The sequence below is a fragment of the Centroberyx affinis genome, unplaced genomic scaffold, assembly GCF_046629955.1.
Source record: "Centroberyx affinis isolate AG114_WGS23_722 - 3 ecotype Tasmania unplaced genomic scaffold, CSIRO-AGI_Caff_v1 ptg001599l_1, whole genome shotgun sequence".
In the NCBI taxonomy this organism is placed as follows: Eukaryota; Metazoa; Chordata; class Actinopteri; order Beryciformes; family Berycidae; genus Centroberyx; species Centroberyx affinis.
The window spans coordinates 1-280000 of record NW_027280045.1 but is presented as its reverse complement, the minus strand read 5'-3'; the positions used below and the strand labels follow the sequence as shown (position 1 = coordinate 280000).

Below are 280000 nucleotides of genomic sequence, written 5' to 3'. Positions count from 1 at the left end.
GTCGGGTGTGATTAAGTTGCATACTTTTTGAAACTTTACAGGCATGTCTTGTTACATTTTGAAACAGTTTCAAAATTACACTTGGGCATTATTAGCTAAATTGTTTTTGATAAACAGAGAGAGAGAGAGAGAGAGAGAGAGAGAGAGAGAGAGAGAGGGAGAAAGAGAGAGAGAGAGAGAGAGAGAGAGAATTCGTCCCGTAGTGTTTCTCTGTCTCTCTCTCCCTTAGCGCCTGCAGCAGTGTGTCTTGTCTGGTCAAACCTGGGGAAGTGTGGCTGGCTGAGCACGTTAGGTCGACTCATTCCTCGCGTGAGAATCAAGACAGCCACAGTAATGCTGATGAACACACACTGCACCGGCCTCCAGGATGGAGAAATACTTCTCTTGATCCCACTCACACTGTGTATCACACAAGCAGTCCCACAGTTTTAAACAGAGCAGAAATATGATATAACTTGGGCTAATAGAACATCATAAGTGAGAGGACAACGAGATTGTGAAATGCCTTATATGATCATGAGACTCCTGTTTTCCAACAATAAATGCTGCTGGATTTGATGAACAATATTCAGAGTGAGATTCATGAGATAATTGTCTATTTCACAAACAAGGATTAAGTCAAAGCCTACAGAACTCCCATTTGAAACTAGACTAACTTAAAAACAGCTTTTACAGAAATGGTTTCAAATATTCTTAATCCAGTTCGTAAAAGTCTTAATCCAGTTCGTAAAGAAGATTAGAACTACTCTGGGACTAAAAGGAGGATTCAATTATTCCCCTGAAGAGGCAGACTTAACTTTTGCGGGTAGTCGGGTAAAGTGATGGAAAACTTCTTCTTTGCACTAGCAGAGGCCAAACGGTGCACAACCAGTTCAGTCCATGAATTTGTTCTGTATCTAAAGAGAATTGAATTTCACAATGATTTTGCACAAGCATGTTGAATAATTCACTTTAAAAATATTGCTTATCATATATTTGAACAATTTTGATATATCATGCCTCTCCGATTACTTTACTTTCTAATCAACTTTCATCTGTAATTAGGTGGTTGTCATTGCTCACTCCAGTATCACAGAAACCCTAATCAATATTTAAAGGTTAAAGTCAATTCTAAAATTCCCCTCTCCAAAGTCTGATCAGTCATCAGCTCTTGATTCTGTTAGTCATGAACTTCATTAATCAGAAGTAACAACCAAATTTTAGCCATCTTCATTAAAGTCACTGAAATGTACTGTACTGTAGCATAACTACTTCAGATTATAGCTTACTCTTTGTTTCGGTGAAATTGACCCCAGGAGAATTAAAAATGATAGAAAAACTAATATAAAGCTGCGATTTTCATCACAACACCTGATCATAATTGAATATCCACACCACTATTGTTTCCCACACAGGCCCAGTGGCCCATACAAACTCTTTAGCATTTTGTGGAAAAAACACAGAGATCCAAGACACTCTAAAATCTGTTATAATGCCATTATTTTATTTGGCCAGTCATAATTTAAAGTTAAAAACTGCGCTCAGACTTTAACAGATTCCTGGAGTGCCATTTTCCACATGAGGATCCTTTTATTATCCAAAGACCATCCAAACACACAACCCACAAGTATTCCAGCCTCCTATCCGTTTTCTTTAGTATGACTGGACCACGTTTTTTATGGGAGTTCTTATTTAGAACAAAAGTAGTATCACAAAAAATATTTCTGATCCAAAAATCGCAGCAGTTCACTGTGCTGCACCAACTGCGACTATCACCTCGCCCTTTCGTCTGCCTTATATAAATTCCAGATTCATTAAGTGTGAAAATGGCACATTTGGTGCATCTGCTTGAACCCCTGGCCCGGTCTATTCTGGTCCCGGCTCATTAGACATGTCTCACTGTAATCCAGGCCCCTGTGATCTGCCTGCCTGCCTGCCTGTTTATTGACGAGGGAGAAGTGTTCTTCCTGAGCAGGCGGTCTCTGGCGCTCGCTCCGCTGGGGTTCTCAAACTTTGCCTTTTGCTGACAGCGGAGCCCTGCTGCAGATGGAGGGCTAAGCCGGCGTGATCTCCCAACGCCGAAGGCAGGAAATTAGCCGCGGTGTGGCTGATATTACCAGGTGGTGTCTGGGTGGGAATATTAAAACACTAGTTAAGAGAAGCATGCAAAAAGCAAGCAAGTAGGGAGTTTCGGTCGGTGCTAACGGAGTTGTGATGATACATGTCTAAACTTTGATATCTATAAATCCAGAGATTGAGGCTGAAAAGTGAAGCAACATTGGCCCTCTGTCCAAGTTAACTTGATTCTCATCAGACTGGGTTCTGTGATGTGTGTACCTCTATTAAATCAACCCGCCGCTCCAACTTTAATAAGAAATGGAACATCAATATGAACACCTCCTGTACCAGATATCATGAACTCCAGCAGCCAAGTGTCACAGAACTGCCTTTGTGCTTGACTTCTGCGTTTTTGACCCAGACTTTGGTTTCTGGTGTCTCAGATGTTTAAAGCAAACAGCTGTCAGAGAGAGAAAGATGAAGACAGAGACACCAAGTTTTCACAGCTAACCAAGAAACCGCAGATTTGATAAGATTGGGATCTTGACCCTTTTAGATTGTTTTATAAAAGGAAACCCTCAAGAGTTTGCTGACGTTTACACCGTATTCTGCAGACGCTTCTATTTATATCTTTTGATTAGGACTCTCTAAGGAAACCCCAAACCGCCTCTCTCCACTAATAGGTTTATGAAAAAACCCAACCAGAGAATATCATAATATTTAATGTCAATTAAGATGATCTTCTATTTACTCTGGGCCCCAATAAAAACAATATTTTTATGCCCTACATACCTTCATGAACCTTTGCAAAACCTCAACAAGCCAAAGAAAAACAATTCATACTCTTAAGGCCATCTGAATACGGGAAAAGACTGATGTGTGTGTGTGTGTGTGTGTCCTGTGACCTGTTTCAACAGATTGCTGGCCGAGACACATCCATGTTCATATATATTTTATATAATGTATATCAAACTAAAACTAATACAGCATCAAACTTAAAAAGGATCAAGAAAAAAAAAAAGAAAAGAAAAAAGAGAAAAAAAAACTGAACAACTGAGCAATTTGTTGGCTTGTGGAACAGCGGATGTTAAAACCAGGGGAAGCAGAGAAAGGGGGGCACAGCAGATCCTTGGGGGCGTGGAGGGGGTGGGGGGGTGGGTCCGGTCCGCAGACGGAGGGGTGCAGGGGTGGAAGTTGGGGCGGGGAAGGGTCAGGGGGCATCACTGTTGGGGTGAAAGGTGAAGTTTGGGAGGGGTCGGGGGCACCAGAGGGGCAAATACAGGTGGAGATGAGATAGTCCAGCCTTCTCCGGGTAACGTCTCTTCTTGCTGTTTATTTTTTTTTTTTTTAGCATTTCTTTACTTCAAACACAAAAAACCATGTTCTAAAAAAAGCAGCCTCGGTGTGTTGAACGTGGAGGGGTGGGGGGGTGGGGGACAAGTCCGTTTTTTTTTTTTTTCATCGTGACAATGTTTTGTCTACTCAGTCTCTTAATTCTTTTATCATACTGTGTTGTGTTTGTGTTGTGAGAGAAAACCATGACACAGCAGTCGGTTAGGTGAAGGTAGCGAGAGAGAGAGAGAGACAGAGGGAGGGAGGAGAGGGAGAGAGGGGAAGACAGTAAGGGAGGGAGAGGAAAAACGAGTGTTTGGCTGTGTGCTTGTGATACTGTCTTTGCTCCTCTGTGCGTTACGTGTACACTAGGCATTCATGTACCACGACCAGGCCGAGAGCAGAGAAGCTTACTTACACGTGTGTGTGTGTCTTCGTATGTGCATGCCGTTGTGTTTATGCATGTCTGAGAGGGTGGTGGTCTTTGTGTGTGTGTGTGTGTGTGTGTGTGTGTGTGTGTGTGTGTGTAGGCCCAGATTGCGGGCCCATGCTCGGTGACTAGTGTGTGTCCAGCCAGTTTGTCAGTCAGTCAGTCCCCTCGGCCTATCAGGGGAGCCAGTTCCTAATCTTTAGCCTCAAGGAAGAGCGTCTCCTGTGGAAACAACTTGGCCTCCAGCAGAGTGGACCCTGGATCCAACTGGGTGATCTGTGGAGAGAGAGAGAGAGGGAGAGAGAGAGAAAGAGAGATAGAGGGAGAGAGAGAGAGAAAGAGAACGTTAGACCATCACCAAACTTGGCCTAATACCTCACATTCAGTCATTCAGCACTGGGTGAAATCCCTTGGTGACTGTCCCACCGTAAATGCCCTGCCATCCAGTCTAGAGGAGGGTGGAGTGTGTTAGCGCCGACTGCCTTGAGAGTGTGTGTGTGTGTGAGAGAGAGTGTGTGTGTGTATTATTCTAACATAATGTTTAAAAGGCTAGACAGAGAGGCAGTAATCTGAGCGGCCGGAGCTTCGTTTCCCTAAGAGGTCCGTCAGGTTTGTTTTCTTAAGAAGGCTCCGATCCAGAACAAACCACTGAAGGTTACAGGACGGGCCCGTCTTAGTGTGAGAGAGAGAGTGTGTGTGTTCTAAAAGCTCGTTGGTGTGTGTGTATGTGTGTGTGAGAGAGAGATGGGGGAATTGGGAGAACAGTGTGTGTTTTTTGACGGTTAATAATGACTAATTTCCCTATTACAAAGGCCAAACAGTAACGCAGCCCACAGTGGGAGGCAAAGAAATACTCACGACAACCGTCATTCTCTAAAAGAAGCACAGGAATAATGCAATACCACCCACAACGGAGCTGATCAAGTTAGCCATGTTAACATGAAGGGGGTCTAACCTGTGCTGTTCAAAATGGGACACACTGACACACACACACACACACTCTGACACCCACCCAGCCTGCGGGCCTCTTAGCTTATGTGAGCTAATCGCTGGAGGGGTCGAGTTACATAGGGCCGGTCTAACACCTGGGCTGAATGGGCCGTGTGACAGCGAGGCGGTGTGACACTGAGATGTGTCCAGGGCTTATCTGATGCCTGCGGTGTCAGCCCCTCTGATTAGGACTCCTATTCTAACACCATGGAAAGATAATTAACCAGCTCGCTGTACCTGCTCTAGAAGGTCAAAGGGCAAGCTGAGCCGGGTAAAAGTCGACCTCACAACAGACAGAGGTGATAGTTCTCTGAGGCCTTCTATTGTAGGGAACGAAACGTGAACTGTGACCATGAACCGACCCAGAACTTCACCTATAGCTTCATCTTCACCTTTTGTAGACCGTGCTGATTGTCTCCGTCACTGTAGGAAACAATCAGGTTTTTGTTTTTTTTGACAAAAGTGTAAAGGTTACTAGAGTCAAACCCTCCTCTGTGCACCATTCCCAGTAAATGAACATATCGCTATTGTCAGGTGACAACCATGTAACTCCAATTTTGTTGATTTTCATTTTTTTTTACTTTGAAGTTGAAGGATTACATGCTCCTCTGTGGGTTCAGGGAATTCTACAACCCTTGGTGCTTACAAAACCCTTTAAAAGCCCACTGGATAAACTCAAAATTGCATGGTGGTTGAGCTAAAAACAAGGCTGAAAAGTTGACATTTTGGAGGCACAAGGTTTTCACCCAACAGCGACGATAGGTGGAAACGTTCAATATGACGAAAACAGCCACCTACAGAGATTAGCGGTGTCTAAACCCAAAAATCTCTGGAACTAGAATGGTATCGGAGGATTCAAAGAAAAGGGTAAGAGAGAAAAGAAGAAGGGCAAGTAAATTAGGAGAAGGTGAGGAGGATATCTCAGCATAAGCCAACCTATCCAACTCCCAAGGGTGGTTGGAAATGTCACACCAGCGGCAGCGTCTTTGACTCCGTGTCTTTCATCTCCTCGTCCTCATTTCAATGTGTCATTTAGACTCTTGACTTCTCAACGGGGTCCTGGGGAGCCTGGCGCTGGCAGGGAGGGGCTGTCACACCAACCTTATGCACCTCACCTAGTTAACCGCCTCATAGCACTGCGGGGGGGGGGGGGGGGGCGAGATGGCACCATGAGAAATAAAATGGCGTGAGTCTTTGTGTGTGTGAGTGTGCTGCAAACAGCTTCCATCCCAAAAGTGGGGAAAAAAAACGACCAACACGGCTGCTTAGTTCCTTTTCCCACCTCAGGAGCGGCGCTTCGCAAATGGCTGCCATGCTAATGAACCCGACAGGCTGTTATGACACCACAGCATCAGGTAGGAGTAAATGAGACTTTGGGGTGGAGCAGGTGTGTGTGGGTGTGTGTATGCGGAGTAAGCGAGAGTGTGTGTGTGGATGTGTGCGCTCTGAGTGAATTCGGGTGCGAGTTTGTGTTTGTAGCGCACGAATGTGCACTAGGGAGAGAAAACGGGGGGAGAGCAGCATCTGACTCTGAAAAAGAAAGTAGGGAAACAAGATGCCACACTGACACAGGAGACGGGCGCCATCGGTGATTGTTTACATTGTTATCCAATTAACAGACCATAAGCATGGAGGCATCTGTCAACAAACAAAGCTGTTGTTTTTCCTCTGCTCTGCCTAAGCCATATTCTCCTCTCCTGCGCCTACACACAGCCATGCATACATACATACATACATTCATAAGACAGACACAATCTAGCTCTCTGGTTTGCACTTTGTTCTCAACCTTGAGTCAATATAGTTTCAATCAACCAATTTGGATCAAATCAATCAGTTACTTGTTGAAATAGGGAATTGTCTGACTAATTAAAGTAAGTGAATTAATTTCAAAAGATTTTCAATTTACTAAATAGCCTATATTCAACAAGGTTTTCCTGTTTGTTAATTAAAAATACATCTTAAATTGACTGAATAAAAACTGAATTGAACTCTGTGTGCTTGAAATAATAAAATCACAAGGCATAATACGACACCAGCAAATCTAATTTTAAAACCTGGAACCAAACAAAAAGACAGATGGCATTTCTCGGCAATCTTTGATATTTTATCTTTTTTTCCCTATGAAAAATTGTATGAAAATGTTTGTATATTTGGATGTATCGTAAACAATCTGCCATCACATTTCACAATAAAATAATAACTAATGTCAACCCCATGTAATTGTCATTAGCAACCAGCAGATTTCATCATGGTTAATATCACGTAATTAGCACCTGAGGTGAAGTTTAAAATAAATACCGGAATTGTAAATCACTTCATCCAAATGAATAAAACACATTGATAACAGGGGAGGCAACGCTAAGCAACGCTGAGCAAAGAAAGAAAGAAAGGGAAAATAAACACAGGCCCTCAAGATGTCCGTTTCCAACATAATCAAACGCGCAGCTGAAATAACGCATTTTTAATGAAGCCATTACAGGCCCTACTATGTTAATTAAAACCAAATAACTTGTCTGTTTTAAACTAGTGTTGTCAAGTGTTTATTTGGCCAATTACAAAAGCAGTGGGAGATCATTATCTGGTGCCAGGAGCGATGACAACACGTAGCGCCGGGGCGTGAACAGAAAAGAACAGACCAGAATACGGCACTTCAAAGAGACGACTGCGCCGCACAGGCTGGATGAGGGGGGAGGATAGAGGGGGGGGGGGACAGGGAATGGGGAAGAAACAGAACAGAAAGGGAGAGAGTAAGTGGAGTGAGAGAAAAGAAGAATGAACAAGTCGAGGGGGGAAAAAATTTAGAAAGGGAAAAGAAAGGGAGTCGGGGAAAGAGGGAGAAGGCACATGGCGAAGGAGAGGGTACAAAGCGAAAGAAAAGCTTTCGAGGGATGGAGGGACTGCGTGAGCAGGAGAGAGGGAGGTAGAGGGGCAGGAGGAGACGGAAACGGGAGCGAAAAGGGAGACGAGAAGAGAGGGAAAAAAGGAGGGAAGAGGAGAGGGAGAGGGCTGAAGGCCGGGAGAGGGGCTGGGATCCCCGGGGAATGTGATGAAGAGAACAGCTTTCAACATTAAGGGATCTGGGGAGATATTGGCCTCTGTGCGTGGCCTAGGATGGAGCCAAGGCAATACACACACACATACACACACACACACACACACACACACACACACCTATTCACTTCATATCCATGTTCAGAGATGGGGCAGAGTGCCATACAGCTATATAAAGCTACTACATCCTAACTGCCACAGAGGTAAGTTTGTGATACGTGGACAGGATATTATAAGGACGGTCTTGAGGAAGCGACCGCGAATGAAACTACTTTAACAATAAACTGCAATAGTTCTTCCTGTGAACATGACTCTTTGAGATACCAGATACTGGGGGAAAAATCACCGGTATAACAGATGTAAAATCTATTTCAGTACGGCGCAGAGCTTCTTCTATGGCACTGTTTATTTTCTCTGCATCTTAAGTTTTGTCTAAGAATCATTCGGGCCAATCCACATGCTCCTAACATTAGGTTGAGACGGAGCTGGGAGATGGATTAGGAGAAGGGGAAACCAGGAAGAGAGTACAGTATCACAGTGAGAAGAATAATATGCTGGTTAGACAGTGTTTGGGTGTCTATGAGCGGATTGCTGAGTGGAACAAATGGATCGGTTATTACACCATGCAGTCTAAACATGCTCACCGCTAGCTGAGGGAAAAACAATCTCAGGCCTCTCTGAACAGCGGATTGCGATCACCCAGAGTCAAAGACAAGGGAGGAAATTCTTGAATGAAAAGCTGAAAACTGAAACACTAATAGTCTCCCCCCTTTCTCAAACTCACTGACAGTCATAGAAACTAAGAAAGGGTTAGTTCCCTGAGCACGGCTAAGCCTAGTACAAATGATGCCAGTGTAAGGCCGGCTGTAGTACTGAAGAGATAAGCCACAGATACCAAATGTTGAGGAAGAGACTGAATCCAAAAAATTGGAGACTAATAGACTCTTATTGGCTAAGCGACAGGAAGGTGGCACAAGCACGAGACAAAGATATCCCATTTGGCTCTATCTTTCTATCTCGAGAAAGTGTCAAAAAGTTGATTTACAAACAGGAATGCAACTGTTACCAGACATTTCTACACACATTTGTACACATGATTATGGATTCACAATACAGTCCTTTCTCCTTGTCAATCACACATTAGTTTCTGCCACAGATATCAGAACAACTACATTCAAAGTTCTAAAACTGAAACTAATAAAACAAATAATTTCTGTTGCTACAGTTGGATGAATGCAATGGAAATTAAGTAGGAGGACAGAGAGGGAAAGAAAGAGAGAAAGAGTGACACTGCACAAAGCGACAGAAAACTAGAAAAGGGAAAGAAGGTTTCAACAGTTGTGGTGTATTACAAATGCAATAGTGGTCTATCCTCTATCCTCTGATCCTGGCAGAGCAACAGTGAGAGCGTCTGGACGGGATGGAGGCTCTCTATGCTCCCTCTCATTTAATTACAACACAGAGCTGCAGGATTAGACAGGGGCCTGTGTTCACAGCCTCATACTGGCACTACCAATGATCTGCTTTCCTCCTCTCTTTCCCCAAATCTCTTGCCTTTTTGTTTTCTGGAATTATCTCCCATCTTCCTCTTTTTAATATCTTCTCCGCTTGTCTTTTTCTATCCTCTTCTCTCTCAGATTGTTTCTCTGATTAAATCTTTTCTTTGTTTAAGCTTTCCTCGTCTCTGTTCTCTTTCCACTAGTTCTGCACTGTCACCATCCACTTCTCTCCTCTCTACCCCCCTAATCCTCCCATCCTGTTTCTGCCGGAATTTCATCTGCGATGCAGACACATCTTTATCTCTGTCTCAAACACATGTTTACTCTTGATTATAAAGAGACAACTGTGAATCCTTTAAGTGACAAAGTTGTGAGCGGGGCATGTGTTTGCTTGAAAATATTTGTGTATGTGTTGAAGTGTGTGATTGTGACGAAATGAAGTGTGTGATCTACGCGTTAATGTGTGTGTTAGTTTGAGGTGTTTGTGCCCCAGTGGTCCCTACAGACTATGATGGCACACTGCCTGGGCAAGCCTTCACACACACACACTTACACATACACACACACCTCTACCAACTACCACAACCCACCCCTCCACATGCACTCCTCTCTTGATTAATGGAAATCTCATTTTTGTTTCCAGCAGCATGGCTAATTAAGCTGGTAGTTAAAACAGTGCTCATTAGCTAGCTTCCACAGAGCGACCCAGCCCTCTAATGACTGGTTGTAGCTGGCTGGCTGCTGCCGGGCTACAGCCGAAGAGCCATAGAGAATACTACTGTTAGTGCTGACAACTGTATCCTAACACAGACATAGTGTACTGTATTCACAACGGACTGATACTAATTAATATTCACTGAATAATACATGTGCGCAGGTGGATGGATTTACAGTTGGCTTAACTCGCTCAGTCACAGGTACGAGTAAACACACACTGACGCATGAAGGCACGCAGCGCACACGCTCAAACTTTGACAAAATAATAATGATAAACATCAAGAAAAACAAACACAAACACAGAAACAACAAAAGATCCTCTAACTACTGTCCCCATTTCCCTCCTCTCACAGCCATGGCCCGAGGTTACCCAGCAGACCTCAGGATGGGACGGAAGAGCCAATTACAGCTGTGGATCTCTCCAGCAGAGATGCTAGCTAAGGCCGAGAACACCGCACAGCCTGCTGCTGCTCGTCTGGGGTGACGGCAAATTTATCACTCATTTGTGCTTGAAGGACAGAGGACTGTTGTGAAGGACTACACTAAACCGAGAGGGGATGAGGGGATAATTCATCTCCCATCTTGGTGAAAATGGCTTTCCCTGCCCCGCTGTGTATTTAACAGCTCTAGTGTGTTAGTCCGAAAAGCCCTTTCAAAGGAAGTATATTTCTGTGAGAGAAAGTAGTGAACGGTTTGTGTGTGTGTGTGTGTGTGTGTGTGTGTGTGTGTGTGTGCATGTTTGTAAGAGAGTAAGTATACCACGTACATTTCTACGGGGGAAGGTGGTGAGCAGCTTGAACTCGTCGAAGGGGTATCCCTTGGAGGCCACAAAGTCAAAGAGGACCTGGAGCTTACAGCTGCCCAGGAAACGCCTTTCCAGGAACTCGCCACTCGGTGTGCGGATACGCAGCTTGCTGATTGGCTCTTCTCGGTCCTCGGCGGGCTCTGGCGGTAGGGCCTGCTCCAATGACAAGCGGATGGCCTGAAAGACGGGGTGGGACAAAGATAGTAAAGAGTTAGATTGGGGTCAGTACACAAATCAATGTGCTAACCGCATATTTCAAAACACATTTTGGAGACATCCCATAATGACTGGAGACATGTCACACTTTCTATTATGCCAATTGCCACACCGTTAAAAGGTGGATTTTCTTGTTTGTAAAAGACAGAGGTAAGAGAGACAATATAAATTCTGTTGTTGTGATCACATTGGACAAGTGATGGTTAAAAAAATGCAAACAGAAGGCTGAGGATTGCTCCAACTCGGACGAATATATCCAATTTTTTCCCACTTCATAAAATGATGGATGCTCTTTCAAAGCCTACAATGCCCAGTACAAGAATGTTCATCTTAGGAGAATACGAGAACAATTATTGAAAGACCAGTGTAGAATAAACAGTGTTTATAGACATGGCAGTCATCCACAGCGCTGACTGAGAGTAGACGAAAGACTAAGAATGGTTTAGATCCTAAGTACACACGGACCTTACAGGTACTTGTGGGATACAGCTGTCATTTGTGCTGCTGCCATTCTCCTTTTAAGCTTAAGTCATTAAATGTTTCTATTTTACAGTCTGTTGAGAGCAGAGATAGCCCAATATGAAAATGCCAACGTGGTTAATATGTGGATGATCAGATTTGGTTCAATAATGGTTCAAATATGTGGTTTGGGTGGGAATCTATGAGCAGAGGCCAAGTACATACCTGGCTTGCATGCTTTTCCAGCTTAGCCCTACCTCTCTGTGATTATCTACTTGAAATAAAACCAAGATCCATCAGTAACACTAGTGATTAAAAAGATGATGACACACTGCGCAACCATGGATGACAAACAAGCCAAAAAGTTGCCCCCACAGTGATTACAGCACTGTTGCTTCACATTGATCAGAGGATCTTGTTGTCCTGAGAAATATGATTAAATTAGTTGCCCTGTGTCTCACCCTGTTCCCTAATGCCTGCCATAGCTCAAAAGGTTGCCAAGTAGCATTTCACTAAGTAAAAAAAAAAACAGCCCAGCGTACTCCTAGTGCTTCACGCTTCCTTTGTGTTCCTTAATCATCCTGTTAGGCAGATTTGAGATTTAGCTTCTTGAATATATCAGTGTCTTTCACCTAAAGCTTAAAGTTTCATAAGAAGATTTCAAACCCCCCGATATCTTCTTTTGCAGACCAGGTTTATCCACCTTTCCCCATCAACTCTAGGTCAGAGAATACTGTCTACACCACAATACAGTGAAGGTGGCTTTGCTGGTACAAAAGACTACCATCAGCTGTCATCTTCAACGGCAAAGCTAATCAACTCTCCTGTGTCCTAAAGACCAGGCTCCAGCCTCTCCCTCGAGCCTTCCTCTCCTCTCTGCTCCTGCCCCTCCCCTCCTTCCCCCCGGCTTGTTGTTCCTGTTGGGCCAGCCGGGGAGCATATGCTGTGACAACACGCCCCGGCTTTATTTACACACCATAATGCAATTATATTTCATAAGAGTGTACAACAGTAGCTCATTAGCAGCTTCTGGTGTTGGGTGGGCAGGGCAGGGCGCGTGCCGCTCCGCTATCCCAGCTCCCTCAGGTGTAAGAGCTGATGCTGACTGAGTTAAAGGGGCCCCCGGGGGTGGACGAACACACACACACACACACACACACACACACACACACACACACACACACAGACAGGAGGACGTGTGCGGTGGTGGACACAACGACAGAGAGACACTCAGTTAGTAAACCACACACACAAGCACGGACAAACACACACACTCAAATGAGTGGTAGCGTCCCTAAAGAAACCACAGGACACACGCCCGGTCGAGCCTGGGGCCCAGGCTGTTCCACACAAATAAGTCAGAAGCATCCATCCATCCATTTATCCACCTCTCCAGCTCTGCTCGGCTAACCACAGAAAGCAAACAGATGACGGGTGGGAAGGAAAGGTGCACCTGACAGCCACACTTCTGTATGCTAAGACCCCATGAAGGTGGTAAATAGTAATGTCAACCCACACAGGCACATGGAACACACACACACACACACACACACACACACACACACACACACACACACAGCTCCCTCCCTCAATTCACCTACTCTTACTTTCATCTCCCTCTTCTTTGCACAAAGGCACAAAATCATAGAGAAAGCGTTCCCACTAGCATTGTCCTCTCTCTGGTGGCTGCTGGTGTTTTTGTTGTGTCTGAAATGTCTGTGCCATACTAGGTTACTGCCTCATAAGTCTAAGCTGAAAAATGCTTAGAAAAAAAAAAACACAAGCTATCATGAGTTCAAAAGTGAAAAAATTCTTCATCATGGGTTCTTAACTTTTTCAGCAAGGGAACCAAATGAGGAATTCATTATCCACAACGTTCAACAACAGCGGATTAAATTCACTGTTTTATAGCTTTTATTATAATGTTTTGACATTTTGTTTATTGTGTCGTTTGTTGGTTTTGTGATAACTGAATTTCTCTCCAGGACAAACACAATTAGACAGAGTCATAATACATCTAATAATAAACAAATAATAATAAATAATAAAGTAAGTCATTTTTCTGTCTATCTTTCTGTGTGCCTATCTATGGATCCAGGCTAATTAGAACTACAACTACATATGACAACATATCTTGTCATGTTGGGACAGAAGGAGTTGTTCTCATGACCCATATAAGGTCCTGACCAACAGTTTAAGAAACCAGGGTTAGCATTGTCAACCTCCAGCAGCTGTTGTTGGGTCTCCTGTTTATGAATATCTAGACTGTAGCACAACGCTAGTCCGTTGGCACAGGAGAAACCATGGAAACCATGGTGCTTGGTTAGACAGCAGTGATATAATTAGGAAGGACAGGGTCATGGTGGCCTTTGTTGTTTAAAACACACAAGTGCGCACACACGCACGCACAGTTTGGTTTGTGGACTACAGTGATATAATTAAGAAGGCCCAGCCCGGGGGTCTTTTGTTGTCGTCTGTTTAACTTAAGTGACAAATCACCTGAGCGAGCCGGGTCACCTGATACCTCTCAGCGCCCCGAGGCTCACTGCTGAGTAAACAACAATCAGCGAGGACTACACTGTATAACTATAGACTATATTACAACACTGGTGCCATCCTCGCAGACTATTATTGTTTTCCTGCATGCGTGAGTGCGTGTCTGCCTGTGTGTGTGTTTGCTCCCTCTTCACATACAATAATTGTTTTCGAGTGAATATGAGTGTTTGCTTAGGCTGTGTGTGTGTGTGCGTGCGTGTATATGTGTGTGTGTGTTTGTGCGTGTATATGTATATGAATTGCCCAAGTCTTTTGTTCACTTGGGTTTCAATATGAGGCTGTGTGCTATACCAATACAACGCAGTTAATGGAACAATAACTTGTGTGTATGTAAGGTGACATTTACAGGGATGGGCCTCACTGTAATTAGGACCTTTCAGTCTTTTAAAAATGGTTGTATGAATGTTCACCGGCACCACACATGCAAAACAAGTATGCTTCAGTGACTGGCAGGTATTATCAATACCACAATCTAATTGACTCATTATTCTGAGGTGACAGTATGACAGAAATAAAAACCACAGCACAACTGACTGCTGGGTTCTGCGTTTTGTATTTTGTTTTACCAGCTCCTAAAATGCATTCATGCTACTAAGAAAACTGAAAAAGAAGCACATGGGAAACTGGCCATCCTAACACAAGTTGGGATGGCCAGTTTCAATTATTTTCACAGATCATCCTTCTGCGTTTCTTTCCTGGGTTCCTAAATGTTTCTCTTTTGGAAGAGCATGTGCTCCCTCATATCACCGTACAGCGCTGCACTGATAGACCAAGATGAAATATGAGTAATATTGGAGTAATCTCTATCGTGCCAGAATGAGCTGGTAGGAAGTGGTTGTCCTCCTCACCTCCTTCTCTTCCTCCTGCTCCTTCCTCATCTGTTCCAGGCGAACCTGCTCAGCCTCTTCTCTCTCCTGGGCTTCTCTCTGAAATAGAATCAAACACATTTAATTCAAATTTCATCATGTGGGATCGGACAATAGAGTCAAAGTCAAAATACCTAATGGATTACAAAATTGTTACAGTGTTTCCCACAGGTTGTCAGTTTATTTTGCTGGGAGGGTGTGGTTACTGTGGTTGATTTACCAAACCCCCCAAAACTGCAACTCATATTTTTTCAAGCACTAAAGTCTCTAAATCTAGTATAAGCTGATGCCATTATTGGGGCTACATTTCAAACTGTCTCTCCATTCACTTTGTGTCGGCACAGACACAAAAGAGAAAGAGCACAGATGCACTGCTTCATGGGTGCAATGAATTATGGTCATTGTAGTTCACAAACATGCTTTTGGATGATGACAGGATGATGTGGCAGGACATAACGTATAAGAGGGATCATTCAAAAATGGAAAGCAATGGGATATCTGATAGGGAGAGAAAGGCAATGTTATTTGATGGGAGGGACGGGATTGTTAAAAAATCTGAAGTTTTTACTGGTAGGCCTCCTGGTAGATGATGAGGTCACCACTAAAGGATTTTCCAGGAAGTTAAAGTAATGAGATTTTTATATAAAAACACAAGAAAATATTGGGTTTTTTTTTTCCATTTTTGTGGCATAATTGTCAAATAACCGTATGGTGTGATAGTTTGAATGAGCTAAAAAGGTGAAAAGTAATTTTTCATTTCAGTGTGACTTTAAATCTTGACTGTTTGAGAGAGAACTGCCAGTTTCATGCATGACTGCACCCAAAATTAATCCAAACCAAAATTTACTTGGCTGGCTGTTTAATTTACCTGGGCAGGTTGCCCAAATATTAACATTGCATGGGAAACACTGTGTTATGAGCAACACACATTAGTTAAAACTCCTACAATAAGAAAACTGGGGTGATGTTGCCCATTTAAAAGAAAATGAACTCAAAGCAACAGTATAAGCGGTGCTCAGCTTATCCTTTATTATTTTTAAATGAGAAAATGCATTGTGTACTGTACCCACAACCACCTCAGACTACAGTCATACAAGCAGATTAGTGTCCTAAACTTTATTTTGAACGTACCTTCTTACGGTCAGCCTCTAGAGACAGACGGTAGGCCTCGTCCTGTTCTCTCTTCACCATCTCCCTCGCCTCGCGCTCGTCCTGGGTAGAGGGAGGGAGAAAAGAAAGGGGGCCCATTAGTAGACGCCACAATAAAAGGATACACAAGGACAAAACATCTAAGCTGAGGTGCCGGGCGTGGGAGCCAGAAAGAGCCTAACAAAAGAAAATGCAGAATGTCATGTGTGGTTGCGTACAAACACCAGGTATGAAAGAGTTGCAGCAGGGAGGAATTCATTCCGACCTGGCCTTCCTTTACCAGACCCTGGGCCTCTTATGTTCTCTCCCCTCATCTCCATTTCACTGTCCCCTTCTCTTTCATTCACTCTCCCTCTCTTCCTGTTTGTACAGAGGGAAGGGGACAGGCGGCCTTTCTCTCTCTACCTGCTGTGGTTACAAAGTGTTTTTATAAAGACAGGGACTAAATAAGTGCGTCCATTGTGTTAATAGCACACAGTCATTTGTTGCCTATATTCTGAAGCCCCATGCTGTGTGGCAGCCAGGATGTGGCAAGGTAAGGCTATTGTGACGATCAGAGGGCTAATGTGGAGCTAGGCCGGGGCTAAGCGAAAGGACAGTGTGTATTGTTGCATTGAATCTGAAAATGCAAAGGATACATTTGTGCTTTTGGTCCGCATAATAACTGACCTTTGAAAGGAAACTGTAAAAGAATGGCAGAGCGGGACAAAAGCATCAAAAGTGGCCCTGTTCAATGCAATGGTCCCGAGTCACGCAACAAAGTCACTTGTTCATGAAAGATATTAGTGTATGATACTTATGTTTTTGTTTTATTAAATATACAGTGCATCAAGGCTAGAGAGCGCGACCACTTTTTCCTACTCTTTGATTCTTACGTTGTACCACTGTAATATGTGAAAAGTTGTTAAAAAACAAACAACTGCACTGAAGAACGACTGAAGCCCAAAATGCCCTGGAGGCCTGAGACGTCACACTCGTTTTCAACTGCTTTCACTGACCTGACGTGGACGAGAGGCGTCAAGTGAAACGTCAAACTACCTTGATGTGTCTGCTCCGAACATAGTGTGATTTTGGAGCGTCAACAGAGCAATAGCTGTTGTTCAGAGTGAACACTGACCTTACCTTTGGGGGCAAAAAGAAACAGTTAATGAAATTTTCCCAATAGGAAGTATTTTCAACTTTGTATCTCGGCAAATAACATATGATGCATTTTTTAAATAAATTTCTAATTTGTAGAGGTCTATTTGAGGGTGTTTTTGGATTTCGTTCATTAGCTTTTCCACATCTATGTCTTAGCTGCTCATCAAGTCGGCTAGAAGTATGCTGCCTTCAAGTGCTGCTCATAAAGTCCTCATAAGCTCATTTTAGTGCTTTTAGTCAGAAAAAACAAAATAGAATGCGTAAGAAAAGTATTTTTTCTTTTCATTTCTATGTCTTTTGCTCCAAACCAATATTGTACATGCCTGGGGATATGTCAGGCTGCTCTTCACATGATGCGTGTAAAATGACCTGAATATGGCCCTTGCCGCTGACAGATGCAAAACACACTCATAACAACCTGCAGTGAGTAGTCAGTCGGTTACTAACTGCTAAGCTAAAACACAGACAACCATAGGAATGACTGGGGAATCAGTGAGGTTGGTTTTAGTCGGAATGTGGCTGTCCAGCTGCTCCGTTTCCAGACAGACACAAAAGTCAGTGTCAAAGTGGAATGTCTGAGTTGGGCAGACGTCTGTGGTCGTGTCTGAGTCTGTCCTGGGAGAGGCGAGGTGGGTAAAAGCAGAAAGAGAGGAGGGAGAAGAAAGGAAGGAAAGAAGAAAGAAGGAAAGGAAACAGGGAAAGAACTAAATTCACCAGTGCCTGAGAACTCTGCTACACTGAAGATGAGATTAGTGCAGTGTCAAGGTTGACTTCACCCAGATATGGGATAGGCCCCGTCAGCTACTGTACAGGATATACTGAAATTCCTGTGGTTATTAGTACTAATGATGAATAATCACACTGGTACATTGCGCTTTCATTCGTCTATTTGTGACATTATCACAACCCATTTCCCTCTGCCTCTGGCAGGCCGCGCCTGGGTAATTATCACACTTCACTCACCGTTGTGGAGACAGATTTCATATCCTTCCTCCGCAGCTATACTACAGCCTCATGGCACTGCAAATCTGATTTCTGATGCAGATCTGAAGCAAGCTTTTGCAGTGACAAAAAATAAGTGCTAAAAACGCAGTGATAAAATACAATGTTAAAAACAACAGAAGAAAAATGACAAATGTTCAGATGAGATAAAAAAAATTAAAAAAAAAAAACCAAGGGGCTAATAAAAACACCTCATCTAAAAACAAAGAAAAGAAGAAACAAAACAAACAAACAAAACAAGATGACAAGCAATCTGATGCTGTCTGGTGCTTTCTAAACACAAAACACCCCAAATCTTAGCTTGTTAGAAATTCTCTGGAAAATAAACATGAACAATCAATCATAAAAACAAAGACATTTTATGTAGAGGTGTGAAAGGCTGCTATGGAGGACTTAATACTTTCACATCCACTCAAAACAATTTGAAAGAAGACATGATGCTCATGAATTAACACACTATTATATAAAAAAATCTAATTATCAAAACATATAGTATCAATACTTAATATTATTAATAATATCAATATAACAAAAATACATTAAGGTAATGAACCAAATCGGCCTGCCAGTGTGAACCTACAGTTCATGATTCACACAACCTGAACTGACACATGCACATAGTCTGAATACTTATTGCTGCTTGTTACCGTTAATGGTTATTTGAGGTGTGAGGAGAATGACTAATCCAATATGAAGCTGGTGTACAGAAGTAATAATAACAGCAGAGAGAACAGTTGTCACTCAAGAGTCACCCACCCACCTGAAGGAGTCTAACCCTCAGGATGCGTGTGTGACAACATTCTTTAACCACTGTTCCCATGACTGGGATGCTATGGCCTTAACCTCCAAGAACCACATCTGCATTGTTAAGATTGTGAAGCTGACTGAATAACAGGCTTTCTGGCTGGCTGACTGACTGACTGACTGTTTAACTGTTCAATCCCTAATATGGTGTGACACAGGACTACTACAGCTACAGTAGTCAAACCAGAGGTAGAAAGATGTTAGAGGCTGAGAGAGAAGCGTGGGAACAGGAGAGAGTATGAGAAAGTGTTTAATTGACACACTGTACAGACCAAACTATTGGCATGCAGTATATGTGATATGTGGGAACTAAGACTGGAGTCCTAGTAATGACTACAAATCTAACTTGGCTGTACTCAGCTGACTGCAAGTAGTAGCAGAGTGCCAGCTAAAGTGCTCGCTAGAGTAGGAAAATATATTTGGTTCTAATTGTAGCTGGCCAAACAATACAATCATTCCAAGACATCTTGCCTGAAATTATTAAAATTTATAATATAGAAAAGACCCGCAGCATGCCACGATAATACTCAGCAGACTCCTACTGAAAACCTGCCTGGCGTATAGGACAAAAACGTATAGAGTGTCATTCTTTCTCTTGTTTGATGTCACTGAGTAAACATCTATTTGAAGGAAGAGCTAACTCTTTGACTGTGACAAAGACGAGAGTGGTTCAGGGGGTCAGGTGAAAGTCTTTGACAGAGAGAAGACCTCGCTGTCATACTGTCCCAGATTCCTGTCTCCGACATGAAAGACTAGCACCACTGCTCCCTCACTTTCTTCTATGGAGTGTAGCCCTCAATGGTGTTTGTCCACTTTCTATTGGATTAAAGGAGGCAGTCGACAGACACAGAGCAGCGCAGTGTTGCCTACACAGCAGAGTGAATGAGAGAGGAGTCTGTATCCTGTGCCTATTCAAAGACCAAAGACTGTAGCTGGCACAGTAAACTAGAACTAAATGGGGACGAGGTGAATTGTGCCGTACCCTTTCTCGATTCCCGACAATGGTATGTATTCTCTGCTTGCCATTCCAAGTAGGCCACAGTCTAACAATGCCTTCTGATCTGTCCCAGCATGTTGCTATTTATCTCATCAGCAGACCAGGGCAAAACCCGGAGTAGTAACCGATCAGCTCAACTGTCCCAACAACAGCCCTCTTCCCTACCTCATGTGAAGTAAGTTTTATGACTGGCTATAGATACAAATGACCAATCCAGGCACTTAAGGGTACAGCTCGAGATGGCTTGAGTTTCTACCACTCTCCAATTATGCCTAACAGGCGCGTGTATACGACTCCCAACCCAGTTCAGCTGAAACTTTCATCCGGCCTAGAAGTCATTTTCATTGGCAAACATGACGTGGCCACTGACTGTATGGTGTCCCCACAGAGAGAGAGAGCATTTGTGTTTATTATTAACACTTACGTCGCCTCCTTACTTTCTTTTAGAACGCGACATCAGTAAAGTTCAAAGTACATCCGTTGTCACTGTATTACCGTCACCAATAAAATTCACCATATACTGTAGGGTAAAAAGGCTTTTTTGTACAGTGGGCGTTGGGATAGACCACAGGCTAAGTTCTACGCAAAGAACTCGTGGCTCAGATGTATCGAGATTAAACCGATTAGACATGGTTTTCGATTGAAAATTTTCGCCGCAAATATGATCTTTTGCCTCATTGTCCCTTTGGTATCCTTTGGTATAAAGACATCACAGACCGGCCAGTTTGGTAAACATAAGCCGGCTATGCCCTGTTTACCGCATCACATTACAAGACTTATGGGAATTAAAGTTAAAAAAATTTTAACAGTTACCTCTTGCTGTCACTTGGAGCCACGAAAGGTTGCCTAGTGTTACTTTAACAGAATCTCTCATTTGAAACGAAACAACTTCCATCCGAATGTAATATTACTGGTGAACAAAATATTAGTGGTTGGGTGAAAAGATTCAAGCTGAATGTTTTTTTTTTAACTAATTCAAAGTATTTCCTATATCTCTAAGAGACAGAGCTTAACACTGATGTAGGACTGTAGTTACAGGGCTCCTGACTGCTCCAACACCCCACCTCATCCTTGATGTCCTCTTGTTGCTGTGCTGTGAAGATCTCCATCGCTCCCATTAGCCTCATCATCAGCTCGTCCACTGTCGTATTGCCTGATGAAGAATTAAAAAAAAAAAAAAAAAACACAAGCAATTTTAGCAATTTAAGAGCAAACAACTGAAAAACCCACTATTCCAGCTTGGACACAGTGGTGTAATAAGATATAAGAATACTATTAACTAATTCATAATTACCTTGAATAACATTTAAAACTTCATTGGATGTGCGTTTGCCCATGACTATGAGGAGCAGGGGGAACTGGTCTGTCTTGTATGTCCGTATAGTCTGTGCCACCACGCTGCCAAAGTGCCTCGTACACATGGTGAGTAGTCTGGAAGACAAAGGAATCAATCCAATTCAAATTTATTTTTCATTCTATTTAAATCACTTGATTGTTGTTCTTGGCACTGAACACATTTCAGAGCCTGGAGTTTAAAAAAAATATAGCAACAGAAAATACACAGGCCATCAGGCAACAAGACACACACACACACACGCACACATACACACACGCATGTGCACACACGCGCACAAACCCACTTTTACAAGATATGGAAAAGGAGGCGTATGCTCCATCATTTCACATGCACAGCAGAAAAGAGAAATACACACAACTCGTGGCATTAAGGACTTTAAAACCAATTCTGCTTTTTCTTATTCCATCAGAGTGACATGCTGTCTAAATTGGAACCGCAGATGAATTAGTATTCCTCACCAGACGCCCAGAATTGATAGGGCAAGAGAGGATTTCTTATTCCATTACAAAGACAGAACTTTTTAAATTAACATTTCAGGGAGGGAAAAGGGTAGCAGGCAGCCGGGGCCCTGCCGAGCTCCCTGTAAATGTCATAATATTAATGAATTGCTATAGACTGAATGCAAATATAGATTAGCTTTTTCTCCCGCCTTTTAATAAGATCTACTTTAATAACTGGCTGGTAAAATAGAGAAGTAATGGAATGGATGGAGGGATGGAGGGTCAGAGGGAAGAGGATGGATGGAGGGGATGCGGTCTAAGAGGGGGTGTAACTCATTAAAATGTGAATTCAAAGTTGAGGGAGCTACTTGCAGACTTTTCAAACTATGATATGAAGCACATCAGCTCATTGCGGTACTATTAAAATTATGATCAGACCAGTACATGGTGAAAATATGGACCGTATAGTGACAGATCAGTGAGGTATAACTGAAATAAGAATCTCCTGCCAATCTGATTTAAACGAAACATGTCCAAAATCTTGAACTTTGGGTGACCTATGTCTTGGAAGGAAGAGGTTGGGTACCCTAATTCCTGATGATCAGTTTGTCCCTGACACTTGTCCCTTTAAAGACCTAACCCCAGGCAGACCATGACAATAGCCCAGAGGGAAACTCTAACCTGTAATGAAAGACCAGGGAACAATGGACACTAACTTGAAGGGTAACCCAACCTTAATTCTCCCATCAAACACAAGCCAACCTCCTTTGGTTTCTATCTAAAGACTGAGGAGTCAATCCACCACAGTAAAAATTATCATCACAAGACAAAAACTGCTTGATCTGGAAACACAACCTAGACTTAACATTTATCCACTGTCGCAAAGAAATGAGAGAAATGCTGCAATCGGGACATGAAGCAGTCGATACAAATCCACCTATAGAACAAGTTCTGACACAATGTCGAGTGCAGGAGGAAGTCAAGCTGCCCCGGGAGCCGAGTTGAACAGTTCAGCACAGCCTCATCCAGCCATAACATAACATGGTCAAGAATGTAGCCTTGTCTATATCAAGCCTTGTGGCCCTTAAAAAACCTTCAGGGGTAACCCAATGCAGAGGAAACACCTGCATGGAGCTTGCAACTACCGTGAGCTTAGGCCTTTGGTTGGCTGCCTAATATGATTGACAGGTTCTAATTTGTCACCCATCCCATCTCTCACTGCACATCCAGGTAGCTAAAATAGTTAATGTTTCCCTGGACTGTCAAGCTGAATTTCTTCACATCACGGTGGTGTGTGAAGATGTGAGTAGACTGGTTGGACCTGCCATTCGCTTCAGTGGCCCGCTGATGAGTCAGGCTAGTACAGTAGCACTGCAGGGAATATTTTTGCCAGACACCTGTATGGGAACATGTATGGGAACCGGATGCTCTGCTTGCTCACTATGTAATACACTCTTTGTTTCAGAGCAAACATGGACATGTTTTGATTTGAAAATGACATTTTTTTCCTCTCAAACAGTAATTGTGTTTTCAGCTCTGAGGATGTCAAGGTGACTAGTCAAGTGTACAGAACAGGAACATAGGCTGCGTTCACACACACAGCGTTTTTTCCCCAACTGCCAGCGCCTCTTTTTCATTAAAAGTAATGGGAAGCAGCCACAAGGCACACAAATGGCGGCTGCTCTTGAACAGCGTTTTTTTGGAAGAGCGGAACGCTTTCAGAAGTTGAAAAATGTTCAACTTTTCAGAAAAGTGCCGGGTGACGTGAACCGCTTTTTCCGCACAAAAAACGCTGTGTGAACGCAGCCTTATCCCTGCTCTTGGTATTAAAGACACTAAGTTACACATCAAGGTCTTCTAAAATGAATTGTACGAAAATACTGTTGACTATACAAACCTCTACAATCCAACAGATGAAAGATTGGTCAAGAAAACAAACTCAGTTTAGTTTACTCATCAGAAGTACATGTGCATACATGTTAGCATGGAATCAAATGTATAAGACACCTGATGGAGCATGACTGCACTCTCATAAAACGATTTAAGAATTGCAGCGTGTTTATCTACTGATAGTTTCAATATTTGCCATGTGCCAAGACAGTACAGTTCCTGTATGATATATCACATTCATTTCCCATGGGTGACAATTACACTGGCATGCAATCAGCGGATCTGCTTTTATGCATAATTAATCATTTAACTGGAAGGACTGTGAGAATACAGAGAGGCAAAGCAACAGGCACATTCCAATAGCAGCAGGTTCATCACTCACTCACTCACACACACACGCACGCACACAGTCAGGATACCTTCTTAACAGCCTCTGTGATTGATGCCAATCAGCAGTCACTTTGGATCAACCAGAGAGCGTGAGAATGTGGAGAAATAGCGTATGTGTGAGTGAGTGTGCACATGTGCATGCATGCGTTAGCAGCAAAGCTGTGACTAGCTGTGTGCGATGAAAAGCTCCAGATGTTGCCTGCCTTTTAATGTGCAATAAAAAGGCTCAGCTGGGGCAAAAAGCAAAGGAGGCGAACAGGAGAGAAAGAGAAAGGAGATCGGAATGAAGGAAGGAGAGAATATCCTTAAAAGAAATAATGGAGGGTTGAGGTCAGGGTGCGAGTCTTTCTTAAACGGCTCCTACCAGGGGGCAGGCTTAACTCTGGAGGGGCTGGGGAGAGGGAGAGAGGGAGGTGGTGAGATAGAGAGAAGATGGAGAGAACAGGAAGGAGATGAGAGGAGATGGAAAGAGGCAGAGGTAACATGAGGGGAAGAGGGAGAGAGAGGAGAGCTGAGGTTTGCCCTGGGACACAAAGCTAATGAGTCGGCCCAATCAAACCTCACCACAGCCACACACTTGAACCTGGATAGGATAGGCTGAATTTATGTAGGAATTCTTTCCCCACATTGTTCAACAAAATTAGCCACCCAGTCCATCCTAGTAGTTGGACCTGTGCCATGAGTAGATGTTGCAGAGACCAGTTTACTACCAACACAGGTTGATGGAGCTGCGCCAGGGCCGTGAGCATAAGGAGAGAGATAGAGATGTTTGGACTCCAAGAGAGCCCTTCATCTCCCACTGCCCCTCCATTCAGACAGCTTAGTCAAGACTGCCCAATCAGGGGCCTCATCATGCAAACACAACGCCTTTTGTTAGCATGCCACCTCCCTGCTTCTAATGAGAGTCTGAAGTTGAAGAGAGGGGGAGAAGACAGAGAGAGAGAGGGTGCGAGCATTGGAGTGGGGGTTGAATGCCAGCAATTAAGATGTCATCTTCAATCTTTCAAGTCCTTCAGATTTAGTCACACCACAATATAGAAAGTCAAATCATTTACAATGTTTTTTGTTTTTTGTCAGATTCAACAGTTTGCCTGCTTGAAATTTAAGGCAGCTATACCACAGTATGTAGTGGAGAGAGCAAGGCACTAATGGAAGCTTGTCTACCTGAATTGCCATAGACATTAAACTCCTCTAAACAGAAGGCCTACTCACAGATAGAGCTGCAAAATGAACTGCACAAATATCAAAATTGTGATACTGTAACAAGAGGCTGAAATTTCTAAGAGAGCAAGATGTTTCAGACAACTTCCTTTCTGGCCCTTTGCAGAACTCCTTGCCCACAAAACAAGTTGCATGGCACAGAATATAATTTATTGTAAAACACTCAATATCCACTTTATTAGGTACACACTTTATACACAAGTATAAAGAATGCAGTCAGGGTTGAGAGAGGTTCTGTTATTGTTCAGCTAAACTTTACAAGGGCAAGACGGGTGATTTAAGTGACTTTGAACATTAGCAGTGCCAGACACACTGTTTCCCAGAATCTTAAAAAAGGCTGTTATCCTGAGATTTTTGTGCATTAAAGTGTCTAGTATTTATTGAGAATAGTGTTATAAATAAAAAACCTCAGTGACAATTTCCACAGGCAACAACGCCTTGTTGATGAGTTCAGTTCAGTTCAGTTCAGCTTATTTAAGAAGGGACAGTGCATATTAATCAACAATAAATGTAAATACGCCAGATTTAGCCAGAAGGCTAATTTTCATCTGTAGTCCCTGGCCAAGGAGTTATAAAAAGGCATCCTAAAAAGATACAAGATAAAGGTAAACCGTAAAACATACAGAGCAAAGATAGTTAAGAAAGGACACACAGTTATTTAAACTAGGTAAGTGGATAAAAACATACAACATATAACAAGACAGTACAAGCAAGCAGGATATACCGTGAAGACAAATGTTAATTGCAGTTAGACATAACTACGAAGCACAAACAGCAAGCCATACATACAACACAGAGAGATACAGACAATAGTCAGCATACGCAACAACAGATGTTAGAGGGTACACGGACATACTGACATGACACAGAAGCATAGGGCAGTGGACAATGGTCAGACTTGTTCAAACTAACAGGCGGGCCACAAGTACACAAATAACAGCCGACTACAACAGTGGGGTGCAGAAGGGCATCTTAAAATGCAGAACTCGCTGAGCCTTGAAGCGAATGGTCTACAGCAGCAGAGGATCGTGCCAGGATCCACTCCTGTCAGCTAAGAACAAGAAGATGAAGGTACAGTAGGCACGATAACAAAAACTGGAGGACTTAAGAGTGGAAAAATGTTGCAATGTGCCACTGGATGGGTCAGAATTGGCATACCTAGCATGAATCTATGGATCCATCCTGCCTGGAGACAACAGTACAGGCTGGTGGCAGTGATGTAAAGGTGTAGGGAATGTTTTCTTGGCACATATTAGGCCTCTTAGTCACAGTTACTTACACATTGTTGCTGACCAGATGCTTCCTTTCATTGCCACAGTCTATTAGGCTTGGGCCGATATTCAATATTATCGAATATGTAATTTGGAAGAAATAAAGTAAAACAAAATTTGGGTGGAACAATATTGCAATATTTAATTATTTGGATATCGCCCAAGCCTACAGTCTACCTTTTTTCAAATGGATATTTCCAGAACAAGAATACACCATAGCCTCAAGATGGTTCCAGGAACAAGACGGTGACTTTAGTTTACTCCAGTTTAGTCCCCAGATTTCAACCCAATGGGGCAGCTATGGGACAAGATGGAACGGTATGTTTGCAGCATGAATGTGCCGCTGAAAAATCCCTATTGGATGTTTCTAGCACTTTCTTGAATGTGTGCCTCGAAGAATAAAATGGGCACAGAGTTTGTTTATTTCATTCGTAATGAACAAATCCTAAGCATTATGATTTTATAATTTCCCCCCCAAAATGTTTTGAAAAAAAAAATTATAAATCATTTATAATTCATGCTGACTAAATGAGATTATATTGAAAAAACCTGTGTCCATATTCATAACACCTGTCAGCAAAGACAGGTAGACAGTGAGACACACACACAAATGGATAACAAGGGAAAAAACAACATGATATTATTGATAAATCCTGCAGCTTTACTCACAGCAGGCCACCTGAAAATAATGAAAGACCCTGCTGGCTGACTCTCGTACCTGGCTTTGTTAGCTTCTTTAGTGACGTCCCAGGCCCATGTTATGAAGTTCTGGCTCAGGTAGGAGACGATGGAGTCGGCACACATCATCTGGGAGCAGAAGACGTTGCTGAGGACACTCTCATCGTTGTGGAGGTAGATGGCCAGCAGCTTTCTCTGCAGAGGGGAGAAGAAAGGAAAGGAGGGAGGGAGAGAAAGAGAGATGGAGAATGAAAAGAGGTCAGCATACCAGTGTTTCCTTATGGATGATTTTCTTAACAGGGTGGAAAGGCCACTGAAACAACATTTTAGACCATGTGGCACAAAAACACTATTGACCCCAAATCAATTTAAGTTTCTTCACTCATAGTTTATTAGGTACGTAGTTTATTATGTACAACCTTTCTTAAATTTGTGTGTGGAGAAAGAAGCATTTGTGGATTAAACTCCAACCAATTAGGGATTAGGAATTTGATGACCAGCTAAAACACAAAGACCTCAAGAAATCATCAACCTCAGTCTTTTCATGCCATTACTATATCTTCCTATCCATGGGGATGTGATCAGCAACACAAGAAGGAAACATTAACAGAAAGGCAGGGGAAAAAAGGAGGAACACTGTGAAGTCCCACTAGAAATGAATGGATGTTGAGTTTTTTTTAAAAACACCATGAAATTCTCAACAAATCCAGCCCTCTCAGATGTCTTGTATGTCCTTGTAGTGCGAGATCTGTGAACCGTGTGCGGGTGTCTCCTCGCTGGAGAGACATTTCCACACTACATGACCATAAAATGACATGAGAGACCATTAGGAGCAGCGGCAGCAGTGCTTCCATAGACCAAAGCAAGGCCACAACTGGCAAAAAAAGCAAATACCACACAAAATCAAATGGAGAGCGGTGTAAATAAAACTTCTCTTGGAGGCGACGAAGATATGGAGAAAACAAAACAGACAAATCACTCTATTTATTTTACACCAAATGCCAGCGGCCTGCTCAGGTTAGTAGCGGCAGGGCCAGACAATATTGACGAAGCTCCAAATCCAAGGATATTGACACCATCATATAAGCCTGGCAGATTCTCCCCACTGACAAACTAATTAAAAAACAAACACACCCACAAACATAAAAGGTTCCAGGGGACGATGTAGGAAATAATGCTCTCTAAATTACATGTGACTTCTCTTGCTATAAAAAAACAAAAAAAAACTTCACTCTCAGTCTCTGCTTTTTTTTTTTTTTTTTTTTTTAAACCACGACTCTGTAGGGGGACTGGAGGGGTCCATTTCTCAGGAGCAGTAAACTAGGCTGCATATGCCAAAAAGCAAAAAATCCACACAGGGCATAAAAAGTGAGGGAAAGTGAAAGACGAAGTTGTGCTATATTGTGGCCTGTGTAGAATAGGAGTGGGAGAGCACTGCTGTGTTTGCTCAACGATTAGTGCTTTAGAATAATCTCCCGGGCTCCTAGAGAGAAGGAGCTGGGGGCTCATTCATTGGACCGATTCAACGGCCTGAAAAGATTAAACACTCATGCTGAGAAGACAAGCAAATTCAGTCTTGAGAGAGGAATGAGTGAGAGAGAGGGGAGGGAGAGTTTTAGAGCATAAAAAAGCCCCTCATACACACTCAAACGCTGACACACCAACACACATGCACACGGATGCACAGACATGACTGTGTGGTAGCCATAAGTGAAGGACTCGTACTCACATACATGCTCAATTAGAGCAAGTGTAAAGACTAATCAAAGTGGGCATTTTGGCCAACTGAAGGTTCAAATAACATCAACTCCTTCATCTTAGTTAAACTGTCCCTACCCCTCTGTTCCCTCTCCTCTTTCAAGTCTGATCTTTTGTATTGCTTTTCTTAGCAGGGAGGAGCAAATCCCCAGTTCAGCTAAATTACTAGGTCCAACCTGAGCTAGATAGTGACCCCATAGCCCTTCCTCACACCTGTTCACCTAAATCTAAGCTTGCTTTGTGTGTGTGTGTGTGCGTGTGTGTGTGTGACTAAAGATTTCACACAGCAGAATAGTGGCAGCATTGACTCAGTTAAAGCCTCCCTACTACTGTATAATCATTACTCCTCTTACTCCACAGTTCAATGGCCAGATGGAGTCAATGCTACATCTGGTATAAATCTTCCCATTCAAATGTACGATGCCAACGTTTTTCTAAAGTTTAAAAATTGACCTGCATGTTAATGAAGCAGAGCCTCATGGGTATGAACTGAAGAGTATTTATTGCGTTGTCTGCTTATAGAAGACCTCTGGATCGATGGGTATGTGTGGCAGCATGGCTAACACCAATATACCGGGTATGGTCACCATGCTATCCTTCTGCTTCTTCTATGGCTAAAACTCTACAGTAGAGCCAAGTGGAGCTGGCCAGGGCCAACTGTACATATGCCTCTAACATTAGTGCTGATGGTGCTGTTTTTGGCACTGACTGACTTATGTCAGTACTACTGAACAACGTTTGGTGCCAAAGTTCAGTACTGTAACGGTTAATCTTCCATTGTCTTTCATCCAAACACCATACCTGTTCTTTGATTTGAGTGACTGCAGATTGGCTCACTAGGTTTCCTCTTGCCGCGGGCAGGAAAAACAAACTTGTCCAGGCATAACTACACCATCATCTCTTTGTTTGCTCCCAATAAGTACAAAATGTGGTACAAACAGTCCAAGGTCTGGCTACATTTTACTCAAAGTGACAGCAACAGCATGCAGTGCCATAGTTGTGACAAGAAACTAACTGCCATGCCTGACAACACATTGAACCTCATGAAGTAATAAGTAATCTCTGGAAGCAAAGCCTCCCTTATCAGGCAGAACATACGAAATGTAATAGAGACCCAAAGAGCATTGTTAATCAAATATGATGTACCATCTGACATTTTAACTACATATTAGCAGTACAGATTCCTTTAAAGATTTATTTTTGGCATTTTATGCTTTATTTGAGAGATCTAGTGAGAGAGAGACAGGAAGGTATGGGAGAGAGAGCGGGGGGAGGACATGCAGCAAAGGACCACGGGTCGGATTCGAACCCGGGTCGCTGCGGGAAGGCCTGAGCCAAATGGTACGCGCCCTACTCGGTGAGCCACCAGGGCGCCCCCACAGATTCCTTTAAGATATTTGCCCTACATGTTGCATGTCTTATCTTGCATGCTTGTCTTGCATGATATGTTTTGGTCAGGCACTCTTCTTACTTTAGTGAGGCACAAAGTGTGTAGCTCCCATGGCAAAAAAAAAGTTCTATAATTGCAGACACTTGAATGAAATGAATCTCAATCAAATATGTCTTGATTTAGCAACTACAACAAACAGGTTTTGGCTGTTTAGCCTTCACCAGTATCTCACAACAACTAAACTGTACTTGCATCCTAGTTCCCATAGCCGACTGAAATAGAGACAACAGTTGTATATACGTAAACCCAAAAGGGACAGAGAGAGAGACTGTTCTCACATCCTATTGGGATTTTGTGCTTTTTGAACTGTGCTATTATCTCTAACATGAACGTCACTCTGTCCCTTTAACTAACACAGACACGCATTAATGGGAGGGCAAGAATTAGAGGAGAGAAAACAACTTCTAAACGATGCTGCAATCAGATGAGTCTGAGAAGTAAAAATTCAGAAGGATTTTCACACACACACACACACACACGCCTCATTTTCCCTCCGACATAGCTGGTTTGTTTTGCTAAGGCAACATGACACTTGTGAAACAAGCGTTTGTTTGGTTCAAACAAATGAGTCTCTGTACTGCGGGTCACTAGGACAGGCAGGTGTATTTTCCCATCATCCCTGTCTGCATGATATGGGCCCATAAAGAAACAATCCATTATCTGCACAAGAACATCGTACCAGACACTTCACTTCAGTGTGAGGCACAAAAGAAAAAGGTTCAAGCTCATTGCTATGCTCTCAGTGGAGCATAGTGGAGCTCTGTGGGTCAGTGGAGTGGAGTGAAGCACATCTGCATGTACTCTGATTGTAGTGGGTTCAAGTCGGCCTCACCACCTATGTTGCAATGTCTCTTTACCTCCTTTCCTGTCCGCTTCCACTACACTATCCATCAAAACAACACAGTCTCAGGATGCATCCTAGTAAATCAGATGGCTGTGGCACATAAAGCACTAGGGCTGGGCATCACAAACTATCATATTATCACATCATTGTATTATGAAGAAATATAAAAAATCTATCAAATGTATCAAAAGGTATTGAAACACGTCAAAATGTTGTATTCTTACAATGAAAACACAAATCTTCTGGTATTTTTACTGAGGAAATTGAGTATGATCTGATTCTATTTAGAAAAGAAGGTGTCACATGTAAATGTTGCATAGAAAGTAATACTCCACAACATTATGACATGCTTTCATAACCTGTATCAAATCTGAAGTATCATTACTGGTAAAGAAAGTTTCTTTTGATTCATAGCCCTACGTTGAGTTTTACTCTGATACACAATATTTGCTGAATATTTTACCCTCTCTCTCTTCCATCGTTGCCATCACTCTCTACCAATTAGTTTCAAATGAAGCAGAAATGTCATAAAATCATCTTTAAATTAAAAGAAAAGTCAAAGTCCTCCATTTTGTAAAAAGAAAAACATTAAGACTGTGTCACCTATGACAGACAGCCATTGGTTTAAATTAGGGCCCTTTTTCAGTGGATGTTATCTGTGCTATGTTGGGAGGAGGCTTTTAATCGTTAGTATGTTTAACAGGACCAGGGGAGACCAGTGAATGAAATACAGGCACGGACAGAAAGGTACAGAGCGAAGGAAGGAGAGAGAAGTCAAGAAAGTGATTGTTCCACGAATGGCAGGCTCAGTCTGGAAAAGCAAACACTTCAAAATGAAGAGCTCAAATGACTGATCTAGTGACCTCCCACACACAGTGGGAAAACACATTCAGATCGATGCTCAACCACACAGGAGGTTTTCAACACCCCGCTGAAAACACATTACCTCTTTATAACATAGAAACACAGAGATAATCAGAATGACCCCTCCGCTTTCAGACGGTTACGTAGGTGCGATTAAACTAATCAAATTCAGTGAGAGGATTGAATTACATGTTTAAAGCTGAATAGATATCTTTGGGTATGTAAGCTTCTGATCATCTACTGATGGTTTGTAGGTTCTCTGCACTTTGTCAGTACCACTACAGATTTGATTTTTAATTATTCATCTCATCTATTGGTGAGAATGGAATGACGATTTCAGATTCACTCCATAAATCATGAGCAAGTGTTTCTGGTGATTTATAGCTCTAGATCTAGATGATATAGATCTATATGGCTTATGGCATCCTGGTAGGTGTGATTTGGTTTTCCATATTGTTACCTGCAAGCTCAGATTTGAGTAATTTCTGCAAGCCTTAAGATATCACGTTAAGACATGAAGAAACTATTATTACTAAAAAAACAGCACCATCACAAAATTTGAGAAGCCTAGAAGTTTAAGGAAGTGGGCTTTGACCATAAGGTCACTGGTTGTACTGGGCAGCTTCCAGGTGTGAATGTGTCTAACTGTATAAATCTGAAGCATGGGGTTGCTGGAAAAGAGTAAGCATGCTCAGTTAAATTACAGTTAAAATTAGGTATAGGTTTAACTCTAGTCTTAAGTAGACATCTCAACAATGCTGCTTTTTACAGACAACTAAAAAGCTGCTTAATGAAACAGACTAATAATGTTAAGTTTGTCCCATGTTTGCGAGCTGAACATTGTACTGCATCAACATAGCAAAAGACAACAGTCCTGAGAGGCATGGTCAACATGAAGTGACCAACAGCTCTTCCAGCCGGTATCCATTTCACCATCTCTCTCTTCGGTGATGCTCTTTCCTCTTGACTCTGCGAGGCTAACGCTGGGGTTTAAAGCGGATACTTGGCAGTGATAAATCCCTGAACTCTCCTCTCCAGCAAGGCTATGAATTTTGATGTGTCTTTGTGTGTGGCAGACAGAGGAGAGGAGTGGAGGGCGGAGGAGAGTGGGGTTAGCACGATTAACCGCTGCGTTGATGGGGATTTAGTGAGGATCGTGGCTAGTGATGGGTGGCCTATCTCTCTGTACGCTCTGACTAACCACTGATCCCCAAGAGGGTTCAGCTGAGCTCAGCTCAGCTCTGCGGCCCAAAGCATTTTCATTAAGGATGGATTGAGTCTATCTCAACAGCCCCCCAACACACACCTTCAGAAACACTTCATCAAATGTAGTGTTTTGCTTAGTGATTAGCCTCTCCCAGGCTTTGAGAGAGTGAGACTGATTCCTCTGTATATAAACCCACCGAGTGCCCCTCCTCCTGTCAAATCCGCCCTATTCCAATATCCACTTAATGAAGTAGGCTCTTGGCTTTCTACGATGAGGACAGAGAGAACTAGATTTCTTTTCAAAAGGATGAGAAGAACGGAAGAGGGGATGGATGGATAGAGGGAAAAGGGGAAGGTATAACAGTGTTCCCATGTGCTACTGTGTAACGAAACAGTGAATGGCAGCATCTTTTGGTTTTCACTTTTCTTTTTAAACGTCTTTGCATGATCTCAAGCTTCCCTTAAACCCATTCCCACCACAGCACATTTGGCAGGCTAAATCAAGCTCCCCCAAAATAAAATTAAATACAATGAAAATGAGCACTATTTCGACCCTCTGTGCTGTGTAGAGTACAGTGGTACAGTACAGAGAGTGTGAACACCAGGGAGACATGGGCCATATTGTGCTGGCTTAGGAGAGGAGATCAGCTGGGAAGCAGGCAAGAAGCCAAGCTTCTCTTTAGCTTTCTTTTCCATCTCTGTTTATCACTCTCTCTCCATCCCTTGCTCTTCCCTCAATCTCTCATGCTCTTATTCCTCCCATTCTTCTTCCATTCCTCACCAAGTCTCTCACTTTGAGTTTTACTTTTTCACACCTTTCCTCTCTCCATTCTGACCACGTTCTCTCTATTCTGCTCTTCCTGTCTGTTCCTCCATCCCTCCCTCCCTCCCTCCCTGTGCCTGGTGATCTGAACCCCCCTAACATCTTGCTGTGTCCTCACAGTCTAATAAGACTGTAATCCACACAAGCTGTCAGTTGATACAAGCCTCCTTAAAAGGACAAAAGCCGAGAAACGAGGGGGAAAACTGGACGGCTAAAAATAAAGCCTCAGCTGTCAGGGTGAAAATTTGATGAGGGTTTCGATAAAATGATATCAAATAGTGGCCCTGAGGCCTTCTCCACACTGTAACACATAGATATAGGCGGTTTGTGTGTGAGTGTGCTCAGGGTGCTACTCACGTCTCTAGCTTTGCCGTAGAAGGCCTCTTGAGATGCTGCCTCCAAAGACCCAATGAAGAACATCGGGTGGATGTCTCCATACCTACAAGACACGCACACACAGGCAAGCATATATAAACACATTGTTACACTTCAGCCTTCCATGGAAGCAAGGCCCTTTAAATCAATAGCAGCAGCACCCGATGCTTTACCCACCTTTTGGAAAATTCGGCAGTAAAGTGCAGTAAGGCATCACCTTCGTTCTCACTATTCTCTGGCACTGCAAGGGGACAAACGGAATTAAATGGTTGAACTTAGGATGTGTTACTGCATAGTTAGAAAACATATAAAACACATAAATAGGCATTTAGTAATGAGGTGCTACCGAATAAATTAAAGTAACAAATCTAATGACAAAATCTGCATCACTGAAACTATTTCACGTACTCATAGGTGCTTTCCGACAGGTCGAGGAGCCGACTCCAAACATCTCTGAATCATCCACACCAAACTCGGATGCATCCTCAAAATCATCCCCCTCGCTGTCACTGATCATATGGACATCTGCGCACTGTAGACATAAATTATTCATTTCTTTCCAGACATATTTTAGGGTTAGCACATTTAACAGAAATATTTTGTTAGCATGTTTGATTAGTTAACATATATTTATGAGGCACAGGGGGAAAGTAATCCACGGCATGGAACTAAAGTGTGTGTGTGTGTGTGTGTGTGTGTGTGTGTGTGTGTGTGTGTGTGTGTGTGTACCTCTTCTGTGGGCTCCTGGGTATTGGCTGGTGAGGACCTTCGACAAACACTGAGGTGATGGCAGGGATAGCTGATCCCAGAGACAGCTAGCGTCATCTAACACACAGAAAATATACAGTTAATTTCAATTCATTTCATTTCAATTCAGTGCAGAATAATACAGGCAAAGTGATTGAAGACAAATTCATCATTCATGGGTTAAAGGCTCTCATTCCCACTTATGTGCTGATTAAAACTCATCTCAAAGTTTGAATAAAAGACTAAAACACTTAAGACATCAACGCTTCATCTAGTCTAGCAAGCTACACCAACCGATAATGCCAAAAACCCACTGAAAGCGCCACAGAATGTCACATGACGCCTCTGGGACAAACAGGAATCGACTGCTAATGTGCATCAACACCATTGTGAGTGTGATCCCTGGCTCTTCTCAACATGGGTAGAGGGCACAGTAGAGGCACAGGTACGTTGACGCTGAAGATATTGAACATTGGCATGAACTTGACGATCGGCGAGTCAAGTAGGCGCTCATGGACGCGCATCTAGACACTGCCGGTGTCTGTTGTGCACATTACCAATAACACAGGTGACCATTCTGACGTCCGTTGTTCGCTGCCAGTGAGTGGTTACCTTAAAGTGAGATCTTGGAATGAAAGACTTAATATGTGTTTTGGCCCAATCTTATTCGGCTCAAACTTTGAGCTTTACACCAAATAAGTTTGTGTCCAGTCTGCTCATCAGAGTAAATGACATCATTGATAACAACAAACATCACCCATCTTGTTTCAAAAAGACTGAACTCTAGTCAACTGAACTCTGAACAAATTGACCCAGATTATTCAGTTACAGTCCATTTAGGACTAGTGTACGCTACACCAGCTTACATAAGACCAGTCCATATTGGCAGATATGACTTTCAAACAAAGGCTTGCCCATCTCTCTAATCAGGGGAGAACATTGATGAGGTTTACCTACACCTGCAGTAGCAGTTAGCGTGGTGGTGGTTTGTAGTAAGAGAACACCTGACTAATGAGCTCCCAAACCAAAACCCAGGACTGGAAATGTCAGTGTTCAGCAGGGACTCATTACAGCCAGTCTCTCCAGGCCTAGACCCGAGAGACAGCGACTATACAGGCAAGGCTGCAGCAGGATGCAGAGTGAAAGCAAAGATACCTCCCTCATAAATAGCGGTACGTCAGATTTTGGATTGATTTCCACCATCTAATGTGTGACCTATTTTATAATATCTAACATAAACTGTATATCTTTACTATATTTTCAATTACATGTGTCTGTATTATTTCTCGACATGAGGCTACCTTTCATCTCAACAAAGACCAATAAAAGCAGGACTGGCAAGCATTTAACTATGACTGGTCAATCTACCTTAGCTTCAAGCCTGAATGTCCTGAGACTTGTTGCAACAATGCAACAGTATATTCACTCAACCACTAATTGTGAAGAGCAAAGCAGAACAACACTTTTCTGGGAGAGTGAACTTCTAAACAACGTGACGGAGGCAGGGCGGGCAGGCAGGCCGGGCAAGATAAGAGGCAGAGAAGCTGCTCGTCCCCTGCAGAGGTCCTGTGATCTGCTCCATTGTCAGGTGCTAACACACACAAAGAGCAGCTGGACATTGTTGAATCAGGAGACGATTACATGCAACGCCAATTGAGTCTGAAAAGGGCTACACAGACTGCTGGAGTTTCTGTCTCTCCCTCTTTAAAGAAAGTGATTCTTCATGCTGGCCTTGGCTTCTACAGCAGGAGAGAACAGTGTAACCACTAGACCTTGTCAGCAATGCTGGCCTTGGCTTCTACAGCAGGAGAGAACAGTGTAACCACTAGACCTTGTCAGCAACATAGACTTACTAGTGAGCACTTGCTATGTAGCTTCTACTGATAAGAATCAAAACATCTGACAAAGTACCGCACTGTAGATTGTATTCCATCTTTTCACACTACCTTATCTATTCTATCTAAGAAAGCAAAGCAGCAACAGCCAACACATCAAAATGTTCAATATTTGTACAATAGTGGCTGAGCTGAATGTATGAACAGGTCTACCTGAGATGAGGCCTGTCAAACACACTCTTCTGATTTTAAATTATATGAAGTGTTTACTTAGAGCCTTTCCTAAAGATAATGAACCCTATCTCATTGTTCCCCAGGAGAAAGACAATCATTTTATCATTTACTGGAGCCTGGATAAAAAAAATAGGCTCGGAGTACACCGAAATAGGTTATAATATTGACCATTGTGTTTTAAATTCCCACTAGCTCAATAACTGAGGAGAAGATATGAGAAATACAGTATCTCCCCTGACAGATCGAGAATGAATAATATCCTGCTGGGTCCCCACTCCTCCCTCTCCCTGTTGTCTTAAGTAAAGAAAGCTGCCCAAAAAAGCAGTGGCTAGATTGAGATGCAAGGTTGAAACTACACAAGGAAAGAATGACATCAGCGTTGAAGGAAGAGGCCAACACTGGAAACATCAGCCTTGCAAGAGTGCCTCATATCTTACTCACTACCAAAATTAAATGTGTCAGACATAAAACAACAAAGAAAAATACGTTTTTTCCCCATTGCTGTATCCGACTAAATTAAAACCCTTCCCATGAGGCCCCAAACAGTCAATCAGCCCAGACAGAGAGACAGGCATGCGCACACACAGTTTACAGAAGAAGAAACAGATTGTGTTTCTTGTCCAATAGTAATTAGTTGCAAATGTACTTGTGACAATGAGAAGTCTAAAAGTGTCACAGCGAGGACAGCCGAGTATCCCTGGAACACCTAGGAAGAACACTTAACTGAATTGCCTGGTCGTTGCTCATGTAACTTAAGTCTGACCAAGTTAATTTAGCGCTGGGGTACTGACCATTACATTGCTGCGCTCTTCATATCTCTCCAAAGAAAAACTTTAGAAATTAACGTAATTGGAACACAAACAACATTCCCCTAACAGTGAAAGTAACCTGAGTTTGCAATGCTTTTTGTTAACTGAAAGAAAGAACAACAGTGGCCTGTAGAAAAGCTATGTGCATTTGAGGAATGATGGGTGCCAGTTCTAAGGGTTGACTTAGCACTGAGAATAAGAGAGCCGTGGGTATTGAGCCACACAAAGACATACAGGGTCCGAGTCTTAGGGATGTGAAGGAATGGCCCCAGCTCTATTCTGCCTATTCCCCAATCGAGTGGCAATCAAACGTGAGAATCTTAACAGCGGCTGCTGAGAGGACCCCCACAAACCCTTTACCCCCAATAACCACAATGAGAGGCTTTCCTCTGAGGGCCTAATAAGTGTATAAATAAAGTTGATCACTTCCCCTGTCAATGGTAGCCTGGAGGGTTTGGGCTGACATGGATGCAAGGAGGGGAGGTGAAAAGGGAAAAAAAAAATAAGTTGAGCGCCTCTCAATCCTCTTCCTCGCTTTGACCCGATGGCTTCTCCTGATGTTGAGGTACACAAGTGCAGCTTGGCGGCTCAGTGGTGAAACGTGGAAACAAGGCTGAAGTGCCGCAGGGCACAGGGGGGGACGAGGTTAACCCCCCCAAATGACCCTCTCCCACATCTCCACACAAAGGAACTGGCTCCTCTTTTTTGGATTCTTTTAATTAACACTTGCATTGAGGCTCTAAGCATTCAGGGGCCGATACAGGGAAAGAATTTTCTCTCTCCCTTACCCCCTTCGCCTTCCCCTCTCCCCTCTAAGCCTTTCTTCCCTTCTCTCCCCTTCTTTTTCTCCCTTTCTCTCCCTTCATTCTCTCTGTGTTTCATTTTTTCTTTTCTAGTGTGGGCAGTGTTTGGATTAGGTGTCTGGCTGTGAGTGTGAGATAATTACTACTGACAGCTGCACTGACGGCAACCACAACCCCACTACCACCTTACTCCACTCTCTCTTTGATGGAGCGAGGGAGGAAGAGAGAGGGAGAGAAAGAGGGGAGGGGGGGCAGAAAGTGAGACAGAAAGGGGAAAGAAGATAGAGAGAGAAAGAAGAGGGAGGCGAGAGATGGTGCACAAGCTGAGAAAAACACAAGCCCTTGTGAAAGTTTGGAAAATAAAGACTTGAGGTGAAGAGGGGAGAGAAGAAAAGAAGAAAGACCGAGCGCGCCCCACCCTAAACACCTGTTGGTTTCCCCATTTCAGGCTCCTCTGTGCCTTGCTGAAGAGATGTCACTCCTGATTAGCATCTGGGGTCCTGCACAGAGTGTGTAAGGTTCAGCCAGGCAAGGTATGTACGCATGCATACAAATACACAGAGAGCTAGAGGCCAAGGTAGGCATAAATGTAGGATCAGTGGGATACCTAACAGCGGGTGTTGTGGTGCTATGTCTTCCATTCAGCTTGGTGTTGTGCCTCTACGTTCAAAGACAGCAGGGGGGTCTAAAGGTGACCAAGCTAATGAGGAGGAACATTCCTACTCACATAAAGACAACAACACCTCCTCACTACAGGAGCTTCACAGAAAACATACAAGAAAGAGAGATGGACTGAGATAGAAACAATGAAAGGTATCAAAGAGAACAGAGAGAGGGAAAGACAAAATAAGAGAATGAGACAGACAGACTAACTCCTGTGCTGAATGTCACCTGAAGGCAGCCAATCACACAGGGGGGGCTCTGTCTGAGCTTACTGCTCAGCCCTGTTGCTACGGCAACCACAAGACCCCCTCAATAAGCCCTCGGTTCCAAAGGCCCCCGTCAGGTAGAGGAGGATTGCATTAATGCAAGCTGGGAAACAGAGGGAGGCACTGGCCCACAAGGCAAGACACCTCAGAGGCTCCGCAGCATTAATACATTAGCAAACACCATGAAACACTGCATAAATGTCAGCAATTACTGGGTAGGAGGAAGCAATGAAAGGGGGGGAGGGATGAAGAGATGTGGGGATGTAATAAGGATGTCCCACTGCCTGCCAATCACTCCAACAGGTGTGCAGGAAAGACTGCCAATCAAAACAGCTCGAATGAGATGAAGCCTGTCTGGAAACGCTTCAGGCTGTATCCATGGATGTTTAGGTAAGGCGGAAGAAAAGGAGAAGGGGACGGAGGAGGCAGAGGAAGAGGCTCAATCAGCGGATTTCAAACAGCATGGGGAGTTAACGTCCTGTTGGCCTCTCAAATCAACTGTTGCCAAAACCTCTGTTATCGTTTTCCACACTGTTCAGAACAGCTTTGCCAAAGCCACAGGAATCATGAGGGATACAGTGCCAGAGCCAGGTCAGATGGTATGTGCAAATGATTCTGCAGCATTCGTTTTAATCTACTTGGAGTACCAGATAGATGAGACTTGCCACATTGGAAAATAAAATGAGTGCCATCAATTTTGAACTATTTGAAAGTCAGTTAGTATACTTTTTTCTGACTGAGGACCAACACTGCCTAAACTGTCCTGATGCGGTAAACCCTGATCTTATGCTCCATGTAAGTTAAAACAAATGGCAATAACTAAAAACAAAAACAAATGGCAGTGTGCTTTCTTGCATAACCATCTAGTTAGGTATTCTACCGAAAACTATAAACTGGCTTCCAGTGGATCCACGAAGAACACTGGATTGGCAGCACTCCAAAAAATGTATTCAAAAATATAGCAGTATCAGTTATAGCATATAGACCAATGCATGCTGGGATAGGCTCAAGCTCCCTATAACCCTGAACAGGAATACGTGTGTATGGATAGAAAGAAAAAAAAAGTAAAAACAACTACAACAATGTTCAATTTAATTTCAATACATTTAGGAAAGGAAGGCATTCACAGCAGCAGCCACATTTGAAGGAATGGGTGAAATTATTGGGTTGCATTGCACAGGTTTACAAAGTGTTGGCTGTGGCCATCAATAAAAATGTGGCATAACTCAAGTCTTTCCTTTTTTTTTGGAGTATGTTTTTTACAGTGCCGCGATTCCCATGTTCTACATAAATGCTAAGAAATATTTACCATTACTGCTTGACCCGGGTCCATACAATCTGCCTGCTAGAAATGAGCATCACCTCACCTTGCCACAGCTTAGACTACACTCTTTCTCCCTTCTTACTTTTCCATTCAACTTCCTTAGTCTTACACCTCATACAATAACCCTGTGCACTGAATAAACTGTGATCGGTTGTTCAGTGCTACCTGAGTATTATCCATCCTGATCCAATTTCAACTCTCTACGTGGCCTTGAATAGTTCGGAGCACAATAAACAATGAAACACATTGAGGGGACAGTATCAGGGAGGGAGACGTAAAACAAAAACACTAGTTTCTCTCAAAGGTGAGAATTTCTTTCCAACAAACTACTCTCCTACGCTGGGACAACACATAACATAATCCAACAAACAATACCCCCACTCAAGTGTGCTCTTTCTCGGAACACAGGAACAATTAACAGAAGGAATAGATAGCCTAATTAAGTCAATCAATTAGCTAAACTATAATCAGAAAGATGTGTGAAAAATGGATTTTCTGCCACCTATGGGAGTGTGTTGGTGCAATTGTTGTGCCATATAGCAGCCTGTGGAGCAGAGGCAGGCTGAGGTGGCATCCAACTGGGTCTGAGCAAGGAACCACCAACTCAACTGCTACAGCAACTACAGTGCCATCACACACAGAGACATACGAAAACACACAAACACAAATATGCACACCCACACAAACGCAAATGTGAGCAAGCAAACACACACACAAACACACACAATAAGGCAAAGCAGAGCTAAGTAGTAATCGATTCTGACTGCAAGTGGGCTGGTGTGCAGAGCTAAACGTAATCTGAGGCCTGTGGCTGCCATGTTTATTGGTCCAAACCCCAGGAGATGAGACTAGCTAATGAGCTAGGCACTAACATTGCCTCCCTGCCCGCCTGCCGGGCCCTGGGCTTTTCTCTGTTAATACCCTCAGACGTTTCAATAAGAGGGCTGGGGCGAGAGCAGAGGCCATTATTACACTTCTGTCTCTGTGCTTTTTAATATCTCCTCATCCAGGAAACACAGACGCTGCAGATCCCTGTTAGCCAGGTGCCGACCGGGCCTGCGAAGCCACAATGAGCTGCAATCTATTCATGATCCCTGGCAATCATATTTACAGCTACCTACTATGGGGACTAGCCAAGGCTCACTGACAATCAGTACAAAGAAAAAAAAAAAGTTTTCCACCGTTTTTTACATTATCTTTATTACTCACTTGAGCGTGATTGAGCTGGCTTGGTGACAGAATAAACGTGTCATGCTGGTTTATAGTCAAGTGGTTAGGTTACATCAAACTCACTTCACGTTTTCATTTTTGCAAATATCAAATACTGCTTTAACAATTGTACAAAAATCTGTGTATTTAATTTAAAAAGTGTATTTAAAATGTGTCTATCTTGTATTTTCAAAAGCAAAACTTTGAAATGCTGATTTCTGATTGTTCATGAACAACAACAAAATTCTTTTAATTCATATAAAATAATGTAAATAATTACATTATGAGACCAAATATGATACATAATAAAGATGAAGAAAGTTAAACAAAGTTGAATAAATTGTTGAATATCTTATTAGCCCATTTGTTGTTTAATTATTGCGATATATTGGGGTATTTTGCAAAGGCCTAGGCATGGCTACCCTGGTTGTATGGTGTAGATAACCCTTGTACAGATGTCTTATTTCATCATTTCTTTTCATTGCATCAAGGATTACTAGTATACGTCTTCCTGCACCTGACCAAGTGAGGCCTCATGATGCACTAATGTCATATATCTAAAAGATTTTTTAAATAAATCAGTGTCCTCATGAATGTGATCTCAAAGCCCTGAGCTATTCAAGTGAGGGAAACAGGTTTCATAAAGACCACTTTTCTTCTATATTTTAGAGCAGCAGAGTTCTTAAACTCTTGCCATGAAGTATTCCAGTATTTCTTACTTAATACAAAACCACTATATTTTTTCAGCCCTGTCAAAATCCCAAAATACACAAAACCAATTCATTAGATATTTCAAACAAATGTAGCCGAAATGCTTCCTCTCTCTCGTAAATATAAGGAAAAGAATCAGATAAGACTCGGATCTATTGCACCTTGGCGCACCCACATCCTGAACACATACCAAGATTTTTCTTTTTTTAAAAAGGGCTGTGGGTAGCGCTCTTCCTCTATTAATGTGAACAGGAAAGTCATACAGTGCCAGTGGTTGTGGCTGCAAGTTGGAAAAGTAAGTGATGTGGTGTCATAATACAACAGCAGTTTCATGCTAAACTGAGGCCAGTCGTTGCACCACATGCCCACAAAGTGCTTTCAGATTTGAACTAAGAGTTGTATTTTTGTTGCAATTCCAGGCTGTTATTGATCACTTACCCTAAGGTCTACAAAGATAATGCTAACATTAATAAATCCACATCAGCGCTGTATGGTTTGCAAGGCTTTAGAATTGTCTGTAACACAACAAAATAAAGCAAACAATCTGCTACTGAGAAAGGACGTATAACCTTTTGTCCTTTGCCCTTTCAGGCACATTAACGGGTACAATGTATTTGCTTTCATCACTAAATCTTAAAAGCTTTACTTAAAACCGTAAAAACAGGTGCAGTTATTGTTCGTTCACTTTGACAGAGTATTTGAATGATGGATAATGGGTGGCACATAGAATAGAGTGTATCCATCAAAACAGCGCATACACAGAACAGGTTATCCTTTAGTGACCACAAATAGGAATGTATGCAGTCACTTAAAGCCTAAAATAGAAACTTTGTAGTCAAATTGCTTCCGTGGCATAGAGCCAATTTAGGTATATGATAACACCAAAAAATGACACAGTCAAAACTAATACTCCAAACCAAAAAATCATCACAGAGATCTTAAACAAAAAAAAAACGTTAGCTGAGGGTTAACACAAGAATGTGTGCACAACAGCTCCACAATGTAGCATAATAAACCATCCCATACAATTAGCATGGGAACACATATGCTGTCAAAGAAGGGGTGAGACAAAAGGGGTCAGGGGTTCTTCAAGGTTCTGTATGAGGGCCGCTTCTGATCAGCTTGACTGTGTGCAGGGTGAATGGCTGGGAAGAGCGACCCTGGGGCGGGAGAGGTCAGGGAGACTCAATGATGTGAGCTTTAATGTCCACAGATAGAGGACATGGGACGGGAACCCTCTTTGACATCTTAATTAGCTTCAACATCTTACTCTCCTGCTTTTGACAGATGGTTTTAGCATGGATTACAGGAGTGTGGAACAGTTTCCACTGCAATTTACTGTTTTCAACATATTGTAAATCAATAAGCTGTATAACGATGAGCTTTGATCTGTGTTGGGCTTTTGACAACCTTTAAGATTGTTGTCCTTGATCCATGAACCGGTGACGGCTATGTAAAAAAAACATAATAGGGCAAACATGGAAGCATGTGCTATAGGCATATTTCCACGGCAATGTCAAGACAAATGTCCAGATTTTTTCCGTAGAGCTGTTATATATGTGGCTAACAACTGTTTAATTCATGAATATATTTTTGTGTGTGTGTGTGTGTGTGTGTGTGTGTGTGTGTGTGTGTGTGACTTACAGAGTCATCAGATGCTGAGGCAGGCCATCCCTCCCACTGTTGGTGCCGCACTGGGATGTTGGTCAAGTCTGAAATGTTCCTCTTCACCTGCAGACACAAATATAAGGTAAAATCACTACTGTATATTCAAAGATATAGACATTAGATCCACACAAAACTAGTGATTAGAAAGGATAAAACAAACTACAAACAGCACAACTATAAATCACTACTCAGCTCTCTGAATCTCTCCTTAACTTCTGGCCCGCTGTAAAAGTAATTCTGTCATAAAAAGGGCACTATTAAAATTAAATGAAAGTAAACATCATTATGATTAATCAAAGTGTGCATGTGGAATATATTTCCACAAGCAAGAAGTGCTGCAATTTAAGAATATTTTAATACAGTAAATACAATATAGCAAGAGCTACATGATGGTAGTCTCTGTTCAGCGACATGGGGAATAACAAGGATGGAGGAAGAGGATGAAGGAGAAGATGAGTCAAAAGAAGTGAGGGGTGGGGTGGGGGGGGCAGAAAAAAGAAAGCCAGTGTTATCGGCATTCTTCGGATGCCTCGGCTAATGCCCAGCAACAACAGCCCCACGCTCTGAAATGAACAGTATTTCTCTTCTCCCATTCATGCGCGGACGCTGTATCTGCATCACTTAATAACATTCCGTGCTTTTAAACAGTTAGCAGCCAGCCGCGCCTGTCCCGCCGAGCGCCGTGTTACACCGTCCAGTGGGTTGTTGGTTTAAAGCCCTAACGCCAGCCTGATGTGCGCCGGCCGAAGGTGATCAAAGCCCCGTCGGCGTCTGAGTGCTGGCGGCCGTGGATTCTAGTGCATTAATTCCGCAGAATGCTGCCCTGTAGGCCCGCGGGGCTGGACACTGATGCTGAGAAAACTGTCTATTGTGGAGGAAAGCTCCCTCCACACACAGGTCAAATCCTGTCTTTGGAAGCGGCACTGGGGAGAGATGTATCCTTGGGCATATGCAAGGCTGCTGGTCACGGAGGTGGAAACTTCAAGAACGCTACAAACACAAAGTCAAAGCCAATGTCAGGCAAAGCAGGAAAGGAGCTGCAAAACATTGAACTATGAAGGCTGTGGGGGCGGACTTGGCTTGGGCGCCAAGTCCTATTGTATTTTATATTACTGCACTTTGCGTGTGTATATGTGTGTGTTTGTCTGAGAACATAAACTCACAAACATAGCAACTGTAAGACCAAAAAGATTATGATGGCCAATGGCAAAGAATTATGTTTCAAAATCAGCCTTTATCCATCTGTCAAGGCATCAAAAAATGTGTTCTATCTGAAGATATCACTCACAAAATATATATATTATTTGGGCTGGCACAGAAAAAGCACTTCACAGTACAAATAAACTGAGAAAAAACATTAATAGAACAATGATAAATGAGTGACACAGTCCATCCTCTGTCTTCCTATCCTAAATCCCACACCACACCGCTTGGTGCCTATCCTTATGAAGAGAAACTATGGCCAGGATAGCAGGCTGGGGTCAGGCCGGGTGGCCAGTGTTATTACAGAGTGTAATATCTATGTTTGACCAGCCGGACTACAGGGATTTGACTGACCGGCCGGCCAGCCGATGAATAGAGGGGAGAAGAGAGGAGAGGCGAGGCATAAACACTAGTAATGAAGAGGCTGCAGTCAGAGGTTAAAGCAGCATCAGAGAAAAAACAAACTAACGCCCACCATGGAGAGAGTGAAGGTGAGAGGCGGAGGAGGAGGAGGAAAGAGGAAAGAGCGGAGGCAGACAGTGAAAGGCCCACCTGGCAGCGAATAACCTGACCTCACCACAGAAAGACAACACAGCTACACAGCAGGCCTAACCACCTGAAACTACACAGCCAGAAACTGCAGTTAATTACAGAGACCTTTTCTGACCAACTGACTGAAAAGGATGGCACTCAGAGCACAATCTGATGCAAAGTATCAACGACTTAAAAAAAAGAACAAAGAGGTTTAACATAAAGCATTCAAATTTAGTGATGCAAAAAAATATAGCAGATTGAGAGAAAGTGACGCAATGCCTTGGCCCTCATTTCTATAGGTAGCCTAAGTTTTCGTTGTAGTGCCTAGACCTCGGTCACAATGCCCCATAGTGTGAATATGTTGGCCACAGCAGCCATACTGTGGGGATCAGTACTGTCTAATGCTGCCCCCTGTCTGCCATAAAACCCATCTCACTGGTGAAAATAAGTTAAATTACAACAAATTGAATGATTCTATTTCTTATTTCACTGATTCTGAATGTCAAATTTGACATGGTAATTGGTAGCTTATAATTACTGACTTACATTTGTTTTACACATAAAATAATGGGCTATTGTTCAGATATCATTACAGGATACTGAGCTGTATAACTTAATGGGTAGAGCGTGACACCAACACTGAGTCCAGCGGTTCATAAAATGTGTCCACCAAAATGGTTACATGGTAAAAAAAAATTATTTTGTATGACCAGAACTACATACAGGACTATGAGCTTGCAGAAGCTAAAATGTAAAGGGAATGTCTGTATGAATATCAGAATTTAAATCAAAATCTTAATAACAAAATAAGATGCTGCTGTTTCACTGCTGTTGCTAAGGCTGTGATGAAGCAGGATGTATGAGCCGGTTATACACCGCATTTGCTAGACTGGCTGTGGTGCTGAACTGCTGGACAATACTCCTCACGGCAAAATTAATGATCCAATCACTGTAAATGCCAAGTGCCTGTAATCCCTGGCTGGAAGGAAATCAAAGAGAAGAAAAGGTTGCCGTTAAACAGTCACAAGCTCTCTCTCTCGCTCTCTTTCTCTGTGTCCCCTGGGCACCAGATGCCTTTCTTTCATTCCTATTTTTCTATCTATCCTTCCTTCTTTCTGCTCTGTTGTCCCGCCTGCGTTTGGTTCCTATATGTCCCCCAGCTGCGGGGTAGGGACGGGGCCCAGGCCCAGCCCCGCGGGGCAGTAGAGGAGAGAAATCCCTAGGACAACTGGTCTGGTCACGGACGGCCCGGGACCCAGCGGCCACCCCTATTCTACCCTCTACTTCCCTGGCAAACATTTGCTCTCCAGCTTAGCCCGCGAGCTAGCCAGCAACTTACCCCCACACTCTTGTCTGGGAATGCCAATCAGAGTCTACACAGCCCTGGGTTGTAGAGATGGAGAGGGAGAGGGTAGAGAAGGGACACTGGGAGAGGGATGGAGAATGAAGGAATAGAGAAGGGGGGCAGTTCCCTGGGAGCCACAAGGCAAAGCCAGAGCCTTTGGCAAAGACAAACAAGAAGACAGGACTCTATCCCCATTGATATGCACAAGCAGGGACCATCGGCTAGTCTTCAGCTAAGACAAAAGGGAGAACAGGGAGAGAAAGGTGCTCTGTAGTGGAGTCCATATGTGTCTGTGAGTGGACACAGTATGAGCAGAAAGGAGAGGCAGACTGGCTGAATATGGTGTTACTTCTTTGTTGCATTCTCAGGTCTTCTTATAATGAGAGAAATGCAACCCCCCTCTTGTTTGTGTCTTTGTCTTATGTCTTTATTTCACCGTTCCACACACCACTCCTAGTCCTTACTATGAGCGTCAACAATTACTCCAAAGCAACTTCAATGAGGTCACCCACAACTATAACACTATTTGATTGCCTTTACTCGCAAGCCAATTGCACCTGTAGCTCTCCACACTAGTTATTGAACCCTTTCTTCAGTCTCCAGATGGTGTGTACACATGCTGTAATGACGTATTACGTCCTAACACATTCCAGTATTAAAAAAGGAAAGGAGCCTGTTCCCTGACTAAAGAGTAAATATATAAAGAGTATGGTCAACATGGGGCAAACAGAGTCCAGATCTATGCAGGTTAAAGTTCTGGGCCTCATTTTCACCGCAGGGGGCCTCAGGATGCCTAAAGACAAGCATGCGTAAGGAAAAGACCACGACATGGAGGCCTGTTTGAGCCCGCATTGTCCCTTCTCCATCCCCTATGGCCCCTGACAGCCCCCCCACCAAGCCAGCAGTCCTTTCCCTCCTTTCTGTGTCCATGGTCCCCCCCTCCCACACCACAGGGACCCCTCCCCAGTGTTTGTAATCCCAGCAGAAACACTTAAGGTTCACAGTGGGCGCTCATCAAAACCATCTGCCTGAGAAGAGAGAGAGAGATGAGGAGGGAGGAGAAAGGGAGAGAGGGAGGGAGAGAAGGAAAGAGTAAGGGAGGAGGGAGAGAAAAGCAGGGAGGAAAGTTGCCTCCTCCAGTTCAGAACCTGGCTGTACTAATCTGTTCAATTAGCACCATTACAAGCCCTGCTAGTAGCCTGATTATTATTACAGTAATGGTCACCCGCGCTGAGGAGCCAGGCCCAGGCAGCAGCGGCTGTAGGGAACAGGGGACAAAGCCACGAGGCTTAGGAAGAACCAATTTCACCGAGTGGAATCAAATTGCTGATAAGTGAGAGAAGAAATAATTAGCCTAGATGTAACAGGCACGGACCATAAAGGAAACCCAATCTGAAAAATAGGAAGTCAAAATGATCCAAAACCACCACAGACAGGAATATAATTACAGAGTGATATTTAAATTCTGACAGATCCCATTGATCAATGTTTTCAGTACAAATGATGATCAGTTAATTTGCCTGTGAGATATGATCAAGAGAGGGACTTCTCTATCCTTCCCACTCGGTCCTTGGGGAGCTTGTTTCCCCTCACCTGTGACAGCAGGCTACCCACTGTGAATAATAAATGACGCCGGCTCAGGTCTCCCTCTCTGCAGGGGAGTTAGAACAGGACAGGACAAGGCAGGAGTGTGCGCAGGAGGAGGAGGGGGGTGAAGGAAGAGGGTGTGAAGGAACAGAGCGAGGCTAAAATCTACTTATGAAGATGAGATGTTTATTTTAATTAATTTAATTTAATTAATGTTTAATTTAATTTATGTAAAATGAAGGGGAGCACGGATATGAGCTCTAAAGAAGTCACACTCACATATAAACAAACACACACACACATGCTCTTCAACCCTGTAATCTGGATGCAGCTGTGACAGTAATAAATGATGGGCAGGAAGGCGGACTGCCTTCACACTGGGGTCCAGTATGAATAACTATGAATATTTCATATGCTACCAAATCCATTGTTTAGTTTCAGATGAAGAAAATGAATGGACTCTCAGTCCCCCTCCATTGCTCCCACATGCCTAGATCAAACAGTGTTCAGTCATTTAGACCGCCTCCTCTACTGTTGAGACTGTAGAGAGAGACAGAGAGAGAGAGAGACGCAGGGTGGGGGGAGTGGGGAGGAAAAGAGGGGGAGTGTACCAGACCGCAGCTGTGAGAGTAATTATGTGCTCGGAAATGTGATCATTTGTGATGAATAATGAATCGATGGCTGAGATAGACTAGCAATGTTTGGCAAATGGAATGAAAGCTGCATTATGGGAAAGTAGAATCAGGTAGAATAATATTAAGTATGTGTGAGAGTCCGTGAGAGAGGGAAAGTGAGACTGACAGAGACAGGGTGTTTAGACTGTAGGTGTGGACGCTCTAGTTTGTTATTTTTGACAAGGGACAGACTGTCCTGCGCTATATTGGCCTATAGCACCGATGTAGAAAGGCGCTACGGCACTGTGTGTGTGTGTGTGTGTGTGTGTGTGTGTGTGTGTGTGTGTGTGTGTGTGTGTGTGCGTGTGTATGTGTATATATGGGTTTGTTTCTGACCCTCCATATTGTGTGTGTGCATTTTTGATATCCTCTATGGTTTGTGTGCATGCTTGCATGTGTTTGTTTCTGACATCCAATACGGTTAGTGAGTTTCTGACCTCCTGTATGGTGTGTGTCTGTGTGTGTGTCTGTGTGTGTGTGTGTGTGTGTGTGTGTGTGTATGTGTGTGTGTGTGAGTCTGACCTCCTGTATGGTTCTGGAGCCGGGGAAGTTGAGGCTGTAGTCCCTCTGGGCCTCGCGGTGACTGATCACCAGCAGGAAGTTCTGGTTTAGCGACTCTTGGAGAGCACTGAACAGAGATAGAAAGAAAGAAAGAGGGATGAACACAGTCAAGGAAATAAGGAATGGAAAAAGGGGGGTGGAAAGAAAGAAAGAAGAAATGAGGAAGAGGGGGGCATAATAATGAAGTGACACAGAAAAGAAAGAAGGGGGCAAAAGAAAAACACAAACATTATCACTAACAGCGCTGGAGTCAAGTGAAGGGCAAGCTGAGACTAGTCAGCTCATGGTAGCCTGCTGAGCCGGAGGGAGGAGGCCGACTGCTGTCCCTCCTCCGGGGGCTAGTAGCCCACTCCACTGGCTGTGCCTTAACAAGCCTGGCTACAGCTCCGCTCAGCACAGCAGGCCGCCATAGCTATGACCACCTGCACAGTAACAGCATGGAGTCCACAACAATCTGCTATTAGTGCTATCAAACATGGTGGTTATAAAACAGGCACAGAGGAAAACCCAGCAGAGGCTTCAATATCTTCTTTAAAAAGGTGCATTAAGTAAGATTTTACTGTCCGATAGCACAAAGTCACTATATCTGAGGTTTGATAGGGATTTGATAGATTCCAATGACTCAACGATTACTTTGCCAGGTGCTGAAATTTCTGGCAGCTTCTCAAAGACGGAGGACGGTACTACGAGCAAGCGAGCGGCTTCGCAGCTCATTTCATTCATACCGTTTACTCATTCTATTATGAAAATGTGACTTCATTATTTTTGTCAATTACAGGCTACCATAAGCTGCGCCAGAGAGCTGTTGATCTTGTAATTTCGTGGTTGCCAATAGAAGTCGACAAAAGTCATAAGTTACTTAACACCCCTTTAAACTAAACTAACCTACACCAATCTCCATCGGCATCACAGTTTACAGGGTGAAATTGTCTTCCATTTCAATAAAAAAAATTGATTTTGTAGGTTTTAGTTGCTTTGCAAAGTGATAACACATAGAAGCTATGTGAAAAAACTGTGATAAAATACAAAGATAAAACAACAGAATGAAGATAAACCAATTACTAAACAATTTATGCAGGTGAGATATAAAAATCCAAGGGACTTCCTCAAAACAAAAAAAAGAAAAAAAAAATAACTAAACAAAAATAACTGTTCGATAATGACACATGAGCTAAAAATGACCACATATTTCCATTTCTCCCTTCACAGCATGGACAACAAACTTTGGTGTGCCAAAACAGCACTCACACACACAAGCTGTTTACTGGTGATTCAACAAACCACTACTCTGAGACGTCAACAACCTTGCAGTCGACGCCACGCATTGATTTCTTCCCAAATAGAGGCCTGGCACGAGAGAAAGAGAAAGACCTGTCCGAAAGGGCTTGAAGGGGCAGAGTTTCTGGACTGGTACCGTCTCTTGCTCAGTAGCTTAGAGCCGTGACGGAGAGGATGTGAACAATGCAAAAGCAGACACTTTGTGTGCTTCACGTAGAGGCGGAGGGGGGGAGGAATCAACTTTTGGAAGCTTCATTTACAATAAGCTGTGAGGTTAAGTAGCGTTTTGAGCAAACGCTGGGTCTGTGAGGCTGAATATCAATGGGAGGCTTAAGGGCCGAGGCAGGCACTTAATCAGGGCTCAGAACCCAAGGAGAGGAGGAAGAGGAGAGAGAAAGAGAGGGACGGGGGAATTAATATGTAGCGCACACATTAATTATGCAATCACAGCCTTAATCTGCGCAGATCTGGACGAGCTTATGTTAACAGAAGCTCAAATTTACTGTAATGACAGCATATTTACATTGACTAAAACTACGAAATCAATATGTAAATGTAATGTTTGTTGTAGCTAACCGGGGAAGATTGGAAATGTGTGGAGTGGGAAGGATGGATGCATATGTAATAGGGCTGAGCAGAAGGGAGGAGAGGGAGATAATATGTGTGTGTGTGTGTGTGTGTGTGTGTGTGTGTGCGTGTGTGAGTATGTGTATGTGCGAGCAAGAGAGAGGGAGAGAGAGGGAGAGAGAGGGAGGGAGAGGGGGAGAGAGAGAGAGAGAGAGAGAGAGAGAGAGAGAGAGAGAGAGAGAGAGAGAGGAGTAGGGACACATAAATAAGGATCTAGCTAATATCGTCATGATTTGTTTGGACACAGTCCCGGGCTGCTGCTGGCAGGCAGCTAGACTCCTAAACAGAGAGAGATAGAGGGTAAACTGAGCGGAAGTGTTACTCTGTCCTTGCGAGCAAAGAAGGAGAAAAAAGGAACATCTTATCAGTCATTTATGGCAGGCTGACAAGCCATTTGGTGGCTGCGTGGGTGGAGTTCTGTTCAAGATTTACTTTCAAAAACCGGATCACTCACTGTATTCTATAGTACAAATATTCAGGGGAAAAAACTGCGATTCGTAATGAGTCATCTCAATGCTGCACCTCAGTCCCCATCTGACTAAAGAGGTCTGATGGTTCATACATAAACCAGAAGAGATAAAGCTATGTTTCAGGTGTAATATCCCTGAGTCTCGACTCCGCTTCCATCACTGATGTTTTCAAAGCAGCTGTCTTCTGATAGTCGCAGGCCCCCCAAGCAGTGCAGGGTTGCAGGGTGGATGTCTCAGTGTTTGCTTCTGCCTTTGGAGCTATCTTTCTCTCTCTACACACACACACACAGCGACATCTGGGCCGGCCTGCAACCTCTCAGGAGGTACTTGACATGGCATAAGGGTGCCGGGAGGAAAATGTCATTTAACTTTATGGACAGAGAAAATGGAGCGTTTTGCAGGGGAGAAGAGCAGGCTAAACAGATTGGTTTCATTCTGAGGTAAGCCCGTCGCCTCCGCTGTGGGTCCCCGCGGCACAGAGCAGACTCTAGACCTTATTAAACTAGCACTGCCAGACACAGAGACACACACAGACACACACACACACGCACACACAATGTGACATGTGCCTGCAAAACACAAATACCCATACACACAGACTTTCTCACATGCACAACCCACCCAACCTCACACACACACACACACACCCACCCACTGATGTACACTTTATCAACCCCTTAAAACACACACACACACACACTAGCCAGGAGAACACACACTGAACTGACCACCTTGCCTGAGTCCAACCTCTAATACACAGGAGGTCTCATCAACACACAAGGTCCTCTTACCTCCTCCACATTTTGCATCCACAACAAAACAGACGGATGCGAAACCGTTCAGGCTCTGCTCTGTTTTGGTCTGCCATCTTGTCCCAAAGCTAATCAGCATGCTAGCTGTTAGATACTTTCCATCAGTGCAGCTTTAGCCAGCCAGCTAGCTAACTCCCTAAAGCATCTGTATCTCTGCTACAGGATAGCTGACACACAGAGGGAGGGGGGTGGGGGGGAAGGGACAGGAAGCCGCGAAACAAACACCCAACGCCTAATGAATCATTTTTGCAATTTCAAATTTCTTTGAGAGTTCAAATTAAAATAACCTTTCATTAAACAAACACGCTTCCTGAGAGCCGGAGCGGAGAATAAACGAGGAGGAAAAGGGGTGCCATTAAAATATTCATCAGGCCTTCATCATTTATGCAGGAGATTAGCTCCTCCTCGACACCCTCTTGTATTCACAGGCAGTCGTCAACATGGCCACAGAGAAAAACCTTCTTTAGAACAGGCTTTAACATGGCAGTACTAACTGCACATCACATCGCTAACTAAATAACTACCTGGGATGGATTGGTGCACAGTGCAAAATCTCCCAAAGCCTCGAGATTTATTTCTAATCAAACAAGAGAACTAAGATGAGTCGACTCGGCGGGATGATAACGATAATGCATCACTATTTAATCAGTCGGTTTGGTTTAAGTGTGTGTGCTGAATGAGACGAGCTCTACAGAGTAATTGCCAGGGCCATTATCAGTTATGGCACATTTGCTCTTTTATTCAGCAACAATATGAAGAAAACAGATATGAATGTGGAAATAAAGTTTGGGTGGGTAATTGTCTTTAAAACTCGACTCAAGGTATACATTAGCAAATATGGATGTAGGTATGCTCTATAAAATGTAGTGGGCTATATTATATTACATGTGTCAGAATTATTGCCAGATACTGCAATTTGTGGATAAATCACCATTCCTTTCAAAATAAGGTGAAATAAAGAAACAGTTTCATTATTCTGATTCAAAATATAGAATTAAAGAAAGTAATTTTAACGGAAAAAATTGATACAATAGTATCAGCAGCATAGAGTTTAAGTAACTACTAAAACCTTTAATAATGGCAATAACAAAAACTATACACATTTTCTTTATTTTTTGTTAACAAGCCATAGTATGCGAGAGTGGTGTGGTATAACTGGTGCATTGTTAAGAAAAAGTAGGACTGCACAATTAATCATAGATATTCATATATCTCAATTTTATGTCTCCATGATTAATAATCTTGTAATTCAGCAGTATGTAACTGTTTGAACGTCCCGATGAGGTATATAGAGTGCTTTCATTATGTGTGACTAATCACAACCTTTGAATGTGCAGCGTGTAGCCATGTGACCCAAGACAGAAAGAGAAACCTCATATAGACCGACTTTGGAAAAACGTGGTGACGAGCAAAGTAGAAAAGAATGGACTGGCCCAACGTTAGAGAGGAAAATCCTTTCCCAGTCTGAACGTGAACATTGTTTTAGTTCCTAAAAGTGGATTAACATCAGTCATTTCAAAATACTTTAAACCAGTAATTATATTAATATAAAAAAAAATCTTTTAATTTTAAGAAAGACAGTAAGAGTGAAAACTTTCTAGCTACTACTAGCTACTACTTTAAGAAATAATGCACTGAAAAAGTGGTGGTTACTGAAGAAGTGAAAATATAAGTTAAGGTGCAAGAGTGCAATAAAATACATTTATATTCTGAAATTAGACAAATAATTGTGATTAATAATCATGGTCACAATATTAAGCAAAATAATTGGGATTATCATTTTTGTAAGTAAAAGTAATGGGTCAGATCAGTGCAATTTTATCACAACTTGTTAGTACCTTGCATTGGTGTGCATCCGTACCTGCAGCTTGGTTGAGGATGTGACCCTGTACTGGGACTGAGCTTTGTCTACTGCAACAAATTTGCACACAGATTGTGTGTACTGCGGGCATACGGTGTGACCAGGGTTTATTTTTACTGCAGGCTAACAGCTTGTCTGGTCCCTCTACAGGGGACTGCTCCTCCCTGCTCTGTGATCTGTCACCTAGCCTCTCCCAGCATGACAACAGGGTCACTGTACACACACACACATACACTCACACACAGCACCCCCCTCCATTTTAACCCCAACTGTCCTCCACCAAAATAGTTGACACAGAATAATGAGCTTCTGACACCCAAAATGATATCGATGACACTTGGAGAAATGGAAACGGTGCTGCTAAAAAGACACAGCGGTTACTGGGGGAGTGAGAAGACAAGAGGAGAGAGAGAGAACAGAGAGCGAGGGAGGGAGGACCGGGGAGATATAGGCCATTAGCTGCCAACACAGCATAACTACCACTTAGCCTAACTAGCAGGCAAAGCGGCAAACTGCCAAATGACTTCTCTTTTCCCAACTGTTCTGGTGATGTGTGGTTGCTTGCATGGTTGCTAACATGAGGAAATGTGGGGTAAGGCAATTTTAATTTTGAATACAGTGTCTCAGGTTGATGCAAGGACCCTAGACACACTATGCATAAATGACTCAAAGTATCTGGAAGGAATGCCACTGAAATTAGTCAAAAGATCTATAAGTGTGATCCTACCGAAATGTTTTCTTTTTCTGTGATGTGGGCAATTCCATTAAACTGAAAAATCTACCAGACCACCTTACAATTCAGATCATCTTATAATATGATCAGATACAATGCAAACAAACTGTTCAACCCAAGATGCTGTACTAAGAGGTATCAGAGGTCGCCCCTACCCGACCTGGCAACACTCCTAAACAGAAATGGATTTTAAAAATGTTTTGATGAAGATGTTTGTTTTGTTGGTTTTAGGGGATCTATATTTTTAAGCCTATCCCGTTGATCAGTAACCAATCCCCCGTTACTTCATTCAGAAGGTTTTCATGCTCATGGTTTTGTTTCTGAAAAATTTGCCCCAGGCTCTTGTGAGCCTTTTGTTAGTATAACTACTGCAAGTGAATTGGGTTTGAAGCCAGATCTCTCAAAATAAACATGAAACCCATTTCATTAACTGCCACACGCTATAGTTATATTAAGGATAATAGAAATGTTTGACAACACTTGCATGTGATTTTGAGAGAAATGGTTTCATTCCCCCATTGACTTGCACTAGAACTGCTAGCAAATGCTGCCAAGAGGGTGGTGCCAAAATGTCAGAAAAAAAATCTGGTGTGAAAAAAACATGTAATGTCCTCAGAGGGAGCTTGATTAGTGCTCAACAGCACAGGCTCCTAAAAATCATGAGCCACCCCTTTTAATAATTACTAAAGCAGTAGCATAGATGTCCTCATCTCCTCGGGTCCCGGGCCTCATAGTGTCTCTGTAATCAACATGATGACACCCAGCACACACACACGCACACACACACACACACACACATACACGCACTGGCAAGCACATCTGAACACTAAACACACTCAAACAATATAAACATATAATACTAGCAGCAACAAAAATATGTATTCACACACATGCAATCTTACACTCAGATGCACACATGTATATACCCAAATATACACACGTTAAAAACAAAATATAACTGTGGTGTCCAGTCCAATGCTCTTATCCTCAAATTAAACTAAATATGGTCTTTGCTGCCTTACAATAAGCAGGTGCAATGAGGGGAGGAATCTGACTATCATGGGCAAGCTTTCCTTCTTCGGATGATGTTTACCTGACACTGATGAAAGAAAGATCACACATTCAACTGCCATCTGTGATTGGATTACTGCTCTACCTGTATGTTGAGCAGTCTGACATTTCAGAAGGAAAGGTTGCTAATACCGCCACGCATTCACTGATATGAGCAGAATAACCCCTGGATGGAGAACGCTGGCTTAATGGAGCTTTCTCACCAAATCTCTATTGTCACTAGGTATCATCACCAGTGTGATAGACTGGAATATATTAGAAAAAGGAAAAACAAAATGAAATATGTAGTGTGGATGTCATACACACACAATCTCTGAATAATAATAAGTAAAACACCCTTCAGCAAGCAACAATGTCAGGCTGAAAGATACAAATAAGGCAGAGGAAATTATTATTTACATTATTTAACACGGCAGCAGGCTTTCCTTTCAAAATGTCACAACGGATGCGAGAAAATACATATGCACCAGTGGGTCAAATGTCTCTTAATACTCCAATGAAAATGGCATTTGTTGGCTGGAGGCAACTTCTCCAAAACTGGACTTAGAGTGCCACCTGGTGTTCACTATGAGGTACTATGCTCATGCCAGTACCACTATATTTCATAGTGTGTGTGTGTGTGTGTGTGTGTGTTGAAGGATGAGAATTGGAGGATTTTTCATGATTATACATACAAAAAGAGTTAAACAAGAGTACTGGGCTACATACCTGTTTTGGCTGGTGCTGGCAGTAGGGGCAATGTCTGGGGTCAGGACGTACAGGCTGTTGTTCTTGGGCAGGTGTAAACTTCTCAGCGCCGTCTGATCACACACACACACACACACACACACACACACACACACACACATATATAGATACACACAATTTACTATTCACTATGAAGGTTCTATAGCTGTGGAGGCAATGATTTGTTAAGTGAGGGAATAAAACTGGGTTCAGTACATCTGAAGTTAGTTCATCAAGCTCTATAAACTGTCACCTCTCATAATAATTCAAAAGTTAGGGCAAACTGGGCTCAAACATCCTGTCTCAAGTAGTGCTGTTGTTTTGGGGGAGGCAACAGGTCTACTCCAGAGACTAATGTTTGTAACGATGTGGTCCTGCAGCTTAGTGAACTGAACATGGCACCAACACTGTCAGGGTTAAGGGTTTGATTCCCATTACGCTACCCATGCTAAAGATGTACAGTATGCACTCAGGCACTTTGGATAAAAGTGTTCAGCTAATGTCATATATTGTTTTCTAACACTTCAAAGAGTTCTATCTATACCTGACAATGGCAAACTTTTCAATCCCATTTAAAGAAGGGAAACAGCCTTTTATACTCATGAGCCATCACCGCTATCGGCAGCGTCTGTATTATAATAATTTCTAAATACAAAAGAATACTGTTGCACTCTGATGAATCAGTGTTAGTGTAGGGAATTAACTTTCAGATGAAGTAAAATTCAAGACATTCCGCACACCGCCAAAATTTAGCTGGACAAAATAATCACATTTACTTTCAGCAAGACACAGGGACAAAGTTTAAGTGCAAAAACACAAGGGAGTAAAAAGGGCTATAGGCGCAACCGTTTCAGCTCATGCCATTATCAGTGCTCTTCTTTCCTTTCTTTTCCTTTTGTTTTTGCACTTACACCTTTAAGTTTGTAACTAAATAATTTGTAAAGGCCATAAACTCACACTGTCGGATACATCTCCACTCTTCCAGCCCTTCAGCTGCATTTTGGACACTGGAACCCCGAGCTCTGTCTCAAGGATTTGTTTGATTTCGCCTGTGAGGGAGATAAGAGAGAGGACAGATACAGAATAAATGTACTTTTCAGTTTAACATTTATCCACAAGATGGCAGTATGTAAAAAAAAAAAAGTTTCCTGTATCTGTGTGTGAGTGTGTGTGAGTGTGTTGCTCACCGACTGTGCTGCCCTCCTCCAGCACCACCTCTATAGAGCGCTGCCGGTACTCCACCCTGAAGTTGAGCATCCGGGGCTGACGCTCCACGATGTGTCGGGAGGAGGGGACGATGGGGCAGAAGGCTGAGGTTGAGGCCGAGGACGACGGAGGAGAGGAGGACGAAGACGAAGAGGAGGGGGGAGGAGCCGCACCTCCGGCTGCCGCTTCAGCTGCTTCTGATTGGTTAGGAGGTCCGTAGAGGTTGGCCTGGCTCGCCTCGCTGGAGAAATTACTGTACAGAAGTGAAAAGGTTGTACAGGGTCAAGCACTCAACGCTGAACTTTCAAATACAAGCTTAAAATTCAGTCAAAAACGGTCAGTGAGTCATGGAAGATCATGAACGATTGAAAGAAATGAATTGTTTGGGGAAACAGCCTTTAAACATAGGCAGAAACATCTAGGATAAAAACAGAGCCTGGATGTATGATGAAAAGGCCTAGTCAGCAATATCTGCAGATATCTGCACACTGTTCAACATACAGTTTGGTAACAGTTTGGGAGCAAACAGCTGCAGTCTTTAACCTGGTGATGATAACCTAATGGACCCCAAGAGAAGCTAAACTATTTGCTAGAAAAATAAACTGGCCTTTTTACCACTGCAGAAACAAGCGACAAAAGCCTTCTCCTCTTTCCCTTACTCTATCCAGGGGGTTCCCCAAGCGCCGGCTGCCAGCTATTTAGCCATCTACCCACCTCTGTCTGGCCGGCCACTTTTATAACTGAATGTCTGTAAGGCTACGTACACACTGCCAGCGTCACATTCTCTTTTTTCACGCCATGGACTTGATAGTTTTAACAGCAACATTTGCACCGAAGACCGCAGAACTGGTAGGAACAACCACAATGTTGAGGAAACAGACTGGATAGAAAATTTGAGAATGTCTCACAACACTTACCTCTGTCTCTTTCAAATTAATGATAGTAGTGTTTCACCTTACCTCACATAACAAAAAGTTATCCAGTCCGGTTCTGCTACACCGGACTGGATTGGGGGGGGGGGTCTAAAGAGGCTATTGACTGAACAACGTCATGTTAATCTGTGCGAGCCATTCTGGTCCTTGATTTTGATGTTGCCACCCAAGTTATCCTGACAAGTCCCACTTGCACACTGACTCCATTCTGCCAATGTTCAAAATATAGATGGGAGAAGTAAAGGGAGGAACAGGGAAAGATCATAGGGGCTTCTGTTTTAGGAGGGTTTGTTAAAGCCCCAGTATGCAGGTGTTATGACCATGTAAAATTGGGGCATTTCCTCATTATTTAAACTGATTTATGTTCCCATAATTATTGGATCTCAGTTCTGAGTGCAGTAGTACTCAGGAGAGAGATCCAGTATTGCTCTGAGAAGACTAAAATATGAACTTTGTTCTGATATTTATTACGATTTGTTATAATATTTTTGTTTTAGCCTACTTATTTCCTACAATTAAAAAATGCAATTCTGCATTGACTCAAGAAAATACATTAAACATTCACAATTAATAAAGATTATCCGTATATTTTTCAATTGAGCATTGAGCCTTTAATAAAAATGTTCATTCATGTTATTTTAATTGTCATGCTTTCATAAACATATTTAAGGTTTGGTAAAAAGTGGCATCACCGGAAAAATGTATCTTGCCGCCACAAACATCCCTTAGCTGGTTACTTTTCCCATCTGGCTGGCTACTCAAAAATTTGGGGAACCCCCTGCTCCATCTGCTCTTTATTCTCTCTCTTATGCTTTTCTGTTTGTCTCTGTCTTTGCTCTGTGCCTGGGCTATGACCCCCCTTTCCCACACAGCAGTAAATGATGTATTTTCTCTCCTGGACCTAAACAAAGCTTGTCCTTTGTTCCTTGAAGTGTAAGCAGCAACTATCTTGCAACAAGAGGCGAGGAGAGAAGAGTGCCAGGCCCAAGGTCTTCGACAAAGGCTGCATTATATTTGTCCCACCACATTACAGAGGCAACCGATGTTGGTTGACCGTCTACAGCCTTCAGAAACAGGCTAGGCCACCAGGGTGGGAAATTAACACCAGCCAAATGATAGTACAGTATGTCTCCTCTACCAGCCACTTTGGCAAGTAACCAACACTTATTTGAAGGTCCTATCCATTTCCAAAAATGTAGTTGGTTGGTAAAATTATAAATAAAGTGACTGTCTGGAATATTTTTGAACACAACAGCCACTGAGGCCAATACGTTATAATTTGTGCAATGAGTTAATATTGTCCTGTTCTGAGATAATACACAAAGAAAAAACACAAACAGACATCACTGTGTATCAAGGATGGATGGATCTCGCAAACATGAAGCTGTCTTCTGTAAACCCATGTGTCAGAGTTAATGGTTGTGATAACACAACTTAATCCCTCTATCTAACATGAAAGCATCTGAATAACAACAATCTGAGTCAATCAAAACACACTGGTGGCAAAATACAGGCTGTGAGCAAAGAATTCCCTTTCCTGTCTGTACATGAATAACAGTCACATACAGATTTTTCAGTACCATTTTTGCATACAAGTCCAATTTGAATGGACTTTACAGTAAGATATCATAAAAATGCTTTTCTACATTATCATTGAACCTCCTTTCAGAAATATTCACCTTCAGTGCTGCGTTTTAGATCTATTGCCAACTGACTCACCCTAAAATTAAGGAATTAACTCAATAGATGGCATATTGTTACAGGCCCTGTGGCAAAACCATCATGGGTGGATTAGGTGGGTGGATCCAGGAATTGTAAGAATCCTAACAGGATTCTTACAATTCTTGGAAGCACCTAAAATAGCCTGGTTTATGGTGTGAGCTCTCACAACAAGCAGGAGCGATCCTAAATGCACTTTCACCACAACTTGGCACAGTAACTCTGAAGGCCGTTAAATCGGCCGTTGTTACTGTTTGGGCGCAGTTCCATGCTGCCCTACATCTAGATGGCACTGTTCTCCTGTGCAGTCCAGGATCTGTTCCCAAGCAGATACAACTGCTGAGCCCTTCACCCAACACAAACTGTCAGGCCAGAGAACGCATTCAACAGAGGATTCAGCAGTTTTTATTAAGTTTTGGCAGAGAAACATTTTGGATGTCCTGAGGAGTCTTGGTTAATGATCAATAAGACAAGCTTCTTAAAATTCGCAACCCGCTAACTAAAGGGGACACGGGGGAGGAGGGGGCCGCATTTTAGACTGGAACGTCGCCGTAGCCTCCAGCTGGCTCCAGCTCAGGTCACGTCATCAGGGGCTGTTTACTGGGCAATGCCAGCCTACTCATACCAATGCCAGCCACTTAGTAAATGTGTTGGCTGCTGGTCACACTGCCAACCAGCCTCCATTCATAACGCTGTGTGCCCGCACGAAAGACCAGCAATCTTCTCATGGCCCAAGGGCCTGAACCACACTCAAGCACATGCATGCATGCGCACACGTGCACGCAAGTGTGTACACAAAATAAAACGGTTTAACAGAACGTCCCCAGCTTGAGTGGGTTCAGATCAGCTCAGTGCATTCATGAGTGTCAACCAACCGTTGAAGGAAAGTGAAGGGCACAAAGCCTCTTATAGAAACCTTTTCGCTTTAGAAACTGTGTACAACTCTACTCTTGGCAGAGGGTTTCCTTGCAGTTGCAATGTCTTTTTATTATTCCACTCAACAGCAGAATAGAAAACACAGCAGAAACAATAACCTCCACACACAGCCCAGTAACATCTACTCTATTTCCCTCTTCATGACACATAGTTAGTGTCACCCAGTGATATTTGTTGGACACCCAACCTTTAAAATTCAATCTACGAGTCATTTTCAAGACTGAACATCTCACCATGGAGACACAAGACACGAAAAATTTGCACTCACATGTTCAGCACAAATCAAGTAGTAAATCAAGAAGTAGCCAGGCTAAAGGACACATGCAGAGATAGCCTGAAACTGAAATCCTACATTGCAAGCACCATCACTAAGGAGAGGAGTTCAACTTCCTACTCACACAATGACACCTTTGTTTTCATATTTCCTTCTTTGGTTGTAAGTTACTTTATGTGGTATACTGTGGAGGTATACTTCTGTGAGGCCGAAAACGATCTTTGCAAGAAATATCTCACATCACTCTTTCCTCACTGAATCATATCTCTACTAATAAAACATTCCTTCTTCCTCGCTTTAGCTCTTAATTCTTTCCTTGCACTTCTCTTTTACATGATCATTCTAGCATGACAGGAATACTGTCTGTTAAATTTGGCCGCTTGTTACTTTGATCTTCTAAATTTAGGCTAATACTGTAGTCTAGACCTGCAACAGAGTCTAAGGGCAGCGATACATTGGGCAGCGTTTTGGGAAACTGATGGGCAAAATTGCTTAAGGTGTTCCCTTAGAATTGTTGCTGTAGTCTCATAGGAACATCCTGTTGCTAGGAAACAGTTGAATACATCTTTGACCCTGTGTCTCATTTTATTACCTGTTGATCACAGGCAGACTGATGTACAGACACAACTCAGTAATCTCACTAAAACTTTAGTTATTGTAATGAGATAAACAAACCTTTTTTCCAAAGATAGATAATCATGCACAACCTCAGGCAGCATTATAAGTTTGTCTATGATTTACAGTGAATGTGTGGCAACATTGTGTTACCTTTGCAAGATCCCATTCTCCTGTGGTATGACTCCGTTGATGGCTGCCTGTAATGACAATGGAAATTCAAGAAATATAATTCATGACAGAACCCAACACAACATAATTATGCAATGTTCGTGTTTTAGTAATTGTATCTGATCTATGTCCAATTCCTTGCTACTGCTAACTGATTTTGCCCTGGGATCAATAAAGCTCAAAGTACATTCAACATCATGAGTACACAACAGCATGAAAAAAATGGCAAATACATCAGGAATATATTTCAAAGACAGCCTCATTCCCCTTACAATAACAGTAATCTCTATTTGTATAGCACCTTTCTAAAAAATAGAGTTTCCAGAAAACAAGAGAAACAACTCAAAAATACGGACAGTAATACAGAAGACAGAGAATAGTAAAAAAGACAGGCAGTAATAGAAAGCACAGGGCAAAAACACAAGATTTAAAACAAAATAAAACAATTACATTAAGGCCAGTCTGTAGAAGTGTGTCTTGAGAAGTTATTTGAAAGAAGACACAGAATTAGCTAGTCTTATTTCCACTGGCAGGCTGTTCCACAGTGCGGGGGCTCTAATGGCAAAAGCCTGGTACCCATTAGTCTCAGTCCAGAGCTCGGACCTGGCTCATATGGGGTTAACAGCTCTGAAATGTAGGTAGGCGCCAGACCTAGACAAGCTTTAAAAGTGATCAGAAGAATCTTGAAATCAATTCTAAAAGTGACAGGTAACTAGTGGAGGGAAGCAAGGATTGGAGTGATGTGATCTCTACATTTGGCAGCTGCATTCTGTATGAGCTAGAGGCGTGAGAGAGACCTTTGACTGAGGGAGGAGTAGAGAGGAGAAGATAAAGGCATGCATGACCTTCTCTAGGTCGGTTGAAGATAGGAATGGTTTGATTTTGGATATATTTCTGCATTACCCTCTTCACCTGCTCGTCAAAGGTCAAGTTGCAATCAAAATATACCCCTAAATTCCAAGCCACTGGCTTCAAGTATGAAGAGAGGCTGCCTTTATTTGAGATTAAGATAGTAGCCGTAGGCGGACAAAATAATAAAACAGAAATAATCACAGACCATATATCTTGTCTATAACGTGCCATCCTAATCCTGTGTGTGGGTGAGGACAGAGAGACGTTAAGAGCAACTGAGGGAACAGCAATCCATTTCCAAACATAAGATTAAATTTGGATGTGGAATGCTTTAGCTGCATGCATAGATTCCCCTGTGTAAATTATGGAGCAATGATCACCATCTTGCCAGTGTCTGCCATCATCAAGACACAATCAACACTGGCTAGTCTAGAGATGACAGTAATATTATAAAGGTACTTTTAAAAAGGTGCTGTAACATGCCAATCATCTATCACACATTGTGCATAACAACACACACACAGATTTCTCATCAATCATGAACTTTCCCATGGATCAATCTGCTGAAACAAATGATTACTTAAACAGTTGAAGGATAATTCCACCATGATTGGAGGTTTTGCTCATTTCCTGCATTCCCTTACTGTTTATGACATTAAGAGATATTTGCTATTTCTCCCTCATCTTAGTTGTTTTTCAAAGTAAATATTTTGAAATAAATGCTACCTAAATATTACGAGGTACTCCCAGTAAAGAAGCCATAATTGTGTAAAATCAAGCTTTATTTTCCATTTAAATTGTATGGACTATAGCTATAGTTTACTTTCCTTTGGTTTGCCTGTTGGCTTGACTGGGTTGTGATTGACAGAAAGTGGGTTCTATGTAACCACAGAGAACGTTCACTATTGGTTGAAACTTTTATTTTGGATGGGAAAACGCGAAAATCAGAGAAGCAGAAAGCAGAAGTAAGACGCCCCTCCTGTCTCGTCAGCTCTCGCACTGTTCCAGAATGCGCGCATCATACTATAAAGCAATGAATCTCTGTCTGTATGTGTGTCCTTCGCATATTTCAAGTAGTGGTCGACCGATTAATCGTTGGGCTGATTAATGGCATTTTGAGATAATCGGCATCGGCCGATGCCTGCGTTAATGAGGCCGATAAACAAAAAATGTCTGCAGACACATCTGCAGGCAGCCTTGTCAGTGTGGCTGCTGTGGAACGATGTTAGCGCTCCCCCTTGTGTCAATTTCACCACGGGCAGAACGTCAGTGGTGAACAGGCAGACGTCAGTGGTGGGTGCTGTGGAACAGTGGGAAACGTGCCAATGCTGGATGTAACGTTACCTGAGAGAAAACGGTAAGAGAGAACTATTCTCAAGTGGGCAAAGCCAGCAACACCTGCTGTCAGCTGAGGCAGAGGATGAAGACAGGGTTGATGAACCTCTCCTCTCGTCTCAAGTCAACAATCTGCTATCATAAGCGATTGATTTGATAGTTATACCCAACGTTAGTTACAGTCGGTTGCATTTGCTAATGGGCTAGAGATAGCCTTGATTCAACAAGTGGGCTTACGTTAACAGGAGTCCGAAAGCTAGCGTTAACGTTATCAATTTGCTAATAACGTTTTGGGGAACGAACGTTATGGGCTTCTAGCTAACATAATATTTCTGCACTTGTGTACGTGTCTCTCTCCCTCTGCGCACGTGTGTGTGTGTTTGTCTGTGCTTCAATACACCAAGCTAACTTGGCACAGTGTTTAATGAGAGATAGTAGTGGATTCGCGGGACTGAATCTCCACTCTATCACATTGTTGTCACCTCTAGTCACTTGGTAGATGATATGAGAAGGCTGTGCAATGCGAGTGAACAAAGTTATTATTTTTTAATGCCTTTGATTGCTTAGATTGGCTATTTGGCTTGTAACCGAGTCTGTCAACAAACATAAACAAACAAAAATATGCTTCGGGACAGGTTTGGGAAGGTGGTGAAAAAGTTAGTTTCAAGCCCTGTACTAAAACTCTCATGCACCCTGCTATAAACGTTTGCCTAAATTTCCTCAGTCACCATCATCTTTTCTAAATGTTAACACGTTTCTCCCATCCTGAATGACAGCAAATCTAATCTAAAACCGTTACTGGCTAGCGTTAAATATATATTATGTTATAATGTATAGAATAATGCAGTTGAATGACGTAGCTTCTGACATACTGTACCCCGCTCTCCCTTAAATACCAGTCACGTTCTGAAATCTACAGCATAACCCAATGTATTTTTCTATTTCATTCATTAAAAAAAAGTCCATCTAAAACAACATTTGTTATTATTACTAAATTGTTGTATTTTATCAGATGCAAAAATAAACAACAACAACATGATATCAGCATTATATATCGGCCATCAGCCACCCTGCTCTCTAAATATCGGCATCAGCCATTGAAAAACCCATATCGGTCGACCACTAATCTTGAGAACCGTTCGTCCGATCTACTTCACACTTGGCGGGTGTATTGCTGGGGACCCAAGGACGTGCAGTGTTGGATTGGACACGCGACATGTTCAATATTAATAAACTTTGAATAAACAAGCGAACAGCGCTCTGTGCAGCAGCGGGGCTCAAAGCAAGCGACTGATAGCCTACGCCTACTTTGAACGGGCATTGCACTAGTTAATATGAAACGGTGAACAGAACTGTAAAAGTTTATAGTCTGATATTAGCATTCTAATGCAACTTTGCAAAATGTGTTTGTCGGCTTCACATTCACAGTGATGGATTACCTCTACCGAATTAGAAGTCTCCAGTTGTTTTTCTATGCCGTTGGAATGGAATGGGAGTGAATGAGCCCGAGAGGTATGGCAAAACTGATTTAAAAATCTCTTTATTTGTGGCGCATGCATGTAAAAACTTTCAAAATTAAAGGATAAGGCTGTTGTTTTTTAATGCATTTCTTACGGTCAAAAAAGCCTATGAAAATATCGGCAATGAATTTGTTTTGCTGACAAGTCTCGTCCATGTAGCCGATGCCCAATACAGCCATGTCTCAGTAGCCATAGAACTCCACTGTATTAAAAAAAACTATTAAAAACACGTCAAAGAGCCATGCCGTTGCTCTGGGCAACATATTTCATCATCACGATGCACCGGGCCAGCCAACTTTTTCCTCAAACAACTTAATAAGCCGACCATAACACGTTGTCAATCTCAGGTAAAAGTAGTTCTGTAGCACTGAAAATAGCCTCCATCGTAATGAAGAATTTTTTCCCATTTGAATTTGATTTGATAATAACTACAATAGCCTGACTTTTCATGGTAACAGTTAGCGTAGGGCTGGGCAATATATCGATATTATATCGAAAGTGAAAGCACCAATAGTCATCCCTACAATATTGTTGCAATATCGATATCGAGGTATTTGGTCAAAAATATTGTGATATTTGATTTTGTCCATATCACCCAGCCCTACTTACAACTGAACATTTAGCCCACTTCGTAGAAAATACCAAGATATATATCATGTATCGCCATTCAGCCTAAAAATACCGAGACATGATTTTTGGTCCATATCGCCCAGCCCTAAGTTATCGATTTTTAAAATTGAAACTATGTCTTTGTGAGCTTATTTAAAGGTTTTTAGCTTACAACTGGAGCCAATGACTTCCAGTTTGAAAGCTAAAAAGGGAACGTGGGAAGTGAGAAAGTAATGGGAGTAGAGCAAACGCATTGTTGATTTTGTTATTTTCATAGGATTTGTTGACAATAAGAAATTTTTGTAAAAATACCAGCCGTATCTTTTAACATTAAAAGGGAAGGAAAACGAGCAAAACCTCAATTCACACAGGAACTGTCCTTTAAGTCATTTAGTACACAAAATCCTGGGGACCACCCTGACAAGTTAAATACATTTTTTTGTCCACTTGACACAGCAGCTAATAAATCACATAATTAATCTGTCCCTTTCACCATTTTTTTTTTTTTTTTTTAATGGAATAGAACCTCTAAATGATGTCTGGTACCTGCCAGGGTGATTGGTTACATAGAACAGACCAGTATTTTGTTAGTGGATCGTGTGAATTTACCACCCTGCTTGGCAATGATGTAGCGTTTGTCAGACTGACAAGGAGAGTGTAGCCTTTTGTAGGCTGTAGGAATTTAGAAGAAAACAAGTGTGATAGGGAATGAGGGAATATTCAGGGAGGGAGGTCTGCTCAAAACAAAGAGAGCTGAAAAGACAAAACAGATGACAGTAACCGCTGTCAGTTTGTTCTGAGCTTTTGTTTGAATTGGCAGTTGAATGGATTGCTCTCGAACACTCGCTATACCTCGCTTTATTAGCAGAAAAAGCAAACTGAAGTTAGTTGTTCTGTACTAGCCTGATCATGTAGTGGCTGTAAAATGATATGTTTTGTGCTACAAAAGGATTTCACAATGCATTTATCCTGGATTTTATGTCTGGATTCTCTGTTAAATACTCTATTCACTGAAAGTATAAAAAAGAATTATGTGAGCAAAAAAATCTCTCTCAATATTTCATATCCTATGCTACTCAGTTATAGTTAGCTTGGCTCCATCAGAGTACTGGCACAGCATGTGATACACATGGCACATGAAATGATGACATTCAAGTTCATGATCTTCACAGTTAATGGATACTAAAAGCACTGGCCTACAGAAATGTGCCAATAAAAAGAATCTACATCTCTCAACAATTTCAAATATAGATTTATAGGCTTGTCCAGTGTGTCTACAAGTTTCATCAAGTCAAATTTAAGACATTTTAAGACCTTTTTAATGCCAGTGAGAATGAAAGACTTTAAATGTGATATTTAACTGTATTTAAGATGTTGTGTTTAAATAATACAATTGAAACCATGTTCAGATCTCCAGACACCCTGCAGTCTAATGAAACAAAATACTTGGGGTTTTGCCTTAGTAACTCAATTTACAAATTATCTCTCTCCTTTTCTTTTTCACACATATATTCACTAAAATACTCACACACATACTCTCTCTGTATCAATTTTTCAATTCAATTCAAGGTGCTTTATTGGCATGACAGTTCTCTCTCTCCTATAATTTCATTTTTTTTTTTTATCTTTTTTTTTTTTATCTCCCTTATCACTGTATGCATTGTGTTCTGCTGTCTTTTTACAATTCAGTTGTGCCTGGGATTTTTCTAATTATTTTGTTGTTTGTTTATTTCATTTGTTTTGAGGTAATACGTTTTTATAAGCCCCTTGGGGTTTCTTAAATTACTTAAAATAACTAATTTGTTTCTCTGCTTTGTGTTTTTAATCAGTGTTTTATCAGAGTTTCTATCATGTTGCTTCTATTGATAACCACCGTGCAGAATAAGCTAAAACTACAAAAGGAGAGTGATTACTCTTATAGCCACTATGTAGCTGTACTGTACAATACAGGTTAGATGAGTACAGGGTATATAAACACTAACTATGAGGGGCATTTCTTTTTGGCAATACTGTTCATTAGATATCCATGCTTTGATGCTTTGTTCCCCAAACTGCTCTCTACCTACACCCCATACACACACACACACAAAAAGATTTCTTTTGTCAAGGTTTGCGCAACCCACCAGCCACCGCAGAGGAACTGCAAGTCATCAGATTTACAGGTGCAGTGGCCCCGGTGTCTGTCCTGCCACTGCTTGGACTGCTGCTGCTTGCTTTGAACTCCTGCCAGCCCCCTGAACAGCACCAATCTAAATATAGACTGCACCCCTTCCAATATGCACTTTACGGTAAAGGGCTTCTTCTTTTTCAAACTCATCGTGCGTTAACACAAACCTGGAAAGACACATTCATACTCTCAATGCACGTTTCTATCAGAAAAACATCTTCTCCCCCACACCTCTTGCAGGACACATCCTCTCTCCCAGCCACTGAAGCACAGGTGAGCTGCTGTCTGCTTAACAACTAGAGAGACTGAGCAGAATACAGAAATAATGTGGCCGTTACATAACTACACAGAGTGAATGGTAGGATGTTAACGGCAGTCATGAACTCGTACTCTCCATGAACTGAGCCTGTCTGTGAAAGAGTGATGGCCAAAGCCTACAGATAATGAACTTACCACTAAATCCCAGTTATTAAGCTCTAGCAGAGTGATTGCCTCTGCAATGTTGTCAATTCCAGTGCAAGCCTGTGAGAAGGGAAACAGAGAAGAAAAAAAAAGAATGAGAACAGAGAATGAGGTCACATACATTGTATGAGCTTTTGCTGCAGTCAGTTTCATGAAACATATGATTGGACATGACCCAAGAATGAAGCTTCCCATACAGAAAGTCTCCCCCAGTGTTTCACACAGAGCACTCAACAAGTTCAAAACACATGTAACCCACTGACATTGAAAAAATACATAAAGGTTTCTGATAATCCACAAGCACAACCATCTCCCACCCCCGGTCCAGGGGCCCATCCTCCACTGCAGGTCCCCTTCCCTCTTAGGAAGCGGCAGCTTGTTCAGCACTCTCCCCCTAAACTTTGGAATGGAGTTCGCAATCTATACCTGAGCCGGAAGGGACCCGATCCGAGCCAGAGGGTTCGGACCGGTTCGAGCTCTGATTCTTTCATCATTCATCACTCCCTTGGGTTGATCAGGTCAGGCTACAGCGTTAAGACTGCTGACCGATTGACTCTCGCTCAAGCTCAGCTGCAGTAAAATTGAGATCATTTTGATCTTTAAATGTGAGCGTATTTAAATCTAAATCTAATCTTTGTATCTTAAATTTAATACAGCAATGTTTTTTTTTCTCAAAATAGCTGCTGGTATGCTTGTAGTTTTACTCTACTTCAGACCGGGCTCAGATCAGTATGGGTCCGATTCAAGCTCTACTCTACAATGCCCTCGTCACCCAGTGCCTCCTGCCATGGGTGCTACTGGTACCTCTAAAGACCCGGAGGTTACTGACCTTAACACAAACTGCATACAAAGCCTTACTGCGGCAGTCTCAGAGTAGCAAAGGACAGCAGCCACCCTTGCTCCTGCCAGCCCCCAGTTTTTGCTGATACCCTCAATACAGAGATCAATACAGGGAACTCAGGAACCTCCCCCTCACCCCAAAACTACCCCCCCTAGCTCTCTCAGGGACATCACTCCAGCCTCATGGGCAAGCTCCTGGGGGTTTTACTGCCAGGACAGGACAGCAGAGGACCCAGCTTGGTGATGCCACCTCTCATAAGGCAATGCATTAGGTGGCAAAACCAACTTTGCACGAATCCAATGGAAACACTGAGTTAAGGAAGAGAGCCACCTCCCAAACCCACAGTCCAGGCACTATATACTCCACAAATGTATGCCTCAGCAGGCACCAGGCCCTCAGGATTGAATTGTGAAATCATGAGAGATCTGTGGCATTGTGCTCTGCCTGCTTCATTTGGAAAAGCTGATGGTCCAGCAGCCCTAAACTTCTAGCCCTCCACAGCAGTGCACACGCTGGTCCTCTCCAGCAAGTGTTGGCTCCATATAGCAGTTTCAGTGCTACTTAGAGCCGGAAATCTGCCACCCTGCTTTCCAGGTCCATCAAGCCCAGCTCCTCTAATTGGAGAAGCAATTAGAGGACAGCAGCCCACAGTCAGTGATGTCCTGATCAATAAAAAGCCACCAGTTTCTCCTGATCTCTGCCCTCTCTTGACTTGTTAGGAGAGTGCAGAATTCAGAGTCCTTCAGAGTACCAAAGCGATTTCAACATTGCAAAGTGGGTCAGGATTCACCAATTCCAATTATAGTACATTTGGAAGTGTGAAATAAAGCAGATAAAGCCAGAAGCCCAAAGATCAAGCCACAAGCACCATCTGTCTTTGGTCTGTCAGTGTGACACATTGTCACAAACACACTGTCTTCTAGTGTGACACATTGTCAGTATGAGACATTTCATTCTATTCATCTCAGATACTTTCCAAAACATCAACAAACCACAACGTTGATATTTTGTTTATATCCCTCTAGAACTAACTTGCACATCAGATGACTCATTTACCTCTTTCTAGCCCAAAAGCTTGTTTAACTTACTATTGTTTGATGTCCATTTTTCGATTCAGTATTTGTTACGAGTTCTGTATCCATCCCATATGGCATAGCTTTTGCACAATGCTTGTTCAGGCTCTCCAGTAATCACATAACATGCAAGATTGCTCTTTCACTAACATTTTAGTATAACTCCTAAAGGTTAAAGTAACTACTCTTACTGTATTAACTTTCCTGAGCCCAAGTTTCTGATTATATTCGATCTCATGCTCTGAAGCACAATCTCACTCACAAGTTGTGACACTCATTTCGAAGGTTAGTGAGAATGATTAGCTCACATGTTAGGAAATGACAAGGCGTCCCTTGATGTCTAAGCAGTGTAGCACTGTATGGAAAGAGGCTCCTCAAGTTACCTCTAATTTAACAAAGGAATTCAAATGTGCATAAATAAGACCAGAGCTGATGCTAAAAGGCTGTAGGGATCCAGAAATGTATCCCTAAACAAGCAGTTAAACAATCAGCAAATACAGAGATATTGTAGGGCAAATGCAACGGGGTCATGGAGGCCTTGGTGATGGCGCAAGAAAACCTGCATGGCACAAAGACACCATTAGAAAAGAAGAAGCTGGTGATGGAGCAAATACATTGACAGAAGAACATGGAACAGTGTGCCAAAGTAGTTTCTTAAGCTAGGCAGCGACAATGGATGAAATGGAAAAGTGTTGAGAGAAGAAGCTTAGTTGGAAATAAACATTGGAATATGCAAATGTCTGGGATTAGATTCATGACCGGGGCAACCTATGATGTGCTACCTTCACTCCAAAACCTCAAGCAGTGGCTACGTGAAGAACCCACATATCCTCTGTCTTCAGAAACAGCAACACTCAGGCATATCCTGTCAGGATGAAAAGTTTGTCTTGCCCAAGGACGATACACTTGGCAGCATAACCAAGTGTACAAGTGAACGTAAGTGCTTGAGTCCTGAGCAGGAGCAATCAAGTGCAAACAAACAGAAATTAATTCTTGCAGTTAGGAGTGTGAGCCCTATGAATTAAACTGGCTTTGTGCATGAAGGCAAACAAGTGAGGAAAGAATTATTACACAATAAATACAGGTTACAGCAGTTAGGGGAAGCTTGGAATTGGTAAATAAAAGTAGATATATGCCAGCAAATTACAGACACAAAAATGGTAGATGAAGCATAAGAAAGGAGGAAACTGAGGTACAGTGAAGTAGCAGCTGCGGCTGAGCAGTGAGGTTAGAAAGCCAAGTTTCACCCTGTAGAAGTTGGGTGCCACAGATTTGTGGCCACATCCACTACTAGTTTATTCAAGAAGTTGGGAATTCATGGTCAGGGGTTACACTAAGCCACGAAGGCAGCTTCTGAAGAAACTGAAAAAGAGCAGCCAGTAGCTATAGCTGAAAAGAAAGGACACCACTTGTGGTTTAAACCAATTGAAATGCATCTTGTGACTTAGACATGGGTTATAGGCTATATTATATCATGGCATAGCTATGGCATTGTATTAGAAGTGTGTAGCCATATACTATTCTCAGTTACAGGTAAAACTGTAATGCATAATTAAGCAAATTTTTTTGCTGATACAATTCGGTTTCTAGATTGCTGAGCAGGCTGCTTCAAGCTAGGAGGATCAGCTGTCCCTTTAACCTGATTATTGGCACAATTCGGTTACTGACCTGCTAAGCGGGTCAGCCGGTCACTTAGAAACTAATTGTAGGTGCAATTCGGTTTCTGAACTGCTGAGCAGGACATTTCAAGCAGGTGTGGAGGGAGGTGGTTTTGGGATTTAGTGACATCTGGAGGTGTCATGGGTCTAACTCCACAAAACATCTGTGACTTGGGAGGTCCCCACTTGATTACCCCAAAGACATATCCACTCTCACCCACTCCTCTTTCTTCCAAGATCCAAACTAGGTTTCTACATTAGGGGCTCACACATACAGCAGAGTTAGTTACATCAGATTCTGCGTACTGGTAAATGACATGACAGTGGCTTTATCAGATATCTATTCCATCATGGCTTGTCATGTTTCATATTGTTGAACTGTTTGTGCCTGCTTGTGCCTCCTTTTCTGCAAAACTCTATCGCTGTTTTGGAAGTTTTTCCTTGTATGCTTCAAGGGTCTATGGGTAGGTTAGGCGATGTAGAATAGTTAGGCTTGCTGTGTTTTGGAAAAAAACTGCTATTGAGTATGCTTTGTCCTGCTTCCTTGTGTTTGTCTTACATCATTCTGTTCAACGATTGATTGTTGATCAGTTAGATCTAGTTAGGCTCATTCTCTGCAAAATACTTTAAGACATGCTTGTGATAAAGGGCTATATAAATAAATGAACCTGAACTTGAGCTTGGTAATCATCATAAATGACAAACTGAAAGCTTATCTTAATTCGTGGCATAAACAGTTAGTTTCTTTGCTGCTAGCCGTTTAGTCTCCCTTGTTGGTCAACTAGCTACAAGACGTATCATCTTGAGTGTTGTAGACCTTGGCACCCATAGCTTGTTACTAAACATAGTTTATGTCTGTTTAGCGTGTGACCTAAACAACATCAAAACAGCTAACCTTGGGACGGTAGCCAATTAGCCAACGCGTTAGCTTGCACGAGTGGTTTATGATCCTTATCTCTATTATTTAACTTGACGAGCTAATTCACATTACAGGGTTAAAATGACATGTCGATGATGGGGAAGCCAACGAGGAGGCCTAAATATTATTTTCCAAGTTTAAATTTCTGTGGGATACCTTTTAATGGTATTGTTATTAAGCACGGTTGCTAACTAACTGGGGTGCTACTTATATAAGCTTGAACCACAAATGGTTACGGCAGTGTGTAAACAAGTTGTCAGTTAACGTCAGAAACGCAGGGTCACATTTTAGCTATATTATCTACACAGTTACTAAACTAACAAACGGCAAAAATCACCATTCATGCCACTGGCTAGGTTGTTAGCTTTGCATAACAGTTACCTAGTTAGCTAGCTAACAGCTAATAACTGTCTTCTGATTCAGTTAGCAAGCTGTCAATTTGCTAGCTAGTTTGCTAGCCAAAGAAAGCAAAGCTCAGCTCATGTCTACTGTTTACGACGTGAGTCAGGTGATGTGTGTTGTTGACACCAAGACAATTCAACAATAGCAGACAGTTTAGCTAACTACATTTCTTTGCTAGCTACTAAAAACGGGGACACATAGAGAGACACACCTGAAAGTCAGCCAAAATCATTTCTCTATCCATGTTGCTATCGCCGCTATCGGAGGCCATGGCAATGACTGGCTAAAAGCAATTCTTCTACTGGCTCTCGTCGCTTTCTCGCCTCACAGAGGATGACTGAATATTAACAAAATACTTTGCTCAGACGTGGCGACGTGCGAGAGCTTAGCAAACTGCAAATACGAAACTTTATCGGGATCTACCAGCTTCAGATAATCACAATTCTGTAAACTACAGTGTTCAGTTATCTCCTATCATTATTCTCAGCTAGCCCATTGCTTTACGGCTAACGTAAAGTGACTGCAGCTTGTGGGAAAAAAGGACCCGAGAACAAGCGCTCTATTAAGGAGAATGGATGAGATGTTGTGTAGTTGACTTTTCTCCACATAAATACTATCTACTTTCCTTTTCATGAAAAATGACAAATAAAAAATACGATAGATTATGTTTCTGTCTCCCAGATCAATATGCCCAAAGTGTCGTGCCTAAATGAGTTTAATGCGCCTGCCCAGTTGGCAAAATTACTCTTCGGCATTGCGCCTTAATAACAGCAGCCCAGGAATTGATAGAAAACACAGTAAATGTGATCTCCCAAACATATTCACTGCAAGGCCCCCCCAAACAGATATGCATTCAACCACTGACTCCAATTTTATATGATTTTGTCCCAAGGAACCCCATTTGAGAAGAGTTTTGCTGTTAGTTATAATTTAGTAGCCTATAGACTTATTATATTGTAGGTGAGAGTGGGGAGAGTGAAACTTGTTATCATAGCAGTCACCCATATACTCATCCTTATACGTTATCTTATTGAGGCTTCCTTCTAGTGAGTGTAATAAGAGTGAAATTATAGGACTATTCATGTTGCTGGGAACCTGCTGGGGACCTATCAAGGACCCCAGAAAGACCCCACTTTGGGGAACCACTAATCTAAACTACAGAACAGAAAACACTGAAGACCTTTTTTAGTCTGTATGATAATAGCAGGGCTGCAGCAGAGGGTGACTGTCTCTCAACACTAGAGGGCGGTATGGTGAAGGGAAACCAACCCAAACCCGCTGACAAGGCTGTTGCTGACAGCCGAAGACAGAATAACAGAAACCTCTTTCCCATATTCGCTGGACTTCCCGTTTATTGGCGTGCGAGTTATAATGAACGATTCGGAATGAGAGACTGGCTGATTATATTAAAAATGCCATGGGGGGATGCTGTTCCCCTTGAATGGGACCTGTGTGTATTGCTTTACTGAATACAAGCAGCACATTGGGATTCACACGCAGACGTCGCAGCAGCAGCATCACGCCCGCACCAATGGCTTCTCTCCTAAAGCCCCCTCGCTCTCCAGTCCCGCCTCATCTCTAGCTCTTGTCCAATCATCTCATTTCACAGTTTCTGGTAACTATTTCAAAATGTATTCACCAAAATTAAACTGACAGGGGATTTTGCGCACCAAATATCCGACAAGCCAGTGCCTATAGCCCTCAAATGAACGATCTTTTGCCATGTCGGCGAGGATATTTCGGCAGCAGATAGTGAACTATGTTTGGGCATCCAGGCTAGAGCTTGAAAGAAATTGGATCGGACGTCGTTATGACAGTGGTTTAATGCTCGAGGATCATCATTAACTCGGTAGGAGTATATTTCAGAATGTAAACAAGCTTTCTCGGTATGAATGTGATTGATCGTTGTGGCCAAACAGCTGTTACTCGGCAGTCATGCGCACCATTTTGCTTGTGTCACAGGATGCTTTTGCAACAGATTGTCATTTGCACACTTACATTTTGGCAACATCTTTTGAAAATGAGCGGGAAGTGGGCGTGAATGTTATCGTAGTAGTTTTGATAACCTGTAAAGCTAGATGGATTTTTTTTTTCTTTCTTTCAGGTTTTTTTTTTTTTTTTTTTTAATTCTCTTTTGCATATTACAGATCGTCGGGTCGGAGAAAAGGACGCGCGGTAGTTGCATGTCCTTACTGAAATCATAGCCAGTTTTATTCAGGCCATGTGGATGATCGAGAGCTACAGAGAAGAAAGCTTGTGTTATGGCTTTAATTTTATTTCACGTGAGTTTTGTCAAATACCAATCCTACATTTCCATAAAAACCAAAAGGTTGCCTTGTCTATACATGGTTATGATACAAAATACAAATTACAAAAAATATGCATAGGTATTGCGAATACATTATATTGCATTTTAGGCGTTTTAGGTTTAGCCTACCTGTCGCTTTTGTTGTGGGGAAACTGTAGGCCTTTATGTCTCCTGTAACTGCAATAGACACGTGACCATACAGAAATATAAGCACATAAAGCTATCCAGAGTTAGTGCAATAATAGAATAAGCTTCAACTCCGAGATCACAAACATTACAAGCAACCCAATAATATTAAGGAGGTCAAGGATCAGAGTCAGAGTGCCCTGCAGATGCAGCAGTGAATTATTGTTGTGTCCTATACAGTTAGGCATATGTGATGCTAGGTAAAGAAATAAAAGGTAGAAAGTTTTACTGTAAATGGTTACTGAACACCTTAAATTTCGAGTTAAAATGTAAGGCCATCCCATAGACACAGAGCCGTTTCACTGTGTCTGGTTACTAAAACATATGCTGTTGGCAGTGAAGGTTATCACTCGGTAAACTGCACCTCTATAAATTATGTGGCATGCGGTGGAGCTGGTTAAATGTAAAAAAAAAAAAAAATAATAATGCTAATTCATCGACATCGTAGTAAATTCGGCCCCATATAGCCAATACCCACATTGTTTAGACTTTACTGAAGAGAAATTGCCCAGTCAGTAGCCTATAAATATGCTTGGCACGAAACTGGCATGGAAGTAAAAGTTATTAGCCAGCTGCTAGTCAGCTTATTAGTCCAGCTGAAAATAGGATAGCTCTCTGACTGTATTGGAATCATCTTAATAAATAGAAATCATTAATATTTGATAGAAATGTCAAATCTCGAGTAGCCAATAAAGTCCGGAATACCCAATAATTTTTGAACTTCTTTGAGGTATTTGAATACATTTTGAATTCTTGTTATATTATAATAGCACAAACCCTCTAAAGCCCACTGCCATTTTTGAACAACATCTTTTAATGGTAACAGGTAAATAGATTACCAATTCCAAAAAAATACAACCTTGTCTGATTCTAATAATAGATAAATAGATTCTGACGAACATAGGCTACTTCGTGTATAATAATGGTGGATTTGTGTAGGCTAATCACATCTTTGAATTGCATTTTCAAAATGATTGTGGATGTAAACACACAAACTATGTTCTCTGTGCACTATAGAAAATGTGAGTTTCTGAATTCCAGTATATGCACAAGGCGTATTAGATGTGCAAGAATGCCTGTGCAGAATTTCAAAGAAAAATATTTAGTTTTTGCTGTCCTGTCGTCTTCAGAAGTGCCTTGCATCAAATATGATATATCAGGCTTTAGGTGATGTAAACCAAAAACTATGCCCCAATTTAATGGCATAATCCACGTAGCCTACAAAAAGTAGGCTAGCTATTACTAAAATTGATTAGAGATGTTCATAAATGTGTATAGAACACACACAACAAAGTATTATAGTAGGCCTACATAGAGGTGAATGAGTAGCAGAGAATAGATACGCTGGGGAGGGGTGGGGGTGATAGTCATTGAGTGGAACAGATTTTTTTACCTGCAACTTTTAAGGTTATGAAAGTTGCATACTTGTTTGTACATGTTTATTACGGACTAACAACCGCATGGAAGTCAGGGGACTCAGAGTGCAGCTGCAGCCGAGTCAGAGTGAGGCAGAGTGGGGACAGGAAAGCAGGAAGAGAGGGTGGCAGACAGTATTTAGTTTGGGGCTTAATGTAGTTGCTTTAGTTTTTATGGTGTAAAAATAAAGTATTAAATATAATAGTTTATGTGAAAAACGGAACATTGCTATGTTTTTTGTTTGACATTAAAGACCCATAAAGCCACAGTATTTACATTATTTGATACCCTTAAGCCCTATGTATCATTTTTGATACATTTTATCTATTGATGTCGGATTTCATTTTTTTTCTTTTTCGCAGATGTCATTTTAGGCTTTCCTTTGGCAGGTCTGACCTTAGCTTCATTTTCATGCAGTTAAAAAAGGGCCTGGGCTTGAGAGGGTTAACTCTAACCATTTATAATAGGCCAACCCTGCAGAATAGTGTATGATGCAGAGAGGGAGGTGGGACTAAAGCCTGGTTTAATTCAATCACCTCTCATGTTACTGAGGCCTCACAGGGATGTACTATGCTACTGTATACAGTATAAAAGGCCTGCTGGCCTCCGGAAAAGTCTTTTGCAAACGTAGCCTGGCAAAGGAAAGGCCTTGTCTCACATCTGTTTTACATCTGTTTTTTTTCTTAATAAGAATGGCTGAAGGTTCACAATCTGACAAGCTCTGCAGTGCTTCTGCCAGTGGAAACCTACCCGAAGTGTTGTTTTTGCTGCGAAATGGAGCAGATGTTAATGGACGTAATATATATGGGAGAACTTCATTGCAGGTTTGAGTAAACTATCTTTCAAATTAAAATGAGTGTGTTCGTGTTAAATTGATAGATTGTTCTGCATGCAGTGTAACAAAGCCTTTGCAATAAGCAGTTAACATAGCCTAATGAAAATACACTTTCTCTTTTTGTGTTGAAAATCTGAATTATCAAAATTGTTCATGTGTAATTTTCAAATGTCAAATAGTCTATGTTTAAGTATTAAATAGCCTAACTTCAACTGAAGAAATCTATGGAGAGATATGCATTTCCAAATCATTTTGGAAATTAACTTTAAGCCTACATAAAATCTAGGCTATGTTTTGTGTAGGCAATCTTATACATTTGTATACAGTAGGCCTAAATAAACCGTAAAATCATAAGCTGAAATTAACTTTGATTGATTTAGGCTACTATTTAGTTTGCAATTGAGTTTCATAATTTAGTTTCAGCATAGATTTGGCATTTTAGTCTAAGAAAAACAAGTAGATATAATGAACAATAAGCCAAGTTCAGTGTTACTGCTGTGCAAAAGAAGAAGTAGGCCTAAGTCTATAGGAATGTTCTGGCTGCAGTTGGTGCTCTGTCAGTGAATTCAGTAACAAAATGGTGGTGCATGAGGAAACAGAGGCAGGGTCAAACTGAACTGTGCAGTTTTGAACTGCAAAAATTCACCATTAGGCTACTATATTATTGCTTTTAGGCTGCATGGATTCATATAGGACTAGATTTTTTTTAAGGCTACATAGGTCATGTGTAGGCAAATCAGATTAGCCCTATGGGTTACTGGAATAAGTTTGCAATACTGGCTATAGTCTGTTATTATTAGGGGACAAGTGCTACGAACCCTATTGTAAATAGGATTATTGAGGATCACCATTAGTAGTCAAATTATTATTATTGCTATTATTATTATTACTATTATTATTATTAGGCTATTAGCCTAGTAGTAGTAGTAGGTCTAGCCTAGTAGTAGCCATTTAGTAGGCCTACATGTTTAGACTTTAACGCCTAAATTAATAGCTTTAGGCTATTTTGTGATTAAATCAGTATAGTCTCATTTTGATATCTTCTTCTTCTTCTTCTTCTTCTTCTTCTACAGGTGGTGAAACTGGGCAACCCTGCCGTCGCCGAAGCCTTGCTCAAAGCGGGAGCCAACCCCAACATGCGCGACCCCGTCTGCAATCTCACCGTGACCCACGACGCCGCGCGCGAAGGTTTCGTGGACACGGTGCGCGTGCTGGTTGACCACGAAGCAGACGTGAATCTCTTGGATGAGCACGGTAACCTGCCGCTGCACCTGGCCGCCAGGGAGGGCTCTCTGGAAGTGGTTCAACTGCTGCTCGGACTCACCGCGGACCCCGGCAGGCCCAACGGACACGGGGAAACGGCCTGGGAGCTCGCGCTCAGCTACCGCAGGATGGACACTGCCGCCTGCATCGCCGAGTATATGCGCCTCCATCAGTAGGCGGTGAGGTCAGGCGGAGCGGGACACCAGTGAGAGTGGGACACTTCAGCAAATGATTGCAATGCTTAGACAGGTTGTGACTGGAGCGTGGTTGATTTGTACTGAATAAGAAATAAAGGTTTTGATTGGCGTCACATCATCACACCGGGTGAGGTCTCACTTCATATAAACTGCGGTTGAAGGACATGGCTAAGCTACTCTAAAATGATAAAGCTATCTGTGTTTCAGTTAAACTACTTCATTTTAGTGTTAAAATTAAATAAATTCAGTGGTGTTTCAAATAGCCGAGTAGCCTAATGCATATTTTTAAAATATTTTTTAAACCCAAGACTGTTAAACATGAATTTTTTGGGGTTTTCAGTTAGAGTGGGACACTCGCTTCAGCTAAAAACAGTGCGCAGCATTAAGTTACTTGTTGAATGAATGTTGAGGAATTAATTCACCTTTTTAACCTTTTAATGGACTCCAGGAATTTAATTTAATTACCTGCATTCGTTTTGCCTTCATTTGTTACATGATTGGGTTCATTTTGTTCAATTTTGAATATCTATATTATAGGCCACAGCTTGTTGCATTGTTGAAAAGAAATATATTTTGATATTGACATTACATTGTTATTATCCAAAAAGAGTTTTAATTGTTGAACAAAGGCTTTTGCATACAAGAGGAGCTTTTTTTAAATTCTATGAACGGCTCTCCCAAACAAGGTGTCCCACTCAAACTGATATAGCCAACATAATTTCAACACGGAGATGTTGCAGTGACTTGAAACACTTAAGGCCTATAGAAACATCACTTGGTTTCATACATAGCTTTTTTCGTGTTCTCGGAAGCGTTTACCAAAAAGTGTCCCACCTGATCTCACTGGTAGGGGCTCAAAATCATCATATAAAGTAGGCTATATGGGTTTATAATCAACAGCAGAAAGCCTAAAGCAGAGTATAGACCTATACGGGCTTATAATCGGTCGCCTATAGAGTTTATGGGTTTAAAATCAGCATATCGCAGAGAATGGTCTTAAATAATCAGCTATAGGCTACGGCAGTGCATAAGGGATTAAAATTAGTAGCGTATGTCACAGAGAGGGCTTATATTGTTTAACATCCTGACTGAATTATGCAGAATGTAGGCTACAGTTTAGACGATTTAAAAATTAGATATTTAAAACAAGCAATTAGCCTACAAATAAACAGCTCAGTTGAGTTTAAAAAAAGAACAACATCATAAAACAATTCAACCAAAACAATTCGATTTTATCTATTAAAAAGCCTAATAACAAATCAGTCTATGGGTTTAAAATCATGAAATATGGCTTAAATCAGTAGGATTATAACACAAAGTACATGGGTTATTATAATCAGTATGTCACATAGCATGGTCTCATAATCGGCTATAATGCAGAATATATAAATATAAGGTCTTTAAATCATCATATCACAGTGTAATCACAGTATAAGGGCTTAAAATCAACATATATATATGGCATAGCCTATAGGCTAATCAGCTATATGACAGAGTATATTGTCTTAAAATCAGTTCTCAGAGTATATGGGGTTTTTCTTAATTTGCAGTAGGCTAGGTCTAGATAAGATACCTATCAATATGTGAATGCAATTAACATTTTAATGTGACAGTGGCTTGATAGGCTGTTTTATCAATGCCACATGAATTGTTCGTTTTCATGTCCGCTTCCTCAAATAATTGGACCTATGTTTGCTTGTTTTTGTATGCGTCTTGACATTTATCATTTATCATTTATCATATCAATAAACAGGTATATTCTCGATGATGGTTTGATTATGTTATTTTCACCGTAAAGGGTTAAAAAAAAAAAACTGAAAGGTGGCAACAATTAGCCTTATATATTTTAGCCACGGGCACACGAGGACATGTGGGCTATATGTCATGTTAAACGTTTTGCTTTGTTACACTTTTATCCTGTAACACCTGGTTCCTTATTATTTAGCCTACGCTCTTTAGCAAACTTGGAAAATAGTGTCCGCTTGTTATTTGTCCCTTTATGATCCGAAATGCCCGGAGCTCACTGGAAATTGAAAACTAAAATAGTTGGTCCGGTTTAAGTTTAAAATCAGTAAGGAAACTCAAGAAGGATAGCCTACGCTTTGTTTAGTCAAGATGTAGAAAATTATTTTGTCCCCAGCTCCTATCCAGGCTACTATCTGTCTATACTGTCTTTTTAGCGCTCATGGTGCATTTTGGCTTTGCACTTACTGTAGGCTACCTTGATTTATTTTGGCTCATGTAGCTGCTGTAGCCTGTGCTGTGTGACTGCAGCATTTGTGTTGGTCATGGTTCCACTTTTTTTGCTCAAGTAAGCCTATACTCGTGAGAAAAGGCGCGACTTATCGTGGCTAAATACAAATGAATCAATAAACAACATAGGCTATATCATCTGGAAATCGCCCATCTGAAAGTTGACACTGTTCACTTTCAGTATAGTGGAAACCACCAACGGCTTTCATGCTAGGCTATGTTTTTTTTTTGTTTTTTTTTTTGCTATAGAGGCCATGTGAAACGCTCTGCTAGCTGCCACTCATTTCAAACACACACAGCTGTTCATCAACACAATATCATGAGTCAGAAAACTATCAGCAGAGACACTGCGTGCTTTCAACCTTCTCTCACCAGAAAATACTCACACACACACATAGGAAAAACAGACCGGGCGTGTGTAGTGCATCGAAAGTGAAAGTTCACGACTCAAGAGCTTGTTTCAGTTGGTAAAAAAAAGGCCTGAATAGAAATTGTGCTGCTCGTGTTGCCATTTTTCATGGTGTAGATCTTAAATGCATACATTCAGTTCGTTTGTGTCTGGGTGTTTACACATATAGCCTACTGACCCATCGTGCTCGTCCACCCCACCCCTTAGGCTACATCTACAGCAGGCTGGGCTAATATAGCCTACTGCACTGCAACACACACATTCGCCTTTTTGCCGTGCATGCGGCTGGATAAACATGAATAAATTAACATTAACATTGGGGCTCACACAGCCGTGTCGGGCTCACACAATGCTCTCTCTCTCTCTCTCTCTCTCTGTGTCTGTGTGTGTGTGTGTGTGTGTCGGGTGTGTTCCTTATTTAAAAATAGCCCGGCCTGCTGGAAACCCTGTTGAAATTTAATCCCCCACTCTCACATTTCTTTGCTGTAGCCTATTGCACCATGTTCTTACTCTGAGCTGATTTCGGGAACATTTAATAATTTAAATAATAGCCTAAATAATAAATAATTGGTTTTCTCAGCAGAGCACATTAACAAAGTGGACAAATCACCGAAATCCTTTTAATCGGAATATTCACAGTGTAAAAATAACCATGAATCCATAGCGACATTGAGACCATGCAGAATATTATTCAATTTACAAGGTAAAAACAGGCAATTAGCCTACGCAGTGGAAAAATTAAAGGTCCCTAACTATCACGTCTAGACGGTGATCATCATAAAGTAAACAACCAGTAATATGAAATTAATAAATTGTCATTTCAGATGAGCATTAAAGGTTAAATGTAGGCCTATAGCCTAATATAGACTATGTGTAATTTTTTTCTCACTGAAGCATAATATGACTAGTAGGCCTATAGCCTAAATATCAGCAGAGGTTCCCGTGAGACAAAGTGAACAGTGACGGCGCACGGGAGATTTCTGCATTCAAAAACACTGGCAAATGTTTTTGGTGTTGTTTGAAGGCCCTCTGACCACGCTAAGGGCCGTTCAAAAAATCTGGCAATTTGTTTTCCCTTGCTTACCTGCAAAAACACACACCGGAAAGTAGCCTACTAGTCGGTAGGGCGTTCTGGTAAATTAATGCATGTGAAATCCTCTAGACAGCTGGAATCCCCCCCCCCCCCCAATCCCAATCCCCAACAGATGAACTGCAAGAACTAAATTAAAAACTAGCAATTTCATTTTGAGCTATCTGTCCGCCAATCAAAGCGCAGTGTTTGAAATTTTAGCCTATATTTTCACTCTGAATTCTGACTGGATGATTCAGCTCCCAATATCAACAAAGGTCACAGTCAGAGGTCACGACTGTCTTTTGCCACAGAAACTGATGTGTCAGTTTTGAGACTGCAAGCAGTGCGCCCACTCCGCCCGGCCGCTGCCCGCCCCGGCAGGGTGCGGAGCGGCGTCTGGCTCGGAGCGGGGCGGTCAGAGTGTGACAGCAGCACAGCAATATAGCACGAATCACGACAACTTAGGCGCTCCTATAGCTACTTTAATTAGGGGGGCAATGTTTCAAATGATGTCCAAAATGGTAAGATTTTATGATATATACAATATTACAGTTTCAATGTCCTCCTAAGGTGATGGGGCTGAGTAAGAAACTGCATTTTCTTACAATAACGCTTTATGATGGCAGTGTGTTGTCAATGGAAATTATTTCCTTATATTTAGTGTTATTGGCAGGCGTCACCAGTTAGGCCTATACATCCAATTAGGCCCAGTCTCAAACATTATTAGCGAAGGGACATTTTGATTTGCAATTAAGTAGGCCTATCATGGAAAATGTGATGTAACTGGGCATTATAGGTTGTCTTCCAAAAAGGTGCGTGCATGGAGGCATGGAGGAGAAACATAGCCTAATTTTGTGGTTTCTAGAACAACAGTCCATTAAAATCACCCACCAACTGCATGAAAGCAGACTAAACAGAAGCCTGCCCTCTAAAGACTCTATCCTCATAAAACAAACAGCAGTCTGATGCTACTCACGAGGCTATGTGCTGTGACTTTATCTCATAAATGCCCCCCAAAAAAGTGAGTTTTGACTATCACTATCCCCAACTCTGCATGGGCAATAAGTTGAAACCTTCACACACTTTTACTGAAATGACACTGAGTGACGTGAGAGTATACAAAGGCATCTTTTAAGGAGCTGAAACAGTTTGTAAAAAGGTACAAAAAAGTGCTTCCTTGTGGTGTAACTTTTCGAGTGTGGGCCTATGAGGCTGGGGAAGTGCTGGATCATCCTATCACAGGTTCTTTTTATTTAAAAGAAAAAAAAGGAAGGAAGAATCAACCTTATATGGGAATCAGCTCACATGACTTTACTATAGAGTGATGATTGGCTGTAACATTGTGAGGGGGTTTGTCTCCTATGATCTGGGCAAGGCATGGCTGTGGTCTGCAGCCACTGAGAAACACCTGCCAAATGCCAGTAATAAACAAACAATATGCATTTAAACAGGAATCAGAAGAGGGATCCAATTCTCAGAAGTGTTGTTTTTCTGTGGTAAGATGTTATCTAGAGCAGAGGTGCAGGTCTGTGTAAAGGCCTATAGAGCTGAAGTCATTCTGTCTGTCACTTCTACCAAGAGGAGCAATACTGAGATGAGTGTGCTCTCTCTCTCTCTTGACTGAACTTATATCGACTGAACTATTATAAAACACTTTTAATTTTAATATTTAATTTGGTCATGCAAAGTAAGAAACTGGTTGGATTGCCTTTGATGTAAAATGCCTAAAAGGTGTAAAATTTACATTTTACAATTTGCATTTACATTTTAGGCATTTCTGATGATCTAATGTGCAGTGCCATAGTAAAGCAAACTCCAATTCCTAGATCACCCACATTATTACATTAGCAGCCATAAGGAGTGCAAAGGTCAAGGCCATAATATATTAATATTCCTGTGATATAATGATCATGCAAGAGAGAAATGCCATGGGAAGTGAAAGCAGGGAGAGAGACGATGCAGTGTGATTTCTTTGCACCAGTCGCTTTTTGGATTCAGCTGTCTGTGTTTGCCCTGTGTGTTTACAGGCTGACTATTGGACAGCAGCGCTCCCGGCTGTCTGGACGTATGACAGCTCTACGGTGAAGTTAAGTGATGAAATGTTGAACACAAGGCCCAGGTTGAAAATAACCAGATTTATTCATAATGTTTTCAAGCCTCAATGTCTACTGTATGCATATAAAAACAAATGTAGGCTACTAACATTGCCTCTTGGTTTTTATCTTCAGGTGCGTGCTGTGTGCATCTTTGCCATTCAGTTTGGTCAATTCAATTCAATTCAATTCAAAACTTTATTCAAGACTCATCTTAAAAAAGAGGTCATAGCAGGTGATGAGAAAAAATAGGCCAATAGGTCAGACAAAGGCCAACTGTTTTTGTTTTGTTTTTGTCACATGAGAAGATCCCTGTCTTCTCTTTGCTCTCTATAACTGTTTCTTGTTTCTTGGAACAGAGGAGCATGTAGTGTGGACTAAAAAAAAATGCGATCTAACATGGCGATCAACCAATCATAACTCAGGAGTTTGGGGTGGCAACTGGGCTGGCCAATCAGATTTCAGGGGCCAACCCTGGCCACTCCCTAGACACGCCCCCTGCACGCGACTTCCACTTTTCTCAGAATGTGTGTGTGTGTGTGTGAGAGAGAGAGAGAGAGTGTGTGTGTGTGTGTGTGTGTGTGTGTGTGTGGGTGAGAGAGACAGAGAGAGAGAGAGAGAGTGTGTGTGTGCTGGGCTCCCTCCACTGGTCTATTTCTGGTCTCTTTGTGAGCTGCCACATAATAAGGCCTTCTTTCTCTCCTTACCCTCAACTAGAGGAATAATGTCAGGACTTTATACTCACTCAGCATCATGAATAGGTTCATGGTATTTTTTCATATCGGAATCGGACAGGGAATTGCAAACAAGTTAATAATGAAACTTTTTTTTTCTGCAAGGTGGCCTGCTCAGGAGTAAAAGAGTGAATTCAAGTGAGCCTTCAGATCTGTGAATAAACAAGTTAGTAGGCCTATCACAAAATTTGAGCCAGCCTTATAGTTTATTCACTGACCCTGAAATGCAGACAGTTGTAGTTTGTAAACAGTTTTAAACTTTGTAAATAGTTTGCCCGCATTTTTCCTTGGTTTTCGCCGCCCCGCTCCCATTTATAGGCTATTGTCTACCAAATGATCACCGTCATTTGTTTTAGAGGGGTGGGCTATTTTAATAAAATACAAAGTTGTTTTTTGAAAACTTTCTATAAGTATTATTGTATTTTTGTAATTATAAATAAAGTAATAAAAGCACACCCCATTCATATAGCCTAGGCTGGTTGTCCGCAGCTTTTTATCGTGTAGGTTAATTTCGGAGCTCATGCCGCGCGGCGATGAATGTGCCATTTAACCTCCATATAATGCTGATAATAATGATGAAAAAATAATCGACCAGGGTGTTGTTGTATAGAGTTCATTATGTGCAAATCAAAAGTGCTAGCCTATATTAGCAAAGCAGAACAGAAAGATTAGCCGAAGCCTTAGTTCAGCTCCTGTACGCTGCACCTCAAAGCGCAGCACTAAGCTCTAAAATTAAATTAATACTTCAACACTGTGCAGAGTTATCTTTATCCCCAGGTTAAGTGTTTAAGACCTCAGAGCTGATTTATCTCACTCCACACTGCATCAGTGGGACCAGGGATAAGTTTTGGCATTTTGTTGTTAAGAGGACGCATGGTTAAAAATGATAGGCCTATGCTTTGTGGAGATCCAGCGGCATTACATTACATTGTTTATAACCCTGGTGTTTTTTTTTTGGTAAATTCAACCCTCTGAAGGTCTGGGTGGGCCTCGGAAAGTTCAGATGCCGTCACTTTTTCGACACTTTGTTGTATTATAGGCTAGACTTAGGCCTAATTTTGAAAAAAAGATTGAATTTGTTTTCCATGAATCTACACACAATAACGACAGAGCGAAAACACGCTTTTTGAAGTTTTTGCAAATTTATAAAAAAAAAAAGACAAATAGGCCTATCTCATTTAGATGGCGCTGTTGTCAGTCGAAAATGTCAACTTTTCACGAACTAAGAAAAACAGCCTTGTTTTTAGCTTGATGGTCATGCATTTCCAGTTCATCTAGTTGGTTTTGAAAAGGTTCCACGGATTTGGAGAAATTTCTCAACCGGTCTCTCCACAGATTTTCGAGTTCAAGTCTGGGTTTTGGCTGCAGGGCCACTCGGGGACATTCATTCATTCATTCATCCCCGAAGCCCCAGCGTTGTCTTGGCTGTGTGCTGAAAGATGAATCTTGGCCCCAGTCGGCCCTGTGCGCCCTGCAGCAGGTTTCTTCTCTGTGTTTGGCTCCGTTGGTTCCCTCAGCCTGACCAGTCTCCTCCCTGCCACTGAGAAGCATCCCCATAGATGATTATGCAGGTGATGAGCGGTAGCCTACCTGGTTTCGTAGCGCCTCCGCCATTCAGGCCAGAGTTCAATTTTGTCTCATCAGACTAGAGAATCATTTTTCCTTTTTGCTATCAGAGTAGTACGGAGCCCCTAAGGGGACATGGGTAAAAAAAAAATAAAAAAAATTTAAGTTTCTGGTGCGCACAGAAAACTATCTGGTGCGCACCAGAAACTATCCCGTGGGCACGAGAAAGTATTGCGTGCGCACGGGATAGTTTCTGGTATACTTTCTCGTTTGCCCATGTCCCCTTAGGGGCTCCGTAGAGTCCTTTAGGCTTTATAAAATCCAATTTCCGCAACCTATTAACAGAAAATGTTATCATCAAGTGAGATTTTTTTGCAATAGGCTATTGTGACTTAGCCTCGTATCTCATAATTATGATAAATTATTAATAGGCTACTATTACTATTACTAAGTCATAATATTGAGGGGGAAAAAATCAAACTTGGTGAAAAAAAATGTGCGGAAATGGGCTTTGATATCATTCAGCCTAGCGCCCATGGATGTATTAAACTCAGGCGGGCCTTCGTGTGCCTTTTATTCAGGCGTGGCTTCCGTCTAGCCACCTACCATAAAGACATGGTTGGTGGAGTGGAGAGGTCACTGGGTTCTTGGTCTCCTCGGGTGACCAAGGTTGCCTGGTGTCCAGCCCCCATGATTCGCAGTCTTTAGCACGCTTTTAATTTGCATGGCGATTCTCGTGCTAAAGACTGCGATTGCTTGGGGCTGGACACCGGGCAATGACCGAGGCCCTTCTTGCCCGGTCTTGGTGGTTCCAAACTTTTAACAGAAGGATTAGCGCAACTTTAACCAGAAAGGAGGAACTAATCTGTGAATTAATCACCTGGTTATTGGTTGGCATGACAACCTGCACACTCTTGCCCCTCCATAGCACATTAACCCAGTTAACCCGGTTGACCCTGGCCAGGGCCTGGGCTAAACAGAATATTAGTGTTCATGTGCAGGTGGAAACGGATCCGTTTTATTTATTTATTTGAGTATAGTCCACTAAAAATAGTTTATAGTTTTAGCCTATGTCTCAGTCGCAGAGGACAGAACAAAGTAAGGAGAGCAAGAGGGTGATATTCGAATTAATAAACATATTTTTTTATAAAAAAGATTCTCGCATTTAACTGAGAACATTATTATTCTAATTATGGTGATGATGAGGAGGATGATGATGATCATTATTATTATTATTATTACACCTATAATTATTATGGCTGAGCGATCCAAGAAGCCCCTGATCCAGTTCTTAACATCCATTTCCTAGTTTGTTTTTCTCCTGTGAAGCCTGAAGCCCGCTGGTTCCTTACGAGCCTAGCAACCATACTGTTTACCATAGCAACTTGGGAAAGCTCAAACTGGTGCCAGTATTTCCAGCTGTCCGTTGGTAATGATATTTTTACAGTGTTAACTCTGACCAGAACTCTAACATTTTTTACGTGTTTTCGGGTGTTTTGTGGGTCGTGTGGTCACTCCTTCTCCCGGCGGGTCGAGTCCAGTCGGACTGACTGGATGAAAGAGACAGAGGCGAGGAGCGATGGAGACACAGGATGAAAACCCAGAAATGAGTCAACAAAGACTGCAGGCAGCGGCCTCCTTCAAGGCTTTTATGCTGACAAATAGCGCAAAAAGCAACCTTAACCTGTAAGTAACGTGTGCCTGATAACGTTACAGTGGTAGGTCACGAATGCAGCCTAATGTTAGCTAGCTTTGCTAAGGCTAGTTACTGATACTGATGTACACCTATAACAGCACTGGGACGTTTTACTATATGTATCACTCCGCTTTACAGGTGTTCTAATATAAACAGTTCGTGTGATGCTTGGTAGCACTTGGTAGTGGAATCCTGCGGGAACTGTTTTTGTTGGCGGATACAAATAAAAGACAGTAAAAACGTCCCAGTGCTCATACTGTATATCAGCACTCATGGAATGCCTCCTGTCCAATCAAATTACTCGACCCGAACTAACTGTTGTATAATGCTTAATTGACTTTACTTAATGTTGCAGCTATGACCACCTTACACGTTTACTGACGAAGGTGATGGACGAGCGTCCGCAAAATGTGGTCGATGTGATTGAGGATATGAGCCGTGATGTGAAGCGGGGTTTGTTTGAAGCCAAGCAGAGCACCCTGCGGGACTCTCCTCAGACTACAGCCGCCCAGCTGCTGGCTGAACAGCAGCGCCTGCTTTTCACCAGGGGAGAAGAGGGTGACCAGGAGGATGAACTGGTATTGGCCACACACACCCACACTATTACTTACTGTATGCAGAGCCAAATTTGCACCACGTAACACTGATTGCCTGTCTTTCGTCAGATTGAAACACCTCTTCCTAACGTGAGCGAGGTTGGCTTCTACCTGGAGCAGGCCGGGGTGGGCCTGGGCAGAGAAGAGATGCAGAGGATATTCCTCGCGCTGAAGAAGCTTGTGGAGTCCCAGCCGCTGCAGCGTTGCCGACTTTGGGGCAAGATTCTGGGAGTAGAAAGCAATTATGTCGTTGCTGAGGCTGAGTACAGAGAAGGGGAAGAAGAGGAAGAGCAGAGCGCAGAGGAAACCGCTGAGGATGAGGAGAGAGAAGGAGAGACCCAGGATGATGAGGAGGAGAATGAGGAGGGGGAAGTGGTAAGTCCTCAGTGAATATACCAGATGATCAATGAAATGAGTAGTTTATAAGCCTACCACTCCTTTTACGTCTTATGATCTCTTTGTTTTCTAGGGTGATCCACTTCCTCGGTCAGCCTACAAGCCCCCCCCTGTGGTGCCAAAGGAGGCCATCCGAACAGGTGTTAACAAGTTTGTTTACTATGTGTGCAAAGAGCCTGGTCTTCCCTGGGTTAAGCTCCCTTCAGTCACTCCTGCACAAATCAGTGCCGCACGCCAGATCCGCAAGTTCTTCACTGGCCGGCTGGACGCTCCAATCGTCAGCTATCCTCCTTTCCCCGGCAGTGAAGCCAACTATCTAAGAGCGCAGATTGCCCGCATCTCTGCCGGCACACACATCAGTCCCCAGGGCTTCTACCAGTTCGGGGAGGAGGAAGGCGACGAGGAAGACGAGGCGCCACGTGACAGCCATGAAGTCAATCCTGACTTTGAGGGCATCCCGGTTCCTGAAATGGCCGAGTCTTTGTCCACCTGGGTTCATCATGTGCAGCACATCCTGCAGCAGGTAGAACTAAAGCAATCACATGGATATTTTTTTCAGGTAGTGTTCTAGTTCATTACGTGTGTGTATGCACCATGTACATTTAGTGGTAAATGTGGACTCTTTAGGGCCGCTGTACTTGGGTCAACCTCGCTGCAAAGCCAGAGGAAGAGTCTTATGAAGAGGGAGATGCTGAGGAAAAGGAGGAGGAGCCTGATGAGCCTGAGCCAGAGGCGGGACCGCCCCTCCTCACCCCCCTCTCTGAAGACGCTGGTCAGTCTTTGACTTGGGACATTTTCATGTCATACTGGTGAGCGTTGGTAAGGTATACAGTGTTGTTTAATATTTGTGCCTTTCAGAAATGTTCAGCACCTCTCCCTGGAGCTCCAAGATGTCCTCCACTCTCACCTCTCAGTATGCCCTCGCTGTTCTGCGCTCAAACCTCTGGCCAGGTGCTCATGCATATGCTTGTGGAAAGTAAGGACAAAGATTGGAATTCACGACTTTATGAAATCTATGTTTGATTTCACACAGAATGCTGAAGGCAGCATTTCAATTTACAAAGAATTATCTGCCGTTTCTTCATTTAGGAAGTTCGAGAACATATACGTCGGGTGGGGGCTGAAGTTTGCAGGGGAAGGGTTCACCCCATCTGTCCCAGCCATGCCGCAGAATGAATACCCCAGTGGACCAGAAATCACAGAGGCCCTGGACCCGACTCTGGAAGAGGAACAGGCACTGAAAGCAGCTTTAGAGGAGCAGCAAGCTGCCCAGGAGGATATGGATGACATGGATGAAGGAGAGGAGGAGGAAGATGATGATTGAGAAAGAATATTGATGAGAGCAGGGAGTGACACATTTCAACAGAGGATTCAAATATTTGAAAGTACTGTCTTTGTTCAGAAAAAGCCAAATAAATCAGTTTCCTCAGCAACATGATCTGTTATTATGAGATCAAGCAAATAGGGCAGTGGTGTAAACAAGGGGGAAAGGCATTTTGCCTTTCTGCATTTAGTAAATATTTTGCAGTAAGACTTACTGTACAGGCATCTGAAACAAAAACCAAGAGGGACAAAAGTGTTCAGTCTGAAAGTCCCTTTTACACTTTAATTTTGCTTCAACAATACAAATATAGTTTTTTACAGCTTCCAGCATTCATACAAGGTCCTTGAAGTGCAACACTTCCCTCTTTTGTGATTGAAAAGGCCTTGAAACGCCTTCCAGACACCACAAATAGGCCAACTTGTCATTATACGTGAGCCTTTTTGAACAACCTCAGTAACCAGTAAACCAGAGCTTAAACGAGAACTGAAATCGTTAAAATTCTGCATGCTAATGCCAAGAATATCTTACCCAAGGTCCATTTATATATCTGTGAATTTTACAAAATGATACTGGTAATAACCAAATTAAGGCCCTTGAATATCACCTAGGGATAGCTACATGTACACTATACATGCCATGTGTTATCAGAGCAATAAATAACATGTACTTTATTGTATTTAGTAGGTTGAGACAGATGTCAAACACTCGGATTTGTATGAAATGAATGAAAAATGAAACTATCATTCTTCCCTTTCTAGTGTCCTGACAGGAAATAAATCACACCAACTGGCAATAATGTTCCATTGCAATGTCTATTTATTTGCCTGTAGTACATATCATATGCATATGCTTACAAACAAGGAAAAGTCTAACAAGCATCCGTACGCAAACATATCAACACACATACCCCATACACATATCAGCAATCCTTGCTGTTTAATCCTGTAACAAAAGGAAAAATCCACCCTAAAACAGTATTCACTTGTCATTCCTGTGAATTTTGACATTTTTAGCCTGGATTATATTCTATCCCAAAACTCAAAATAAGAGTCAAGGCTCTAAACTGTGATCAAGCATCATGTTGTGGAGCTGTTCCATTGTCAGTGGATGGCAGATCAACATTGTGGACACTGATAGGTCCCAGGGTCATTTTCTGGGGATGTGAATATCTTTTTTCTATCAGAGCTGTTCGCATATCATAGGAAATAAAGCCTATTTGGGTATATAAAAGCTCAAACAAACTGAGTTCACAAAGATAGCCTCACCACCACTCACTTTCAACAGAGCAGCTCCATAAAGTTTCTTAATGACTTCATCAAAGATTGTAGTTTCTGGATTCTAGCTTTAGCAGAGTGTTATAAATCAGGATATGTACGTGGATTCAATTTTAAGGTAAACTTTTTCTTTGATTATTTTTGGGGGAGCTATGGAAAGATAGAAAGACACATACACAACCACATTGTTTAGCTTTCTTTTTGAGCCCAACCCAGCGTTTATTGCGTCCAGACTGAGATCAAAACCTCCCCCACTCCACAAAAAGGTTTGGCCTTCTGCCCTTGGATCCAACACCCATACTTGTGGTCACTTACTTGGCCAGCTGTACCACAGGACTGGTGCAGGATGCAGACGAAACCGTTGGGAACCAGCTACATAATCCCAGGAATTCTCTGAGAGAAAGGCAGATGATTTGACAGAAATCTGGTCCAAACACTGTGATACACCGACAATTCATTTATTTGTTCTGTGACAATGTAGTTGAACTTGGACAATTTTCACGATACACCTATTCTTCACAATATGACATGTACAATGATTGTGTAACTATCCAGCACTATTGCATATTGCCAGCTTGCCAGCAGCATTTCCAGTCTAAATTGTCTGTGTATCAAACCCCCTGTTGTTTCTTGAAGTTAGTTGGACTCTTCTCCACACGTTAGCAGCCGATAACGACCCTCACTCACATGTAACCTAAGGCAATGAAGCTCCACCTTGATGATGGAGAAAAATGTACAACATAAAGAGTAAATTAGAGAAAAGTACTGTGCAAAAACCAAGGTGCTTACTGCCACCTCCACCCCCCACCCAACCCCCATCTTTTTCAAATACACACACACACACGCACACACACACACACGCAGAGGCAATAAGGCCTACTACAAACACGCACACACAGGTACGCACAGACAAATACACAGATCACTAAAGGCGTGTTTTCAAACTCAGTGTCAGATCTGTATCATGCCCTCTATGCAGGGGGCGCTAAGATGAATAATATTTTTACTACACTATGTCCTGCATAATTCAGAGTCTTACTGACTCACTTAAATGTCAAAGTTACCAGGGAGGATGAAAATAGAAATTAACGTTTGTATGTCTTTGTGCTTTCATCGTAAACTGGGTGACTTGGGCTAGAGACATTTTAGAGTATGACAAGAGGAAATCGGGTAGATTGAGGCCTCAACGTCAGTGTGTGAAGTAGTGCATGAAAATAATTTTCAATGCAAGAAAAACTGACACTGTCTCACGTATGAATAGACATAGCCTTTCTAAACTGAGGAGAACATGTTGTCAGCAATGTATAATTGCCAGTTCTAACCACATTAGGTACACACACACCCTCACTTGTACACACGGACTTGCTCATCGCCACATCAAACCTATCTCATATACACAACCCATGACCAGAGTCGCTCTTTGTCACCAGCGTCCTGATAATGTCATCTGCCAGCATTAACCGTCGCTTCCACGTGTGTTTGTTTTAGGTCTGGTTTTGTGAACGAGCCAAGTGCCTCCTGCTACAGAACAGGATGTTTCCTCTCAGGTCTACATGGTACGTGTTATCCTTTCTGTGTGACCGGAAAGTCAAACACTTGTCCTTGGAATTACAGGAGTCTTAGTTAATATAACAGGGGTATCAACTGTGGAGTTAAGTCAGTAGTTTAGTTTATGTCACCAGTTACACATTCTGTGAGCCACTCTTGGGACACAGATTCTGTGGCTTTCATCACTGAGGTTTGAAAAACATTGTATTGATAATGGGTATGTGGGTAAAACAAACCACATACTTCACTCCCACGTTAAGTACTGAACTGAATGCATATGCTGAACTCTTCTCACGAGTCCGATGAAGAAGTGCAAATATCTCTCCGATTTGTGTGAATGGTGTGTGCATCACTCATTTGATAACCGGTCCACGAAACTGCTTGTGCTTTGGCCAATAATTTGAGAACTCACTGTGACTCAGCAAGCCATGAAGAGTATATAGCTTGATAGCAATAGTATGCCAGCTATACATCACATTAGTGACTAAAGCACATACTTCCCTTTGCCAAGTCTGTTGTATTTTTTCCTGTGTTGTTGGTAAATATTGGTTCAACAGAGCCCTTATGCCGACTCGCAAAACAAATACAGAACAGATTTCACAAAGCCACAGGACAGTCAAATCAATCAACCAACCAATCTTATTTTTCTCATAAGATATCTATACAGACAGAAAGCTCTAGGCCTGTGTGTAGAAGACAAGTGGAGGCCTATCATACGTCCACAGAAGACTTCTGCTCCTTTGTGGCAGCAGTCTGATGTCTGTCTGTAGCTGTCTTTAAATCAGATGTCTGCGTCTCTAGCAGTCTTTGCAGCAGATAGGAGTCTGTAGCGGGCGTCTGTATGGGGACAGATCTAAATGTCTGGTAGGTCCTGGGATCCTGTATGGGGCATTTATTCTCCCTCCCCCCGTCTTGTATGAGATTCCAGTTATCAGGCTTCAGCGGTCCAAGAAACACAATATACAGCCTGATGATGGTCAGATGTCCTTCCTCCCGCATATTCAACGGTCCATTTCAACGGTGGGGAGTAAATAAGGGAAGTGTGTGAGTGTGTGTGTGTGTGTGTGTATAAAAGCGGATGTTGGAAATGTGTCTTAGTCATAAGAATTAACAGTCATTCCATTCCTGCTGACTTCTGGCCTCAGTGCGTCTATCCTCACACTCTCTCTCTCTTTCACCTCCCTTCTTTTCTCCTTTCGTGCCTCCCACTCCTTCCTGCTCTTGCCTTTAACACCACCTCTCCTTGCTCTTATCCATTCATCCCTCCACTCCCTTCCCACATGCAATCCTGTCCAGCAGGCCTACCGAGGAACTCAGATGCACACACACACATACACACACACACACACACACACACACACACACACACACACGTGCGCGCGCGCACACACACACACGCACACACACAAACACACGCACAGAGTCTTCACAACAAGATCATCCCTGCACTACTTTGATTTATCGTCTGGAGCCAATATCACCAACTTTGACCTCATGACTAAGCCAGGGTATGGGTTCCCCGTCAAACAGGCTGGAGGGTGTGTGCATGTCCATCTGTGTGTGTACATGTGTGCGTCCGGTCTGTAGCTGTGTACATGTGTGTCTGTGGGCACGTGTGCATGTCAGTTGGTCTCATAGGAGGAGAGCAGCGCGGCGTCCACAGGCTCCATGCAGGAGGGGCAGGTGAAGGATCTCATCAGCCAGTCGTCTATACAGTCCATGTGGTAGATGTGCATGCAGGGCAGGAACCGGATCGGGTCTCCGTACACAAAGTCCATCATACAGATCACACACCTGCAACAGGGAGCACAGAAACACTCATTTTCAACTCAATGCTACATTTTCTTGGCAAGAGGACAACACAAAAATGCGGGGAATAATGGAATGGAGAAAAAACATTGAACGTGCAGTTCAGAAACACTGGCATATATTGTCCAGTGATCCCACTGTGAGTCATGCTTTTCAGAGCCCCCGTATATTTGCGACTAAACATGCCAGCAAGGCTTGGAGATGAGTGCATCTGATTTATTGTTTAATATTTTCACTGGCCCATAGTACAAAATGGAACAAAATTAATTTATTGATAAATATGAATGACTCAATGATTTCTTCACCGGATGCTCAGATTTCTGGCTTTCAAAACTCACTTTCTGGCTGGTACTCTCTATTTTGGAACAAAAACTCCCCATTGGAATTTCAAGACACTTCCCAGCCTCCCCCCAACCCCCCCCCCCCCGCATCCTACTTGCATTTTCAGTTTTGCTAAATGATAATGCCAGTGATCAGCTACAAATGCCAAAACATCTCATTCGGCTACACAAGAGACTTGTGTAGGAGGAGACGATGTTTTACATCCAATGTTTTAGAATATAATTTCGCCAAATAGCATTTTTATTGATAGAAGAGAACACAGCGGAGGATATGTTGTGGAATCTGTTCACCACCATGGTAAATGTAAGTTTTCAGGCTATTTTCGTGGCCTCATTCAAATGAATGGTAAGTAAAAATCTGAACGCTACAAACTCATCCAGCTGCATTCAATCATGGTGAGTAGTTTATATTCTGGTTTTCATGGTGGTCAAATGCCAAATAACCTCCATGTTAAACTAAGTGGAATATTGCTTTAAGGCCTGGAATTCAGATAATTCAACTTAAGACATTTTAAGGACATATAGCACCCTGCTTGACATGGATCACCCAGCTGAAGAAGCCTCCCTACTCCCTGAGACCCAGAACTGTGTCTGACCACCCAGGGTTTCTACTCACTCTCTGATCTTCTTCTCAGAACCGTCCCGTCCTGGGTCGTACACGCCCTTGGGGAGGTGCTGGATGAGTCCGATGCGCTGGGCGATGCGGATCTGCTCCTCCTCTGTCAGCTGGGTGGCCAGCCGGGCCTGGCTGGGCGTCGGGTGGTAGACAGGCACGTGGATCTGCTCCTGCAGGCAGCGAGAGAGGAGGACATGTGCCAGAGTTAGACTCTTAACAGTCATCTACTTAACCTACATCAAACAATTGTGTAACATGAAGTTAGTTGGTAGGTAAAGGCAGGCTCCTGAGGAGGATTTACAGAGACAAACATACACATGATAACTAATGATTCTTTACCACTGGTTCACACAGACACCCTCCAGCAAAACCTGTTGTATAGACCAACTACAGCTCTGATGTTTAGCAATGAAATCCATGCTGAGGGAAGAGTGCATGTGTATACTTCCGGTTTGCAAGTCTCAGAGACAAAGTTAGACAGAGAACTGGTTTGTAGCGTGAAAGAGAACTGTGAGGAAATACCTAATGTTGCATTAAGGCTAATATTCCCATTTCATAACTAGTAGAGTCGCTTACCCAACCTGTCTCCACCCTTTATTCTAGCACTGTGAGATGATGTTTTTAAATAAAAACAGTAAAACCTCACCCTTGTTACTGGGAGCCATTGTTTGACAGTAAACACACACTTCGAACAGCTACCAGGCAGCACCAGCAGAAGAAACCACTACCTTATCATGAAACTTCCCTTTGGTTATATTGTGGCATATTTATGTTACAAACAAATTCTCTGAACCGGGGCATAAGCAGCTTGTTTTAATACTGAGGAGAAGAAGAATGTCACAACCTGCCAATGCAGTAGTGATAAGCTTTACTATGTCAATCCCTCACCCTGAAGGAAAGCTTTCACCTCGGCTTATTACACACTGAAACTACTCAGTTGACTGTGAGACAGTTTCACAATCCAATGCACATTGTTTGTTGTTAAATATGTAGCCCTCTAAAAAAGAAGCCTTGTGAGACTGAAATGCTCACAATGACTACTTGTTAATAATACATGTAATAATTAATAATAATAAATGTATATAATTATTAGCCAACAATATTTCTGGCCATGTTTTGGAGATATTATATAGGCCAGTAGGTGGCAGTATTTCCGCATGCCTAGTCCAGACAGTTAGTACAGCAGAAAGCTGTGGGTGTTTTTACTTGACTTGCCTAGAGATGAGAAATACTTGCTATTGATACCTTTTAAAAGCATAACCGACTTGTTGAATTGTTAATGGTCTGAAAAGCCTTTAGCAGACTTAACAAACTTGTTTTATAAAACAGGGTTTATATATGAATTGAACTTGACTGGGGTTTGATCACCACAGAGTATGAGCCTAATGTGTGTGTGTGTAATGAAAGAGTCTGCAGTATGAGCTCTGGGAAAGCTCTATAGCAGGATAAAACACTTTCACTGTCAACTTTCCTGGGGGAGTGTTATCTTATTAGAAAATCAAGTTTATGTGATCGAGCTTAAAATTGGTAAGCCCCTAGAAGTTGCCCTGCACTAAACTTCAAAGCAGACCCGTTATGCTTGGGTTAACAGGAAACTCCCTTTGGTTTACAAAAACTAAAACTTGCACCTCCTGCTCCTCTCTAAACCCAATCTTCTATTCTTCTACTCGTCCCTCTCACTTTGCAGACTATCACAGTGCCTCTGCCTTGTCCTCTCCCTTCCTTCCTTCCTTCCTTTCCTCCGTCCATTAATTCAACCTTATATTCATGTATCTCTTGCTACATGCGGCCTCTCATGCTGCGTGTAGTTCCTCCTCTCCCTCCCTCAGTCCATCCTTCAATCCATTAACTCCCTCTTCCTCCTCCTGTCTACCATACCTTCATGTCAGGCAATTCAGAGGAACCAACAACCAGGTCGTGGATTAGGCTAAATCCACTCAAACGGCAACCAGCGAGCTCCTTCATTAACCGCCTGTATATCCACACTCCAGAGACGACCTCTTGACACCAAGGACAAGACACTTGACAAGAGCTGGAGGGATCAGATAGGTGTTAGCCTAGTGGCGGCTTCTGATAAGTGAGCTGAAAATCTATCTGACACCATGCTGTTTACACTAACCTGCCCCTTCTGATCCATTTTCACCAGATGGCAAGTAAGTAGCTAATGACCTAGACCTTGGCTTGTTACAAGAAAACGCCATAAGAACGCTGCATAGACTTTTGTTTTTGTCATTATTTGCTCACCCTCATGTCAGTCGAAACACTCAATCACCCCGAGTAGGCTGATTGAGTGACATTCCCCTTAGGTAATGCCCTGTTATATACACAGCTACACCTATGAACAGATGGGAGCAGCCCAGTACAACTACAGCCATCTACTGTTGGCTACTGAATAACTCCATTAGCAATTTATGAGAATAACATGACAATGCTATCATGGGAAAACCCTGTAATTTTAGTCTTTTTTTAAATTATATTGAAACATAATGTGCAGTGCTTTATTTAGAAACCTAGTGAAAATTAATTGCGTGATCAATTTCAAAGTGCATGGTCATTACTTTGAAGATAGGTCTATTTTTAATCCCTGAAAAGCTAACTTTTTGAAGAGTTTTTCTACAGTTTTCATCTGAGATTAGCAGCAATGAGCAACTCTCCATTTCCCATGTTTTTCCCTTGCTGGAAGGCCTGTAGCATTCAACATGTTAGAAGCATTGCCCTAGCTGGCTGGGTCACTACTCAAAACCCATGCACAACAATGCCTAGCTAGCAGGCAGCCTCTCAGCACCGCAGCGTTCAAAGCCATGAGTCAGCATGGCTTTAGCAGCTGAGGCTTTGTCAAAGCGCTGGGCCGTCCCTCCCAGTCCAGTCTGCCTTTCTCCTGACAGCCACACCCCTCGTCTGTGTCAAAAACAGACGGCAGCCAGGCAGCGGGGATAAAAGCTACAGACAGTGGCTCGATGGAGCGGGGGCAGCAGCTGTAGCGTGTGTGTGTGTGTGTGTGTGTGTTTGTGTGTTGGGGTGGTCAACTGTGCAGTAGTCAGCAGTGTTTTTGTTGTCATATGCCTCCCTCCTCCCATCAGCTGGGATGTGACAACTGTTTATTAGGTGACCTTGGGTTGACCAGAAAGACAACAGTGAGAACGAGAGAGAGAGAGAGAGTGTGAGTGAGAGAGAGAGAGAGAGAGGGGAGAAAGAGAGAAAGAGAGAGAGAGAGTGGGAGAGCAGGGGTGGCGGGGTGAGAAGGGAGGCGGGAGGGACAGAGAGGGAGCGACCTGAGCCCTGGTCTCCTCTGCCAAGCATGCTGGAGGCAGCTGAGCCAGACACACAGCAGCAGAAACTGTCAGCCTGCCAGGCCCCGGGCTGCTAATGGAGAAAGGGAAGGGAGAGGAAGATCGAGGATGGGTAATGAGTGCAGAGAGAGAGAGAGAGAGAAATACTCATGAACGGAGATAGTTACCCTATCTCTCATCCATCACTAATTGAAGGAAATCCAGAAAAAGAAGAATAGGAAAGTGGAAGATAGAGGCACTCTCAGCCCACAAGTTCAATAACAGCTCTGGTCTCCACCCAGATATTTACACTTCAGATCCAAGAGCTTACATCACTCTCTCACACACACACACACACATCACAATGAAGCATTCTCTACCAGTGTTGATAAGGGAAGGTCTGATCAACAAAACCCAACAGCCCAGTGTCCCCCCTGGCTGTATGTGTGTGTGTATGTGTGTGTGTGTGTGTGTGTGTGTCTGTGTGTGTGTGTGTGTGTGTGTGTGTGTGTGTGTGTGTGTGTGTGTGTGTGTGTGTGCACGTCAACCTTATGAAGAATGAGAAACCAGGCCAGGCCCACACAGACAGGAAGCATGACTGGGCAAAATCCCTCCATTGGACATTGAACATTACCAAAAGAAAATTCTCACATTTAGCCTGGCCAGTCTTCCATAAATCAACCATATGCATTGCAGGAAATATCTACTTGCCCTAATTGGTGGCTGACTCTGTGGTGCAACCTAAGCAGCATCAATGTGCACTTAAGGTGAAACAACACCAGAAACCGAAGCGCTCACAGGCTCTGAAATGTTAGCCCTCTGTCTAGAGACTGCAGAGTAACAAAATCCTTGAGCAGGACCTGCAGACACCTGCACACAATACAGGCAGGCATGCACTCAGCCTCTCACACAAATATGCACACAGTCAAGAAAGGCAACAACAGGGGGAGGAGGATGGACATTAGCATTACAGGATGTTTATCTGATAACAGGATAGGCTGACAGTGTGAGCGTAATGGTATGTGTGTGTATCACATTATTTCATCAGTCTGGTAAAAGCAGGAAGTCGATACCAGCTCTATGTAGGCTCAGAGTATTAGCCCTAATGTTTGCACACACAATTCATGAATATATACACACACACAAAGAACCCACAGTCCAGCAACGCACAGTCAGAAACTACTATGGGGTCCTGACAGGTAAACTTATCTTGGTGCAAAAAAGCAAAACAAACAAGTGCAAGGTGAGGAGAAAAAAACATTCAGGAACCCCAAAAAACATACCCTAATCGTAGATCTTGTAGTTAACAGCCAATTGCAAATAGTGCCAGCCAATGAAAATGAGTTATAGGGAGCGGTGACAGTCTGTACCAGGCTAAACAGACTTCCACAGACCTCAACAGCCTTTCATTGATTTTTTTTACCCCGAATATATCGACCGACAAAACACCCCCGACCCCCATCTGACCTCCTGCTCCAGTGATTTTATGAGCTGCGGTCGGCAACTGGCAATCGCAGGGAGAGACAAGAACTAAAGTGTGAGAAAAGGAGTCGAGGAGAGGAGAAAAGAGGACTCAGTGGTCATTTGAGTCTCGGCCCTTGTGGTGAGAGTTCAGGAACAGCAACCTCTGTGTGGCTGAGCAGCACCATGTGTCAGCCAAAGCCGGCAGACTATGTCACTGACCTGCAGCACAATGCCTTGTTTGTACCCCCCCCCCCTTTCCTGTTACCATATCAGGACTAAACAGTAGGTAATTCATCATAAAGGCTCTCTGTTGGGGTGAAGCACTGCCTTACATGGCTAAACTCAAGACCATATCTGATCTCAATGACTCACTGGTGCCTGCTGGGAAAACAAAGTGCATAGTGTAACTCATCTGTCCAACACATTACTGTTATCTGAACAAAATGAGGAAGTCCCTCTCTCTTCCTGCTTTCCCCCGCCGTGGCTGCCAGGAGACTGACCACCTGAATGGAAACTGTGAAAAGGCAGCAGACCACAGCAGCATGTACACTTGAAAGAAAAAAAAAAGTGTGATTTTTAGCACATCTGTGAGTGTGGTTTGGGACAACACATTTTCTTGTTACTTTTCACAACAACACGTTACAAAAATGTCTTATTGCCGATATACAGTACGCTCATACAGCGTGCGTTTCTTTTCATGGATGTTGTGTTGAAAAGTATCACGTTGTCCCGAACTACACTCACAGATGTGCTGAAAATGACCCATAGTTTTTTTTTAAGCTTAGCCACAACCACTCAGAAAACCACTCTCGTTTAATTTTTCATCTCCTCTCCTCCTCCCTTCCTCCCATCTCCCATGCTTTCTCTCCTCTCCTCTCCTCTCCTCTCCACTCCAGGTTTGACAGCTAATTAGAAAGCACCTCCAAAGTAAACTTTCTTGCCTCAGTGCCTCTTACAGAGTTCGATGGGCTCAAAGCAAAGTGCTGACAACAAGCCTTCTCATCTTCGCGGCAGTGTGTCTGGGTGATAGACTCTGCTACACAGCACTGTTTGTGTGTGTGTTTGTGTGTGTGTGTTTGTGCGTACCCCCAGGACTACTAACCCCTCTGAAGGGAGATTTAGTCTTGTCTTCGACCAGAACAGCAGGCGCTGCTTTGCTGTGTCTTAGATCATTTTCTACCCTCTAGTCCTCACACTCACACAAACTAAATGTGAGAAAGACTGAAAAGGGGAGTGCATTAAGAGAGAAGCAACTGCAGATACATGCAAACACACACACACACACACACACACACACACACACAGACAGAGTGGGTCTTTTCATGTCTACAAGGTGTTCCAGCCAATGAGGTCAGGCCATAAAGCAAGCTGACAGCGGCATAATGGCCTTTGTGCCAGATTGAATGTGATCAATAAAAACTGTCACTGCTCCCATCTCTTAGGGGGATGAGGTTGAAGGGGACATTTCTAGTCATACCAGGGGGCCACACACACACACACACACACACACACACACACACACACACACACACACACACACTTTCCCACTCTCAAATGCAAACACACAGGGGTGCCTTATCTGCTGTAGCCCAGACCCACAGCGATGAGTCAGCACTCTTCTCACCAGCTGCTTTCCAAATCACCGCACTCGACACACAACGCGCTGTAAGTAACGCTCACACACATCTCTGCGCGCCGACACATGGGCACACACTAACACCAACTGCCCTCGCAACATTACAACCACAAACAGAACTGCACTTCCCAAAGTAATGGAGACAACAACACACACACGCACACACACACACACTTTGAAATCATTTTGACAAGACGTTAAATGGTCTACTAAGTGGTGGGCTCAGAGGACTGATCTCATCCACTTAGCTGATCACCATCCATCCATCTATCCACCCTTCCAACAGTTAGGTCACTGTGCCTAGTTTCTGGGAACTGGGGACCTCATAGGGCCCTTTCTTTGTTAGACCTATGACTCAAACAAGCCTTTTAGTGCAAAAAGCCTGTCTGTGCACTGCGTCTTTTCAGCCAGGAAATTACACAACGGCACCACACGCAGCCTCTGGCATGGCAGAGGGTAGCTCCAGATGCGGGAATTCCACCTCCTCCGAATCACTGCCGACCACGGATTCCCAGGAAACACAGTCTGATGGGAATCAGTCTGACAGACAAGTTCAAGGTGGAACAGACATTCATAAGCCTCAGGATGAGTGTCTGAAAAGGGGAATGCAGTTAAATTGTTCAGTGTAGGCTATAGCCTATGTATTGTCGATATCCAATGAGTGTCTAGATCGGAGACAAGTTTGTGATGATGTGTTTCATTGCATTCTTTTACACGTATGACAATAAAATGAACTTGAATTTTTTATGGTATTAGGATAACCTACTGTTTGGACTGTGGTGTTACTAGTCTACTTTTGGACCTTAAGCAGAAACTGGGTTATTTAAGCCTGAGGGGGATGCCAGGCAGAAATGGATGACAAGGTTCCTATTGGCATTGGAATGTGAAACAGGCGCATAGCGTTCTGAAAAAAGGCAGGTGGATAATCTGAAAGGGGGCTAGAAAACAGTTAACGGAAAATGATGTATGACTGCAGTTTAACAAAAGCTTTTGACGTACAAAAAATACGGACTACGCTGCATAAAAAAGACGGACAGCCCTTCGCTCTCCGTCATCTGTCAGTGTATCAGCTCCATAGAGAATACATTGGCTCAATCTGTTTTTGACAGACACATCCGTTTTTGGCCGCCCCCTAAAATTAACAGACACCATTTTAGCCCCCCTTCAGTCCCTCTTCAAATGTATCCAGGACTTCCAAAGTGAACTGAGCTGAGCTGAGCTGTGCCTCAGGCCCAAAAAATGTGTCCTGTGTTTTCAGACTGGGTTCAGATGCTAAAGGTGCTGATCACTGTGGTCACAAAGCTAAAGGGAAAGGATTTTAAGACCTGGCAGGTCTGAAAGAGCTCTTTATAAGCAGGTTCTAACTAGTTAGTTAACTCTCTTCTGCTACTCTCCGTATTAGTGTGAACAAGTTGTGCATTATAACTTTCTGAATTCAGCTGAAACCTAGTCAGAGCTCTTCTGTGGAAACTAGGCTATGTCCTAAGCAGGGTTAGGTCCAAGTGTGTCATTTATCATTCTATCTCTCTCTATCATACAGGGGTTGGCTGGCTTAATTACATACTGTCATCACACCAGACATGACATATTCTTGGCAAGACCTAGAAATGAAGGCGTAACAAGGAATCCTGCCCCAATTCTGCTATTATCTTTAACTGTGCCCTGATGCATCCCTTCTGTGTTACAATCCATTCTGATAATCACTGACAGTGATTATGCGAGTAACAAGTTGATAGTGACTGAAAATCATGACCTGTACAGCAACATGACCAGGTAACACTCAAGTGTACATAAAACACCACTGCTCTGATGACCAAATCAATAATGGTGCCTTAAGGTGAAGTGAGAGGCATTAAAGGCCAAAACAGGCCATCTACACCACCACTGGTAATTGGTCAAGATGCACTGGGGGCTGATGTTTAGGAGCAGCTGAGTCAAGAGAGCCAAGTCAATTTAACATGTAGAATCAGTGTTGAGAGTTTGTTAGATCTGGGCATTACAAGCCAATCATCAGTGTTTTTTACATTTCAATATCTTGCGGCACAATTAGCAAAATGAAATATGTTTTGCAAATGACTGCCGAGACATTTCACGTTAAACTCACCATTTGTAGATTTTCCTTCAGTTTCTTGACTTTCCTTTAAATTTCCAATAAATATGATTTGAGTCAAAAAAGTACATGTGTGTGGACATGCATATGCATAAAATAACTGAAAACTTTATTTTGAAATGGCAGCTTTACACCATGCTTTCCACAAATCATTTTGCACAGACTCAGGAAATTTTGCACATGAGGCTTGATGGAAAGATCAAAAGACAACAGCTGACTGTAACAGAAAGAGTGACGTCCCCACTTGAGCAACCTGATAGATACGATTTCAACACTGTTGTAACAAACTGACAACATAGCTTTTGCACTTGGTTGGTCTGTTGGTTCTAATAGGCTATCTGACTTTAACAATTAAGTAGCCTTCTCCAATCAGCCATGAACTCTCCTGCTGCACTGACCTGAGATCGCCTTCAGTTTCCCATGCTTTAAAAACACTTATCTTAAATCTACAGATAAGACTTGGCTTAACCCAGTAACAGCAAACTCCTAGCCAAGGCCTTACATAACGCATACCAGCCACTTCTTAACACAGAAAAACATACAAGGGCAGGGTAACACCAGACATCATATTTACAGTTATAGCATGGCCAGTCTTGTCAGTGGGTGATCTAATTCTGGAAATAACACACGACAAACAAAGTTGCTGCCCTGGGGAGATCACTAAAACAAGCAGCTGACAAAGTTATGACAGTCATTCCTTTACAAAAACGACCCTTTTAAAATGAGAACTAGGGTTTGTTTCTTCAGGACCAAGAAAATACATTTCATACTCCATACCAAAATATGTCAAATGCGCATATGGCTCTATCACTAAACACAGCGGGTGAAAGTGAACTAGTTACAGCTGCCTAGGTTTGTTACTTTCATCACTACTGAATTTGAGCCAAAACTGCATGATTCACTGTGCTGAGTGGAGACTAGGTGATGATATTATGCTTCTATCATACCAATGAAGGATGAATCATATTATGACTGCGGTGAAATGACAGACAGAGACAGGACTTTCGGATATAACAAAGAGGATTATTGTCAAAGCCAGTAGGAGACAGGGTCAATGGGCTGGGTTGCTGGTGCTGGCCGAGGGTGATGTTGGATCTGTAAACAGCAGGCCTAGCTTCTCATATCGTCTGTTTGTCATCAATTTTTGGTGTCTTCTCCTTCTCTATCAGCTATACAGAGTCTGTTGTAAGGCGGCCATGGCTGAAAGACTGGTAAACTGGGCCAGACGTGCCATAAAATATCAAATTAACCAAGCATCTCAAGTCCACCGATTCACTGAATATTGTCAACCTTGTGAAAAAAACAAAGCTCAGCTGGTCGTGGCGATGGTCTCCACAGTTGACCAAAGTTACCTGATAGGGGGGCGGTGGCTCCTGGTCGGGGTCAGCCCCGTCCCCGTAGCTGGCCCGGTCCGACTGAGATTCGTGTAGCAAAGAAATATCATCCGAGGTCGGAGATTTCAGACAGTTTCCCATCTCCGTCCTCTTCAAACTCTCCCCTCTCTCGGTGTCGCTTTACTACAGAGTAGATTTCACGGGCCACTTTCACTGATATTTCAGTGAATACACGCGATGTGAAGACAATCGATTGGGTTTTTCCATACACAGCTGATAAATCTCCTCTCCCAGACGACGGGAGGGCTGTTCAGTTCAACAAAAACAAAACATCCTTCAGCTATCAGCTACCAACACAAAGAGCTAGCCTGCTAACACTAGCTAGCACTCGCAGAAGAACATCTACTCGTTAGCTAAAGCGACGACTGAAACGAGCTCACACAAACTGATGTCTCTTGAGGCAGTAAAGTGGCGAAATTATTGATAGCTCTCACTTAAACTGACAAACCTAATTCCCGTTCCCTGATTAAAGACCCCTTGACAGGGACTTTCCACTTTGCAGCTCCCGAACGATAGAAAAGTGGTGATGTAGCAACACGAAGCACCGCCCCCCAGAAAACGGACCAATGAGCTTTCTTCTACATCGAGGAAGCTATTGTCCAGCGCCAATCAGATTGCTGATCACATTGCCCTTTGCTAAAAACATAAACACAGAGCTAAATCGATAAATGTATCTTTGTAACTGGAATTTCAGAGGAATTCCTCTTTCTTGCTCCTTTGAGTATTTTTAATAAAAATGAGATGTGTATACTATATATCCGTCTTGTTCTCCTTGGCTGTCATTGGCTTGCATGTCAACAAAATGACATGACTTCACTGTATCCCTATCTAGTGGATTAGATCACACTGAAGGGAACAGTGAGTGCAAAGATTTGCAATCAGTGTCACTTTGTTCAGTAAATAATGCCACTTTGTATTGTAAAAAATTTGTGGTGCAGATTACGAAGAAAACAACACAACACAAAGAGGGATGACTTTGAGTTACTTATTTGATCATTTCATCTTAAATTACAAAAGAAACATTCAGTATGTACAGGAATGTCATTCTGCTCAGTCGTAGCCATGCCCCATAGAATATGCTTATCGTAAACATCACAGTGCCACTAAATTTGGTTAGAATTTCTTTATATCAGTAAAACCAAAGAAAAAAGGAAAAAGCTAAATAGAATATTACTTGAAAATATAATTTGTCATTGGAATTTTCCAGACAGAGACTGTTGATAAAACAATATTAAGTATACATTTCCTCCACCATTTAAAAAAAAAAAGTCTAAATTGACTCCCGGTCAATTTCTTTAATCCCAAACCTTGCTCTAATCATGAATAAATCAACAGTGCTCTAATTCCAACACTTGAGACGCCATCTGAGTTCCTAGGTTTTAAGATACTCTGCCACTGGACACAGAACTTCAAATAACCTAACACACAACACGAAGAGAGGCGACCTCATGTTGTCTTACCATTTCAGATTATTACAAATAAACATTGGTCATATACAGATTATTATTATTAGACACACAAGATCATAACTATGATGTACAAGTCCTTCTATAGGTGGTTCTAGTCTAGCATGGCCAGTACAGGAGCAGCAGATGAAGTTTGTAAAGCAGGAAGGCTCCTGTGGTCGTTCAAAGCGTCTTCACCCACTAAAGATGCAGCAGGCAGACAGGCAAGCAGGCCTTCCTCGGTCTGCCTGAATGGCCTGTTTGTTCACACTCAAGTACTGTTGGAGCCCGTCCCACACACTAGGAGGAGAAAAGGAGGGAGTCTGCCTTTCTAAAAGACACGTTCATCTGTCCTCTTAAAACGGGACAATTTTTGTAAAAGGCGCCATTTTGTAGTTAATGTATAAACATAAAGAATAACTCTCTAAGTCATATAGACATTTTTTGGACTGCGGGGAGTTTGCCGGCTGATTTACATAGCTCTGTGCAGAAGCCCATACTTGGGACTGTGAATACAACAGGATTTAGTGGCGGTGGAGATTTCGTCATTACTTCACAGGGAGACTGTTGAAAGTATTCCACATTACTAAGTTTGTGTTTTCTGTACGTTGCAACAGGGTTCAGGGAGAGGGAGAAGATTAAAAATGAATCACTGAGGTAAATAAAAAAAAAGATTATGTACTGTATAACTCAGTGAATCCAAGACTCAAAAGTCATATCTTAGTTGGCCATATAGCTTTTGATCAAAAACTCCAAACAGAGGAGACACTAACAAACCTGCCAACCAAAATATGACCAATGAGACAGGACAAAACAGAGGTGTTATTATAGATTATGCTCTGGGTTGTGTTATATTGTATCATATGACATGTGGTGTCATGATATGTCAACATGTAACTTCATGCTATTTTGTGTCATCTGACATCAAATGGAGTCATTTAATTGTCTGGTCTCTGATTAATATTGAAGTGAAGGAGGGGGAATTGGCTGAGAGCTTGATGGCGCTGCTGGTCGGGTGGAGTTAGTGTCAGTAATTTGGTAGTGTGGTTTGTTTAGTACTCTGGCTCTGTCAGGTCCATCCCCGCTGCCCTGCCCTGCGCTGGGCTGAGCTGAGCTGGGCTGGGCTGAGTGGTGCATTGTGGGACTGCAGGAACAGGAAGCTGTCTCTGGTCTGGTGTGCCCTCCTCTGGCCGTTAAGGGCTGGAGGGCATGTGGATCCCGTTCTCCCCGGTGTCCTTGGCCTTGTGCAGAGCAGCCTGGATACGGAAGTGTGTCCGTGATTCCATGGAGTAGTTTTTATAATTTTGCCTGAAAGGGAAGCAGCAGAACCATATGACATTGCAACACAGGTTAAATTTTATAATTATGCTGTAAATCTAAATGTATTTTTGATTAAAGGGCCCTGTAATAAACCAGTGAATCTCAAGACATGCTTCATAAACAAGTCAAAGTTAACCTTGTCTTTCATTCTAGCACTGACTCTAAGTTTTTCTCTACTGCATTTGACTTTCAAACCTTTATTTAGTGTGGCCCTCATTTACAATGATGTCAAGACTACAATGATTAAAAAAAATAATAATAAGACGAAACAAACGGAAAAAAAAACAGCAACAGCATAATATAATTTCAGCAACAAATTCAAAAGTCAAAGTGATGCCTTGTGGGTATACAATATCTTCAAACTTCAGTGAGAGAGTAGACCCCATCTGAAATCCTTGCTTTAACAACATGCTTCTCCATGAGCAGAGATGATCTGAATATGTTGGAGCACTTACTTCGCTGTCTCTAGGAGTTTGATCGCCTCGTCGTTTCTGCCTTGCTCCAGACACAGCAGCCCGTGCTCCAGCAGGGCATTAGGAACCAGGTAGTGGTCATACTTTATCTGGGTCTCACTGTGGATAATGCCAAAAAAAAAACAGCAGCTTTGTATGGTGGTGGAGTCAATATGAACAGAGATTCCCCTCTGCTGTCACAGTGTGCATTTCAGAAAGAGAATTTTATTTTATTCACCAAGGAGTTTGACCAGGCTAACTGCTGCTGACGCAATGAAAGACATGTGTGCATGTGTGTGTTTTTCTAGGCCTGGTTTATGTATATGCATATGTGTCTGCAAGGGTGGAAGTAACTAATTTACTCACATTACTGAAATTGAGTAGCTTTTTTTGTGTAATTTCAAGTCAGTCATTTTACTTTTACTTAAGTACATTTTTACTGAAGTATTGTACTTAGCTAAATTTTACATCACATCCATTACATACTGTATACATTTTGTGTCTCTTCATAAGCAACAGAAACTGGACCAACGTAAACTGACAAACTGTAGAGCCATTCATAGTGAACAGCCAGTCAGCAAAGAAGAGAAGAGTAATCTGGACTTTGTTTGTGCACTTTATTGTGTCATTTCCACATTTTCCGTTTAAAAGAATTTAGTTTGAACTCTGTCTTCTCGTCCTTTTAAAATTAACAATGTTCTCTTTTCTAAAACGTAACTCAGTAACCTTTTAACTCTGAGTACATTTTAAATTAGCTGCTTTTTACTTTTACTTCATAGATTTTTACACTGGTAATTTTACTTTTTCTTAACTAAAATATCAGTAGGATTACTTCAGTAGGACATTCTAGTGTCTAGTACCACTGTGTGTCTGTGTGTATTTTTTGACAGTGGCTTACTTGCAGAGGACGAGGGTGAAGTAGTGCTCGGCCTCCTCCTGGTGCCCCAGGTGTTTGAGACACAGGCCCCTCAGCAGACTCACCAGACACTGGTCGTCTATGGAGAACTCATTCCCTGACAGACACACAACAGGACAGTTAGGGCCGCACAAGCCAGTTCATACTGACTACCACACAGGTAACATTGTACAAACATCCTCATTAGAGTTATATCTACAGATAATAACAGTGGCTTGGATTCTCTGACATAGAATCTGATTAAGTCAAACATCAGTATAGCATCACATACAGTATATCTTATGTGGAATCAGCTTTAGTAGATCCACCCTGCTGATCCCACTGGTTGTACAGCCAAACTTTGTTCAAACCCACAGAACTTAATTTTAAATTCTAATCAAGATCTCAAGGTTTCCAAAGATAACAAATATGTCATACTGAATTACAGGGAAATCATGCACAAGACATCTAGATTTTCCATTTGATGTAATAGTGTGTCTTGGGTTTGAATATTTGACTCAATATAAGCAGCTATTCATAGTATTCCCTTGATGTCACATGCATTTCCTACCAATATGGCACTTTACAATACACACAGCTCATTGGCTGTGTTTGTCATTTGATTACAATCACCTGTTATTTTCCTACCAAGATGGCCGTGTGGTGATGTAACAGAATACAATGAATAGCTTCAACGAAGCATTGGAATGAACAGATACAGAATATGTATAACATTATCGTACAGAATGGAAAAAAGCAAAAAATTGAAGCTACTTGAGGGGAAATTTAAGGGGAAAATCAGAGTTCAAACGGTTAATGTAGAAGGACAGTTTCAGTCCAAGTGAGTGATCCTCTTGGATCAGATGATAATTGGTTTTGTTTACTTGGGCTGCTGTCGAGTTTAGCCTGTGCCTCATCCAGTGTTTTCAGCATTCCCTCAGTCAGGTCTTTGTGTTTGCCGATGACTGTATAGCCGTTCCAGATGTACATCATCTCCTAGACAACGTGCAAGCACACACACACACACACAATAAAGATACAGACACAAATACCACAAGACCAATAATAAACCAGTTAATTTTCATCTAAACAACTGAACCTGAGAAATACTGTACTTTCCCAATGAAAAGCCTCAGGTACTGACTTCAACTACATCCTTTCATTGATGCTTTTGAAACAGGGTTTTCAGAGAAATGACACAACAGCAGTAACAGAGAAGAGTCCAGTGCCCGTGTAAAAATACAGTCATATGACACAGCAGTACTGACCAGAGGAGGAGCAGGAAGAGCAATGGGGTTTTCTGCTAGGTAGCGACGGGCTTTCCTGATAGCAAACTTCTCTGTTGGCAAAGACTTGCCTGCTATTTTCTGCTTCAGTCCTGGGACCTGCCTGGAATATATATGATGCAATTCATACACATGCATGTTAATAATATGGAAAAAAATGTGTGACAAACAGATAGTTTTAGTATCTAAATATCTACCAGAGAGAGAGAGAGAACAAAAAACCCAAAGCTCCAATAAAACTGTGAATTATCAGAGTTGCACTTTGCATTGGTTTACCATCAATAGATGCAGTTGCACTGGTTTCTACCCAAAACAAAATGTCATGGTGAGGTATTACAACAGTTACATTCTTGGTACTGTAAATTGTTCCCTCCTGGTAGAATTTACATCTCTCATCTTAGCTCATGCTCCTCACCAATAGCTAGAGTCTCTTCCAGTAATAGTTGGCGGAATATTATGTGGTGTTATATATCACAGCGGCAGTGAATCATCTCTGTTTCGCTGTGGTTGCTGTGATTAGTTTCTGTAGTTTCTAAGCTGTTCCATTTTCACTTTGTACCTGAACAGAGTGAGCTCAGTCTCCCCGAACGTTAGGCAGTCATCCTTAGTCAGCATGCTGAGGTAGGCTGCTTTCATATATGCATAGGTAGCCTGAGGGAGGAGGACAAAGCTGTTACTACTGCAATTTCACCTTTTTTTCATATGAGTTCATATGAGGAGAGAAAAACCCTACAACTGTGTGGAGTTTAGAGACCCAGAACCAGGGCTGCAGCACTCGAGTACAGTTTCAGTCTTGAGTCTGGTCTCAAAACCTCTTTTCAACGTCTTGGACTTGTCTCAGTCTTTTGCCTATTTTGACTCGGACTTGTCTTAGTCCCGCCCACTACTGGCTGTTGACTTGTCTTTTCCTACGTATCTAAAAATTGGAAATATACTGTAGTTCAGTTTATTTTTTCCACCATCACTACAATTTAAAGGATTTCATCCTGTGTATCGTCACTGTCGGGTGAAAATCTTGTAATTGCAATTTCTGTGATTTTAATGTTAGAATTTCAATTGAATTTTTTCAATCTATGGATTGAGAAAATTCTACAACCCTTGGCTTTAGGAAACCTTTTAAAATCCAATTAGATGAATTCAAAATTGCATGATTGTCAAGATAAAAACAAGGTTGTTTTTTTTTAGTTCTTGAAAAATTGACATTTTAGAGATATGAGGTTTTCACCCAACAACAGTGGTATGTTATGCTCCTCAAACTTCTATGCATTGATTAGTCAGTTCATATAGATTGATTGAAGGGTTGAAGGGTGTAATACTAGATCTCTGTTTATCCTTAAGAGACTCTTTAATCATTATTTATGCATTTGGAAAGAAATGTACTCGACTATAGCCCTGCCAATTCATTAGCCTGGTAAGACCATCCAGATCATGTGACCTCACATTGTGTTTCGCTCCACGGATCGGTCTGGAGTTCTAGCCGCCCACATCGATTTCCTGAAATTACAATGTAACCGGGCCAATCAGGGACTGCGTCATAGTTGATGACGTGAAATACAGGCCACCGCTGGCAAAACAGTAATGGCGTCTCCTGAAGCAACGAGCAGTAACATTAATGTTAGTAGAGTAAACACAGCCATAAGTGCAGTCATTGCAGAAATAGACTCAATAACAACAATTAAACAAGAACAAGAGTATGCACTAGCGGAGTTTCTCGGTGGAAAAGACGTTTTCCCCATTCTTCCGACTTGATTTTAATTTGGATTCGCTGATTGGCTGAAGGAGTTTGTCTGTCAAGGCAAGTACTCCCGCCCACTGAAATCAATGTGGGCGGCTAGAAGTCCAGACCGATCCGTGGAGCGAAACAGAATGTGAGGTCACGTGATCAGGATGGTCTTACCAGGCAACCCATTCATTACTTAGCCAGGAAACAGATTAAATGTGACTTCATTGTACACATTTATTGGTCTTGTTGTTGTTGTACCTATTCCCTGTACGATTAACACACTGTGCATGATTTAGCAGATCACCACCTTCCCCTGCCAAGTCTCTGCCACGAGTCACACAAAGTCCGTGAGGCGGCTCACCTTGGACCAGGAGTTCTCCTTGCTGAGCAGGTCAGCGTAGAAGTAGGCCATCTTCCAGTGCCTCTTGTATGTGAAGCACCACATCAGCTCCCAGTAGCACATGTGGTGGAACTGCTTCCACTGCTGCTGGGCCTCACAGCACTCCTCGAAGCGGTTGATAGCCTGGCAGAGACATGGACAGGCGATAGGGATGAGAGTCTCTCCCTAGAACAATTCAATATGAATCTGGAGATGTAGTGAGCGATTCGATATGATACCATGCAATTCCATACGATACAACTGACTTTGATTCAGTGCCATGAAAAGCAATGCAGAGTTTTGTTATGATGTCTTCATTTGGTTCTGGATTTGTGCATTAATCATTAGAAACCAGGAAAGAGAGCGCACAACTCAAAAAAGTTAACAGAAAGTCAAAGAATATATCTTAGACTGGGTGCAAGAAATGGCCAAAGTGTACAATATGTTTTCATTTATTCCTAAAACACTGACTAAATGTCTGTTGCTACTGCTGTGTTTTAAAAATAAAATAAATTGGCCTATACACTTGGAGTGCTGAGTCATTTCTTTTTAATTTGGTTATCAGAACTACCCAGCAAACTGATTCAATATCATCCAAATAATTTGCACTTTTTACTGAGACACATGATGTCACTTTGTTTGATATTTATTTGTTGCTTGACAAAAATTAATTTAACAACACAGATTCATTTTTCAGTGTCATTCAGACATTTTAGGTTCTTTCAGTGATGGGAAAATTTTACCCACTTATAAAAATGTGAAAATCATTCATTCCACCACAACAAAAAAGAAACAAAGGACAGGGCTAATTACTCTTTATAATATAAATCATCCAAGTAGCGCCACTGTGGAAGTGACAGTGTTTCTGTACATTGAACAGATTGTGAAAGTTTGCAATGACTGAACGAAATGCAGTGACACAAACACTCCACAGTTTGTGGTTGACATTGCAATGTTTAGTTTGCTGAACATCGTAACCTCAAATGTAGCAGTCAGGAAGTGCTTGTATGTTAAGTGTGAAAATGCTGAGAATCACTATCATGAGCAACCAAAGTCTACAGACAACTTCAATCATGGCGTTTTACATCATCTTCAGATTGAATTCTGTCTGAATGCTTGAAAATGTCCAAGAAGCTCTAATAGATAAATCAATAGTGACAATTTTGACTGTCGAATTGGGTTTCCCGGTAAGAATACTGCAATACAATTTGATCATTACACCCGTCATAGACACATAGACACACAGGCACACAGGCAAACAGACTGACAGACAGACAGAGACACACAAGTGAATACATCAACAAATAAACTTCTAAACGCGTGATGTATAAAAAGCAAAAACCTCCCACATGAAGAAAGCACTGCTGAATTCATTGCTGTGTGCGAGAAATGACTGGCACTCACAGCATCCAGGTTGCCTTTGATCTCCTCTATTCGACCAGCGAAGAACAAGAAGATGGATCCCTGGAGGAGAGACACAACCCACAGTGTGTTTAGAGACACAACACAGCAAATCACATGGTTAACTTTCAGAAGACACTGTGTGTAATGTTGGCAAACCTTAGGATACTTTTTCAGATATGGCTGCAGCAGTTTCTCTGCATCCCCAACATCCCCCTCTCCAGTTCCTGCATAACAAATACAACAACAAAACTAGCTATGATCTCTCTATATACTGTATATCTGTCTGTTTTTGTTGTTGGTTGCAATTATGTGTGTGTGTGTGTGTGTGTGTGTGTCCCTCCTCACCCAGTATGAAGCTCATGAAGGTGTGATAGCAGAGCAGCAGCATGTTACACAAGAAGGACCTGAATGTGTTTTCTGCAGAGCCTTCCTGGAGCTGCTGCAGGCCGAACTCCTGCATGCACACACACACACACACACACACACACACACATACATTATACACCCATATATGGACATGTAAAGATCAAGGTTGACTTTCGTCTTCACCATTCTGTTGGTGAAGTGCAGTAAAAACAGGACACACAGATAATACAATAATGCATTAACCTGCACTCGCAATTGACAAGTCATCCACATCCTCTATTTATCAGTGCATGTCAAAAGCATCATTCTGACACACACACACACACACACACACACACACCAGAGTTATTACACAGGAAGGACCCATAGCCTCACACAGCACAGAACAATCCATCCCCTGTCAAACATCTCTAACTAGAGCTTCCACACCCGGAGCCATTACACCTCCAGTCCTGCTGTCAGTTCCTCCTTGTGTCAGCCATAACTAGCTCTCACTTGTCAGGAGAAACTCACCTTATTACCAGAGAAGCCGACAAACTCCAACAGCCTGAGTGTCCGTGTGGGCAACATGGAAATCATCTGCAGGAAGACGAGAAGCAGAGGAGAGAAACAGGAGCTGAATGGCTTTGGGTTCTTTTATGGTTATCATTATAGCATGGATGGTTTCCAAGGGGATAATTAAGCCTATTATCAGGTATATTAGGTTTGGACTACAAGTAAAGTAATGGCTCTCCAGCATAAATAACCAGATTACAAACAGATTTAAATTGTTTTTGCAAATGGTTTTTATGGTTTATTTCAGCCTAATTCAACCTTACTTATCTGACACGAAATTGTCCTGATGTAGTAAACCCCACTCATGCTAAACCATGCAAGCAGGATAATACAAATACTTACAAATTATTTGCAACTATTCTTTGACCCAGAAGGTAAGGCCTTCTCCTTACCAGATTAAAGGCTCCCACTCCCAGCTTGACGCCTCCCTCAAAATGGCCATGGTTGTCGCCATGAGTGTAGCCAGTGGACTGGAGGACTGTGTGAAGCTCTCTGCAAGGTGCAGGAAAAGGGAACAGAGAAAAAATGATGAACGCAGAGTTCAGCAAGGTAAAGAGGAAGAGAGAGCGAGAGAGCGTCAAAGTGAGGGGTGGGGGGGTGGGGGGGGGGATGGAGGAGGAGAAGAGGATATTGTGGAGTTCACGTTCTTACTTGTATGTCTGGTAGGAATTCCTCACTTTGATCCCCCCTTTGATGAAACTGATCATGTTTTCATCCTGGAGAGAGAAGACAGAGAGAGTAAAGAGAGTAAAGAGAGTAAAGAAAGAAAGAAAGAAAGAAAGAAAGAAAGAAAGAAAGAAAGAAAGAAAGAAAGAAAGAGGTTTAAACAAAACACAAAATGATAACTGATGGCAGATCTCTGTCAGGCTGTAGGAGTGTTTCAGACCTGAAGGAAGGTGAGCGCTGCCCTCTGCAGGAGACACTCGGCATAGCAAACTTCAGCATGGAGTTCCTCTGAGGTGAAAAAGATTACATCATAGTTATCTTCAGTCAGACAGTCTGAAAGCACTAGCTCAGCAGAGCTCGGGGGCATAGCAGCCCCACACACACACACACACACACACACACAAAAAGCATAGATTCAAACTGCTGGTCATTACTAGTCACGCACGCACACAAGCACGCATACACAAACACACTCAAGTACCCGCACACACACAAAGCACAAGTTGAAACTGCTGCCTATCTGTTAGCATGGTATGCAGTGATTATGAATCATGGTGACACACAGTGGATGGCGTACTCATCCTGCTATCGGACGGCCAAACTGACCTTCAGTGAAGTTTTTGCTGGTGAAGCTGGACTTCTTGCGGTGCCTGGGTGAGAGCACACACAAAATCATCATCAGTTATCAGTGGCTTTTTTCCATGGAAAGTGTTCAGGGTTGTTTTTCAACAGCGTTGCACTGTCTTGTATTTGCTTAGTTATCTTGTTTCTATGCAAATCAGTGGCCCAGCCTCATTCCAGTAAAGGCAGGATGCTGAGTCGCTGCAGGGTGAAGTTACCCCAAGGTGCTGACCGAGGATTTACTTTCCTACCAACAATCATAACCTTGAAATGGAAAACTGCAGCTCTGACTTCAGGTCAGTGTCAGTGCGGCTGGTCTGAATAGCACAAACAGCCAGGAAGAGAGTTACTCTGTGTGTGTGTGTGTGTGTGTGTGTGTGTGTGGGTGTGTGGGTGTGTGTGTGTGTGTGTGTGTGTGTGTGTGTGTGTGTGTGTGTGTGTGTATGTGTGTGTGTGTGTGTGTGGCTGTGTGTGTGTGTGTGTGTGTGTGTGTGTGTGTGTGTGTGTGTGTGTGTGTGTGTGTGTGTGTGTGCGCATTGCGGCTGAGTTAATGGAGTCTAATGTTAGTCCAGCAGGAGAGTAGTGGTATACATGACATTTTCACACAGTGGCTCCAGGACAAACTGTGAAATTCCTCTGGCCGATGAGCTGGCCTTATCCCAGCATGTTCTCTGCTCTTTGGTATGATGTTACTAATGGGATCCAGAGCTAAACGGATACAGTATCATTGGCTGTGTGTCTGGTGAGGGGCTAAATTAATAAATCAGTAATACTTATGGTCATCAAACTCATTTTCATCACCATATCAGATAAGGAGAGGATAAAGGAAGCTTTGCTTGCCAAAATGTAACCACAAAATTCACGAGTCCCCGCCTCATTTTAGGAGCAATACATTGCAGTTGAAAATATGTTGTAGATTGCAGAACATCACTTTTTTTGTCTATAGCCCACGGTGGCTGGTAAGTCCCAAAATTTCACTTTCAGTATTTTACCAGCTAACTAGATTTTTGATTAGAACCTCCTAGTGTAAACAAACTTTATTTTTTTGTCTATAGCTCAAAGTGGGTGGTAAGTCTCAAAATTTCACTTTTAGTATTTTAACAGCTAACTAGCTTTTTGATTTCAAACTCCAAGAATAACAAACTTAACAGCCACTGTCAAAATTGACCAGCATCTGGCCGGTCGCTGGTGCAATTTTCCTCCCTGATGTGTGAAAGTCTCACCGCTGGCAGACAGCCTGAGCCTCCTTCATGGTGTTTCCTGCTGCCAGGATGTGTTCCGGGTCAAAGGTCATCATGGCCTGCATCTCGAGGATGGTGGCGTAGGTCAGAGCATGGTACATGCTGTCTTTGGTTCTGCGAACAGACAGCATTCAGTATTTGATTTCAGTTGCACTGTCTTTGGCTTTGAAGAAGAAAGAGGAAGTGAGAGATATTAAAAGATCTGCTGACTCGGCGAGATATTGTTCTGTCTCTGGTGTGGTGACAAAAATGACAGAGCAGGGGAAAAAAACCTTCATATTATTTCACTTAAGTAAGATTTAATTGCAGGCAGCCCTTTCACAAGTGGACGCTTAGTCAGACAGGGGAGGCGAGGAGCAGAAGAATACAGCAGCTGTGGCCAGATACTCAACTTCTGCTGACGTGAGGGAAGCGCTGTGATTGGATACTGGGAGGACACACCTCCACATAAAAGACAGTTAACATCTATTTATAACTGTGGTTGTTGGGACGTCACACCCTGTGACTCCAAACCCCCCCCCAAAAGTTGCTCTTACAGGTTCTGAAGTGACGGAGGAGGAGTTAAAGTGTTTTTATCACACAGATATTTTACCAATAGATGTACTTGTTGTTCCAGTTGTAAAGTATTATTATTGTTATCAGTGGTAAAAAAAAAAAAAAGTATGACAAAAAAGTACATCATTGCTGTGCAAAAACGCCTACTGCAGTTGTGGTTGATGGTTGACATGGTTTCATTTTGACGAAGCCCATTGTGGGTGAAACGTTGTTGTTTGGTCTATAATTAAAGCATGGGAAATCAATATACGGTACTGTGTACAGGCACTTTTTGCCTTTAATACTGTTTATTTGTATGTTCAGCACCAGTCGTTAAGAAGATATGTAGGGATGTGCATACACACTATTTTTCATTAAAGATAGTTTTTTTTTGTATTCTGTATTCCCTTCAATTAGTGTCTGGATATCAAGGGACTACAGGTCACCTATACCACACACACACACACACACACACACACACACGCACATGCACACACATGCACACACACATAAAGAACCATACTCAAATGCCAGAACAGTATTGGTAAAGCAGACATACAGGCAGAGGAGTCTACACAGGAATGCCGCAGGTCTGCATTACTGACATTTCACTGCCATTTACCACAGACTGACTCATGTGACTGGCTGCTGTGAAGTCGATCTGAGCTCAAGCCATTAGCCTGCTTATTGTTCAGGGCCACATAAGTTAGCATAACCTGATTTTTAAACCATCCAAAAGGGAGTACACAAAGACACACATGGATGAATCCTGCTTTTACTTGACTTTCCTATTCTGGGCTATTGTATGAATGTGGAAAAACTTATAGATGCGGGTGATTAAATCAGTGACATAGAGAGAGAGAGAGAGAGAGAGAGAGAGAGAGAGAGAGAGAGAGAGAGAGAGAAAAGGTATCACAACCACATGCAACCATACAACCATGCATGTGACAAAATGGATTCTAGCCTGTCGAGGAGGAAAACAGCTTGTGGCCATGAATCAGGGCATTTGTAGACTAACAGACAGACAGCGTTTGCCAAGTTGTGATGAGACTTTAACTCACTTACTCCTTAACTTCACCTAGAGGAATCAATGTTACGAAATCTAATCCAGTGACCAAGAACGACCAAGCGACCAAGAACCGACCCAGAAACAACCAGGAAGCAACAGCAGAGGAAGAGAAAGAGAGAGACAGGGAGATTCGCCTGTCTTACATTTCCACTGTGTGTCAGGGTTACATAACAAGACAGCCCAAACTCAGATTGAGAAAGCATTTTAAGACGGAGCTGTGAGGTGAACTGAATTGCTTGTAGGCGTGCTGAAGATGGCTGAGAATCCCAAATATCTGACAGCAGTCGGAGAGTTTTCGGTCAGCTCCAAAGCTACAAAGGCCCTCGTCCCTCTGATGGCACTGAAGCCGGGTCTCCTACATATTTTTAGCTCGGTGTTCCGTGACGCCAGGGAGGGGCTGCCTTGTACTCGCTGAAGAAAAGTGTGTGTCTGCGTGTTTGTGTTTGTGTATGTGTGTGTGTGTGTGTGTGTGTGTGTGTGTGTGTGTGCCTCGTCTTCGGCTCTGCACGTGTCAGTAGTAATCAGGAAGTGCAGCAATGAGAAGTGCAGCACTGCATGCTGATGATCCTACGTTTTGTCCACATATGCAATTGTTTTCATTGGTTTTGGTACTAAGTAGTAACTACTTACATTTACTCACATTACTGTAATTGAGTAGCTTTTTAGTATATTTGTACTTTTTTGAGTATTTCTTAAAGTCAGTAATTTTACTTTTACTTAAGTAGGTTTTTACTGAAATATTGTACTTAGCTACACTTTAAATCACATCCATTAGAGTACACATGTTGTGGCTCTCCATAAGGAACATAAACTGGACTGGAAACTGGTCGTAAATTGACAAATTGTGGAGCCATTCACAGTGAACGGTCAGCCAGCAAAGAAGAGAAGAGTAATAGGAGCTTTTACAGTCTTTACTTTGTTTGTGCACTTCATTTTGAAGTTTCCCTACCTGCCTTTTTGGGTGCAGCACTTGCTCTTGCCTCCAGTATCCTCAATAATAATCCAGTTGTAATTCATTCCCTACATATATGGGCCCAATTCAGGAAAAATGTTGGTTTGCAGGCCTTTTCGCTTCTAAGCCCTATTGCTGCCAATCATCTTTTTGTCCCTTCTGTTCATGATGGTGCATTTCAGACCTGGCACAGAAAGGGCCTGATGTCTTTTGATCATCTTTTTATTGATAATTTCTTGATAATTCTTTTTCCCAATTGCTGAAGAAATCTTCAATTCCCAATGCTCACTTTTTTAGATTTTTACAAGTTAGGCATTTTGTCCATCACCAGATACCCCAATTTCCCCAGAAGCCTGCAGCTAATCTTCTTGATGTTTTTCTTTCTGTTAACCCTACACTAAAGGGAACCATATCCAGTCTCTATAATCTGATTTCCAAGCTGAATTGTCCCCCTATGACGATCATAAGATTGGCATGGGAACAGGACTTACATGCTACCTTCATGGATGACACATGGGACTCGATCCTCTCTCAAATACACTCTTCCTCTATGTGTGCAGGCCATGCACTCTTACAATTTAAAGTAGTTCATCGTATTCACATGTCCAAGACGCCCCCCCCCCCCCCCCCCCCGCCCCTTATCTATTTTATTATTGTTATTACTTTTATTGTTTAATTATTTTATAATGTATTCTCTGAAGTGTACAGTATTTGTTGCTAGTATATTTATTATTAATACTTATTCATGTATCAACCTTTGCTAACATTATCATTATGTTTAAATTGTGTTCCTTTATGTATATCCTTTAAAATATTTCTTATGTCTTTTTTTTTTATACAGTTCCAATCTTAAAAGCACTTTCTTATGGTCAGCTCTGTGTGTATGTTTAGGTGGGTGTATGTATATGGGTTGTGTCGGGTTGATATAAGACAGAAAATGCATTCCCCGTGGACTCTTGTCTTTTATTAAACTGATTGTTTAATAAAAGACCATTGAAAGAAAAGAAAAGAATCTAATTTGAACTTGGCCCTCTCGTCCTTTGAGAATCGCATGGGAAAGATCAAATCTAACAAGGCGCTCTTTTCTAAAAAGTATCTCAGTAACTTTTACTCTGAGCACATTTTAAATTAGCTACATTTTTCACTTTTACTTAAGTAGATTTTTACACCAGTAATCATACTTCTACTTAAGTAAATATCAGCCATGTAACAATACTTCTTCTTGAGTATTCTAGTACTATTTCCACCGCTGGCAATGACAGTGGTATGGAAATTTAGACTGCACAAATTAGTAGTTTGGCTCCAAAATTTGAAAAAAGAGACGTCTACTCTAAAGCATAAATTGGTTAAACTTTTACAGACCTGATGCTCTATACTTTACAGATATTGAATGATTTGGTACATTTTCTTCCAAAAGGGATGCACAGAGTTTTTGGAATACATCTTTTCCTATAACTGCTTACTGTCTAAGCAGAAGAGCAGAAGACGTGGGCACGGCCTGGAGAGGTATGACGTATGTGTACTGTATGTGGTGTCAACATGTAGCTAAGCAGCCGATCCCTCAACTATTAGTGCACTGTGTATTGACACATCCACACCTACAGCGCACCACCTGCACCCACCCGCTGCTACAGCTGGGAGGAATGGGGAGGGACAGCAGGGTGGGAGAGTGAGATCGAACCTTTAAGGCTGCGCTTCAGCCTGCTGGCATGTTTGAACAGATAGCTGGAGTGTGCAGGCACACAGATAAAGGCTGGGATTTTGAAGGCTGATCCACTAAAACTCTGAAATAAATTAGATGAGGCTGACTTGTTCCTGTAAACATCTTTGCTGTTTATTGTGTGTGTGTGTGTGTGTGTGTGTGTGTGTGTGTGTGTGTGTGTGTGTGTGTGTGTGTGTGTGTGTGTGTGTGCATGTCTCTGTGTGTGTGCACTGCTTGTGGTTGGAAATTCATTGGGCTGTTTGTGGAAATGTACATTAACATAATAGAAAATGGATGACTGTGTGCCATTACAATGAGTCCCACACTGTTCTGCATAATGCTACAGAGGCTCCTGGACTATGATACAGAGGAGGAGAAACATAAAGCCATATACTGCATGTCTGAACCCTTCATGAATGACGGGTGAATGAAATGTTCCAAACAATGAAATGTGAATAAAAGTGATTCACAAATGTAAACATACATGGATACATATTCTCAAATATGCACTACTATCTAATTTATGTGAGAATATGTATCCATGTATGTTTATATGGATACATACAGTATTCTCATATACATATTCTCAAATATGTACTACTATCTAATTTATATGTTTAAATGCATCAGGGAAATTGTTGCAATTATGCACAGTCAAAAAATATATTTCCATGTTGTTTTTTTTGTCAATATACTAATTTCATGTATGTTTCCTCCCAGATTCCAAAAACATGCAAGTCAGGTGGATTGGAGAGTGGGAGTGTGAGTGACTGTCTGTCTATCTATGTTAGCCCTGTAATGGATTGGTGACTCTGTCCCAGGATGTTTTCCTGCCTTCCACCCAATGTATGCTGGGAAACACTCCAGCCCTGCATGACCCTGAATAGAGATAAAGGGGTAGAGAGAATGAATGGTCGGTTTACTGTAAATCATTTACATTTGGACAATTGAAGTCATAGCCCATGTTTTTCAGGGAGGAAGGGCAGAATGGGCCACCGTGTGCGTGCGTGTGCGTGCGTGCGTGTGTGTGTGTGTGTGTGTGTGTGTGTGTGTGTGTGCATGGTGCAGAGACTGTAGTCCACCTAAGTACCAGCTCACTGCATCAAAACACAGCTAGGTGAGGGGGGAAAGGAGAAATGGATAGAGGGAGGAGAAAGGAGAGAGCTGAAGAGAGAAAGGCAGATGTGAACTGAAGCAGAAGATGGAGACGACACACCGAGTCCAAACAGGAGGAGAAGAGAGCTGCTGCTGCTGCTGCTGCTGCTGCTGTTTCAGGACGTCAGGCCCTTTTTCTCTATAGATTATTTCCTCAGTGTTTCTCTCTCGCACCGCAGTATATGTCGTCACACCTTACATAATATCACATATTAGAAGTCTAAAGCCAGGGCGTTGGCTTTGTCACAGAAGCTTTTTCTGAACAGCAAACAGGAGAATTCAGAGGGGGGTCATGGTTGTTACAGAGTTTTGTATAAACCTGACTTCCTACAAACCCTAAGGCCGGGTCTCAATTCGATCAGAGTGCTGCATTCAAAACCCTTTATTTTCACTGTATACCCTATCCTTATGTGTTCATTGAATCCTCCAGCAAAACACTATGAGGGAGATGCTAGAGGGAAGGGGATAAGGACTGTTTAGTAACTTGGTATGGCATTATTCTGCACTATAACTGCTAAATACCCAAATGAGACATTCATGGGTAAAGACTACAGTAATATATATATATATACAGTATATATATATATATATTTTTTTTTTCAACTATCCTGGGAGCTTGGTTAGGTCTCCATAGGTCTGATATTCAGGTTATAATACAGCAGACCTGGGTCAAATTGCAGTTGTAAACAATTCTCAGCTCTTGGTTTTAATCTGCTTGGAGTACTAGGTGGGTCGGATTTGCCTCTCCAGGACAAGTAAGTGACAGGAAAATTGTCAATCACAGAAAAGTATACTAGTATTACTTCCACATACAGTATTTTCCTGTTTTTGTCTAAAATGTCTGTCCTACTGTATGTGGCAAAAACCAACCATTTGGGACTTAACAGCTAAAAACAAACAAAGTCTGTTTGGCTGAGTCCTGGTATACAGTGTACCTATGCAGTACATTACAAGATGAGGATTCAGCTGCATTTCAGCCCCTGAAAGAGGAAGAGAAAGAACACAAAGGACTGCGGGAAGCATTTGGAGACGAAATGAGGACACCTGATGGGCTGACAGAATGCCAAGCCTCAGGCGGCAGTAGCTAGAGGTGTTGCCAGGGCAGATTTAGACAGATTTTCCTTGGGGTGGAGGAATACTTTCTTTCACTTCACAAATCCTGCTTTGGACACCGAACCATATTATGTTTATGACTCCAGGACATAGTCACTTGTCAACAGGCTAATTATGTAACGTCATATCAATTCCTCATAATATATCAGTATCTGTATCCAAGAAAATCTCCATAATCAATTTATGAATTAAGAAATCAAACAAATTGCCTCACTCAGAGCATTTTGAACACTCGGAACACATTACCGATATGACAGTCTGTCAATCTAGCCTGAGTACAAAACCACAGGCAGGATGTAAGGGCTTAAGGGAACCCTATCCTCTGTCTTTTTGCATGCCAGCGCCACAGAGAAGAGCTTGGATGAGAAACTGGGGCTAAGGAGTGGCTAGCAACCCCAGAGAAAAGACACACACAGAGCAGAGGATAATAGCAGTGGAACGATAAAGGTCCTGATATTGGAGGAGAGAATGAACAGCGAACAATGAAGTAACCTGATGACACAGTGTTGGAGTACAATACTAGGAGCAGGGTGTGAGTTTGTGTTTGTGGATATAACTCTAATGCCAGTCAAGTAAAAGCTACAGCTCCAAAGTTGTCCAACCAGCATCAGCAGTGTGTACATTTGTCTACACCACCATTCATCCCATGGCCTTCCCTACAGCAGCCACCTGTAGCTCTGTGTATAACAGCCTCTACACTAGTGTTGTGTTGTGCCTAGGGCTGGGCATTGAAAACTGAAACCTATTGGCATTGATTTTGGCACTGGGGCATCCAAATGTATTAAAAAGGTATTGTAATGCTCAAAATGTTGGATTCTTGCAATGAGAACCCAGGCTTTCCTCTTGTTTTGACATTTTTATTGAGGAGATCGACTCAGCTGGTTGTAATTCTATTTAGAAAATCATGTGCAAGAGTTAAACAGAAAATAATTTGATTAAATCAACAAAGAAATGTACTGAAAAAGGTTTTGCCGTTATTGAACCAGTATCAAACCGGAGCTGGTGTCGAAACTCAAGTATCAGAATCAGTATTGATATTAAAACATTTCCTATATTACACAGCTACAGACTTCTTCTTCTATATATTCTATTTCTATATCTCTATAAATAGAAAATACCACAACCTCTTTTGTGCATGTTACTGTTAAACAATTCAACAATTTCCCATTAAATATTTTGACTTTCTGAACCTGGAGTATCCATAAATGCTTAGAAAATACAATTTGCTTGAATGTGGAAAGGCAGCTATTGACTCTGATTCATCAGGTTTGCCCATGATAGCTAAAGCCAGACAGGCCAGAGCTGAGGATGGGAGCTGTGTTCGGCTCTGGTCCAGGCTGCGCTCCTACCTGCATCTAAGCCGGACCTGCGCCTCCTCAAAGTCGTTTTTGAGGAACAGATCGAGGGCAGCCATGCAGTCCTCCAGGGCCATAGACAGGTCCGACCGCTGGCACCTGGAAAACCAAGACAGACACACAATGTGGATGAGACTGGGAAATTAGCTGAACATATTGTTGATTAAAGAGACAAAGTTGGGGGTTGAGATATAGATGAAGTCCTGGTTAATTGAACAGTTTCCTACCCTTAAAAAAAACATTGAACAAAAAGCAATTCGTACAATCTTTTACACTTGACACATCAATCTTACTAAAACACTAAACTGTTTTTAAACTTGTTGCATACTTGACTACTCAACTACTCAAAAAAGTCAATCCTAGAAGGCAATTAGATTTTCACAAGTTATAAATAAAAAAGTTCCCTAAAATCTACTTTAACTGGACACATTCCATTCGTTTATGTGAAAAGACTAGGTTTCTCACATCAAGAACAAGATAAACTGTGTCTGAGTTTTACACTTTAATGACATGTTCAGTGTTCAAAAGACCACTTGACCATTTGCAGTCTCAACAGTAGATTCAGTTATGAGAATCTAAGGAAGAGCCACGTCACCTCCCTCCATCCCGCTACCCCCCACCCCTCATTTTCTCTCTTTCTCTCCCTCTCTCCCCCTCCCTCCCTCCCTCCCTCCAGCTCTGCTGCAGTGGCCCTGTTCTCATTTAGACGGAGGGCAGTCTCAAAGACAACCTCCAAACACTGAAAGGACAGGTAGTGTGATCGTGATATTGTCCCAGTTTACTTTCAACATTCTTATCCTATAGTCAATCCCTTTTACTCCTCCAATACTTCACAAGAGCTACGGAAACACACACAAAATCAGAACGCTGCCGGCTACTGGGACAAGCAAAACTCTCTAAAAACAGGCTTCACTTTAGCGCTTTGCTGTTCCTGTTGTTGTTACTTGTAATAGACAACTGCACATTATAGAAGGCATCACCATAAAGTCACGACCATCCACTTTTCTGACTATGAAAGCTAGCTCTAGATAGGACACAGTCAGGATGCGTCCTGGTTGATCTTTCATGAAAGTGAAGGACAATTTCTTATGCATTGAATGATATAGTGTACATTACTGTGACTGTTTAAAAAAAAAACCTCCCTTATCTTTGTGGAAGCGAAAAATTACAATAATGTTGCGGTGTATTTCAGAGTTCAGTTTGTCACATGATGCATGTGATGCTCACGTGATGACTATTGAATGTATGGCGTCGGCAAGCTGTTTTTTGTAAGGTGAAAGCACAAGACTCATAAAACCTCTAACAATGCTATATGCACTTCACCTCATGTGAGGTTATCAATCTCTTTGCTTTCAGTCACTGTATTGATAATGGATCAACAGATGCAAATGTGGTTTATTTCTCAACTCCACTGCAAGAATAAAAACCACTGTAAACTAACTGATCAACAGTGGCCTGGAAGTACAAAACACAACTGCCTTTAATTTATAAATGACAAATTAATTTATAAATCAGAAAACAGATTAACATTTAACTAAACAATTGAGCAAATTAATTTGTTTAATGCTAATATTAGCATGCTAATGATAAAACTCTACTAGCTAACACACTAATGCTTACTTTGTCAGACTTAGATTACACTAACTTCGCTAAATTAATGCTAATGCTAAAACATTAATGCTAAAGCTAACATGTTAAAGCTAACACAATAATACTATAATGCTAATGCTAATATGCTACTGTGGTGATGCTAATGCTAGGGTCCTTTCACATGCAGCATTAGCATTTTGTATTGTGATTTGTTAGTTTTCTATATGCATAATTTGTTTTGTGAAATGCACTTCCAGGCCACCATACAGATCACATAAGCATGGCGATTAAATGCCAAGTACATGTATTCCTAAATAGCTGGAACCCGGTCGAATACAAGAAACACTAAAACATGTTTTTTGAGATGTTAACTGATATCTAGGTGTTGTTTGAGATAGAAGACAACAATACTAAGCACTACCTCCAAATATAAGCGTATGTTGAATTCTGTGTATGTTCTAGGCGCCTCATCGACAACTCTCTTTTTTCTGAGGTTAAAAATCCAAAGTAGGTGAACGTCACTGGATGTTTAGCAGTACCTTTCTTTAGTTTGACTGTAATCAGATTGATTTGATAGCCGGTCCCGCCGCCCCCCTCCCTCTCCACCATTTCATTGAATTTTTGTTGTGTTTTGTTTAACAATTGTTTAACAGGGGTGACTAACAGATAGCCTTCTTGTTACATTCCTGCCCATCAGAAACACAGAGGAACTCTTTATACTGCACTTTATACTGCTTCTGAACTCATCACTCACACGCACACACACACACACACACACACACACACACACACACACAAAATATAGATACATGCACAGACATGCTCACCCATACAGGGACAAACACATTTAAATCTATGCACGCTACCACAGAGACACATGCGCATACGCCACCTTAAAAGGGAACAAACACTGGGTAATGACATGCGGATGACCATCAGATCCACCCTATGACCAGCAGCAGGCTGCACTGCCTAGAAACTCAGCACAGAAACTCACACTGAAAACTACTGTCAGAGCAAGTCTTTGGGTGGGCACACACTTCAAGATTTCCTAAACTAATTAGGCTCCAAAGTTGAGCCAGCCAAAAAAAACAAAAAAACAACAAATTATGATGTGGATTCTTTTTTTCCCCCAAGGATTCTCAAGTTATGTGAGACAACCTGCTGGTCAAAACCTTGTGCTGTGCATCTACCCTTCCTGAGTTTGTACATATTTTCATGTCTGAAGCCCATTTTATAGCATTAATAATGATACAATGCTACTAATATTAACAGTACTACTATTACTAACAATAATGAACTTCATTTAAATAGCATTTTTCATAGCCCAGTGCCTATAAACAATGAATGAATAAGACATGGTAGCTAAAACTAGGCTACATGTGTGTGGTCACATAGTCATGATTACAAGGTTATAGTCACATGTCTTCCCCCACTGACCAAGGATCCAGTCCTTTCTCTCGTGTGTCCGGTTAGTTACCGTGTTTCCCTCCCTATTGCCCTTTTTTATTAAAGACAACAAGGTTACATGAGAATAAAAATAGTCATAAACAGCTTGTCTGTTAAAAATGTGCTATGAAAAGTGAGTTAAAAGATGTGACTAAGGGATGGTGTGTTCCAAAGTGCAGCCAGCAACATCAGTTTTGTCCTTAAACTAAACTATTACTAAACTATTACATCAATGGCGTGGAGATTGTGTAATGCCATCTGGACCTCTTCCATAGATGAATATACACACACTGGACAAGTACATTTTTGCACACACACACTTATTATCCATCATTCAGTCCAGCTGAAGAGATGAATATGTAACCCTGCCAGAGTCTAATCTGTTACATTCAGTGTACAAGCATAAGCTAATTGAGTAAAGAGATCCAGATGACCCAGATTAAAACTGTCAAGTGACTGCGGTATGTTGGAGAGTTGGTTTGCTTATCTGACAAAAACAACATTCTGTAACCAACGGGTACATATTGTGTACTGTCACATAAGGGCTCTGATAGAAATCAAACACTTCCTCAATATTTCTCTATGTTTCTGATTGAGCCTCCTGCTCTTAAACAGTTTGATTTAGACCATATTGAAGATCAATATATCAATAAACTAATAGCTATATCTACACAGTATGCTGACAGGCAATGATTATTTAATGATGGCACACAGCCAGAGGCTTTACCATCTAAAAGTAGCTTGTAAGGTAACAGAAACAGCAAAATCATTTATCTATCTTTGTCTCTGGTTTAGTTATGTTATATCAGGAAATATAGAAGGGAGGGAGCAAGAATGCAGCATTGGAGGAAGTGTTAGGGTTCATATTAAATGGCACAAGTGCAGAGGATGGAGACAGCCATTTGTAAATATGATGGGTCAATCTGAAGGCGTGTTCAACTGATTTACCCAAGAGACTGTTATTAACATAAATGTTATACATCATATAAATATTTTCTGACTTTGCTGTTAACCCTTCTTGAGATATGCTGCCTTCTTTTCTTACTCCACACTCAATTGACATTCATGCCATTGGTCTGAATTGATTGGAAACTAAGATTTTGGCAGGATTACTCTTTACTATACCTTTAAAGACAAGGGCCTTAGGCCTTAGGATTGCATACACACTGAAAAGAAAAGAAACTATTCTATTAATGCCTTTCTGTTGAGATCCAGCTCTCAGTCTGTGAACAAAATGCAGTCACATAACAACACAATGCAATCAGATACATTAGGAGGAGCATGATCATCGCACAGTACAGGACACTGTCCTTTAACTCGAGAGATAATTGACATTTGAGTGAATGAAAGAAAAGGCATGACAACCAGCACAATGAGGCAAGTCTGTTAGGTTCAGGATGTGCATACCACACATTGTCCCAATAATTAATTTAATTTCAAGTCAGCAAGTCTGAAATTCTGGGTTGATTTCTCTAGAGGGAAACCTGAACAATGGCGATCATTACCACTGAAGCAAACACACACACACACACACAAACACACACACACACACACAAACAAACATGCATAAAACCACTGAGCACACAACCGCTATTCATAAACACACACATAGACACACATAGACACACATGCACACCTTTCCCAGAGTGACAAAGCATTAAGTTTATCTACTTTCGTTCTCATAGCTTTCACCACACTGGTTTCTGCTGGTATCAGATGCTAAGAGGCCTCGCTGCATCTAAACACACCGACTGACACAAAAGAGCTGAGCTGTTCCTGTATGAAGCGATCCAGTTTGTCCACATGCCTCTCACAGCTACAACACATCCAGTTCCCTTTACAGTGCGAAGATAACGCGTACACACACCGTACTGGAGGGCAAGCACAGACACTGGCCTGCCGGACACACACAAACACACACACACGCAGGGTAATTTGCTTTTACTGTAGACACACACTGAGAATCATAAAACGACAGACAGACTAATAAACGGACACACTCATGCATGCGCACACACACACACTCCATCTACTCTGACACGCAGCGGTACTGAAGTATCTTACCCGTTTGATAGAGTCTCTTCCTCTGCTGACATTTTCATCTGGCTAAGAGTGTGTGTGAAAGAGAGAGGGGGGAGAGAGAGACAGAGAGAGACAGAGAGAGAGAGAGAGAGAGAGGGAGAAAGAGAGAGCGATAAAGAGAATTGCAGAAGTAAATGTGTGCCTAGGGCCTTTCCAGCAGCGCAGTCTAATGCACTGTAGCTCTCTCTTTCTCTAGCAGCAGCAGCAGCAACAGCAGCAGCAGCAGCAGAGAAGGGCAGGCGGGCGAAAAAGAGAGAGAGAGAGAGAGAGAGCAAGAGAATGAGGGAGAGAGGGAGGGAGGGAGAGAGAGACAGAGAAAGGGAGAGGAGGAGGAAGAACGAATGCAGCAGCCCTTAATAAGATTGGGATGACTATCACACATGGGGAGGGAGAACACATTCTATCTGCGCTGGAAACCTTCCGCCCCTTACACACACATACACACACATGAACACACACACACACACACACGGACAGTCCCTTAACCCCCCCCACCCCCACCCCCACCCCCTTCTCCCCGTCCCACCTCTTCCCATCATCACCCTCACGCTACACACTGCAGTCTCTTCTCTGATTGGTTAATGCAAAATCAGAGGTGTGGCTGAATGCCCACGACTGATGGCTCTGGGCTTTTTATATAAGGTGCAAAAACAACCCAAAAAACAACCCCCCTGGTTGTTTTTCTCTCTTTCCCCCCGAAAGAGAGAGAGAAAGAGAGAGAAAGACAGAGAGAGAGAGGGAGAGAGAGAGAGAAGTCACTTGTATGTTTTGCCCTCCATGCATTCAGTACAAGAAACAGTGACGTCATTAAAACTTTACAGTGACAAGTTACAAGTCTCTCATTTCCTGACGTACAGAAACAGTGATGGTGGTTTCTGCTTCATGTACAGCAGCTAGGTGAGAGAGACATGGGGGGGAGGGTTTGAAAGAGTGTCGGTGTATTGAGTGTCCTGGCCGGTCCAGTGTACTGCAGTGGTGGAGACTGAACACTGCAGCGACCAGACAGTCCAGAAATAGAAGACATAGATCCAGCAGGCGGCTACACAGGTGCGCAGGACGAAATGTGAATTCACAAGTGAAATATACAGGAGACGCAGTGCGAGAATACTATTCACCAGCAGCTATATAATGCAGCCAGGGAATGTGTGTGTGTGTGTGTTTGTAATCTAGGTACACATGAATTCAAAAGGATGCATCGGACAACAGCATCAGGTCAGAGAGGACTGACTGGCCCACATCTCACATCAGAAGTCGAGCTCTCAATCATAACGATGCATTCAGATCTGGGCAGAAACAGTAACTGCAAACAAGTACTAAACGTCTCGTCCCACGCAAATGATGCAGGCGCCCCTTGAGCCAATCAGTAACAAGATGCATCCTGCCCCCCACATTCATCCAAATCGGACCAGCGATGTCTCAGATATGACACTTGAGTTAAAACTTATTTGACGTTTAACAATAGCGCCTCCATCAGGCCAATCAGTGTAATTTCTTCAAACGCTGGAACACAGTGCGAAGATGCAAGTTTCGCCCAAACCAGGGTGAGGAATCCATGAACCCTCCTCCCTCCCCTCCCTGATTTCATCGTGAGGAAATACCTATCTGCATTTGATCAGAAAACTGCAGGGAGCGGTTCAGGTATTCCATCATGTGCTCTTGGAAGGAAATTACGATAAGGAAAAAGGAAGGGTTACACTTTATTTGGATAGTCCCACGTTAATACCCATCTAACTATCAGGTGACAAAAAGTGATGTTCAATAAAGTGTCACTTGCCTGTTTGGTGTATCTCCACAGACTATGTAACTTTTTAGTGCCATTATAGTCACTTGATAGTAAGTTGAGTATCAACATTGGACTATCCAAATAAAGTGTGACCAAAGGAAGAATTATGACCACCAGTGGTATATGTGGCACAGAAAATCAAATTAATGTGGTTTTGAGTGTTTTTTTTTAATAATAAACAGCCTTTATTAGTCAGACTGGAGCGTTAAAAACAGCAGCTACATGTATCGGTGCTTCATCAGAGCACTCTGATGACTTTTCACGACTTTTCTTCCTTTTTTCCTATCGTAATTCTCTGTATTTGTTGTAACCTGCTTGGAGCACTGGGTGGGCAGTGGAAAAGGTTTTAACACATCAAGACAATTCAGATACTATCACGTCGATGGTCAATCAGAGAAATGTGATTTTAATAAAGATTCAAATACTTCTGTCATTGTCTACACTTTATTGAATTGTCCCAGATGTGAACAAAGCACGTGTCAAAACCGAGGACTGAACAGGACTGGCTGCATGCTTCCTTTGTTGGAGACAATTTCAGTCTAACAAGTCCAATCAACCAGGTTTAGTCTTGTTTTTCAGTAAAGCCTAGTAAACAACTTGTGTCTTAAAACCCCACTCTATCTAGGGTTTTTCCTATTCCACAGTAATAAAATCGCTTTTACTGTTTTCATAACAATGTTAGATTATTCACCATAGTCTGATTATTGCGCAACCAGACCTGAGCGAAAATATGTTTGAACATGGTTTTGAACGTTTACCCCCCTTGAGGTGTGTCTGATTTATCTTGGCAGACACTTACAACATACTCAAAAGTAAACAAATCATTTTCAAGACAATGTAAATCTAGCTCTCTCTCTGGTTTTTCTCCCCAGGAATTCAAAATGTATTCATCTGTCATTTTGCAAAAATCTGTAGATGACTCTGCATCTCCTGTCCTCCGTACCTGAGGGGTAAAGAGACAGGTAAAAGGGAACATGTCCTTGTGTTTAATTCATGGAGTTCGGCTGGATCTCTGAGTGGGTGGATATTCCTTCTTGTCTTTAAACACTCATGTTACACAACAAATATTTCTCTCTGCCGAGCCTGAAAACTTACCCTAAATATAGCCTGGCTCTACAGTATCAACAACACACCACACACACTGTATTAGCAACTGTGCTAACATAAAGAAATCATAATGATGACACTCATCTGATCCTTTTCATGCGCTCATCACACCTGACACATTTTTCTCCCATAAAAGCATAACCACAAGAGAGCAAACAACCTCAGCACTTTGGCCCCAGGGCAGAAACATGAGGGGAAATCCATCTAGCATGTGATTGTAGTAAAAAAAAATGTAACGCTTATTGGTTTCCTCCGCCTTCCTGTCTCTGATTTGTGTGTTCAGAAGACCATGGAGGACGGTCATGCGTTAGGCGGACAGAATTAGATCTTATATGCCGGCCTGTTCAGTTGGTGTGTATTTGGATTTGACTGACAACATGGATTCCATACACTTTGCCATTTTAAACAACATTTTAGGCATTTAGCTTAATCTCATAATCCACAACTGTATTGCCAATTGATACAGAGATTAAATTTAAACCCAGTTGTTGTTCTAAACACCCGGTGTCAGGTGGGGGTTTCCTGGGAAAAATCCTCTGGCACACAGGAAGTGATGTGTTTTATGTTTCCAGCAGCAGCAACATCGGTTTGTTTGGAATAAACAGAAGAAGAACTGGGTGGTTAGCATGAGCAGCGATAGCCACCAAGGCTGAAAAGACAAAGAAGAGGGCGGCACCTGCAGAAACTCAAACTTCAACAGAAAATCCCAGGAAAAAGACGTCACAAAATCAAAACAAGAAACTCGCAGATTACAACACTGTAAAGGTGCTACATGTTGAATTTTGTGTTTCTCAAAATTAAGACCACATCTCTACATCTGTCACAAAGAGGATGTTACTACTTGTTCCCCCTCTGCCTGACTGGTGCTGCTCCATGTGTTTGTTTTGAAGAGCATGAAGAAGTATAAGAGCTGATAGCAGCCCTTAATAACAGTGAATATTGATTTCAGCAAGGTAAACTAACATGAAGTTGAAACTATGCAGTTAGAATAGTGGAACTGTAATAAATGTGTTTATTACTTATAAAGTAAAAGTGACTGCAGTGCCAAGTGACATTAGAGGCGCCCCAACACTTAGTAGACTGAAAACAATTCTTTTTACTGCTGCTTTTAATTATTTCTTGACTTAATACACTAATGTTGGGTTTATAGAGTAAACATCTGCTGCTGTTTTACTTGAATATACAGTATATGCACTTTAAATTGTCTATGTCCTCTGCATGTGTGCATGTGTAAGTTTACATGTTTTTATGCATGATGACGTGTATGTTCTTATTTTATTATGCTTTGTGAAGCACATTGTGTTGTTTCTTGTATGAAATGAAATTTGACTTGACTTAACTAAAAAGGTTCCTGTTTTGTGCCATAAAGCAATCCAGCAGATATTGATGTCAAAATGCTACACGCAGCACCTTTAACCTTTATTTATCCAGGGAAGCTTGCTGATCACTCATGCTCTTTAATGTCCTGTTTCCCATCCATACAGTCACATAGGTTCTCTACCCTTTAGGCTGCCACTTACCCCTTAAATACCTTATAGACTATGCTGTAGACACCATCAAGTGGATTAGACTTTTGCATAAGCAACTGGTTTGCGTTCAAACTCATCCGGTCATAACTTGACTAAGAGGAATGATGTTATTCTCAGCTCCTCTCAGTCTGAATTATTGATATGGCGAACAGCAGGGAGAAGCTGCGCTGATGCCTTTGCCCTTCCGATGGCCTTTACCTCAACATTTCATAATACACCAGGCACACCTTCACCTGAGCTGTAACTTCCTATTTAGTTCACAGCAACTTAAAGCCATGCAGAATTTCACAATAGTCAAAAACAAAAGTGCAAGAAGAACTTTCCACCAACTTTCCCTATCAGCCAGAGAGGCAAGGCGGCATTTTCTTTCTTGCTTTTGGGTTAATTTATGACAAGACACTGATGGGTTTTTCAGAGTGTTTCTGTTAGCGATTCAAGTTCAGTGCACAGTCTTACCCATTAGACGATTTTGTTGATTCCAGAGCATCTTTGTTGTCTGGTAACTGTAACCTGAAACACAGGAACAAAATAGAGGCTGTTTAGAGAAAAGAGGGTGATCTCAAGGGATGGAAACCAGCTGAAAAGAGGGCTATTGTCTGAGGAACATGATCGTGAGAGCCGCAGAAACACGGACACAGATATGTGCGGTGACCCTCCCAGGCTACTTAGTTGTTTTTAATCATTATAGTGAGGAATTTTCTCTAGACATTAACTTGACAATACCATGAAAAGGCCTGTGAAATCAAACTGAAATTGAAACTGCTACTAAGAACAGTTTTCACAAATAAGGTGTGCATTTCATAAAAGTACCTTAAATTCCTTGGTGAATATTTCAAAAACACAGATGATTCTGTCCTCAAAAATTGTTGATTCAAAACTTTAATATTAACCCAGCATATGCTTTTCTTTGATGCTAACAATCATTTTGTTCGAAAAGGCATCTTTTTCTTTTTAAATGGTCGATCTCATTTTGGAAAGAAACTCCTCAAACACTGACTGTAAAGTCCTTGACTTGTTTTCAGATTAAAGACACTCACTTGAAATCTGTGATGATGGGATCCAGTTCTGGACTGTTGATGACTGACAACCTGGGAGGAGAAAAAAAAAGTCAGTTCAAGTATGACTCAGCATGTCTGTAGGAGTTACTATGCTAACAACAGGTGAAGAAGTTCAAATTTGTTATTATAGTGAGTATTGCCACTAAATAACATGACTATAAGCAGCATGTATTATCAAACGCCACATACTTTCAACAGGATCTACTGTTCTTTTAGTTACATCACTCCACACTGCTGATTGTTTCTGACTGTTAGTCTAAATGTTGGTGTGCAGTATGTGGACCTACCGGCTCGGGGAGTTGGGGCTGTCAGGGATTTCTTCTGCCTGCACGGCATCCCTGAGGAGAGGTCAGAGGTCAATTTAGAGAGAATATCAGAATGGATCTCACGTAGGTGTGGTGAGAGCGTTAGCCAGGATACTAGAAACCCGGACCTGGAGGTGCTGAGTAAGAAGAGGCGTGATGTCGAGGGATTATTAAAAGAAAGTGGAGTCATTAAAATGTAAATAGAAATAACTGCAGGCAATCGTGAAAAATTTATTCATTAAACTGAATGGGCACAAGGCTCCATCTCTATATTTATGGCACACAAAGTAATTGGTTTAAAGTAAGGGATGATACGTGACTCAGCAGGAGAAGCATGTGAATGAATATTCCCTAAATAAGTTCTCAGCTGTATAATAGGGTTTGACTGATATGGGTTTTTGAAGGCCGATACCAATATTTTTGGATTGACGCTGCTGATAGCTGATATTTTGTGTTGATTCTTTGTGTTGTATATTTAAATTTTCATGCAAAAAAAAAATCCTAAAATTACACAGATTCAATGCTTTCCACATAATTGTATTCTTGCCAGGGTGGAAAAGACCATCATGGGACACTAAAACTCTCCATTGAAACTCATACTAATGAAATTCTTAGGCTGGTATAATAGTAGTATAATCATATCCTCTCTCCATCATATCAGCAGTGGGCAATATTGGATTTTTTTTATTGAAAGGCCAATATTAGCCTGATATCAGTCTAACCCTGCTGTATGCTACATCATGAGCCTGCTAGACTGCAGTATGGATGTAATGTCGTCTAACAGGCTACAGTTCAGGAACACCAGTAGTAGTGTCACTAGAATTTCCTGCCACATATTCATCTGAGAGATTCAGTAAAGTCTTGTCTTTCTAGTTTACACTAGACAGGGAACAGGAGATTAAAGAAAGACACAACTGTATATTTTATAAAGGCAGGTAAGAGGATAATCCTAATCTACACCATTTGTCCATTTGTTCAGTGTTGGCCCACATTAGACAGATGTTGTCAATGGATTGATTATGTAAGTTTCCACTTCCCTGTCAAACATAGGCAACTTTCTTCCTGTCTGAATGAGGGCTACTGAAATCACACTAATGTTTTATTCTTTGGTAGCTGGCACAGTGAGATAATGTATAGGAATTACTATATAGTAGTACTTTTCTGATCTGTATCTCTCTCCAACTACAGTAGAGAAAGACAACAGTAATCTTCTTGGATCAAACCCTGTATCAGAGGGGTTCTGTGGTCTAACCCAAGTGGATCAATTTATCTGAGGATCCTCTGTCCTACACAACAATCTCAGCCTGGTGAACAGATTATTATTATTATCTGCGGACAATGCAAACACTGCGCCACCAGCACAACCGCTGATACTGATGAAGTGCGATTATATTGTCATTATCAGCCGTATAATGAAAAAAGCCTACTGAAAACCCTGTAACGCTTCTATCAATTTTCCAGAAACTTGCTCTACTCACGTTTTGCTGTCATTTTTCTTCACGCTTCGTCTCCAGTTGGTGATAAAACTCATTCCACCGCGCTGGGATGAAGAGAAAAGAGCAGAATATCCCGGACAGAGCAGGTAGGTTGAGCCTTTATAAAGCGGGCATGGATCTGGACGGTGAGGCTGCGGGACAGGTGAGGAGCAGTTTGACCGGACAGAAGTGAAAGTGGTGTGTGTGTGTGTGTGTGTGTGTGTGTGTGTGTTGTTCTGAGCAGAGACACGACTGTCTTCCTCCTTCCCGAGGTGGAAAGGTGTGGAGCGCCTCATCTCCATAATAATGACTTTCCTATTTAAATACATTGGAATGTGGCTTCTGAAGGTCCTGGCTTCATGGTCTTAAAGCACTCCATGTTAACGTATGGGTGCGGTGCAAGGTCACAGCGGGTTTATGGGTCTCAAACATCCCCTTAATGCAAAAAACAAACAAAAATAAATAAATAAATAAATAAATAAAGAAAAAAATAAATACATCACTGTCCAAATGTAGGTATACAAGTTTTAGTATTTATATTAATATTAATTATATTGTTATATTTATCATTATTATTATTATTATTATGAAAGGCTGTATAATTGTAGTCATTTTTAACTTCTCATTTTAACAAAATAATTCAACATTCAATTGATAAGTGTACCTGGAAATTGGAAATATATTTGATAATACAGGGAGTATTAATAATGTATATAAAATTGTATATCTATTTTTGAAACGAGCTGTATTTTGGCAACTTTTGTGTATTTTTAAACAGATTTCTTGACGTGGACATTTTTTTGTGTATTTTTAAGCAGATTTCCTGATTGTATGCTGATGTCAGGAGAACTTTCTGATTGATCTGTAAAAGAGAAAAAGAATAATCTGTGCAGGTTGTTGAAGAGTAACAATAACAGCATACTTAACTCAATCACAATAAAAAAAAACACAAGCAACAAAACTAAACTGTTTTATATTTATTCTGTTGTCAATTAAATGCATAACATATTCTGACCAAACCTCCCAATAATGATTCTTCTTACACGTTAGAAAATACAAAATAAAATACAATTAGCTAGATTTTTAAAAAGCCTTTATGGGTAAGCCTAGAAACATAAGTGGTTCTTGATTTGTAAAATAGAGGAGTCTATACAAATGACATGATAGTGTCCGGTGGCTTTTCAGTACAAGAGAATGGCGTTGTGACCAAAAACTCCAGTATGAAAGAGACTCAGAAGAAGAACAGACGACTCCTGCTCTCTAGTATTTACAATAAAGGTGATCTGTGTGAATGACTGACATCAGTAGGAAGTGCTGAACTGACCACACTGACAGTTATACCAGTTAAACATGAAGACATGAAATGACAGGATGATGCTAGATCTAAACAAGCTTGATAAAAAACAAAAAAGTTAGGATAGATGTCCAAAACATTGTGCATTGTTTGGTCAGAGAATTAGTTGAGAAAGTGAAAACAAAAGCCTCCTTCCCTAGTCAAAAACCTTCTGTCACAGTTTAGCACTCAGTATTAACTTAGTTTGTGTTGTTTTCTGGGAGGAACACAAAATCTACCAAACAAAAGGAAGGGTCACTGCCTGGTCAACGCTTTGCGGGTGTTAACAAGCCAATGCAACAGGAGACTTTATCCCTGTCCCCTCCCTCCCCTCGCTGTCTCTCCTTTACAACACCGCAGGGTTTTGCAAGTTAAATCCCACAGAGCCCGAGGTGGAGGGACAAAACAGCAGAGACACTAATCCTCTTTTCCCTCATTCGTGTAAGACTTTGAAATGCAGTCAACCACTCTGTGAGCAAAACATCCTGGAAAAATAGAAGTTTTTAAACAAATGCTAATACAAGAGGCAGCAACAATGACAGACTTTGCGATGGGACGTCCCCCTCCCTCCTCTGGTCTGCACCTTTGAACTGGTGTGAAGCTTGTTGAAATGGTTATTTACACAGTAATATCTGACAAACTCTAGGCTTTTCGACCTCAACTATTTCTGTAAATACACTTCTCTAATAAAAGAGCAGCATCCAAGTTTGTTGTGTTAAATTTTAGGGGCTTTCTGAACAGTTTAAACAGGGAGAAGCAGGGTGGCGTAGTGAGTTGGGGGACCCATCCTTCAACCAGAGGACCCGGATTCAAGCAAAAAAGAGAATTTCCCTACATTGATCAATAAAGTATCACAATGTTATTAATAATATTTTTCATTTAAAGTATGGGGAAAAGAGGCAGAGTGGATACAAACCATTTTTCCACACACAGCCTTTCCACTTTTACAATCCACTTTCTAGTTCACAACTTATTTCCAAAGTTAATATCTTATTCTGTACAAGACAATCAAAAGGCAACATTCTTCACTTCAAAACTTAAGCCATACTGTGTTCAGTTAGTATTAGCATTACCTCAGCTGTTGTGGTGGGTTTAGGCAAATTCATCATGGGCCGTATTTGTAAAATGTCTCAGAAATTGCCCAAAATTGAAGAATTTCATTTTAAAAAGAGACAGCAAATCATCATACTTTTTAAAAGATGGTAATCCAGGTCTTTGGTTGACAAAATAACTAGATCCTCTATATTTTAGAGATGCTGAACTTAAGTATTTTTCAAAAATGGTTATATAGCATTTTTGAATGAAACTCAATTATAAATGAGGAATTTGAAGAATGAACTGAGCAACCCGCTGTAGTGTGCCCTGAAATATAATGCAGAAATTATGTGTACTCATTACATGTACTGAATGTAGTTTCATTCCTTTCAATACGCCAGACATAAACTCTCTATCACAGATAGTACTTAGACTGGGGAAAGCAAGACATTAATGCTATCAAGAAGGAAATTAAAGTATCAACAGGTTAAGTAGGAGTCACTGTGCTTATGACAGATTTGTTCCTTTGTAGTATAAATTTGCACAAGAGTTTCACATCTCAGAGGACTAGTAGCTTCCAGTTAAACAACATCTAGACACGTTGAACACTATGACCCTGTCCTAGGAAAAAAAAAAATGCCATAGCCCCATTACCACCTTACTGGACTGGACTATGCTCATGGGAACTAAAGTTGGTAGATATAAGTAGGTGGTCGCTCCATTCCAAAGGGATTGACTTAAATCAGAAACTTCATAATACTTCCTCTTTCCTACACAATCCTTTCCTATACAGTTGGAAGCTAGTGGCTAAAAAGTAGAGTATCATCTAGGATTTAGTATAAAGGAAGTCGGGTTGGGATGTAGTGAGTATGGTTAGTGGATAAGAGGATGATTCCTGACAGGGCCGATCCAAACTAGTTTTGAGTGGGTGTTTAAATAAGTTATGATCTAAAGATATAACGCGACATTGGTAACCTGATGTGGAAATCAAGGGAACATGACAATCTTAACACTTGACAATCTCTAAATCCATATTCACTGCATACCAAATTCAACAAACAGTCCTCTTTACGTCCACGCCATCTTGAGCCGCTCCTCCAACCTGCATCAAGCCAGAGAGAGACCAACAGGATGGACTAACATGATACTGCAATGCCAATGAGTCGTAAAACAGTCTGAGGAGAAGGTGTTCGAAACAATCAGAGATGGGTTTTGTCTAAGAAAGTCTCTTCATGGGGTCAGCAGGCGCTGCTGAATCAGTCCTATACAGTCCCCACTTTACTTTGGTGCTTGCTGGGCCAGACCGGGCCAGGCTGTGCCGTGCCGTGCCGTGCCGGGCCACGAGGGGAGCGGGAGTCGCTCCTCAGGACAGTTCAGACTTGCTGAGGGCGATGGCCAGCTCCAGGTCCTCTTGTTCCTGCTGGGTGAGCCTGGCAAGACGCTCCTTTTCCTCTCGTTCGCTCTCTCGCTTTGCCCACTCTATCATGTCTTCCTCTGTTGGATACTGCTCCGTAAACACACAACAAACACACACACGCACGCGCCATGACAGTGCACACATGTGCAAAGAAACATGACGAGAAAGTACAGACACACAAACACAAACAGACAAACACACACACTTCTTTAAGCGATTCTCAGAGATGAAAACCTGTTCTCAGAGCTGGCTGACGGCTTCCACTGTGTGTATAACATCCATGGTAATAACAGTAATACATGGGAGGGCGTTCTTTACTGTGAAGATGGGTAAAACAGTCATGTAATAGGTATGAAGTGCACTCTACCATCAGCATCACTAAAGTAGCCACAGTCACAGTAAAGGGCGTCCTTAAGTGTATCGTGGCTTTTACACAACACCGACACATGTACTGTATGAAAAGTTAAGTTCCTTCTTTATGAGGATAATAAAGAATATAGAATAGACTTTATAAGCTTCCATGGAGGATCTATGGGGTTTCAGATCTTACAATACCTGGATTGACATTCAATTTGGATTAAAATATTGAGAGCTTGTTGACAATGGCATGCACCTCAGCTAAGCTCTGGACTGAAATGCTGTAAATGTTAAAAAATCCATGAAATTGAGTTTCAGCGACACCGCCCCCCCCACTCCCATCCCACCTCAGAAACCAGGCATGATATGTTCACGTGCTGAAAATAACATGATCATGTGCTTAAAAAAAAAAAGCCATCCAAATTATTTTTACTGGATCAAAGATGCCCATGGAAAGATCAGTCACTATCCACCAGGCTAGTGTCATAATGTATTCTGTGCAGGCATGTGATCTGGATGATATTGGGGGAAAAAAAGCCAGGGAACTAAATGGGAGAAAAGCATGAAAGCTGGAATCTTGATTGAGGAATAAATGGGAGTTGTGTGACCAAAGAAACGGAAATGTTGCCAATAAACAATGAAAAACCCCATCCCTGTTTGTAGGTGGGAGGCGGAGGCAGGGAGCGTTCAGATACACAGTACACAGGTCGGGTCAGTTAACAATCACCACAGACAGGACATGCACTGTCATCAGGTACATTATTCTCAGTGAATGAGAGACAGAAGCATCACAGGTCATCCAGTGTGTATCCACCCATGCAAAGGAAAGTGAGCAGTGGTGGTATGAAATTAAATAGCAGATATTTTAAGAGTTTAGTGTGAAGTAGTGCAGAACATGCATGATTAGAACATAAAAGAAAGAAGATATACCAGGTTTACAGAACATGCATTTATCCAAATAGGAGGAGTCATTTTCTATCACGTTTACATCAAATTCCATTGCTGCTCTCAAACCTGAATCGAATCAGACCTCAACAAAGTACTTAGCAAGAAGAGAGATGCTGTACTTTAAAGAAAATCCTGCGTATATTTGCTGTCTGGTATCTATACCTTCTTGTGTATTTATTGCAGTGATTTGATGGGATTCTATCAAAACATACAAAACTGAGGCATTTGCTGATGGAAATGTCATGGATGCACATAGAAGCCAGAGATGGTGCCCTTCATTCAACTCTTTATTCAACTTCTTTTGACAGAGGAGAGAAGAAGGGAGGTGTAAAGACACAGAGAGAGAGAGAGAGCGAGACAGATAGAAAGAGAGAGGGAGAGAGAGAGAGAGAGAGAGAGAAAGAGAGAGAGAGAGAATACAGGCAGTCCGTTTCTCCACAACGCAGTGCTGACCAGACAAGGGCCGAGATAGGAATGAATTGATGAATGAATGACTAAATGGATGGATGGATAGATGAATGCATGGGTAAACAGATACGTGGAAGGAAAAAAAATAAATAAATAGTGATTCCAGGAGTGGCGGAGACAGTGGTAGGAGTCAATGGGAGTCAGCCAATCAAACACAGGACACGGTTAGTGCGTGCAGCTCGGGGTTCAGAGTCAGACGGACATGCGGGATGCAGTCAGGTGAAGGGGGGAGGGGCTAAATCAAACCTCCTTCCTGTCTTATGATAACGATGTCATCCATCCCAAATCCACAGCTTGATACTACAATTCTATGCACTGTTATGAAGGGAAGATCTGAGAGGATTTTACTGGTATTGGCAAATGTAATTACAACCCTTTACAATGACCCAGTTTGTTCTCTTTCTCCATAAATTCCCTAGAGTTCTTTACTTGCTTGGTTGCTTCCTGGAAACTTTGGCAGGTCACATAAAATACACTCACCATGGCCGTTTACAGCTTTGATGTTAGAAATATTTCTAATCGCACAGATCGAAGAGAAAAGACCGGGCATTGTAATTCCTCGGTCCCTCTCAATGAAATCAATGTGACTATTAGAGCAACCAGATTTCCCCATGAGATGAGATATCTAATGTCCCAGTATTTCTTAAAAAAAAAAAGTGTAGTTAGGTTGCTAACACACAGTTGTCATTGAAGAGAGCACTTGGCACTTCTTCTTTTGGTGCAATTCTTTTGCTGACTTTGGCTTTAAACTGGAACGCTGTGTTGTTCCCTGGAACATTTTTCATCAATGACTGAGTTTTGTAAAACAATGCTAGCTTCATGAAACGGCTCATCTGCAGGCGGATACGGCCTGACATGGGATCTCCCTCATGCACTGCTCTGCCTGCAACCTATTAACCCACTGTGAATCAATGTCAAGTCAGAAGTCCTTCAAGTCAGAAACATTTGATCCCAGTCACTCAGCCGAGTCAGCAGACCCGGGATAGCTAATTTACATCAATGGCACACCTGAGATTAACCTGAGACTCAATTTTACTGTAAAATGGTGCAAAAAATGGTAAAGAAATGTCTTCCCTCCTTCCTCAGGATGCAGGATGACTAGACACACGTTACAATATAAAGAGTAAATTAAATCTTTTTGGGGAAATAATCGTTACAATATTTGAGGGTCCCATCTGTAAAACCAAGTACTTAGATTCCCTACTATCCTTCAAACAGTAATTCAATTTAACTACCAATGTTTTTTTAAACGTTAGATATCTAATTTTGGAAAGAGACTCTTCTTATGTACACCTATTCTGCAATGAATGATCTCCACAAGTGCATAGGATGTAATATTTGTGTGTTGAGTTGTGATGGCTGACACCAACCAATAGCAAGCAGCCTCTCATCTCTCCATTCACTGCCAACCATTAAGAGGGATTCAATGTCACAAAGATAGTAATTGAGTGTATTTAAGTCGTACGGTAGCTTGTGTCTGCAACTAGGAAGATGTTGCATGTAAAAGTGAATCTATTAATTTATCTAGCTATAATGACATTGTACATTTCTTTATAAAGCAAGGAAGTGCAACTTCAATCATAGGACTCAACTCAAGTGCAATTCCAAAATAAATCAGTAACATAAAATAAGTACAGGTATAAATAATCTTTACATAAAGCAATATCCCATTCACGCCAAAGATCTAAAATATACACAAGCAGCAGGTAGGATGCAAGAAAAACAAATACAAAAATAGAAGATTAAATAGCTTAAGTCACCTTAGTCATTAAATAAACATAAATGTGACATCAAGCACCTATGCTGTGTTGGCACTTAAGTTATGTTAATTAGTTAAATTCTGTAAGTTTTACTGGCAGTGGATGGAGTGATTCACAAAGCTGGCCTTTTTTGCTAGGTGGGTGTGGCTTATTTGGACAAGTGGATGTGATTTATGAGCAAAAAAATCAAATAAAATAAGAGAGGAGGGCGTGACTACTGAGAGTCAGGTGGAGGCGAGGGAGAGGGCGAGAGGGAGGTGCTCACTTTGTCAAAGCTGGCAAATCGGTCAGCTTCCCGTGCGTTGTGGCGAGGAGGGGAGGAGGGGGCGAAGGGGTCGGCTGAGGGATCCTTGGCAGGTAGGGAGGAGGAGGAGGAGGAGGAGGAGAAGTCTCCCGAAGTCTGGGGGAGGAAGTGCCCTCGTCGGTGGAAGGAGTCGGAGGACTCCGTTCTGGAGATGGAGGATCTCTTACCTGGACGGACGAGGCACAGACAGGCAGACAGGTGTCAACAGGCACCGACACAGACGCAGTAAAGCGACACACAAAAATGAAAGGCACACACAGGTGGAAAAACAGGAGGTCTGATCTGTCTTTTTATAAATATTAAACATTGTACTATTGTGCTGTGAATCACTAGTAAGTAAGTTTACTTCAAATAATGAACGCACTCCGGCAGCGATAATAGAAATTTTCAAGCTTACTCATGCCATCCTTAAATGACTGATACCAATACTGCAGTCGAGGTGACATGTGTCTTTTCCATAGTTAGTTAGAGCAGTGCCAATACTGACCTGGAGGGGGAGGGGGAGGTCGAGTTGGTGTGCCCGTTTTCGGGGGCAGGGCTGGGGGAACGTCAGGGCTCGCAGACTGGCTATCGTCCTGGAACAGGTTCTTGTTGTTGGTGCCAAACGGGTCAGCACCATTGGACTGGAACAGAAGGATCACAGCAACTCAAATATGTGACATGTCTGTTAAAAATTTGCTGCCTGAGGGGAGGTGGTATCAGAGAAGTTGTGAGCATGTGCCATTTGGTGAAGGCATGAATCCAAAGTACATTACAGTATCATTAGTGCGTACAGTTTTATATGACGGAGCAGGAACAGCCCGCACACAGATTTAAGTATTGCACTGCACACTTAAAGGCTTCAGACCAGTTTCATTGAATATGATTTCTCACAGAACATATTATGATGTGAGAGTGACAATATGCATCATGAAGTTTAAAAATGTACAAAATGTAACATCAAGTGCAGCCATAATCTGCTAAAACTGATTACACCATTAATCTCTCATATTTGAGGGCAACAAGGTTCGAATAAATTTGTGCTATCACACACACCTTTGTTTTGATTTCCGATAATTTCTGACGTTGCAAACTAATTACTGTGGTGTGTAATTTAATTCTGCCCCCCAACTGTTTCATCAGTTTCCTGGCCAAACCACAACATAATCACTAACTTGGCAGTAAGTGGAGGTGCGTGTTTTGTTGTTGTAGTGGCACGCACTACCATGGCATTCACTGTGTTAGGACAACCTCTACTTCCACTGTCTCAGATTGCCCGTCATTATTGATGAGTTGGTAGTCAGTTCTCCCTAGATTAACTCACGTTTCACTCTCTGTTTGTCTCTCTCTGTCTATCTGTCCGTCTCACACACATACCAAGTGTCTCTACCTCCCTATTTCAACACCATGTACCTCAAGCACAGGACATGATCTATACCATTGGATCTGAAAATTACCTTTGACAAGGCACTGAAATCAGCAAAGCCCCCTCCAAATGATTCATTACCAAAAACAGCAGCAAACGGATCTGAAAGACACATGAGCACAAAGTATGTAAATGAGATTAAGTAATTTACATCTCTCTCTCTCTCACACACACACACACACACACACACACAGTAAAATAAAAGGCACTTTATATTTTTTTAGACATTTTAACAGCTGCAATGCCATCTGTCTCCAGAGGGCGGCGCCATGCCACAAGTCATACCTGGGTCTGAGCCAGCGCTCACTGTCGTACCTCCTGGAGCGAACGGATCATTGGTTGCTGTGGAGTCCTTCTAAGAACAACACAAAACAAAACATGTTTGGCATAGTGTAGTAACCCTGTTCTGTATTAAACTAAGAGTGGGCTTGCATATTGTCAAACTTCATGTGATCAACTGGAAACACAAGTCATGTAACACAATAAATTAAAACACTCTCGTTCACATTTTTTGGGTGAAACTAGACAATGGTATATGATGATGGTATTTTCCTTATTTCAACTGTATTGTTTTCCAACTCTGCCTTGACTAGATATCACCAAATAATGAAGTCATAAATAATTTTATGACTGCATTAAAATGAAACTTACTATTGAAAACAAACCCGCAGAACATGGTAAGAAAATAAGGCCTCTTATTACTGTATTTAAGTCATTTTAATACCTTTTAAAACCTTAATTTAGATGATTTAAGACTTTGTCAGGCTTTTTCAGGATGCGCAGACACCCTGTATGAAATTCGATCACTGTATTGTGACCGGTTGTTGTAGCTCCACTCACCGCTGCCAGATCAGAGCTGGGTGGAGAGCAGTTGAAGGGATCTTCCCCTACGCTGCCTTGAGAACCAAATGGATCCGCCTCAGCCTGGGCGTTCACTTTGGCTCCAAACGGGTCAGAGTCAGCCATATTGTTCCCTGTGGAGCTGAATGGATCCTTGGCTGCTGAAGCTGTGTTGGTAGGTTTGGAGGTGAAGGGGTCTGGACCTGCTGCTGGTGCAGCTGCTGCGTTGTTCAGCTTGGCTCCAAACAGGTCTGGTTCTGCTGCGCCAGCAGTGGTACCGAACGGGTCAGCTGAGGTGGTGAAGGGGTCCTCTGAGGAAAAGGGGGCGCTGGGGGACTGTTTGAAGAAAGAGTCTGCAGCAAAGGGGTCTGTGCCTTTGAATGGATCTCCGCCAAATGGATCTGATCAAACAAGAACAGTGACAGTGAACCATGCTTCCCTTGTTATAAACTAGTCAGATACTTATGCTTCAAATACATAATGGTAGATTTGTTTGAGATTAGTTTTAGAGTAAAACATAAAAATTAGTTTACCTGTGTGTCACTTCAAGTTAGAGTTAAAGTTATAGTACTCACCAGAAACATTTGCTTTTCCAAATGGATCATCTTTGAATGGGTCATCTACAAAGGAAATGCCATTATCAATCTGACTTCACATCATATTATCATATTATCAAGGCTTTGTTAACCAAGCCATGATTTTATTTGAAGAGCGTTCAAGAACATCATTCAATATCTCTAAAATATAGACAATACTGAAAAAAGTGTTAAAGTACCCACAATACTTCAAAACATACAATAATTCGTTTTTATTTTGTTCAACAAATCATTTTGTAAGAGCAAGTCACTCTTTTCCAAATGGAGGATACCTCAGTTTGGAGCAAGACATCAGTAAACTGTGTTTGAGGGGACTCACGATCAGTGAAGGGGTCTGACTGGAAGAAGTCCATCTCAGGCAGGGTGGGGGGGCTGGTCTGGGGCGGTAAGGAAGAGGGGATGGTTTCTGGGGACTCTGAAGACTCCTGTTTGCTCTCTGGGTCTGGTGATGCAGCCTGCTGGACAAAGTGACAAGGCTGCGTTGAGTTGCCTGAATGTCAGAGAGGCGGGCTTTTGACTGGAACATTGCAGGTTTAAATCCCCAAATCAACATTGGGCAGAGGCAAGGTGACACCCTCGCCTCCCTCAATAACTACCACTAAGTTTATGGTAGTTCTGGCTCGCTCTCAGGTTTAATGTGTGAATGTGTCTAACCCTCCCTCACTCTGTGTCTACTCCCCCTGCTGCTGTGTTCTTAGCAAACTTGCCTGGTTAAATAAGAGTGAAGTATGAGAAAACAGGAGGCGGCAATGTTCTGACACCAAGTGAAAATGACAAACACTTCTCAAGGATACACAACAACTCTGGGATTTAGGAATATAAGGATGAGCCAAAGCTGTTTACTGAGTAGAGAGTAATAGAGTTGTACTTCCAGCGACTCAGGGCCATTATTACCTTTGGTGTGCTGGCTTTAGGTGACTCCTCTGCCTCATCTGCCACTTCTGCTGAGATGTCAGCTGTAGGGCTGCTGTGTTCCTGGGGATGAGAAGACATTACAGCAACACAGACCAGCATTACTCAGAGTCTGACAAGAGGCATCACACAAGTTTTTGTTTTGCTCGAACATTGTGATCACACCAGATGGATGAATACATTGCTTTACAGAGGTTCCTTCACTTTAAAATAGATAATGCATTATAAATTCAGTATGTTGCACCTGAATTTGCGTTGCATATTGGATGCTGAAAGAATTGGGAAAATCCTATTTTTGTGTTAGGAAATCATGCTAAACTAAACCGGATATTGTTTAACATAATTTTTGGACAAACTTTGTGATGTTTTCACAGCAATATTTTAAAAGTGAAACAAAGCACTACACAGTTCTACTAAGAAGTGATGTTCTAGGCTACATAGTGGCTTCTTTCTAGTCATACAATGACTGACAACTGAAGCAAGTGTATTTATTACCCTAACAATGTTCTCCCGTGGCTTGGTAAAGGTGGACAGACCACCGAGGATCTCAGAGGAGGCTAGACTAGTATAGAGATCATCCAAAGCATCAGACTTTGTCTTTTCCTCCTCTGGAGTCTTAGGACTCTCATCCTCCTTCTCTTCTTCCTCTTCTTCTCTCTCATCCGCTCCTTCTGTCTGTTCCTGTTCAGACTGTTCTTTCTGTGGAAGGAAGACAGCAGGTGGTTCTTCCTCCTTCAGCTCTTTAGGATGGTCCTCCTGGAAGAGGTCCTGTTGGAAGAGGTCCCCCTGGCGCAGCTCCGCCATGGGGCCTGCTGAGCCGTTCACCATGACAGGAGAGCTGTCCTCCAGTGCTCTCTTCCAGCTGAGCTGGGCTGTCACTGACCGCTCCTCCACCTGGAGGTCGTTCAGTTTCTGCTGCACCTGAATGGGAGCGGGATGGAGGGAGGGTGAAACAAAGAGAGAGGAGGAGAATGACATGGAGAAAGAGAAGAAAGAAACTTGTTAAAACAAAGCGGACAAAACCACAAGTGAATTTTGAAGCCAATAAGGACGTGGCAGCAGTGGCAGTTCCTTTAATGTCTGCTAGAGGCCGGCTCCAAAAATACTCCAAGTCACACTCTCTACGTCCATCTTTTTTTCTTTTTAACTCTGCAGAGTAAGGAACTCTTATGGGAGACCTAAATACAGGGGTCCTTCAAAGGCTAAGACAAGGGCCACACACACCGTCACACACACACTGACCTGTGCGACCTGTGTGTAGGAGTCGCGTACAGACTCCTGCAAGGGTGTGAGCTGCTCTTGAGCAGACTGGACCTTCTCCTCCAGCCTCCTGGTCTCCTCCTGCAGGTTGAGCAGCTCCTCTCGTGCCTGGACCAGCTCCTCCTCATACTGGCTAATCCTCTGCTCCTGGTCCTCGTGCTCTGACTGCAGCGATGAGATCTGAGTTGGGGGGAGGCATCCATTAAGCCACCCAAACATGCATGAACAATCTAGTACAGTGGTTCTCAACCTTTTTCATATCAAGGACCCCTAATTTAGTCCACATTAGGGCCACGGACCCCCATTTGATGCAACTTTGTCCCTCGGACCCAAACCTGAGAATATTTTTATTGTTAGATATGATTTTGTCCAGCACTCCATGACTATCTGTATTGTAGGGAGAGCAATAACAGTGAAACTATGATCAAAATAGTCAGTCTCCTACATTCTATAATTGTTCTTGTAAATGAAATAATGAAGTTTAACGATTCATCAATTTGCTGGGGACCCCCTGGGATGCCCTCAAGGACCCCTGGTGGTGCCCGGACCCCAAGTTGAGAACCACTGATCTAGTAGAACTCAAGTAGAACTGTGCCTCTGCCTTCTTATGGCAACAAACTTATTCTGACTGATGTTGTAGACAATAGAGGTTTGCAGCTATGTGATATGTGTGTGTGATGTTTGTGTGTGATATGATTGTTTGTCTAAATATTAGATTTTCTTGCCTGTGTGTATTTGCGTAGTGTACTATTGTGAGTACAGTCTACTAAGCTTCCCGCTTGCAATCAAAAATGATGATGTGCTTCACCAGTGGTTCATCATTACTGTAATTAGCCTTCCAGTATTGATATGAATAAATCAGAGGAGAATTCTATTGTACTGGGAATGATGAAGAAGCAGTGAGAAGAATTGCCACCCAGCACACACAAAACAGAAGTCTGCTGCCAGATTCAACACCACAATAATAAAAATGGAGAATAATGCACAACATCATGGATCCGATGATGTGCAAGTACATGTGTGAAAGCTGCTATCTGTCACTGTGGCGGTGTTTTACAACACTGGACACTACCGTCATCAGTGCACATGTTCTACACAAACAGCGCTTGAACAAAGACATCAGCTGCTATGACTTCTTCCTGCAGTTAGATAAGGAGCTGAACTTGACCTACATGACGGCCAGGGACGCTTCATACCTAAGACACTTTCTCTCTCCTTCAAGACACCACACCCAGACCCATTCACATCCCTGTGCACAAAAAACTGATAAAAGACAAGTTCTGACATTAAAACTGAAGTGTTGTTTTTCCTTGCATTTTAAACTATTTCAGCACAAATTAGTCTATTTAATCTTGCTTACATACTTGCATATTTTATTTCCTTGCATTTTTAATATAGTTTTTAATAAATTATCAAACTCAGATTTGTTGTTTTTTCTGTATATTTTTCATTTACACCCCCAAAATCTATGAGCCTTTCTAGTATTAAAATATGTCACTCCATTTTTCAGATTCTTTGACTTGAGGAGAACAACATTTTAAGACTAAATGCTATACTAAGTGACCGTTAAGATGGATATTGTTTGCTGTGTATGCTCGTTTCTGGGCGGGTGCCTATCAGTTGGGTCCAGACCTGAGTCAAATAGTAGTATTAACGACTTTGTGTAGCAGATGGGTGGGGTTTACCTCATCAGGACAATTCAGATAGTGAATGATAAGTTCCCTTATGTGGCAAACCCATTTGGCACCTAAATAGGCTAAAACAAACAGGAAAAAGGCATTCTCGTGTCTAGTCAGCTGCTATATGTTTGTTAGCTTCTCCTTTAAGAGGCTCTTCCTATACACTATACTAGGAACATTCGACCTACCAGCTGGTTCTCGTGGCTGGTCTGCTGGCGGATGTGAGTCAGCTGCTCCTCCAGGGAGTTCTTCTGCTGGTCCAGCTCCTCCAGGGCCTCCTGGACCTTCTGGCGCTGAGCCTGGAGCTGCTGCAGCTCCCCGCTCTCCCTCGCCACCTCATCCTGCAAGTCCTGCAGACAAAAGCCAAAGGGGTGAGAGCGGGAGAAGTGAGTGTGTGTGTGTGTGTGTGTGTGTGTGTGTGTGTGTGTGTGTGTCCTTCTACAGAAAAACCGAAGGATGCAAAAGGAGGGAGCAGAAGAGGTAGTGACACAACAGTTACGGTGAATAATGGTATTTCAAGGATATTTCCTCAAATATGGGTGATTAAGGAAAGGAAAACAAGAGGCCCTTTAATCCTCCAGGTCCCAAGAACGTAGAGGGGTGAGCATGGGACGGGAGAAGTGAGTTTAGTGTGTCTGTCCCTCTGCGGACAGACTTAGGAATGAAGGGAGAGAGCAGCTGTGGGGAAAGAACGTGCAGCACCTGACTTTAAACTGAACTTTACAATTCAACATCTAAAGCAGAGACAGCACTGTAACTGTTACGATTACTTTAATTTATATCCAAGAATATTTCCTGCAATGTGGTGGGTGAGGGGAAGGCAAATGAGAGCTGGTATGGAGCTGGAGTAAACTATGTTTTTGAGAGAGAAGAGGAGACAGAAAGGTGGATTGGAGACACGGAGAGCAGAAAGGAGGGAGTCTCGGGGCGATGTCTGTGGGCGGGGTGCGGGGGGTGAATCACGACAGCCAAAGCACACTAAGGAAACACCATATAAATAGCCACAAGCACTAAGCCTTGAGGGTACGCTGCAGTGAAGCTAAGAAATTCAGCTACATCGATGTGAAATTCCCCTGAGACCCGCCATCACACTCTGACGCCAGATACGGCTCCAAAAAGTGGAGTGGACTAGCCCTTTAAGCCGTCTGCTCCCAAAATAGAGCCCATCTATCAGGCTCAGAGCCGGCAGGCAGACACTCCTACACAAGGACACCAGCATCTCTCTCTCTCTCTCTCTCCAAGCATCATTAACTGTGAGTTTGAGCAAGCATCTAAGCCTGCTGGCCTAATAGGTTATTGATCACCTGCTCTATTCATCATGTTAAAATATTCATCACTAAAAAACTGAACTGCTTTAGCACCTGCTGTACTTTCCATCTGCTTTGTCTTGTCTGGATTTTTAATTTGAAAGGGACAAGTGGAGAGTGCATTGATGCTCTATCAATTACAGCATCCAATGCACAGATATATGTCTGTATAGCTGCAGTTATTTTCCAACACCAGTCTCTGGATGGGCTTTGATTAATAGCAAAAACAAGAGAACAGAGAAGCTGTGTTTCCCCTTGATATCCGTACCCTTATCTCCACCACTCTGTCACTGTGTTTCTGTCTGCCCATAAATCTTTCTCTTTCTCCTTCTCTTACCCTCTTCTCCTTTGTCTACTGTACCTAAGGGAACAGGGACAAACTCGCAAAGCGGGAACGAGACGTGAACAGCCCTTGACAAAGACAGACGGACAGATGAAGAGACGGCGATGCCTTACCTGCACTTCGCTGGTCCGCTGCTGGATGGCCTCCTCCTTTTCTTTTATCTCCTGCTCCACAGTGCTCTTCTCCCTGGGGGTCCAGCACAACAGACAGGAGTATTTAGTCACCGAGGACAGAGAGGGCAGTCCCAGTGTTCCCAGCCCACCCAGCCCTGGCCAACCTCCTCCACCTCGCCCCTCCACCTCCACCTCCACCTCCTCTCCCTGGGCCACCATGATCCTGGCCTGAAACCACAACACCACAACACAGACAGCCGGGCAGACGCCTGCAGCTAGAGCGGAAAGCAAGTGTGTGACGTGAGCTGGAGAGAGGTGGAGAGTATGTGTGTGTGTTTGTACGCTTCCAGGCTTCCAGGAGAGTGTGGATGTACAGTACTGTACGCGTGATGAGGGTGCGTGTGTGAGAGGATGAGAGAGAGTGAGCATGTGCTTGCTCAGTCAAATGTGTGGGAGAGGAGTGAGAAGCAGATGGCTGCCTTGAGGAGGGAAGGAGGGAGGGAGTGGAAGGGAGGGAGGGATGGAGGGAGGGAGGATGAGGCCAACCTACAACATCTATCATTTGTTTTGTCCGTCTGCCCATCCTCTCTACTTCTCCTTTTCCTGTCTACAGCCCAGACAGAAGGTAATAGGGGGAGGAGAGAGGAGGGGAGGGGTGGGGAGTAGGACTGCATAATTAGTTGTGTGCAGTAAATAATTACTAATTCTGGATTTTAGTTTTTAGATTTCAGAATGTGTGCTCTACTTGAAGTTGTAGTGCAGATGTTGATATAAGATACCAAATGTGCAGTAAAATAATTTTGCTCCTCAAATCATCAACATTAATCATGATTAATAATACATGATGACAGTATTCAGCAAAATAATGATCATCTTAGCCATAATCGTGCAGCTCTAGTCGGTAGATAGAGGGTCATTTTACACCATATGCACAGCCTCTTTTTGGATATCCATTTCTTACATGTGTAACCTTCACTTTCAGCTCAATCAACATCATGAACACAATAAAAAACAATAAATTACCTAAATACACAACACAAAAGGTCAGTGCTATGTATGGGGTAAATTAGTTCTGTAAAACAATAAATAACACAATACTCCTATCATTAAAGAAAAAAGTAAAAGAAAACCTTTCAGTTCCTAACAGCAAATCCTCACCATACATCCTGAGATCATCAATTTTCCCCAGTGAAGGCATAATTAGATCAATGCTATTATCAAAAAACAGGTTCTCAATTGGCGTAGAACTGTGCAATTACAGCTAAAATGATAATCCCGATCAAGACATTTGGGAGACAAGTAGATGATGAGTGGGAAAAAGTAGTGAAACAGGAAAACCAATACAGCCTCTGTTTAGATAAGATGACGGGAAAAAACAACCCAATAGCCATCAAGGTTAGCCTTCACAAAGCACTTATCCTTTGCCATCCCTTTAAATGTCAGCCAAAAATAACACCGTAAGTTTCAAATCCAGCATCTATATTTGTATTCTCTCCTCCTCTCCCCTCACATCAAAACGCCTCACTCCCTTGGTAGCAGTTACATCTTCCACCAGCAACTCTAAAGCCAACTCAAGCTCAGTATAACTGTCAATCTCTTCTTACCCATCACCATCATCATCAGTATCAGGAACAGAGGGCTGTTGCCACATTTTGAAGCAGCCAAAAACACGAATCATCTTAGCAAGCTCTTCTTCCCCTCGATCTGCTGCCTGTCACAACCTCTAATCTCTCTCTCTCTCTCTCTCTCACTTTCCACTTCTTACCTCTCCTTTCTACCCCGAACAGCTGTCTTCTACCTGTGTGTGCGTGTCTGGGTGTGTGTTGATATATATATGAGAGTAGTGGGGGGTTGTAGTGCTACTTCCTCACTTCTCACTCTCAGCTTTCAAGAATAAGGAAGCTTAAGTGGTGAGCATTGACACAAATAACCTCTTTCTCTATATCTATATATATCTATATATTTAGGCCTATATACTGTATACACACACACTTCTTTCTCTCTGTATCTCCCTCCCCCTCTCTCCATCATGCTGAGAGTTGACAAGTATTTCTTTTCAGGTGATGAAAGATCTTCTGCTTTTCCTCAATAATCAAACAGAAAGGACTGAAAGCAGAGCCAAACCAGAACCACGGCTTGTTTGCTCTTTCCTGTCACCCGCTCTCAAATATGCTTCAACGGTTTCAGGGGCAACAAAAGAAACAAGTAAAGATGTCATCTCTTTTGACCCTTACTTATAGCCGATTTATAGGCCCTCATTAGGCCAAACTGGGTAATTTGTGAGGACTGCTGGATGTGTGTTGCAAGTTTTGTGTCAATCGGACGGACAGTGTAGGAGGTAGGGCCTTTCAAAGCTTTATTTATATCGCTACATCAGGCCATTTAGCATTATTTTTGTAAAAGCCAGAACAGCGCAAAGATGCATCATCCCTCCAATCAGACCAGTGGTGTCTGAGATGTCACCCGAGATACAAAAATAAGCTTCAGAGCATTATAGGGTTATCTTTCAGAATGTTTAGATTCATACTTGAAGATATTCTTTATATTGTTTGACAATTACCCAGTAAAATCAATTAATCAACCATCTCCATCTTGCATCCCTCTGTCTTCACCTCCACATCACAGTCACAGAGCAGCCAGATAAAGTCGGCTCTCCAGCCATCTGCTCTCTTTGACATCCAGCAGCAACAACACAGGTGTGTGTTTCTTCTCGTAAAGTGTGTGGGTGTGAGTGAGAAACAGAAAAATAAAAACAGAGAGAGCGAGAGATGCAGATTGTGTGCATGTGATTTTTTTCCACCTCTACATGGCTTGCACTCATCTTTGCTGAGTCAACTTTAAACCCGTTCCTCCAATGTGGTTCACAAACACCAACTGTTTTTTAACTGTGATCAGCAGCTAGTATTAGTCACTGTGTCAGTCAGTCAGTAGAGTCAGTCAGTCTGTCCGTGCCAGAAATTTCTAAAAACCCCACTGCACATATAGAGCCTGTTTGACTGTTTGACTGTTTGACTGTTTGACTGTTGAACTCTGCAAGCACAGATTAGTTACGTTATGCTATCTGACATGGTCAATTTAAACAATAGAATTTTTCCACCAAGATACTAAGAAAAAAGTTAGACCAAAATGAATCCTTTACTTGGATAACATTGATTGATGTTGCACACAGTCAAGAAAAGGCCTAAATAACAGATGATTGATTAGACCCATTCATGAACATCCTTATAGTGGCTGCATAATCAAACCTAGTACAGGCCAACTTTAGGCTACCGCTTATCACAACGGCCCCAACAAGGTAACCTGCACCAATCTGCTCACAGCTTGTTATGAGTTATGTGCTTGTTGTTGTTTTTGAACAGATTTTCTGAACGGAAGCTTACCTCTGTAGGTCGACAATCTCGTTACTGAGAGAGTCCAGCTCCTTGATGGCAGAGAAGTCAGCTGCCAGGTTGGCCGCGTTATTCTGGAGACCGAGCAAGGCAGAGGATAATTTAGAGGTGGCTGTTAAATCACTATTGCAGTTCAAACGCCATAACAATGATGAAACCTCATCTTGACTAAGAATTACCTTTCATCACAGATTAGTCTAGACTAGACTGTGTCAAAACTCATTTTGTGGAACTAGAAAGAACCTCAAAATGACTCATATGTTGATGAGAAATCTTGAATATTCAAGACACGTTACAGAGTGTATGACACAACACATTCATAGCAAAGCACAAACAAATGAATGACAGAACTACATTGATGGCGTTCACAAAAACTCCACACAGCCACTGAAAGAGACACAAAGGGCAGGGATGGGAGCTAGAGGAGGAGTAGTAGTAATACTGGGAGAATATTGGTAATAAGGTCCTACAGAACCTCTGGGTCCAAAGGTTTCTTTCAAATACTTCTATAGTGCTTGATTTCACTTTATTTTTTATGTAAAGCAGGTGCAGATTGCAACTGCATCCATTCTGCTGTACTGTAAAATAAATAAAATAAAAGTCAACTCAAGCCTTTGACAGAAACAAAAGTCACTTCTACAGCCCAGATGTGGTGCAGTGGGTGCATCTCAAAATACTAAAAATGGCATCCTCTCCTCTTGTCTCCTTTCCTCCTAAGCATCAGTATTTGGATGAACACTATTGATTTAGATTTGACAGAAAAACTGGATGAACACAAGTCAAATAGAAATATGAAGTTAGAGAAAATCAATATGAGTCACAGTAGAAGAGATGATGAGGAAAGGCAGCCTGTTTACAGTATTGAGATGCACCTGACTCTGTTAGCTAGCAGACTCACTCAGCAGAGTCTCCATCTAGAGGGAAATCCCGACATGTAAAGTGGACAAAGCATAATATGCAAAGAGTAGACACAGAAGGAAAATAAACAGAGTGCCACAGAGAGAGACGGAGAAACAGCCGCAAGCTAAAAGAAAAAATCCAAACACACACAACAGAAGAGGGAAAAGATAGGTCAAAAAACAAAAAAGGGACAGAGAAATCAAATTGTATTTTTAGCATCAAAATGACTCACATGTTTAATGTTGACCAAAACTGATGTACTAATATCAGTCAGTAATGCACCAAAATCAAGATCAAGATCACACTGAGAGTGATCATGCCAATTTGGCAGATATATATACAGTATATATATATATATATATATATATATATATATATGAGAGTAGAAAACATGCATAAACAGGCAAAAAAGCAGCCAGTGCATGATTAAAGAGATATAAACTTTTTTCTTCTCTTTAGCAAACACACACACACAAAATTCCCATATATACACACAGCAATCGAGACGCACTTCTACTTCAGTACCATTATCAACATCACTGTGGTTGCATTTATAAATTATTAGGCTACCGTTACTCACTTTTATTATTACTATTACAACCATTATCATTATTACTGTGACTCTGTTGTTCTATTTATTATCATTTTCATTATTTATGAATTATTTATTTATTTCATATTTTCATTCGTGGACTTCATGTACAGGTGCTCAGACTGTGACTCACCTGTTTGATGTTGAGTCTGTCGGAGGGCGGGATCATCTCAGGGGAGAGGCTCTGCGGAGGGTCCAGGCCTTTCGACAGCTTCTGGTTGATCAGATGGAGCGCCAGGGCAAACTGCTCTCGGGTCAGTTTCCCAATGTCTCCAATGTCACAAAGCTCCCTGACACACACACACACACACACACACAAACACACACATATTGCATAACAAAGTAATGATTTACACCTCAGGCAAAGACTATTTCTGATAGCCTGACTGGACATCATGTTCAGTGGTTATGGAAGCCAATACACAGACAGACAGCACAACAAAAGGACAGAGAGTAATCAGCCATGCGGAGATGAAAATCCATGGATCCGGTGTGAGATTCGGTTGTCCCTGTGGTTTGTGTCAGTATGTGCTGTGATGCTGTGAAAACTGTCGATATGGCCCTGCACCAACGCCACCGAGGACTGTGCAGTTACAGCTAAAATAATACTATACTGTGATTATGATTACTAATCATGACCATTAGTCTTGATTTGAGGGACAAAATTGTTTTTATAATTTTTCCTTTTTGCATCTTAAATCCACATTCATTTTCAACTCTTGACCATTTTCAGCTCCAGTTCTAAGTGAAATGAAATGTTCTATTCTATGATCATTAATTGTGCAAACTAAAGAAAACACAATATGTGATTTTAAAAGATCAACTGTGCAGCCCTAATGCCACCAATACATATTCCTGTAAATTTACTGCACTTGGTGAATAAAGAGATTCTGATTCTTAAGAGAAAACTAAAATAAATCTCCACAGGGTGTGTGAGCGACAGAATAACAGAACGCCTCAGATGCGGGCAGAGCAACTGACGGGGAACTTCGCCGTCCCTGCTTACCAGATGCGAGCCAGCGTGGCAGAGGGCAGCCCGGTCTTGAGGAAGATGTCTCTGACCTCGGGTCCGGACACCAGGCCGTCCATGTCGCCGTCCGTCTTGCTGAACAGCTCATCGGACTTGGCTTTGTCTGCTGGGGACACCACCCACTGGACAGCAAAAACAGACAGTAACTACGACGAACGGCTAACTTTCTGCTTTCTGAATATGGTTAAAATCTACAAGAGCCTACACTGACGACAAAACAGTATTTCAACCTCAGAATTCACTTACCTTCACATTCTCTCTCGTCTCATTCTTTTGAAAAACACACTGAACTAGCCAATTTGACTTCATTTTGAGCATTTCTTGTCACCGTTTTCAAATGTTAAATATAAATTGTATAATATCGTTTTGAAATATCCAACAGCTTCTCATATACTTCGGCGCCCAGGAGTGATGGGTCTGGTACTCACAGGGGCGGCGGCTGGCGTCGGGGCAGGAGCGGGGGCTGGTTTAGGAGGGTGGGGCATGGTTTTCGCCCCGGAGTGGGAGGAGCGACTGTCTTTGGCGGAGGGGGGCGAAGGCAACAAGGGCATCACCGGAGGCGCCGAGGGTTTTTTCCTCTTGGAGGGGGGAACCAGCGGAGGTGGCAGAGACATGGGGACAGGCTCCCCCTCCAGAGCTCTGTAGACCAGATACATGGCCTGGGGACGGGGCAAAAATCAATGATAAAAGACTGTTACCAATAACCCATCTCATGCTTATTGAGCCTTCACACTTAAAACAAGTCTCGAATTCACATTTTCCACTGGGGAATTTGCTCCATTCAGGCCTGGAGATATCATCCTCACAGCTTATAAAAGTTGCAAACATCTGGACGTTATATAAGCAGTAAACACACACACACACACACACACACACACACACACTTTGGTGTAAAATCCTTCATATCTATTCTGACAGCTAAAAGAAAGGAAAACAGCTTTTTTGAAACCAACTGCTAACAACCCATGACAAGTTATAAATAGACACTTGAGAGGCAATAGTATACAGATTTGAATATATCCGTTGAAAAATAGCCTAAAAATGAAACTAATGGCAGATTATATTTAGAATGTATGGGGGTTTCTGCATGGTAATTATCCCATTTCTTACCACAGCAAATTCGTCTCTGTCCAACATTCCATCTCTGTCGAGGTCACTGAGCTCCCACACCTTCAACACACACAAACATGTTTGTTTAGCACGCATCAATAGAAAACTATGGGCTTAAAATGAACATGTGTCCCTGAAATCCCTCATTAACTAGCAAGCTCTCACTTCCTCTCTGATTTCATTTTCTACATCAATGCCTTTAAATTTCACTTCTCTTTTCGTTTACTGCATTCTGTTGTTTTCCACCTACGTGTTTTGCTGTCATTTAGATTCTGTTACAAATAGAATTTATTCTGTTATATTCTGTTATCCAATGCAGCCGTCTATGCTTGTCATGTTGATTTCTCGGTTGTCTTTTGTTTGTTCCCTTCTTTTGTTTGTGTTGAGGTGAAGTGTGTTTTTAATAAGGCCTTTTGAGTTTTTTTAATGCCACCTGTACAAATCCGTAACTCTTCTTGCTGCGTTTTTTTTTTAAATTTCTCACTTTGTTTTCATCTCTTTGCCTCTATGTTTTCTCACTATGTAACTAAACTAAAAGCCGTCATCTGTCTGGTTCCTCAGTCTGGGGGTCGTACCCTGCCCAGGACGTCCACTGGCAGCTTGGAGTTGAGCAGGACGGGCTTGACTTTGTCTCCCGTTAGTATCCCTCCCACCGGAGCCAGACTGTCAAAGATGGCATCAAACTTCATCTTCTCCTCAGCCTGGGGAAAAAACAGATGAGCTTGTCTTTATCATGAAGCAGCTTCTGTAAAACTATACATTAACATTTTTTCCAAATGTGCTACCGAAAAGTTTAGGAGGTAGGAGAGAAATGATCTGTGAAAATAATTGAAAATAATCATTACTATTTTGCATGGCAAGCTTCCATTTTTAAATTTTCTAGATAGCATCAATTTATGTTTAGGAGTGGATGCTACTGACATGGCACTACCACAGAAGTCTGTGTTGCATAATAACAGGAAACCTTGTGATAGCCTCACCTTGACCACCCAGGGAATGTCAATGGCCACTCCTCCTGGTAACAGCGGGCTGCTTGTGTCATGCTAGGATTACAACAATTAGTTAACCTTAGTGAAAACATGTTTTTCATCAGGCTAATTGAGTTTGAATTCACAATAAACTGTTATGTGTAAGCATTGTGGCAGTGAGCTTAAGTGAAGTCTTTTTTGGTGTTGATCCATCTATAGTGTGATGGGGATTTTGCTTATGGGCCTTTATTAAGACCTGTGTTAAATAAAGTTGAAAAATAATGACAAAAGCAAAAGAAAAACAATTCATTGTCCCAATACCGGCACTTCTGACTGTACAGTATGTCTGGAAGAAACTTTGAATTAACAACAGCAGCATTTAGAAATAGGATATAGATAGGATAGAGCCAGTGTTGAAATGTACAGCACAGAGACAAGTAAACTGAACTTACAAACTTGGGGGGAGGAACGGCCAGATGGAGGCTCTTGAGCGCCACCTCCAGGCCATTCTGAGCACAGGCCACCAACCGCAACGCTATGAAGAATTGCTGAGGGGAGCAGGGGTATGACAAGTGACATCAGCCTACTGATTACAAACACTAAAAGTGATGCATCTAAAACACACAAATCTGTTATGTAGTGTACAATGTATTTGTACCTGTTTGTTGAGGCACCCTTTACGCTCAGAGTCTGCCAAATCCCAGATCTACAAAGACACATATGCATTTTACATTTTAGAAATTACACTGATGCTCTACTACAAAGTGACTAATTGTATGAGTTAATATTTGTTTATCAACATGACTAGTGAAGACTAGAGAAGAGCAGCTGCTGTGCCGATGTGTGTGTTGTGCTTACCTTCCCCAACACCAGGTCAGCCAAACCCGACCTCTTTAGGAACAGAGCAGCATCAGCTGCTGCCACCCGCCCACTGCCAGTCGGATCAACCTGCACACAAACACAGACACAAAATACACACACACAAACACACACACACACCCCCACACCCATTCATTAGAGCTCATTCCATTTTACAAACATCAGTGATACAGCTGTGCTGCTGGCAAAGAGACTACATTTCTTATTGGTCATTTGCTGCGGACTGACGTAATGAAAAATTAACCGGGTATGGGTTTCAGCTCTAAAAGTCTGTCAGTGTTAGGGAAGCAAATAAAGAACGTGAAAGAAGTGAAAAGTGTGAGAATTGCCCTGCGGGCTAGGAGAATCCCTGAGTCAGTTAAAATCAATACTGATAATAAACCAAAGCGATTTTCTCAGCAGTCTGTTTGCTTGGTACTGGGTCTACACTAACCGCAACACTTAGTCCTCTTTCATGAGGCTCCCAGCTAGCTCCTCTGACAGGTTTGGCAAAGAGAACCATTATTTATTCATGGAGAAGCTTCCCTCATTGGACACAGAGACTAGATCTGAGAGAAGAGAGATCACTGTTCACTGCAACGCCGCCGTGGATTAACACAGATGATGCTATGCAGCATCTCTCTGAATTTCAGTATTTCTCTCTCCTGCCACATTTCATTAATATATCGTATTCTAGGCATTTAGCTGAATTCTCTAATCCAGAGCGATTTACAGTACAATGAACAGTAGAACAAGATTAAAATTCCTAGATTGCCGACATTACAAGCAAGCAATAGTAAGGGGTTCAAGAGTCAAAGTCACTCACACACACAAGCATTCAGACTGCAGATGTAACAAATATTCCTGTGTTTGCAGAATAATACTGTATGATAGGGGAGTGTAGGTACATTTTTTTTCCTTGATGGAAATTAAAAGGTAAATTCACTGCTTATACAATTACTGATATGCACACTATCTAGGCAATGTGTAAGAAGTACTGTTTCTGAAAAGATAACAACGTAATCTGAATAAATTAATTATGTTGTAGTAAAGAGATATTTTTGCCTACCTGCCGATAGTATTTGTCATAGATGGGATTTCCACTGGAGAGCTGTTGGGGAAGACAAACACAGTTTACTGAATTTATCAATACATTGCGGAACTATAACAGAAGCACTTGTCTCTGTCCAGATGGTCGCATTTAGGCCTAGGCATAAGAATCAACAAATCACTAAACTGACCCATAATTTTGTTCGGATACAAAATAAACTTGAGTAAATACCAGGCCTGCTTAACATGCTTTGTAACTTCTACAGATCCAGTCTACAAGCTCAAATGATCAACAAGTGTTTGTTTGACTGCAGGCCAAGCGTGTCATCCACTGTGCCAAGGCAGCTGCCAAAAAACAAGGCTGATCCGTTACAGATGGGGGAGGCAAAGGCACAGACTTCAACCAATACGGCAAATATCAGCATTATTTTTCATCATCGTGTTCATATCAGTGACGAAAACAGCTGCTTGTCAAATCGCCCTGTACATTTCCCGGGTAAATACGAACACAGTGACTTTGATAACCGCTCATACAAAAAGAACAAAGGCCAACATGTCAGTCTGTTGTGCAAAAGAGTAGCAGCCATAAGACCTGTCTGAATGTAAGAACAGCTGGAGCCAGCATTCTAGTTTTTCCACAACATATACAGCTTGTGGAGGCTAGTCTGCAGGTCTGGGTAGGACGAGGGAGGCAAAGTGACGACTCCAGACATGAGAGCATTATCCTGAGTAATTCCACTAATAATTGTATGAGAGAGGCACTCCTATCCCATGTTTCCTGGCAGTGTCATGCAAGTCCCATATTCTCTAACGCAATAAGGTGTGTGTGCTGTACTGCACAGCTGCCTCGTATGAGTCAGGTTACAGAAGGTTCCTGCTGATTTGCAAGTAGACCGACCATGACTTGCTTCCTCCGTCTTCATGATATAGGCTTCACTTCCTGAGGCTCTTGACGGTCAACTAACAGAGCTACAGCAGGGTGTCCCTCCACAGACAACAGTCTATTTTGCCTTATGTCATTTCCTCCTTTCCTCCCCCCATTTCCTCTTTTAATGCAATTGATGGTCTGCTGCTGGGCTGCACAGGAAAAGAATCTGCATTTCATTCTTCATATAACCAGCATGACAATTTTCTGTTGTGCTTGTTATATGCTTTTAAATAGATAGGTGCAGCTCAGCAGTAACGTAAAGGAAGCTAATTGCGTGTATTGTGACACAACTGGGGAGTGGCCATTTTTAACCAGTGGGTAAAGGCTTTCTTTCTGGAGGCATTCTTCCTTGTTGTGCCTACACACACACACACACACACACACACACACACACACACACACACACACACACACACACACACACACACACACACACACACACACACACACACACAAAGAAACACAAAATCACCTCCACTGTAAAAGAAAAGCAGGAGAATGTCAAAGATCTTCTTGGATTTCAGTCCTGTTAAAGATTTACATAGCTCGGACACTGAGGGTGAGACTTGCAAGAAAAACATAGCCTATGCTCGGCCTGGTTGCCTGTCAGCTATGTCAATTGCCAATTCATAATCCGATGACTATTCACACACACTTATCTTTCTCTGGCCAATGCCACTTTTTCTATGACACACAATAGTGTGCCTGGAACTGTTGGCGGCTGCAACACTGTGGTCATTGTACTGGCGACTCTTTAATTGAGCATTGAAAAAACACCCCTCAATCATTCTGTAGCTCGCCTATACAAAACTGCAGCAGATAGCAAGATACGGTACAGTACAGGAGTTGACAGGCCAGTCTAGTTTGCTCTAGAAATTGCTACTCCCTAATCCACCAGCAGCAAGGAAACACTAATGTAATGTTACTACTAACACCCTACAGTAGCCCTATAGTTTGAGGACACAGATTATCAGGTGGAAAAGCCTCGGCATGACAGCACATAGGCTTCAAGACTTCTTACAACATACATTACTGCCTGAAAGACCGATGAACTCACACGACATGGCAATCTCATCACACAATATTTAGAGAACCAGCTACTTTGATTTTTTTTTTTTTTAAATCGCAGCCTATGGTTGCAGCTTCAGCAATTGACTAAGCCTGAGAGGGTTTTATTTTACAAGTAGTCCATTTATGAACACATCTGAGAGAGCTAATGATGGCAATACTGCTGGGTTCAGACTGTTAGGTTATTAGCAGACAGCTCTTTTCTGTTGTCAGGGGTAACAGTGGCTCGGGTAACAAGTCTAGGACTGTAACCAGACCAGTTATCAGACCTGGGTGCTTCCAACTAAATAAGATAGTTGGTTTGCACAGTACAAAAACTAACTTCCACATACTGCATTTAACTTAGCTAGCAATATTTTGTGACTGTAGAAGGGCAGTCCACTCAAGTGCACTTCCTCTTACTAGGAGCAAAACAGCTAACTGTTAACACTAGCTAAACAAGCATCTTATTCTCTCTGTTTTAGATGGGCAGTTGGACACAGGTCAAACCTCGCAGACAACCATAGCAAACAAGGCTAGTTGATTTCCAAAGGTCATGGGCAGCACACTAACCCACTCTGTGAAGCTCTTCTAATAATAGCAATAAACAGACTGGTTACTGAGCCTAACCATCTAGCAAGCTAAATAAGCAGCGATGAGAATCTCAACATAGACTGTGTAACGTATGAAGCCAGTAACTTGCTGTATTTGTGGCAGCGAGCAATAGCAATGGCTCTAGCAAAGAAATTTTGACAGTGGAGCCACAACAAAACAACACATGGGAGCTCGTATAACATCCCTCTGACCAGGACCAACTAGCCTGCAGCAAACTAAGGCAGTACAAAATAGGATTATTTACATCCCCAATCGAATCGAAACCGTACAACGTTTGCTTGGCATTAGTTTGCTAAAGCAGCTCTAAAACAGCCCCATACTGCACACAAACTAGCACTTAGCTAGCAGGCTAGCTAGCTAGCTACGCCCTTACGCAGTCCCCAAAGAGATTAGGCAGAAACTTTTCCCAGTCAGAGCAGGACAAAACTTCCAAAAAGAAGGACAAGGATCGCCGTACGCCCGCGTTTTCGCCTACCGAAATTAACTAACATTATTGAAATGTTTATGAGTAGTAAATAGAGGCTACAAAACATTTCTGGTCGTTAGATTTGAGTTGTAAGACAGTGTTACCTGAGTAAGAGACAGAGTGGCAGCCATAGTGTTTCTGTTCCCACTGCTTTCATTCTGCGCTGCTGCCAGACTCACACAGGGGCCGCTAAAAAACCTGGCGCTGGACTTTAAACAGGAACCATGGAAATCCATGACTGGAATGCAGACAGTCTGTCTACGGTGGACTTTACTCATAACTGTTTAGATATTTAGTTTGAAATATGTTCTGCCATGTAGTATCCCTACAGCCAAAACAGAACATATGGCTAAAAACTATAAATTAACCAATGAGGAGCGTGAGAAATGTGAACAGGAAAAAAGCTAAATGCTACTTAGAAATATAGTAAAATGCCCTAAGGGCCTGTAGTGACCATGTAAAGTTTATGTAGTCTGCAATGCAGCCAAAGTAAATAACAGTCCCACTGTAATATAACAAAAGACATCTCATAGAGAAAGGACTTCTACTCATTTCCTTCTGGTTGTTTTTATTGGACAGAATTCCTCTCTTTTTACACAGCAAAATGAAAACATCCTCCCACTTCAATTACTAGCATTAGTACAAAATGTGTCTTTACAAAAGGACCAGCTTTCAGTCAGTTTGGGACAGTGTGTTGGGCTACAGCAGTGCGGAAATGTTGGCATCAGAAATGAGGGAACTGGTCGCAGCGTCCACCCACTGTGACAGACCACTACTGGATGAACCTAAAATTAATACGTACCAATGGACAGAAGCTCTTTCCTGCTACTTAAGCGTTCTACAGTTCAAGAGTCTACAGTAAATGTATGGTTTATTTAGACACACAAAACTACCTGCACTGAAGAGAAAAAATGTTACTGTTTTTTAACTATACAGTACAAAACTATGCAAGGGATTCCATCTCAAGGAACCCCATATCACCTTCCCATGGGCAACGGCATTTTTTGAGCAGGCCGTCACATATATACAGTTTCTGTCCTGATGCACTCTTGTCCGCATGCCGTACACATCTGTGTGAATCTGAGAGGATTAGATAAGAGGAGGCAGGATGAAAGTAGGACTCCATATTACGTCTAACCCTACGAAATCCTCTGAGATCCACATGATGTCTGAGGAGGGCCGAGAGGGGCGGCTTGAGACAGAGTCAGAGTGACATGACAGCAAAAAAACAAAACAAAACAAACAAAAAATCCCCACATGACAGATTAATAAAACAAACAAAAACACATGAGGTAAACAAAACATTTTCATGGTATGGGATCATAACCCATGTAACAAAGATGACAGTAAACTTCATAGAAACTCAACTTTGTGCAGAACACAGCTGACAATTTATATTTTCTATTGCATATTAACAGCAAATCAGTTGTATGGGTGTTGTTTAATAGTTTCCGGTCTCGACAATCTTTATAATCTTCATTCTTTGCGTTACGGTTACAACCTTCTTGTTTCATAACAACAATAATAGCACATGTAAACATGAAAACAAAACAGTTATTGCCCTTTTTCACCTATTCCCCCATCCTGTAAACAAAACTAAAGCCCCCCCCCCCCCGCCCCACCCCACCCACCCACCCCACCCCAGGGTGTCGGTCATGAAGGTCTTTCAGCTCAGTCTCCAGCCTTGATCCAATGGCTCATTGACACAGACAGTCAGGTTCTCTTCTAAAAGTTCCTGTGAGGAGTTTATAACTCATCCTTAAGTTTAGAGTCTGTGCCTTCCTCCTCCTCTTCCTCCTCCTGCTCCAGCTCATCCTCCTCCTCCTCCTCTTCCTCTTCCTCCTCCTCATCTTTCTCCTCTTCCTCCTCCTCCTCATCTTCCTCCTTCGCCTCGTCTTTCCTCTGCTTGTCCTCGTCCTCGCGCTTCTTTCTCTCCTCCTCCTCTTGGCTCTCCTTCATCTTCTTCTCTGGGTCCTGGAAAGGAAGCAAAAATGAAAAAGATAAAATTATCTGACAGCAATATTAATTAGTTCCAAAAGCTTTTTTTTTTTTTAGTAAGATGAACCTTCAGAATAAAGAAGACAAATTAAAATGTTAGCGGAAGATCTGCATCAAAAACTCAGTAGTCGTCATCAGACATTGATGCTTCACCCAGTAAGCATTGAAATTATGGTGTGTTTCTCCATAAGTGCTAAAGATGTTTAAGATTTGAAAAAACAAGATACAGTTTGAAAACCGGTGAGGACGGAGGCTGTGGACTGACCTTGGCTTGACCCCACGTGTCGAGGCCGACTTCCTCTGCCTGGTTTGGGTCGTTGGTGATGAGGAAGTTATCAAAGATGGTACCAGACTTAACCTGCATCAGAAAGAAATGTATGTTATTGAATTGATATTATACTGTCAGATGCTTCATACAAACAAATGACAAACAAAATGAGTGAATAACTAGTGTCCTATAGGATCTAAAACCTAAATATAACCAGGAATGGAATTGAAGGGTTTTGGGAATTTTTTGTCTGCCATTTCTACTAGCCCACATTCAAATTTGGCTAACAACAAATACTATTTTGCACTAGCTCTGGCAGAAAATATATTAGCCCCGGGGAAGAGAGCTAGGAAAAGTTCCTATTTGTGAATATAGGTGATGAAGATGTGATATATGGTCGATTTGACTACTGTTAACAAAATGTACTTATTGTAATGTAATGAATATATACAATAGGTGTTAAAAGCAAGAACCAAATATAATAATGGTCTTTGGTAAGATCATAAATAGCAGACAAACAGTGTAGAAACTTGCTTTGTTTAGTCAGTTTACCTGCCACAGGTCGAGTCCGATCACGCCGATGCTGTCATATTTGTAGATCTCGGCATCGGCTGTGTACTCTGGGTTGTCGATCTCAGGATGGACCCACTTGCCCTTGTAGGCAGGGTTGTCGATCTCTCTGGGCTTCCACTCACCCTACGGAAAGCAAATGGACACAGAAAGCCAGGCAACATGGTTAGTTTAGAGAAATCACAAAAGCAAAAAGATCTTTTTTAACTTGTTTATCGGGAGAAATTATGCCGTGACAGCTTTCTCTTTCCGTTCTACTTTGCTGTGTTGGACAGAGAGAAGCGTAGGAAATTAAATGGGACATGAGGGCAAAACATATCTCTGAAAGTTCATGAAATGGCTCTGAAATTGGAATTAGAGATGCAACGAATGACTAAGAGAAGGATAGAAACAGTTACAGCTGTCAGTGTCATAATGTGACATTACTGTGAAACTGCCCCACAAATCTAAGAAAAAACATTTTAAAAAATCAGTTTATAGGTCTATATAGGTTTATAAGTGCTTTATATAGAAAGTTAATTCCCCAACTTTATTTTATGATGTCAAAAATAGTATATAAATATTTTTCTGTGGCAACAAAGACGACACTGTTTTTACTCATGTTGAGAAGTAGTATATTACTGATAAGAACTTGTGTAATATCAGTTTTTTACCTTGTAGTCGGGGTTGGTGACCATGGGAGGCTCCCACTCTCCGTCCATCTCATCGTCCCAGTCGTCGGGCTTCTTGGCATCAGGATCTGGGATGTTCTCGGGTTTGTCCCAGTCCTGCCAAACAGACACAGGGGGGAAACACAACTATGCTGAGGCAAATCAAATGCATTTTGGAAACAGATACATACAAACGAGGACAGAGCAGACATTTAGGTGTGGGGGAATAAAAAAAAAAATGGATTCAAAATGTTTTAACTATAAAAAAGACTGACCTCGGGTTTCTTATCATCGGGGTCGGGAATCTTCTCCCTCTCATCCCAGTCCTCTGGCTTCTTGGCTTCGGGGTCCTTGATTTTCTTCGGCGGCAGGAAGTCCCAGTCCTCCTCCAGACTGCCGGACTCCACCTTCTTATTGTCGATCTTAACCTCGTAAGTGTTGTCGGGGTTGACGACCAGCGTGTACAAGTGAGTGTACTCATCATCCTGCATGACAGAAAAAGAGATGATTAAAGCTATGAGCGGTGTGTCATTTGTTGTTAAAGGGACTTTTTTAACAATTAATTCTGTGTGTTATCCACAGGTGACAAGTTATTTGCATGTAAGGTGTTTATAATATGCAATACCATTCCCACTTCTAATGTACATTCTTTGCAGATTTGATTTTATGGTGAGAAAGAAAATAAAGGCAATTCCGAAGATTTAGCAGCAATTAATAATAAAAATAAGTATGCATTTCTTTGTGCAACGGATATCTGGCAAGGCTCTTTAATGTAGAAACCACAACCGTTTCTTGCTGTAGGTCTCACCTTGCATCTGATGTCCTTGTTGATCAAATGGTTCTTTCCTTTGTAGTTGAAGATCACATGAACCTTCTTCGTGCCAGGGCCACAGATGTCAGGACCTGAGACAGGAACACAAACAACGACTGGAATTTAATCTCTCCGTTGAAAGTACAAACTAGGCAAAGCACGAGGAGGAAAGGCATAAGGAATACCTAAAATGCATCTAAAATACAGATATTCAATACACTAAGTCAGCCAAAACTTTTAATTTTATTAATTTTTTTTGAGAGTAGCTGAGAAAGACAACAAATCAGTGGTGTTTAACTTGTGTTATCTGTCAGTAAAATTTACCACTGTCATTTGTGGAAGCCTTGTTTGTTTTAAGGCATATAAAATGCATCTTTACACTGCCATAAAACATGATGACAAGTACAAGTGCCAAAAAACACAGAAACCATGTGTTCCTTAACAGATCTGCCAATGTCTTCGAGGTATACTACATTTGATCTCTTATACCGCTGAATTATACTGTCAGCACAAAAGAGTCTAGATAGTCAACTGGCCACACTGACCAAACATGATGTTGTATTTGGAGTCTCCATGCATGTCTTCCTGGTTGAGGTCGGAGGGGAACAGTTTGATGTAGCCTCCGCCACAGTCGATGCTCTGCTCATGTTTCACAGTGAACTGGATGACGAGAGGCTGGCCCTTGTTGTTGAAGTCGTCAAAACGGGATGACAGGGAGTAGAAGCGGGCGTCCTGGCTGGTCTGAAGCCCTGCAGGAGAGATAATGTTACTGGACTGTGTCTTGCATACAGGTGCGGTGTTTCCTCTGTATTCAGCCAGTAGTGCTACGGAAAACGTCACATTATAAGGACGGATTAAATCTGAAACCTAAAGAGCTGTAGTCCTATGATTTAGAATTAATGTTTTATTAAATTATGTAAAAACGATATGGTTTAGCACTCAACCACAACAAGGACCAGAGTGCAACAAAAACTAAAATGACTCCCAAGCATCACTGCTGTATAAAATCAGAGACAACACTGAAATGCATAATCTGTAATTGAACCTCCTCCACAGAGATATACAGTAGAAAGACACCCATGCTCTCACACACACACACACACACACACAGACACAGTTTGACAATACTGTGGGCGTTAACTGTCTTGCACAAAGGCGACAGGGTGACAGTGGGAGGAGGAAACGCTGCCATTTAATCTTTCCTCTCACCTTTGTCTTTCTCTGCATCACCGTAGAACTTCCCTGCAGTCAGGACAAACTGGCCATAGTCTGATTTGTGTTTGGACTCCACCCAGCGACTCTTCCAGGCATCTGCAAAAACAGTTTGCACATAATGGATTGTCACAGCTGGACAGTCACTTTAAATGGGATCACCGTCAGTGTGTAGCTGCAGCTGAAATGGGAATGTCTTGGGTTGCAGGGACATGCCGGTAACAGATGACGGCCTTCACTAGTATCTACAGAGTACTATGAGACTGGTGTATCCAACATGATGGGGGTGTCGGGGATGACAGTGTGAATGAGCAGGGCAGACATGCAGCAGGGGGATGGGAGGGAGGCAGGCGGGGTTAGCTGATGCCCCGGGGGAAAAGGAGGGGTGGGATGGATGGATGGGGGTCAAAAGATGGATGATGCCCATATAGGTTAAATGCATTTCAAGACGAGCAGTCAGCACACAACGCATCACATCTATGCCAGTAAAATAATAAGCTGCCATGTCAAAAAGTAATTCTTCTGGGTGAACTGCAGCCAACAAGCTGATATTAATGATCCAGCTCGGCAGGCTGGTTTAGCTATTCAAGTGAGCATGCATGCATGTACTGATTCAATAACGCAATGTCTGAAATATTTACAATTTCAACAAAAACAGCAAAACAATTGATCAACATCGACAATCAACGACATGATTCTCTTTCAAGGATCTTACCCCCATCTTCAAATTGTTCTCGAAAATATACAGTGGACTCGGCCAGTGCAGATGCGGCCGATACGGCCATCAAAAGCAGCGACAGGGCTGTCATCCTCACGAGCTACAGCACCCTTTCAAATAGAAAATAACGAACTATATAAATATAAATACAAGTGAGTGAAAATGCGCCGTGCTACACGCGTTGTTTTCCAGCCCAGACTCACATACAGTAACGTTACAGCTGAAACGCTGAAACGCCGCCGCTGTTCTCCTCTCGGCTCGGAACAGATGTCTGAATCTGATTGGACGCCGGCTCCGAACCTCAATCAGGAAGCGTAACTGCCCTCAACCAATCGGATGAGCTGACAACTGAAGGGAGCAGACCACGCGTTCGCTTGATACACGCCCCAGGAAGGGTGATGCGCTGTGGATAAACCACAATATGAATGGATAAATCATGCAAATTCAGTGATAGAAAACCCTATTTTAATCGTAACTAAAGCCACACAGTATATTAAAAACATTTGATCTCCACTAATAGAAAAGCTGCGAGAACAATTCATTTATGTAAATATTTTTGTAGGATTTTTATGCCACCCCCTGGCATACCCATGAGATATGCCTGCTTTATTAAGCAAAAAAAAAAAGAAAAGAAAAAAGAATGGATTGGCAAGATGATGAATAAATAATCTGGAACGCATAAATGTTTTTCTTACAAATGAGTCCACTGAAATCTTTGCATGAAGTAATGAAGAATTTCACAACTCTTGTCAGTTCAATGGGGAAGTTTATTTTCTTAAAATATAATCACTGCTGTAATGAGACTTCTTTCCAACCATGTTCTTCTCATGGTTTGACTATCTGACCATCAGAGAGCAGAACCAGTGATGCAGACCAACACAGACTTGTGTGTGTGTGTGTGTGAGTGTGTGAGAGTCAAAACATACTCAGAAATTTAAAAAAAATTGTAAACTATGCCACAAAATGACATAAATATTAACATTTACACAGATGCTATATACTAAGGAAAGGATGATGATGTTAATCATTTATGGAGTTCATATGACGCCATGGAATTATCTACCTAAAAGAAATAGATTAGTTAAAGCACTGTTATCAAACAAAATTACACAAAACTGCTGACTTTCAAATGAATTCATTGCTTTCAACATGTAGTTCAAATTCTTCTCTCACAACTGTTTTTGCACCAACAGTTTCAATTGTAACAACTGCATCACAGACAGTCCCTGTACGTACCATGCCAGGTACGTAGTCTGCATTTACACTCCACAAAACTACACTACACAAAATCTACCTGACCCAAAAATGTTCACGATGTAAGGTAACAATAAAAGAATTTGGCACAGTAATATGTTCAAATATGGCAGTAAAGTAAATAAATAATCAATGCCAACTAAGCACAAATTCTGACATGCAAATACTGAAACATTACTGAACATTACTGACCTGATCTAAATTTCAAAACAGTGCAACTCAGACTTTGAGCGAGGTGAAAAGACATAAATACAGCATGACATGACGAAAATGGCTATCAACTGCCCTCTGTGACTCAAAACGCACAAAACCACTGATGCCATCTCCTTCAGCTCTCTGTCTTGGCAGTGTGTAGGTTCAAACCGGACAGGTGGGGACGAGCAGCCGCACTGCACATGATGACCATCTGGCGTAATACGTGTTCCCCTGCACCGATATTCATGTCTGCGGGGTGGGGCGCGCTGCTGTTCCCTGTTATACTGGAGCCGCCCTGCTGTCCGGTCTTCTCCGAGGGACCTGGACAGACACGGGACGTATCTGAGGGGGGGGAGAGAGTGGAGAAGACAGGTCTCCGCTGTGGCTCTGTATGCAGATGGGCTGGTAAAGCGATCTCACTCCTCCTCCAGGTCTCTCTCTATCTGCCCCTCTCTCTCTAGGGGAGAAAGAAGTTGATCCTCTGGGGTATAGACTTGCAGCCCTGGGCCGAGAACAGTCTCTCCTCTTTGGGTAGGTATAGCATCGCCTTGGCCACCTCGTCCAGCGTGCCCTCGTCCGGCTCCAGGCCTCGGGCTGCGTAGGCGTCGCGCGCACAGAGCTTGACGTGGCGATACTCCAGCGGCAGGAAGGGCACAAAGAAGTCGATCAGGTGGCCGGACATCAGCTCACTCTGAGCAAAACCACCTGGGAGAGAGATTCGCGCAGGGAAATGGATAAGAATCTCTCAAGCCCAATTCAGTTTTTTTGTATTGTGACACTGAAGCAGAGTGATAAAAACACACACTGATAAAATACAACGATAAAAAACACACAGAAAGAGTATTTTATCAATAATCTGTGCAGCTGAGATGAAAAAAAGCACTTATAAAAACATCTCACCTCAGAACAAACAATAAAACAAGTCCAGTAGCAGGTCCATAAAGCTAGTGCAACAGATACATTTGTAATTTTAACACTTTTGGGATAAGTTAGCTGTTATGTATTATTATATAAAGTGATGAATTATTAAGGACATAAGGACATAAGGGAAAAGCAGTGCTTGGGTCTGATATGAACAGACAAGCAGATTCAAACTGATAATGAGAAAACTTTGGATCCTTCACTTGCTAGTGAAAAAAATAAAAACGACCAATGCCTTGGTCATTTTTAACTGTCTTGCAGCCCATGTAATAAAGGCTCTTTATATTTTTTCACTTGAGACTTGAGATTGCCTTCATTTTCTTTTTGGATAACTGCTTATTAGAATTCATTTTTTTCACAAGGAAGTAAAGGAGAGGTTTCTAGTATCAGATGAATTACATAATTTGCAGACAGCCTGATTTTAAATAATGGGTTGAGGCAACACATCAGTGAATCTTTAGGATGGCTACAGGATTTTGACATCCACAGGTAGAATCTGGTCTGGTGCGCATACATATATCAGAGGCAACTCATCTGTATAGCAACAACACAATTGGGAATCCATTCATATGTACTGTATATCCAAACAAATATGACTGCTGCACACCTTGAGACTCCATGGCTTCAGCTCGTAGCCGATGCTCTAGATCCTCCATGCCGATATCCTCACGGTTCTGACCAGAGTGCCAAAAGTCCAGCGCTACATCGTTGATTGTCGCTCCACCTATATTACTGCAGAGAGAGCAAGCATGGCAAAAAACACTGAGCAGTGGAAAATCTCTGCATTTGTTGATTTCTTGGTGCATTTGTCTATTTCTCACTTGTGATCTGGTTGGCTGCGTTTGTGAGATGAAGGTTTGTCAGTTCAAATCGTGTACTTAATATGTTATGTATCAGGTGTAAATATAAATTACCCTTGGATAAATGATCTGACCTCCATCATATTACTGTAACTTAGTGTTCTGGCAATAAATGTGTTTCTATATCTGACTCATTACATCATTCCTCAGCAGAAACTAGACATGAGTAATTGAGAACATGAAAAATCCATAAAGGGTGGTAATGGAGACAGAGGAAGAAACATCTGTCATTACAGATGAACTGCCAAAATATCTGGGCCAGTGGTGTTTGGTTATTGGTTGAAGTGCCTGATGGCTGATGTTCACTTTTGGGACACTTAGATTGATTGCCTGCTAAGTTCAATTCATTGCAAATAAAGTATGTGAATGTATTTGACCCGGGTCTAACAGTCAGTATGTGCCTGGAGTTTGGTCTAACCTGAGGAAGAGGAAGATGGCTCTGCGGTAGCTGACCCCGTCTACGTTGTCATAGTGATCCATGTAGGGCTTGATGGCATCGATGAGGCCCGGGTGGAGCTTCTCAGCCTCATCGAAGATGAACAAAGTCTGAGGGCAGCGCAGCACCATGTCCCGGATCGCCTCTCTCAGCTGGCCCTGGACAGAGAGAGGGGAAGACCACACCACAGTGAAAATCACTATATCTTCAAATATAAGCAATAACGACATTCATTTTTTGTCTCTACAGCTCTACAGTGAGGTTAAGGTGACAGCTAATATTCAATTTTTTGGGTGAGAATTATGACGTGTCGGCTTTGGAGGTAAAGGTAGAGTAAACGAGAAAAAAGAGAAGAAAATTAAAGAAAGAAAGCGGGAAGAAAGTGACAAGATGGTCAGGTGAGGTAATCCACATGTTGGGACAAAGAGATTCAGAAAATATACAATATACTGTACATAATCATCACTGACAGGTGCAGAAGCCTGAGTGCCTATATATACAGTACATACTACTCCCCAACACTGGTGAACAGTTAATAATGCACACTTGCACATCTACACCGTAGATCTAATACCAGCCTGCATAAATGCAAACATGTGATCTAAATCTGTCAATAGTCAAATAAGCAGGAATCCTCTCAAGCCAACAGTTCAGTTTTAACACGACTAAGATGCTGTATCTTTACCTATTTGCTGAATTATCTTCAACACATTTTCTTTGTTCTATTCTTATCTATATTCTATTCTTTGCTGCTGCAATGACCCAATTTCCCCTCAGGGATCATTAAATTTTCATCTAATCTAATCTAGGGAACGGACATGAGAGACTGCCAAACGTAATTCTTGAGTCCACATTTGCAGATTCTGACCTTATCTGTTTAAAAGTTCTCCTATCTACTATGTCCTGTTGGATCAGTGTGCGTAATAATATTGTGTCAATATCATTTTGAAATCCAATGCAGTGATTGTGTAAAAATCTGTTTAGAAAGGACCACGCTGGTACCTGTCGCCTGGTTGGACGAGTGCCTGGTTCCAAAAAGCATGCATCTTTTTTTTTTATATTCACCAGGAAATATGCCAGTACTCATAGGATAAATGTTTGATTTGAAGCACTATTCCAAGTAAGACTAAATCTGTGACCTTTATCAGTCACATGCGTAATTACAAAATACTATGAAAACGCAGCTCTGGCTGTGTATCTGATTAAGCAACAGCTGTGTGTTCCAGTCATCGAGAGGCCAACTCCGTGCCAAGAGGGCTCTGTCTTACCTTGTACGTGTCCACCAGTCTGGCATGCGGGAAGTGGAAAGGGGCGATGAACAGACGGACACACTCGCTCTTCACCCCGTCCCGGTACAGGTTATCAGCCACGATCCGGGCCACAAAGTTCTTGCCGGTGCCGGACCAGCCGTGGAAGGAGAGGGTCAGCGGCTTGTTGGACTCTGGGTTGTTGATGAAACCCTGGATGGCCTTCAGAACCACGGACTGGGCCAGGTGCTGCCCGTGGAGCTTCATCTGAAGGTCCCGGGACAGGCCTGGGCGGACGCACATATGACAGACAGCACACTTCAAAATGACAGCTCCAGATAGAGGATATAATCCCTGCAATAATGTCATCACACCCTGCCAAAATATTATTGTTTACAATATTGGAATGGCTTTTTTCAAAATACAGTATGTGACACACCAGTTTAGAGTTTTTACAGTCGAAGCATGCATGGCCCTTTTATGGATCAATTTGGACAATTGTAGGGAATTTCACAGAGCTTTGCCTATGGAACAGACTGTAACCTCTACTATTACTGTCCAGTCTAATATCCTATTTAGTGTAATTTGCACAATCTTGCAGGCCTTATAATGTCTGCAGTAGTTTTTATACTGTCACTATATCCAAGCTCCACAAGGCTCAGACCTTATTTCATGCATTTCCATCCTATTCAGTATAACTGTCTCTTAATATGTTACTAGGGTTTTTGAAGGCTGATGCCAAAACCAATGTTTTTAGACTTAAGTCACTGATAGACAATATTTTGTTCAAATATTCAATATCTTTAAGATATTGAATATTGAATCCAAGACACTATTCTCCTAGAAAAAAGCCTTAATTTTCGTGGCTAATGCATGGCATTACACATGCAAGTCAGCATATGCTGCAACGTGTCGGTGCAAGATTTAATCTGTAATGCCAAGCAAACAGCTTTTTAAAACTTTTTTTCTAGGAGAAGTGTGCCTTGGATTTGGTTTTCTTCATTGCTCTTCAAGTCTTAACACCCCAACTTCCAATGAGCACCTCTCTACTTCAGTGTGTTGAGAGCGACACTAAAACATGCCACCTATTCAACACTAGGGGGAACTCTGGAATACATTAGGCTTTTACATGGCAGGCTAATTACATTTACAAAAAAATAATTGAACAATTAAAATGAATAAATAAAATGAGCATATAAAAAGAGAATATAATTTCATTGCAAGTTTTACACAATGCTTTTATATAGTTGCAGACAGGGATGAACCTCGATCATATCGGCACTGGACCACATGACTGGCAGACTTCTGATATTTACTAAAGGCCAATATCAAAGATGGGCAAACCGATATATCTGTCTCACCCTATACAACCTATTGCACAGATGGACTCTAACCTATGGCTGCAACCTACTGCATGCAACGTGGCATGAATGCACTGATAGGATCCCTTTTTGCAAATATTTAGAATGACATCAATAGCTGCACATCTGCAGTCCTGTCTGCTGTATGTCCTGCACTGTCCTCCTGTGTCTGAATGTGTCCTGTTGCTCCTATATCATCTTAAGTGTTTCTGTTAGTTGGCTGTCTTTGCACCACTGCCAGCTTGCCAAATTCCTGTAAGTTACAGAATAAAGTGGTTATGATTTACAGTTATTTATTTTAATATTTACTGCCTCACTGGACTGACCAACACACTCACAATTACAGATGGACAGGGGCAATAAAGCACCGCTAAAAGAAAGATGAATCTTAATACAGTGTAGTCTGATACCTGTGATGTTGTTAGTTATCCTGCAGTCTCCAGACTCACAGCACTGGCCCAGGCTACAGTACCACTGGTGCAGCAGGCTGATGTAGTCCTGGGGAAAACCTGCCCAAAGGTCCCTGGTAGGAACTGCTCACATCAACAAGACATTTCATGCACAAGTCAGTTTATATATTCCTGTTGTAACAGCTAGGTAACATGTCAAAACTATGAAAGCTATCAAGTGAAAACAAATGGTTATAAGATTAACAAGCACAGTACAGCAATGTGCATAACTGACTAATTCTTGTATTAAACATTAGTCTATACCTTAATTATGATTGATGGATTAGTAAAAATATTAGTATATGCTTATTTGTGTACCAGTATTGTAAAGTATTACCACAATAACTACATTTATTACGCTTTTATTTGATGTATAGGTAGCCTAACGTTACATGCATTACATAAAACCGTTGGACAACTCCATCCAATGTGGATCTACTGGATGTCCGTTTTTCGCACTGATTTTTAACCTAATTGCCGATAATTAATAAATAGCTATAATTCATTCCGTTCAGAATAATCTCTTACCTTGCTGGGTAGCATCATCCTGGTTTGGCTGACACTCCCCCTCCCATATATTGCAATAAATATAATTAAAATAGTACGTGGACGCGTTTGAAATGCTGTCGAACTGGAAGAAGTCAGCCTCGGCGGACAAAGCCCAAAGTAGAGGCGCAAACGAGAAGAGAAACATTGGTGAAGCAGCTAGTTTGAGCCCGTCAGATGAAGACTGAACACCTCGTCCCGTCTCAACCCCATTTAAAACCTGGCTGGCTGTTTGCCTACAGTTGCTATCCCTGGGCTGGTCACCAGGAAGCGACTGGACGCTCTCTTACGTCACTTCCCGTCATGGCAACCGGCTCCTGGCACTCAAGGAGGTTCTATGATGTTCTATGGTCTAGGTTCCCGGATCTTTAGTAATTATTGGAACACGCAATTTACATCAAATTCGACCAAACAGACATCTCAACGATCTTAAACATGACCAAAAATATATAAATTCATCCCCCAGATTTTCCGATGGTACATGTACCATGTACTGAATAACTGTTTTGTTTAATCTGGTCTCGTAATACACGTTTACACTACAGCAGTAGCGTGTACTCACGTGCGGGCAAAAATGTGTTGAATTTCTTCCAAAAACTGTTGTTTACCTACTTGGGTCCAGTTGGCTAGAGCAAAAGCCTGTACACTTGATATTACATGATTTGAAACCACTGATGTACTTTGGACCAAACCGTTTGTCAACAAGTTCACTATCAAAAAGACAGTTTAAAAATAATAAACACCACAATAATCTGCTTCAGTATTTTTTTTATTGGCACAATATTTCAAGTTACACTTCAAAAACAGGTTCTTGACAGTCTTGAGTCCTGCCACAGCTCCCGGGCCGCCATCAAGCAAGGACAGGATCTTTGAGAGGGGGAAAGAGAAGATTAGAAACTCTGAGCATAGAAAACACTGCATTGATTACACTATTGGTTCAACTTTTCATTTCAAGGGCCCCTAGATCAATATAGTTCTGCAGAGCCCCATTTGATAGAGGATTTGTCCATCTGAGATAATGTCTCTGCTGTAGGTGGGGAAAGTCAAACTCAGCTCAGGTCTTGCACACCCTCACTGTACTTTTTGTGAATAAAATTATAGGGAAAAGGAACTACTCCCCTTTGTCTGGGACGCCCAGCACCCTTAAAGGACTGCTGGGGGTCCTTGGTTTGGGAACCCCTAGTCTACACAACCTCAGAATTAATGGAACGGTAAGGAGTATAATCAAGAGATCTCATTTGGCAGAATCATTTCTTCACAGGTTGTTCCAAAACCGCCCCCCAAAAAAACAGTTTTTCAATCCAGACACCAGGCACAATTCTCACTTTTCATTAGGATAGCCAGGTCTCCTTCGTCTGGTGCATGGCTTCCTCATCCCAACACAGGCAACTTTTGGAGGAAGGAAAAACTACTTTAGGGAACCCAATATTGGAAAACAGAAAACACCATGTTGCATTGACCATACAACCTCAGACAAAAATGGAACGGTAGGGGTATAATCAGAAGAATCATTTGGCAGAATCTTTTCATCACAGGTTGAGAAGGTTTATTCAAAAGGCAGAGTCCAGAAGCCCATTATGGCATCTAATCAGTAATATTACTGCTATTCAGTGATATATTTGTCTTTTCATTTTTCTACAAATGAGCAAGTTCCTGGACTAGCCTCATTTCAATTTGATGAAATGCTTACCAAGATTATGCTTAAGATCCAGCTGTCACCTGAAGATGGGGATAAAGTAAGAAAAATTAAGTTGTAACTACTTTCCAACTGGTCAGAGTGAGATTTGATTTACTAGGTTGCTCAGTAAAAGATAATGTCCACATTGATGTTCAGGTCAGACATTTGTGAAAACATCACTGAACCCATTCATGCTGTGTATGTTGTATTAGTCATGCATTCTCACTTTAGACAATCCCATCTTTCAGTCCATGACTTCCAAACGAAGTCACCACACCTGAAGAGACAGATGGACATGAGAACAGACACGTACACACACTCAGCATCAGGATGACAGTAGAGTACTGACCAGCTCAGCTAGAGCTAATATTACAGACTCCATGGTTTACTCGTCAGTCTTTACTCGTCATCACAGAGGCCAGACTACAGGGATCTAGAAAGGCGTACAACACCAACTGAGATCCCGACTACTGTACATGAGCAGCTCTTCAGACCCAGATGTGGCTGAGATGGAGGGACATTTGGTTGCAAGTAGTGTTGGGTATCAGGGAAACAATTTTTGGTATGACAAGCTTTAAAGTGTTAAACTTCTTGTAGTAAAAATCAGGATTTTTACTATTTTTGAGAATACACAAGGGGATAGCAGGTAGAAATATCTGTTGCAGAATAGGTGGGATCTTTGTGTTGAAAATTAGTTTTAACTTGTACTTAGTTTTGGAAACAATTTAAAAAACTGATACCCAGCCATACTAGTCATCTGGATCTGAGGCGCTCATGGGGTCAGCCATGTTTATACTCACCATGTTTCTGGAGGCATCTTGTGCATGCGACTTGTCATGGAAGTCCACTCCTGCAAAGCCAACATAAACTTCAGTTTCATCTTACACACACTCAAGAATTTACAGTTTACACCAGCTAGACAATCCAGATCAGAATGAATGACTTAATTCCTCAACTGGATCAGCGACCTGATTCAAAATCATCACATCTGATTGTCATCGATGCATAATGGTGTTAATCAGGGACATGATACCTACCCATATCAACTGTATTGTGATATAGTCAGTCCGTGTTTTGATCACATTGGAATCCTGTATTGGGGAGAGAAAAAAAAAGTAGATGTCAGGATGGATAAATTGATAATGAGCCATCTGTAGCATTCAAGACTGATACATCAGCTAGGAGCGAAAGACATTGATCTTCGTCATGGTTATCGGTTGAACTATGCGATCATCATTGTATCAAGTCTTAACAAAAACCTTAATGTGCAAAGTCTCACCGTTTTAAGGATGTGTGATTCTCCATCAGCAAGTTGTACACATCTGGGAGGAGGAAAAAAACAACAACTTAAGTTTCCATGTTTTAAATACTGAAGGGCCAAAGGGCAATTTAGGTCGATACATCAGCTAGGAGCGAAAGACAAGTTTATCTTCTTCACAGATTATCTGCTGAACTATGCGGTCATCATTGTATCACGCGTCATCAAAACCTTGCACTAAAAAACATCTTTCACTCACCTTCAATTTGTCTTCTTTTGTACTAGTCAGCCATTTCTGTTTCTGAAATGGACGAGGAAGAAAAAAAAGTTAGGAATTTTTCCAAAAACCAAGTGGCCTGACAGGTTGTTGAAGCCGATACATCAGCTAGGAGCGAAAGACATTGATCTTCGTCATGGTTATCGGTTGAACTATGCGATCATCATTGTATCGGGGAGAGAAAAGAGTTTTTTTTAAATAGGTTAACGCATCTTAGCACAAAGTCGCAACTCACCTGCAACTGATCCAAGAAGATGGAGACAATCTGTAAGTTAATGTCAAAGCATTAATTTAGGCCGGACAATGTGCAAATGGCATACGTTTTGCAGTTTGCACTGTATCAGTATAAAGTCATCTTTCATTCTTTTTCAGAGAGATTCCCATTGTTTTTTAAACAAGATCATCATTAACAGTGTGAATGTGATTGTGTACATTGAACAAATAATTTGGGTCCATTACCTGCTCTGGATGTTGGGGTTAATGGTTGAGTCCAGCAATTTGAGAGCGTCTGTAGAAATGACAAACAAAACATGAGAAATCAAGTCAAGGCTGTGGAACAAATGAAAGCCTTTATTCTACTGCTTCCTTACAGGCATTCAGCAAGGAGCCTTCACAAGACTGCAGTTCCTTACCTGGAGACCAGACAGCAGTGCGCTGGCAGGAAGCCATCACCAACTGCAAAGGAAAAAATCAATACATTAGTTAAGCACTTAAAGTCATTTAACTTCAGGACTGTTTCAAGTGATCTGTGCCTCAGAAAATGCAAAAGGTGGTTGCAGTTTCGTCATCCTGTCTTGTCAAGAGTAGCAAATAGGGTCATCACAGCAGCACAGGCATCATGTGCAGATGAACTGCCATGTCAAGGGGAATGTCACCCATTTTAAAAACTCATGCTATTCCTGTGCCCCAGGACTGTTCATCCAGTACTTGTGAAGATGCACCATTCTTTCCTAAAGCTAGAAACTGGAGAAGCCTGATTCATCCCATTTGTGATTCAGGATGTAAATTCTCACAATGCTCCATTGAGAATGAATGGAAAATGACTTAGTGGACAATAAGATTTGAGATAGAGTTCTTGCACACAAATGGTTTAAATTCTGGTTTATGTCTGTTAATATGAAAATATTAACTTATACTTTAGTGCGATTCAGCATCTTATGGCTCCACTAAGTCAGCACCATATTTTACATCCCGGTGACATCACATTCAAAGGCCACCTGATTTCTAACTGTAGGAAAGACTGGTCCAAGTTCAGACTGTCCTCGAGCACAGAAAAACACCCAAATTCTTCAAACGGCAATATTCCCCTTTAAGGAAAACTTGTAACAGATGACTTGTCTTACCTCTGTCAGTCTTAGGTCTTTCATTGTGTTTTTCTGCATCTCAGATACCTGTTGAGAAACAGATTTTAGTACAGTGATACTTTTGAGTTTAACATGCTTAGTTGGGAACAGGGAAGTCTCAGTGTTTAATTACTCAGAAATCACTTCTGTCCACTACTCTTATACATGAATCATCATCGACTTCCAGTCAGATTGAACATGGATTCATTGGTAAATGCTGCTTACCCATCAGGATTTGTGATGACTTCACAGACAGCAACAAACAGCAAGTTGAACCTGATGAGAGGAAACACTTCAGTCATGCAGCTCTGAAACATTGCTCAACTGAAATAATGGCGCATGGCACGTTTTAAAAAAAAATAAATAAAAAAAAAGCTCAGGCTTTACTCATACCAGCCTCAGTGAAGAAGTCTCAGAAATCACTTCTGTCCACTACTCTTATAATGAAACATCATCAGCTGTATAAAGTAAAAAATATACAATGTGTCCTTACCAATTGTTGAAGTCCAGCTTGACTTCAGAGATCTCATCAATGGGCCTAAAAACAAGATGAGCCATACATTTGTTAATCCTTTCCCCCAGTTGAGTGTTTTACAAGTTGAGTTTTGAGTTAACACTGGATGTTATTTTCCCATGCAGTCAGAAAGGTTGGCGTTTCCTCAGTTTAACTCAGATGTCCCTACCAACACTTATTTCATCATTAATGCATGGGATAATCTGCAACGCAATGACGCCTGTGGTTGAAAATGACTGGATTAGCTTGTGGCTAGTTCGTTAGCCTCCCAGCATGTGCTGTGGGACACGTGGTGCAGGTCAGGCCTGCTGCTACAGAACAAGTCTTTTTTCCAGCTAGCAGGCAAACATTTTAAAAAACAGCAGCAGTAAAAGCACATCAGAGTAAACACGTAAACCACAAGACAAAAGCAAAGTTAACAGTTGAATACCGGTAGCCGGCCTACAATAGGTTTGAAGCCATGATGTTAGGACAGCGTAGTTACCTGCGACACAAGAGCGAGGAGAGTGAGGAAAGGAAAAGGGTGGAAGTTCTTTATATAAGGCATGCCGCACAGGCTTGTGGGAAAAAGGGACAACTAGCGCCCCTGCTGGTTGCATGCAAAACCTCCTTCGGTTGCATGGCTCCATTCCTGAAAAACACAAAAAACACATGCATTTTTCAACTCACAAATACAAAAAACGTGAATAAATAACTCCTTGTTATTATAACTCCGTGTTATTTCCCATAATACCCGTTTTCAAATGACAAAAGCAATACACTATAATTAGGTTCACTGCGATGAAACGTAACGCTCAACTTTGTCTTATGCAGCAAGTAAGTGATTACAATCAAAAAAGGAACACTATTTTATATAGAAATGTATGGGTATAGTCGTAGATTTCCCTCTGAATAAATACTACGGAAACTCAACATTGTGAAATGGTTCAATTGTAAAAAATAAAATGATTCACAAACCCAAAGTCAGTTCTGTAAATCTAGAAACAGGATTGCACCCCACATTTTGTTAGTAGTCAAGTTTTTTTTGTCACGGAGCTTGGAATATAATCATCAGACAAGACAAGAGACAAGATGACGTTTACCTCCCCATCTCTAGATTGCACTCTGCTCAAAACCTGAGCATGTCAGGTTATTAATCAACTAAATTTTAGCTCAACTAATCACTTGTGAACAGTTCAGTATGGGGTGTATTAAATCAGCAGGCTACAACTTTTCCCAACTAAATGAATTTTCTGACACCAAGTAGCCTTTCTATGACTGGATCTTCTTCTGAAAGGACCATCACAAAAACTCTCAGGAATAAACTCATGGAGATTTAATATTATGCATCAATAAACAGGAGAGTCTGATACAATCAATGGTTATGATCAGAATGAAATAAAAAATACATTTGTTTTGATTGCTCTCTATTAAGCGATACTGAGTGATACTGAAATGTATGGCAAGGCCTCAATTCAATATAATTTACAAAGACATAACATGGAGAAAAAAGTAAAATGGCTTCGAGATTTGTATAACCTCTGCAAATTTCAATTGGCTTATTCCCAAACAGAGTTATCTACTTTAGAGGATGAAATTCAACTGTTGCAACTGAGTACAATGAGCATGTTGAGATTTTCACCAAAGGTTTTCGTTTCGTAATATGCTTCTGTCTTTATCGATCCCTTCACCAGGTCTAATTATTTTATTTATAGAGACTCAAACGTCTTTTCATATTCATTTAAATCTAGCAACTTACTTTTCATACCGGCCAAATATCTAGGAGAGGCGATGAACAAATCTTTATTTAACAAGTCAAAGATAACAGGACACTGAAGTGAGTTCAGCACAGTGCTGCGAAATCTCATTCTTGGGCATCATCAGGTGAAAAAGTCAACATTTTCTTTTAGTAACTCATCCCAATATCTCTGCATTAAGATTTAACCTATGTAGCTGTGAATGAGAGAATGAATGAAAGATGGTTTAAACAGGCAGAGGTGTACAGTAAATATTGCCCTCTATGTGTTTCTTATATTGAAAAACATTATAGGACACAGGCTAACATGGCAGCAGACTGGACCGACAAAACACAATTTGGACTGTAGCAGCACTCTACGAAACAGCAGCTGTGTCTCCAAAGTGCGCCCTTGTCTCCTTGTCTCCTCGTCTCCTCTCTCCTCGCCCCGCTCACAGCACAACAGTGAACATGAGCTGAAGGAGAGAGGGAAGCCCATCTGGCATCAGTGAGGTCTGAGAGGAGACGAGGACAGACAAAAAGGGACAAAAGGGAGACTTTGCAGACTCACTCCTAGCCTTACGTCCTCGCCATCAGATAATCCAGAAAGACAAAAATAAGTTAACAATCATTTTGTTCATAAATGCCTTCAGGTGAAACATTTCCAGACTATTAATTGTTGTCCTCTTGCCCATAAGGACCATGTCCAGATGAAAGCCCCTTTAGCCTTCTCTCTAAACTTTTTGGCCATCTTACTTAAAAGCGTAGTGGATACCCAAATTTATCCTGTGACAGGCAATGTGAAATCATCTCTAAATTGCATATATTAAATAAATCTATCACTACTCTCCCAATCTATGTGTTTAGAGGCTATGGGGTATGCAGGGCTTCCTTCTGGACAGCACTTTGGACACAAAGAGGATGGTGAGGGATCAAATAGGTGGCAGAGGCAAAGTTAAAACTTGAAATGGGAACAGAATGTCAAAAGGGAAAATGGAATGATTCCTAAAGATGTGAAGCCATCAAGTTCATATCCTCAAATATTTTAAACTATTGCCAGAATGAAAAAATAAACAAAAAAAAAAGAGCAATGAAAATAAAAAAAGAGAAGAATATATATTTATATATCCATCATATGTATATCTATATATAAACAACAGTTGTAACTAGTTGTAGGCAAGCCGAGAGTTTCTCCCCCGCCCCTCTGTGATTCTTCCGTTCCACCGGTATAAGGCTGTCAGACTCTTGGAGGGGACAGCAGCTTCCTTTCCTCAGTCACCAGATTCCCTGAGATGTAGAGCGCTGTTTTGTTTGTCAAGGTTTATTTGATCTGAACACCATCACCTCCCCTCCAAAAAAAAAAAAAAAAAAACCATCTGTAGGAAACAAGAAACGAGAGCTGCTTGGGGTCCTGTGGCACTGCTGAAGGGTGCGGCGGTGAAGTTTGACGGACAGAGTGGAGAGACGGGACGCACCTCCGCTCCGCACTGCTCAGTCTCATGGAGGGGGGTTGGAGGGGTGGAGGGGTGGCGGTGGCGGTGGAAGTGAGGTTGGCCAAATAAGGGGAGGAGCTTTACTAATTTTCATTTTACATCTTAGATGTTTTTCCATTGATTTCATTCAATTCAATATTGTTTTACTGTCAAAATGCAAAGCTGTGTACATATTCAATCATCAGTCAGTCATTCCAAGGCTTGGATAAGAAGTGGTTTTGCAAAAGAGTTCTTATGAAGACTCTGTGTTGTGTGTGCATGTATTTATATGCGTGTGTGTGTGTGTGTGTGTGTGTGTGTGTGTGTGTGTGTGTATGTGTGTATCAGACTGTGTGTGTGTATCAGAGTGTGTGTCGTCTTCTCAGTGCCTCTGTGAAACTATTCTCTTTAATAGAGGCTCGTCGTAGACCCAGCACTCCCCATCCTCATGGAACAGCTGGAGAAAGACACAAGCAGTAACGGTTACCACAATCCAAAAGTACTACATCCTATTATTCATTTAAGGTGAACAAATACATTCAAACTGATCCTAAAATAAAACCACAACACTATCTAATGTTTCCAACCTAGTATCTAGTCTTGATTTCTGCCTACTACTGAAATAGATGATTTGGATTTGTCTGATTTCACACAAGTATGGAGTGAGCTCCTGTATTTGGCCACCAACACACTGTATTGCCTTCATACTCATTATTTTGAATGTAAATGACACAGTGATAATGAGGATTGAGTGCAGATTGTCAGTAATTGTTAGTAATTTCTGCTCTTGTTCCCCCATTTCATTTTAGACTTTTAGTATGTAGTCAAAATATTCTTGCAGTGCAATGATTTCATACAGTCATTTTACATCCAAAAGATAAGAATACAAAGCGTGTTACAAAGTGTGTTAATGTCCAAATACTTATGGAGCTTGTTGTATTTTATCATACAATGTGTATGTTGTTTGTGGCCTCACCCTGGTCTCCCACTGCTGCTCGTTCTCCTTCCTCTCTCGGGCTTCGGCTCTCTGTTTCTCCTCCAGCCGGTGTTTGGCTTCTGTTGCCGAGTCGATGTCCTTCAGCTTCAGGTTCAACGTCACGTCTCTCCACAGTCTGATGGGTCAAGGGTTTAAAGTCAAATACACAAACAGAGAGATTCCTTTCAGGGAATGTGGGCCTGTGCAAGAGTGAAAACCTCTACAAGTGCAGTCACTTGATTATTTGTGAAATGAACCATGTGGCAGAATCAGTGGGGTGCGTTTGGCTTCAGATTAAATTCAGAGGGACTCCAATGTAGCTTTCTGTGATATGCTAGTATTTTTTATTTTATTCAATTTGTTACCACAATTAAAAGACTTATACACAAAGCAGTATAAAACATATGTAGGGTTGAAAACCCCAAAATGGGCTTATAGTGTTAACATAAATTTTACAGTATTAACATTATAAAAACACTTCTTCTGGTCATCTAAACAGAAGGGGAGACACTGTAGCAGATTAATTAGATTATACTGACGTTGCAGATAGACAAATATGAATAGGATAGAATGAATGAGATTATACTGGAGTCAATAATTGGTCAATATTTGTATTGCTGAATGAAGTGAGCTTTCACACTCCTATGGATATGAGTTACCAAGAGAGGTTTTTATTTCTCACCTGCGGGACTCGTACTCCAGCTGGTCTTCCAGCTTCCTAACCTTCTTCTTAATGATGCCCATCTTCTTAGTGTCTATGAACAGTGTGTTCTCCTGCAGGTAAAAAAACCCATAGCATTATTATCACATGGCACAGTATTAGGCACAATATTTAGCAAACGCTTTTTCCCACAGCAGCAAATGCTCTGTGTATTGAATGTCTAAATTTTATTCTGGTTCAACCAAGTAAATAAATGATTATCAATTAGCGCTCAGTGAGGATGCTTTGATTTTATATGTGCTAAAAGCAAAACAAAACTAAATGAAATCCAGTCAATTTAAAACTGAACTCACTCCACTTGCCCACTTGGCGTACATCACTCCGTTCCATTCCCCTTCAATGGAGCAGAAAGACTTCTTATCATTAGGTGGACTGCAAAAAGAGACAGAAAAAATGGATTATGCTTTCCTTTGTAGCACCAAGCTCATCCTTTGTTCACTCTGGCACAGCAGGGACTGTTATCATTAAAAGTCTACAAATTATAACATGAATCATGCTGCAATCATCATTTTCCTCTTACAAAATCTCAGCGGTGATCCTGTGCTTCTTGCCTCCATAGAAAGGCTTTGTGTGGAACACAATGTTGGCACTGTAGCCCGACTTGGAGCAGGAGATGCTGCACTCTCCGCCCAGCTCCACCCATGGCACCGTCAGGATTGACCTGCACACACAGGCTCAGGTCTGAGTAAAGGATTTCATGATGACCAGACAGACGCATTTAGTGATGACAAAGACAGGCAGGGATGCAACAACACGTACCTGCCATATCCGTTAGGGAAGGTGAGGATGTAATGTTCGTCATGCTCCAAACACGACACACAGCCTAGATCACAACCAGCAGATAATTATTAGAAAAACATGTAGTGGTGACTAATGAGTGTGTAAAAATGTATATTGTGTGTGAGGCAGTGCTTTGCCATACCTTGGCCAATATTGTGGACGCCTATAGACATCCCTAGGAACTTGGACTTAGTCCAGATGTGAGCGTTGAATTGGATCTTCCTACTTAAACACTCTGCATAGAATGCAGAAACTAGAGTAGGAAGAGAGGAAATGATGAAGAGTTGGTGAAAAAAAAAAAAAACGTGTCAACTTCTCAGTGATAGTCCAGAAAATCAAATAAACCAAGCAACCTCAAGCATTACATCATCAGCTAGTATCAGAAAAATTCAGTCAAATGATTTCTGAAACTACTGGTAAAATAAACATACTCTAACCCCACAAACTAAATTTGGCCTTCCATAACCATTTTTTTTGGCCCTGAGGAATGAATTTGCAATAACCTACTTATTACAAGACATATTAACAAACACAATGATGACAAAAGACCTAAGAAATGAATTCCTACTTGTTACATCTCTAAAAAAAAAAAATCAGTGTCCGCTTCACTTTTCTTGACCCTCCATCCATGACGCCTTTCAGCCCTTGGGCCTCCATGTCAAAAAGTTTCTCCACTCCTGTCAAATCCCTCAGCTGGGGCTACAACATAAATAAGGTGAGACACTCACTGGGTGGGTGGTGAGAGACCTGCTCTGCTACAAAACACACACTGTGGGATGAAGACCATGGCACTGGACCTTCTGATACTGTCTCCTGGAAGGGCAGAAGAGAGGAAGGGGATGGAGGTGGCAGTAACAAGAGAATAGATGAGGGTTAAAAATTTCCATGTTATAATACTACAACATGTGCATAACATGTTCTATCATTATAATGGAGATGTATACAATATTATTTTAGCCATGAAGGGTAAGGAGAAAGGGCCAAGGGTTCCCTAAGAGGCAAAATACTAGAAAAATACACAGAGGAACCACTTCTAATGCAAAAAGACATTTGTTCAATCCAATGGATGCAAAGATACAACCACACTTTACACCGCAATATAATCTTAGAAACTGTTAGCTTGAATAAAAAGTGGTTTCCTTCTCCTTATTTGTCAATATTAATATGCCATAAAGGCAGCATGAACTAAACAACATGACATTGTACTGATCGTAAATAAATCAAGAAGACAATGGTCCTGACCGTTTCAGCCACAGCGTCCTGCCGCCTCGCCGTGTGCGGGGAAGGCTCCTCCGTCTCGGTGGGCAGGTCCCAGTGGCAGTAGAAGACTTCTCCCAGGATGGGGTTGTAGGGTTTCTTGGCCACGGAGCCTTTCCTCCCCGCATGGAAGGCCGACAGGTACCACTTCACCACCTGAACCATGCGCTCCCGCGGCTCTGGCTGCTCAGCGATGCTAGTGGAAGTCATACGAATGAGTCAGTTTTTTGAACTTTCAATATCTTATAATATGAGTAGACATGGGTTAAATAGTAACTGCAAATAGAGTTTGTTTTAAACAGTGTATTTATTTCTAATGTTATTTTTAGTATTTAGCATTCTAAACATGTATATAGTTCAGATTAAATCAGGATAAATTGCAATGAATAAGAGAGTTGTTTAAATAGTACCTGACGAATAAGTCGGGATGTGCAAAGAAGTCTGCATACATTTCTAACAAAGACCTCCTTTCTAGGATGAAGGTAGGGAGGACCACCTGTGAAACAGACAAATCGTGATTGTGTGGGTTGCTCAAAAGAGACTGCTCACACAGACACAGTTACTGAGTAGAAAGAGGGAGGACAGCAACAGTGAGAGAGAGGCAGAGCAGAGATAGAAATCAAAGAATGCAGACACTCAGACTGGAGTCCAGCAGACAGACAGACAGACAGAGAGTGAGACAGGCAGACGCATGGTTACATCGGTCAGGAGCCTTTACCTTAGTGAGGTCCATGCCCAGCCGGACCTGGGACAGCAGATGCATGATAACGCTCTTGTGCTCCTCCACCGACTCCCCCTCACCTTCATCATCGCGGTCGTCATGGCTATCAAACTGGTCTGAAAACAGCAGCAGACAGCAAGTCTCATATTACTGTAACAACATTATGCTCACACCCTACCTTTTCCACGTGTTAAATATCACTTTTCATAGTACTTTTGACTCTTGGTAAGCTTTTCCCTCTGTGCAATAATTTTTGAATGTAGGTAAACTATGAAGTTGATGCAGTGCCAGTGGTACACCTTTTAATGAGAACTTAGTGGTGTGATAACTACTTCAGCAGAAAACAGCTCCAACTTAGCATGTGTTTGTTATAGTTATCAAAAAGGCAAAGCAACAGCTGTGGGGCAAAAACAGTCGTAGCAAAAAGAAAAAAAGTAGGAGTGTGTGTGTGTGTTTTACCTGCATCAGTGGTGCCGTTGGACATGGAAGAGTTGAGGGACTCATTGGTGTCGGGTCGTTTCAGTGCCGTGTCTTCATCACCGAGGGGCAAAGCTGCTGGAGGCCCTGAGGGACTGAGAGCACGAGGAAGAGAAACAGAGAGGAGGAGAGGAGAGGAGAGGAGGCAGGAAGCAGGAGGGATAAGGAAAAAAAATAGACATTTCATAAGCAATTTTGTTGCAAGCTTGTCATGGACTAGAGCGGCTTATCCTGCTTGTTTTTTTACTCGCTCTATGCAGCAGTTTCCCGCTGGAGGTGCTAAACACTGTAATTACAGAGTGTTGCTTTCAAGCTATGAAGCAATAGATTCACTCTATGCGGCGTTGCAGGGATGCAGTGTGTGAGTGAGGTGATGCTGTAGTAACTCTGTAAGTATAGCATCACCCTCCAATGCTGCACTCACTGCACTCACTCTATGCAGTAGTGCAGGGAGGTGTTGCTATACTCACTCTATGCAGTATTACACGGAGGTGATACGATACTCACTCTATGCAGTACTGCTGGGAGATTATATTATACTCACTCTATGCAGTATTGCAGGGAGGTGATACTGTACTCACTCTTTGCAGTACTGCTGGGAGATGATATTATACTCACTCTATGCAGTGTTTGGGGGAAGTGCTGCTCTGGTAGAACTCGTCAGCGTCGTAGAACTCGTCCTCACTGGAGGAATAGGAGAAGTCTGGCACCGAGTGGGAGGGGAGGGGGATGTGGGCCGGGGAGGCAACGCCACTGCTGGGGCCTGACGGGCCGCTCCCTGACGGGGGGGAAGAGACAGAGAGGAAGGGGTTAAAATATGAACACTGCACGGGTAACACTGTACTGACGCGCAATTTCTGCAATCAAGCAAATTCACAACACAGGGCTTCCTGATTCACACAGTAATCGAGTCATACTGAAACAAATCACATCATCAAACGGAGCACTCTGGTTTCTGAGGGCGCAGTACAGCAGCCTTCTCTCATACAGTAACATTAAGTCGTCTTTAACATGGTGACGGGCTCCTCTGCAGTGCATATTGACAGTGCTCCCCGGCAGCCAGCCCGCCTCCTTAGTGCACAGCACAGCATTTTAATACTGCTGCCTCAGCAGAGAGACAAACACGCAGGAAGCTCAGCCTTTCCTTGCGTTTTTACTCGGCTGTTTAATTTACTTTGTTTTTATGGACACTGCTTGCCGGGCTGGAGAAGTGCTATACAAATTAAGTTATTATTATTACTTTTCTTCTCGTTGCTAGGTTTATATTCCCTTAGCTTCATGTGGCTTGTAAATAAGAATATTTAACAAGGAATACTGACACACTGACAAGGATACACACTGTTCTTTCACCAAATTATGTTTCATTCAAACCTTCTACCAGTTAAAACTCCAGTTTTTGCTGCAGAATGCGTGCTAAAGCCACATATTTGCCCTTTGTAATACAAGTACCAAATTTTGCATAAACCTAAAATAGATCAAGAGAAAGATGTTTAACTACTGAGCAACAGTGCCTGTGTGCCAAATCAGGAAAATAACCACACTTCATAATATTGATTTTAAAAGCAGTCCAGTGCTACGATATGACTGGCTGCCGGAGTGAAGTGACCTTTCACCTGTGCTGTTGGGCGTCGGGGTCTGCAGACTGCCCATCACCGTGACGACGGGACCCACGGGTAGCGTGGAGGGTCGTTGGTCTGATTTACACACCTGAGAACCGTCTGTGGAGGGAAGAGGAGAGAAGACGAGTCAGCACCAAGGCCTCCAAATTGAGCTAAATCACATTACAATCAGCCTAACAGCCTGAGCTCCATGAAGCTCAGCCTGAGAAAATGATCATGGATATTAGACGCCTGGACTGTGAATGGGATTACACAGTCCATTAAGAAACAGACTGAAATTAGATTGGCCTACTTTGCAGTGTTAATTTTCACCACATTTTAAAATAAGGTCATAGTCCTTTGACAAAAATAGCCTTTAAATCTAGTCAGATTTTAGTCATGGCACGTTGATTAATTTTACTGAATTTTTTCACTGACTAAAATAGCTTAATATAATTACATTATAGTTGACGAAAATACATCCATTTCAACAGTCCATCCTTAGAATAGAAGTAGTGTAGATTACACTGCAACATTTTAACATTTTCCTCTTTTTCTGTTTATGAAACTATACTCAACCAAAATGAAACACTGTCATTTTTCTGTGAGAATAATCTAAATAGCATAGGAACTTTACCTGGATCAATATACTTAACACTGAAAACACTGAAAGAGAAAACCCTAAATGGAAAAAAATCTGCTCCAAGCACAGATACTTAAGATAAGAGGATATAAGTCTTAACATCTTCTTCTTTTCATTTTGTCATGTTTTCATCAATGCTAGAATGAAATAAACTGATTTCATATATATCGTCATGGAACAGAATATTTACTCGTCATAGTCTTTGCTGATGAAATTGCAAAAAGCATTCGTCAACAAGCATCTCAGACATTAATTTTGTGAGGAGATGAACACTGCTATATTGAGAGTGGATACTCTCAATATAGCAGGAAATTGGGGATGACCTACGATATGAACACCAGGGGGAGCTGTTGCCACCATTAAGCAGAACAGAAAACTCTTCCATGACCCCTTTTCAAATTTCCATGACCAAATTTGATGAGACTGAATTAAAAATTAACCATCAACTACACTAACTTTAAGCATTAGTTTGTTTTTCACTTTAAAATCAAGGATTATTCTATTATTTTAACTTCAGTCAGCAGCCAACAATATTTTTTCCTCCAACAGGTCTAGACTGTTTTGGAGCCAGACAGTTTTTTGTCACTTTTGACGATCTTCCAAGAAAACAAATGACTTCACGAATACAAATTCATGACTTCTCCAAAACATCTCTCCCTTTTATCATTTTTCATAACTTATCCGGGCCTGGAAAACACAATTTTGAAAGTCTACTATCTTTTTCAGGAGTGTGGGAACCCTGAGAAGAGACAGTGAGCAGGCAGACAGATGTTTGGTACCTGTGGGAAGTGTGGTCTGTGTTGGCATGGTTGTGTTGACTACAGGAGTGTCCAGAGGAGGCTGGAAGATCCCATCCACTGGGTTGATGGTGCTCTGGAGGGGAACACAAACAAAAACAACCATTGCCATCAACACCACAAATACCAGCCTCGCACGTCACATCTGACACCTTCCTGCAACAGTAAGACCCCCATGCCATTGCCTACCTACCAGTCCAAAATGCAAGGGGCTAAAACCAGTATTGAAAATAAATCATGTAAGTGTATCATGTCAGTTTCTATAGGTGTATATACACTCACTGAGTACTTTATTAGGAACACCATACTAATACTGGGTAGGTATCAGTTTCAGCTCAATGTCAACCAACTACCAAAGTGAGATCCGCCTCAAGGTTCGACGTGTTGCATTCTGAGATGCTTTTCTGCTCCCACAGTTGTAAAGAGGTTATCTGAGTTACTGAAGCCTTTCTGTCAGCTCCAACCAGTCTGGCCATTCTCCTCTGACCTCTCTCATCAACAAGGTGTTTCCGTCCGCAGAACTGCCGCTCACTGGATGTTTTTTGTTTTTCACACCATTCTGTGTAAACTCTAGAGACTGTTGTGTGTGAAAATCCCAGGAGATCAGCAGTTTCAGAAATACTCAAACCAGCCCGTCTGGCAGAAAGTCAATGAGAATTTTTCCCCATTCTGATGTTTGATGTGAACATGAACTGAAGCTGCTGACCTGTATCTGCGTGATCTTATGCATTGCACTGCTGCCACATGATTTGCTGAATGGACAATTGCATGAATAAGCAGGTGTACAGGTGTTCCTAATAAAGTGCTCGGTGAGTGTATGTGTACAAGCATGGGAATGTGTGGGAGTATGTAGGCTTTGCAGTATATGCATGTATGTATGTGTATATGTAGGCCTATCTGCATGTGTATATAAATACATATATACATACAGTATATACCTCTTGTCTTGTGTGTGTTTATCTGAAAATTAATAAAAAGGGAAAGAAAAAAATGGAAAAAAGGAAAAAAAGAAAAGAAAATTAATCAAACCCCAACCAATCAAGGTTTTCATACTGTCTGCAGTCATGAATGAAAACACCATTTTAGTTTTGAACGTCCAGGAGGTGTGGAGAGCTTAATTTAACAGTAAATAAATAAAATAAAATGAGCCAGTGTGCCTATAAGCTGACCACAATGACATACCATGCACTTAAACCTTTTCCTTTATTATCCAAGCCAAGTGTCTATGTAAGCTTTCACCCTAGATTATGGCACTAACTATAGTTACATCAGAGCTTGTGTGCTGGTACATATCAGCTTAATGTTATAACTGAGCACTGACTAGAACAGTGTAATAAAATATGCACAACCCGGCCTGAGTAGATCAATTGCTTTCACTCTATTTCCTGGAAAGAGTGGGATTACCAGATTCCATTAATCTAATCAATACGGAGCCATCTACAAAGCTTGAAATCTTTAACGCAGGCAGTAGCTTTATACAATAACTAAGAGCGGCTCCTGAACTCAGACCAACCTTCCAGTCGGACCGGAGTTAATTAACTCCGCTGGGCTGCAGACTAAATCTGTAACATGTTTCGTCTCTCTGGCTCTTGGATTTCCCCGTGGTAAAAATCTGCAGAGGCGCGCTCATCTGCTGTGGCCTGCTCTCATCAACACTTCTTTAACATCATGTGCACACACATGTATGCACACACACACAAACACAAAGCAGCCTGTTGCCTCGGTGTAATGGGGTCACTGGCACCATTGACCCAGCTGACTGGAACTCTGTCAACAATGAGCGCTAAAGAAAAACCATATCGACCCCTATTCCCTAACAACTACCCCCCCCATACACCCTCCACCCCACCGCCCCCCCTCCACCCCCCCACCCCCAATCCCCACCCTGGGGCTCTTGGTAGCGCTGTCAGTCTGAACGTGTCAGATGGACTTAGACCTACGTCAATATGATGTAACCGGTAGTTATTTTTTCGACCTTATTTACACAGGTGTTTTTTTCAGTCATCTGAGATCAACAGGAATACACAAGGGACAGTGAGCCAGTTAAAAGCCAAGGGGAGATTCTCCACCTGTGCCCCGACACCGGGCTGGGAGGAGGAGGAGGAGGAAGACGGCCTACAGGAAAAGACCAAGGTTAGATTGGAAAACCAGTAAAGGGGCAATAGGGCCTCCACAATCCCAGGATGCAATGTTGAGCATGTTGCATGAAAGATGATGATGACCAGAGAGGAAAGAAGAGCAGTGATGTAAAAGTCATGTATGATTGTTTTTCAGAATGGAATCGCTCCCTCTAATACTATTCTACAAAGCAGCAGGACAGTTTGCTGGAGAGAGATTTCACCCAGGTGGGATGGAATAAAATATCTCACTTCCAATAAAGGAGTGCTGATTGATGCAGCAATTTGATTTAGAACTCAGTATTCTCCTCCGAGTCCAGGAAACTGCCACTACAGTGTCTCCACAGTCAACAAAAATTATGATCAAAGTATGTTCAGAGGTGGAAAAGGGCATGCAGTGGAGAGCAGTGTGAGATCTCAGCTCAGAGGAAGATTTAGGAGAAAATCTCTTTTCCCTTTCTGTTTGGCCTCCTGTCCTCTCTTCTCTCTATCATCTTCCATCTCCCCTCCCTTTCTCCTTTCTCTCCTTTCTGCCTCTCCTCCGCTGCCTGGCGCTTTTTGCCTCGTCCACGTGCCTCCAGGAAAGTAAGGCAATGGCTCCTAATTATAGCCAATTACAGAAATATTGCTCTGTCATGGTGGGACCAGAGAGTGGCCTTGCAAGCAGGCGATGAATCAGAAGCAGGGGAGGAACGCAGCCGGGCAGAGGGAGGGGGTTACAGCTGAAGACGGCTTCAAGAAATGGCTAACGATCAATATATTTATTTTACTGAATGTATTATTAATGCAGCGGTTATCTAGAGCAACAGAGCGGGCCTACACCAATTATGGCACATAAATTATTTGGGACTGACCTGACTTCTGGTGGGCTTGATTTAAGCGATTTTTGCACAATGATGCAGTTTTAAGGTAATTTCCTCATCCTTCAAAGTCAGTCAAACCTGCCGCTAGTATTTAAAGTATTACCTTTAGGCCTATCAACTGAGGTCTACAGTTCATTCAGCATATGATTTACACTGTAGGCCTGCAGGCAACGTGACACATACACAATCCAAACATCTAATGATTCTAAAGCTGCCGAGATATGTTTAGCACAAAGCCTATGGCATAAAAAGCACACGTGCAGTTTAATGTGAGCATGTAGCTTATACTGCCCTATTAATACTCCATAATACTTATGCCTGTGAGATTAAGTCTGCTGTAAGAGCAGTGCAGGCCCCTGAGCTGCCCTGACCCTGTGGGCTTCTTGCTTTAAAACATGAAGTCTGGAGGCCAGTGGAGCCAGTAAACAGCTCTCTGGACGGACTGCCATCTATTAGTCCTTGATGGTTCAATAAGCAGGCAAAGCGCACAGGGATAAATCGATGGAGAATTAGTTGACTCTAATTAGTGGGGGCGGGGTAAGTGAACTGTAACACCCTCTCATATGCAGGCATGCACACACACACATACACACGTGTATACACTATGTGCACATACACAATCTGCAACAAATAATGTGCATTTTTGCTAACAAACATTGCACATATTCTGTGTCTTTATGGAGAGAACAGTTCCCACCCACTGATAGAGGAATTTCAAAACTGAGCAGAAAGCAGAAAATGTGCAGAAAGCAGATAATGTTTAATTTAAACAGAGAATAGAGGTGGCAGACAAGAGGGACATTTGAGACAGAGCTTATCTCCAAATTAGATGGCATGCACTAAAAAGATTTATCTCCTTTTCTACAATGTAGAGTAAATTAAGTGGAAAAGAAGGTTAGGAGTTTGCTTGATTTCAATTTTTGTCATGGACAGAGAATGTCAAACTTACTATAAGTCCGTTTGCGTGTTGCTGTTCGTTACTTTGGTCCTTAAAATTTTGAGAAGACAACGTTAGACTACTTGTGTAGGAAGGTTCAACTGTCATTTTTAAAAAAAGCAGGAAATGAAAAAAGCATCCTGAACATCAGAGTGCAGTGAGATCCATCCCATCCCGCTCATCACATGGAACTTCATAATATTCACTAACTGGCCACATGCAGTAATCCTTTCATCACATGGTAAAATCCATTACTTCTGGCCCAATATCATACAGGTAGAATAGTTCTAACATGCCAATTTCTAGACTAATTTACCCATGTCTTCAGTCTCATTCATGGGAAACTGAGTTCTGAGTTTTAAAAAATGCCAAATGTCTCACCTAACAACCACATGAAGCAGAAATGCTTGCTCCACTTCCTCTCAAAGGGTTGAATGGAACATGTGATGAAATGAGTACTGGGCTACACCCTCATCAACCACCAACCCAGATAGCAACTGTAAGTGGGGAGCTACTTTAGAAACACAGAAAAGGTAACACAGTGCAACGTGAGGTGGGCTCACAAGAACAATGACATGGTGCAATGGCAGACCCAAACTACAGAGAGGTGAAAGACAGATGTGTTGATAATGTGTTTACCTTGGCAATTTGCAGCAATACAATACAGTGCTTGATGGACTCTACCATACTCTGAAAGAGAAAGACAGATTGAAATACAATACATAGACAAAGACTTGAAAAATGAAAGAAAGGAAAAATGTGTTTAAGTTCTGACTTACACAAGTAGTCTCTTTCAAATTTTCAATTTTCTGAAAAAGACAAAACAGATTGACAAATCAAATTACATGTCTAGCTTTCAAAAACAACAATCTCAATTGTTCAAAAGTAGAATGGCTGATGTGATCGGTTTCACTACAAATAAATAGTAAAAAACATTGAAGCACTGATCTCCAACTGGCCGGCAGCAGCTTATTTTGTGCTGTTGGCCAGGTCCAGCAGGACATCTCACATCACACCCATCTTAGCTTCTTTACATTGGTTTCCCATCAAGTTTAGGATTCAATTTAAGGTCCTTGTAATCACATATAGAGCCCTGCATGGCCAGGCACCTGTGTACATCTGCGACCTACTCCATCCCTACAAAATCGAAAATTGTGGCTCCTAAACTGTGGAACGCTCTTCCATTGGATTTAAGATCTGCGGTCTCTGTTGACTTTTAAAAAGCAGCTAAAGACTCATCTGTTCAGACTGGCCGTTGTCTAGCCTCTTGTGTCTGTAATTCTGTGTGTTTTAATGTCCTTAGTCCTTTGTTTTTATGTTTTATTGTTTTTTACTGTTTTATGGTCTTATTTTAACTATTTTACTTGTAAAGTACTTTGTGACTTTGCTCTGTGAAAGGTGAAGGAAACTTTACTTACTTACAATGGAAATCTACCAGGTATTTTCCCCTACTTAAAGGGACTGGTGAAGTCACAGTGACAAACAACTCAAACTGACCAAAAGCCAAAAGACTAATCTCAGGGAGGAAGTGAATCAGACAGCTGCTGGGATAAAACAAAAGGCCACTGACACACTAAGAGGGCCTGAAACTGAAGGCTTCCTCCAATGAAGCTACAAGTTATATTGTATATAAGACACAGATCTGCTTTGGTGGACTGATATGTTGACCTGAAAATCTAGAAAACAAGAAGTGCAACAACGTTAATGTCGTGTGAAATTCTGTTTTTTCCTCCGATCGATGGGGTTCATTAAAACACATACGTCCAATAACTAAGTCATCACGTCTTAAGATAATGTTATAAAACAGACAGGGCCTCTGTGCATCAGCCATCCGTGACATCCTGAATGTGCCATTTTTAGCCGATGGGCTAATTGTGTTAGTCTGCGCAGAGACCGTCTCTGATCAGGTGTCTGTCAGTCCGCCTCCCTGCTGTTAACCATGGCTCTAATGATAGCAAATGCAAAATTGCGGGGAGCAAAATGTCACTTTTTGGTAGGATTAGATACGATCAGAAATTTGAATGGCAACATGTCAGATACGATAACGATCTATGTCGAATGAAAGCATATTTCATTACGCAATGGAATAAACTGTTCTGTGTTAGATTAGTACATTCACCTGTTTTTTGTAACAGAATCAGACCATTCTCAAACCATTTTCTCAATAAAAACATGCAGAGAAATATGTGACAAATGAAAGATCTCACTGAGAGAACCCAACGTTTTGAAACTTGGTGATACCCTTCAAACCTTTCCGATGCCTTAAAACCGACGATAAAACGTCAATATCTGCACCATGATATGGTGACCGATAGATATCTGTGCCGTGCCGACAGCTATCGTCCTTTCGTTCCCCAGCGGTACGTTTCAGCCCGCCTCCCCGCCGCTAGCTGCGGCTCTGACGACAGCGAGAGCAGGAGCAGGGGACCGGAGAGCTGGAGACTCAAGGACAGAGCAGCACTGTTGGTACTCACCCTGCGTGATTCATCCTCTTTGCAGTCCTTGATCTTCTCATCAAAGAGCTGTGTGAGAGCAAGAGAGAACAAGAGGGAAAAAAAGAGAGATGGAATATGAGCTGAGAGATGGGTATGCAGTCAAATGAATGTCTGAAACGATCAGAAGGTGAATCTATTCAGACGGTGTGGCTTGAGATAATATGTGGCAAGTAGTGAGCTATTCTCACCGAGGAAGTAGACACTAGTATTCACTTTGCTGTTCTGACAGTGTGCTTGGGAGAGTATGAGACTTAATATACTGCTAGTTCTTTAAACAATAGGACATTTGTTTTGTAAATCAACATCATGCATCAAATCAATTTTTCTTTTTTTAATAACATTTCTGCTTTAGCGAGTGGACAGTGGAAATGGACAGGAAATTCACGATTCGATACAGCCACAATATGATAGATAATAATATAATAAATAAAAGTTAAATGACAACAAAGTCTGACAGTCTGTGCAGAATTATGTTTCTTTCTGAGCCACAAATCTTTCTAGTAATGGCACTGGCTTGCTAAAATGTAAACAACAATTTAAAAATGTCACTCCAAAGTGCAAATAATATATTTTGGATGGAGAGCTTGTGAAATTGTGATCGGCAAGCCATCTCATTTGTGATTACTGCAGCAGAATAACATGTAGCTAATATCACAATTCATTTTGCTGCCATTTCAGGCTGAATATTTTATTCTTAAAATTTTTCATAAATTTCACTGTGTGAGCAGTGGAGCAGTGGATATCCTATATTTCTCATATACTGTATATGAAAGCTTGAAATATTCCAGATGAATGTGTGTGTATCTACACAGCATCTTACCTTTAGCTGGTCGATCAGAATCTGTAGGTAGGCATCAGCTTCAGCTAGCTTCTTGTCAAAGTCTTGGACACTCGGGACAAATCCTGTCTCTGCCTCCTGACGACAGAGAGAAACAAACACACAACAGAACATTAGCAAAGCTCTGCATGCAGCCTGCATGCATGTATCCAAATCAAAGATAACCAAATCCACATCCAAGAAAAAAGGCATGTTAGTATTTGCACATTCAAAATAAAATGTGCAGACGTTACCAATAATCCAGGTCATGTATTCACATGTAAGCCATTCATATAAAGAGCTGTTTGTCTGTCAGCTCCTGGCCAGGTAGGCTTTGTAACTGTTACACAAAATGGTGGACAGAAACATCAACGGTTTAGGAGAATCTTCCAGCAATGCACTGTACCGGGGCAGATATGAATAGTATTGTTTAAAGGCTAGCCAACATAAAAGGCCAGGTCTGTCTGCCTGCTGCCTGCCTCACTAGAGGTCAGCACATTTCAGGTTTCAGCAAAATTGAATCAAGGAACCGAAGGCTAGAGAGAATTAAGCCGTTGACAGATAACAGTAGATGTTCTTTACATGAGAGACATGGGACCTGTGTGTATGTGCATGTGTGTATGTATGGGTTAAGGTGCATTCAAGTTCATTCTGTGGTGTTTGTTAATTAGTTTACCTTAAAAGCCTCATCAGAAACACAGACTCCACACAGACACAGACACACACACACAGGCACAGACGTTTTCATTACGTAATATCCATTAAAAGGTAATTACTAGACTATTGGCTGAACAGACGTGACCAGGCATCTGTCTCTATCTGTCTGTGCTCACCCAAGCGCCCAGAACAATCCAGCTGGCTTCGGCACAAAACCGAAACAGAGAAATGAACGGATACACAGCTGCACACGCACACAACTTCCCTTAAAATCACCCCAACATTAATGTCAGGGTCCGTAGTCACTGATTAAAAAAATATACAAAACGACACTTCTGAAATAGAAAAGCAGAGAGAGCAATAGTAAAAGAGCTACTGATTATTTAAAGAAGGAAGCCCTGTAAGCTGAGTAAATCAAACACTCTCTTATCAAACCGTTCTGAGTGCTACTGTTGCTTTGGTTTTGCAGCGTCGCAGAGTCATGGTGCGTCCAGAGGAGGAGGGGGGCTTTCTCCCTGCTGAAGTGGATGTCATAGGGATGTGAAGAAAAGCCATTAACAGCCAAACACCATAAGCAGCTGCCCCAGCTCGAGCCCGACTAAAGTTTAAACTGTAAAAAACTACTCGCTTTATAGAGAACAAAGTCTGAGTTAGCTCACTAACCATGAAGCCAGCAGTAACTGTCCAAACTTCCTCAAAGGATCAAAGGTGCCTGGTGCTTTCGCTGGCAGTGTGAGTGCAATATATTGATGGCCACTTGGGCGCCTGAGCAAAAAATCAAATAAAACAAACAAAAATCTGCCGAATGTCTTCTTCTATGTGTGTGTGAATACATGTGTACGCACAGGGAGAGCTGCAAAGATTAAAAGGTTATCTCTAACAAACTCCAGATGTCCTGCTGACTCAGTTTGGCCTACTTCAGCCTATATCTGAAGACAAAGATAGGAAGGGAATCAAATGAATAAAAATAGCACTTGCTGTGGATTCTATATCATCATCAACCCTTTTCCAGGCAGGGATATGCATAGTCATTGTAATACAGGCTAGCTACATCCAGAGGATTAGCTTTGCTCGGTCAGTAGGGGGACAGGTTTCAATCACAGGGATAGATTTTCACACTACATTGTGGAAAAAACACTTCAGTTTATCATAAAAGTGCTGCAGAGCATCAGATCAAAATCAAACTTAAATTCAGCAACTTTCTGATCACCAGGATCATGAAAAATACATGGAGATACTTGAAGCTGCTCACACAGCAGTTAACAAAGCTGTATTGACAGAAATACAAAGACATCTGTCTATGTCAATAGATAGCCTACTGTTTCCAAATCAATAATACACAACTGCCCATTTTTGTGTTATGGGCCTAAAAAGGAATGGAAAGAAACTATGATTAAACAGACCCATAAATCACAGCGGGATGATGCAACTGACAAAGTGAACCAAAGAAAAAAAAAAAAACAAGATGAAAAAGAAGTATAAAGAAAGAGCCCCTATCATTATGTAGCAAACAATATCTCTGTTTTGTCAACACACACAATGGAGGGGAAGTGTTTTTCAGTGTGACCAGATAAGCTTGGAAACACAAAGTCAGAAGCAGGTGCTTGGTTTATAAACAGCTTCACAGCACTCACTCCTTTGCTGTTCCTAAAATATTCCAGGCCAAAGAACTTGGTCTGTCTGCACCTCGACTCCCACTCATTCCCACAAGAAAGACTGTGCGCTCGTGTGTGTCGGGGGCATAGTGGGGATTCTCAGAGCAGCTTGCAAAGTCTCACACACAAACGCTCACACACACACCCACCCACCCACCCCAGACCCTACAAACAACAGTACCCTCCCACTCCCCTCCCTTTTCTATTTGTCTTTCCACGCGGTGTGACCCAGTTTGGAACGCTGCTGTCCCAGCAGCGCACTGCAGCCGTTGAGTTCCCCTTGGTGCAGTGGCGTATGTGTGTGCGTGTGTGTGTGTGTGTGTGCCCGCGTATGTGTGTTTTACTTACTGGATGCCTTGCTCCAATGGACATGCCTCGTCAGGCCCTGACCGTCTCTCTCACCAAACCCCTGGCCTGGCTGACACAGGATCTTTCCTCCTTCTCTGCCTCCGTTATTCTGTTTTTCCCTCCCTACAGCAACAAATCTCCTGCTCTCTGCCACTGCTGGACTTAATGTTCCCTCTCCCGCCTCCTCCCCACGGAAACAGAAAACAGTCCCCTCCTCTTGCTCTCTGCAGTCTGCCAATATAAACCACAGCAGCCTCCAGACTGTGAGCTAGCTGGGCAGCTAGTCTGGCTACAGTATATCCTTCAGCAGCAGTATCAGCTGAGCGCTGGTATGAGGGCAGACAGAGCCGAGTTAATCCTGGACCCTCCCCTGGCAGGAAGCGCACACTTCCTCTCACGCAGGCAGAAAAGAAAAAAACACAGAGCAGCAGCCAGTGCTGACAGGGACAGGCACTAACGGCTGCTCTGATTGGCTGAGGCAGTGGGGGCAGATGTTTGGCTGATCGAGCAAGCAGGTCTCTGATTGGCTACTGTTGGGTCATATGATGCTATGCCAGCAGCGTGCTAACACAGTGTTTGTGTGTATGTGTGTGTGTGTGTGTGTGTGTGTCAGTCATGTAGCTGCAAGCAGGCACACGCAGCCTGTCAGAAGGATTTTCTACAGAAAGAGGAAGGTATGGCAAAGAAAAGAGGGAGGGAGGGAGGGAGGGAGGGATACCAAATAAAAAGGTTCGTCATACTTGTCATGGGGAAAAAGAAAAGGGGGAGATGGGAGGAAAGAGGTACACGTAGAAGGGATGATAGGAGGGAGAGAGGGAGGGAAGGAGGAGAGAGGCTTGGTTTAGAGAAGCGAAGCAGAACAGAAGGTAGAGACAAACAACTGGAGGGCAGGAGAGCCAGGCAAGAGAATCGCCTGAGACGCACTCAGTCATAACACCCATAAAGCACAGAAACACAAACAGCAAGGAGACAAAACAGCAGGTATGCTACTGCTGTCAACAACTGTACAGACCAGCTGTAAATCAAGTGAAAAAAACATTGTGTGTGTGCTAAATCAAGCAGTCTTTCCATAAAACTAATAAGCACTGGTCTCCATCAGCACTCAAACCAAGTCTAACATCGCCACTAACACCCTCCCTGTTTTACTGCCCCTCTGCTGCAGTGGCCACAGAGGGACACTCATGTTACCAGATTAATTTCCTTTTATACGTAAATGACTCGTCGTTGACCCGTCGTTGCTGTGCTGCTGACTAATGGCCGATGAAATCAGGCACAAGTAAGACACATAAAGCTACAAAATGGCGATAACAAACCATAAGATGCAAATCCTTATAAAGCTGTCATTATATGGTTGATGCCGTTTATAAAACTGATTTATGAAGTATGCAAATGCAGCTGGCGCTTTATTCTGGGTTATAATAAAAATCCCACAATAGATGAATAGATGTTATCTAAGTAAAGTGTATTTCAGTTAGTCGGCCTAGCTCTTTCTCCTGTGTGAATCCAGAACATCCAAACATGCTCAACAAAGTGAATCTATTATACATTAACACCTAGTTGACTATACACACACAAGCATATTCTTCAGGCATTCTAGAGAATAGTATGTTTACATAGGAAAATAGAGGTGGTAAATAGTAAGACTGCTAGCACAGATGCTGAAATAGGGAATTTGCCTACACAACCAACCAAGTGAACATGGATATATCTGAAAAAATAAAAGATCTTCCATGCAACAAGGAGAGAAGTGGATAAAGTGATGCTTCACAGCATTAATTTGTTCCTCTACTCTGCTTCCTAAAAGCTGAAAATTCACTATAATGGATCTCTCTCTCTCTCTCACACACACACACACACACACACACACAGATGAGTGCAGGGTGAGTGTACTTACCCTGAGTTGGAGGGTGTGACGGAGGATAGTTCCCTCTAAGGCGTGGATCCACTTCTCCCGCTCGTCTGCATCTCGCGCTGAGGGCAGAAGCACACAGACACACCCAGTGAGCCATGTTTTCCATACAGACACCGTCAGCACCATTACCCCTCTGTTACATATTAATGACACGAGAACAACACTGAAATGACACTAGCGCTGGGCCAAACAGCGTCAGAACCTGTGTATTCATCTCAGACAAGATAGCTGGCGTCCATACTAATTAGCCTATTTATATTCCCTGGGTTCTGTCTAACCTGATGTTCAGGGATTACGTTTCTCCGTTCTGTGCTCATCATAAAAAAGCATCATAAGGGCAAATGAGTTAAAAACCGTCCAGAGCGGTGAGGCAGTTGTGGTTAGCTGGCCTGGTTCCTAACCTGGAGCCTTGAGGGTTGGCTTACTAGACAGGCCAAGGCAAGGCAAGGCTGAGCTGGGCTGCACCCTCAGAGCAAAGACAGAGAACAAACACAGGCTGCCACTGACATTAAACAGTGACCAGACCACAGGCCCTCGACACATGCAGCACACACAGACTGGAAAAGGCACGCATACACTCAGTGTCCGAGGCAGAAAGATACAATATTTTGAACTATGCCATGTATGGAAGAGGATTATGGCAACGTGAAATTCTGAGATTCTGAGTTTAAAGACAGAATTCTAAGAGAAAAACAATCTTTATTCTTATAATAGACCCTTTTCACGTCATCATGATAACAGCTTCCATATTGAGAAACCGGTGCATTACAACTCCCTCCCTTTTATTTTTGCGAAGAGGTAACTTTAGTCAAAAATCTTGTAGCCTGTCTCTAGTTTAGATCCAGAAGTCTACAAAAATAGTCTTTGTACTTCACCAATGTTAATTTTGGGAAGGTTGTGGAGCGATATAGTGAAGGCCAGAGCTGGCAACAGGAAGTTGTAATGCACCTGTTTCTCAATGCAGAAGCTGTTACCATGAAATGTGAAAAGGGCCTATTCTGACTTTAATCTCAGATTTCTGACTTTATTCTCAGAATTCTGACTTTAAACTCAAATACATTTTTCACATGTGGCGCTAATCGTCTTCCATAGACATGACAGAAGCTTTTCTGAGTTTGAATCCATCCAGTTGGGTTGTAGTGGATGCAGATGCTGTATACAGTATGTGCTGTGTATTAAAATTTCAAAGGTTTCAGATAGTGAATAGAAAGCAGCTTTACTACTGATTTACTTTACATGTGGATGATACACATGTAGTCAAAAAGGAAAAATAAAGACATAGTCTACCAAAGCTATGAGTAAAAAATCTCTATAAACTATGCCATTGAGTTAGTGGGCTGACTGTATCCTGTGCAAGTGTCATTTTTCATTGAGTTGGGAATGGACAGTATGGTAGATGAATGGCCGGGCCAGCAGAGGCTGAGCAGCGCTACAGTAGGAAAGCTTTTAAAGACATTAAAGGCAGCCGGGCTCACGTCAATCCACTCAGACAGAGGCTCGCTGCCCTCTCACTTTCCCCTCCGCCACACGGACTCTCCAGAGGAGCAGATTACTGTGGCTAATGTTGTTTAGGTCTATTCATGACTGAATATAGGTAGTAACAGGGCCATTCAACAAAAACAAATAACGCCGCTGGGCTGTATGCAACTCAAAGAACTGTGTTGCTTGTCTTATCTTTGTCCTGGTCTGTGGATCACATGCATGACTTATTTATTTTCCCAGGTAGGTGTGAGAAGCTAGCCAGCTATGTCCCATCTCCTCATGGTAATTACTGTGCTAAACAAACCTATAGAGTCGTCCACATCAGTTGGCAAGTCAAGCAGCTAGTCACATGAGAAGGACACACTGTATGTCATGACACCGGCCGTCATCTGACCTGACTCCCTCAGGCAATCTGGAACACCTTTCAAACAGTCTGTTTAACCCTAACCCCAAGATGTTTTCTTGTAAACTTTTCCTTGTCTTGATGCGGCAATAAGGGAAAGTTTTCTGCAGAGTCCCTCTCAATCCTTAAGAAAAGGCTAAAGACCCAGCTCTTTAGTGAATACCTTCTCACCTAATGGCCCGTGTAACCAAACCAAAATTTTTTTTTTGCCTCTATGCACTCTTTGCATTGCCTCATAGTACTGCCTCGTAGCACCTATGTCCTGTTGGACCAGAACTTAGCTTTATAGCACTTACTCTCGTTGTTCTCTCCTAACTAGAACCTTGCTTGTGTTGTATGAAAATCTCATGTGTAAGTCGCTTTGGATAAAAGCGTCTGCCAAATGTGAAGTTGTAAATTGTAATTATAGGATAAGATAAGATAAGGATAAGATTTAAGACAATCTGAGCACAGCCTAGTATAGTAGGTATGTGCACACACCCAGAAGTTGCTGACAAAGAGGATACTGAGACTAGCAATCATATGGTAATCATATGAAAAAAAGATCAGCGAGAATCAGCATTGTGGTTTTTCTAAGGATTTAAGGTATCTGGAATATGCATCTCTCGTTTTTTTTTTTACCTAATGGGAGATTATCATTTGCCTACTTTTTTGTCTTCTTGATCACATTCGTGATGAATACACTTAATCCAAACTAGATGCTTCCCTTTATAGCGAGACAAAGGGATAGAAGCTGTTGCTTTGCAGCTATTATCCAATATAACAGAGGTAGAAGGGAGCAAAAGTCTAAAAGTCGTTAAGTTATAGTTTATTCTTCTCTAACTCTGTACAAACCTGACATTAACAACGCACTCTGGAGTTTTATGATGCAGTTTCAATCCCATAACGCTGTAACACAGTCTCACTGCCCGGCCTCTAAGTACTGTCCTAACAGAGGAAGGTGTGCTGACTAACCCGATTAGATTCTGATGCTTCCCCTCTGCTTAAAGGGAAGCAGAGAGGTACAGCAAGGCCATTAAGGGAACAGACACGCACATAAAGGTAACTCACACCAATAAAGCCCCACCCACCCACACCTCATTACAGACAGACTGAGGCAATTGCAGGAAGACCCACAGAGATACAGAGCTCAAATAGCAGCATGGCTCCAAATGAACCTCATCTGTTTCATCTATACATGGGAAATGGCAGAAAATACTGACGTTGAATGGAAAAAATATCAACATCAATTTCCATGTACAGAAAAAAATGAATTGCAGAGCCATCTGCAGTGCAGTGGTCCTCCGTCAGCCTGCAGTTCACTGCCTTGCTTATGTGCCCTTTGCCAGTGGAGGACACCTTCTGTGCAGGGTGAGGAATTAACACCAAACACCAGACAAATACTGGTAAATTTGAATTATGGCAACTTGATTTTGATCTTGATTTTATCTTTTGTTTTTATTTACTCCTTTGCAAAGTGTTTAGTAACTGTGTTTTGAAAAGTGCTATAAAATAAAGACCATTATTATTGTGTAATTATTACTTTAGCAGGTAACCAGACTCTTTTCCACTCCACTGTGCCTGGTGAGTTTCCTGTCCTGCTTATGTCTGCTTCCAGATACTCGTCAGTCCCTAACTTACATCCACCCGACTCTCTTTCATCTTTGTTAACCTTGATGCCAAACTTAAGCCCTTTTTTTTCCCATAAGCAGTCTGGTAGGTGAAGTGGAGTCTCTAATGTGCATGAATGAAGCTACTGGGAGCAACAGTGAAAGCACATATAGGTTTTATGGAAAGGAGTTTTTGACAAGGTCACATTGGCTGCAGACAGAAAGTGACATTGCAGACAAAGATACAGAGGAGAATGGTATTAATAGCTCTATGAAACATGTACAAGTGCACATACACCACACACACACCCACACACACACACACAGATACCTTTCATATCCTGACAAACAGACTTGTACAGTTACGCAGACTAAGCTAACAGCACCGGTGGTGTATCTCTAACTAGGTGAGTCCATCTCCCATCTCTGTGGTCAGGGTATCCATCACATACATTTCCCTTCACAATGCTCTGCCTCTTGCCATACTGCTGCTCTTTTCTCCCAAAGGGCCCTGTGAATTATTTATCCTTCCCCTCTTCCTCCTCCTCCCGCCATCTTCAGACAAACTGATGGAGTGTACGAGCACTGGGGGTGGAGAGGGGGATTCTGATGCGGTGTACTAGTAGCTGTCAATGCTATGAAGTGGTATTCGGTGGGAAGAAAAAGCATCATATCAAAATGGAAAATACTGGTACATGCATAGTAGGAGGTTTTGAGGCAATACATGATCTCATGGTTCAATGTTGTGGTATCCGTTTCCGTGGGTTAGGGTTAATTAATACATTTGCATTGTCTGCTTTGGATTGATTGATTGACTGATGAAGTGGCGTAGTAACAACTGTTGGGGACAGCCTTGTAAGTAAATACACAGGACCAGATGCAGTCCAGAGGGAAAGGTGTGGTGGAAAATGGTGAGAAAGTAGAAATAGGGAAGAGAGCGGACAGTGCAGGTGAAATAGGGGTGAAGGACCCTGGGAAGAGAAGAAGAGGGAGAGAACGTGAAGGGTTCTCTTATCCGGGTCTGATGCTCCAGGCGGGCTAAAGGGCCTGACATAGAGGGAGGAGGAGATGAGAGATTGATAGCTACTGTAGATAAGAGGAGGAGCAGAGAGGAGGAGAGCGAGAGAAGAGAGAGGAAAGAGGAAAAGGGGTAGCTAAAGGGCTCTCAGGCAACTCTGATGCACCGCCGGGGGAGAGGGGCTGATGAATAATGGATGCTTCTCTAAATAGAAAGACAGTACAGTACAGAGCTGCACTCGGCCAGCCCAGAACTATACTTCACCTTCGTGGGCTGGTGACAGGGTGGCTCAGTGGTTAGAGAGACCGTCACATGACAGGAAGTCAAAACCCCTGTGTCAACCCCCGAAAAAAACACCAATGTTGTGTTTGTCAACAGCCATGTGTCCTATTAAACTGTTTGCCCTTACTCACTGTAAGTGGCTCTGGAGAAGAGCATCAGCTAAAAGCCTAAATTGTAAGTAAGGACTAGTCACATTTTTAATCCTTCTGCTTTACAATAACTCCTCCAATCCTCTGCCCAAAGCACACCCTCTATTGGACACACATATGCCATTTAGTGGATGCTTTCTCCTCCAAAGTGCCTTATAGCACTACAGGTGCATGCATTTCTTTGGATTTTTCACTATGTTGTTTATGAGTGGTCCCAGTGCAAATCAACCCCCTAACTTTGGCAGTGTGGATGCTATGCCCTGTCAACATGAGCTACAAAATCACACACAGAGTCCATACCTAACCCATGCCCAAACAGAACGACATGTATGCATGTCTGCACATCTGACGGACACACACAGACACACCACTGTGAATCTGGGGAGCTTAAGTGCGTAACATCCGCACACCAGGATCATGTCACAGCAACTGGGAAATCTCATCTCCCCAACATCCGGTGCATCCCGTGATATCTAGGCTAACAACTGATGTATCTGGTGTCTCATGTTAGGACACGTTTTACTGCTTTTCTGCCTGCTCCTGGAGCGGTGATACAGGCGACAGTACAGCAGTCCTCTGGTATCTGGACAGCAGATGTGTCTTATGATGGCAGAGAGAGTAGAATGGTGATCCTTTCCTCTAAAAATCTAGATTCATGAAAACAGAGTATCATTTACATGTATTGCTGATATTCTCCTGTCCTGACTGTGGTCTAGAAATTTGTCAGTGATGTATTTTTCCAAGGTAACTCAGATGACGTCCACTGACATCCAAACAAACGCAATAGAAGGAATGCACCTTTAACTCATGGAACATTACAGCTGAAGCCAAGCACACAGATTTACTGTGGCATAGAAAATTCCAGAATAAATTAAGACCGTAACCTTTGAATTGGCAACATCATTCACTGACATCAAACACGACGGTATTACAATGTGCATACAATTAGCCCCGTCCTGAGGATGTCTGGAAAGAATTAACTGTTAGGGTTACATTAACGTTTAGCATAACAAGCACAACCACGGCATTTCCTCACATCTTCACTCAAGAACAAGGACAAACAGCCATAACAATAAACATCCTTTTCCAAAAACCACACCTAGCCGACACAAACACTCGACTGACACTGGATACCGTACACACACCTCACCCTGTCATAACGCCTTATAGCCGATGGCTACAAAACAGTCAATTTCACACTACTCTGAACTGTCCTTGAACCTGAATTAACAACCCGATACACCCCAGCGCCGGAGAAACGAACGACCCCCCCACTCCCCTTCACCCCCTGTATATCCCAGAAAACAAACAAACAAAACGCCTCCGTTCCACCTCCGTCCTCCATCCTGACCGGCATGCACGCGGAGCGCAAGACGTGCATCGTTATCTCCTTACCCTTCCTTTTGTAGAACCACAGCATACAGCTTCGGAACACAGACATGGGAGAGGGCATGGAGGAGGTGAGAGGGGCGGGGGGCCCATGGACAGTGGCTGGTGACCGGAGCAGGTGGTGGTGGTGGTGAGGGGTGCTGGTAGTGACGGAGTGGGAGGGGAGGGGGGGTGGGGTGATGGATACAATATGGACAGATGGAAGGACAGAGGTGGAAGAAAAAAAGTGGTGGCGGTTAGTTAAAGACCTGGCGGGGTGAAAGAGAGAAGAAGGGGGTCCGTCCACGGTGGACTGGATGGGACGGGACTGGGCAGCTCCCTGTCAAAAAAGGGGGGGAGGAAGGTAGGGAGGGAGGGAGGGAGGGGGGTGTTCTGGGTGAAAGCCAATCTTGTCCCGGTGGAGTGACTGGTTGTCAGATAGCGAGTGGCGGCGGTGTAGCGAAGAGCGAACAGCGGCAGCAACCAGAAGAGACAGCTCAGCTTCTAGCTCAGCAGTATTCCCTTATTATTCCCAGAGGTTCAGCTGCAGAGAAACACAAGCAGCAATCTTCCTCCTCCGGCACGGTCGGGGGAAGAAAAAAGAAAAAGAAAAAGCCTCGTTTGCTCGTTCTCTTCCAGAGGAATCTCTCTCTCTCTCCGCTTGCAGTGGAACAAATCTTATTTATCTAGAGAAACGCGTGTGTCAGTCCAACTCCACAAAGCTAGCAGAGTGTGACACGCTGCTGGTGAAAAAGATGGAAGAAAAAGCTCAGATGTACACAGCACGCCTTGACACTGTGTGTATGCCTGTGTGCATGTGTTTCCTGGCATTAGGGCAGAACAATCCACCTCTTTAAAAAGGCAGGGAGGGGAAAATTGAGTGTGTGTGTGTGAGGGAGAGAGAGAGAGGGAGAGAGAGAGAGAGAGAGAGAGAGAGAGAGAGCACGTGAGCAGCAGTGATGGATGCACAAGAGCAGACAAGAGAGAAAGACAGCCAAGACCATCAACAGAGGAAGGTGAGGGACTGATCGCATGAGAGGAAAAAAAATAATAATAAAAGAACAAAAACAAGAGAGGGGCTTCTCACCTTGAAAATGGAAAGTCTTCTGGTCCACAGTGATGGTGAATGTGCTGTCGTCCTCGTCATCGATGCCGATCACAGCTCCCTGGGAAACCAGAGAGAGAGAGAGAGAGAGAGAGGAGAGAGAAAGAGAGGGGGAAGGAGAAAGGAAAAAAAAACAGGAGCAGGCAGTCAGACAGAGGGACACGTCACACTCTACTCTCGATTTCTCGCTTTCTACCCTTCTGCCCTCCACATGTTCCTTCACTCCCTGCCTTGGTCTCTCAAGTAAATTACCCTTGGTCTGTCTCGCCACCTCACTCTCTCCCCTTCAAGTGCTCCATTTCTTCTTGCTTTCTTGCTTTGCCATCTCTTTCTCACACACACACACACTCTCTCTCTCTCTCTCTCTCTCTCACATACAAGTGCAGCCTTTTGGAAGTGGGCAGAGAAGAAGGGAGGAGGAGGAGGTGGGATTTGGGACAGGGGAGGAGGAGAAAGGCAGGGAAGGGTGGAGAGAAACACACATTGGGGACCAGCCGCTAGCGACGAACAGGAGAGAAAGCACTGCAGAGCAATGGCTTGCTGGCTAGCTGGGGCATTAGCACCTAGCAACGAGGCACGGTGTGTGACTCAGACCTGCCTAATAAAGCCAACCTGCAAATAAAGAAAACAAGACAGAGATATGGGGTAATCCTTACTGTGAAGTTGAGTAATAAGACTGCGGTCATGCCTGTAGAAATGTGAGTTGCCTAAGCTATTCTGAAAAAGGCACATTTGGATTTCCCTGAAATGGCACCTGAAAATGATCTGACAACAACACAAACGACCTGTGTGAAACTAAAACAGTGTAGGTTAGGCACTGTTAGTTGAAAATATATCCATCCACAAAATGACAGCTGCAACTTCCAAATTACAAGAAGCATTTTTTTTCTTAGAGGGAAAGGTATTTTAGACATCTTCGCAAACATCTTCCTAAACAACCCGCGGCCTGCAAATTAAGTTACGTTTGAGAAATTCTTCCCTTTTTTTGAACAAATTTAAGTCTTAGCATGTCATTTTCTCGAATTGTCAAAATGCTTTGAACATTGAGCATTCAAATTGCTGCGTCCACATGCATTCATAGGAAAAGAAAAGTCAAAATGTGACTGTGAGCAGTCCTAAAATGGCTGACATTTTACCTAATAGTAGCCAACAAGAAAATCTTCCACTACCTTCAGAGCCAGAACAGACAAATAATGAGGTGAGAAACATAATCTATTTGATTTCATAACACATCACATTACGAATACAAAAGCAAACCGTGTAGGCTTGGATTTAGCTGGAAAAACAATGAACATTCGCTCACTCATTTACTTAATATGAGAGTCAGTTTGCATGTGGCTGGCAGGGCCGGGCAGGAACAGGTTCTGGCATGGGAATGCTGCTCTAGATTCAGAATAACTGCCAAGAGCCTAAAGGTTAACCACGTGTGCTGCAAAGATGGGAATTTGGATGAGTAGGAAATAAAAAAACCGGAGGACTCGCATCATACCTCACTACAGCTATCAGGAAAACAGGACAGACTGAAAGGTGCACAAACCAAAAGTGGGCAGTAAAAAGACCTAAGTCAAGCACAATGACTAAAATGGCTAAGATTTCTTTATTAAGAACGAAAACAAAGGATTAAACCTATCAGTGAAGCTGTCTCTCAGTAGCCGTGTGGCTTTCCAGCGGCTAATGGATGTAGAGGACAATTCTTTGAGCCTTTAACACAAACACATCTGAAGTCGTCATCACCCCATCCTTTATCCCACCCACACTAAAACGTATATATTTACACACACACACACACGCGCACACACACACGACAGGCAAAGACAGAGCCCTTTGTTAGGATTGTTTTTAAAATACAGAACTAAACAGATTTTTACTGCAAAATCCCACACCTATCCCCTAAAAACACTCCACAAACCTCCATCAGCTCAAAATAGTTTATGAGGTAGAAAGCAGCTTGTAGCCAGAGGTTTGAACACTGCAAAAACCCTGAAAACCTCAAAGTAAACCAACTGCAGCCTGGGCAAATGATACACACTAGCTCACCCAACACCTGCCTTGAGCGTGGACAAGAGACAAATATTATCCTCATAGTCCTACTGCAGCTATGCGATGTTGACCTACCTACCTATCTTCTCTCTGGACATGCGCAATCACATGCCCTTATCCCCTTACAGGATAAACTGTAGATGTGGTGCCATTTTTAAAAGAAGATAGCTTTTTCCTTCATTACAAATTTAGACACAGTCCCTTAGCAGTTAACGGCAGTGTGAGATCATGAGAAGTGCAACAAATCAGACCATCAGTGTGAAGTGCCACAATTTATTTTAAGGAATCCAACTGCATTGAGAATGATCTTTTTTTGTAACTACCCTTCCCTCCACTCCTTGAAGAAGTAATAAAACAGATGGTAGTGCAACTGCTGCCATCTAGTGGACATACTTCAATACTGAAAACTCACTGCAAATGCAAAAATGCCTCTGCTGGAATACATACAAAAGTGGAGCAGTAGGGTTGGGAAAATGGCTGCAGGATATCTTCACACAGGTTGAACTAGGCCAACAAATCAGGTAATTAGCATAGCTATTACCTTCCTGCATACCTGAAGCTATTGGTACAAAAGACTTATTATAGTATAAATCAGTCTCTCACCCTGATCAAACAGATGAAACTGTGGCATATTGCTTGTATAATCTACCAGCCTTTTGTGGGTCAAAAAGAAGAATGTGCTTGGCTAAGCAAGCCTTGTCCATCAGAGATCACACACAGGAAGTGCTGCACTGTACTTGGCACCAACATGCCTTGGAAACTATTCCAAATACTTGGGAAAGCAGACAGCAGCACCTCAGCCTTTTTATATCTATAGGAGTCCCAGAGAGAATATGCACTTGATTCATGAACAACATCTGTCAGGAGTCAGGACAGCCGTAATCCTGCATGTCTTACCCTGAGTCGCACACAGCCTCTTCTGGATCCTCGCATCATCTTGTCCTTTGACTGCAAGACAACAACAGAACAAATCAGGGGTTAAGCAGTGAATGCAGGATAGACATAGCCAAGGTTCAGTATGACATTATGCTTAAGCCTGTGCTGATTGCTGAATGACGCTAGGGAGAACTCGTCCAGTACACATATCATGTAACAAGTACAGCCAGCAGTTGTTTTTGTTAAGTTAGGAACATTTTAACAACAATCAGTATGCAGAGTTTAGATAAGGATGGTTCCACTTTAGGCTAACCACAAACGAACCTCACAGTCATGTCTTCCTGTTTTGCATCAGGCTATCAGTATCAATGTGTAATTTGAGCCAACTATACAACAGTCTCCCTTCTTAACTTCTGGTCTGTGTTTAAATGTAGCAGAGTTTAAGATGCCAGTTACAGCCTAATGGCAAAAAATATCAATCTTATCAATCTGATACGAAGGTGGACTACAATGTGGAGGAAATGGGTTTTTCCCTGCAATGTAACTGGAAAGTTAACCTGCCTAGCTACCTGACATCTCACCTGTCACTCTTCCTGGTCCGTCACACTGACTGTTTTCACGGTTTATCCAGGTTACCAGTGTTATCTAAGCCAAATCATATTCAATCAGAGCTTGGGCTTTAACGTTTTACGGGCATTGTATACAAAGGAGTTTCTGTAAAGTAAATACTAACAAGTTCTTCCTGAGCCTGGCTAAGTTGGGCTAAAATGTGTCAAAGACGACGAGGGAAGAAGATGACCTAATGCTTTATTTTGACGGTTCATACAATCATGAAAACGCACTTTGAGAGGAGTGGACCGCACACACTGCCGGCTTGCTTTGCTAAGGCACTGAGCTGAGTGATAAGATAACTGTTCGGTTCACCCTTGACAGTATAAATCAGTGTACGATTTATTCGTTGCCCTGGCACTTGCCAAACAGCAAAATAGCAACCTGTCTCCTCCCGTGCTGTCATGTTAGCTCTTTGGCTAGCAAAACCAGCGAGCACAGATCTCCACTCCAGTTTCGGATTGCTATTCAAGTATTGGGGACAAACACAGACTATCCAATATGAGCAGGGAAGTGTTTAATAAACCATGCATACTTCAGGCTCTATCATTCAATACAGCAAACTATTGACAACAAGACGAGAAGTCTGACAGTGCTACTGCTAACATCTTTGCTAGTAGCTTTGCTAGCTAGATCACTCTGGAATCTTGACTCTAGGAAGTGGGGAAAATACTGTCACGCGATTCGTCAGTTGGTCCTCATGCGTCGTTACGATTGGTCAGTTAGGGCTGTATCACACACAATGCCCGCCTCTTTCTGCCAGCTGAGACTCCCAACTCCTGACAAACACTAGGCCCTTATCCCACTTGGGTTTGACAACCAGTGGCAACTTCTACCATCTCTTCCCTTGCACTTAAACAGTTTAGCGATTACAAGTCCTGAGAAATTACGTACCGTGTAGTATGACAGCAAGCCAGCGTTGTAGTCCAAAACAAACCAACGGTACTGCCAGCCTTTCATGACGTTAGTCCACTTGCTTAGCGGCCCCTCCATGATGGACGCCATCTTTACAATAGGCTACGATTGGGGAGGAGTCGGATATGGTGTGGCCAGGCGTCACGGCGGGATGCTGCTGAACAGGCTGATGATGATGATGAAGAAGCCCCCATCCCATCCCATCCCATCCCATCCCAGAGATGCTGGGGGATCAACTTCCCCTACCAGAGTATTATTGCACACACATTTAAAGAGCAAAACTGCACAATGATGTTCAGGGTCAATGTGAGGATTTCATAATGGGCCTTTGCTCTGGAGGATTTGCCTAAAATTAATTTCTAAACGGACGCTGGCTCAGGTTTCCCTCACAAGTCTGTCAAGCTGTACTGTACTTCAAAGTAGAATGCTTCGATAATTATGAACCTCTGTTAAAAATAAATGCACAGTCTACTAAAACTGTTGGCAGGCAGATAAAGGATTAATCAAAAACTCTGCAGTATTCATCAATATCTTTATTATTTACAATATGTTTAACACTGATAAGGAGAACTTCACAGTAATATAACATATGTGAGCTTTAAATTAAAAAAGAAAAACACACAAAATATATATTTTGTACAATAAAAAAGTTAATATGTTAACATCTCTGCCATTTTTCATCCCTGTTTAGATTCACATATTCCTTTATGGTGTGTGTTTCGGTTCTCATTGCACTCGTACAACTGAAGAAGTGGCCTTTGGTATAATGATGTGTACATACATGTTCTCCAGCACTGTTCTCATCAAACAGGGAGAGAGGGGAAAAAAAGATATACAGTATAAATACAGGCAGCATAAATAAAGATAACGCAGAAGACTGATCATGAGAATGAGCAGAATATGGATATTTGTGGTCAGCTCAAATATTAAATATACCATGGGTTCAGATATCAGATTTGAGGAACAAAAACACTGGCACCAAATGAATTTGTTGACACTGTAATCATTGATTGAATGTCTGCATGTGTTTTACTCCTCCTTTACTCCTAAAACAACAACAACAACAAAAAGATGGATCTGTTGGTCTTTACAAAAGTCCAAATTGGAAACAAATGTAGTGTTGGATTCTGGCTAGTTTCAAGGTCTACCTTCACAGGTAGATTACATTTCTTTGAACAAAGATGAGATGGGTTTTTTTTCAGTCTTTAATAAGGCTTGATGTATTTTGGGGAAACCAGCTCCACAGGAAAGATGCACTAAAAACCAAAAGGTGGCAAGAGAAGAAAAGAGGCCAAATTGGTACTAGGCAATCATGAAGAATATCACAGAAAGCAAACATTAGAAGTAGTTTTGAAGCGGTCAGATTATGAGACAACAGAGCAGCTTGGGCTTTGTGCACCGGCCTCATATTTGTCATTTGTTGGAGAGGCAACACTACATGGTGCAGTAGCAGTGGCCACAAATAAATGATCTAAGTAACCAAGTATCCAAATACATCATCTAGGAATACAAATTGCACTTTTCTTTTTCAAGTTGAGTCTGACCATAAACCTCCCAATCATAGAAATGCATGTTGTAGTGATAACCGTATCACACAATCTCATGGCAAGCATTAGTTATCTGAAAGATCATAACACAGAATGTTTTAATTCTGTAATATTACACATTGCCATACCTGTAAATTCTTGCAGTGATCGTGCACTGTACATAAACGATTTGTTCACGAAAAGGCACCAAGAATCATAAGGAAAATATTACTGGATATATCTTGTAGCAAGAAAAAAAAAAAAAGATAATGGCATCTCTTGTTCTTGTTATTTGAGCCTCACAGTGAGAAGAAAAGAAACAACAGTTTGTTTCATAACATCCTGTTTGGCAAGAAATGGGGCATCTTACTGAGCAGAGGCACACATGCTGAATTAAGTGGAAATAATGGGCAGAATTCAAAATGTACCACAAAACTAAATGACAAGAACTTATGTCTGGAAATTATCAAGTGTCATCAACAAAGACATTTAGAGAGTGTTATAGACCTATAGTGTTTAGACATGAACTGTTAGAGCGGTAGTATTTGGATGCAACATGTGTCAATGAACCAATGTGTCTGAGGCCTTATCCAGTGTACATTAAGATTTGAGCCAAGGTAAAAAAAAAAAAAAAAAAAAAAAAAAAGAAGAAAACAAAACCACACATTCATGTGGAGATATGCGATATGGAAGCTGAGTGTTGTATGTGTGCATATGCGCGACCGGCACGGTACAAATTTTAGTTTGTAAAATACTATATTTTGGCCAAACGTGCTCAAAAAACAGAGCAGCTGTTTCAGGACTCCATTTATTACATCTTAATGTGACCAAAATTAAAACTAAGGGCCGATAAATGAAAAAAAACAAAAACAAAATGGCACCTTTCTCAACTGAGGAAAATAAAGATTCATGCAGATGAACATTCGACCTGGTTGAGAACTGAAGAACAGAAGAATAATACATTCATAAAGCAGATATTCAGATGTGGTTGAATGGGCCTCAGTCTTGCAAATACATCTCTTCAGTCAAAAACATTTCTCTTTATGTTGTGACCACACATAAAACTTTGTTTCCTGGATATGAAATAAATCAAATATTTACATAACATTTTTTTCTTTCAAAATAGGTCTGTGCTTTTAATAAAAAAAAAAAAAGAATAATTTAAAATTCAAGTTCATACGTAAAGACATTCTAAAAAGCATTTTTTCTTTGAAACCAAATAATGTACAAATCGCTCATGTGCTGAAGACATACTGCAGTTTGTTTGTTGAGAGATCAGTACTGTGTGATTACGGTGAGTAGGTCGCTGTATTTTGCAGTGTTCATACATTGAAGAATCGGAGGCACTGAGGCCATGACAAGGCTACAGGGAATCCAGCACTGTCCATACTCAGAAGGACACTTATAGAGATACTGTCCCGCTTCACCTCCCCATGCTCTACCCTGTGCTCTCTCTCCTCACTCTACTCTCTCTACTTCCCAATATACAAGAAGGAAATGTACTGTGCAAGGATATAAATATTGAAATGCTTTAGGGGATTTGGGATTTTTTTCCCCGCATCCATGTGGCACTGTGTTAAGGTGTGAACGTTAGTCAAGTCACCAGAACAAAGATAAATGCTGTGGATATGATAAAACGCCCTACACTCTTTCATTATGTTTTAGTAGTTGTGGTGGACAAACAAAATCGATTCATGTAAAAATTGCAAATGTGTCTTTCCTTGTTTTAACGTGATTCTTTTTCAATTCAATAAGCATGTATTTGGTATTGCTGAAAGGTAAACTTTTCATGTTTCATTTGAGCCTATTTACACGCTTGTCAAATGACTTTTAATGGAGATGCCAATAGTGTTAAGTGATCCATTTCCCTTGTCCAGCCTTAATTAATGTCTCTCAGCTTGTAGCGACATCTAGCAATGTCACAGTCAAAATAATTCCAACTGTGAGATGATTCTCAGACTGAAAACAAGGTGATAACCAGATACCAACAAGTCAAGCTGTTTAACAAACACCAACAAAGACAGTTTTGGGGAACTTCAGTTATTGAATATGGTTTTATCACTTTTTTTTCTCCTTCATTCCTTTGAAAAACAATGACTGTCAGTCTATGAAATTGAAATGATTTGACAAAAGATCTGCACTGAAAATAAAATGGCGTTGAATTGTGACCCCAAAAAACTGGAATCAAATCAAATTGTGATGTTGCTGCCGATTCCAATCCTTCGATTTTAGATTAAAATGGCTTTCAAAAATGGCTTTAGGTCACTCAGTTCCCCAAACACTGAGAAAAATACTGTACTGTAAAACAAAATACTCTCAATGGATGATCCCCATAGATACGTGAATCACTTTGCTTGATCTTAGTCAGGGAAACGGACGCCTAATATTTTCAGTGAAGCTGGGCACAACCACCATTGTTCCTGCTCAGTGTATGACAGACTGACATAAACAGAATGAGCTTATTCGTTACCTACTTTCTGGGCTGGCTACAGACAGCTGATACACTCCACATTCATTTAACAAAGAGGCCTTTATCACAACCAGGTGGAGACTCGGGGCAGAAGATTTCATGGCGTGACTTGAACCACATTTAGTTTGGTATAAACATTTTTTTTTTGTATGTACAGGTCAGAGCAACATTATTGTCCACACTGGCATTTTATGAAACAGTCCTCTGTAAACAATAAAAAGATAAACAATTTGTAGTGATTTCTCTGAGGTACTTTAGAGATTCCTCTCATTTCGTCCCCCAAAAAGCTGTCATTAGAACCAGAAACATAAAAAAGGGAATAGAAGCGGTCTGTCGGGTAGTGTGGGGTGACGGTTGGTCTTGTCACAGTGGCTACCTCTGTACTACATCACTAATCTCTTTAATACAGCTGTGCAGGTTGTCCAAGGCGGGGCTAGGCCCCAGGCTGCTCAGCCCTCCGCCTCCGGACGACGAGGCCCTCAGTTCTTGCAGGTTGAGCTCCAGCTTCCCCACCGCCTCCCGGAAGGCAAACTTGTTCCTCATCTGAGGGATGCAGTCCACGTAACCTGAGCAGTAGTCTAGCAGCTGGTGGCCGGCGTCCAGCACCTGGCTGCTGGAGGGGCTTTCGGAGCTGGCGTGGAGGGCGCTGCTCAGGCACTCAGCGCACTCCAGCAGGGCCTCGCGGCTCACCCGCTCCAGAGGCACCCGCTCCGCCTGCTGCCTGGTCCGCCGCAGCGCCACTTTGGAACCGGCGGACGGTGCTGTGTGTGAAGAGGAGGCAGTGGTGGTGGCACCGTTGGCCATTTTGGTGGGAGTCGTGTTGTTGTTGGTAGCAGAGGAAGATGAGGAAAAGGAAGAAGGTGCAGGAGGCACTTGTGGTGGTGGCACTGACGGTCTACCCGTCACCGCTCCTCCTGATATTCGCCCTGACCTATGACCTTTTAACGTGTCTCCGTTGACCTCCACGGGCGCTCCCCCTACCTGCTCCTCTCCGTCGCCGCTGTAGGAGTGTTGGAGGCTGCGCAGGGTGGGAGGGGGAGGAGGAGCACACTTGGGCTTGACCAGTCGTGGCCGGTCTCGGTCTGCTTGGTGCTCAGACAACAGTTTGAAGCGGTTCCCCTGAGAGTCCACCCCCACCAGGTGCACGTCAGCCGGGCTGTGCTTCAGCGTGGGGGAGATCAGGACCGGGACCTTGTGGTTGTGAGTCGGTACACCTGCAGCAGCTGATGACGCACCCGAACCAGAAGTCTTAGAAGGAGACGACCACCCCTGCTGCCTGTCCTGCCCTCCCCCACTCTCCTCTCTACCCTCCCTGACCCGGGAGAGACTGTCCGATTCCCCGGCCTCACCCCCAACCCCTGGTGCCCTCACCCCTACGGCTGTGCCCCGGGGCAACAGCTTGGCTTTGGGCCTCTCCCTGATCTGTGCCGTCCCCTCATCCATCCTCCTCAGCAGGGTTTCTGAGGGCCGCGCTGCCCCGTTCTCTGGCTGGGAGGTGGTGGAGGCAGTTCTCTCCAGAGGGGGTTTAGCACTGCGGTTCCTAGGTAAAGTCAGAGCCATGCGCTCCAGGTCAGGCAGCCCAGCTGACATGGAGGAGGTAGAATTGGACCTGGGGAAGGGCTTGGGCCCTCCAACCATACTTCCACCCTCCTCCGAACAGGTCGACTTCCCTGTCCTTAGCCCCAGGGTCTTTTTGATGAGTCTAGGGGTAAAAAAGCCAGCTAGGCCCCCCCAGCTGCTGCTGCTCCCCACCTGGGACCCAGGGCCTCCACCAGAGGGCTTCTGTCCAAAAGTGGCTCCACAGCAGCGGGACTGGGCCTGGGTGGGTTCCCCGTGGGAGTGGGAGGGAGAGGCAGAGAAGCCCCCCAGACTGTCTGACTGGGGCAGGGGAGGAGGAGCGCTGAAGGCAGCCGTGGGCTCGTATTTCTTATGAGGTTGTGTCTCCATCTCCCGGAAGGAACTGCTCCTCTTGGGGGGTGTCGGCAGGTTCTGTTGGAGCTGGGAGGATGGAGAAGAAGAAGAAGAGGAGGAGGAAGATTTCTTCTTCATGAAGGAGCTAAAGAAGCCGGTCTTTCGGTCTCGTGTGAATGTGCCCGTGTCCTGTACATCCTCCAAAAGGCTGCTGGGGGATTTATCTCGAGGCTGCTGTTTTCGGGGCAGAGCTGGGGAGCTGCCTGATCGACCATCCCCTCCTAGCAAAGTAGAAACCAGACCTAGAGAGAGATGAAAAGAATGAATTAGGCCCACCTTAATTCAGTCAAAGTGTGGTTAACATCCAGCTAGATAGGGGTGGATATTTGTCTGAATTATTTTAATCTCTCAATTTGTTTTTCTGTATACATTAATGTCACTCATTTGATCAGGCAACTGCAACTGCAACTGCATGTCATAAGATGGATTTCTATTCTCTCCGTCTTACTAAAAGCTGTTCTTTCCTCCTTGGGGAGTCATAAGAAGTGAAGAAAAAGCATTTCAGGAAAGTGGATGGAAAGTTTTAAGCCCACGCCAGTTTCACACACACACACACACACACACACTGACGCCAATCTAATGATTTACAATTTAAGCTTGTGAAAGATGGGATGATGAATATACCCCAGGGAGCAACTTCATAGCAGACATCACTGCTAGGATGCGTAAGCATGCCAAGCAGAAACTGCCCATCCACTATTACTACAAATGTTGCATAACTTTGCTCCAAGAGGAAAAGACATTTTAATAGCCTGCTAGCCTTTAAATCAATCCAGGATAGTGCATCAGTTTTACTAACCAGTATTTGAATTAATGGATAATGGTGGAAAAAACAGGAGCAGTAGCAGGCAACAACACCAACTAGATTAGCTGAGAATGTTTAAATTCCACCTCTACTGTTTGCAGAAGTCCTACTTCTCTTATCTTCACAGATGTGAAATAACTAAGCATGATGAATCATCTTTCCTAGTTAATTGTTTACATCCATAAAGTAGTTTTGTGGAATGAACAAGAGCACACAGCAGTTCACTGCCAACAGCTATGACAACTCTTTTCATTTATTTTTTTATATACACTTCTAAATCCACTTGTTAAAATGACTATTAGTAAATATAAGTAAAAAATGCAGTTTGTGTTTCCAATCTTTCCCATTACATTTTTTTCCTGTGTAAACTTTCCTGATAACATTAGTGAAGAAACAAGGAGATGTTTTGGAGCAGGGTCTTAATGGTGTTTATGACTTTGGGAAAGTTGCTGTATGTTCACAGCATTAGTGAAGATGTATGTTCTATGAACTAAAACTTAAAAGCTAAATTAAATGGTGGAAAGGTGATATAAAAGGGGAAAGCAGAGGGCAGATTCGATTATCCCTCTTTTTCACATATCAACTAAACATACAGTTGAAGAATTTTTTATTTTCAACATAAAAAAAAAGCAATAAATAAAACAAACAGACAGTTTAATGCAAATTTAATATTAGGGTTGGCCAATCTTAATCCAAGTCCTGTTACCAAGCATTGATGGTTAATACGTTAATTATAGTGATGTAATTAGTAGGACAAGACAGAATGAGGCAGATCTTCAATCCTTGTGTTAATTCAAATCACAGATAACATACATGCAAATTAATACAAACAGGCCTCATGCCACCTTGGGTCAGAGTAGGTGACAGGGGAATCAAATGCTTTATCACTATGCTTTCATCAAGGAAAATGACTGTAGTATTCAACCCCTGCAACAGCACTGACGTGTTGTTCCAGTGTTGTAATCCTAGGCCAATGTGATTCTTTCATGTGGCCAATGTGACTCTTTCAGGCTATCCTTGCTCTGCAACTGTTGTGACAGACTGGACTGGTTGATCTACTGGCTGCCGGCCAGTTGTTGGGCCTGGTGGTCAGTCTTCCAGGAAGATGGCCGCCCTTCTCTTCAGACGGCGGGCTTGGCGACGCTGCAGCCTCTCAGAATGGGTGTGGACTCGCATACCTGCAGAAGCATGACTGTTTGCACCTGATTGGTTGGTACTGTGGTAGGCGTGGCCGGCTGTACCTGAGTGACCGTGCGTCCCGTGGTCGGTCCGCCCGTCGAGCCCGCCCTCAATGTTCTCCTTGTTTTCTGTGTGCTTGCGGAGTGTGCGGGATTTGGAGGGCAGCAGGGGCATGTCGTGGCCGAAGGAGTGCAGCGGCCCGCCGTGACCAGAAGAGGCCGTCTTACACAGCTCCTCTGCTACCTCTGCAATGAATAAAGAGGACTCAGTTAAAGGCAGCCACAATCCAAAGCCACTGACCCACAAAAACTACAAAAATTGGCATGAAAATGTGTCAGCTCTCTCTAAATCTGTGGGTTTTAAACCTCTCTCTCTCACTTTTTCCTTCACCCTTTCAGCTCTCCAGTTACTGTATCTTTGTTAAATTATTTATTGTAATTTATCAATATGTTCTTATCCTAAATATATTCTTCTGTTCCAATTATTTCTTGTACTATCTTCAATACTCTCCAGTTGTTCTTTTCATACCTATATTGTATTCTGTACTGCTGCAATGACCCAGTTCCCCAACAGGGATCATTAAAGTTTAATCTAAGACCTTCCACTTCCAGAAGCTAAGGTGGATAGACTGCGGCTCTTCATAAAATAAATAAATAAAAAGTCAAGAAGGCTAATCCGAGATCCATTTAGTCTCTTCAGCTTAATCAGTGCTCCTATTTTTAGAAGCTTTATGAAAGCAGGCCTTGAGCTACAAAAAAGATTGACAGTTGATCTGCATGCCAGCTGAGGATAAGCGACATGTGACTGTACCTTCAGAGATGCTGGAGTCGTGGAACATCGTCTCAAAGGCTTGGTGGATCTCAGCAAATGAAGGCCGGTCCAATGGGCTCCACTGCCAGCCTGGTAGAGAGAGACACGGGAAATTGCAGTCACTCACACATAGCATAACTGCCCATAATGGGCTGGTGCACCCTTCATTTATATTTTCTACTCTTAAAATGATCGACAGACGTGTTAATACAATAAATGACCATGTTTGATGATTAAAGATGACTTGGAAATGGATTTTGAAGTGATTTGGTTGCAAAACAGGCATTTCTTCCACAGGTCCTCTGGTTCAGAGATCAGAGGGCAGGAATTTGTTTTCTTAAAAAAATGAATAAAAATGGGTAGCTTCCAGTATTTTGTTTTTCATGACAGGATACAGTGAAGTGGAACACAAAATAGATCTGAGAGAACTGGCAAACCCTACTGATTCATGTCTATGCAGTCAAGCTCTATCCATGTCTTCCCAGCACAGTGCTACCACTTTGTGGATTAGGTCACGGTAGATAAGTTAGCGGTTACTCACATGCCCTCATGAGTTCGTAGACCTTGGGTGGGCATCCTTCAGGCTGTTCCATGCGATAGCCTTTCTCCAGGAGGTCATAGACCTGAGACAGGTCGATGCCCGGGTATGGAGACATGCCGTAGGTGGCAATCTCCCACAGCAGCACCCCGAATGCTGCAGGGAAGAATAATATGGAGAATCAAACATGAGCATAAGAGAAGTATGCTGTAAGAGAACCAATGAATGCTGTGTGTGTATGTATGTATGTGCATGTATTGCTCACCCCAGACGTCAGACTTGATGGAGAAGGTGTTGTACGCGAGGCTCTCCGGCGCGGTCCATTTGATTGGGAACTTGGCCCCAGCATGGGCAGTGTAGGTGTCACCGGTCATCAACCTGCTAAGCCCGAAGTCTGCCACCTTCACCACATGGTTCTCCCCAACCAGGCAGTTCCTCGCTGCGAGGTCCCTGAGAGAGGGAGGGGTGGAGGAGGGAAGGATGGAGGGAGAGAGGAAGTGAGGGAGGAAACAAGGGAGGGATGGCAAGAAGAAAAAACAGAAATTAGACTACTGTGAAATATGAGATTTCAGACGCATACAGGGAGATACACAGACAGCCCCTTACCTGTGTATGAAGTTCTTCTTCTCCAGGTACTCCATGGCGGAGGAGATCTGTGTGGCCATGTAGAGCAGCACCACAGCGTTCACCTCCTCCCTGTCACACTCCCTCAGGTAGTCTAGCAGGTTGCCGTGGGGCATGTACTCTGTTACAATGTAGAAGGGAGGCTCCAATGTGCACACACCTGGGGGAGGAGCAGAGGTCTGAATACAGTTGCAAAGATAATAAATACTGGAATAATGGAAATACTGGAATAAATACTGGAAGGAACCTTGGTGGAATTAGGTTTTAAATCAGGGTTATCCATAAGTACTGACCTAGTAGCTGAACGAGGTTTGGGTGTTTAACCTCTTTCATAACTGCTGCCTCTTTCAGAAATTCTTCAACTTCCATGGTGTCCTCCTGTCATTAGGGAATTGAAAAGGAAAAGAAAGAGAAAAGAAAAAAATATTTTATTAATGAGCTGGACATATTTAGCAGGTGGAACAAATTAAAAATATCTACAGTGATATCACATGCAATACCCAAGTCCACCTGCAGGTGGTGATCTATGACCATGGTTTTGCTCATGCCTCGTCACAGCCGAAATGGGGCTGGGAGAATGACCATCGCTCCCAATTGTGAACAGGATAATTCTATAATTGCATTTCTTGAAACAAAGTTCAGATAAATCAAATCATGACTACAAGAGTGCCTGCTGACCTTGAGCGTCTTGACAGCCACCGTGAGGTTGTACTTTTTCCACACGCCCACGTACACCTCGCCGTACTGGCCTCCTCCCAGCTTGTGCTTCATGGTGATGTCGGTGCGCTCCATCTCCCACTTGTCATGGATGGGTGACACACCGTACACTGTGGGCTTGTTACATTTGGGTGCCGGGTAGTGCAGTGTGGTGACCAGGCCGTCGGCTACAGTGGAGTGGTGGTGGACCAGCTCGGCCAGGGTGGCAAAACGGCTCTCAGCCGTCACATATACCTGGGGGGGAGGGAAAGAAGGTAGGATGGAGGTGGGCAGGGAGAAGGAAAGAGAGAAGAGGACAAAGAGAAAGAGGACATAGTTTAAAAAACCTGGTAATGTCCTAAATCCAACTACTGCAAACAGGACTTTAGGGCTGCACAGTTAGGCATGATCATACATCAGAATGTCATCAAAATGTTGATATGAACAGACACACACACACACCAAAAGGGAAGTAAAATAAATTTGTTCCTCAAATCATCAAGACTAACCATTGTGATTAATAACTGTCATCACAAACTCTAACCATTGTGATTAATAATTGTCATCACAAACTCTAGATAGATTCCCGAATTTCCCCACAGGGATTAATAAAGTGATAACTTATCTTATCTTATCTTATAATCAGGATTGTCATTTTAGTGATAATCGTGCAGCTCTACTCAACAACCCAGACACCACCAAACCCCAAACACACTAAACTGTTCCTGGTTCTACCTTTCCATCGGAGGCTGTGTTGATCCGGTAGTGGTAGACTCTCCCCTCATAGCGGAGCGAGATGGACAGCTGCCCGGGGCTGCTCTCGCTCTCCCGCACCAGGAAACTGCCGTTGATGAGGGAGGAGAGCAGGTACTCGGCGGCGCTGCGGGACACAGGCCCGTGGTACCAGCTGTGCTTCTCCAGGCTGTTGACGGGCGTGATGTAGTTGGAGGGCACCCAGCCCTGGCCGTTCTTAGAGCGCACTTCACTCCACTCGCCATTCTGGTTGTAGCCCAACACACGCAGCTTCTCACCTGGACACAGGAGAGGAAACAGAATAAGGAAACTTGTAAGACTAGATCTGATGGTGATCTGATCGCTGGCAGCGTGGCCTAGCGGTTAGACAAACTGGGTTATAAAGTCACAGGTTTGATCCCCACAAAAGCCTTAGCCAAATGCCTAAAATGTAAATGTAAAAGATTAATTCTCTGATCACAAGTTTAGAAAGATGCTTTTAACGTGCTATGTAGTAATTACAGGTCCAATGGGGATTACAGGTTTTCATTCTTTCAGAACAGAGCTTTTTGGTCCAGCACCATGTGTCCAACACTCCACCTTTTCTTTCAACTGAGTTAGAAAGAGAACAAGTAGAGAGAAACTTTCTCATCAAGTTACAGCCCTGGTCGTTATGCTTTAATAACAGATCACATCCAGGGGAGAGGAGTCATAGATACGACGTGCCTCTCGCTGAAACTAAATCAACAGCAGAGGAACAATGATAGGGTTGGGCGTACAGCATATCTGTCATAGAGGGCTAGGTAAAGCTAGGCATGTCGTGACTTGGTCTGTTGTCTCTATCCGTCTGTCTCTGACGTCAATGCTGGAGACAGGGAGGGAGCAGAGCGGCTGGTGTGCTGGAGACTGGAGGAAGCAGGGACACAGCAGAACAACAAACAGAGACGACTGCCTGCAGGACACTGAGGAGCAGAGACCAACCCTGCCAGTCCTCAGCCTGCCTGCAGGAAGGGATGGATGGATGGAGGAAGAGAGAGGGAAAGGAAGAAAGAGTAAGTTAAGGGGGCAGTGGCTGGCAGGGAGTGACGGTGAGCTGGTCTGGCAGAGAGCAGACGGTCAGACCGCCGGGGGAGGGAGCAGGAAGTACGAGTCTGCCAACCTCTGCACTTCCACCACACTCGTCCTCCACTCTGCTTTTTCTTCCTGTCTACATTTGTCTTTATCTCTCTCTCCACTTAGACTCAAATTTCACAATCAAGGTATCCCTCATCCCCCAATGATTAACACATTCACAAAAAAACTGTTCATTCACAAATTTCAGCCGCTCTGATGACTACACAGTATCTTAGCCCTGAGGCTATTGTGACACAGTAGCATAATCCTTGTTAATCTATGCCTAGAGGGACATGCCAAAACTACAGGGGTTTGCGTAACATACTGTAACATTAAGCACTGTGGAATGTAATACTCCGACTCAGTAGAGTAAACATTAACCAACAGAACGCAGTCAGGTTAGCGAGGCAGCCACAGCCTCCTGACAGACGCGTAACAGTCAAACAGAGATGCAGGTCTAGCTCATAAAACTAAACACACTATCATAGCAATCCTACATTAGACAGAGTCGGCAAGCCACGACCAGCCCTCCAACCCACCAGTCTCCTCTGTGTCTGTCGTCTGTGTCTGTAAGTCTGTGGGAGTGGAAACACTGACTGCCTCCCTGCCTCACAGTGGGAGCCATGTGTGCTTTAAGCGAGGCTCTGGCCTGGCCTGGTTTGGCCTGGCATGGAGAGGAGACAGTGATTAGCCCCAGACGCAGGCCTGTTAAGTCCCTCTCTGTGATCAGCCCCGGCCCGCTGCCCTCATCCACCTGTTATTATTACAGTTGAACGGATTCCATATTAACACAGCATTAGAGGCATGCCATGGTGTGCATGACTCCAAGTGAGAGAGAGAGAAAGAGTGGGACACATAGAAAAAGTGCAATAGAGACTGTAAGTGTGCGCGCACATGTGCATGCAGGAGGGCAGGAGTCTCGGATTTGGTCTGTGAGTCAGGGTCTAAGCATCATTTCCATCCCAGGCAGCTGCTGTGCAAGTCTTAAAACGATGGATAATTAACACACTCCTCCATGTTTAACGCTTTAGATCGGTTAGGGACACAAGCCTGGCTGTCTCTGGATAATATTATGAGGATATTTTAAGCTCATTACTCAGGGGGGCAGCTGGTTGATTGGTTAACTGCTGCTGGTTGAGAGAGAAGAGGTTTAGAGCAGAAAGAGAGAGTGACAGAGAGGGGATTAACATAAGGATACAAGGTGAAAAGATGGTCTTCCAATCTCCTTACTCTCAGTCAAAGACAGTGTACACATCATTGGCATCTTGGTTATTTAACTTGAGCTAACATGTTCATCCACCAGCCACATTGCCCCACCACTTTCAGTATTAAAAGCTTAAAATGATTTTTCAACCTCCAGTCCAGACAATGTTTGGTTACCTGCCAAAGTGGCTGATAGAGTAGAAATAAACTTTTGGATGATGGCTGATGTTAATTTCCCACCCTGTTTATAAGACCAAACTACAAGTGCACACAAGTTACAATATTATTTTAACATCACCATGAGAGAGTGAGAGAGCTGTGGGACATCAGAGGGGAGGGGCTGCTGCCGCCACAAGGTGAAACTACAGAGGCGGTTGGGTAACCTCTATTGATACACAACATTCCTCTGGCATAACTACACTTGCACTCAATAAATATTCTCTCTAGGCGTAAGCGACCTGCCAATCACTGGCGGGCCTAGAAGTTTTTACTGATGACTCTCTGGTATACGATTCAGTGGTGCCTGTTAAAGAATCACCCACTGTACTGTTGCTACAAATGTTAACAGCGTTGCTCAGCAAGGCGTGGTTGAGAGTGATCAGTGACGTGGAAAGATATCTGTCGGAGGAACATCACACTGGGTAGCCGAGCAACAGCCTCTAGTGATGATGTAGAGGAGAGTCTAGTGGAGTCTAGTCTTTCAAGTCGAGTTTCAGCATGTGACATGACTAAAACCTTCTTGTGTAATCGGAATTTGTGGCAGTGAGACAACTGATAAGTAGACAACATACAGATAAACACAGATTTTGTGTCTAAGAAAAGTGCACAGTCCCATGCCGTTGTTTACCTTTAGTGATGCTGAGCGTGTTGTCTCCGCTGGCTACGAAGTCGTAAAGTGCAACGAAGAGGTTGGGGTCGCTCTCGGCCGCCCCCAGAAGGTTCTCCTTGGAGCTCCAGCGCACCGCCTCCGTCAGCGCCGCCGAGTCCAGGCCGAACGGCCTGTGGAGAGCTTCTGGAGGGAGAAGAGGAGTGAGGGATGGAAAGAGAAAGGAATAAACCGTGAAACAGAGGAAAAGAAGTGTCACTGACAGTGCAACATCATTCCCAGCCTGTGGAAAGCAAAAGTAAACAGTGAACACAAAGATGCACACAGACACATGCAGTGTACAGTAAAACACATCCAAATAGACATTTTGGGCAGAAAATATAGGCAGTTTTGAGGCAGCTTGTCAAAAGAACACCCTCCAGTGTTCAAATTCCCATGTGGGAATCCATCTACACAAAACACAAGCTGATCACAACAAGCTGAGCAGAAGACTGTCAATCCATGATACTGTTTTAAAATAAACAGGCAAAAGTGGATAAAGATGCTGTCCTGTAACCGAACGGTCCAAGTTCAACCCTCTATCCTGCAGAATATTACATAAAACCCCTGTTCTGAGATCTGTGTGTCTACCTGTCTGTCCGGGCCCATTCACCGGCCTGAACCCCGTGTGGAGATGACCACTCAGTGCTGTCCACTCTTCCTCAAAACTGCTGCTGGCCCCCAGGCACCTCAAAAGCATTACTTTAATCTGTCCACTCTCTGAAGAACAAAGTTATCGCTGGCTATACACACACGCACACACCCAGACCTGCCGTGTCTAGCCTGAACAGGTACGAACTGAAGGGGGAGGGTTTGTGTATGTGTGTATTTAAGACAAGCAGGAGCTATGGAGGAGGAGCTATGAAAATGTGATAGGAAAGATACTGCCTCTTTTCAGAGAATGCCTCTATTACCATCACACACACACACACACACACACACACACACACACACACACACACACACACACACACACACACCTCAACATGATCTAGTGCACGTATACACAACACACACTACGCTCAACAGTTGCTGCCAAACTCTACTGCATGTCTGGACAGCTGCGGAGGGAGTGGGAGACTGGGGTGGTGAAATAGGGGAACGGAGAACAGAGGGTACGGTACAAGAGCATTTAATGATTAAATGATAAACTGTTAGTCATAGTAGTAACAGTGGTATTAAATAGAGGAGAGGGGACTAACAAATGCAAGAGAAATGGCAAAAACTGATGTAAAGCTTGTAAAAACCTAACTTGATGAGAAGCATAAATTATCTGACAAAAACAGCTGACTATGAAAAGTAGGCTGAGAACAGAAGGACTGTGAGACTGTGGTGTCAAGTAGATTGCATTTACTTAAGACTTAAGATTTCTTGCAGGTTTTTGTTTTTTAAATTACACAAATGGGTACACAGATTTGCAAATGTTCAGTCCCACCCAACTCTTCAGCATCAGTTTATAATGAGTAAGTCAGTGAGAACGTTGATGCAGGATTTTCACTCTAATCCTCTAAAACATTGTGGCATGGCTTCAATTGTGGTTGAACCAAGTTAAATACATGATTTCACCATAGTTAGAGCAGATTAGGCTGTCCCAAGGAAATTTGAAGAATGGAGTGAAAAACTCATGTCATAGTTCTGGTATCTCTCTCACAGCACGCTGATCTTGCAAAGTTGGCTGGAAATTCAGTTCAAGAAGTCTTGTAGCGTTTTCCATTGTTAGTCTACACACCATGTGGCAGCAACATGCCATGTGTGCTAGCGAGAGCAACATCTGAGGGTTTCAGGGTTATGTTTCAATCAACACTGTATGATATATAAACTGAAATAACATCAAGTAGGAGTAAACATCTTTCTCCTCTACCAAACAGTTTAGCTCTACATTTGTCTAGTCTGTTCCATCACGCCTAGATATCTAGACACCGGCTCTCCCACCTTTGTTCTGGACCAGCATGCACTGCAGCGCAGCAGTGGCCGTCACCTGGCTCAGCCACAGTTCCCAGTACATCTTCTGCCTCTGGTTTGGTCAGCTACCAGTCACAGTATCCCAACAAGCACTGGGGCTTTCTCGATCCACTGTGCTGACTCCAGGTAGTTGGTTTTAAACTTGTCTATGCAGACTGACAGACTATGGAGAATGAAAAGAGCAAGCTTACATCTCCTGGCAAAAAACCCACTAAACCATCTCCTTCGCTGTGGGAGGACGAACGCCGCACGCGAGGCAGTCAGAGAGAGACGGAGACCCCCCAGACAAAGTATTTACCCACGCTGCCCTTGAATTAGACCGCCTAAACATCTGAAGCTGCAGTAGTGACTAGCAGCCTCCTGCTGAGAACTCCCTACTGGCTTTGATGTGGCCTAGGGGAGTCAGGATTTCCAAGGTCCATCTGGAGAGCACAGAGATCCATGACTGATGTTCGCTGTGGTTTTACACACTGTGAGGGACGGCAAAACGTGGAGAGAGGGAGCGAGAAAGGCGTGTGGGTGGGGGGGCTGTGCTTACAGAAGTTGGGGGGAGGGCTGGGTGTATGGTATGGAGGAAAGTTGAGATGAATTTGGTGTGTGTGTGTGTGTGTGTGTGTGTGTGTGTGTGTGTGTGTGTGTGTGTGTGTGTGTGTGTGTGTGTGGTGGTCTATGAGAGTGTGTGAGGCATGGGCCAGTCCTGCGGTCCACAGCAGATGGTCTGCTGGTCTGCTTCCCCTATGGGGGAGAAGTCCTATTGACCCACACTTTGCCTCTGGGGGGAGCGGGGGAGAGAGAGAGTGTGTGTGTGTGTGTGTGTATGTGTGCATGTGCATGAATGCAACTGCTGTACTCAAGCTGGGCCAACTGTCAGAGCTGCTCCTCTTACATACATATCACACCACTCTTCCCTGGAATGTTTTTTTTTTTAATGAAACAGTGATATTATGCCAGATATGGCTGCAACTAACGATTATTTTCATTATCGATTATTTCTTCAATTAATTGATAAATCATGTCTATAAAATGTCACAAATAATTACAAAGTTAGCAGAGCCCAAAATGTCTAAAAATTGCTTACTTGGCAGACAAAAAATCCCCAAAGCATTCATCATTTTAAAATGATATGAAATGGAAAAAAGCAAGCCAATCTTAGCATTTGTGAAGCTGTAACCTGCAAATCTTTGGTATTTTTACTTGATAAATGATTAAAATGATTAATCGATTATCAGAAGTATACTTGATAATTTTTCTGTTGATCAACTAATCATTTCAGCACTAATGCCACAAGATATACATTAGTCAAAAGACGCTGACTGTATCCTCCCAACTGGGAAATCTGAATTCCAGTCAACAGAGGCTAACAGCAACACAAAAAAATGAAACTCAACCATTGATTAGTCAAGTAGTCCCAGGCTCCTAGCCAAGAACCAAATTACATGAGATTTTTTCCCACCATGATCCAATTTCATGAACTTGATCATATTTCTTAAATCACTTTTAAATCCTTCTTAAACCAGGCTCATGATTGATAGAAACAAATCGCTAGATGCTGTTCTGCTTGGCCAAGCTCAAGCCTCATGTGTTGAGACGTTTGATTGAGGGAGCAGTTGGTCTGCGCGGGGTACGGCGTGTGCCCGTCTGGTGCCTCTGCAATGTGTGTGTGCTGTGAAGTGCAGCACATGTGTGTTCTGAAGAAACCATGGCTTTGTGTGAGAGCGAAGGGCTGAGGGTGTTTGTGAATCTGAGTGGCAAGCCAACCCTACACCCCCAAGACAGCTGGGACAGAGGTGACCCCGCTCCTGACACACACACACACACACACACACACACACACACACACACACACACACACACACACACACACACACAAAAACACTTGCACGTTGCGCACACACACCTCAATGGTGATATTGAATCTCCTTGGCTGTCCCAGGACCCTGCTTCCCTTGCAGCTGTTTGTGTGTGATTGTGTGTGGAATTGCGTGTGTGTGTGTGTCTCTATGTGTCTATGAAGCCTTCACTTCACCAACCGCCTACCTTTTGCCAAAGTATTAACAACAACACCATAACATCACTCACACACCCTAATCAGAAACAATACGGAGCATATCTGTAGCCCTTGGCCAAAGGGGGGAGGGTTATTTTTAGCTACTGGAGAACAAAACATAGCAGCATGACATCCAGAAATAACCCTGCAGAGCATAGCAGAGTGATCGGGGTTCTGAGATAGACGGCTGCCTGCCTGGAGGAAGTCCTAACAATGAGCCGAGACAATGTCACGGATGAGACCCACATACACACAAGACATTACACAATCCTATAGGACAGGCTAGATCCTGTGGCGGCCACAGACAACGGAGGGCAGGAAAGAATGAGGGAAATTCACAGACACCTGACAGAACAGGAGGGTTGGAGCCTGGACAGACTGGTGTACAGCAGTCCACATCTGATGCGTTTGTTCTCTTTTACCTCAATTTAGGTCTATTTGTCATCTTCTGCTCTGTAAAGCACACTGTGACAACTCTGTTTTGTTATAAGTGCCTTATAAATAAATGAAAAAAGGCTGTTAAATGAGCGTTACAGTCCCATGTTCCTGTCAGTGGATTTGCTGAAAAGGGCTTGTAGACTCTCAGTCCAAAACTAACAGGTTTTTGGACAATAGATTCCAGGTGGCATTTCATTACACCAGAATCCATCTTGATGAATCATTGTTTTATTTGTTAGACGCTGCAATCTAGATGGGAATTCACCAATACCGCTTACTCAGTGTTGTCACCGACTGAAATGTAGACTGAAATGTAGTTATTGACAGAGACAAAGTACCAGTTTGATTCATTACACCTTATTCACCTTGACAATAAAATAATTTAGACCATTAGTTTGGGATATTTAGACAAATATAGGCTAACCTTCCTCCATTTGTGAGATTTAAGATCCTTCTGTGTGCAAGAAAAGAAAAAAATCAAGTCACTTTGCTTTGTTTTCTAACATGTTACACATGGCTTTTAGTATCTGTTAGTATTGAGAAATGTTCCATTACCAACATCCTGCATTAGCCTGGTATTGATCCAATATCTGATACCAGTATCAGTGCGTTCCTGAATCTAGTAACTAACACTATTCTTGAGCAATCCATCTACCGTGTGAGAAGCAGTCTATAGAGTAGGCACTGCTGAAGTGGAGAGAGGAGCCAGCTGTTGTTCATGAGGACAGGACACAGGACAATAGCCTCATTGATGCCACATCACAAGTGTGTGTGGACTGGATGAGGAAGGCATTCCCTTGTTCCTAAGGACTTGATATTCACCCTGTCAATTCAATCACAATATGTCCCGTCCGCTCACAGATAGATTGGCCATTAAACCACACTAGAACACAGTGCAAGTACTGCATATGCAACTACTGCAACCACATACATGTACGCACTTGTACACACCGTCAGATTCAAACGTCTCCCTCAAACCAAACCCCCGCCTTTAACACATCCTTGTGCCGTAAATCTCTCTGAGTAATTACACACACACACACACACACACACACACACAGGTCGCTGCCGGGAACGCCTATGGATGTTCTCTGTTCATCTCTGTCTATACGGTCGCCCTGTCTGCTGCTCAAATGGAAATGCACCAATTAGGGAGAGGACAACGGCCAGGCTGGGCCTAAGGGCCAGTGGATCATCCAGGAATGGAGAAGAATGGAGCCCCAACCCACAGCTTATCCAGCCCTGCCCCTCCCGGCCCGGCCCGGCCCTCCCAGGGCCTGTTATGGGTTAATAATGGGCTGTAAGTGCTTCCCTCTAGGTGTGCAGACAACATGGCTAAGTGCTGCTTTATGTGACAGCAGAGAGGATGAGTGGCACATGATGACTTGAAGGAAGTTCTCTTCCTTCTGCTGCGGTTTGCATCACACCTAGGGCCAACCAGCCATATGGCCTGACAAGCTAAGGCTGATAATATATTTATATATGGTATCTTAGTCATCTTTCAATACCAAATACAGAGTAGGCTATATCTGAAGTCACCTTGTCTCTCTGCTCAGTCTCATAGCTGTCGACCTGTTTTAGGGCCACAATAAAGGGATGTTTACACTTAAACTCATTATTTTCAGTCATCCTGATGTGAAAAAAATGAGCAAGAACATGCGTCTGGATCGCTGACAGGTATTTCCACTTCAGCCTTGCTCAATCCCCAAGTCAAATGAAAGCCTATTGTTCCTGTCCAACAGACAGGCATGAATTCATACAGAAGTACAGAGAATGGAAAAATTAAGCTGACATGACTACGGGAGATGTCAGAGCGCTGTCCTCACTGCAGATCTGCCCACTCTTGTTAAATGAACCACACAGTCAGGATGATGTAAAATGTCTGGCTGAGGTGTGTGTGTGTGTGTGTGTGTGTGTGTGTGTGAGCCAACTCCCAAAATGACACAGGTAAAGAGGCGTGTTCACCACAATAGATCCCTGCAAAGCCCAGAAGGACACACTCATTTTGTCCCCCTTTGCCCTTTTCCTCTCTCTTTCTGGTGAGGGTTTACAGAATATCCAGGACTAAGCCTTATGTCTGACCAGCTAATCTGTGTGTGGTGTGGTTAAGCTGTGCTGGGGTGTAGGTTTATCTGCTTTAGGATGGCTCTCAGTTTAATCGACAGATTGGGGCCCTAACCAAGGGTTTTGCTTGTCGTCAGATAGCCGAGATGCCTCTGGCTGCCAAATCAGCCCAGCAGAGCATGGCATCCAAGTTGAATGCCCATGCCATTCGATCACCCACTCATATGGTTTCTCTGTCCATCTCACACACACTCTCAAATTTACATGATCTATATTGCATGAAATACATAATATCATGATAATGTAACGCAATAATGGAGCAGCAAGGTGGCCTAGTGATGTCTGTCCTTTAACTGGAGGACAGGGGTTCAAACCCCATGTCAGCAAGCCTCCGTCCTACTGAAGCGTCCTTGAGCAAAACACTGAATCCCTACCAGCTGCTCTATAGCTGATCCTGTGTTTGGCCCTCCCTGGAGGGCAAGCAAAAAGAGAATTTCCCTACACAGATCAATAAATACATTGGTATCTGAACAAAGAGAAAAGAGAAAACAATGGTGGAAAAGAGGCATTAAAATAAAGCAAAAACAGAAAAAAAGTCAGTCTTGACAACACAGTAACCATGACAATAATTAGATAACTGATAAGTAAATTGCAATCAATCATCAATCCAATCAATGAAACGAGTAATGTAAAATCAGCAAATACTCGCTCTCTCTACTGTCCACACACCACAGCGTGTGTGTGAGCCTGGCAGTGCCACAGGATACCTAGATTAAAGCCTTCTGACTGACTGGTCAGCTGGTGGGTGATTACACTGAAGTAGATGGGAGAGGACACACTGGATAATCCTCAGACAGAGCTGCACTCAATTACAACTTCACTAACAAGGAGAGAAAGAAAGGAAGAGAGGGTGTGTGTGTGTGTGTGCATGAGTGTGTGCATGAATGTGTGAGTGTGTGTATGCTTAAATGTGGGCAAGTGCTCATTCCGGGCCAAGTCTCCAGCCTGCAACCCAGAAGATAAGCAGCAGTGATAATGCCAGCAACAGAGGACTGATCCTGGAAGCAAATCAACGCTAAACAGGCTTGGCACTCAAACTCTCCTTCCCATATCTCATTTTTTCCCTGCTGCACCAACACAGCTCGAGAGTGAAAACCGTGATTTAACCAGTGGCCACTACAACACTCCTCTCCACAACGTTTACAATATTTTGAGTGGTCAAGCTGACAGATGCAAAGGACGGTTTCTCCATCTGCACAGCCAATCACTCTGTAGCTCTGCTCTGATTAATACTTGCTCTTTAATGATATAAGCTGCAGAGAGCTGGGGCCAAGGGATGAGAACTGGGACTGTGGTTTTGGGAGCTGGAGAGGGCTGACTGGTAGCAGATGCTGAGGCTAGAGGCTGCGACTGGGGGTTGGGGTACAGAGGCATGCAGTCACCAGGGCAAAATTCAGGTTGAATTAAGCTTTGCATTGAAAAAAAAATCAGCACATGGCGATATGAAGCCTTTTATAGCCTCCAGCAATTAATTTGTTCACTTTCTTATAACAAAATGTTGTTACTACGCAAATAGTTGCTAGCACGTTGTTGTGATTTTATTTATCCCCAACATCTGTAAAGAGGGGGGAAATTGTGTTTGCTGTGTGGCAACATTAGTTTACGGAACATTCTATCATGAAGCACTGGGAATTATTGGGGGTTTTACTGATTTTCAGTGGCATAGCGCTTCTTAGATAGATGACTCTGGGACTGAGGCCAGTGGCAACAGCCAGGGTCCAAGAGAGAGGGCTGTAGGGGGCTGAAGGAAGGCAGGGCTGGGTGACTGCAGAGGCTAATGGCAGAGGCTTGGGCTGCGGGATGCACAGGCTTGGCAGTCAGTGGTAGTAGGGGCTTGAGTTGAGGCTGAAGGCACGGAGAGACATAAATTATTAAACAAGCAACCATTACAGAGTACACACAGTTACATGCAGTCTTCAGAAATAACCCATGTTTGCTATGTTTGACTATGTTAAAATAACATACATACGCATACACTTGTGTGCTCTGTGCTCCTACAAACATGTCCATCTAGGGAAGGCAGAGCATCCCTAATCACAGTTAGTGCCAGCTCCACTACTTCCTCATCAGTTTTGCATTAATTTCCACCCTGTTTCACCTAGAGGAGGTGTGGCCATGGCTCCTCCTAGTGGTAAACGCCAGACACAAGGAGTGACCAACCCCTCTCTATAAAGATATCATCTTTACTCCAGGATATTAACTTTTAAAACCTGTTAAAGTCTCACCCATAGCCACCAAAGCCTCCGAAACTCAATTTTCCACAGATAGTGCCTTGCCTGCTGTGTCACTTATCCTGGTTGTTGGGGCTTTTGCACATATAGCCTACAGAAAAGTGGATTTGTCTCTAATCTAATTTCACCCCTGATGCAAATCAGCTTAGGCCTTTGGATCCTGGATCCAGGCATCTTCCCTCTCCTCTGGGCAGCTTTCACAGTGCTGCACTAGGTAGAGTGTTGGCTCTACTTTCACTATCAATGCTGCTGCCAAAAAATACTCTGATCTGCTCATCTGCCCCAATTTCTGTGATCTGTTGAAAGTATAAATAGAAACGCCTATTGCTTTGTTGACGTGATTATATAAAAAGAACCTTCAAAAAGGACCCTCACTGGTTGCTATTACTGAAGGCATCATGCTTCACTCAATACAGCGATCACACTGATTCACACACATTTTCACATGGATGATATAGCATATCATATAAGAGAGGCAAGATATAAGACATGAGAGGCACAACTAATGAAAAATAATAGTAATAATAGTACTTTAACCACGCAACAGAAATCCAGTTAACCATGAGGCTGATTTCCCAGCAGGTTCACCCCTCTGTGGCCATTCAATAGCAAAGGACTCTTCCCACTGCAGTGTGTGCATCAGATGAACCCACTGCAGTGATGGGGATCTCTGAATTCCTGACAAGGCTAAAGGGGGTGGAATCATCAATAGGATGCTGCCACTGCTTCACCAATACTGCACTTCAACCAATACTTCCAGAGAGGTGGCTGGCTGTCTGGCTCCCTCTGAATCAGCAGTGATGCGGCCTGCACCTCATCTATCCTGTTAGCTCAGTGTTTTCTAGCTGGGCTCTCTGTCTGTCTGTCTGTCTGTCTGGGGGGGTAAACATCGTCTTGGTAGGAGACAGGGATGTTGAATTAGCGATGAGCTGAGGAGGAAAATGGCAGTGACTCGAGGAGGGGACAGGAGCTGACTCACCTTGCCTGGGGGGGACAGAGAAAAAGACAGACTAATGCAGCAATCTACAGACATTGACTGATTCTTTACTACTGAGGAGAGAGACACGAAGGATGAGGGAAGGCAGAGGCCATTAGGCTAGCGGGCAGATCTGCAGCTGATTCACAGGAACGGTTGTTTGCCTGTTGTCTTTGTCCCCCTACAGTGACTCACTGGTTTCAGGCATACCAGTAGAAAGTCTAGTGGAAGCATGTGCACATATGATACACACTGATACTCAATGGAAAGGTAAGCAGCATCACACAGACATCAGTTAAACAGACAGACACACATTCCTCAGACAACCTGCACCTTTCAATTTCATCCTAATAGAAGTCATCATTTAGTTCTGCATGACATTAATTTGCCAAACCTAAGAAGTAGGCTTGTCTATTACAAAGTGGTCTGAAGCTGGATTAAACTAACCACTCAAACGTGTCATTCCCTGACAGCTTTAAGTGGGAAAGACTCTGTAATCACCCTGCCTCCAGAAAAAAACAATAAGAGGATGAATCAGCTTTGCCGTCAGATCACAACTACACCCCAACAGTCAAATCACAACTTCTTCTCGACAAGACCTGGTGACACGATGTCTAAGCCAGATCAGGAGAAATCAAATCTTGCCATCTCATCAACCCCATCACCACTCACTCCCTCTCTCACTGAGACAATCAAAATGGCCTCATAGAGGAACTCTTAAGGCCTCACTATTACCCACCAAAAAAGTGCAAGGTAATGCTGTATCATTATTACTATAAATAGCCTGCTATAAAATGGGCATTTTGATAGTCAGTGGAAGACTGAGTGCACAGTCCCAAGCCTCCTCACTTAGAGTCATTGTTCTATTATTGTGTGCTTTGAGGAGTAGCAGTCTCTCTGCAGAGTGGCTATGTGACTGCACCCTGGCTGCTATAAAAAGGCCACTCCTGCCCTGACAGAGGAGAGAACAGAACAGTGCCGACGGCGAGTGGCGCTGCACTTTGCAGGTCTGTCAGTCTGTGTACGCACTTGAAGCTGAGGAGGTTTACTGTGGAGATGTGACAGCCAGGAACTGCAAGCACGTTCCATTCCCAAATGCTTGAACCTTCCGTGTGTCCTTGCTCGCTGCAATAGTGTGGTGAAGTTAGGTCTGGGACATGGGTGGAAACTAGGCAAGCTATGCCAGTAGCTTTAGATCTATGCAGTGCATGTGAAGTGTGCACAAAGGAAGATCCACTGGAGGAAACATCTGAGAGAATAACTGTGTGTAATGGTATGCAGGCAGCCTAGTTCTCTCTCTCCAGTCAGCTAGGCCAACAGCAGCAGAGACAGAGAGACAGACGGACCTAAAACATCTCACCGACTTTACAATCAGAGGGCACAATCAAGCCAAGCAGTCGATGTCACACACAGAGAAAGCTGAAACCAGTGTCTCAGAGGATGGGTGAATAGTCAAACACGACACCCAGTATAGAAGCCCTGGCATCCTGTCATCCCCATTACTTATGATTCCAGATCAGGCTTTGAGTGAGCCAGCCTGAGGGCAGAGGGCTGGGAGGAAGGAGACAGAGGAGTTAAAGCTAGGCTGTTAAACCACAGTTTAGAGAGGAGAGAGAGATCTGTGCTATTCTCCACGGTTCACAGCACAGATAACAAAATTAATGTACAGCCAAGGCTCTGAGGGAGGAACATGGGTGATGGGAGGTTTGGTGACGGTTGGGGTGACTGCCGCTATCTCTGTCTTGTAGTTCTCATTCCTTTCATATGACTGATAATCTGCATTCTTCCTGTAATACAGGATTTACCAAATAAAACTACTCATCTACCATATGAGACAAGAGAGAAAAGGTTCCGCTAAATAATTCAGCACTGGGTATTAGTCTACAATGATCACGTGTGGATAAAGAATTACACAGCAGAAAATCTGCTTCCAACCGCAGCTTTAAACTTTCATGTTTGCATGGTTGTAATCACATACTAACAGAAGGTGACTTCAATTATTCACAAAGATCCCCATAGGATCAAAGGGTGCAGTCAGCTGATCATTAATTCCATTGCTTGCTGAGTGTGTTGTAACAGTAGACATTATCAGACAGGGGTTGTAAGTGAGCATGTGAAAACCACTCGGTGTAGTAATGTGAGCTTGTGGTAGCTGCTATAGTGAGTTAATGGAGTGGAATTGCTACTCAATCCCCCGAGGCAAGGATCATTGTTTACCAAGCAAAGTATCACAAAGAGGGACCTTAGAAGTGAACTTAACTAGCTAACTCCAAGCCTTGTCCCTCAGGCAGGGCACAGCTGGGCAATCCTCAGATGACTATTTCTTCTTCTGGATCACCAGCATTATCTCTCTCTCTCTCTCTCTCTCTCTATGGGATCATCAGATCACATGCAACACACACACACACACACACACACACACACACACACACACACACTCTAAACTGCCGTGTCAAAAGAGAGCAGTGCTATTCACCTTCTTACTAACTGTCTCTTGTCTGCACTCCCAGATATAACGGGCAAATTAACACTTGAGTACAAATGGATGAGACATGGATAGCAATGTTGGTTGGCATGGCCATTTCCGCTAACGCGTCGTTGTCAGATTAGCATGGACTCGGCTAGCAAACGCTAATAGCAGCAAACAAAATCAAACTAAAAACTGACTCCCTCCTCGTCACCACACCCACACCCCCTTTAATATCGTAGTTCTCTCATTACCTGAATGTTGCGTGAATATATTGATCCCTGGGTCGGGCACATTGACCGCAGCTGCCCTGCCTGGCGGTGTCCCGGTGCTGCTGGATTCTCGGGGTCTCCTCCCGGCGCTGCTCCCCCGGTTCCCCTTCCCTTGGTGTGGCTGTGACGCGTGGGGCTGTGGTGGCTGGAGTCCGGTCGATGTGCCCTCACCGACGCGGCCTACCTGTTGTCCCATCCCGGTAGTTTGGTGTAACAACGATCGGGACTAAGCGAGCAAACCCCTGCGCACCTCTGGTTCACATCCCCCAACTGGAGCGGCCTGGTCCGAATAGTCTTCCTCAATCCCCCTCCCCGCTCTTCTTCGCCGATTCGTTGCTAGCTAACGTTACTAGCCCGTCTTAGCTCGCTAGCTAGCCAGTTAGCTAACGTTAGCAGTTATCAGTGGAAACCCACCCACCCTGCCTCAAACAATAAAACCGAAACCCCGGCGTATGACAGCAATTGTCTCTATTCCAGTGGTCCAAAGGATATCCAGGCGGAAATTTACGGTACCCGACGAGCGAGATACTGTAAAATTTAGACCGTTTCAGGATCGTTTTGCCGTTGTCCGGCCACTGCGCGCCCCCTCTGACGCCGCCATCTTTACCGCAGAATAGAAGGAGATGTGTTTCACAAGGCGGGGGGTTCGATGCGATCCCCGGTCACCGTGATCCTCCACCTCCCCTGCACCGCGTCCAAAAGCTCCACAGCAGCGGTTCCCAAAGCGGGGCCCGGGGCCCCTGGGGTGCCTGAAAGGGTCCCAGAGGGTCCTTAGAAACATGCAAAATAGCTTAGAACTTCAGTAAGACTGTTATCTCATTCATTATAAGTTAGCACAATGTGAGACTGTGGAAGAATGACTGCTTCAATTACAGGTTTCAGAAATGGATGGGGGGTCCTTTACATGAAAAAGACTATGGGACTCTTGTTCTACAGACACCCAAGCAACCAGTAGCTGAAATGAAAGAGCATTACTAAGACGACAGATGTGAAATGAATATATAAGATGTTAAGTGAATTTATATTATAAGGGAGCTGCATGGGCATACCCTAACACAATACTTTTATATTTTAGGACACTATGCGAATATCACAATTGTATAAGTCCCCTAGGAATATTATAGATAGGCTGTTGAAAACACCATAAAGCATGATAAGATCACAATTAACTCACTATCAAGGACCATAGAAGTCCCTATAGGAATATTATAGTGATTTTTTGTTAGATATGTTAATATTGGGGAATTTAAATTACAGGGAGCTGGATGGGAATAGATTATTAGCGCTTCATTGTCATTTATCCAAGAAAAAACCCTGCAAACTACCTCTCGGGCACACAACAGAGTCAAAGTTGTTGAGATGTAAAATAGAATAGGGGTTCTATCTGAATTTGTGCAAAATGACTCTTAAACAATATTTCACTGGAATAAACACCATTATCAACATACAACACTATAATAAAGGTGTACAATAGAGGCAAAGGGAACACATTTCATTTTTTTTAATTCTCAGTAGTTCATACTTTAGTGTCTGTCTCTGTAGAATTGATCAGAGACACACTATTTGTCTACATCCCCAAACAGAACAACATATAGATTCTTAAAATTAATTTGTCAACTGAAACAATATTGAAGACCATAAAAAACAGAACGTTCATACAGTGAGTGAAACACTGCTACCCAAAATAAACATCTTACCAAACGAAACAGCATTTCAGCAACCTGACTCTCGTCAACACTATAAATATTCTGCTTTTTTAATCATACCTCAAGGGCATAAAGCAGGATAAAACATCATATGTGGACAGTTCTCAAAACAATATGCAATGACAGTCCTGAAAATGTCAACAAACCACTGTAGCTCAATCTCACTAACAATTCTGATACCACTCTAATACCTCTACTGCTATTTGTACACAATTATAAAAAAGAAAATTGCTGGTATGTCTGTCAATAGTAATTTTGTAGGACTTCAGGGAAGCATCTCTTGCCCATTGGCCAGAAGACAGCCAAGTTGAGCGAAGGAAGGATTAAAACTAAAACCTTTAATACAGTGCCACCTTGTGGTTGCACAGCTCTTAGAAGTGCAGAGTAGTTCATTGCTGGTTTTTAATTTGTTTTGTGCGTCTCATTCTACTCGAGCATAAAAAACTGTTCACTTGCATGGAAATCTCACTGAATTGGCAACATTAGTTGTGCAATGAATGATTTTGTAATTTCTTACAAAAACAAAGTAACACAATTGTGTAAACATACATTATTTCAAACCCATAACAACTTGTAAGTACATATACTGTATCAAGTTCCTCATACAATCGGCTAGAAATTGAAATGTCTGTTCTGTGTAAATCTATCCATATATGATTAAAAAAACCACCATCTTACTTAGTATACACAGTATCTGACAAAGCGACATACTGTAGATCTTAATGCTAATCAAGTATCTCGTCTCACTGTTTAGTAACATTTAAGCAGCCAGCTGCAACAGTTACAGTAGTAGTCGTACTAGATTTCTACCAACCCAACATGCAGCTGAAATTACTGTCACACATACAGAACTTTCAACATTGCTCATGAATAAAATGTACATAATTTAGTTTCACAAGAAACTTTCCCCTCTGCGAGACTGGATGTGTTCAAGTCAGCTCAACGGAAAAAAAAAACAAGGGTCATCAAGAATACATTCAGCAGTCACACAATATATTAACTCCATAGAGTAGCATTCGAATCTCCATTCTTTTGAATCATTTCTTACTTCAAAGCTAATTTGCTCATGATTTTCTATCCCAACATGTGGCTTGACATAGCCGGGGATAGACAGAAAAAATAGGATTAAATCTGATTAAGTAACTAACCAAGTTCCCAGGGAAACATTAACTGAGTTCATGTGCACCACAACGGTCTGACAAAAAGGTCTCAATGCCTGAAACATCACATTCTCAGTTTTTCCATAAAATGACTTCCCAAATATGTCAGAGTATTGAGTGCCGCCTTCATTGTCTGCTTCAGAAAAGCCAGCATTGCAATGTTGAAGTTACAACACAGCAGCCACTACAGAGCCAAGGCTCCCTGAAGATTTACACAGTAAAACAAACAGTGGCTGTTTGGCAGGTTCCTTGACTCCTATTAGCAGTGAATATAAATAACATCGAACATCTTTCCAAACAATGTGTCCTTAGAACAATTAGAGTAGGATTTGCTAATTTGGTTAAATATAAATCATTACTGCATATGTGAGAGAAGAGTATAATGTAAGTGTTTGCATTCAGCTGCCATATCATGATTATCATCTTGGCACAGAGTAGTTTCACAGAGTTGATCAAGGCAAAAGGAATGGGAATACATCTGAAAAATAAATAATACATAAAAAAAACAGTTCACATTTTGTTTTATGTGAACTTGTAATTTTGTAAAGGGGTTGTCTTTAACAACATAAAACAAACAAAACAAAAGATAAGTAAGGCATCGTTGTGAATTTTCTGTCAGAGAGAGGGACACCAGATACTTATCAGACTTTCTCCATACATTGATAAATAAACTCAGTCATGTCATTAGGAATTGACGTCAGTGCAATAAAACAAAATGGAACATAAAAGAATAAACGTCATGACAGTAATAGAAAGGCTGGTCCCCTCCCCTCTCTCTCTCTCCACTTCCTGATCAGTGATGGTCTTTGATGTCAGCAGTCCATTAAGGAGGTCACAGCCTATCAGAGAGCATCACCAGGCTTCTGGAGGTGACAGCTCCAGGAGCGAGGCTTCAGCAACTCTATGAAAGAAGGCTGAAACGAAAAACACCATCATATTAAGCTGAATTTCTGTCTAACCATAAAGGCTAAGTTTGGCTATTTTGGACTTATATATAATTTGTCTTTTACATGCCTGTAGTACTTGGACCCACAGACAATATTGACTCCTGAGTCAGCTAGGCCTCTTGCTGCCAACAATGAGTCCAAACAGGGTATGAAAAAATATCTCCAAAAAAGCCATTTGTTGGCTCCACAGGGGCGTTGAGAGTAAACTGAAAAGTTGCAGTAGTAAATAAATTAAAATTAGCTCTGATTTCATGACACAATTCCATCATTACACACACTTTCAGTAATCAGGAAATCACAGAACTGTTTTTCTCTGCTGCAGCACAGACTGCTGTGGGGTGAAGGTGCGTTACTGGTGGCGTGATCTAGTTTTGCGGACAGTGTGCGGACTGCTTTCCAGGGCTGTGGATATAAATACGTCGGTTGGTTGCCATATCGTTTTCACAGACTGGCTTTTTTGGAGATATATTGACATTTGGGCTCATTGTTAGCAGCAACAGGCTAGCAACGGACCTCACCGTTTGAACTGACAGCTGACTTGGAAGCCAATATTGTCTGCAGGTCCAATTACTACAAGTATGTAAGAGGAGGATCATATATATATAGATCCAAAATCACCAAACGTATTCATTAAGCTCAGCAAAGCAAAAACAACTGAATTTCAGCTGAATTATAGCCATGGGTATAAAACATACTGAACGTGTTTTGAGTGCAGCATGTCAGCAGGTTGCACTGGGCAATGCTCTAGACTTTACCTCCTTCAGGGGGCAGTAGCGCTGGGCATACCACTCCTGGGAGTACAGACAGATAATGACCCCCTGACCCAGGAAGAGGGATGTCCACATGATTATGTTCCAGATGGGACCTTTCCTCTGGTCATGGAGGATGAAGTTAAACATCACTGTGAGGAGATGAAGAAGGGAGAAAAGGGTGGAGGCATAATGAAAAGATAATGTCAGAGAGTCACATAAATTGACCAAATTTTTGTGTGAGTCTTTTCAGTTGGTTTAACTAAATTTGACACCAAGTTTAGGATAGAATGATATATTGAGAATCTAACATGTTTGACATTGTCCTGCCAAATTAATGTATCTTTAGAGAGCGGTAAAGAGTGGTGTGTAATGTCTTTCCCCTTACTTCCAAAGCACATAAAGAGGCAGAAGAGGACGGGATAGAAGAAGCCAAAGCAGATTGCTAGAATGTACTCATGGACCACCGCAGACACCGTAAACACAAACAACATGGCTGCCGCTCTGAAACGCTTCCGGGACATCTGGAACGATGACAGGAGAGAGAACGGACAAGTCAAAACACCAGTGGATGGGAGGCAGCTCATAGATGAACATAAGCCCATGATAACGCATCAATGCGTTTTCAAATCAGTGATAAACTTATGTAAAATGTGTTAAGGACATTTTGAAATGGTGTTTCATACTGAGGATATAATTTGTGCAAGCATTAATAAATAAAATAAAAATCAACATCAATATGGTAGAGCAGAACGTTGCTGCTGTGGTTTTAACTATGTGGTTTTCAACTATGATAGCGTATATATTGCATCATTAGCAAAACCACTCACCCACAGGAAGTCCCGGTACACATAGTAGTACAGCCAGTCATGGACCACTACATTCCAAGTGCGATAATAATTGGCAAAAGAGGTTGAATTCCACCAGTCCTGTGATGTGGAATCAAAATTAATTGCGTCAAGTGTAAAATACATCAAGAAACTAATTAAAATTTTGTCGTAGTAGATGACTAAAAGTGACTCTGCAGAATTTCTCTAAGTAAAGTACCTTGTAAAACATCCTATCAGCAAAACAAAGCATCTCAGCAAATGCATTGAGCCAACAGTGGAGGAAGGCAAAGAATGCCAGGAAGAGAACCAACACTCCTACATAGGAGAGAAAAAGAAAGGCAACTTGTCATGAAAATGCAGTAGATAACACAGCATTTCTGCACCTCTCATCTCCCTGTATGAATACATGAAATTGAAAAGAATGAGCGAAGTGAAGGGGTGTATGCAAAGTTTATCTGTTGTAAAGGTCATCCTGGGATCTACTGGCTGGACCTACCTGGCAGGATGGAGTTGAAGACACAGAGGACCATGGCCCTCAGGTCGAACAGCTGCAGACTGATGCTGCGGAACTGAGGGATGCACAGCCGCACAAACACGTAATAGGCATAAAACAGACAGCCTAGTACCTAGGGGTGAGGAAGGTGGGAGAGGGAGAGAAATTATCAGTCATGAAACTGGGCCGATATCTTTTTCCTGCACTCTTCAGCAACCAATGCCTATAAAAACAGGTTAGGTCTGTTATTAAACAAAAGTTGGTACCTGAAGTAACTTTGTGGCCACATAACCCCATCTGATCACTGGGTTCCTGCATGAAGTGAGAAACAAGGTTTTATCCATCACATGGGCTGCAAGAAGACAGTGCTCTGTGTTCAGTTATCAGAGGACATCAACAGTGCCAGTGGAAAAATAATGAAAGGCTCATTTTACCTGGGATATTTGTCTCTGTAGATGAGAGTGGGTGCAAACAAGAAGTAGAGATACTGAGAAATCTGAGGGACAACCGGACCGGGACCTGGAGATAACAGGAGAGATTCCTTATTAATCAACGGACAAAGAGAGAGAAAAGGGGAGTGATCAGGGGGAGAAAGCCAGTAGCTATGACAGAGGAAGAAATTGTGCCAAACGGCAAATACAGAACGCATGAAACACACACAGAAACAAAACTAAGTCAAAGAGAGAGAGAGAGAATGTGTTGTAGTTGGCAGGTTACATACTGGTCTTGTCTTTAGCCCAGGCCAGGACTCTTGGAACATTCTCCCTGACATAGGAGTGGGCTTTCATCATCAGACGCACCTGGAATCAGACACAGGATCAAAACTGACACAGGCGCATATTAGAGACCATTACAAGTTCGACCACAGTCTCTACTCAAGTACCAACGCTGATCTCCCATCCATTTGCCTTTATGTCAAAGTGTAAGACCAGCTTTCTAACTGTGAATGATCAAACCAGACCCAGCTATACTGGTCAGCTACCTGTTCCAGTATGATGATGAAGCAGGATGCAGGTGGCATGCTGTTGCTGACCACCATGTAGGTAGGCAGGAATCCCAGGCCCAGAGCTTGGTAGAGCAAGAACGCTGAGCCAAACATCAGGCTCCACAGCTTGGGGTGACTGACAGACTGGCTCTGCGACCACAGCTGGAACAGGGTGTAGGGAACCAGCAACGCAGACAGGAACATGCAGATCCACGTGCACACCACCAGGGGGAACTGTCCGAACGCATAGACCAGCAGGTCAAAGTCCAGCACCAGTCTGAAGCAGAGGGAATCAAGACAGACAGTAGAGATGAGAAACTTGAAGCCTCTGCTCAAGACATCTTTCATCGTTTTTATGTTCCAGCCCTCAGACCAAGTTCAGAGACATCAGTGTTAGACAATGCATTCCTTCAACAGAAATCCAAGGTGTATTTCATAGCATGCCAGCCAAGGTTTATATATTACCTGCCTTCGTCAATGAAATCTACCACCAGCGTGCTGAGGATGAAGAGAATGAGCAGGGCGATGAACATGTGGTAGATGGTCCTGATGTGATTCACCTCAAACAGCTCACTGTGGAAAAATAGGCAGGTGAGATGAGACATACAAGTATATGTCAAACAGCAGAGATCTCAGTGATTCATACTTCAGTCACATGCAGTTACATTTACATTTCATTTACATCCAAGTGTCAACTTACTCTAAGAGGGACCTGCGATTGACAAACTGCTTGCCCTGGCCCTGGGGCGGCCGAAAATGCCTGAAGGGAAACAGAGTGACAACGGTGACCAACAAGTCTGATTTGTTGGAGGGGAAGGGTGAGCAGGACCAAGAGAGGAATAGGAAATCATTGTCCTGATGTGGTAAAACCCCATATATCTGGTACTCATGCAAGTTAAAACAAAATTCAAGAAATATGTGCAGATACTATTTGACCCACATCCGGTGGGTCAAAACAGCATGTGAGTTGATAGGCTAAAGAAGGGGAAAGGCAATACCTGAGTTTGCTCCTCTCCTTGTCTGACAGTGGGGGTGAGAAGACAGCAGGTACAGGAGCGGGCTCCAGGCTGGCCGACTCCTCAACCAGACTGTCCACGAACTCACTGACCTGGCTATCAAACTGACGCATCAGGTCACTCTTCAGGTGCTGAGCAATGGCAAGAGACAGAACAGGTTATCATTGCAACTGCAAATATTATAACAAACACACATTGTGTACACTTCCACAGCGCATTTGTGGCAATGACATATAGTTATTTCTGAATACATGAAGGGAATTGTAGGAGTTGTGTGAAGATTTGGTGTTAAGGTGTGAAGATTCATCATTACAATTACATTTCACATTGCTTTTTATTATTAGACACTACTTAATAAAAGACGTTGAGGAGAAAATAATTTTCTTAAGTGCTATCGAAGTGCCCTACAGCAAGCCACTGACTGAACCCCTACCTGCTCAGTCAGTGAGCAGCATCCAAATTTCCACAAAGTGGAAGTGTATTTTTTTGAAATGCTGCATGGTTGTAGTATTCACTGGCTCATCAGCTCTGTAAATCAAATAATGCCAGCGAATAATGCAAATCAAATAAAAGAGAGTGAACAGTGAGAATTCTTTCAAGCCAATAGGAGCTCTAAATTAGCATGATGATGGCACAGTATCTGTATCATTTATCACTGTATCATTTTATAACATTGTGGTGACAGAGTATCGACTGGGATTCAAACCCACTTGATGATGATATCCATCCAACAGACCCGGGAGGTTATTGGGCTTCTTTTGTAAACAACTGTTAATTCACCGTTTTGAGATTGCTGAAGGCCTCATAAGAAATTTTCTTAACTTTGTCTCATGCTCCACAGGGACAAACCATGATTAATTTATTTTCAAACATGTATTCATTTTCTGATGAATAAACTGTTGTATTCCTTCCTTAAGGCATCACAGCAACTGCAAAACAAGTGAAAGCCAGTTCCACAGAAATTGATCTCACCTCTGATCAAAAGGAACTGAGCACTTTCTCATTCATTCTACAATTTCTATTCCTGTTGGCCTCTTAGTCACCTTGGGTGTATTGGATTTACCTTGGTAAACAAACAATGTCTGGTTAACAATGACCAATAAGAGAGAAGCCTATAGTTATCCATCTCATATCTGGTTTTTAACTGGCCTATAGCACATTCTGGCATAGCATCTTCATAAACAATCCATAAAGTCTCCTGTGAGAACTTTGTCAGGAGAGCAATGTAGGCTAGATGAGAGATCACTGCATCATCCTGGCAATATTTCTGTTTATTAGTTCCTTTTCCTAATGTTGGAATAATAACAGGATTTGAAAAGAGTTGGGCCAAATCAGATTGCTAGGGTTTAATGATAAGATTAGAGCTCACACAGGATTAAGAGAGATTGAATCAGTCTAGCAGGGATTTGGCTCCACAGTGGATATCTCGAACAATGTCTGTTTGAATAAATCAGCCAAACTGTTTTAACAAGTAAATAAACCTAACAATTGAACCAACTGGACTTTGGGATTACTCATAATTTAATCAAAGCCTTAACACATTATTCTATGAGACGAGGTTACAGTATATGGTAATGTCTGTTCTAAAAATAGCAATAGTCCCTAAAATAAAACAAAGCTGCATCTCTGACACTGGAGGTGTGCTGTAGATCTGAGCTAAATGACTGGTTGTTGGCAGGATAGTAAAACAACCCTGGTGGAAAGCCTTGAGCAGTATTGGGTTATTCATGTTTTTTCCTTTAACAGGGAAAAGGAGGTTGTGGTAGAGGCCCATTCTAACATGCAGGAGAAGCCTTTTCCAAACCCAAATCATTGACTAACCTCTGCTTTCCTTTTCAGTTGTAGTTTTTTGCTGATCATATGCTCCACTTCAATTTTTCCTGAAATTGAAAAGAGAATACAAAACACATAGCATACAGTGAGGTAAGACTCATATCAACCAGTTGCCCTGTAAGAGGCAGCTTGCTATATCAAAATGAAGCTGACAGTCCTTTGGACACACCCAAACTGACAACAGAGCCAGCTGAGTTGCCAGGTTACCCCGTCTTAAAAGAACCTTGACCTGTACTCACTGACTCACATTAAATCAAATATTTAGATAATGACCAACAGATAACCTGCAACAGGGGCATTGGATGAGAAGGCATGTGAAAAGAAATCCCAATCTTCTTCATGCAGAATTAAAAGTCCCTTTTATTAAGGGATATAAACAACATTTCATTTTATTGATTTTGAAACACTTGACAGTTTGTTAGTTGTGGTGTCATTCAAGAGTAAAGGTCAGGGGAATAGCAGGAACCATTGTGTCATGTATGAGTCATATCACAATGGTCTCTAGATCCAATGTCGCAAAACTAAAAAAAAAAGACAAACCTCAGACCCAAGACAGTGTCTGGGAAGTAGAAACTAGTGGTTGTTGTTGTACTGACTAGCTAAGCAACTTTGACCGATTGCCTTTAAGGTTATCTCCGGTTATTCCAAGCAGTACAATTGCAACCAGTCATATTCTTGGTAGCCCTCTTTCTTTTAGGCCTGACGGTTGTCTGACGACGATGTGACAAAATACCTTGTAAAGATCTCATGATTGGAGACTTGGGCAATCCTTGTGACATGACTGACCTCTGATTATATGGGTTATGGTGGAAGTGATTCATTTTGAAGTTCACAAGAAATGCGGTGCTGTAACAATTCCAACTGAAGGGTATACGGTTACTGAACCAAAGGTCAAAATGTACTGAATGGCCAAGATGCTTCATGAACAAATTATAACATTTGCATCAAACTCTCAAAAGTATTTAACATCTTTTGGATCCGGTGAATCATATGGGTGATTTTGTTTCGTTTTAAAACAGCAATAATGCACATGACCACCAAAATAAAAGTTACAAAATATTTTAATGCCTTCAGATCAAGCCAGATCAAGGCAACCAATAAATTACACAACCAGATGAGCGTAACGTATTTTCAATAGGGTTCACTTTAGGTTCCTACCGCATTTTGGTACAACCCCACATTAAGTTACTGACTTCATTCACACCTACAGTGCTCTACCCATCCAGCAACATATCAATGAACTCTTACATCTAACCTGGGCCAAACAGTATAACAAAGACAACTGTCTTAGACAAGTAACTTATTAAATTATACATTTTATTAGCTAACAGTACATTTTATTTTCAAGTTCTACACCTTTGCTTCTTAGCTGGAAAGGTGTGGGAGTTTAAAGCTTCTCATCTAAACTGACAGATGGGTCATGTCGCCCCATGAGACACATCAGTCCAATGTTTCACTGTCATCATCAGTTCCAATGATCAGTTAACTTACCACTGTTTCCTGTCTGTTAAGTGAGCAGTCATTATCTACCCTGGTTAACCATACAAACCATACTCGAGTTCATAGTACTACACATGATCTCATGTCCTTGGCCATGTCAGCTATGTAGAGTGATAACTAATGGGATAATTACTAACTTTTCATAAAGGGGAGAGATGAGGAGGCAAAGTATTGTTTTCCATCAATGTCCTCTGAAAATCTACACTCAAAATGCACCTTGCATCTCATAATTTGCATTAACAAAAAGGGGGATACCTTCCCTTGCCCCCTGCTGATGAGGGAGTTCAGTCTCTCTCACCATTGCTGGTTATGTGGTTGTCTCCATTGCCTTGCTGATCCTCTCCTGGACTACTGTCCCCAACAATAGAGCTATTTAGGTCGGGGAAGATGGGCATCTTAGGGAGAGCTCGGGTACGGGACCGGAGGCCACTGTCATCTTCACTATCCATCCTGAAGAAAGAGGACGAAAAGTTATGTTTGAGAAAGAAGAAATAGTGATACACTTACCGAAATCAGTTCCTTCACAGCACTGTGTTGAGGATACAGGCAAATAAGCAGGCTAACGCTAGCCAATACATCGCTCCTCACGCCACCTCACATGGATAAAGAATGCCAGGGATTTTGAGTATCCCACCAGACAAAGCAAGCCCAGTTCACAATACGATCAGTCTCGCATGATACAGACACGTAGCAAATAGCTAGCTCACGACAGCTGATTTTAAATGGTCAGTGTGACAGCCAGTGGCCAATTAGTAAGCTAAACAGCTGACAAGTTGTGCTAAATAACCGCCTGGTTTAGTGGTGAACATAAGCAGTACTGTCTCTGATAGTAGCTCATGCCTGGTAACGTTAGCCTGGGTAAAAGCCTGTCAAATTAGCCAACTTGTTGAGGTTATCTGTCGTTAGCTAGCGAACAGGTTGAGAGAAATGTTGGCTGGCACTGTCTGACATAAAAATGTTTTGCGATGTCCTCGATACTTACTCGTTTCACCGGCCTGTCCCCCCTGTGCAGTCGATGTCCAACGTGCCAGATATCTATTTCGGCTGTCTAACTTCCTTTATCACAACAATCTGAGCTGCCCACCTTCTCACTGAGTAAATACTGAAGTGATGATGATGAACGAGCGGCTGATGCTGATTGGCCAAAAGTCTCTCCTCCTTTTACGTCACACCGGCGCCCTCATACCGCTCTTGTGGCAAAGATCTGAGGAAGACTTGTCTTGTAGGTAATGCATCTAAAATCTTTCAATAGGCTATTTAAAATTCCTGCTTGCTTAAAGACATATTCTTAAAATTATTTTGCCAATGCACTCTTTTTTCAACGCAATGCATGTTCAAATAATCCAAAAACATGTTTTTTAATAGATTACATCCTGCCCTCTAAGTAAGACGTGATAGCTATGGTGAATCATGTTGTTAAACAATTTGAATGGGTCTTTTGAGTTGGTGTGGCGAATTCAGTTAACTGCAGAGACACAAGGATACATTTATGAACATTTTCAACAAACACATATCTTCTGCATGTCATTCCATGTGAGAGCAGATCATAACCACAGATTTGCTTCCTATCTGTGATGCATATGGTCAGGGGCACAAAACGGCCACACATGACGTGTGTGGAAAATAATGTTGTTAGTATATTTCATTCTTCCTAACCGCCAGAGGCAGTGTTTAACACTAATATAGTCTTAAACAAGCTAGGTCCAGAATGTCAAGCGTGACCACTGATGACGCAGGGCACGATGTCTACATAACTTTATGTCTCTGTGATCAGGAAATCTGTTTCCTGAAAACAGTTTCAGTATGTTCAGTTGGGTAGGTATAGCCTAGCTACAAAAGTAGCTGTAGCTAGTTGCTTGTATCCTCAAAACCTGCTATTGGTTGGAGCCTTGTTTTCCATCTTCCAGAGGCGGCAACCAGCTTTTTGTTTCTCTTCCTCTGCCCACCTTTCCTCACACTGGTGCTCCCGCTGGCTTCATAGTCCAGACACAGAGCTAATTGGATTGCTGCGATGGCACACCTCAGGTCAGTATTTCCCTCTGTCTTGTTTGATACTCGCCACTCAGGGAGGGAACTGCTCCTGGTCCGCCATACCTAGCCTTAAATGCTATTAGGCCTAGTTAGTCGATGTCCACTCACGCTCAGGTGGCCTCGCTCCGAGTCGGCTAACTTTGGCTACCTTTCCTGTTAGCTAGGCTTACTTTTCCATTTTGCCCCTGGGTTACTGCTCTCAGTCCCCCTCACCTACAATGGTTGGCTACCTATACTTTGAGTGTCTTTGCTAGTTGGTTGTTAGCTGAGCTGGCTAGGCTAGCTATTCACCTGGTTTCCTAGGCTAACTTCTCGCTCATTCAGCTCCACACAGCTGCCTGTTGGAGCGTGCTCACTGGGTGCACTGGGTGCTCCCACTCTTTGTCTCTCCATGTTTCAGCATTTTGGCGCTGGCTAGCTGTCTGTGGTTCTGAGCATCTGAGACAGACTCTCACAGATGTTGCCCGTATGAAGACTTACAGCTTGCCTTAAAGGTTACTCCTTGAGGGCCATTGGGCTAGCTGAAGTCGAAGCTCTTCTGCTAGAGAGTGATCCAGCCTGTTCCCTGAAGCACAGCTCAGGGGGCCCCTGATAAGAAACCCTGGGACGACACTCACACGGTGACATTGCTCTCTGCTGAATTGATAAAGGAGATTCTTCTTGCCGCCCAGCATGGCAGTGCTGAGCCCAGTCACCCCGCACCTGTAGCCCCTGGGACATCTCCCCCAAACAGGAGGATGGCACGCTGTCCACAGCCGCCTTGTGCTCTCAGTTCACATTCCTAACGATGATTATGGCTAGTCATCACAGAGGAAAGAACAAAAATCTACATTATTGCCTAAAATGTAAATTGTAACTAAATTCAGCATTGACTGCACAGTTATGCTTGTATAAGTCAAACAGATGCACATGGCTCGATTTCATCCCACATGTTGAAAATGATCTTTTTATTTTAATAGTGCTGTACATCATGCCATTGATGACAAGGAGACAGAATGGGTTGACTTGCAGTAAAAAACTTTTCAAGTTACAAGGTGATATCATTTGATAATTTGGGGCTACATAAAAATACAATAAAAAATAATAAAAACGTTTCAGATTTTGACAGTTAAATAAATATACACAAAATACAGTACAGCACTGAGGAAAGTAATCCTATCAAAATTGTTCATGCAAAATATCTAAACACCATATATCTCTACTTTCTTTATGAAAGACATATTTACAGAATTTCATTTTATTAATTTTCATCAGAATACATTGTTCTATAATTTCAATTGTCTCACACACACATGCACGCATGCACACACACACAAACACACACACACACACACACACACACACACACACACACACACACACACACACACACACACACACACACACACACACACACACACAAACACTCATAGGCTACAAGAAGCAGAGGGGTCCTAAGATAGCAGTGATGTCACTAGCGTGGTGCGATGCCCCCTTCATCTCTACTCCCAGATCTCTGAGAGGAAGTAGCTCCATATCCCCTCGATGGAGTTCGGTACTGCCCCGAACCCTCACTGCCACCTCCACCTGGAGAGGGGTCAGACAGAAAGGAGGACATAGGGTAGACAAACAGACATGTAGATTGACAGTAAGAAACAAAATATCATCTCTACAGAGAAATAAAACACTGTATTCTACATTCAGTGGCAGTCACTAGATAATGCAGAATAAGACCCCTTTTGCCTTCAGAACAGCCTGAATAGAGACTTTATTAACCATGAATGGATTTTTTTCCTGCAGTACATACAGAACAAGCACGACTGCTTTGCTTTGCATTGCTTCATAAAACAAAAGTTGCCGCTTCTGGCCATTTCATGGGTGTCTTTTGTGGACAAGCATCCAAGACAATTCTCAGTTTGTTTAAAAATTTTAAAAATGGCATGAATTTACGTCAAGAAATTCAGCCAATTCTAAGCTGATTATGAAACCATGGAGAACAAACCAAGGTTTTGGTTACACAATGTTTATGTATGTTGTTATGTCACAAACCTAGATTTTCAATATTCATTCATGCCAATTTACAGCCCGATGCCTCATAACCAGCAAAAAGCTGGAAAATGTCCTTTTATTTTTACTTTTTTCTTTAACTGTCTGAGTGTAACACAGTATGGTCTTCTGCTGCTGGAGCTCATCTGCCTCAAGGTTCGTTTCTGAGATGACCTTCTGTACATCACTGTTATAATGTTACTTACATACGTATGGCCTGCCTGTTAACTTGAACAAATATTGCCATTCTCGTCTGACCTCTCTCATTAATGAGAAATTTTTGCCCTCAGGACTGCAGCTGACTGAATGTGTTTTTGTTTTTTACACCATTCCCGGGAAACTCCAGACACGTAGTGTGTAAAAATCACAAGAGATCATTTCCGAGATGCTGGAAACTCCAGACACATAGTGTGTAAAAATCCCAGGAGGTCATTTCCGAGATGCTGGAAACTCCAGACACTGTAGGGTGTAAAAATCCCAGGAGGCCATTTCTGAGACGCTGGAACCAGCGCTTCTGGCACCAACAGTCACACCACGTTCAACACGTCTTGTATGTTCTAACATTTAGTCGAACAGTAACTGAACCTCTCAATCCCGTCTGCATGCTTTATACTTGGAAGAGTGAGCTGTTTGCATAAACAGGGAAGTGTACCCAACAAAGTGGCCACTAAAAGAGTTTGTCTTTTGGTAAGAGGCTGCTGTTGTAAAAACAAAATATCCACCTATACACAGATATCATGTTATTCCTATGATCTCAAACAGTTCAGTCTCAGTTTGTGAACTTGAACAACTCTCATCCAAAGCTAGAAACTACAAACTCAATTTTTGACGTTTTTGGGAGAGAGAGAGAAAACCTCAAGCTCATCCAGTGGCAATGGAGATTTTTTTGATTTATACAACATGTGAATCTTACCTCACAACCTTTCCTGGACACTGTGGTAAAATGTGAACCAATCTCTTTGCTGGAGTCTCCCAGGAAGTGGAGAATCCTATTGGTTGAATTAGTTTTTAACGCTGTCCTGGAGTGGTTTGCTGGGCAGCTGATAGTCACACTCTGGAAGGATGTGTGACTCTGTAACCGCAGAAACCTCAGCTGGACGACATCCAGGCCAGCATACTCAAACTGTAAGAGACAGAAATCATTTACTCCAGTCAGAGAAAATGCTCACTGATATTTAACACAAAAAATAAAACTTCCTCAATCAATGCAAAAGTGTCAATCATTCAGCCTCACCTTATTTCTACCATGTTGCTGACTAAACCACTGGACAGGCTTTCTTGTTTTCTTCTTTTCGGGTTCCCATCTCCCTGTAATCTACAGAATAGAGCGTTATATCACTGTCAAAGCTAATCTCATCTACTTTCATGTCAAATGAGACACCAAGGGATACAACATAACACCATGTTGGGTGGTGAAAAATGCTAAGTTTTATTAATATCCTCTAAAGTCCATAAACCGGTTATGGCACAGATCACATTACCTGCTCAGTATTGCACACAAAAACAAGAGGTGGAATTACGTTACTGTTCTCGTGACTGTACCATGATAGAAATTATTTCTCACACCAGACTCATCAATGTTAACCCAAGTAGGTGAATATGAGTGTACCTGTGACTGCAGAGGGTCTATGCAGGTTGTTCCTCCTGCTGTGAAGTTACAGAATACCTGCACGGCGTCGTAGGGACAGCCCTGGTTTGGATCCATGTAGAAGTAACCTGAAAGATAACCAACTGTTATCACTTGGATGGTCACTAATGGCCCTTAACAGAATTATTTCAACACTACCAGAAGTTCATTATAACTGATGAAGAACTAACAGAGCCTACTCTTGTATTAGCCTCACTGGAACTACAGCAAACCCACTCCAAATGGTGTAATCTCTCTCAATTCAACGAACATATGTTTCGTGGTTATAAACATGTTCAGAAACTCACCATCACTCAGGTGCGGATGTATGAGTCCCAGCTCGTGGCAGGTGGTGGCAGGGCTGTCTTTGGTTCCCTGGGGCCAGCTGAAGGACTCCTCAGCCTCATCAGCCAGAGATACTGACCATCTCCTGGACACTGGCCTGCGGCGCTACAGAGGAATCCATCACTCAGTCAATCAGTCATTCAGTCAATCAGCCCATCAATGTGTAAATCAATCAGTAAGCCAACAAGAAAGTCAGCAGTTAGCCAGCCAGCCAGTCTGATAGACAACCAATCAACCAACTAATCAGTCACAATAAAGCTGTCTTGACCTTTCTTGTCATAAAGCATATTGCAAAGGCAAAGTGAGGACATTGCGTTAATAAAGTGTGTATGAGATGAAAGCTTGTACCAACTTTTTGTGCTCCTCTTCTTTGTTCAGGGAGTCTGGGTCTTTGCCGAGGTCTTTGTACGGTTTTCAGCCCAGGTCTTGTACTGGATCGTGGTCTGGGCCTTGGTTCAGCTCTTGGACGTGCTCTTGGCTTAGGTTTTGGTCCATGTCTTCGTCTAGGTCTGAGTGGGCCTGGTGCACCAGGTTTTCCCTGTGAAAGAAATGAGTGAGCTCTGAGAAGATGGTGCTTCCTGAAACGCCCAGGTACTCTAGCATTCAAACCAAAGCAATATTCAATGTCATCAATCTTGAAATGTATACTATGACATCCTAAACTTTATGTTAGATTTAAGGTTGTTGATCAGATCCAACAGTTCACTCGTATTGTGTGAGCTACATGTCTTACTGGAAGTCCTCGCTTGCCCCTCACTCCCTTTGGTCCTTTCCTGCCATGTACGCCTTTCATTCCCTGTAAAGACCCAAACACAGTCAGGCTCTGTGCAGAGAAAAACTACCAGTCTGCTGTATCAAAACAATTGTGCAGATCTGAAATCACTGAAAAAGGTATAAAAAAATATGGTTGAGGCTTAATCTCATCCTTCACACCTATGACGATAACAGAGACAACTGTAACTATTAAAAGATTAAAATCATTTTAACTAAGAAGAATGACCACCACAATTGTATCTATCCAATCCAAGTCTGTGCAGAACAACAAGCGTTAAAGGCCATACTGGCAAAAGCTACAAGAATAATGTCTTAATAAGACAAACTAATCTGAATCGGCTTCTCACCTTCTTTCCAAAGAGGCCCTGTAAGGCAGAAAAAACAGAAATTACTTGAGTAAACTATTCAGCTAAATTTATTCTATTTCAAAATGCAGAATATCAAAGTGACGTACAGGGAGTCCAGGGAAGCCTTTTCGCCCGGGTGGACCACGAGGACCAATATGTCCCTGTGAAAATCAGTGAATTAATTAATTAATTGTTACTCATTAAAAGCAGTGTGAAAAGAAAAAGGGGAACAGAACTAACCTGCATGCCTTTGGGACCAAATTGGCCTTTCAGCCCCTCCAATCCAGGATTCCCCTGAGATAAAAGTCAGAAATACAGTAGATCAACAAGAGATGACTCCTTATGCAATGAATGGTCAAACACTACATGGTATTTCTATTTTCCCTGATTTTCTGTATATAAATGGACATATTTTAATGATTTTGTGTTTCATTTCAACCAACCTTTAGCCCCTGTGGTCCAGTTGGCCCCAGTATCCCTCCGTCACCTGGATGGCCCTTTATGTGAAGAAAAGAAAGAGAACAAGAATGGGTTACAAACTTAACCCCCATAGAGAAGTTATTATATGATTCCCAGGCAATGAGATCTTAAAGGAATAGTTCACCCAAAAATGAAAATTCAGTCATTATCTACTCACCACCATGCCGATGGAAAGTCGGGTGAAGTTTCTTAGTCCACAAAACAGTCCTGGAGCATCACAGCAAAACAGCGTTGCAGCATTCTCCTAAACAACCGAAGTTGCTGGGGACTTGTTTTAAAATGTAAAAAAACAACCCAAAAAAACCCCATAAAATGGCTCCATACAGCTCGTCCGGCGTAGTCCAAGTCTCCGGAAGCCCCGAGATCCCAAGTTGACTTGAAAAGATGTAATTTACACTCTTTTTTTAGCCGAAATCTTCACTGTAGCCGCTGAGTTCAAAGCACGATAGCGCACACCCCGTCTGAAGTGGGTGCACAAGCTCGAAGGCACGTACATGTGCCGCTAGACGAGCTCAACGAGAACTCGCGATCTCTGCATACCTCCGTGTTTACACTGCTACCCAGAAGCTAGCGTGCTAGAAAATGAAACTTACTCTACTGAGAGCGTGCCGTTTGGTCCTGTGGGTCTTGGTCGTTTCTGCCAGTTGATTTTCGGTAAATGGAACACCATCTCCAGAACACCACGAGTTATTAATGGCGGAAACTCGAGATTATCGATAATGCACGGTCTTTGAACGGCAGCGCTCTCGTCAATGGAGATATCAAGATCCTCCAGCGGTGGCATGAACAAATCCCATTCAATTCAGTAAAGGCTCTCTTCTTCTGTTGGCATTGGTTTACATTTCCTACAACTACACCACCAGGTTCCCAATGCTTTCTCTCTGTAGTCTGCTGCTGGCTGTGGGTCTGGTTGAGCTGCTGTTCCAGCTGCTTCGTCCATCTGTCTGAGTTCCTCAGTCACTGTGTGTGAGCAGAGCTCTCTGTTGTGTGTGACACTAGCTTCTGGGTAGCAGTGTAAACACAGAGGTATGCAGAAATCACGAGTTCTCGTTGATCTCGTCTAGTGGTGCATGTACGCGCCTTTGAGCTTGTGCACCCACTTCAGACGGGGTGCGCACTAACGTGCACGCGGCTTTGAGCTCAGCGGCTACAGTGAAGATTTCGGCTAAAAAAAAAGGGTGTAAATGACGTCTTTTCAAGTCAACTTGGGATCTCGGGGCTTCCGGAGACTTGGACTTCGCCGGACGAGCTGTATGGAGCCATTTTATTATTTTTTCTGGTTGTTTTTGTACGTTTTAAAACAAGTCCCCAGCAACTTCGGTTGTTTAGGAGAATGCTGCAACACTGTTTTGCTGTGAAGCTCCAGTACTGTTTTGTGGACTAAGAAACTTCACCCGACTTTCCATCGGCATGGGGGTGAGTAGATAATGACTGAATTTTAATTTTTGGGTGAACTATTCCTTTAATATGTGTGGGGTTTTTCATTGATGTTTCTCAGGGCTTATGGTGAAATCCTTAATCTATGCAATGGACAACTATTGATGGACTACATGCAGCAGTAAATCTTATAGAAACAAAGCAAAAATTAATACAGAATAGGTATGATATGAAAATATACAAAACATAAAATATACGCAGTATAAAATTGTGGAAGTGGAAAAAATATAAAGAAAATATCAGTATATATGCAATATATAAAATAGAGATGGATACAAGAATATGAACAAAAAAAATGTTTAAAATGTTTAAAATTTTGTTTGTACCCAGAAAACTTGCATGATAGTGTAGTCATGCACGTAATCTCTGACGTTTACCTTTGAACCAGTACTTCCAGTCGCCCCCTTCCTTCCTCCCAGCCCTGGAATACCCTGAATTGAGACGAGAAGTGATGCGGAGGTTTGCATGAACAGGAACATGTTAACTTAAACAGCAACCTTTACATTATGCAGTTGAACAGTATTATATACCCTTGGCCCCATTGGTCCAGGAGGTCCACGTCTTCCTTTTGGTCCAGTATTACCCTGGAAAATACAACAAGATGTTAGTAATCCACATATTAAACACTGCATCTTCTCAGCATACAGTAAGAAAATGCACTACAAGAGATCATGTCTGTGTATGCACAAGGTTAGCGTGGATACAAATATGTTATTCATCTGAGATTTACGTAAATGACATGGTGTTGTACCTTAAACCCTCCTGCTCCAGTGTTTCCACTGATTCCAGGCCGCCCAGGTTTTCCCTGGAACATTAAATTTCTTTAATATCCCAAAATGCATCTGGAGGCCAAACTATGATGAATGCTTATAAATGGGAAGAACTTCTCACAGTTTTATTTTGTATGTTGCATGTTACCCAGTCTTGTATTTAACTTACCATCTTGCCCGGCCTGCCAGTTACTCCAGGAGCTCCACTGTAACCAATATCACCCTTTGGGGTAAAGTAGGGGAAGGATTAAATTTAGGAATGTGGTTAAACAACTGAATAAATCACAGGACATTGAATGTTTCTTACCGGATCTCCTTCAGTTCCCTCAACCCCCAGTAACCCATCCAAACCGCTAACACCCTGAGAACATTAACACAATACAAGAAAACAATTATCAACACTGATCAAAATATTCCTCAACTAAACATCAAAACAGTTCATGTCAGAGGTACTTTACTGTTTAATTTGCATGTTGTCACATTTTGATTTGTATGCATTGAAATGAGCACTAATTTAATTTAGCAGTGATTTTTATCAGTGTGGTCAGTAGGGATACTTGCGGGCTTTCCAGGTCTTCCAGCACGGCCTGGTCTCCCCGGCGGGCCTCGAGCTCCCTAGAAAACAGATTTATTTGGTGAGATCAGGGCCCAGGCAATTTTTCAAAAATTTTCAGTTTCAGTAATCAGATTGGATTAAATCTGAAAAAATGGGTATTTTAAAACTGATCAATAAGATTCTGATCATTCAGATTGAGATTTGGATTCTTTTGGATTGGATGGGATTGCTCTTGTGAACCTTTATTTTTAAAAGGTCATAGAGTTACTGAGTGAAAACAGTTTGCAGAGAAAGGGGAAGTTTTATTTTCAATTATTTTTGGGTTCCAAATTTCAATTTTGAATTTAGTCTATAAAGTCTCATGCATTGTACTTAATCAGTAAAAGTAACATACAAACTGTCTTTTTTTGTTTTCATCCAGTCTATTCACCCATGTCTATTGGCCTAACATGTTGTTACATGATTTTTCCATCCAACAGATTGCAAGATAGAGGTTGATTGTGGCATCTGGATCAGAACGATCCTATCTGGTAATGTTTATTTGGAAAAACTGACTCATTCAGATTAAACGTTTAAAAAAACATGGCCCTGGTGTTTTATTATGACAGTGAGTTAGGGTGCAGTGAGTAATGAAACTCACAGTTTCTCCAGAAGCTCCTTTGCTTCCTTTTCTGCCAGACTGGGCTCTTTTTCCCTTTTATAAAGGAAAGGACAGGAAAGAAATCTCAGAATCCAGGAACTATAACTATTAGTTAATCAGGCAATATGTCACGACTTATACCTCCAATATGTCAACTTTTCAAGAATTAAGAAAAGCAATGTCCTTTTTAGATTTATGACCGTCATGCACTGTTGAAAATATGTAATAGTTTTTGAAAGGGTATCATAAGTTCAAAATTCCAAAAAGAAATTTACTCAAGAGGGAACCATATCATTCTTGAATTCAAGTCAAAACATGATAATCAACAAAACTGGAAAAATATTTTGACCTGAGCACGGCGATGCGTTTCTCTTACCTTTGGCCCCTGAACTCCTTTAGTTCCTGGATGACCAGGTGGGCCTGCGGGTCCAGGTCGACCTTTAGCACCCGGAGAGCCGGTGAACCCCTTCTTCCCCCCTGTCCCCTAAAACAGGCAGTCAGACACTTTGAATGACACCATAATATGATGTGACCAGAGTCTTTACTGCAGCGATTGATTCTTTTGAATAGAGAATAATAGAATCGTTGATACAAAACAGAATTACAAACACTGAGAATTGTAATCCAAAACTTTGAGAGTTCAGATCTATCTTACCATTGTGCCTCGTGTTCCAGACTCTCCTTTTGCTCCCTTTAGACCCTGTAAACCCTGGGAATGAAAGAGTGGCATACAGAAAAGTGAAGTCACTCAGGTTACATCCCTATATGTGCCATTATATTATTGCTTTTTCCAGAATGCAACAGAAAATGAAATCCCACCATGTCTCCTTTGACGCCTGGATGGCCGAGCTTGCCACTCTCACCATGGTCGCCCTGAAATACAAAAACACACAGCACAGACAGCATTACACACCAGTCTTCCTCTATAGCTGCACTGATCACACTTGGATCACTGATAGTTTTTTACTGCATCAGAATGAATGAATGGTACATTACACCTTTGGCCCAGGGGGTCCACTTTTGCCATCAGCCCCTCTGTTGCCTGGCAAACCCTAAAAAAAAGACAAGAAATTCTATTTTATGTGTATTCTTTGGTGAAATAAAAGTCTACTATATTAAACATCAATAAAATATTAAAGCATGTAATGTAAAATGGGTCAAGCCTTAAGTCAAGTCAAGTCAAATATGTTGGTATAACCCTTAATCACAGCTACAGCCTCAAAGGGCTTCACATGCCCCTGTTTTAACACAGTCAATGAAAAATGAAAAACGCCTTAGTGTATTTGACATAAATATTATGGGGTAAATCTGTTAATGTTATACTAAGTCAAATAAAACTTACTGGTGCTGATGGTCCAATCAGTCCTGGGAGACCCAGACTGCCAGGAGGGCCCTGAAATGACAAAGACCACAACTAACAGTTTTCATTTCCAGCTCTGTCACATTCAAACAATAATCTATACAGCATCTATTTCAAAAGAAACAGTTTCTGAGTCACAACTAAACAGCTACACCTACATTTTAGCAATACTGTGACACTTGTAAAACAGGCAAGCTCGCTCCAGAAATAAGATTTAGATACAGATATGCATCATGCTGGAGTACAGCAGTGTAAAAAGTGAAAAAAAAAATCAGCTCTGTATCTTGTTATAGTGAGAAACTTTAAAAAAAATTCTTGTTCTAACAAGATATTTTCACATTATGACATCTTTTGTTGTTATTACAACATACCAACTTATCTCGTTGTAACAAGAAACTTTTCGTGTTACGAGATAAGTTGGTATCTCTACATCTTTTTCTCATTATAACAACATATGAAATTTAACGACATACCAACATGTTATTCTCGTTATAACAAGATAAGTTGGTATGTTGTAATAACAACAAAAGATAGCGTAAGATAAAAATAAGAAACGTTTATCATTCTAACAAGATACTGCAAATGTTTTTTTCACTATGGCAGCTGTATGCTGCCGTACTGGAGAGCTGGGTTTGATATTAGTTGTCTTACAGCATGGTGGGCATCATCACAGAGCAAAGAATCACAGTCTGTTTCTCACATTTTGTCCCCGGAGCCCCTTCTCCCCCTTGGCCCCTCCCACGCCAGTGTGCCCTCCTGGTCCGTACTGCCCAGTCCTGCCTGATGGACCTCTGATACCTGGCTCACCCTGTGAATGTATCAGCAGTATCATCATCATCATCATCATCATCATCATCATCCTTCACCTCCTCCTTATCATCATCATCACCTTCTTAGCCTCAGCCAAGAAGGTGCTTTTTATTCCACATTAACTTTGCAGCGTCTAAAAACCCCTGTGGTCAAAGTCCATGAATTCTCAGGTCAAGCACTACATCATTAGTCCGACCATTTTTAAACTGAAGTGACTTTACCTTGAGCCCTGGGTCCCCTTGTTTCCCTCGGTCCCCTGCAGCACCCCTGTATCCCTGGAAAAGGGGGAGACAGAGACGACAGGGCACAGGGAACAGATCATCCCCTTTTAATTCACACTTCGCACACAGTCAGTGGGTTGGGGCACACTCCAGTGAGTCTCAAAAGCCCATATTAATATTTCAGAGAACAGTGGGTAAGGTAGGCCGTCTCACTTTTGGATTTTGAAGAGCTTAAGATCCATTTTTCAGCATCAGAAACAGACTGAAAGTGTCCCTGATGGGTTAAGAATGCCGCTAGCCTCGCCCATAATTAATCTCACATTGTATGTAAAATAAAACTCAGAGGTACGATACAATATTCAAATATACTATACTTCAGAAATAACTACCCACCTCCTTCCCCGGTGGCCCCTTCAGCCCCTGCAGCCCTCGATTGCCTCTGTCTCCCTGATCTCCCTTTGCCCCCTTCTGTCCAGCAGGTCCAGAGTTCCCCTTATCACCCTGAAATGTATGGGAAAGAGTTTGTTTCAATGTTTTCTTGAACTGTATACTGCATTTTGACAAGTTTAAGACAGGTTGAATGTGCAATAGAATGAAAATAAAATGACAGTTGTATCCACATTTACTCACAGAAATGCCTTTTTGTCCAGCTGGCCCCTCAGGTCCCCTCAATCCGACCGGACCCTAAAGCACAGCAGCACTGGATTGTTCTTACACATGATCATGCTTAACTCTGTCATAGCTGCAGAGGCCCATGTTTTCTCTGTTATGTTTGGTAGACTATCAGAAATTTTGTTGATTTTCCATTCAGTTGAATGAAAAAAACAGAACAATGAAATCAGATCTGTGATCAATACAGTCTAATCAATCTACCTCCTCACCATCGAGACCAGCAACTCCCTTCTGCCCCAAAGCTCCTATGGATCCCTGAACATGTAGAGACAGACAGACAAACAGAAAAGACTGAGCGATGAATCACTGGATAGTTTGTTTCTGAAGTGATTGCACAGATCACTCCATCAGTAAACAACACTTCTGCACAGTATTTTCCCATACCATTAAATGTAAGCAAGTGTACATAGTGTAGATACCTGAAGCATAATATTCAGGTTAGGTCAGTAGAAGAGAAGCTTTACCTTATCTCCTTTGACTCCAGCTGATCCAATTGGTCCTGCAGGCCCATCTTTACCCTTGGTGGGGAGAGATTAAAGCAAATGTTGTTAAATGTTTCCAGGGGGCTTGAGTATCTTCCCATTCACTCACAAAGGGCTTTGATGGAGGACAGGATGCTGGCTGCTGTAAATATTAATAATCTTTCAGGTAGAATAACAAGATGACTGCCTAACAGTTACCCTGTAAAACTTTGGTTCAGTCATGGTGCTTGTATATTTATTGTATTCAGTTTCATTGTATTCATTCTTTTAGATGGTGTTCTTTTTTATTTATAAAGTCCTTTATCTCAAATTATGTTTTATTAATTTTTTAAACTCTTTTCTTGTTGTAAAGCACTTTGTTACTCGGTTTTGAAAAGTGCCATATAAATAAAGATTATTATTATTATACTGTATGTCTAAAATCTGTGTGAGCTTGTTGATTGGTGTGGTGAGTTTAGTGAACTGTGTAATACACATAAATCCATCATTTCCAATCTGGAAACTACAAAAAACTCTCAATATCTTATTTCCAGCTCTTCCTCCAACATTATCTTGCAATGTATCTGTATGAGATTTCAGTGGTAGATTATACTCTGCTTAATTACCGTATCACTGTCATATGAAATACATGGTTGGCTAAAAGTATCAAATAGCCTTAAACCACCACACTCCTGCAAAATGGAAATGCCTTATGGTATGGATCACTATAGAAGTTGTCTGCCTTAATGTTTCTATCAAACATAACCCAGAATAAATGAGCAATGACATGTGATGATTTGAGGCAGGTTTGATCGCTCAGGCACTCATTCACTTGAAAATATCATCCGTGTATTCCACACTGCACCAGAGTAATTTACAGCAGAATGTAGTCAGATCAGTTCTCATCATGATACCTTGAGATGATATATTTATTATTATATTTATATTATTTTATTGTTGACTGGAGGACCTCCTGGAAATATACATAAAGAGTTTGTGGGTGTTTTTTAAAGTCATGAATATTTACAAATATTGAACGTCAAGAACTTGAGTTGGCTTACCCCAAATCATTATTTCATTTTCCATGTGCAAAATGCTGTAATTTTAAATGTTCTCAGGATTAATTTAGATTCTCTCTCATTAACGCTCACTGTCTGCACTATCATTTGACCCAAAGAGAAATAATATACAAATGTATGTCTGTATATATACTGTATTATTTCACTGTATATCAGAGTTTTATGCAGCAGAATTCTCAACATGATCAATTCCATAATATGATTCCAAGGTTGTCATCGCAGACAACTGAGTAACTCCAGGCACACTGTGTTATCTATAACTGAAGTACAGTTCGATACCAGAGACAAATCTATCAAAAATCAACACAACGATGGAAAAGGTAAATCATTTTAGCAGGTGGAAAGTAGGCAAGGCCCAAAAGATGAAAATTAATGTCAGGCTGTGAAGGCTCTGCTGATGACCTGTTTGTTGTTATTGTAGAAAATTCATTCATCAGTAAGAAGGCATCCACTGTTAAGAAATGAATTGGGCCTTGCTGTCATAACGTCTAGATCTATAAATTAGTTCATGAAAAAATCCTGCAATTATTTTATGTGAGGGAATCATCCAAAGTTAATCTATATCCTCTAACACAGATAGTGGAAAACAAAGCTGAAGAGGACAAATCCTTTGTCTACAAGTGCATCTTGGTTAACAATCCCAAAAACCCCAATGACATCCGGTTGATTCTGAGGAGGGTGCACAGCACGGACGATGAAGCTCCATCTTACACCTGGACGTCCACCATAATTAACGATCCTAAGAACCCTAGAGCTATCAGGATGATCCTGAGGAGGATCCAAGTACCAAGCTCCTCTCTGACACATAAGAGGGCCGCCCAGCCTGCAGACCTGTCTGCTGGGCAGGCTGACAAAAACCAAAGGGCTCCCGAAGAGTGTCACACCCAAGAAGAAAGTGGTGCTGTCTGGCCCAATGCCAAAGTGGGTCAAGAAAATCCAGGTCATCCACAAAGAGAGGAATCAGCAGAGAAAGAAACGGTCTGTTCTCTCATCTGATAAGGCTTCTGTCAGCAGCTGCCACAAGAGACGATTCAAACTGCCAATGTAATTTTGCAAAAACTGAGATGTTTGAATTGATTTTTGTATTAATTTTACACACACAAATGTCTCTCAGGCAGTAAACAGTCAGAGAATATGTCCTGTTTTGAATTTTTATTTCTCCTGCTTATTTCTTTCTCTTTCTAAACAGAATTAGTCTTTTGACACTAGCACCATTCTGTCAAGGGTAATGAA

The 280000-nt window shown here is 42.4% G+C and overlaps 11 protein-coding genes, 1 long non-coding RNA gene and 10 other non-coding genes across 37 annotated transcripts; 2 read left to right on the top strand and 20 right to left on the bottom strand.

The window, feature by feature from the left end:
* Positions 1 to 2943: 2943 nt before the first annotated feature.
* faf1 (Fas (TNFRSF6) associated factor 1) lies at positions 2944 to 76540 on the bottom strand. Of its 3 annotated transcripts, none has more exons than XM_071528002.1 (19): positions 76271 to 76540; positions 71158 to 71226; positions 64204 to 64250; positions 59556 to 59815; positions 59326 to 59417; positions 58351 to 58442; positions 50752 to 50857; positions 44863 to 44949; positions 35347 to 35442; positions 35026 to 35149; positions 34795 to 34858; positions 34600 to 34681; positions 27338 to 27492; positions 21345 to 21481; positions 21115 to 21203; positions 16090 to 16170; positions 14941 to 15018; positions 10823 to 11038; positions 2944 to 4075 (listed from the first exon to the last, which is right to left on the bottom strand). In XM_071528002.1, exons 1-19 carry the CDS (start codon positions 76328 to 76330, stop codon positions 3992 to 3994), a joined length of 2019 nt encoding a protein of 672 aa, XP_071384103.1. In that variant the 5' UTR covers positions 76331 to 76540; the 3' UTR covers positions 2944 to 3991. The 3 variants fall into 3 exon arrangements, with proteins under 3 accessions (XP_071384103.1, XP_071384102.1, XP_071384101.1); XM_071528001.1 differs by having other exon boundaries at positions 2945 to 4075; positions 59556 to 59827; XM_071528000.1 differs by lacking the exon at positions 76271 to 76540 and adding an exon at positions 73096 to 73210 and having other exon boundaries at positions 2945 to 4075; positions 59556 to 59827.
* A 1177-nt stretch (positions 76541 to 77717) lies between these two features.
* Positions 77718 to 82372, top strand: cdkn2c (cyclin-dependent kinase inhibitor 2C (p18, inhibits CDK4)). 3 transcript variants are annotated; one of them, XM_071528007.1, is made up of 4 exons: positions 77718 to 77908; positions 78207 to 78341; positions 80661 to 80793; positions 81878 to 82372. In XM_071528007.1, the coding sequence occupies exons 3-4, from the start codon at positions 80662 to 80664 to the stop codon at positions 82241 to 82243; spliced, it is 498 nt and encodes a 165-aa protein (XP_071384108.1). In that variant the 5' UTR covers positions 77718 to 77908; positions 78207 to 78341; position 80661; the 3' UTR covers positions 82244 to 82372. The 3 variants fall into 3 exon arrangements, with proteins under 3 accessions (XP_071384108.1, XP_071384110.1, XP_071384109.1); XM_071528009.1 differs by lacking the exon at positions 78207 to 78341; XM_071528008.1 differs by lacking the exons at positions 77718 to 77908; positions 78207 to 78341 and having other exon boundaries at positions 80615 to 80793.
* Positions 82373 to 91997: 9625 nt separating this feature from the next.
* Positions 91998 to 94403, top strand: rsph4a (radial spoke head component 4A). The gene is made up of 7 exons (XM_071528006.1): positions 91998 to 92077; positions 92443 to 92665; positions 92753 to 93055; positions 93153 to 93602; positions 93707 to 93851; positions 93938 to 94055; positions 94169 to 94403. Exons 1-7 carry the CDS (start codon positions 91998 to 92000, stop codon positions 94401 to 94403), a joined length of 1554 nt encoding a protein of 517 aa, XP_071384107.1.
* A 4268-nt stretch (positions 94404 to 98671) lies between these two features.
* rnf11b (ring finger protein 11b) lies at positions 98672 to 110351 on the bottom strand. Its single transcript, XM_071527980.1, has 3 exons — positions 109823 to 110351; positions 99992 to 100161; positions 98672 to 99019 (listed from the first exon to the last, which is right to left on the bottom strand). The coding sequence occupies exons 1-3, from the start codon at positions 109943 to 109945 to the stop codon at positions 98848 to 98850; spliced, it is 465 nt and encodes a 154-aa protein (XP_071384081.1). The 5' UTR covers positions 109946 to 110351; the 3' UTR covers positions 98672 to 98847.
* On the bottom strand, positions 109354 to 142686 carry ttc39a (tetratricopeptide repeat domain 39A). Of its 2 annotated transcripts, XM_071527978.1 has the most exons (22): positions 142479 to 142686; positions 140983 to 141033; positions 140675 to 140725; positions 140094 to 140147; positions 130092 to 130196; positions 122200 to 122331; positions 120962 to 121005; positions 120576 to 120643; positions 120341 to 120405; positions 120082 to 120181; positions 119648 to 119713; positions 119114 to 119222; positions 118925 to 118992; positions 118769 to 118828; positions 117347 to 117508; positions 115822 to 115913; positions 115245 to 115365; positions 114861 to 114972; positions 113980 to 114094; positions 113085 to 113201; positions 112526 to 112617; positions 109354 to 109412 (listed from the first exon to the last, which is right to left on the bottom strand). In XM_071527978.1, exons 1-22 carry the CDS (start codon positions 142529 to 142531, stop codon positions 109369 to 109371), a joined length of 1881 nt encoding a protein of 626 aa, XP_071384079.1. In that variant the 5' UTR covers positions 142532 to 142686; the 3' UTR covers positions 109354 to 109368. The 2 variants fall into 2 exon arrangements, with proteins under 2 accessions (XP_071384079.1, XP_071384080.1); XM_071527979.1 differs by lacking the exons at positions 109354 to 109412; positions 140094 to 140147; positions 140675 to 140725; positions 140983 to 141033; positions 142479 to 142686 and adding an exon at positions 135201 to 135374 and having other exon boundaries at positions 110836 to 112617.
* A 774-nt stretch (positions 142687 to 143460) lies between these two features.
* eps15 (epidermal growth factor receptor pathway substrate 15) lies at positions 143461 to 171643 on the bottom strand. Of its 2 annotated transcripts, none has more exons than XM_071527998.1 (25): positions 171610 to 171643; positions 168469 to 168510; positions 167400 to 167489; positions 167200 to 167247; positions 166994 to 167089; positions 166554 to 166616; positions 166149 to 166274; positions 165574 to 165633; positions 164892 to 165122; positions 164440 to 164585; positions 163567 to 163723; positions 161933 to 162015; positions 158553 to 158625; positions 156978 to 157139; positions 155093 to 155290; positions 154346 to 154771; positions 153833 to 153913; positions 153258 to 153396; positions 152918 to 152962; positions 152343 to 152743; positions 151788 to 151857; positions 151534 to 151604; positions 150585 to 150720; positions 150059 to 150264; positions 143461 to 146347 (listed from the first exon to the last, which is right to left on the bottom strand). In XM_071527998.1, exons 1-25 carry the CDS (start codon positions 171634 to 171636, stop codon positions 146207 to 146209), a joined length of 3318 nt encoding a protein of 1105 aa, XP_071384099.1. In that variant the 5' UTR covers positions 171637 to 171643; the 3' UTR covers positions 143461 to 146206. The 2 variants fall into 2 exon arrangements, with proteins under 2 accessions (XP_071384099.1, XP_071384100.1); XM_071527999.1 differs by having other exon boundaries at positions 153258 to 153393.
* A 1507-nt stretch (positions 171644 to 173150) lies between these two features.
* calr (calreticulin) lies at positions 173151 to 177981 on the bottom strand. The gene is made up of 9 exons (XM_071527981.1): positions 177730 to 177981; positions 177012 to 177113; positions 176348 to 176551; positions 175800 to 175894; positions 175267 to 175476; positions 174995 to 175108; positions 174324 to 174467; positions 173769 to 173861; positions 173151 to 173479 (listed from the first exon to the last, which is right to left on the bottom strand). The coding sequence occupies exons 1-9, from the start codon at positions 177821 to 177823 to the stop codon at positions 173252 to 173254; spliced, it is 1284 nt and encodes a 427-aa protein (XP_071384082.1). The 5' UTR covers positions 177824 to 177981; the 3' UTR covers positions 173151 to 173251.
* Positions 177982 to 178634: 653 nt separating this feature from the next.
* tor3a (torsin family 3, member A) lies at positions 178635 to 185149 on the bottom strand. The gene is made up of 6 exons (XM_071527983.1): positions 184984 to 185149; positions 184417 to 184539; positions 182667 to 182932; positions 181381 to 181556; positions 180710 to 180834; positions 178635 to 179886 (listed from the first exon to the last, which is right to left on the bottom strand). Exons 1-6 carry the CDS (start codon positions 185147 to 185149, stop codon positions 179639 to 179641), a joined length of 1104 nt encoding a protein of 367 aa, XP_071384084.1. The 3' UTR covers positions 178635 to 179638.
* Positions 185150 to 185754: 605 nt separating this feature from the next.
* On the bottom strand, positions 185755 to 190574 carry LOC139651146 (uncharacterized). 3 transcript variants are annotated; one of them, XR_011695682.1, is made up of 15 exons: positions 190556 to 190574; positions 190051 to 190095; positions 189783 to 189833; positions 189558 to 189605; positions 188847 to 188889; positions 188674 to 188722; positions 188450 to 188479; positions 188197 to 188238; positions 187959 to 188001; positions 187717 to 187770; positions 187480 to 187529; positions 186906 to 186956; positions 186692 to 186720; positions 186327 to 186390; positions 185755 to 185868 (listed from the first exon to the last, which is right to left on the bottom strand). It is a non-coding gene; the product is annotated as an uncharacterized lncRNA (long non-coding RNA). The 3 variants fall into 3 exon arrangements; XR_011695681.1 differs by lacking the exon at positions 190556 to 190574 and having other exon boundaries at positions 190051 to 190234; XR_011695683.1 differs by lacking the exons at positions 186906 to 186956; positions 190556 to 190574 and having other exon boundaries at positions 190051 to 190234.
* LOC139651159 (small nucleolar RNA SNORD47) lies at positions 186192 to 186265 on the bottom strand. Its single transcript, XR_011695690.1, has one exon. It is a non-coding gene; the product is annotated as a small nucleolar RNA SNORD47 (small nucleolar RNA).
* Positions 186467 to 186539, bottom strand: LOC139651160 (small nucleolar RNA SNORD47). The gene has a single exon (XR_011695691.1). It is a non-coding gene; the product is annotated as a small nucleolar RNA SNORD47 (small nucleolar RNA).
* Positions 186799 to 186864, bottom strand: LOC139651156 (small nucleolar RNA SNORD78). Its single transcript, XR_011695687.1, has one exon. It is a non-coding gene; the product is annotated as a small nucleolar RNA SNORD78 (small nucleolar RNA).
* On the bottom strand, positions 187846 to 187924 carry LOC139651153 (small nucleolar RNA snR60/Z15/Z230/Z193/J17). The gene has a single exon (XR_011695685.1). It is a non-coding gene; the product is annotated as a small nucleolar RNA snR60/Z15/Z230/Z193/J17 (small nucleolar RNA).
* LOC139651162 (small nucleolar RNA snR60/Z15/Z230/Z193/J17) lies at positions 188074 to 188155 on the bottom strand. The gene has a single exon (XR_011695693.1). It is a non-coding gene; the product is annotated as a small nucleolar RNA snR60/Z15/Z230/Z193/J17 (small nucleolar RNA).
* Positions 188311 to 188389, bottom strand: LOC139651154 (small nucleolar RNA snR60/Z15/Z230/Z193/J17). Its single transcript, XR_011695686.1, has one exon. It is a non-coding gene; the product is annotated as a small nucleolar RNA snR60/Z15/Z230/Z193/J17 (small nucleolar RNA).
* Positions 188548 to 188629, bottom strand: LOC139651152 (small nucleolar RNA SNORD79). The gene has a single exon (XR_011695684.1). It is a non-coding gene; the product is annotated as a small nucleolar RNA SNORD79 (small nucleolar RNA).
* LOC139651158 (small nucleolar RNA SNORD75) lies at positions 189672 to 189739 on the bottom strand. The gene has a single exon (XR_011695689.1). It is a non-coding gene; the product is annotated as a small nucleolar RNA SNORD75 (small nucleolar RNA).
* Positions 189952 to 190017, bottom strand: LOC139651157 (small nucleolar RNA SNORD75). The gene has a single exon (XR_011695688.1). It is a non-coding gene; the product is annotated as a small nucleolar RNA SNORD75 (small nucleolar RNA).
* LOC139651161 (small nucleolar RNA SNORD74) lies at positions 190188 to 190269 on the bottom strand. Its single transcript, XR_011695692.1, has one exon. It is a non-coding gene; the product is annotated as a small nucleolar RNA SNORD74 (small nucleolar RNA).
* Positions 190575 to 191377: 803 nt separating the features above from the next.
* On the bottom strand, positions 191378 to 224959 carry osbpl9 (oxysterol binding protein-like 9). Of its 7 annotated transcripts, none has more exons than XM_071527990.1 (24): positions 224844 to 224959; positions 223362 to 223412; positions 220407 to 220485; positions 213011 to 213087; positions 208460 to 208555; positions 207619 to 207666; positions 205924 to 205953; positions 205784 to 205834; positions 205157 to 205195; positions 201210 to 201303; positions 199803 to 199907; positions 198808 to 198967; positions 198172 to 198284; positions 197710 to 197828; positions 197402 to 197487; positions 196977 to 197187; positions 196463 to 196547; positions 195877 to 195987; positions 195714 to 195777; positions 195475 to 195615; positions 195248 to 195326; positions 194916 to 195007; positions 194234 to 194369; positions 191378 to 193714 (listed from the first exon to the last, which is right to left on the bottom strand). In XM_071527990.1, exons 1-24 carry the CDS (start codon positions 224952 to 224954, stop codon positions 193640 to 193642), a joined length of 2253 nt encoding a protein of 750 aa, XP_071384091.1. In that variant the 5' UTR covers positions 224955 to 224959; the 3' UTR covers positions 191378 to 193639. The 7 variants fall into 7 exon arrangements, with proteins under 7 accessions (XP_071384091.1, XP_071384093.1, XP_071384092.1 ...); XM_071527992.1 differs by having other exon boundaries at positions 197007 to 197187; XM_071527991.1 differs by lacking the exon at positions 205157 to 205195.
* A 2343-nt stretch (positions 224960 to 227302) lies between these two features.
* On the bottom strand, positions 227303 to 252399 carry LOC139651141 (tyrosine-protein kinase ABL2-like). Of its 2 annotated transcripts, XM_071527985.1 has the most exons (12): positions 251896 to 252399; positions 239379 to 239543; positions 236219 to 236514; positions 235466 to 235738; positions 235081 to 235165; positions 234770 to 234947; positions 234429 to 234613; positions 234167 to 234319; positions 233626 to 233715; positions 232878 to 233060; positions 230178 to 231073; positions 227303 to 230132 (listed from the first exon to the last, which is right to left on the bottom strand). In XM_071527985.1, the coding sequence occupies exons 1-12, from the start codon at positions 252107 to 252109 to the stop codon at positions 229233 to 229235; spliced, it is 3618 nt and encodes a 1205-aa protein (XP_071384086.1). In that variant the 5' UTR covers positions 252110 to 252399; the 3' UTR covers positions 227303 to 229232. The 2 variants fall into 2 exon arrangements, with proteins under 2 accessions (XP_071384086.1, XP_071384085.1); XM_071527984.1 differs by having other exon boundaries at positions 227303 to 231073.
* A 2759-nt stretch (positions 252400 to 255158) lies between these two features.
* On the bottom strand, positions 255159 to 263581 carry LOC139651149 (sterol O-acyltransferase 1-like). Its single transcript, XM_071528005.1, has 15 exons — positions 263431 to 263581; positions 261621 to 261679; positions 259782 to 259930; positions 259484 to 259543; positions 259249 to 259356; positions 258781 to 259060; positions 258520 to 258598; positions 258233 to 258317; positions 258065 to 258110; positions 257802 to 257931; positions 257523 to 257620; positions 257306 to 257404; positions 256864 to 256999; positions 256482 to 256627; positions 255159 to 255693 (listed from the first exon to the last, which is right to left on the bottom strand). The coding sequence occupies exons 1-15, from the start codon at positions 263579 to 263581 to the stop codon at positions 255622 to 255624; spliced, it is 1698 nt and encodes a 565-aa protein (XP_071384106.1). The 3' UTR covers positions 255159 to 255621.
* Positions 263582 to 280000: the final 16419 nt, after the last annotated feature.

What these genes read in the sequence shown, in the direction of transcription:
- tor3a (XM_071527983.1), bottom strand. Translation starts at nt 185,149, where the DNA reads ATGTTTCTCTTCTCGTTTGCGCCTCTACTTTGGGCTTTGTCCGCCGAG. An exon ending in GGATGATGCTACCCAGCAAG is followed by an intron (nt 184,540 to 184,983) that starts GTAAGAGATTAT and finishes TGATGTGAGCAG; the next exon opens with TTCCTACCAGGGACCTTTGG. An exon ending in GACTGGTGGACACGTACAAG is followed by an intron (nt 181,557 to 182,666) that starts GTAAGACAGAGC and finishes CTCTCTGTCCAG; the next exon opens with GGCCAGCTGAGAGAGGCGAT.
- faf1 (XM_071528000.1), bottom strand. Translation starts at nt 73,161, where the DNA reads ATGCCATATGGGATGGATACAGAACTCGTAACAAATACTGAATCGAAA. An exon ending in TTAATAACTGGGATTTAGTG is followed by an intron (nt 64,251 to 71,157) that starts GTAAGTTCATTA and finishes TTGTCATTACAG; the next exon opens with GCAGCCATCAACGGAGTCAT. An exon ending in AAAGAAGCTAACAAAGCCAG is followed by an intron (nt 21,482 to 27,337) that starts GTACGAGAGTCA and finishes TTTGTCTTCCAG; the next exon opens with ACTACTCACCATGTGTACGA.
- rsph4a (XM_071528006.1), top strand. Translation starts at nt 91,998, where the DNA reads ATGAGTCAACAAAGACTGCAGGCAGCGGCCTCCTTCAAGGCTTTTATG. An exon ending in AGGAGAATGAGGAGGGGGAA is followed by an intron (nt 93,056 to 93,152) that starts GTGGTAAGTCCT and finishes TTTGTTTTCTAG; the next exon opens with GGTGATCCACTTCCTCGGTC. An exon ending in TGCAGCACATCCTGCAGCAG is followed by an intron (nt 93,603 to 93,706) that starts GTAGAACTAAAG and finishes TGGACTCTTTAG; the next exon opens with GGCCGCTGTACTTGGGTCAA.
- osbpl9 (XM_071527990.1), bottom strand. Translation starts at nt 224,954, where the DNA reads ATGGCGTCCATCATGGAGGGGCCGCTAAGCAAGTGGACTAACGTCATG. An exon ending in GTCACACCCTCCAACTCAGG is followed by an intron (nt 208,556 to 213,010) that starts GTAAGTACACTC and finishes CTCTGTCGTCAG; the next exon opens with GAGGCAGAGACAGGATTTGT. An exon ending in AGGACGCTGTGGCTGAAACG is followed by an intron (nt 196,548 to 196,976) that starts GTCAGGACCATT and finishes CTGCCCTTCCAG; the next exon opens with GAGACAGTATCAGAAGGTCC.
- calr (XM_071527981.1), bottom strand. Translation starts at nt 177,823, where the DNA reads ATGACAGCCCTGTCGCTGCTTTTGATGGCCGTATCGGCCGCATCTGCA. An exon ending in AGAACAATTTGAAGATGGGG is followed by an intron (nt 177,114 to 177,729) that starts GTAAGATCCTTG and finishes CTGTTTTTGCAG; the next exon opens with ATGCCTGGAAGAGTCGCTGG. An exon ending in TCGGACTCGACCTGTGGCAG is followed by an intron (nt 173,862 to 174,323) that starts GTAAACTGACTA and finishes TTTCTGATGCAG; the next exon opens with GTTAAGTCTGGTACCATCTT.
- eps15 (XM_071527998.1), bottom strand. Translation starts at nt 171,636, where the DNA reads ATGGCTGCCACTCTGTCTCTTACTCAG. An exon ending in GAGATTGTCGACCTACAGAG is followed by an intron (nt 158,626 to 161,932) that starts GTAAGCTTCCGT and finishes CTGGACCCCCAG; the next exon opens with GGAGAAGAGCACTGTGGAGC. An exon ending in CCTACACACAGGTCGCACAG is followed by an intron (nt 154,772 to 155,092) that starts GTCAGTGTGTGT and finishes GCTCCCATTCAG; the next exon opens with GTGCAGCAGAAACTGAACGA.
- LOC139651149 (XM_071528005.1), bottom strand. Translation starts at nt 263,581, where the DNA reads ATGGATAGTGAAGATGACAGTGGCCTCCGGTCCCGTACCCGAGCTCTC. An exon ending in CTGGGCTAAAGACAAGACCA is followed by an intron (nt 258,318 to 258,519) that starts GTATGTAACCTG and finishes TGTTATCTCCAG; the next exon opens with GTCCCGGTCCGGTTGTCCCT. An exon ending in TGGCCACAAAGTTACTTCAG is followed by an intron (nt 257,932 to 258,064) that starts GTACCAACTTTT and finishes CCTCACCCCTAG; the next exon opens with GTACTAGGCTGTCTGTTTTA.
- LOC139651141 (XM_071527984.1), bottom strand. Translation starts at nt 252,109, where the DNA reads ATGGGACAACAGGTAGGCCGCGTCGGTGAGGGCACATCGACCGGACTC. An exon ending in CGACTCCAGCATCTCTGAAG is followed by an intron (nt 233,061 to 233,625) that starts GTACAGTCACAT and finishes TATTCATTGCAG; the next exon opens with AGGTAGCAGAGGAGCTGTGT. An exon ending in CGGGACGCACGGTCACTCAG is followed by an intron (nt 231,074 to 232,877) that starts GTACAGCCGGCC and finishes ATCTCTCTCTAG; the next exon opens with GTCTGGTTTCTACTTTGCTA.
- ttc39a (XM_071527978.1), bottom strand. Translation starts at nt 142,531, where the DNA reads ATGAGTTTTATCACCAACTGGAGACGAAGCGTGAAGAAAAATGACAGC. An exon ending in CAGCGCTCACCTTCCTTCAG is followed by an intron (nt 120,406 to 120,575) that starts GTCTGAAACACT and finishes TTCTCTCTCCAG; the next exon opens with GATGAAAACATGATCAGTTT. An exon ending in CTCTTCCTGCTCCTCCTCTG is followed by an intron (nt 114,973 to 115,244) that starts GTCAGTACTGCT and finishes CACGTTGTCTAG; the next exon opens with GAGATGATGTACATCTGGAA.
- cdkn2c (XM_071528009.1), top strand. Translation starts at nt 80,662, where the DNA reads ATGGCTGAAGGTTCACAATCTGACAAGCTCTGCAGTGCTTCTGCCAGT. An exon ending in ATGGGAGAACTTCATTGCAG is followed by an intron (nt 80,794 to 81,877) that starts GTTTGAGTAAAC and finishes CTTCTTCTACAG; the next exon opens with GTGGTGAAACTGGGCAACCC.
- rnf11b (XM_071527980.1), bottom strand. Translation starts at nt 109,945, where the DNA reads ATGGGAAACTGTCTGAAATCTCCGACCTCGGATGATATTTCTTTGCTA. An exon ending in AGCCACCGCCCCCCTATCAG is followed by an intron (nt 100,162 to 109,822) that starts GTAACTTTGGTC and finishes CGCTGCCTGCAG; the next exon opens with GAGCAGATCCACGTGCCTGT. An exon ending in TCTGAGAAGAAGATCAGAGA is followed by an intron (nt 99,020 to 99,991) that starts GTGAGTAGAAAC and finishes TCCCTGTTGCAG; the next exon opens with GTGTGTGATCTGTATGATGG.